Raw genomic sequence first — 288,358 nt, 5'->3', positions numbered from 1 at the left:
GGATCAGAGCTGTAGATTGCAAAGGAACAAAAAATAAGGTTGAAAAGAAATGTTAAAGATGCTTATTCGTTTTCAGTTTACTAAAAAGAATCCAAATGCAACCCTTTAGGACTAGGAGAAGGTTTGGAATAACCAGAAGCAATCTGTACTTCCACTTGCTGACTTCCTACGAGAGTAATTCTGTAAATCCCTGCTATACATGTCAAAGTCCACTCAGCTTTTTGAAGGTCCAAAAGGTCTTTTGAGAAAGACTTGGAATTGTTTCATCAGTTTAGCCTGTTCTTACGGGAACAGGCAGTTTGATGCTCTGAACATCTGCATTTGTTTCTTGCTTTCCCAGTCCCCAGGGACCAGAAGTTCTTTGAACCAAGAAATCAGTGATGTTGCCTGTGTAGTTTATTTAAAGACCAACCTGCTCTTGGTAAGTGACCTTAGCTCAGCAACAAATGTTTGATTAATAAATCTGATTACATTGCTTCACATTTCTTACTTGATTCTACTGCTCTTTTTCAGGCAAAGCTCCCACTGAAGCTAAATGGAGTTATGCGCTTGTAAAGATGGTTGCTCTTAATTTAGCACCTGTTCCTTTGCCTGTGGATTAGTGGTTTGTTTGTGGCATCTTAATCACCTTTTCTGATATTATTAAGGAGCCACTGTTGTCTTAAGATTCAGGGCCATAACACCCTATTGATTTTTAAGCAAACTCCCCATTGATTTCAGTAGGAAGCTCTACCTTTAAAGACAAAAAACGAAAAAGAAAATAAAAAAGAAAAAAAAGAAAAAAATAATCAATGGCATATTATGGCCCTTAGAAGGTAAACAGGACAGGAGAAATAATTTGAAGATGTTTCAGGCATTACAAAGGGATTTTGTTTCAAAACATGAGGAAATAAGACTCCTGCATTGTCTGAACTTTCTTATTGATTTCCAGGCACAATGTATAAAGAACAAATACACAATGTTCATATCTGTCTGAGGGAAAGATAATAAAACCTGCGAAAGTTACGATGCTAACCATGTTCTGTGCACAACTATAAGAACAGCTGTATGATGGTGACTTTGCAAAGGCAGAGCATGACTGTAGTTTCCTCCAGATCAGTTATTTCACAGCTAGACTTGGACAGAGAAAATATCTTTCTTCTAACCCATAATCACTGGGATTTAAAAGTTTGTTGTTTTTTTTTTTGTCTTTTTAAATAGAAATATATTGCTATTAGTGCACAACATTTGGGTCTAGAATACAGATTTAGCAAAATCAGAAAAAAATCTTAACAAATATAGAGAAAACTTATATTACTTAAGATTTTTCCAAGTCAAAAAAAAAACCACAAAGTACTTCACTGAAAAAATCTTGCATGCTTTTCCTGCAATTTCGTCTCATGTTGCTCCTGTGAGGACATTGAAATGAGGAGCTACAAGACTTCAGCAGAGACTCGTTCTCTTCTCCAACAGCATCTCTGAATCTCTCTCTCAAAGCCCAATAAAACTTTACGGTGCATTAGCCTGTCAAATAAAATCTCTTATATATGCTCTTCCATTCCTTGTTCATGTGGTGTTTATCTTCACTACAAAAACTGTCCTCATTGGGTTATTCCTCACATTCATGCAAGTAATTTATTGTGATCATTAGCATTGTAATACTATCAGAACCAAATGGATGATAGCTCTCTATCCCACCCAGGAATAGTGGACTCGTATCTAACCAAGCATGGAGAACAAGGATAGGTACCTCGGGTCCACCTGCAGCCAGCCATGCATTTTGTACCAGATAACAGTTAGACTCATTAGTAAGCCCCTGTTGATGCCTTCTTCCTCCATTTGCTGCTATTTCCACTCTAACAAAGACTCAAAGAGGGGGTGCACTTGAGCACTACATAAGTCCTTCTTTGCTCAGTCTACACCCTGAATGATCACATTTAATCCCCTGCGTACAGACTGAGGTCAAGGCTGTCAAACTACAGCTATATCTCTAAAGCTGAAAATTTCAGTTGCTACTGTTTGAAACAAAGAACCGAAGTCTCAAGGTGGGACTATAATAGACACACTCTCTGTATATTGACATAGGTAGATCTGTAACAAACGCTCAGCAGTAAGTTACGTGTTACCTCTGACAATGTCAAACAGTATTATTCTCTCCACTTCCCTTTCTTTATTTGTGCTTGGATAGAAGATATTTGATCTTCTTTCCTTAGGAAGATCAAATTCACATTCAAATTACAGCAAGAGAGGAGAGATGTATTCCTTCCATGTCCTGGTGTGGTAGTAGCAGTCAGAACTTGTAAGGAAAAGATTCCTGTCCCTGAAGAGTTTTCTAAGGATCTCGCATCTTTGTGCCCCTCCACCTCACCCCTGCAATCAACTGCAAAAAACTTAAAATTGTTTAAATTGTACAAAGAAAAAAAAATAAAGCTATTAGAAATTTGGCAGTGTTTTTTCTTTTAATTTGTCTTTGCCAACAAGTCAACAAATAATTTTTTTTTAATCCAGAAATTTAGTGAAACAAGAAATGAATTTAAATGAACAACTGATTGCTCAAAATGAAAGCTCTATGCAATCAGCTCTGCCCTATGAAAATACTTGAGCACCCCTGTGAGTCCCTGTGATGATTTCTCACCCTGTACCAAGGGAGAAATCATTGCATTCAATATGGCACTTTCTCCCCCTTCTAACCAGCTGCTACGACTCTCCTAGCTGACCAGCAAGGGCATCCCCTGCCCCCCCCCCCCTATTCCGTGGCACAGCTTCCTTAAAAAACCCATACAACCCCTCAAAATGGGAAAGAGAGAGAAATTACTTTTCTAACAGAACGGTGATGAAGCTACTTTTACAGACCTTTCTTCAAATGCTATGTGCTGACTATTCAAGGAGAAAAACAAAAATGATTGAGATGTTACTTTGTCTCAAAGTGAGGCTGAAAATGCAGTAACATCTCCAATAAAACTCTCAAGGGGATTTTCAGCTTGCAGTCCTAGCATTCATGATCAATGAACAATCCATGGATTCCAAGGTCTGTACAAATTCATGCATATGCTACCCCAGGACTGCTCAAAAAATAAAGAACGAACCTGTCACAATCTATTAGTTTACAGATGAGCTTTTGAGTAAGCTTTTAATGACAGACATACACAACAGATTATAATAGTTCCAAAAATGAAGGTTAGTCAGGTAAGTAAAGAGAATTCAGACAATACATATTTTAAGACTCTCATATCAGTTTTGCATTTATGTGAGAGACTCAAATGACTCCTACAGAGCAGTTATGTCAATCCAGAAACATAGTACATTTCAGGACAATGCTGCTTTAAGAAAAAACACATGTAAATATTCAGAACATTCCTCACACCACAAGAACCCAATTCAGAATTCAAACCCAAGCTGTGTCCCGAATGCATTGCACCTGGAGACTGGCCTTTCCTGTGGCTCTGAGACCAGCTGAAAGCAAATCATAACATGTGATCCTAGGGAAAGAGGAAACTTTGTTGTTGTTGTTGTTCAAAACAGAATTCCTCTGGAACTGTGGCTGTAAAGTGACCCCTTGAATTTCTTTAAATTACAAATACATCTCCTTCCTTGAGTAGTAGTGTTTAGTATTTGGTAAGAGGGAGAAAAGGTGATTCCGCTTTTAAAAATACTCCTGGGATAGGTGGTGAATTTCAAAGCACTCTGCTTGTTTCTGCTGCTGTCTCAGAGTGAGAATGTCACAGAAAAATTCTGCTGTTATTTTTCTGTGTTATTTGCTGAGTTAAAAGACCTGACTGCTGTACATTCCAAGGTTGCTGATTTCCACTGCAATTCTTCTGCTTTCAAGCTTACATAATTTATACCGGTTTGTCTGCTACCTTCATATCCAGCTGTCGTCGTCTTAAATATTAAAGTAATATAAGCAACTTTTAGGCATGCTTTATACTTAAAACAATATCATATGGCACACAAAGTCCTTGTGTTGTCAAAGTACAACAAATCACAGACCAGCTTTTTTTTCTTATTTCAGTTCTGTTTGGCTCTAAGCTAAAGTACCCTGGCATATATTCTATTGTATTCTTTGCATTTGAAAACCACAGAGAAGAATTATCAAATGTCTCTGTAATCATACAAGATGATCTAACTGAAAGAAATATCGTATAGTCTATTGTCAGAAGCAAAGGACAGGTTAGTGAAACATGATAAAACAAAGAGGCAGCAAATGAATCAGAAGAGTTGCCCCATCATACAGCGCCTGTCACTGAACTAAGGTTACACAGCAACAAACAACTGTCTTCAAATAATCCACCTAGGTAACATCATTGATTCTTCAGTTCAAAAAGATGCTACTCTTTGGGGACTACATATAAATGCTGGTGTTCAGAGCATCAAAACTGTTTGCTTCAGAAAGGAGTGCTCAGCTGGATGAAACAATTCTGAGACCTTCTCAAAAGACCTTTTGGTCTGTTGAGGAGATGGATGGAATTTGCCATGCAGCATAGGGATTTTCAAAGAAGGCTCCCTTGGGGTTGAAACGGTGGGCGCTTTTGACTCATGCTAGCTGTGGCTGAGGGTCTGGCACCTGGGTGCAGGGCACAATAAGGAATCTTTGCAGTGGAGGAGGTTACTTGGCACCAAAGACAGATAAGGCAACAAAGAGGTGCTTGTGACACGAAAAAGAGACTACATAAAACGAGGTCACACTTTCAAGGTAGCAGTGGCAGCTCTCTTGCTCTTCTTGAGGTTCTGGCCGTATCATACGGGCTTTAGCTGAAGAACGAGAGATATGGGTTTACTCTCCTTTATCCTCTATATGATAGATTTTCCTAGAATGCACATAGCCACAAATAACAAGCAAAGCTTACCGTTTCTTGGGCCTCACGAGAATCCCTCTGACTCTTCTGAAGGACAGCGTAGTGCTGCACAAGTGGATCTCCTGAGTGCATTTTTTTTGTTTGTTACAAAAGAGGGGGGAGTCATTTTCAGTCTGCTTCTCTGGAGTTCAAATAACTCAGAAGAGAAAGTCGCAAGCAGGTGCTGACTTATATGACTGTCTCTTCCTTGCTTTCATTTCTGGTTATTAGTTATTATATTTTATGCCTGTTTACCTGTTAATTAGAAAAAAAACACAGTCAAATTTTACAAAGTTTGTGAAGAATTGAGCCCTAACTAAACAGAAATTCTATAGTCAAAGTCTAAAAAAGAAGCACCGCAACAATTTAAATATCAGTATGCATCAATACCTTGTAAAAGATGGAAAAATCTGACTTTCCATACAGAGACTCTTATAGTAAGAAATTAATTTTTAATAGCTTCATTCCCCTTTCCTGTGTGCACAGTGTCTAACTGTTACTGTGCACATATACAGTAAGGGAAATGTAGAGAGGTGGTATAAACAAGATGTTCTGTAAGATATGAAGGGCATTTATTTTTATTCTGCATTGGTATTGAGACAGAATAAACCTCTCCTCATAGACAAATGAAAATTATTTTTATGACAGAAGGGAGAAAGGCGAGAAAAAATCAACTGTTTTTCTTCGGAAGGAAAAAGCTTTTTACCTGAGACACCCACGTGCCCTGACACAAAAGAACACTGAGTATTAATTCTGAAATAGCATTCAGATTTTATTATGGTACAGCTTCATTTTCTAATAGGAATGGATTGCATACTGAGTTTGCAAAGCTGCACATGGAACTAGCTGCTTCTTGTAAAACAAGTTTTAAAAGAAGTGAAGAAAATTGCACATTTTCAAATGTTAACTATGTCTTAAAAGAGAAGCTGCATAGAACTCTACCTTTGGGTAGAGTTGCTGTGGTAAGGCTAATTTCTCACAATTATACAGTATCATGCAAACCCCTGGGGATACCGATTCTATTATATTTCATTGTTCCCGAGTTCAGTGAAATTCTTTAAAGAGATCATTTTACCAATCAAGCTAACAGCAATTCTGAAAATGTCGTAGTAATCTGTATTCTTTATTAAGCATACATTTGCTGACTAAACAAATGACTCTTGTTTATTTCCATAAGATAATAGCTCTGATGCTATATTTGTCTGCAAGTCTATTGCATAATTTGCTGCCACAAAGAAATGAGAGTTTTGGCAATGAACAAGATCCAACTGCAGAACCAAACCTTAATTTCACAGAATCCACCTGATCACACCCATAAAATGGTTATATTCTGCTGTTCTTTATTAACAATGCTGAACATTTAAGTCTATTAAGATGCATTTCATTACCTCTGCCAAATGCAAATGACTTTCAACCTTTTCAGAGCAGTAAGATTTATTGTACAGTTCAAAGAATGATTGTGCCTTCTTTCTTATACAAACAGGATTTGTTTTCATGAGTATGTTTCCAGCAATTTAGTAGCTATAATTCAGCAGGCTTGATATACTCCTGTAAATATTTGCAAAGGAATTTGAGTAACAGCCCTGGCACATCTTCTTTGATTTACTGAGAGATACTTGCAGGAATGCTGCCACAAATCACAGTGTAGTTAGCATTGTTAACTAGGAGTAATTACACAGTTAAAAAACCATACAGTGCAGAGAGTAACTCAGTCTATATCTACCGTTACGAATAAGGATGTCATTTTATGATAGGACATGGGGTGAGAGTTGTGGAAAAATGTAATTTTTATGAGCACATTTTCATTCCCGCTCTTTGATGTTTACATACCAGAAAATAGGTTATAGAATTAATAAACTTAGTGCAAATGTTCTAATGTGCCCTAGCATATGTACATCAGAGAGGAAATTAAAGTCCCAATCTAAGTTCAGAATGCATATAAATTTTTGTAGGACTTTAGCCTTAAAGGTTTGTTTTGCCATTTGAGTGGAAAATAGTCTGTGCTATTTAGGCATCAACACATCATAGAATCACAGAATACCAGGTTGGAAGGGATCTCAAGGATCATCTGGTCAAACCTTTCTTGGCAAAAGCATGGCCTAGACAAGGTGGCCCAGCAGCCTGTCCAGTCAGATCTTAAGAGTGTACAATGTTGGGGAATCCACCGCTTCCCTGGGGAGATAATTCCTGTGGCTGATTGTTCTCATTGTGAAAAATTTTCCTCTTGTGTCCAATCAGAATCTCCCCAGGATTAACTTGTATCCAGTACCCCTAGTCTTTTCTATGTGACTCCTCGTAAAAAGGGAGTCTCCATCTTCTTTGTAGCCACCCTTTAAGTACTGGAACATGGTGATGAGGTCTCCCCTAAGCCTTCTTTTCTCGTGGCTGAACAAACCCAGTTCTCTCAGTCTTTCCTCACATGGCAGGCTTCTCAGTCCTTTGATAATCTTTGTAGCCCTTCTCTGGACCCTCTCCAGCCTGTCCAGATCTTTTTTTGTATAGCGGGGACCAAAACTGAACACAGTATTCCAGGTGTGGCCTGACAAGCACTGAGTAAAGTGGGATAATGACTTTTTATCTCTGCTGGTGATGCCCTTGTTGATGTAACCCAGCATCCTGTTGGTTTTCTTTGCCGCTGCAGCACACTGTTCACTTATATTGACCTTGTTGTCCATCAGGACACCCAGGTCCCTTTCCACAGAGCTGCTCCCCAACTAGGTAGATCCCAGCCTGTGCTGCACTCTTTGATTATGTTTTCCCAGGTGCAAGACTTACATTTGTCTTTGCTGAACTTCATAAAGTTCTCGTTAGCTCACTCTTCCACTATCCAGGTCTTCCTGCAAGGTGGCTCTCCCTTCCAAAGTGTCCAGTTCCCCACTTAGTTTGGTATCATCAGCAAACTTCATCAGAGTACACTTGATCCCATCATCCAGATCACTTATGAAGATATTAAACAGCGTTGGGCCCAATATCGATCCCTAGGGGACCCCACTTGTGACCGGTTGCCAGTTTGAAAAGGAGCTATTTACCACCACCCTCTGCATGCGGCCTGTCAGCCAGTTCCCCACCCACTGCATGGACCACTTGTCTAGAATGTAATGCATCAGTTTCTCTAGGAAGAGGCTGTGGGAAACCGTATCGAAAGCCTTGGAGAAATCCAGATAGACAATGTCCACCTCTCACCCCACATCATCAACCGAGCAGGTTACTTTGTCATAGAAAGCGATCAGGTTTGTCAAGCATGATTTGCCCTTGGTGAATCCGTGCTGGCTTTTCCCAATCGCATGCTTAATTTGACTTGTGATAGCCCAAGGAGGACTCATTCCATAACTTTCCCAGAGGCTGAAGTAAGACTGATGGGCCTATATTTTCCTGGATACTCCTTTGAGCCCTTCTTGTAGATGGGGGTGACATTAGCCTTCTTCCAGTCTTCTGGGAAGTCCCCTGATCTCCACGACTTCTCAAAGATTATGGAGAGTGGCCTCACAATGACATCAGCCAGCTCTCTTAACAGTCTTGGGTGGATATTGTCAGGGTCTATTGATTTGTAGGGGTCAAGCTCCTGTAATAGTTCACATACCAACTCTTCCTTCACTGATGGTGGGTCTGTGTTAGCATCAACCTCGATTTTTGTTCCCAAGGCCTGTTGCTCAACAGTGCTGGTAAAGACAGAGGTGAAGAAAGTGTTGAGAACCTCTGCCTTTTCAGCATTGTTGGTGACTAATTCACCTCTCCTGTTTAACAGTGGGCCAATATTTTCCTTCTGTTTCTGCTTGTTGTTTACATAACTGAAGAACCTTTTCTTGTAGTTTTTGACATCTCTGGCCAATTTCAATTCGAGCTCAGCTTTTGCATTTCTAACTGCATCTCAGCATGCCCTGGCAATGCCCTTGTAGTTCTCAATGGGTATTCATCTGCTTTTCCATCTCTGGTATGCTTCTCTTTTGGTTTTGAGCAGACTCAGAAGCTCACAGTTAAGCCAAGGGAGTCTCTTGCTCTGCCTACTTCCCTGACCTTTAAAGTGGATGAACTGTTTTTGTGTTTTCAGGAGACTGTTCTTGAAGAACTCCCAGCACTCACTGGATCCTTTATCCTCTGTGGAAGCTTCCCATGGAATCCCTCCCAACTGAGCTCTCAATGAGCTGAAATCTACTTTTCTAAAATCTAAAATCTTTGTCTTAGTACTAATCTTAGCATGCTCAGCAGGATCCCAAACTCCACAATATGGTGATCACTGCAGCCAAGGCTATCACTAACCAAGATACTACAAAGCAGATTTTCTTTGTTTGTGAGTAGCAAGTCCAGCAGTGCCTCGTTCCTGGTTGGCACATCTATCATTTGTATGAGAAAGCAGTCCTCTGTGCATTCCAGGATCTTGATAGATGACATGTAAGCTGCTGTACTTCCAACAAATGTCTGGGTAGTTGAAGTCACCCATAAGAACCAGGTTCTGTCGACCTGAAGCTTGCTTAAGTGACCCAAATATTGCTTCATTGGCCTTATTATCTTGGTTTGGAAGTCGGTAGCAGATGCCTACTGTAAGATCCCCCTTGGAGATGACCCTTCTGATCCTGACCCAGAGGCATTTGATAGGGCTTCCACAATCGCCATAGTTGAATTCTATAGACACAAGGTTGTCCTTAACATAGAGCGTGACTCCTCCTCCTCTTCTTCCCTGCTTGTCTTTACGAACCATAGTCATCCATTGCGATCCTCCAGTCATGTGAGCTGTCCCACCAAATTTCAGTTATTTCTATGATATCATAACTTTCTGCCTGGGCGCAGAGTTCCAGTTCCTCCTCTTTATTCCCCAGGCTGCATTCATTGGTATACATACACTTGAGGTGGCTGCTCTTCTGGTTCTCATTTGGGAGGCAACTAAGGAACATTTGTCGCTGCTCTGATTGGCCTGGCTTATTCTCCAGTTGCTCGCAATGGCATGAGTGTTGCCACTTTGGACCACGCCCTGCCACCAAGTCCTTCAGTTTGAAGCCCGCCTCACCAAGTTGACCAGCCTGCTGCCAAATATTCACTTGCCTCTTCTAGACAGGTAGATTCCATCCCTCCCTAACAGCCTATGGTCATCGAAGAATGTCCTGTTGTCATAAAAGCCAAAACCGTCATGACGGCACCAGCCACGAAGCCAGAAGTAGATTTGCGTTATGCGTCTATTTCTGGTTGCACTCTTTCCTCTAACTGGTAAAATGGAGAAGATAACTTAGGCAACAATATTTTTCACTTGCACCCCCAGGGCTTTATAGTCTTCCTTGATTCTGCCCAGGTTCCAGCTTGCAGTGTCATTCATGCCCACATGAAAGAGTAGCAATGGATAGTAGCCTGTGCGCTTGACAGGCTGTCGCACCCTCTCGGCAACACCTCGCACCTTAGCTCCCGGAAGGCAGCATACCTCTCGAGACTCCCTGTCAGGCCAGCAGATGGGTATCTCAGTGCCCCTCAACAGAGAGTCACCCACTACGAGCACTCATTTCTTTTTGTGGTATCCACTGTGTCCTGCTGGTAGAGTTTCTCCTTGCAGACCTTGCTCGTGGGTATCTACAACTGTTAAAGCTTCATATCTCACATCACAGCAAACAACATAATACTGCAATAACTTCCTCTTCTATTCATGACCTTCTGTTCTTTGTACCCGCCACCACCTTAATGTGATGGCAAACACAATGTTACAGTCACTGCTTCTTCCATCCATCACTCTCTGTTCCTTGTCCTCCCCTTCATTATGACAGATGAAGAACAGCTCTAGTAAGTACAACTGACAAGGGAAGCACATATGCAGTAGGTCCACCCCACTATACTAGTAATTACCATATAGAGATGAAGGTAAAATAGCTGCTCAGGTCTAAGCACTGATGAAGATATTCCCCAGTCACTTGGCAGGGCTGCAGAGTAGTAAACTAATGCACAGTAATACAACAATAAAGTATAAAAATAGATTATGACATTGATCTCTTTGATTCAGTATTTATTTTTTCCACTTATAGGTGCTCAAAATTATCTCAAGCCTTTAGTAATACTTCTCCAAAAAGGAAATTCTTTTGGCATAAAAATATAGCCCAGAACTGGAGAGCCCAATTAAGTAATTTTCCAAACTACACATTTTAATTTATTTTTGTCAGCCTCAAATCTGAACATAAGTAAAGATTCTGCAAACAGGCAGGCTTTTAAAATGAGTAAGGTCATGCCTGCATCAGAAAAGAATCCTTTTGACTTAGAAGTCTCTGATTGGATTTGAAACAGTAATCTGAACTCAGTAGATACTTGGGGGTATTTCTACTCTTCAACAGCCTACAGAAGTTGTTACTCCACTTGTTTTCCTGGTACCCTAAAAGAAATATGCTTTGCAAGCCTAGATGACAGGCTGTGTAATGTCATCCCTATAACTCTGAAACTCTGCTCTAAGGTTCAAACATGGGAATTATTTGAAGCTAATTGGAAGAAGAAAAGATGCATTGGGTAATAAAATGAAGTTAGAGCAATATATGAGCATCAGGAAGACTGTAATTACTCAGCGCTGCTTTGAGAAAAATGTCTGCCTTCATTTTCAAATACCAACTTTCTAGAATTGTTGTGGCAAAATTGCCCTTGAAAATAAATCTGATTACCCACTTAAAATTTATTTCTGTATTAGGAAGGCTGTAGACTTGTAAGGCATAAGATTTTAACACATAGGAGTTAGATATATCTAACAGTTAGTCAGAAATAATTTCCCTAAATGACTCCCCCAGCCTCAGACTACCTTCTCCAAGAGAAAGACCTTTAGCTAATCCTTTTCACAGTAATGAGGTCTCTGGGACAAAAGTGTATTGCTTAGTTTGGGATGCGAATGGCAGCATAGACCTGTCTGGTTTTCAGGAGGATCCAGGAGCGCCAGAGCATCAAACAGGAGCCTGGCTTCCCTCTACCAAAACCAAGGGTGAGGCTACTCCTCTTTCAGAGCCTTCACGCTCACTGCCAGATTCTCCACCCTTACTAGCTTTCTGGAAAGACTGGTAGTTACATGGGCCCTGAGTAGCATTAAACTGGACACAGAAGGACCTCACAGACCAGCTCCAGAGCCTTCCTTGTGCTCTGCCTTTGGGCTGCAGATAAAACCATCAGTTGGCAGGGAGTATTGTGAGTCCACAAGAACTCACTGGAAGGAAACAACTTTTCCTTCCACTGATAAGAATGATCTCATGTGCTGCAATAATCTGATTTCCAGAGAGGTTAAGTCCCTACTGGTGTGACTGAGTCACCAGTAGCCAGTTATCCTACCTCTTTGAAGATCAGTCACTAAAACCTTCTGCAAAACCCACAGCCACACCTGCCAATGTGATTCAAAGCAGAGACTTCAAGACATGCTTCTGATATGCTCCAGCCAGAACATAAACATGTTTTAACTTGTGCCACTTGTGCAGTTCTGTAAATCCATATTGTTCTTTTGACTTTGTTAATGAATTCTGAAAATACATGGATAGGATTAGTGTATTCTCTCACATAACCAGATAGATGCTTTTTAGAAGTACAGTCATTGTCAGGACAGATCAATATGTGGTACATAGTTATGTGTCTTAATATATCGCAACTTTGGTTAGGAAAATTTCGATTTGTTGAAGGGACAAAAAACTATGAACTCTCTTTGGAGGGGTGGTGAACAACGATGCTTTTTACTTGTATTTAGAATCTCTTAGCCCAAACACCTTCACAATTTTTAGAAATAAAACCCACATAACTCACTCTCTCTGCAAAGTATTCCTTTACTGGACCAGAATGCAATAATTACCAGGTGCCCTACGTCTGGGAACAATTACAGGAATAGATATTTTGGCTAAACCTACTAAGGAAAATGCCCACACTAGAGAATTCCACACAAGAGCTTCAATTGCATGTCCAGCCACTCTCCTTCCTGGTCTGGCTTTAATCTGAAAGTGAGATTCTTTCCTGAAGTCAATATCTAGCTTGCTTTCTTCTTTTGCTAATGACAGGTGCTTCTTTGTTGTTGTGCTCATTTTCCATGCTTGATATATAAAGTATATTTTACATAGTGGATTAAACAAGAAAATAAGAAATACACATTTTTACAATGTGATATCCAAAGCTTTGACCAATCCCTCCTTTTATTTTGCAGGAGTCCAGGACAACATGGATTTGAGTGAAAGAATTTTGAACACTTAATTTTGCAGAAAAGAAAAACCTTACATGCAATTTGAAAGGAGACATGGATATATATAATGAATTTTTCCCCTGGTGCTATTTGAGGGACTACTGTTCTGGCTATTCAAACTGTTATTCTGCTTTTGTAACCCTATCTGCCCGTAATCTATAAATGTGTACAGTACTATTTATAATAAAATAGTCTATGGCCAATTGATATATAAGCACCAGTTCAACTTGAAGTCTGCATGCACTAGACATCACCAAAAAAAAAGGGGGAAACAATGAAAATTACAAGTTCAACATCACTTCACAAGGTTTCCTGAGTCATATAATTACATCAGAAACACTGAGCTAAAGCTACAGTAGCTCATATTAATTCTGTCACAGAAACACTCGACTCAAGTGGGTCCTCTACCCTGCAATCCCTTCCTATATGCATATTATTCAAGTTCAATAACTAATTTTGCTAGAATAGTACAGAAGCTTTCAGATATCTGCTTAGTCGTTACGCTTTTGCAGAGTAGACATCATGTTATTATTTTTTTTTAAACAAAAATCATGGCCATGATCAAAGGGAATGTTTTATACTATGCCCCCAAGGCAGATTTAAGAGTTGACTCCAGATTGATGTTGTTCCCTGCAGATTTACCAACCTTTATAAAAAGGAACAGTTAAATCCAAGTTCAGCAAAGACTTTCAATTTCTACCTCACATACAAACTGAATACAAAAAGTGTATTAGTGAAACAACATTTTACAGAGTATGATCTTCAAAATCTGAATGTGATATTTAAAATGTACCGGTGAACTTTAGCTATAGCTTTTCAATTCTCAGCAATGGAACTGGCCGGTAGGTATCAGTGCATACTGCCAGATGGAGATTTTTACATTTCTGCATAAAAGCACTGGAAAGGCGTGAAGTTTTCCATGCAAGCTGTTCCACATGCTGACTCCAGCACAGAGTTTTATTGAGGTGAATGTAAGAGGTTATGAAAATGAGGTGCTCGAATCCCTTAAAGAAGGCCTAAGTTATTCTGAAGACCTGCAATATGCTGGGGTATAGAGTTTCACTCTCAGAAAAATGGGGCATAAATCCTTCCTTTCTTGAACATCATGAGGACGTTTGGCTGGATTATGATCAGAGTAGATGAGTTGAAGTGCTGCATGCTGACAAAAGCCTAAGAATCCAAAGTAAGGTTTTGCAACTTGAAGCCTTGTATGTTCATTTGTTAGTATGTTAAATTATCTCCTGTTATAATCATCATAGCACTGGTCCTAGGTTTCCACAAAAAAAAAAAAAAGAAAAACAGAGCCTTATTTGCGAATTATATATATATGCCATGATCTCCCTTTTCCCACATTCAGTAATATTAAATTATCAAAATACAAACAAGTGACAGAGTATTTCATGTCAGATAAATGAATTAGAAACATCCTTCTATTACACCCTTAATCCTCCTGGCACACTCAACTCAGAAATGGAACTACCCAAACTCTGTAACACTGACTGCTATTCAAAAACATGCAAATGAAAGACTGTCTTCTCAATCGAGAGAACATATCTTGCTACCCATTTAAACCATTGCACAACTGGTACTACAACGGTGAATTTGGAGTAGCAAACCAAGGTTGTATCCTTTAAATTAGAGAGAGAGAGAGAGATTGATTTGTTCTTGAAAAACATCTAAGAATGTAATAGGCACCTCAATAGGTACACTTTTGTGTAATGTGAGGTAGACATCAATTTGACTTAATCTGTTTTGCCCTTGACTAGATTACAACCCCCTGCAGAATTAAATAGCGTTAATGAGCCTTGGACCATATTCAGAAAGATAAGCCTTGCAAAAAAGTGAGCTTCAGTTCAGCCTAACACTTCTTTATAAGGGTATAATAAAGTACAGAATGTGAGTGTATTTGGGGGAACAGAGTGGTAGCTAATGAGCATCTTAAAAGCCAACAGGCTCGACACAACAATGCCATGTGTTAGGGCTCTTTCCAGCCTAGACTGATCAGGGACCAGAGCAGAACGGGGGCAAAGGGAAGAAGGGAAGTAAAGAGCAATCTTCTAGTAAAGCATTGAAAAGATAGACATTGCAATCCTGTACCTGTCTTGAATACAGGAAATACAGTTTTTAGTTTGCAGCTGCTAAATTTAGTTCACTGCCTTTTCATTGTTATAAGAGAAAAGAATTAAAATGAGTTCCTGAAAATAATCATGCAGGACTTCTCACAGTTTTGTGGGTTTGTTGGGGTATATCTGTTTTGTTTTGTTTTGTTGTTGTTGTTGTTTTTTTCCACATAGACCAATTAGCATCAATCTAGTTTGATTAGCTCATATGAAACAATAAATGAAACTCCTACCTTTTCCAACTCACTTCTATGCAAGCCAATTGGATAGTTTAACTCAAAAACACTAAAGGAAACAAAGATCCAAAGCAGCCATGATCCAATCAATATTTCTTTTGTCTTCAAAGATTTTGTATTAGGGTACCACACAAGCCAAAAATTTACAATAATCTGCTGTACTAAAGAAAATTAGGAAGAAAAATAGGATGACAATATAATGCAACAATCCATGGACTTCTAAAATTCTTCTTCAGGCAGCGCTTGTTATACTTTTTTCTCATGTGATATTCTGTTCTGTTCTGTTTCTACCCACTCATTGGAGAGCTGCTGTCATGAGCCACGTATTCCACCCAGGTGTGTGGTGTCTGGGGTCCACCAGCCCTGGCCATGCCAGGCAAGGATGGCACAATGATGGGACTTCATCACCTTAGTGTCCCCTGTCTTGTCCTTCTGTCTTTAGATGGATAGTTGTGTTCTGACAATGTCAATGCTGCCACTACTGCCATGCTGTTGCAAGATCCTGAAAGGTAAAGTCATGAGTTCCCTCTGCTTCTGCTTTGTATTGCACATGTAGTTGCCACCAACGCTCTACCAGCTCTACTTCAGCATCTTACCTTGGTCAATCCGTATCAACAAATCCCCAATCAGCAGGTCCTCAGCAAACCAAAGAGACAGGATGCAATTTATTCTGTCATTTAAAAGCTACCAACCTAAAATTTAATTTAGGAATGTCATCAGCATGTTATCTGAAGCTACTTTAGAAGCTACTTTAGAAGGATTCAGCAGTATTGATTGATCCAGATCCAGGCCTGTTTCTGATCTGCCTGGATTTCATAGTTACATAAAAGAAAGATATTTTTCCCCCCAGTAAAGGATAATGTTGTCAAAGGAGTAGAAATTAAGACCTGCCACCTACTCTGAGGGGCAAGTTCAAGCCTAAGACCATGGTCTCAAGCAGCAAAATCACCAACGTCTTCTAATTTCTCACTGGGTTCCTGAGCTGAAGTTGCTTGTGCTTTCCCCAGCTTGGCAATCTTCCCTCAGTGCTGCTCTCACTACAGCTCAGCCTCTTTCCACTCTCCAGAAAAGCCTTCAGCCTCCCCAACTACCTGAGCTAGTTTTCACAGCAGCTGCTTTTGAGGTGGCAGCCTTGTAAAATCTGAGAGCCACAACTCTCCCCTTCATGAGCTGGTACAGCCAGGGGTTAGTGAATTCATTTTCCAGTGAAGCTGTTTGAGACCAGTGGCAGAGCTAACAAGCTTGCCTGTCTCATACTCCCACAGGGGAGGTAAAGACTGCTTTTCTGTCCCTCTCTTATCCTAAAGAATGATATGCTAGGCTGCTTTTATAATGAAAATGCTGCCCCCCCACCCCCCCGCCCAAATGCTTTTAGAATTACAATAATAATACACATAGGCTAGGATGGTTTAGAAAGGGGCTTACAGGTACCTGTTCCTGCTATTGATGTCCAGAACAAAGCTTTGACCAATGAAAAAGTGCTTGCTTTTCCTTTTTCAGTAAAAATTGTGGAATAAAGAGATTGACCTACTCCATTCCTCTAGACATTCTTTAAAGTACAGCTGTCTAGCTTGCGGCAAAAGAGAAGCTTAGCATATGGTGATTTTTATCCCAAAGAAAACTCCTTCCCCGCTGTTTGAGGATCCTTTCTTACTTCTCCCAAAAAACAGCATTTTATAGCTGTCTAATTCCTGACTGAACTGCACAGAGTTGCCTCACACCATACAGTGTGTGACCCAGATACGTAGCTTACTGCTTTGCAAAGCACATTCTCCTGCACTGACAGATAAATCAGTTTCTTGTGGCTGCTTAAAAATAGCAGCTATAGCTGCTGGAGAAGTTCTCTGCCAGTGCAGCCAAAACATGAAATTGTGAGAGTAATCCACCATGCTCTCAACAAGCCAAAGGAGAGCCTGATGCACAAGCTACCACCAGCCCCCACACGCAACCCCACTGGCACAGCAACAAAGCTGGAAAATCCTTGAGGTACAGCAAAGGCTGACAGCAGCACTAACATGATTAATTAAGGGGATCTGCTTGTTTTCCACACATAGATGTGTGAAGCACTAGTATCATTCAGCTTGGGCACTCCTCTTAACTGGGTCATCTCTGCTGTAGGCCCTAACTAGACATAAAAAACCTTCAGTGCATTCTAGTGCTGTCAAAGCTAGCCTGATAATCTTGTCACTTCTCCTCAGGTATCAGCATAATTGGGCTTAGCCAAGAGGTAACTCAGCTACTTGTGTCTATGCCATTGCTTTCAGCCAAGGGTGCCTGTTCCATTTCGCTCTCATGGCATGTTCTGTTATAGATGAGCCCCTGAAGTAGACCCGAATAGGTAAAAAAGGCTTGCCCAAATGATATTTTTTTCCCCAAGTGAGGAGAGAGTCCCCTTCTAACTAACCTGACTTAATAGAGTGTCTTCATTTAGCCCGCACCCAGGGGCTAAACAATAAGCAGTTGTTCTCTCACCCAGTGTCCCTTCCTCGACCAAGGAAGGGAATTGGGAAAAGGAGGGAGACTCATGGGTTAAATTTAAACAGGTTTAATAAAATAAAGAAACCAATATCACAGAATCACAGAATGTTAGGGATTGGAAGGGACCTCGAAAGATCATCTAGTCCAATCCCCCTGCCGGAGCAGGATTGCCTAGACCATATCACACAGGAACGCGTCCAGGCGGGTTTTGAATGTCTCCAGAGAAGGAGACTCCACAACCTCTCTGGGCAGCCTGTTCCAGTGTTCGGTCACCCTCACCGTAAAGAAGTTTTTCCTCAAATTTAAGTGGAACCTCCTGTGTTCCAGCTTGCACCCATTGCCCCTTGTCCTGTCAAGGGATGTCACTGAGAAGAGCCTGGCTCCATCCTCATGACACTTGCCCTTTACATATTTATAAACATTAATGAGGTCACCCCTCAGTCTCCTCTTCTCTAAGCTAAAGAGACCCAGCTCCCTCAGCCTCTCCTCATAAGGGAGATGTTCCACTCCCTTAATCATCTTCGTGGCTCTGCGCTGGACTCTCTCTAGCAGTTCCCTGTCCTTCTTGAACTGAGGGGCCCAGAACTGGACACAATACTCCAGATGCGGCCTCACCAGGGCAGAGTAGAGGGGGAGGAGAACCTCTCTCGACCTGCTGACCACACCCCTTCTAATACAGCCCAAGATGCCATTGGGCTTCTTGGCCACAAGGGCACACTGCTGGCTCATGGTCATCCTGCTGTCCACTAGGACCCCCAGGTCCCTTTCCCCTACGCTGGTCTCCAACAGCTCTGCCCCCAAAATATCAATGGTAATAGAAAACACAGAAAATTATACTTAGTCCACAGAGTTGTGCCAAGTCACTCCAAGGATAGCAATCGCTGAGAAGGAAAAAAAGGGAGGGGAGAAGAGGTCAGAGCAAAAAGAGGCACCCCCTTCACCTCCAGCAAGCTTTCCCTTTTATAGTGAACCTGACAATGATATAGAACACACCTGTGGGCCAGCCTGGTTCAGCTGCCTTGGATTTAACTGCTAATGGCCTCGATCACTATGGCTGGCCACAAACTGAAACAAAATCTAACAGAAACTTGATTCTATACAATTTATCCCCAAGAAAACAGGACATACAGTATTTCTTCTCAGATGTTCCCCAAACTCTTTTGAGATAGGAAGCTCTAAAATATAATGGTATAAACAACATCATAAAAGAACTAGTGGTAAGTAGAGGTGGCTTTAGAAACTAGTGGAGTAAAAGGATCTCAATTTCAATTCTTCACCTAGTCAATATACTGTCTCTATGCTATCTGTGAAATGAGTATTGCCTAGGTTGTTTTTTTCAGAAAACTGGGGAAGTAATTTAAAAAAAAATGGAAGCTGGTGATGGTAACTACCTAATCCTTGCTACATATCCTCCATTCTGATGTTAAAATAATAATTTTTGGTTGTGAATTTTGTGTACCATAAGGTCCATGATGGATGTCTTTAAAGCCCCATATGGGCCTTGAGTGAAAAACCTGAGGTGTGCAAAAACACACCTTCAGAAAGGTGAATTCATCCACTGCAGTAACTAGGTCTATGAGAAGATAAGCCACTCTCGGTAAGTATTTAATCACTCAGGATGAGTAGGGAGTATGTGCATGTACATATACTAGGGAAAAGAACAATATCATGGTGATTGATTCCGCTGAAAATATCATATTAGACTCAGACTATCTACCCATTTGATTTGATGGGTATGTTTCTAAATTCCAGTGTATTTTCCTTGCAGCCTGTCATACCTTGAATATTCACAGCAAGCTAGTCAAAGTGAGCTAAAGGCAGCAAGAATAAAACGAAACTCGTTTGACAAGTTAAGTTTTGTGGCACGTGTTGCAGATGTGCAACATCAGTCAAGTTCTGATCAGAATAATTTATTCTGACCTTAAAAACCCTTTTGAACAATGTGAAAATACTCGCATGCCTAGATTTTTCTCCACACTGAATACTGTCCAGAATGAAAACTTTAAAATGGCTCTCCAGCCATTATGAGCAAGACTTTTTTTACCTCTTGCCTGACCCAGTCATTTTTAAATAAAAAGTTAATTAAAAAACTAATAAAAAAAATAAGTATAACCCTTTTTATTTCATACAGCAATAAGAAGTAAATATTCTTTCAGTTACAGCATCCTAGATTACATGACAAATGACAAAAGAAAGGAAATATTTTTTTCTGCTGCTTTTCAATGAAGACACCATTGTTTTTCAAATTGCTTTGTATCTTTACACACTGCATAATGCTTTCCCCACTTTACTCTTACCAGGGAGATCAGTCAGCAGAACTCATTTCCCCATGGGTACTAATTCTAGTGGCTTGTCCTCCAAATCAACAAGAAACAAGCCAGCTCTGGCCTAGAAGCCACAGTGGTGTAGTGGTGTGGAGTTCAGTCCAAATTGAAATGTAGTGTTTCTCATCCAGCTTATGGCAGGGTCAGCCCTGAATTCATACACTTGTGAAGCTTCCAGATCCCAGCTGATCATCTCTGAGCATGGGCTGAACATGACTGCCTCTGTCACAGGAATACTAACTCACTGAAAATGATGCTCAAGTTATACACAGGCTGCATATTTGTAGCCTACTTGTGAGTTAGTTCTGCTCACTGGGAACTGACATCTTAAGATGGCTTCACAAATACTCCTTTCAGCAGCTCTAGCCTTAAACCTCTCCCTCCCTTGTATCTCCAAGTCAGTAACAGGTAGGGTTTGTGGAAGCTGTACAGTAAGCCTCCAATTAAATTGATACTATTATTGCAACACTGGTGCAAAGGTGGCCTTAGTGGTATGAACCACTCCAGTCTGAACACTGGAACAGGCTGCCCAGAGAGGTTGTGGAGTCTCCTTCTCTGGAGACATTCAAAACCCGCCTGGACGCGTTCCTGTGTGATATGGTCTAGGCAATCCTGCCCCGGCAGGGGGATTGGACTAGATGATCTTTCGAGGTCCCTTCCAATCCCTAACATTCTGTGATTCTGTGATTCTGTATCCAAGCAATAACCAGAAAGGAGGAAGAGTAATTGATGAAATTAATTGCTGTTAAAAAAAAAGGGAGGAGGGAGTGGATAGAAGTGTGCTCACTCCTGCTACACTGCAAATATACTGTTAGCATCTAACTTTAACACCTTTCACAGCTGCCTCTGAACTCAATAAAAGCAGGTGCAGACCCTTTGAATGCAGGCTAATCATTTCCATGATGAGGTTCGTTATTTCCAGTGTCATCATCAGGACAATTAACAGGAACACCACAGTTGCTAGCACCTTTCACTTCATTTGTGGCAGCATCCATAGCACAGTGCTGCTTAAGGTAGTTCCTCAACTAGATCAATGCAGGATGGTTATCTTCTCTCAGCTGACAGATTTACCTTTGACTTGCCACTGTAACTAACTACCAGACATTAAGCCAGATGCAGACTGTCCATCTTTGAAAAGCAAAACCAAACAAAAATAACAACCATTTCCCATACAAGATCATTAAGCTACAAGAATGTCTTTTGTTTCATATACTGTATGTACAAAATTCAAGAGGAGCCTTTTATTGGAATTTTTCTGCTACTTTTGATGAACTACCAGAACCTACATGCAGAAAACAGATCGGGTAATAAGCAGCAGTAATTTACTGTTCTGTAAGTATCTTACACTCAACATGTAGGAACCTACAAAATATTAATAACAGAAAACCTCAGCATTTTACTAAATGATATGAAGAATCTCTTCAATAAAGTGGTCTGTCACTATTGACTTCAAAGCAACATCTAGCTTTTAGCTAATGCATGCTTCATTGATAAGATTTAGTTGTATCCCTGTAAAAGGCAATATTTATTTAATGAAGCCTTACAATGCCTTTTTGGAATCAATAAGTATTCACATTATCCTTAAGATGAAAAAACAAGGCACAGACTTTCTGTAACTCACCGACTTATCCTTTATTAACCCATGGCATGGTTACAGGAACCCATGCCAATATCAGGCTCTATCAATAATCCTCAAAGCATTCTAATTTTGCTAATCATTTTCATGCAAATTTAGAGCACTTCAGGAAAGACAGAGAAGATAACATCCAAAAAAACCTTCAACACAGGCAAAGCAAAAGACTTAGTTTGGAACCATCTGCCTTGATGCTCTCTGATTACTCAGAAAGTCGTCAAAATTTTAGAAAGACAAGAAGCTCTTGCACTTAAATAGGAGGTACTTACATCTATATTATTCTAAAAGAAAAAAAAAAGGGAGAAAATGCTGTGTGCTTGGCACTAGGTAGTGGTTTATATAGTAACTCATTATAGGTATGTAGAAAATCCCCAAATCTTAAACCCTGTGACAAATTAGGTTATTTTTATTTCTGGGATTCATATCTAGTAGAAAACCTAGTAGCTATATCAGTCAGTTTAAAAAAAAACTCCTTAAGAAGGGCTCATATTTTTTATTTTTCTGCAGCTCCAGAAATGCACATTAACTGCACAACTCCATTATTACTGCAAAGCTTTAATCTCATTCTTATATTCTGGTTGTTCTCCAACGCTAAACATGCCTCCAGCAAAGCAGATCTCAACTTATTAGCACAGATTTTAATCATTTCTCCTTCCCTTTTCTCTCTCTCTTTTATTTTATTTTCTTATATCATCTCTTTTCAAGTGCTTTCTTTTTTGGTTAGACATCACATTTAAGTTGATGCAGTACATAAAAACCTGCATTATATCAACTGGCAATAAATACATTTAACTAACTTACAGATTTATTTCTTTACTAGCCATGTGTTCCTCCCCAGTCACACTCCAAGGTTTATTGTAGCACATCTGGCTAAACAATCTTGGTTTATTTTTCGGTAAAAATATGGATTCTCGCTGACAGCAAAATTTTATTGCAAAGGTATTGGAAAGTAATATCTGTTTGCTATAACAAGCTCCCCTGAATCCATGCTATCAACCAGAAACCTGTTCTGGGTCATTTGTTTTGTCTTCCCCCCACCACCGCCCCCCCCTCTCTCTTAAGCAAGCGTAATTGAAGAAGGAGCAAAAAGGCAACCTTGAAGAACAGATCTGGAATAGTCAGCCTTCAAAAGTGTTAAGCAGTATATATTGCCTGTTCAGATGCTATCAGTCTGTGCACCTGAATTCCCTCTTATATGGGAAGACTGCCTGTCTCGCATTTCAACTACATTTTGGCAGCTGGAGATTCTTTTCAGGTCTCTGAAATGAGAATATTTCCTGACCCAATACACCTGTTCCCATTAACAAAAATAAACCCGTGTGAGCAAGGAATTCTTCTTTACCAAGACAACTCATCTTGAGCTCAGAAAACATGGGCTACATTTTTTGAACAGGGCTGGATACAATTACCTTGAAGTAAGCACCAAGTGTTAGAGAAATACACTGGTCCAAATTCTTATTTATCCACATCAGGTTTTATGAGAGAAAGATATTTATATTCCTCATTGACCATATTAAAATGTAGGAATATGTATTTAGCTGATCTGAACTACCATCACAGTAAGAGCTGGTAAGCAAAAGAAAGAGCAAGCAAGCTTAGCCAGGGATGGGGTATCAAGTACACCCACTCACCGACTCTAATATAATTGTGGTGGTACTTAAAAGAGCAAAGATAGCAGCAGAGACACTTAATGTAATACATTACTAGAAAGGGGAAATTTTTGTCATAAGCCATTTGTTTGCCATAGCTGCTTAACTTCCCCTAACATTGACAAGATAAATTTGCCCCAAGATCCTCTGAAGAGACAATATTTGCTCTTAATTATAGCTTGTATTTGAGATAGTTTTTTTCCAACAAGAGATATAAGTAGAAAAGTCACTTCAGAAAAATAAAACCATAAAATTTTACACTTTGCAATTCCTGATTTATATTAACATAAGGAAGAGAGAAACTTTCATCATTGACAGGGCTGGAAAGCAAACAAAATTTAAACAAACAAAACATGAACATTTCCAGTATCAAGGCTACACACATGTTGCTTTAAATCACTCAGAGCTCTCCTTCCTGTGTTCTCCATTTTTAGTTTACTCATATTAATTTTTTTGTAGAAACAGTTTTTCCATGTGAGATAGTAATAGCATCCATACTTCTACTAAAATAGAAGATGCCTGTGAACATGTAAAGAGGTCAGGGAGAAATCTAAGAAGGTATAAATATTTTTTTTAGACCTTTAAATGATTCTCATTGGTAATATTTTAAGGCTCCAAGACAAACCTGCTTCTGTGTATTGCTATGCCTCCTAGAACTCCTCTGCCCCATTGGTAGGGCTGGCAGCTGAATTTTAATGTTATTCCAATGACTTGAATTTTTCCTATGCTATTCTTTTTGTCACATTGAACCATTTTTATTTTCCTTGTATCTTTTAAATGTATGAGATTACTATAATAGACAATAGCTGATTCTTAGTCATAACAGACAGTTTGTCAGCAAATTGACAAGTTACAATCCTACCCACTCAAAGTGGGCGAGGTGGCACTGACTGTAGTGCGGGTTTAACATGTACCTCTATAGTGTGCCAAATGATCCAAACATGAAGCAGCATTACTGGGCAAAAAGCTGCCTGCTTGGCATTCCCTACTCATAAGCAATGCTGAAGTGATCCCTGTACTCTGTTCCTTCACGTACTGAAAATATTCATGGACTGCTTAAAATGTTAGCAAGTATGAAAGTTGTCCTTCCCTTTTCACACTCTTAGAGAAATGAGAGCAGTTGAGCTGATGCCTGCACTCCAGTCAACAAAACAGTCGCTAGGCCACTGGCAGCGGCCAGCAGGCTCAGTTTTTCATGGTCCCCAGACACTCATCTGACCTTGATAGGCATGCTGAAACAGTTCCATAAATCTATTTAGGCACTTACTTCCTAACGAGTATTATAAAATGGAATAACTCAACTGTTTTGTTTAGCTTGTAGGTTGTTCAGAAATGGCCTGAACCTTCAAGCACTATCCAACACCTACTGTAACTGAACTCCCTATTGTCGAGGCCTTCTGTCACCATCCAAATACAAATAAAATAACAGCACCTGACAGAACATGGTTGTTGGGATTCGGTTGCTACAGCTGCAGTGATTCTGGCCCTCTGTGTTCAGCAGCACTTCACCTCACCATACTGTAACTATTCAGTCTTCTATTCCTTGAGATCATGTCATGGTTTAATCCCAGACGGCAACTCAGCACCACACAGCCGCTCGCTCACTCCCCCTCGGTGTGATGGGGGAGAGAATCAGAAGAGTAAAAGTGAGAAAACTCATGGGTTGAGACAAAGACAGTTTAACAGGTAAAGCAAAAGCCACGCACGCAAGCAATGCAAAGCAAGGAATTCATTCACCACTTCCCATGGGCAGGCAGGTGTTCAGCCATCTCCAGGAAAGCAGGGCTCCGTCATGCGTAACGGTTATTTGGGAAGACAAACGCCATCACTCTGAATGTCCCCCCCCTTCCTTATTCTTCCCCCAGCTTTGTATGCTGAGCATGGCGTCATTTGGTATGGAACATCCCTTTGGTCAGCTGGGGTCAGCTGTCCCAGCTGTGTCCCCTCCCAATTTCTTGTGCACCCCCAGCCTACTCGCTGGTGGGGTGGTGTGAGAAGCAGAAAAGGCCTTGACGCTTTGTAAGCACTGCTCAGCAGTAACAAAAACATCTCTGCATTATCAACACTGTTTTCAGCACAAATCCAAAACACAGCCCCACACTAGCTACTATAAAGAAGATTAACTCTATCCCAGCCAAAACCAGCACAGACCACCTCTCTTTGCTTTCTGTCTCATCTTGGTCTTCCGAGTTGGTTGTTTTCAACCCACTTAATCTTTTTCTAGGACAGGTTTAGGAGCATAACACAGGACATTCCAGCAGCAGGGGGCTTCTCAGATATTTTGGTCAGAGGTGATTTATTAAAATTCAAAAAGCCCAGTTATTCTTCAAATAGCTGCGATAGTGCCTGAGGATGTGTTATACAAAAATGATTTAAGGTATGTATACATACTCATGTAACACACATATTTGTCTGTCACAGAGATAACTTTCTTTAAAGCAACATAGCTGTGACAAGTTGATAATGACAACATGAGAGTCAGAGAGGAAAACAAGAACCTCTAAAGAATTACTGTCCTTCAAGTGGCTGTGTTTTTTGCCTTAAAAATTATTGTAGCATAACAGATATGCATCCTTGTGTGTGTAGGTACAGAATCTCTTTTTCCTTAGTTATTGATATTGATCAGATGGGCTATAAAAGCAAATTTTCAGGTGTTCTTCATATGCACATATCATCTTGAATGCATGCTCTGCCATGAGTTGCTTCAGAATCTCAGGACTTTCCTTGTGTATATGGTCAGTATAGCAAAGGTATAAGCTAACTGTCAAGAGTCTCCTATTTATCAAATATTGTGTCAGTAGAGATGATGAATCCAGAGTAACACTGATGGATTTCTCAAAGCCTTCAGAAGCATCAATCATACAGAGAACATGACCTGGACCCACAGAGGAAAGGGGAAATCACAACAAAACATGAACATAAATCCAATTTTAAGTTGAAGTGGAGAATGTTAGTTGTCAGCCCCTTTAAGTTTAATTCCTATCTTTGTGTTCTCTTAAGAGCAACTATCCTCCAGATGGGAAGCTTTGGCATCAAGTTTTTTTGAGACTATTTCAAATGCACTATGTATGCACTGAATCATAATCATGTTTCAGTCAGACAAATGTTTAAGAACAGATTTGAAATAAAAGTGAAAGCAAGATAAATCTTTGGTCTAAGGAATAAACAGTATGACAAGAAAAAATGGCTCAACTCATATTTGAAACTAAAAGGAAATTCACCAACTAGTAACATGAAAAGTATATATTGAAAAGTCATTTTATCATAAGATACGATAAAGGCAAAATGATTCACATATCACCCTGACTTAAGCATGTCATTATTATTCTTTATACCTGAGAATACAGATTGTTTCCACGTTGGAGGTCTAAAAATCTAGAGGAATGTCACCTGACATCCTCATCGCCATTTATACAATTTTGCATAGGAATGTCATAATGAACTTCTAATTTACATCAACGTGAATTAGTTAAACTGTCAAATATTTGGTTTAATATGTATTTTAGCCTGTGCAAATCTTGAGGGTAAGTGTACTATATAACGAGTATCGGAACAATCAAACTAAGCCCAGGACACCTGCTGTAAGATAACCAACACAGGAGATGATGTTGACCCTTTTCTCTTGTGCTGCTCTGCTCTGTAATCAAAAGAGGGCAGCACACTTGATCACCAGTTTTGCCAGACTTATAATGCTGGCCAGGATCTGTTCATTAAAATGAATAGTCTATATTTTAAAATTGTAAATATCTGATTTAAAACTTATCAGACAAGCCTGGTCTGGATCTACCTGTAAGAGAAAAGGAAATTTTCAAAACATCCCTGCAAATACAACTGGAAAATCAGGCTGATTGATAAATCTGTCCTGCATGAATGCTAGCTAGTAGCAATAGGACAGGAAGCAATGTTTAAATTTTTAAACTGAATCCTAAATGTTGTTGACTAAATATGGATTCCAAAGGGGACTGTAAAAAGTGGTAATTTATCTCTAAGTTGCTTAAGAGATGTTGAGTTTCAGATACTAAAAAAAAATTGCCTGAGAGTTTCTTGCTGATACTGTACATATTCCAGATTATGACAAAAAAAAGCCTCACCCTTATCTACCAGATTTATTAAATCGAACATTGATCTATGCTCAGGCATTTAAGGGCTTGCCATTCATCTTCAGAAAGTCTAGGAAACATTTGCATCTCTGTGTCTCTTAGCACAGGCAAGGAATTCCACCACCCCTAAGCACCCTCAATCTGCAAAATGAATTAATTTAAGACCTATGGAACAACAACAACAAAAAGATATTTATTTCCTAAGAGCAGAATGTCTGAACAGAATGCAACAGACTCTGTGACAGCAATAGTATCTGTTTAGGTAAAATGTCAGGCAAAAGGGTTCTCCACACAGCTGGAATAGCGCATAGTGCCTCTCCAGTTCTAAAGTAGTATTCGTATTGTCTAAAGGTCCAGGCTTTTCTGAGGAGTGGCTCTCCTATTCCTTCACCATCTCACACCTTTCAGTCCAAGTCTATTTAAAAGCCCCAAGGCTTGCAGTCTTAGCGGAGGCTGTGAAAGCAGAGCAGAAAAAACCCATTCAAATACATTTTAAAATACCAAGAAGTGCTTCATGGGGAAAAAAGCACATGAAAAATAATTCGCAACCTGTCTGCTCTCAGCATTCTTTTTCTAACTTTTCTCTTAATACAATAGCGACAATAGACTGACTCTAGAGGGTTAAAAAGAGAAAAGAAAGGAAGCTGGTATGGCTTTAATGTCATAGCTGTTTGAAACATTCACTTTTCATAGATGGCAAGGAGTTGCTGTTAATAATTTTATGACATTATTAATACCTTACATTAAATTTGACCTAAATGACTGAATCCATGGTCTTTAAAAATCAGCGTTATGCCTTGAACTAGTACCATATGAAGTCACATGCCTAATTTCACAGCGGTGAGACATCCCCTCTTATTCAGTGAGGCTATGTCCATAAAGAGCACTGCGGCAGTATATTAGAGACACCCAGGCTCATTCCAAGTGCAGTATACACCTGTGCACAGCTCTTGGATTTCAAAAGCATTGCAGCCGTATTAGGAAGGTGTCACACTTTGCTGAACTGATATACTGTTTCTGGTTCTAAAAACAGAATACTGAATACTGCTGCAGGGATCTGGGCTATATACTAGGGCATCTAAATAAAACAAACCTGACATTCACAACCTCATTTAAAGGCCTTGCCTGCAATGGAAAACTACACCATGCTAGAATACGGCTTAAGGAATACTAGGAATTAGGAGTGTTTTAATGCACCATACCAAGAAGGATTGCTAAATTTAGCAGTATGTCCGATAGTCATGGTTAATTCAAGGTTTAGTCTTTGCTAACACTGAAATGCTGAACATAATCTATTTGAAGAGATTGCCTTTTTTTTTTTTTTTCCAAAAGAAAGGAGTTTACTGTCCTAACAAGTAGTGACTAATTCAAAATGTATTCCTAGCACAAACAAATGAGGACTTATACTACTATAGGTCATTAGGTCAAGGCATACTGTGGTCTTCACCATAATGTTTACCTCAACCTAATACTAAAATGCCAGCCTTTACTAAGATTTCTCTTGTGTCGTTTACTACACTACGTAATGCCTATAAAAGTGTGGGGTTTTTTCTACTGTGAGTTTGCTCTGTGCGCACAGTCGCATCTAATACTGTCTTCATTACTTGACCTGAGTGGGTGCTCCAGCATGATGTGATTTTTACTAAAGGGCCAGGATTGGGCAGGTCACACACACTCTGCTAACTCCTACAGCTCCCTGATGAGTGCAGGAAGAGAAGCCTCTGCAAAAGCAAGTAATAATAAAGCTGCATAAAGCTCTGTATGGGGTCGTACACTCCTCACCATCCACAAGGCACAGAAACGAACAAAAAGAATGGTTCCAATTAAGAATGAATAGACCAAGCTAACCAACAAAACAGTCCTCTCAAGTTTATCCCCATTTAGTCATTCTGTATGTAAGACTCTCTGTAGATCTAGTACCTATGTCAGCTTTACAGGTATTTCATATTCAGCTTTCCAGAGTACGACTGCGCAGTGATTTATATGTAGATTCCATAGCAGTGAAAATCAGGACAAGAGCAACTATTCAGACCTTTGACAAAAGACAGCCAAATATAATTATAAATGGAATGGGAAGAGTCATCTACCCATCTATTCTGAAATTTTATTGGTAAGACAAAAAATTGGTAAGGAAGATAACAAGCATGCTGAGAATCTCTGTTAGGCGTTTCTACACATCTTTTACTCTGCCCTCTATTTTTTCTGTTGTAAAGGTTTTCTTTCAGTATTGCCTGCCTGAAAGAACAAATCTTTTCCATCTTTCTTTTTAAAAAACAATAGTGTATAGTTAGGTCTTAAAGGGGTAGAAAAGTCAAAGCATAAATTATAGACGAATGATCTATTTACTACAACGTAGTAATTAGAAGGCTGAGGTTTCTCCTTGTTGTCACTCTGTGCACATATGATGATCCCAAATGAACAACCTATATTTTCAAACACCACACAAAGTGAATTTCCAGCAGGGCTACAAAAAGATTGGGAAAAACCACCTTGCAAGTCAGTTCACTCTATTTTTAAAAGCTCACCAAGGTCACTAGCCTAAGGAAAGCTTAATTAAAGTCAATGGAAGATGCAGAAGCGAGGCAGAAAGAAAAAGATGGCAAGAAAAATCATTTTTTAAAACATATTAGATTATGTAAAGCCAGAGAGGCTTGACACCATCGATTTCAGAAATGGGTTAAAGATAAGGAACCAAGTATTGTAGGAATTACAATGAGGCAAAGCGGGCTGGGAACATCTACTACACACTCGACTTTCTAATTCCAAGGGATACAATGAAGGCTAAGACTTGAGTGCCTAAACCCAATAGGCTTTCATTAGGAGCCACATACTTAACTCCCAGGGCTCCAATAAAAAAAACCAACAGACTAATCATGTTACTGAGCAAACTTTTCAGTCGTTCTTGTTAATTGCTACTAAAAATCACAATATTTACCCCCCCCTCCCCCATACACCATGCTACGTTTTTTGTTTTTTGTTTTTTGTTTTTTTTTTTTTTTTTAAACACCCCACTTTACCCACAGCCATTAGTCCTGGAAAAGATGTAATCATAATTGTTTCCTGTTCAAGAAGACAAACATAGCTTTCCAGCAAGCTGAGAAGCTGCCTCAGGAAAGAATAGAAAATGAAGCAACCCGCAAGCTGAACTAGCACTTATTAGGCATAAAAATATTGGTAACACATGATACTTTCCTGAAGCTTCTCCTCATCATCATTGTTCAGCAACCAAAAAAAACCCCACAGGTAATATGGAGTTACGTTTAAAGCAGTCTTTTATACAACTGCAACTTAAACTGGCTGGAATAGCATAAGGTCAACAGTCAAAGGTGTAATCCCTGCCAACAGAGCAATTTTCACTATCGGGGTGAAGATTTTGCATCTTAACCTCTAAGACAGTCGACCCCTCTCAGCACTCATTGTCCGCTAATGTGTTCTGCTGCAGTTAGCAACACGACAGAGGGACAAAAGCTGGGTTCAAAATAAAGAATGGAAACACCTCACACGCTGTCTGCCAGCTATAGTTAGCAAGGCCAATTACAAACTTTGGAAACCATCATAAAGGAAAGCTTTTTAAGGGTTTGTGCAGAAACACAGAGGTGTCTGGGAGCCCGTGCACCACTGAACTCAACGGATAGGTGCATTTGTAGAAGGAAGATGGGGGAGGGTCCTCATCCAAGGAACTCCCCAAAATTTCACAGGAACTTTTCAGATGAAAGATGAATAGGATTATTCCCTTGCTTTTTAAATAGCACAACACTGATTGCTCTTCTTGGCAAAGCATTTGAAAATGCAGTTCAGTATTGTATAATGCAGAGCCAAAGACTGTGGAGGAAGCAGAAGACGTGTCTGATTCTAGCGTGTTAACTGCTTTTTAGCTTGAGGCTGTGCTGGCTAGAGGAGTATTAGATTTGCAAGCAATTTTGCCAGCCCCTCTGTTGTTTTCCAGATGTGCACATTGAATATTAGTTGCAAATAGTAATACTTAATCTGAATAAAATATTAGTTAAGAATTACACAGGCATTTAATTGTTTTTTAAAAGAAGATGGATGAGTTGAAGGGCTGTATGTATACCAAAATCTACTACACCTTTTCTTACAATGTTGCTACCCTTCGGGAGAATGCAATGCTTGCCCAATAGCCAGATGAAATGAGAGAATGAAGAAATTACATCCACCGGAAAATATTGGAGGACTTTGAAGGGACCTATCTGCTCTTAGATTTAACTGTTTGATTATTAGCCACGGAAAGCATTTAGCCAAATATCAATATCGTAATAGGTTCAATACTACTACATTTATGAAACACATTCTCACTGTTAATTTGGCCACACTGTCTTCTCATGTTCACCACCAGTCAAGATATTCTCATTACTGCTGAAGGAAGCCATTACCACATGAACTATACATTTGCTATTGCTATTTGTGCTGTATATGGACTATGCACAGCAAACGGTTAAGTAAATCTGTGTGATTCTGTGATTCTGTGAAATGAATTGTTCACAAACATACTTTTATTTTTATGAATCTGACTGCAGCCTGTAATTATTTGGAGATCTTATGTCAGCAACATTTGGCCTATGACATGCTTGAAAATTGTGTTTAGAGAATTAATATTGCTGTTTGTAGTAGGTCACCTTGGGATATGTTTCCGCTCTTCCCTTTCTTGATGATACACTTCATTATATTTAAGTACATTCATGGAAGAAAGAGACTGAAGTAAAAGCAATTAAGGGAAGCCAGGTTAATGGATTAAAAAGTTTGAGGGGTTTGGGTTTTTCTTTTTAAGATATTCCAAAACTGTGTCTTTCTGGGCCCCTTTAGATATCTCTGTCCAGATGTTTTGGATTATTCTAAGTAGGTTAACTGCAATCCTTAACGTTCAGACTTTCACTGCAAGGATATATGGCTGTGTCACCTTGAGTCCAGCCTACCTCAAAGGTTTCTGCTTCAGCTGACGTGGGGCTGCACGATGAGGTGCCTGGCCGCCTAGACCTACCTCTCAATATGGCATAGCAATGCCTTTGGCAATTCCTGGCCTGGCCACACATTCCTGGCCCCATTTTGACTCTCAGCACTGTGAGGTAACTTTTAATGGGGCTACCTGGTGAGCTGACCGGAGCTATCTAACACCCTGTTCAGGAGGAGTCTATGCTTAATGCGAGCTTGCTTGCTGCTGTGGCTCAGGGAGCTGCTTGACCCAGACTGCAGTCTGAGGGTAGAATCACCCTCCTCACAGACTCCTCTGTCAGCATGGTGCAGCAGCTCTTTGCTTGCATATAAAGAACAGGCATGAATATTTTGGTCTTCAGAGTCCTACTACTCACCACTGTTCACTAGCACTACCGGGACAAACTAGCTGATTGACTGCGTGCACAGTCCTCCCCGAGAAACTAAAGGGAAGTATCCATAGGCATTACAAGAATAATAGCTTCTTGCTGAACCTCTGGAAGAGTGTATTTCAGTAAAGATTTGCCTGGTTCAAAGAAGGACTCTTTCTCTTGATGTATCTTCCTTAATTCATTGGCAGATATCACCTGCACATAAGTGACAGAAAACAGCATAGGCAGGGGGATGTACAGAAAGAGGGAGGGAATTTCTTTAAATGAGTCCTCCTAGATCTTGTATAGATATTCAAGGACAAGATTCAAATTGTTATCAACACCATGTCCTTCTCAGCCCATCAAGACAGTCCTGATTGGGAAGAAGTGTATAATGGATAGACAGAAAGAAATAGAATTATAGAATCGTTTTGGCTGGAAAAGACCTTTAAGATCATTAAGTCCAACTGTTAATAGATATAGTATAGAAAAAACACAAACAAGATAGATCACAGCCACCCTAGGAAAGGATGCCAAAGAATTTTTACAATGGGACTGTTAAATATCTGACCTAGATAGAGTTTTCTATAATTATTCTAAAAAGCAAAATATTACAGATGTCTCATTGTTGGAGATATTGAATAGCTATATGGAGTATTGAATTGGTATATGGAGATATGTAATGGTGGTAGTTAGGACAGCGAAGCATTGGGTTTCATAGAATCATTTAGACTTGAAAAGACCCTTAAGATCATTGAGTCCAACCGTAAACCTAACACTGCCAAGTCTACCACTAAACCATGTCCCTAAGCACCACATCTGCACGTCTTTTAAACACCTCCAGGGATGGTGACTCCACCACTTCCCTGGGCAGCCTGTTCCAGTGCTTAATAACCCTTTTGGTGAAGAAATTTTTCCTAATATCATGGCCCATTCCTACTCTGAATTCTACCTAGGGAATAGAGAGGGAGCAGAGGAAGAGAGAGAAAAGTGCCTTCTGACAAATTTAATCAGAAAACCAAAAATCTATTATTTTCACTTTTACCTGAAATGGATTTGGTATACTATAAAACAGATTTCAACTTACAAATGAAAATCTATTTCTCATAAACTTTTGTACAATTAAAATTTCACTCACATGAATACAAATATTTGTGAAGAGATGAACATAAAAAGCGGGAAAACATGGCCAGGTGTTTCACTTTCCAAATCATTCCAAGTATTTGTGATTTATTTTTCCTATTATTTGCCCAGCTTTAAGTTGAACTTAAAGTTTAACTATACACAGCCTTTAGGGGAAAACACAAAGATTTCCATTCCAGGTAGTCTACAGCAATGCTCTGTCTACTTCACAACAAAGAAGTTTTACCATTTTGTTCCCTGAGCTCTATAATCCCTTTCTAGACTCTAAATGCTGCACCTTCATTAAAAGACATAACCTTTTAAGGACACCTTAATTTTGCTTCTAGATATTAAGCTGGTACAGTGGATAGACAAATTTGGCTTCTTTCATTTTTCCTGGGACACTTTATTTAAAATCTCCCATGTCAGGCTCGGGCGGTTCTCATAGTAGTCCACAATGTGAAAATTTGCCACTGGGCACTGCCCTTATAACTGCAACTCTTAACATTAATGATTAAATGAGAGAGTAAAGCCACTTCTACTTTGACAGGGTAATGGATACAGTGTAATCTTAGTGAAAACCAGAGATGCAGAACATGGTTTGATCCTGAAAGTCATTTCAGTGTTGGAAATGGATGCTTTTTAGAATAATGCCCAGTGAACTGCAACTTTCACAAAGTCAAGAGACTGTCCTACTAAATCTAAAAGGTTGGTTTGGCTGGTATACAGTAAATATTAAACTCAAAGTCCAAATGTCAGATTGACTTATTGAGACATTTATCTCCTGGAACGATAGTCCACCTTTCACTCTGTTGTGCTGAAGTACCAGGCTCCTAATCAGATCTTTATGCCTATGGAGGCATATGAATGACACCCAGGCAAGTGTCAACCCAGACATCCTAATGCACATGGCAGAGTTATTATCACTTATTTTTTCCCATTTAGGAACTGAAAGTTCATCTAGTGTTTATACACTTGGCAGGAATTTTCTTTTCTTTCCAGGACTGACTTTTATGCTGTGTGACCCATTCGTCTCTCTGGTATGAAGTTTCCTGCTCTGTTATCCACAGTGAATCATGGGAAAGAAGGCAGAATGTGATCTAAATTCTACCAAAACCCAAGATACACTTCAACAAACAGAGGAATTGTTGCTATGCTGCTATGAAGCAACTTACCTATTGTTTTGAGCATTTGCGCAGGACTTAGCCCATTAGCAGAAACCTCATTGTCTTTGTTTAGCCCGCACCCGGGGCTGAACAATAGCAGTTTTCTCTCACCCAATGTCCCTTCCCCAACCAAGGAAGGAAATTGGGAAAAAGAGGGAGACATGCAATTCCTCCTCCTAGGCCAGCATCTCATAGAAATAATTGTTGCAGAGCCAGGTATTGCCCTTACTAGGTAGTCAGCAAAGAGTACTAAGTCATCTGATTTCACAGATATTGGAGATGCCACTTGGCCATCTTCACCCTCATTTTCCTTCTGTCTCAGATTGAAAATGAGAATAAAACTGAAAGAGGAAATTAGCCTTTAAGTCAGAAATATGAACATGTGAATGGGTCCTGTGTCACCAGTGCAAACATCTGATTTCTGCTCTTCCTTAAAAGCAGTCAAGAAAAGTAGCATCAGGTCCCTAAACCTTATTCTTAGTTTTAATGAGCAAGAGAGAATAACACTGAAGGGACTTGTACATTTCAAGTTGCAATACATCAGGCTGTCAAAAACACTGGAATGCTACATACCCTAATCTTTTTTCACTCACCATAACACAGTCAGTACAATTATCTTGTTGCAGTAAAATGGGAAAAAAAGTATCAAGAGTAAATTACTGTATAAAAGCTATAAAATCTGCATTGCAGGTTGTCCCATTTCCTACTAAAATTAAATAAAGGAATATTATGAAAGAATTAAATAAGGACGCGGTTTCTTAACAAGCCTATTTCACCCTTCCACAGCATTGCAAATACTTTTGGTGCACAGTCATGACGTATCTGTTAATATTATCAATGACGAGGAAAAAAAATTAAATCTGGATGAGACCTGTAATTTTAGAACCAATACATAACAGCAAAAAAATGTGAAGAAAAATGCCATGAATAGTGATTTTTTGCTTGCAAAAGATATGAAGGTCAGGAAAAACACTCAATAAAATTTAAAAGATGACAATACATACTGGGAAAAAATAAAAAATTGCTATTCCTGCAGATACCTTTCTCAACCAGCATAAGATGTTCTTTACATCTTTAAAATGTTAAGTGTACTTTTCACTAAAAATAATTAATGGTAAATAATTTGGAAAACCTTACATCTTTTCAGGTCCCTGGTGTTTATGACACTTTTCAAAACTGCCAGCTGAATATCTACGTGTACCTGCTCACAGAAGCTCAAGAGCCACATGCACTGCTCGGATACTCCATCACCAAGATCTCTCTATCATACTAGAGGTACAAACCTAAAGAGACATGAACAGATAAAGAAATAAATGAGTAAGACCCTATTTAGTCTTGTCATTATTGTTAAGAGGAGGAAAGTGAGAAGAAAATACTGGAAAAGCAGGCTGAGGTGACATACTTGAAACTTTTTCTAAAATTAGTCGACTGTAAAAAAATATGCTATCTTTTGTCAACACTGGAACATTATTTTGGAAGCTGTGAGGTGTGTGTGTCTGTGTCCTAAATATAATTAAGTTCACAGTTTCACAATTGGGCTCTTAGGGGGTGTTATAATATATAAACATTAGTACAGCCTTTTTCTCTTTTTTTTTTTTTCTAAAAAAAAAATCAGTAGTTCAGTCATAGCACTTTCATAAAAGTGATCAAAAGAATTATCCATAAATTCAGTTGTCCAGAGTTTATATCTCAGATAAGTTTTGGATTTTGTTTTCATTTTGCTCCTGAAGGACTTTGCAGTGAGCAATGAATGCTGATCTGCTAATGATTCTCCATGGCTGCAGTCTGTTGTGGCTCTGAAACACATGAAACCTCTGCTGTGATTCAGTTAATATCTCTAAACATATTAACCTTTTAACTGATGGTTTGGAATCTGGTTCTACTTTTAGTCAGTCCAATGGATTGCCAGTGAATCGACATTAACCAATTCAGTTCTTACCTTCTGATAGTGCTTTTGCAGCTATAGTGATTTAAGGACGCAAGCGAGATGAAGTTTTTAGGATTGATGTTATCTTTTATTGAGATAATAATATTAATTAATATTAATCTATATACCATTATTTCCACCATCATCATTTATGCATAGAGAAACTGGTGCTAGATTGGGATTAACAATTTGGCGCTTCTCCTTCTCAGTGTAAAATTGGAGGATTGTCCCTTGGGTAAATCACATACATTTTTTTCCTAGAAGTTGAAGAAAACTATCACAGACTATCAATCACCTACAAATATGAGTGTTAGCTGAATGCAACACGGATGTGCTTGTATCTACCCTAAACCGTGAGAAAGCTGTATGCTGTGGTGCAGTCCACAGTCCCAGTGTCCTTCACCCTCCAGCCACCGACCTGGCAGGAGATTCTCTGGCAGGAGATCTCCTGGCTGCCCACCAGTTCCATGACCTCACCTGGCTTCATCGCCACAAAAATGCATGGGGCGTAGGAAGACTCATGTCAAAGTCTTGTCCTTAGATAGACCTGGCATGTGGCTGAGACATGTAACTCAGGAGCACAAGACTTCTTGATACCACATTGTAGATAAATCTTCAGTTTCCTTGTGTATCAGTTTCCAGACTGAGTTGAAGGAGCATTGTTTCCCAACTAGATAGGCAGTTGTTTATGTGGATGAATTATGTACAGAGAGGCACTTACGTACTACGGCAATGGAAGCCACAAAAGACTTAAAAACAGTTGCTTCTGTAATTAAATCATCCACCTCAGGAAAATCAAGAAAAAATTGCAAATGGACACTTCTCAAAATGCAGAAGAATTAAGCAGTAAATAAATGTTTAAAACTACATAGGTTAAATGAGTTTTCCTTTAGTGGACTAAATAACTTGTTCATAAAAAAAAAGCATGAAAACTTAAGTTATTCACTTATTATTCACTTGGTCTTTTCTGGCTGACTTAGAATATGAAGTTTAGAGATTTAAAAACAGATTTGAATGGGTTTTTTAAATTATTATTGATCAGTTGTCTTCCATTGCATGAAAGCCCACAAACAGATGAATGATTATTAGCCATTTTCCTATTGGACTGGTTGGTGCATTATTCACGCGTGTATAAAATTTAACAAGTCTTTGTTGTTGTTCTTGTCCTTATAAGAAGTCTAAAATGGCTTTTGTTAGTTCACTCTGGCACCCTCCTACTTGAAAATATCTTTTCCAGTTAGATAAGGCTTCTTTGTTTCTATGCAATCACACCGCTGTTCAGATTAGGGAAGGCATTTGATTATATTGGTGAACACCACACAACGGGCTGCCTTCAACATCAACATTTAATCGATTTTATAGACACAAACAATGAAGCCCTTGAAAAGTAAATTCATACTGAAGTGGCTAAGCCTTTTCTGTAGATCCCTCTAACTCTAGCATTCAATTCCAACTAAGAAAGATCATATTCTTCATGAAGCATTTTTCTCCTCTCTTTTTTTGGTGATTAGCGATAGAATGCTATAAAGTGCCTTATGTACCACATTAAGAAGGATGCTAAGCGGTTTACAAGTCTCAGTAATTAATGACTATTTTTATCACAGAGAATATAGACTACTTTCTTATATCTATCTGAAACTCAATATAAGCCTCTATAAGCCTCCAGGGTGCATAATTGGTGCAGTAGAGCTGAAAATGAGATGGAGGATATAATACAGCTCAAGTAATCCTGCCTTTAGCTGAAATGGAACAGTGGAGGCTCTGAGCATCCAGAAATGTTGTTTCCACTAAGATTTAGAGCCAGCCAGCTGTCGGCTGCTGCAGTGAAAACTGTAGTGTTATTTACTTTCTTTGGTATATTTCAAATATTTAAAGTAACACAACCATATTTATGGGCATTTTTTTATCTCTAGCAACTTCAGCAATGTATACGTTCACATTTTTTCTTGTTAGGGGACAAATGAGTGTATATTCTTCATAAAAGTTTCAATTCAAGCATTCTGGAAATTACCTCAGGTTACAACATCCTGAAAATGAAGAAATTGCTTTTACCTTCTCTGTGCAGTAGCTGTGAGAAATAAGATCTTTTTAAAATCATAATGGGTTTATAAAGGGTTTAGAGAACAGGAGGGAACAGTAAAAAGGTTTACACAGTGGTGACATTTTAAGATTGAAAGAGAGTGCTTGTTATACAGAGACCTGATGAAATCTGTCAGTTTGGGATTTATTGTTCAGCACATTCACCTCAGATGTAAAAAAAAAAAAAAAAAGAAAAAAAGAAAAAAAGTTTTAAAAAGTAAAATTAAAAAAAACCATCAATCTCATCTTCTCTTTTCTTTACAGTTTGCTTTGCAGATAAGATTGGAACAGACTGATGACGATAATGACAAAATCACTAGTCTACTTTCTTGTATTTCTGTATGTCACTTATTAGTAAATGGTACATATAGTATCTTGTATCCCCTTTCTCTGTGAAAGCATTGGAAACTATCCCCAAATGCAGTGTTCTGGCTGAAATACAGACATTCAGTTTAGTTTTCCTTGATTTTTTTTTTTCCCCAGGGAAATCTTGGTTATTTTAAAGCGCTAACAGATGAAGTGCAGTCTATAACCTATGCTTTTGGATAAGGATTATCTTTTTTTTTTTAATTGTGTGCAAGGAGCCTAGCGGAGTAGAGCCCTGGGGCACTACTGTAAAACAATCATTAAATAACATTAAGCCTATGGCAAGGGAGAAGGAATCAGTATAATCATTGTACATCTTTCCTCCCAGATCCACTCTCAGCCTAAAGTCTAGTTCTTGGTCTGCTGGAAATGCCATCTTTTGATTACAACAGAAAAATCCTGTTAACGTTTCTGCCATTGCCACAGTCCTACTGCATTTGTCCTTGCAACGGATACATTACCACATTCTGCTTCATCCTCTGCATCACTAAAGAACACTGATTTTCTATCTCAGGGATACATTGTGTGCTTTCATTAATGATAGTCATGCGTTTTGATACTGCTGGACTGAAAATGATGTGGAACTGCAGAATGTTGTTATTACTGTTTAATAATGTTGAATGATACTCGGGAGCTGCTTTAGCTTCCTGACTCCCACTCAGAAAGTGCGACCACTTCTCAGAACAGAGGACCAGTAGGCAATCACTAGGCAGCGTGCTTCATCCAAATGGGCTATGTGAATAAGCTCTCCTAACACTTTGACCACAGTGGGTCTTCTTTGCTTTTAAGAAACTGTTCTCGTGCTACAAATGATCCTCCGTGATCACTTATACATTGAACTTTTGTCTCTGGATAACAGTGGGGGACTGTGACCAGCGACTGCTGGAAGGACAAGCTGAAGATCTGGCAGTACCTGGTCACTCATTGTCACCTCCATGACTCAGACTCAATTCATAAAGAAATGGGTTTCAGGTAACTGAGACCTTGAGAAGAGAACAATTTACTCCACAAGAGAACATACACCTCTCTCGGTGCTTTTAACCCAGTCATGGTTGTGTTAATAAAAACACATTAATCCCAGAGACCCTGAAATTCTGTATTGTGCTGATTTTGGTCTAGGCAAAGCATCACTCAGACTGACAAGAATTTAGTTTCAAAACTGCAAAGATGGTGAGAAATCCTGACCTTTGGGGATAAACAGAAGGGTTCTCCCTTGGTATCTGAACGTGCTTCCTTTCAAGGCCCAGCATGGACCTCAAAAGGAAACCTACACCCTGTATTCATCTCTTCTGCGTACTGCATCTTTTATGTATTATTTTGCCTTTATAGATAACACTGCCAAAGAATTGCTAGAGAATTGCAAAGAGATAATATAGAATGTTGTGCTAAAAACTGGTGTATCACGCTTACATTAAGTCAGTGTTATCAAATATGTTTTGGTATTTACTACGGCATAGAGAAATGCTTCTCCTTTTTATGTTAAATTTTTGCAGTTTCCTCAGCATCAGATTTGAAGTGCTTTGCCTGGTTTCTTCAAACTCCAGGTGAACTAGCAGTGGGGGAAACTGTTAATCTGGAGATTTTGTGAACCTCACATTATTTTCTTTGGTTCACAAAGCCCATTGACTCTATGAAGCATTTCCTCCAGGAATTTAAGACTACTCTTTCTGAGAGGTGACTCTACTTGTAAGAGACAAGCTTGTGAGCTACAGAAAGTTTTGATGATGTTTCTGGAGCTAGAGGTGACTAAGAGAACAGTGGTTTGGTTGAAAGGAATGCAGCATCGCCACAGAAAACCTTCAATCAAAAAAAAATGTGAGGAAGTAGGACTGAACGTCCACTGTCTAATAGAAAAAGTGATAGAGTTGTCCTTATGAGGACCATGTTCTCCATTCATACCTTGAAATAACTCATCAAAATTTTGATTTTTCTATTAAAATTTCCTCTAATTGGCTCTATAGTTCTTTGTATGTTTCAAATTTGCATATTTGAATACTCTCTTTATCTTTCTACTACCATCTTTTTCTCTAGACTTCTCATCAACATTATCTTCTTGGTATCACACAATTTATTTTTCCATTTCCTTCTCAATATTTTCCCTTTGTTTCCTCATCATACTGACCTGTTTTTAAGAACACATTCTCTTATTCTCAAGAAGGTGAATCCAGCAGTGCACACGTTAGAATTAAGTTTTCAAAATCAATCCACAGTGGAAAGAGACAAGAAAACCTTTAGCACTGTCGTACTACTCTCTTTTCCCTGAAAAAAAGCTCAAGATCATAGTTTTGCTGTCTGGGTATGTATACACGGAGCTACTGGCTTTTAACATGTCCTACACCTTTATGTGGAATGCTGGATGGCATACAGAGAGCTTGCTTGTTACACCCAAAGATTAACAGACTTCTCTTGCAGGAAAAAAGTTCTGTTAAAAACATTTTTTAAAGTTTCCTTTATAGAATCAAGTCTTGCAGGTAAATGCAGAGCTTCTAAACCTCAATAACACGGAATTGTGCACTAGGCCATCCATTTCTTAATGTTATGGGAACATTATTGCTGGAAATTGTGCCACCTGCCCAAAAGATAGCGTGTACCTGCATTTTTTGAAGCAGACTGCTTGCAAACCTGCATCACCAAAGATGTATTTGACACAACAGGGTGGAGCGAGGGAGAAGAAAAGAAAAAAGGAAAAAAGTTAACCTGCAATCAGGAAATAATTATGGGAGGACAGTTATTATATATTATATTATTAAAGCCATAGAATTGGTATCTGCTGAGCCTATGGGTGGATTAGATGCCAAATAAACTGTACAAGGGTGGTAGTCCAGGCAGCATGTGAATAATCTGACTAGGTCAGTGTGGGAAGCTGATCCAAGAGGCTCAAAAGGTGGGAGGATCATGGGAAAACAACGAATTTGTTTTCCCATAAGATTATCAGGCCCAGCTTGGTGCATTCAGTCTCCTGGAATCCTATAAACTTCCCTTCTCATACTGAAGGGCTAACAAGGTCTCACAGTGCATGCAGAAGCCTAGGGGAAGTATTTACTTCTCAACTGGTTTGACCTTGATATGTTCATAGTATAAAACCTGACCTGCGGGAATGTCAGTCTAGGTCTGCCTTTATAAACTGGCCACCTCCCATTGCCACGTGTGCTGTTTTGTGGTGGCAAAGGCAGGGGACTGACAGCTCTGCTACCCCTCCCCAAGGACTTAGTGACCACACATGGCAGGGGCGACACAAACCAGTGGGGAGCTAGTGTGCACTGCCAAGAAAGAGGGCAACTTCTTTTACTTCAGTGAGGCTGCAGCATCAGAGGCCAAGGGAAGGAAAAATGCTGAGATGTTTCTGCTGTTTCCCATGTGGAAGTTATTCACATATTTTTGCCAACCTAGTGCTACATATATGTATATGTGTGTGTGTGTATGTATATATATATATATATACAAAAAAAAAGTAAAGAGGCATGCTGCACCTGTGTGGGTGCATCTGCACACTGCACAGAACAGATGTGAGCATCGCCATGTGCAGAAGAGCTGGGGGCCTGCTCTGTCACCACAGCACTGCACAGTGCAGGAAAGGCCATTTAAACTCAGGTGCTGTCATCACATTGGCATGGCAATACAGCACCTGGGGCATCTCTACAGACCACCATGTTTCTCTGGAAGGACATACTGCAACAGCCAGGCTCAGCTCTGACCCTGCTCAGTGCATCGCACTGCAACAGAGCCCTGCACTCACCTTCAGCAATTCAGGCATGGAGATGCTCTCTTCATTTTTGTGGTTTTGCTCAAGAAGGGCGTTTCTGTATAGCCTGAACTGGATGCAGTAACTTCTACTTTGGTGTCTGGGATTTCAAACAGAAGGGAACAGAGCTTTGATCAGGCAGAGGGAGGAATTGGGAAGCGGGTAGCAGAGTAATCCTCTCGCGAAAGAAAAAGGGCACTGACCTCTCCTCTTCCAGCCAGCGCCATAAGGAGGCTGGTTGCACTTAACGTGGCTGCTGAGCAACCGGCCTAGTTACCGTCTGCACACTGACAGGGAAAAAAGTAAGCCAAAAAAAGTAAACAAGCAGTATTTATTTGTGTAATTAAAGGAGACTAAAACGCGATAGAAATATCTAATCTCCACAAGAAATCCCGTAACCAATTTCCAACATGATCAAACTCATGTTGTTGCAAAATGAAACAATCTAATCAACAGTCTGTGTTCTAATTATGTCTACCTGATCTCGAAATATTTCTGAGCTTGTTTATATCCCTAGGCCTTTTTATCTTGATGTACTGTAAAATCATTTCTAAAATGAATCAAGTAATGTGTTTTTCTTTCCGTGGCAGGTACAGTGTTGTGAGCATAGGGAGGTTCAGAGACCACTGCTATGAAATGATGATTGAAAATCTCAGGCAAGTGGGGGGAGAAATGAAGAGGGAAATGAAAGTGCTCAAGGGGAAGAAACATACCCAGTGCTGGAAATGGAAGGGAAATACACTGTATACAAATGAGGGTAGAGCAGACTAACAGGGTGAGAAGAAACTATACAGTGCAGGAAAAGAAGGGAGAGAAGACAGACGAAGGCAGGGCAATCAGAGGCACCTAGAAGTAGAGTGGAGGTAGTGGAGGGAATTCAAGGCTCTCTTTAAATTACCATCAATTAAGTTTCAAAAATTCACATTTCTGTCTCTTTCTCACACTGTACTATTTTATTCATTTAAGCATTCCCTCAAATCCGATCTTTGCTCTCATAACCATAGGAGTTCAAACAGTTAATGATGGTTGGTCGAGGGGGAGATGGATGAGAGGTGATATATGAACATAGCTGAATAGTTAATCTCATAAAACTCATTAATTTCCCTCCAAAAGATAGCAAAGGACAGAGACTTTGGACAGTGAAAAAACTGTGTCTTCCTATTTCACTGTAGAGCAAAGTACATTACAAGGTTTTGATCATGACACTGGCTTCTGGATGCTACTGCAACATACAGAATTGACAAGCATGGCATGGCAGTGGGAAAAGTCAACGTGCTTTAAATTTGAAAGACTAGAGTTTGGAGCCTTAATACTTTTGCCAGCAGACTAACCACACAAATTATATAGAGGGAAAAAGAAATGTAAACTTCCAAGGTTTTATTTTCCATTATAAATTCTTATAAAACCCAAGCTACTTAAAAAACATTTCCTCACACACATACACATTTTAATTCCAAGGCTGTTATTTAAATCAAACTTGCTTCCTGGAGTGCTGAAAATCAAAAGGACCTCTAGTACACAGGCAGAGTCCCAATTAGAAAAGCTCCAGACAAAACACTGCACACTGCTGCCCCTCATTTCTCTAATAATAGGAACTTACCTCAGGTAAGAAAATGAATAGTTACTTTTAATAAATATGACAACAGCAAGACCATTTGAACAGGGGAAAAGGCAGAGACACCTTTCAACTGACAGTGCAATTTTCTGCACTTCTAGTAAAGGCAAAGATTACTACATTTTTTAATGTTCATAAACACTTCAGAGCTTCATTGTGAAATGCTAGCTCCCCTAATTCCTTGTTTCTGTGGGTACCCAGAAGCAGATACTGCAGGAGAAGATACAAGAATTCCTTGTTTAACATATGTGGAATAAAATTAAATACATGAAAGCTTTTTACTCATCATCTTTTTAGTTTTAGATCCCTGAGATTTAATGCCTTTCCCATCGTTAGTCACTATTAATGACAGCAACTCTTTATTGTTGATATCAATATCTAAGAGGGTGGTCTGCCCTCGCTGGGAAGCAGCAGGGTACTGAAATTTCAGCAGGCTTCCTCTGAAGCCCATCTAGTGGCCCTTCAGTGCAAATAGGTATTCAAAGAGGCAACAGCTGGAAGACTGAAGAGAGAAAAAGTATTTTTTTGATAATGACCTCTATATCAGTATTAAAACAAAACAAAAAAAAAAGAAAGAAAACCAACAACAGCTCTGTGAACTGTCACCAGGAAATATCATGGATGAAGCTTCAGAGCAAGAAGAGAGGAAAAGCCTGTCTCAGACTTTCACGTTTACTTTGCACAAGCCAGAAGCATGCAGTAAGACTAAAACAACTTTTTGCATGGACTAACTGGCTTTGTTGAGAGCCCACTGCGTGACACACACGTCCCACAGGAGATTTTCCCAAGGCCTAAAGGGCCTTGGGTGCCTGATCCAAGGGTAAAGGCAGGAAGGTGCTTGGAGAACAATTTGTTATGGGGGAATGCCAGCAGGGATCTGACTATGATGCTCTCCTCAACAGTTAAGAGACAGAAGGAAAATGAGAGTAAAACAAAAAATGGGGAAAAAAATTGTCTGGGTTAAAAAATAAACAAACCACAGTTTCAGAACAAGGCTAGCAATTCCCAGAAGTACTTACACAACCTAAACAGCTTTCGTTCAAGTATACCAGTGCCTATAATACAACACAGAGATACTCAGACTACCTTTATACTAGGGCACGCCTGATTATACGTAAAAACCTAACCGTGCTGCACAGAGCTCAGCATCTAATCACTTATCTTTTTTTCCTCACCTCTTCTCCTCTGACTCCAATGTATACATTACTTGAAGTGCTCAAATCTCATTTATTTGTGTACGCCACCTTTGAGAAGCTTTCTGAGACTATGAGGCTTTGCTGTTTCTCCAAACACAGAGACACAGAGAAACAGGCTGCTTATAAACTACCAATTATGCAAAAAGTTGATGTAGTTGCTGACGATTTATATGTTGTGTGATCTTTTATAGGTCATCTTAGAAGTTAACATTTAAATTATTTCAGAAATTCTGACTCGTAAATTGGCTGTTTCAATAACATTATTGCTGCTGACTCCCTCGAGTGCTTCTGCTCTTAGTTTCCTGATTTTAATTATTAATCTACCACTGCATGTCGAGTTTCTCTGTAGCAACAGAAAGGTTAATATTCATAACCAATTTTTTAGGTTATTTTTAAAGGTAGAGAGACTGAGGAGGGAATCAAGTTTTAATTACTTAATATCACTATCTAGGTTGCAGATTAGCAGTGCAGATTGCCTGCTCCTTCCCAGACTTTTTAAGTGCACATCCAGAAGAGCAATTCCACCGTATTCCGAACACCACTCCCTGCATCTCCGAAACCTGTGGAACCTGGGAACCTGTAACCAGCAGCTTTTGTAATACTAGTCTGCTGAAGTAATAAATGAAACAAGATATTAGAGAATAATCCATAAAAAAGAAAGCCTGTAAACATGTGTAATGTTATCTAATCTTATGCTTCATTACAATACAAATAAGGCAGACTTGTTTCTTTCTTTGGTTAGGAAGGACTAAATCCCATTTCTACTCTCAGATAACCACGGAGCTTGCTGGAGACCCAAGCTTCTCTCTGCTTTATTTCTTAGTGTCTCTCAGACTGATTTTTCTCCTGAGGGAAATCCAGACTTAAACAATCGTCACAATTTCTTCTCTGCCACCTATTTCTGATTCTCCAGAAAGCGTGAAAGACGATTTTCTTTTTTTTTCCCCTACAAAGCTACACTGAGAAATCTTCCTTCATCTCAGCTAGGATTTCCATTATAAACTCTACTATACATTTATTATCAGAAAGCAATATTTAGTCCTTTCTCAATAACAGGCACACTCAACTACATCATTTATAGTGAAGTCAAAGTTGAAAGAAAAGAGGAAATGGAGATAATCCTTTCACTAGCAATCTTTCCTCCAGTTTTTTCTTCAGGAAAACGTAAAAGCAGTTCACATAATTAGTCACATCTAGAACTTGAATCAAAGCCCAGGGTTGCCTGATACAGATTGCTACAGGTCCCTGCACAACCTCTCTGTGTTCAAATGGGGAGGTTCCTGCTGCGACTTCTCGCTTCCATTCTACTCTGAAAATAAAGATGTAAATAGACCAAACTTGTACCTTCCTATCTTTTAAACGTGCAAAGGAAGTTCAGAGGCACACACTTATGTGCCATTTTAAATCCTCAGCCCATTTGAAACAAGACCAGAGGCCACCTGATTCCACTCCCATTCTCTCTCCTTCTCTTGCCCTCAGAAACGCACCAACAGGAGCTACGTGGTATAAAGTCAAGTTTTGCTTAGGAAACTGAGATGAGAAAACTGCAATCTAAAAGGTATCCCAGCAGATATTTATGGAAGACAGAGTAGGATACGTACTATATTATTATTTTTCCTCATCATACCCAAAGATTCAGGATCATCTTTGTGATGACATGGATCACAAGCATTACTCAATTCAAACTCAAATTCAAAATTTAATGTTTACTTGGCACTCCTTCTGTATTCAATCGTGCAAAACGCATTCTAAAGCCATTCTTGTAAATTTTAAAGTGATACGACTACAGCCCTTCCACATAAATGAAATGCCCATTGCAATCCTGACAAGAACCCCACATATTTAATTGATGAAAAAGCAAACTAAGGATTATAGATCTTCTTGGTGGAGGAAAAATAAAGTTAATGTGAGAAGATGTTTTTATTATCTTGTAGAATCGTTACAGAATTCCTTTCTACAGAATGAACCTCATGAACACTATTGCTGCTACTCCATTTTTTTTTCTTTTCAAGCAGAAGTTTCTTTGCTTTCAAAGTTATAAATATTCACTATCTTTTAAAATACAGGCAGGCCGTAGGAACAAAAATCATTACTGTGCACTCAACTCCTCATGTTTTAGATAGTTTCAATTGTCTATATTCACAAGAGAACATTTATCTATGGCTTTAATTCATTTATTTTTCTTTATTGTAAAGATGATGCAAATATTTACTATGCAGCACCATTTGAAAAGCCTTTTTTATGTTCTACAACAAAAAGATGAAGTGAATGAAAACTGAAAGTCTTGCTATATACACACAAGATAAAAATTCTAACCTGTAAACTGCAAGTCCACTTTAAATTGTTTTTTTATCAGAAAAATGATGAAACTAACCTCAGCTTATTCCCCGTCACCAGCCAAAACATGCACACATATCCATAGTTTCATGCAGAAAGCTGAGTTTTAACTAAGATTATGTACAGTTAAGACAAAATACTTACAGAGACAGTATTCTGATGTTTCTCTGAAGACTTTCAAGTGTTATTTCTGCTCTGTTAAAGACCTCTAGATGGCATACTTTAGTAAACTTCTATGATTACACACATTTTGGCCTCAGTGCAGTTTACAGTGTTTTCACTAATGTTTTTGAATTAATCTACTGTAATGACTGTCAGTTTAATAAGTTATTAAAAGATATGCATGCTTTTGTAGTGCAAAGTGTAGTGAAAACAGAATAAATAACATTTCATTTATTACAAAAGTTCCCAGAATAAAAAATATTTCTCTGTCGGAACAGCATTGCAGGCTCTAGGGAAAATAAAAGCAATAGTGTTTTCAGAAAGAAAATATTTTCTGGAACAGGACACATGCCTGCAAAAATTATAGTAACCCATCTTCCTCCTGAAGTCAGCAAGATCTTTAAAAATAAGAACTTACACTAAGTTTGAATAGTTTATCCATTAGGGATCTCTGAATTGTTTTACAAGCAGAACATCTAGTAAACAAAATGGAAACTTGCAGCTAGGATCCCTGCTTAGTGTTACATCAGAATGTTGCATTAATTAGTAGTAGACCCCCAAATGTTAGTATCATTAGAGCAGCAAATACAAATTCTTGTATAACACGAGCTCTCTGTTATTGCTGCATGGAGCACAATAATTTGCATTTGGCTATAACTTGTCTTTCAATGCTATACACTTTGCAGAATTAGATCCTAGCAGTAAGGCAATCTGTCTGGAAAAGGGCAAGTCAAAGAGATGCCAACGTCACTGCCATCAAACAAGGTGATAATCTCCCTCTATATATATATACACGTACGAACTGAGACTTTTCTGTGCCATTTCAGCACATAAGAACTGGACCCAAACAATGTGAACTGCATGGTTCATCTCCATTTTATCCAAGATTATGTCTATCTGGGGTTTCCTGAGTCACAGAAAATCAATGTGATTTGTGATTTTGGCTTTGCAAAGCAACTACGAGCAGAAAAACTGTCTTCAGATGACTCCATGTTACACAGCAAATTTTGTTGCACCAGAGGTTTTAAAGAGGCAAGGTTATGACGCTGCATGTGACATATGGAGCCTTGGTGTTTTACTATATACCATGCTTACTGGCTACACTCCTTTTGCAAATGGTCCTGATGATACCCTGGAGGAGATTTTGGCCCGAATAGATAGTGGAAAGTTCTCTCTCAGCGGTGGTTACTGGAACGCTGTTTCAGATACAGCTAAGGACCTTGTTCCAAAAATGCTTCGTGTTGACCCACATCAAAGACTGACTGCAGCCCAAGTTCTTAGTCACCCCTGGATAGTTCCCTGTGATCAGTTGCCTCAATACCAGCTGAACAGGCAGGATGCTCCTCATTTAGTGAAGGGTGCAATGGAAGCAACTTACTCTGCTTTGAATCTGCTTTGAACCTGCTTTGAACAGGCTCTCTAGGACATGGAGTCATCTTAGGCCCACTCAGATTTCCTGATGAACAGTGCAAGGTCTGGTCTGGTTCTCTCAGGCCTGCGCTGCTTCCAAGCCCTCATCAGTGCAGGTGGACTGAGGGTTGCACGTAACCATGTGCTGACTGTTCCCAGACGGTCACTACACAACTTGCCTTCTCTGCATGCACACCTGCTTTCTCACCTCCACTTGACTTAAGGTGTCTCCTCAGTCACCTTTTGTACTCCCTGCGCTCAACCACCACATTCCTCCCTTCCTCCAAAGTCCTAAGAGCTTGGAAAAAGACAACAGAGAAAGCCTTTCCATCTCCCTCCCAGGCAGCTCTCAAATATTTAACTGGATTATAGAGCCTAACCCACACAAAGCTGCCTAATAATAATTGCTCTGGGGCACATCTGCAACTCTATGCGCTTTGTTTACGAATGTAGGTGTGAGATGAGTAGATTTGAAAACCTACCCCAAAAGACTGAATCACTGGTTAGTTACGTTTGATTCAGTAAGTTCATAAGTGTTTTGTTTAGCTTTTTAACCCCCCAATTAAGCCATATATGCCCTCTGACTGTATTCTAGCAGGTGGATGCTACTGCAGGCCTTATTCAGAATACCACAGGGAAAGGGAAATGAACAAACGCTGTATAAAAGATCAAGCCAAAAATACCCTGGGGTTATTGCAAACTCCAGCAGATTTTTGCAGGTGTTCTGGGCTTCAACAGCACAGTAAGACTTTTTCATTCATGATCTGCCTGCTTCCTGGAAAACAGCACTGATGCGAACATTCAAGCTAAAGAAAACAAAACCCAATGTATGTTTCAAAAAGAGAACTGGCTTTATATCCCATAGATTATTATATGGCTGTGTTCACAAACTGTGCCTAGGCATCTCAGGCATGTTGAACTATTCAAGCATAAACATAGCCAAGATTATTTATAGTTCTTCTGTGTCATATTGGATGAGGCTATGTTGCAATCAGACAAATAAAAGGGCCCAAGGTGACACATACTATAATATTAATAGAGGGGCAGAGGGGGAAATTAACAAATTGAAGTGCTTGGAAATCTACAACCTACAGTAAGAACAACCAATGTCATAAGAAAGTCATTCCTCTCTAACACCACATGGATTCAGGTTCCTTTTAATCATTTTGTCTAGTTGTGCACTCTGTTTTATGATGGTTTAATTGTAGCTGTACTTCAAATGTGGTGCACTGATGGGGGACAGCAGGGGAGCATTAGGCATAAAATTTAACTGCAAAGCTCAATGCAATCCTAATTATGGTGCTGCTATGCCACCTCCATAATTACTCATTCTTATCCACTGGTCTACTAAAATAATTCACAAGACAAAAAGTAAACTGAGAATGCCAGCATTGTCACTGCAGTTCAAACCTAGACAGGACTAAAACATGGTCATGGTTGGCTTTTTGGCACCCACACTCCTCCACAGAATTTACAGAAGCCTTATTTTAAGCATTCGGTTTCCATATAATTCAAAGGTCATCTAAACTAGCTGGAAGGAAATGTGGAAGAGAGAAGTGCCTAAAATCTAATCTTTCTCAGGCATCTCTGTGATCTGTATTAGTTGTTTTTATGAAGTCAGAATCCACAGTCCTGCAGGACTTGGGAACCTTCTGAGCACATTCAGGCAACTTACACTTTTCCTCTTAAAAACAGCTAGAAACAGAAGCGGAACTTGTGCTGCTATTTTCTTTTCTTTTTTATAACCATCTAGGAGCAGTGCATTTCATTCATGGACAAAATAAATAATCATCACCATGCCTTCATCCCTCTCTAGATCAGGATTGCAGTGACAGGGCTGGCATTCTCAGCTTGCTGCTTGTCTTGTGAAACACTAAGTGGAGACAGTGGATAGGGAAGAGTAATGATAAATGTGTCATAGCAGTGCAGTAATTAGGATTGCACTGGGCTTTGCACTTGATTTGGGAAGCACGGATCAATCTTCAGTCCTCCCTTTGCCCAGAGAATGCCCTTATCACGGGACTGCAGAGACAATCCTTCACTCTTTTTAAAGACTGTCCAAACTAGCCTCCAGCTTTACAATTAGGATACTTTCATGGTAAAGGACAGGCAAGGGTCTGCATCCCTTGGGCAGAGAATCAATTAAAACTTCGACCTTCACATCATAAAGCAAGGGGTATGTACCAGGTCTGGGGAACCCTCTCAGTGCTTCCTCCTCCTCTTCCTCCAGCCACATTTATCATGCAATGGAAGCTAAAGAAGCCTAGACAACTAAATACCTTTTCATAAAGATAGCAATCTTGGCCACACTCATAAAAAACCCCCCTCTAGCTACCTTGAATAGTCCACTAAAAAAACATAGGTATAGATTCACAGGCCTTTCATTACCAAGACAGTTATTCTGTGCACTGCACTCTTGTACTTGTGCCCCATTTTACATGTTTCTGTGGTTTATAGTTTATGTCTCAAGGCATCATCAGAGCTGAAGGAGCTACATGACTCCCGATAACCTGTAACACACACTCCGGGGTATGCAAAATAGCAGCAACCTCTTCTATCACAATAAGGTTAAAGAGCATTTGTTTTGATTGCAGTAAAGGTCAAGGACAATTGTCAAAACTCTCATTGCTGTGTTTCAGTCCTTCTGTCCTCTAATTTTAGAGCAGTTTAGGTAGGATATAAAACCATTTATTGGACCATGAAGCAAGGGATCTTTAAATTTTGGGGAGGATAACAACAGATTTCCTCTAGTACTGATAACTCCAAGTTATCAAAAAATTCGAGAGCTTGGTTTGAAATAATAAGGTTAAAAATATTTTGTAAACAGTAAAAAAAAAATCATATTTTCAAGTTTTTCCCCTTTAAAAGGAAAGACTACATACTTTAAAAAAAACCCAAACAAACCTAAAACCAGATTCTCTAATACTAACATACAACTGTGAAACTGGAATAAGACACCACATGCTGCAAGAATTTCAAATAAATAGTAAGTTTGCAACACTGTCCCTGCTTAGCTCATTCATTTCCAGAGTGCAAGGTTGGCTGATAGGTACTGACAGCAAAGGTTAGATCAACTTCCCAATCTGCTGGAGGATGCTTAAAGGATTAGCACCGAGGGACTTAATACTATTGAAAGTACATGATTCTCTCTTCTACTTCTAGGTTATTATGAGGAGCTTCTTCCCTCTGCCTACACAACAGCAAAATATCTAATCAAAGGTAAAATCAAGTACACTTATTTCATTTCCTGATTCTTTCATGTCTAATTTCTGAAAATTGAGACCCATTTCACTTAGTCAAACTTGTGAACAAATCTGGACTCATAAGGCACAACTGCTGATCAATATAATGGAGGACGAGGTCAACTAAAACATTAGAATTGTATTGTTGACTCTAAATATGGTTACTGTGAAGCAGATGCAAAGTAATTTTTAAAGTAACCAAAAAATTTATTCCTAGATCAAATTTTTCCTTAAAAACATTCTGGACCCACGCTTTTATTATATATATATATATACACACATACAGATATACATACATATATACGTGCATGGATATATGCATCATTAGTGTTCCCTGAAGTGTTTTCCAAATATGAATTAAAATTCAAAGATTTCTTTTCATGCACACTGATAGTGAGGCAAAAGGGAGTTTCAGCGCTTCACTTCCCTGAAGTCAGACTGAGAGTCATCTGACCGCCTACAGACATCTACAATGTAGACAGATAAGTGAGAGCTAGTCAACCAGACTTTTATTATAGCCAGCACAGAAACGCAGGTTTATTCAGAGTATAATTGATCTCAGTTGAAGGTAGAGGTCCACATGAGACTAGAGGTCTAAAAGTCTGTTAAGAGAAATACCTCTCTAGCCCATTTGCAGATCCATTTCACAATATGAAAAATGGCAGCAGATTTGCATTAATTAATAAAGAAAACAAGTAAAAATCAAATGTGTTCAGAACTTAAACCTACAAAATGTACTGGATTCACATCTGTCTTGCTTTTTCTTAAGATCTAAAAATCAAATACTACATCATCCATTAAATGGCATATTGACAGCTCTCCTGATTCAAAACATATGGAGAAATCCAAAGTTGACTAAATTTTCTTTACTCTCAGAAATACCATTTCTGATCTGAAGCCAACCATGGAACACAGCAAACCAAAAGGCATCTGGCTGAGAAAACTATGAACAATTGAGATGAGAATGGTTAATGAAACACAGCCCTAAATACAGTCATACTGCATCAGCGCAATAGGAATATTTCAGAAGTAAAGATGTTACTAAGAAAGCTTTTTAAAATATATATGTTTATAATGGAAAAATTCCTGAAGAAGCACATTATCTGTCATTTTTTTAGATTCTTCCCCCCCCCCCCGCAAGAGTCTGGAGAATATCCACTTAGTGCCTGTTACCTCTTGTAAGCTTAGCAGGGAAGGACTGGATGACTGAACACACCTGTAGCAAACAGGATGACAAGGAAGAGGTTACAGATTCTTACAGACACCTTCAGGAAAACAAAGTACAAACAGAAGAGGAATTAAAAATGTGGGATTTCTTTTTTCTGCAAAATGAATTACATCCATGGTTCATGTTCTATTTCATTATTAGTTGTTCACAGGTAAAAGGTAAAATGCACATAAGAAAACTCTTAAACTGGAGTTGTTTCCATAATACAGAACAGATATACATGTCTGAATCTCCATATGTCATTTGTTGAGTAGACAAAAGCTTCCTCTCTACTGTAAAACTGTTCATATATACATACGGGGAAAATGGATAATTATGGTGGTGACCTCTGCTATTTATCTAAGAAGGAAAATTAGATGTACAATAAACAGGTATATTTCGTCTCTTCTGTAGGAACAATTCATCCTACTCACCCTTTAACAAACCAGCATGACTTTTTTTGCCATCAGCTCAACCAGGCAGCTGAGGGGATTTTGCTAATTAACTACAAGTTGCAAGCTGCAAAATTCAGCTATCAGTTTGTTCCTCCTTCTTCTAAAAAAAAAAAACAAACCAAAAAACAATCAGAACATTCAAATGCTTCTGTTGGCTTTATCTTATATTTACTAAGTAAAACTGAGATATTTAAGATCCAGAATAAATACTGATAGTACTAACTAGTAAAAGCTAATGGATGATACAGGCCCCATGATGCTAAAAGTGAATGCCAAAATGGTCCAGCAAACTAGGTCATTAGATTTTCTACCCACTATGCTGCCAATAAGGCAAATACAATTATTTCATCGATATAAATAACTACTGCTATTCACAAGTAATGGAAGCTTAAGCTACTGACTGTGCAGTAGGCCACCTGGAGAAACAAAACAAAAATAAAGCACACTGCAGAAGAGTAAAACAATTGTGCAGTTGTGTGTCTAGGTTTATACAGAGTGACCATGGTTTCTGGTTACTGCAGTGAGCACACAGGTGAACAGATAACTGCGTGGATAAACAAATGTTCATAATAGAATTCAGACATTGAAAAACTGGCCCACAGACCAAACCTGCACAACCTTGAGCATAAATAGGCTTTTTTTCTGTCTTTTTTTTTTTCTTTTTAATGCCTGCATGTAGCAGATAAAGTCATACTATTCACAGCCAGTGACTAGAACAAATGAACTGGTTCAAAGGGCTGTTGTGAGGCGCTCTCTTACTATATGACGAAGTACCATTTTTTCCTTTGCATGCTCAGTGCCATCTCTAATCCAAAGCAATTCCTCTAAGGTGCCAGACATATACAGCATGACAGCCAGCAACATTAATACCCACTTCCTCCCAGCACTAAATGTTGCTGGACAGAAAACTCATGCTATATTCTGCCTGTGTCCCACCATTGTAGAAGTAGTCATAATAATATCAGATGTTGCTCCTTAAATAACCACAGTAATTCTGTAATGAATGTGGCACTAAGGAGAGAAAAGTAATGTAGATTCATTCAGTAAAGAATATAATATAACAGTAACACAAGGGGGTTTAATTACAAGCAGGATGCTTTAGTTTTGGACAGTTCACAAAATTAAATTTTTGCCCTGCCATCGTAGCGAAGATGTTTTAGCTGATCACCAAGCCGACCTTGAACCACCATAGTTTAGAGTGTAAAACTGAAGTGTAAATGGAAGTAGTTGCTGATTTACACTGAAGTTATTTACCCTCTGTAGCTAAGGGCATAACTTTCCCAGCCATCTTACGCAAGATACTTGTGCTCATGTAGAAACTCAGGGGTGGAGCGAAAAGAAGTATGTAGAGGGATTATCAATAAATGTTTCTAGAATCAATTGTTTGTCAGAAGATGGGGGACTCCATACATCATACTCTAAAGTGGGCAAAATAATAGACAAACCAGTGAATGGACTGGATGTTGGATTCTCAGGCTGCATGCCAAAGGTCTCTGCAGCCTCACTAGTACTTCCCTGAGGTTAGAGAAATTAAATATTGAAAATCATTTAAACATGTTAAGGCACGAAATATTGGGGGAAAAAATGGCTCTGTTGGTAGCTCACACTACCTTTGATGAGCAGGTACTCTAGCTTCCAAAAGACCAGTGTAAGGTGAACCTTGAAAACTCTGTCTTAAAGAGCTTTGCTGCTGGCTCTTTTCTTGTCTCTGCCTGGGGGACTGATTCCTTAGTGGTACAGCAAACAAAATTACCATTAGGAAGCTTGTGAAGAAAAATTAGCATCTAGGATTATCAGTAGTTACATAAAACAAGGCTTAGAAGGACAAAAGTGAAGCACAAAATTATGAGATGAACTGTTTAATATTACTGAGGAAATACCATCTCACCAGTAGAAACTACCACACAGGCACAGCGACCTGTTTTCCACCTTCTGAAGCATGATGGTTTTCTCCCAACAGTAACCAAGTAAAGATAAGCTAGGTTAATCTAACTGGAGAGACGTTTTCATATAAAAAAGGACTGTCCATCTCCAGGTTAAGGCGCAGATGAACAGAGTGAGACTTCGCAGCTGCTGTTCACTGGAGGGATCAGGAGCACCAGGGCATGGAGGAAGGCCACAAGCAGAGCCCCCAGCCTGGGCTTCTACCCAATGGCAGGAAAAATCTCTCATCCAATGTACAACTTCAGGGCCTAAATCTTAGCTGGTGGAAAAATTAGTACAGCTTCATTGATCATAGCAAAGTTATCTCAGGAAAAGTCTTCTTCCCAAATCTTGTACTTTTCTGAACTAGCAGAGGTTGTGGCCAGCTGTGCTGCCACGCCAGTTAAAGTGATGAGAAACAGTTGGGCTCACATGTGCTTAACATGGGAGGCATAGAGGTACTAGAAGTCAGCATCAGTGGATGACAGAGATCAAAGCACAGCTGCCTTTTTCTTAAAAAAAGGGCCTGATTTTGGTCCTGTATTTGCAGCATTGCTATCAGCTGTAACCTTGGAAAAGTCACTTCTTTGCTTTGTTCCTTTGCCTTCCTCCCTGTAAAGCATCTTGAGAGATGCTGCGCATGTACTAGTGCTATCTGAAACCTACAAATTATTATTGTAACCTGCAATCTTTCATAATTAAATCTGATGGATGCAATTTTGATTTAGAACTCTCTATTTTAAGTCTTTCACATATCTCAATAGAAGCATAGCTTTTATTTTTAAAGAAACACTTGAGTTCTTTGTTGTTAATCGTACAAGCCATATCTGGCAATTACAGAGACTTGGTGGGACGCCTCGCATGACTGGAATGTGGTCATGGATGGCTATGTCCTGTTCAGGAAAGACAGGCCGCTAAGGAGAGGTGGTGGAGTTGCTCTTTATGTGAGTGAGCAGCTAGAATGTATTGAGTTCTGTCCAGGGGCGGATCAGGAGCCAGTTGAGAGTTTGTGGGTGCAAATTAAGGGGCAGGCTGGCAGGGGTGATACTGTTGTGGGTGTCTATTACAGGCCACTGGATCAGGATGAGGAGGGTGATGAGGCCTTCTACAGGCAGCTGAGAGCAGTCTCGCAATTACAGGGCCTGGTTGTTGTGGGGGATTTCAACTACCCTGATATTTGCTGGGAGGCCTACTCAGCCAGCCATCCTCAGTCCAGGAGGTTCCTCCAGTGCATTGATGATAACTTTCTGATGCAAATGGTGGATGAGCCAACTAGGAGAGGAGCGCTGCTGGATCTGATCCTCACTAACAAGGAGGGTCTGGTTGAAGAGGTGAAGGTTGAGGGCAGCCTTGGTTGTAGTGACCATGAGATGGTAGAGTTCAGGATCTCATGTGGCAGGAACAGAATAGCTAGCAGAATCACAACCCTGAACTTCAGGAGGGCCAACTTTGGCCTTTTCAAGCAATTGCTAGGGGAAATCCCATGGGACAGGGTACTAGAAGGTAAGGGGGCCCAAGATAGTTGGTTAGCATTCAAGGACTGCTTCTTCCGAGCTCAAGATCAGAGCATCCCAGCAGGTAGGAAGTCAAGGAAGGGTACCAGGAGACCTGCATGGTTAAACAGGGAACTGCTGGGCAAACTCAAGTGGAAGAAGAGGGTGTACAGATCATGGAAGGAGGGGCTGGCCACTTGGGAGGAATATAAGTCTGTTGTCAGAGGATGTAGGGAGGCAACTAGGAAAGCTAAGGCCTCCTTGGAATTAAACCTTGCAAGAGAGGTCAAGGACAACAGAAAGGGCTTCTTCAAATACATTGCAGGTAAAGCCAACACTAGAGGCAATGTAGGCCCACTGATGAATGAGATGGGGGCCCTGGAGGCAGAGGATAAAAAGAAGGCGGAGTTACTGAATGCCGCCTTTGCCTCTGTCTATACTGCTGGAGGCTGTCCTGAGGAGCCCCAGACCCCTGCGGCCCCAGAAGAAGTCAGGATAGAGGAGGAATCTGTCTTGGTAGATGAGGGCTGGGTCAGGGACCAATTAAGCAATCTGGACGTCCATAAATCCATGGGCCCTGATGGGATGCACCCGCGGGTGCTGAGGGAGCTGGCGGAAGTCATTGCTAGGCCACTCTCCATCATCTTTGCTAAGTCGTGGGCAACGGGAGAGGTGCCTGAGGACTGGAGGAAAGCGAATGTCACTCCAGTCTTCAAAAAGGGCAAGGAGGAGGACCCGGGTAACTATAGACCGGTCAGCCTCACCTCCATCCCCGGAAAGGTGATGGAACAACTTGTTCTTGATGCTGTCTCTAGGCACATCAAGGATAGGGGGATCATTAGGGGCAGTCAACATGGCTTCACCAAGGGAAAGTCATGCTTAGCCAACTTGATAGCCTTTTATGAGGATGTTACCTGGTGGATAGATGATGGTAAAGCTGTGGATGTGGTCTATCTCGATTTCAGTAAAGCGTTTGACACGGTCTCCCACAGCATCCTCGCAGCTAAACTGAGGAAGTGTGGTCTGGATGATCGGGTAGTGAGGTGGATTGTGAACTGGCTGAAGGAAAGAAGTCAGAGAGTGGTGGTCAATGGGACAGAGTCCAGTTGGAGGCCTGTGTCTAGCGGAGTCCCTCAAGGGTCGGTACTGGGACCAGTACTATTCAATATATTCATTAATGACTTGGATGAGGGAATAGAGTGCACTGTCAGCAAGTTCGCTGATGACACCAAACTGGGAGGAGTGGCTGACACACCAGAAGGCTGCGCAGCCATTCAGAGAGACCTGGACAGGCTGGAGAGTTGAGCGGGGAGAAATTTAATGAAATATAACAAGGGCAAGTGTAGAGACCTGCATCTGGGCAAGAACAACCCCATGTACCAGTATAAGTTGGGGACAGACCTGTTGGAGACCAGAGTAGGGGAAAGGTACCTGGGGGTCCTAGTGGACAGCAGGTTGACCATGAGGCAGCAGTGTGCCCTTGTGGCCAAGAAGGCCAATGGCATCCTGGGGTGTATTAGAAGGGGTGTGGTTAGCAGGTCAAGAGAGGTTCTCCTCCCCCTCTACTCTGCCCTGGTGAGGCCGCATCTGGAATATTGTGTCCAGTTCTGGGCCCCTCAGTTCAAGAAGGACAGGGAACTGCTAGAGAGAGTCCAGCGCAGAGCCATGAAGATGATTAAGGGGGTGGAACATGAGGAGAGGCTGAGGGAGCTGGGTCTCTTTAGCTTAGAGAAGAGGAGACTGAGGGGTGACCTCATTAATGTTTATAAATATGTAAAGGGCAAGTGTCATGAGGATGGAGCCACGCTCTTCTCAGTGACATCCCTTGACAGGACAAGGGGCAATGGGTGCAAGTTGGAACACAGGAGGTTCCACATAAATATGAGGAAAAACTTCTTTACGGTGAGGGTGACCGAACACTGGAACAGGCTGCCCAGAGAGGTTGTGGAGTCTCCTTCTCTGGAGACATTCAAAACCCGCCTGGACGCGTTCCTGTGTGATATGGTCTAGGCAATCCTGCTCCGGAAGGGGGATTGGACTAGATGATCTTTCGAGGTCCCTTCCAATCCCTAACATTCTGTGATTCTCTGATTCTGTGATCTGTTCCCCATTAATATCTCTGTGATGCAGAATTTAATTTACTTTCCACCATTTTACTTTTAATTATTGCAAGACTCCCAAGCAATAAACTGAAGCAATATATTGATGGGACAAGCATTTTAAATGATGAGACACAATAATTATTAATTACAAGTTAAAAGTCCCTAGCAGCACTTATTTGCTATAAATACTGGCTGACTTCAAAAGCTGGAAAAGGCTAGTATTGTGCAACAGTCAATTAATTAGATATATACTGCAGATACCTTTGTTAATGAAGGACAAAGATATTAGCATGCACCGTCCACTTAATTATGTAATTATATTGCAAATTATTATTTTCTCTACTATTACGTAGTGTATAGTGTATGCAGAGTTCAAATTTTTACACCTTTACAGACAGTGCTCAGCTAGGTGGCAAAACTTTAAATCATCCATAAAGGCAAACAATCCTTTGCATTTCTTTTCTCTGTTCTTTTCTGCAGAACATGACAGAATTTTATTGTTAGCTTGAAGAGGAGGACAGGATTGTAAAGTAGCATGCCTGTCACAAGTAAATCAACAGAGTACGCTTCTTAAAACATATTACGAAAATGCTTAGCAAGTCTCTGTTTTAATCCCAAGCACATTCTGAACTGGCAATTCCTTTTCAGAAGGAATGTCTCCACGGTGAGAGAAGTTTTTTTTTGTCAGTTTTGTGAAAGAGCTTTTAATTACCTGCATTTAATTGAGTCTTGCACATACACACTAGGAAACAATTTGTGAGGTTTACTCAGTCTACAGCACAGCTCACACAATAAATCATTCCTTTCTCTATTTACTTACCCCACCCTACTGTCTTTGAGCCATGGTTTGTTGGTGGTGTTGTTTCTTTTCAAGAAAAATGAAAAGCGCAGAGATATGGTCTTCTGGTACCAGTGAAAGCAGCATGGGCCAGGGTTTAGGGCATGCGGTCAGAACAGGATAACTGGATTTTCTTCTCAGCTGTACCAGTGAAACAGTAGGCGACTGGACAAGCCATGTCACCCGCTGTCTGGCATGTGGATCAATGTTTCCATATCTGTTACAGTTTTCTGAGAAGTGGAAGAACAAAAACTGCCATATAGGAATAAAATAGCGGGTGACTGCTTTGTAGAAGACCAAACACCAACTAATGCTACGATAAAATTAAAGCATGCATTTTCTAGTTTGCTTCTATTTGCAAATTGGATTAACTTTAGTAAAATCCAGTAATCTCCAATTGTGGTCACAACTTTCTGCAAAGAGAATGGGAAGGTAAGACAGATGACTAGATGCTTGAGAAAAAATGCAAATATTTGAATTGCAGTAGCACCCAGAGGTCCCAGGAAAGACCAGTAGAAAACTGCCCCTGTTCTGATTGACACTCTCAGTAGATAGGATGGGGGGGAAAAGGAGCAGCTCTAGTATTATTTAGCTAATTAGTATCTTAGTTGGCTCTTTGTTTTATACAAGACATGAAAGCTTTTTGCTTTGACAGCACAGAATACACTAAGAATAAAGTGTTAAACATACTAAAGGCCTGACTGCACTGCCTGCTACTGTGGGCTCCAATATTTTCATGTCTGAGAAAGGTGACACTGCAGCAAGGAAGACTTCTGCTGCGTTGCTACCTCACTTAGTGTTTACCAGGATAAATATCACTCAGAAATATATGCCACACTAACTGCAAAATGAACCAGTGATGTCTATTTCTGCAAGTAGAGCCACAGAAAACATTGACCATACACCCTTGACAGGTCCTTCCTATCCTTAGATCTTGGCCCTGTGAAATTCTGATACAAAGGAAGATTAAAACAAACATATATACAACAAATGAGAGGAAAAACATCCACAAAGCTGGCACAAGAGTGTGGTACTAACTGTAAAGATATACCAGTCTTGTGAAGAATTGTGTTTTAAAAGTGGCTTTAATTCCCTATGAAAACTTTGAGTCATTCTCTTTTTGGGGAAAAAAAAAAAATCCTATTGCGAGAGACAGAGAGAATCCTAATCATATTTCTTCTCATTTCTTCTCCTTAGCCCTAATTAGTAGGAGATATTTGCATTGAAACAATCTCTTTTTCTTCTTCATTCATTTGATCAGCTGCTTATCCCTCACCCAGAGTCGTAATCTCTTGTCTGTACCTTCATAATCTTCTGCACCGCTAAAACGATTAGGTATCCAGGTGAAGCACTAACAGCAGGAACAGATGATCACAAAGGAAACAAATACTATTCTGATTTTTCAGATGCTGCTTTCCCCACTGGTAATTAAGTAAAAAGAAACCCTAACAACCACCACCCTCTAAGAAAGTAAAGAAGCAACCCTGCAAACATATAGAAGAAAAAAAACCCCAAATCTTAAGACATAGCTTTTTAAATAACTCCCTACAGAATTAAAACTGCATGAAACTACAAAATGAGTAGCATTAAAAAGAGAATAAGAAGATTAAAAAAAAAAAGACAGAGAGAGATTATTCTAATGCTTTAACAAAATTGCTGTAATCTTTACAATGCATATATTTTCCATTCTGAAAATAGATGTCTTTTTCTCTGGACTTTCTAAAAGAATGGCGAAGCTGAACCAGGGGTGGGAAGGTTACGTTTTCAGTCTATAGTTTTCACTGGGCAAGACTGAGTCTGCCTCTTTACAGCCCATGCTCATTTCTTTTATAAACTTATAGGGCATTTCTTGCATCTGACTTGTTTTTTTTTTAAAGCCAGTACATCTATTGAAGTAAACCATGGTGTTGCCATAACCCTCCATCGTGACTGAAAATCATTCTTATTACTTGTGCTCATTAAAAATGTATGAGAGGAACACTTCCAAAATTCATTATGCTTTTCAAAATTATAAGATCTAGATCTAGCCAATTCATACCCTTTTGACACACTCTTTTGATCTGATATTTGAGTCTTTTGTTATTTACCATTTCACTGTTTTCCTTCAACTAGACTTCTGACATTAAGCTCAAATACAGCCCTCGCTAACACTGTACACTGGAAAATTTTCAGAAATTGCTTTGATTGCTTAAATTTGTAAGAAAAGAAAAAAATATTTTGAAATGCATTTGCTCTATTAAGCCTGGACAGTAACCTTTACAAAAGCAAAAAAATGGCAGATGAATATGATTTTTTGATTATTCAGTTGTGCATATATATGGGAGTTGGGTAGTCTCTCTCTGAAGCAGTCAGCATCACCTTGAAAATGAAGCCATTGGAGAAGTAAAAAAGAAAGTCAAGCTATTAAAAAACACACACTTCTTCATGATACTTCCCCTTCTCCCTTAAAGTTACAACCTGCTCCAACCTACTTATTGTCCTACAAATATTGTCTGAGGCTTAACAAAGTGTTGATTCCTTCCCTATCAGTTTAACAGGCAATAGATCTGCTTCTCTCCATCACTAGCCTACAGAGATTTACAGTAAGCAAAGCAAGCTAAAACCTATTCCCGAGAAGTTTACCATCCATTTCATCAATTAGAATATATTTCAGTAAGTGTGGACATAATAGATGGCATAACTTTGTAAAGGTTTTAAAGGTCTGCAAAAATTCCAGTCAAATATAGATTGAGTTAGCATAGTTTTACTGATCTAACTGGTCCCTTCAGTACAGCTGCTGACAATATGCAGGCAGTGCCTAGAGAGCTGTCAAAAGACTCTAGCTGAGCAGACAAAAATGAACACCTGAGCCAGGGGAGCTGATATTTGCCTACGCCTACATTTCTTCTGAACAGTTCTTTAAATTCTTACCATTTAGCAAAACCCACTGAAAAATAACACCCAAAGGGATTCAAACTTTATCTGGCAATCCTCTCTACTACACTGTTATAGACAGCTTCAAGTACTCATTGTCAAGCATAGATATACCAGGGCATGAAATTTGTAGCAAAGATTCAACGATGTAGCAATGGTTTAGGCAAGACAGAAGATGTGGGCTGACAATGTGGTGAGGAGTGCTTCTGGTGGTGTTATACATAATTGGTACTTCAATCTAAGATTAAGCTGATTTAAACACAATAAATTGAATTGAATGATGCAAATAAGGCAAAAGGACACTCACTGGGGGACGACTTCTTTTTCTTTTGCATTTGCTGCCTGGAGACTTACAGGGAAAGTTAGCCTACCCAAACTATTTGTTGTGATCTAAAAAACCCCTCAACCCCAGCTGTGGTCAAAGGTACACCAACCTTCCGAACATGGGGAAAGCTGTGAGCAGGGTTTGCCACCTGGGCAGCCACAGTGCTGGGCTCACTCCCCTCATTCTCCAGAGTAGCCTTAGGCCACTGACCTCCCAGAGTAAGCTGCAAAGCTCATCTCTTCCCCTGGGTCATGGGAATGGCAAAATGACTTAAAAGGCAAGAGCTGAGACTCAAAAAGCTATGATATGGAACAGGCTGCTTTTTCCTCCTTCGCATTTATATTCATTACTTTAATCACAGCGTATACAAAAAAAGCCTAGAATCTAGGACAGGTGCTTTAAATGCCATACGTAACTCCAATCAATCTCAGAAATTGGAATATCATTGGTGATTGCTCAGGAACTAATTAACAAGGAAGGACAAAAATCACTGAAAATGTGTTATCTGGCCGAGAACTGACTAAAAACCAAGGTGTGGAAAAGAGAGTAGGTGTGTGTTAATGGAATAGTCAACATTTGAAGGCTTCATGCACCTAGGAAGGAGACAAAGTTTTACTTTCTCAGACTGCCTTAAATAAAAATAGAAATTACACAAATTTAGAGATGATTCTTAAATAAAAATCTGGTCTGTTTTTGAGTAGCAAAGCTTTAAAATACTTATGTTTAAACACGATAGAATTAAGGCATCAGACTATAGAAAAGAACTTAAATTAACCTGGGCTTTATGTTAAATATTAATTGTTCAAAACCAAATTTGACATCTATGCTATTAAACCAAGAAAATATTAAAGATGGATATGCCATATATGTGACCTGAAAAGTGCTTCTGCCCAAGCACTTGTAGTTGCTGAAAATAAGGATCTTTTAAAGGTTACAGCTTGGACACATTTACATTCTTCTGAGTACACATACAATTCTTTTAATGATAGTTTACAACATTTAACAGCCATATAAAGTTCAAAAATAAAGACTAGGTAATTCATTATTTCATAGCAAACAGAACAGGCAGTCTTTAACAAAAGTTTGGTAACTTATTAATTAGAATACAACAGAGAAAAAAGAATTGAAATACAGAAGAGAAAAATAAAATTAAAGCATGACAATTTGACTTTGATATTCAACACTTTCACAAGATAAATTTAATAAAAGCTATCAGATTTATGTTGCTAGAGAGTGGATATTCAGTATTCTTGAACATCAAGTAATCTTTCTTAGTAAAGAAGAAAGAAACAGTGTTCTTATTGAATCTCAATTGATTTGTGCTACATTGCTGCCAACAGAGAGAAACACAACAGATTAGTAAAGGGGAAAATGATTATTTTATATATCTCAGGATAAAATGTGATCTGTCAACCATGAAAGCACACATTGTGTGTCTCAGCTAAAACTGCTTCTTGCAACCATCTGGTCTAGACTATCACCTGGTCAGTCTCAGCAGGTTTGGTGCCTCAGTGGATATTCTGACATTTATTAGTGCTGTTTGGGCATCACCTCCTTTTGTTTTGGTGCACAATCAAGAGGGTTTGGCTCAGACATATGTGGAAACAAAGAAACGTGCATGCACAAAAAGGGAATAGGATGGATGAAAACGATGGAAGACAGAACAGGTAAGGCAGTGGGGAAAGTAGCAGGAAGTTCTCCAGGGTATGGAGTTATGATTTTTCCTCTTTCAGTAATAACTCCAACTGATATGCCAACGTCTATTTAACTCTCCCACCCACCCTCAACTTTTTTTTTTTTAATGTTGACAAACAATATGAGAGAAGTTTTTTATCATTTAATTCAGGTAGGTTCTATTTCTGACTTGTCACCTTTGGTCAACCAATTCAGGAAGTATCCCCCTCTCATGCTTCACTCAAGAGTCTTAAGTGCAGTCCACAGTTTCTTCCTGTCCAATCAAAATTCTTCCTGTCTGGGTTAAACCAGTTTGTTTTCAACTTCTACCATTTTCCATCAACATTCATCATGGTGGTATACTTTGAATGTCCACCTGTGTTCCATGCATAAGCTCATGGTGGAGGTATCATGGTCTGCATTGCAGCACCTGCCTATCAAAACATAGGCCTAGGAGTAGTTCAGGGGCTCAGTACCAGGGAAGTTTTAATGTTTCCAGTTATTCTATTTCATTTTTTTCCTCCTTTGCTCTTTTAATGACTCTAATCTCTGTGTTTACAATAAGTAGCATGTTAGGTTCTTAAAATTATTGTAATAGTGAGAGTAATACCTTGACTCTATATTAAATAACCTAACTGTATATCTGCCCTACAATGCTTGATAAATCTGACCAGCATAGCTTATTCTGAGAGCACACCAACAGGCTACATGTGAGATAAGAATATATGCACCAAGAATGCTTTGCTAGCATGTAAAAAGAGTGATAAGGTTACACACAGACTGGTTTTTATCAAAGATTTAGGGAGATGTACTGTAACATTTGAGGAAAAAACTAAACAACTCTTCAAAGAAAAAAAGAAAAAGGAGAAAGAAAAAAGAAAAAGGAGAAAGAAAAAAGAAAAAGGAGAAAGAAAAAAGAAAAAGGAGAAAGAAAAAAGAAAAAGGAGAAAGAAAAAAGAAAAAGGAGAAAGAAAAAAGAAAAAGGAGAAAGAAAAAAGAAAGAGGAGAAAGAAAAAAGAAAGAGGAGAAAGAAAAAAGAAAGAGGAGAAAGAAAAAAGAAAGAGGAGAAAGAAAAAAGAAAGAGGAGAAAGAAAAAAGAAAGAGGAGAAAGAAAAAAGAAAGAGGAGAAAGAAAAAGGAGAAAGAAAAAAGAAAGAGGGGAAAGAAAAAAAAGAAGGGGAAAACTGAGGCTGATATAGCCCAAAACCTTACTGTCAACAATACTTATCAGTCTGTAAATGGTATCTCAAAGATAACGATGGAAGTACCAATATTTAACCCATTCTAAAGACTCTGCAAATCACTAAAAGAATAGTTTTGCATTATGGAACTGTACTGGCCTAGCAGGGACTTGAAGTAGGTGAACTAAATAATCAATTTCCAGCATCTTAGAGCAAGGCACTGGAAATTTGAATTTCTAGTTTATTATGTGAAGGTTATATTGCTTGTTAGCTCAAGTGTTTAAGCTCTTCTTTCTTTTAGTTCAAAAATGTTAAATTTTGTAATCCATCAATCCAACCATCTCACAGTTGTTACTGAAGCTAGAAAACCTCAGAAAGCAAGGGAAAAAAAAAAAACAAATTAATGTGGGAAGATGAGATAAATCAAGTAGTGAAGTCAAGAATAAATTATCAAAAGATCTTTTATCGAAAATAAGTAATTTTTTCTACTTCAAGAGAAACCCATTAATTTTATTCCCCCCACCCCATTCCTTAGCATGACTGTAGTTCAAGCAGCATAATATAAAACGGCTTATTAAGATTTGAAACATGTTTAACTCTCATCATAAGTACCACTGTCCTTCAAAATTTAATTTAAAAATTTATATAAATCAGGAGAGCATAGAAGGGTTTGCACTTGACAATAATTAAGGGGAAAAACTTAGTTATAATTGACAAACTGTAAGCAAAATGGAGCCAGAAAACAAATGGCATGGGTTGGATTTGGCAATCAATCACTAACAGTACTGTGACTGCCTTCATTGACCTTAAATGAGATTTTTCAGGGGCTCGCTAGAGAGTAATTCTTGTTTTTTTTTCAAAAGACAAGATATAGGAGGTTCAGTGTGATTTAATGTAAATCAAGCAGACGGATTTTCTTGAATATCTGTTTTTCAGTTCTACAATGATGCTGAGCTCTTCAGTCCTGATTAAAAAGGAAAGCAAAACAAAAAGCATACAACATATACTCAACTTCAAGGCTTTTAGCTCACTGGCAGCCCTCGGTTAAGCAAATGCTTAAATTGCTTTCTAGACCACCCAAAGTGAAGTCATGGGGCACGGCAGCACCTCATTGACACACAGCATGTAACACATGAATCTTTTTGCAGTGGCTTATACCGCATGTAGGCTTCTTAATTTTGCTTATTCACTTCAGCACGATCCTGTACCTCTCTTGAGGTTCCTTTCCTCTCCTGAAGTAATTACCAGATTAGAAAGCAAGAAAAAGTTCCTTAGGTGAAGGCTGCGTTGTGCTAAAAGGTACGTCCAAGGCACTGCCATTCCTGAAAGCAAGTATCTGAGCGCACAAAGATCACACAGCCAAAACACACCACAACACAGATTAAGGGAAGTTCACAGAATCACAGAATCAACCAGGTTGGAAGAGACCTCAGGGATCATCGAGTCCAACCGTTGCCCTGACACCACCCTGTCAACTAGACCATGGCACTAAGTTAGCTGTAGTGGTTATCTACGAGACTACGACATAACACTATGAGATAACAGGCCCAACACTTTCAGTGACTTCTGTGGACAGAGCTTGTTGAGAGAGCTTGCAATAAAATAACTAGGTAAATCACAACACAGCAGACTGGTGATGCAGCAAAAGTACTAAGAATGGCGAAGGCAAAACAATCAGAGAGATGTAATAGTTTGCCAATCATTATCAGCTCTTATTAGATGATCATTATTTGACTGATATATATACCAATCTGTAGGAACCCAGATTCTATTCCATAATCCATATGCAGTTTGACGAGGTAGGCAGAATTTTAGTGCTAATTTACAATATTCAAGCACTTTGCAAATTTATTATACTGAGCCTTGAATCCTGCCTTCTACTTCATGTAATTCTGATCCTAAGGTATCAGAATTATGGTAATTACATATCTGTATTACAAAGACAAAACCACAGCCTTAAGAAGGAAATATAATAATTCCCACTGACCTAGAATTTGTGATCCCAGAACTTTCCTGATGGACTACATTCACTTGCTTAAGGGGACGTAGTTCAAGGAAAGAATCAAATGAAAGTACTGAACAAACAAATGGCTTTGAAGCTACTTAAGCTAGAGCGTTCAAGATTATACATACTCAATGGCTGCTTTAGCACATTGTCAGGACAATAGTTTCACATTTAAATAAATATACTTAATGTGAAAGAAATATACAGCTATGTGGTGTTTGCCTGTCTGTATATTTTCCTTAATGAGTGCAGAGTCTATAAAAAAGGCTCATTAGTAGAACTCCCCAACAGAAAGATCAGCCTTTTCATCCTGTTTCTGAAAAAATATCTTTGTAAATAGCCTGATTGATTGCATGTTAAGAAAGTTTTTATTATTAATTTATTTTGCAGAAATGTCTAGGAATTTCATAAGTAAACCAGAACTTGTGTTAAGCCTGTTCAGGCTGTTCCTGACCCTAAAAAGGATGGATTCTAATAAATATCACTGCAATCTTCTTGCACTCAAATAGAAGAATTAGTGATATATATTTGTGTGCACATACATGCATGTCATACAGACACTTAGAAACATACACACACACTTTTTTTGTGGAGGACATCCTGCTTAGGGGGAAAAAAAAAAAACAACTTGGCCAGGATTATGATACAATTTGACTGTTCAGACAAACTAATACCACACACAGGATTGCATGCACCACCACAACGTGCCCCTTCGAGGCAGCATGGACGTGCAGGTGGGCTACAGGACAGTCCTAAAAAGGGGAGGACAGGGGATGCAGACCAGTAGGGCCAGGTATTGCAGATCACAGGACAAAATCGATGCTTTAGTATCACATGCACTTCAGGTCATGGCATTGCTGAGTCACGGATGTCAGCTAGCTACGCACATGAGTCAAGCTGTGGCACTTGGAAGCCAAATGGGGGGCCGAGGTGGTTGGAGGGCGAGGAGCCCAGCTTCCGTCTCGCTCAGCACCTGAGGCACTACCTTGGCTGCTCACCTCTCCAGCAGGTACCTCGACCCACAGAGAGAGAGAACTCAGGCACATGGGCTGCCCTGTTGCATTAAATGCTGCTTTCTTGGCACACCAACAATTTTGGGGGGGACTAGAAATCGTACCCCAGATATCTCACCTCCCACATGTGTGTACTAATCACTAGGACAGAGAATCACAAAGTTTTTCTGAACCAACAAGCATTTGGGTATTTCACACCAACCTCACCATTGCTCTGTAAGAGGACAGTCATTTTACATTTAGGTCCATATCACATTAACACCGAGACCTCTAAAAACCATGACTGGACCCTTGGCAAAGCTAGTCTATCAGTTCTGTTCTTCAGCTGTTTTAAAATTAATCTTGTTACTTTAGGTCAAATGAGGTGTTTCAAGTAGTACAAAACATTGTGTTTTACTGTGGTTACAAAAAATAAAAAGTGTTACTATGATCCTTAAATATTTGTACATTATCAGTGTGCTGAATAACCCAATAAATTCAACTACTCACCCAGAGAGGAGACACTGAGATCTACTCAGAGTAATCCATTTTAGTTATTGCTGTATTTTTATGAAAACTGAAGGATGACTTTTCCTGGAGGACTGGAATGAGAATGACATCTTTAATACTTCTGCTTTGCCCTCTTAAAAATTTTTCAAGGTAAATTTTTTTTAAGCTTTAATGGAAGTTAAACTGTATTTATAAATAATTTTTGCTTTTCTGTGGTATCAACTGAATACATAAACAGGGATTACTCTATAAGCAACAAATACATTTGAAGTCAGTATTTCCTAACTACGCTGTAATCTATACTGAGCAAGGCCAGAACCTGACATTGTGCTGGAGAAGTTTGTGTCTGAGATTCCTTACAATGACAATAAGCATGAATTACTGAACTGCTGTTATTCAGCTGATGTGCCTCTATAAGCATCAGATTCATGGAAGCACTGTAACCATCACAGCACTGACCTCTGTGTGAGGTTTTCCAATGAAAAATAACACTATTCCTCCCGCAAGTCCTTCCATAATCTTTATTTTAGGGCCTGGCACAGGGCTACAACCATTTACATAGGCTTTGGACTAACAAAGATGTTTGGATAACCTTGGTGATTAAATTTATATTTAAATGAAATTAATTTTTGCTTATGTTGACCTATGTTTGGACATAAAGGTATATTCAGTTTTAATACAGTGCATGGATATCTAGAGTAGACACATTTAGTGTATTTACATAGAAAAAAATGTTAGTCTTAGGGAAATCAAGCAAGGTCTCACATGCAGTGCCAGAGAATACACTAGCTATATATCCCAGTACATACAGCAGACTGTATGTACAGTAAGGACATGTACGGACAGTATGTACATCCTTTGAATAGGAATAGCTTTGTATTTACATCACCACTTCCCTGGAGTTACCGAAGATCACATGCGCTGGCCATGGAGAAGACCAGCCTGTTGCCCCTGCACCAGTTCAAGCTGTGCCAACACAAAGCTGGGGAAGAGAAGGGAGAAAGCCTGCACTGCCTTGGAAATACCCCGTGCTCCCTTCTGCCATGACCCACCTGTGCTGCCTTCAGCTGGAACAGGCTGGGACAGCGGGGGACAGTGCCTACCTAGCACAGCCTTGCTGGCCTCCTTGTGCTGGGATGCTATTTTCCTCCCAAGCACTTAAAACTGGCAGAATATCGCAACACAAGAAAACATACCCACATTTCTTCTTCTCACGTGCCAGTTGCCAGCAAGGGTGAGGGAGGATGTTCATTTTTCCCAGGACTCCACAACAGTTCTCCCATGTGACTTTGGGATAATCCTCACCCTGCAGCCACCTTGATGCCTGGGCGATGCATGCTTCCAGTGACCGGCTATGGGGAGCACCTGGAGGTCTCATTTACCTACTCCAGAAATACACCTTTGCCCATCTCTGGGTCTAAGAGTAGCTGTGCACAGCTAGCCAGGCAAGAAGCAACCGTCTGTGAAGAGGGCTGACATGGTGAAAAGCACAGTATGACCTTTTATGGATGTATCTTTAATGTATGACATCACACCCTCCCCAATTACTCCATTTGCTAGAGCATGCAACATTACAGCACTATGATAAAATGCAGCAGAAAATAAGCAAAATAAAATATGTGAAGGGCATCAAGGGCAGTATTCATCCCATCTAACTCACAGGTGGGTCTTCCTGACTGCAATTAAATAAGGAAGAATTTAGTAAGAGAAACACATTGCAAGATCTGGAAGCAGTGAATCCTTGTATCAGCAAAGTACTGTAATGTATATCCTGAAATACATCATCTATGTGACAGATCCCTATCTGTAGAGTGGGCCAATATCACTTCCACTTCTCCTGTGCTTTTGTCAGGGACACAAATCATCCACCACGATGCCTTATGTGAACATAATGTTTGTGGCACAAGGAAGCACCAAACTCAATAAGAACTGACAACCAGTTCCCGATTTTGAGGTTACATCTGTACCACTGGGAATGGCAACCCTCAGGTGCAGCAGACTGGAAATGAAACAGGGAGTCTTTAGGGAGAGGGAGGAGATAACTATTTCACCATATGCTGCTAAATAAAAAAAAAAGCCAACATAAAAGTTGTTAACTTTTAAAAATCATCTGGCACGTAAAGACAAATTAGTCTCAGTTAAAAAACCCTCCCAAACCAAACTACAACTGCCATCTAAATATCCTGTTGGTAATGATTTTGTGCACTGAAATGTTACATATACTACTTCAATTTCTAAATCTGCATTTCAGATGAAAAAGTGCAAAATAAGGTTTAGCAAATTAGATATTACAGATTTTGCTACTGACTGCAGTTTCTGTTACATTAGACAAGCACATTATTTGCCTTAGCAGGCAGAAGAACAATGACTAAAGGCTGTTATGCCATAACGGCTACATTAAGATAACTGTAAAAATAATTGTAGATTCACAACATCAGTTCTGTGTAAACATTTTCAGAAACATTTCTGTATCTTTAATTTGGTTTGCAGTGTTACATAAAGAACAAGGTTTAAGCCAAGGAATATGGATTGACAATAGTAGTCTTGCAAATTTACTGTCCTATTACACTACATCTATGTTAGCAAATATTTTAGGAACAGATCAGGCTGCTGCTGAGCTCCTCACACTGCTATTACATGTGGTTTGGGCAGTATACTGTGGATTAGATGCAGTCTCATCTCCTACACTGAAAACTCTTACCTCCACGTGTAATTTGAAGCTTCCTGATAGGAAGATTTATTAGATGCACGTGGGAAGTCCTTGCAGTGGGTGGAGGCCATGCATGGAAATATTGGTGTCTAAACATTACACACAAAGGGACATTCGGAGTGCTTTTGGAGAAGAGACTGTTGTTTAGTTCCACCTCTAAAGAATCTACTTTTTTATCCCCAAACCACTGTGGGAACTGAGCTAGCACATGGTAAATGAAGCCCATCAGGGGACTCACTTCAAAACTGCATATTACTTCTCTGATCTGAATCATTGTTGTAGATGAAGACTTGCAGAGATAGATACCAAATAATCTGCAGCACGTTTATCTTTCTGAACTCTACTACCACTTTTTTGTTATCACTTCTAAGAGGTTCAGGCCTTTTAGGTAACACTTCTAGAAAAATGTCATGTAGTATTATTACACATCACTTGGTTAATTAAGCAGTATAATTTGCAGAAATATTGTGCAGCAGTAGGTTGCTGTTGCTAATGATGCAACATAGAGATGCAGAAGAGAAACAGAAGTGGGTACAAAATACTGCAGAATGTGTGCTTAAAAACTAAAGCCCAATTACTCAAGTTTCTGTGACCAAGAGATATATCAACAGCAGATTTAAAAGCAAGGGAAATAGCTTCACTGTAGATACCTACCAAATATATCTGGATACTTATTCCCTCCCTGCTCCACATGGATTCCTCTATAACGTGCAATCTATTCCCAAGCAAACCTGGCTTCCCCATAAGGTGCCAGGTGCTGCTGGCTGCTTGCATCTTCTGCCAGCAGCGGTCACTGTCAAAGACAGGATGAGCACCTGATCGATTCCAGTAAGAACTGAAAGAGAGTTAAGAAACTACTAGTAAACTTTGTGTGTTTGTTTGTATGTGTTGTGTGCTTGAGGTTTCATATCCTTGTTTACCTTGGTCATCTGTCATCTGAGTTCTTGACTTTGTACTAGCAATCCCTGGAGCATATGCAGTACCTGTGTACTGGTATGGATATGACTGACTCCCCTGAAAGAGATGGGAAGAGGGTGGATTTGATTGTACCAATCCAGCACGTTGCAGCAGGGTTCACATCAACTCTGACTCTTCCACTGGGCATCAAAGCAACCTCAGTAGGTGATGCATCTTCACAAGCCCTTCATATCTTCATACTTTTTTTTGCTTCCCCTGGTGCAAAAAGCTGTACCTGATAGGTTGTGGAGTGGTGCTCTCAAATCCTGGGCAAATCATCTGCCACAGAAGCTTTCCAGAGTAGAGATGTATGGGGCACAAAGGAAACAGACATTGAAATATATGCAATGACATGCTCAGACTTAAGATTTTTCCTCATGGGGAAAATTCCCTACCAGCAGCAAGTATTGCTCAGCAGATGACACAGAGGAATAAACTTAAGAAACTGAAGATGGTTCATTTGCACATCTCTGATTGCAGCTTACAACTGCACTGTTACAGTAATTGCTGTGAAAGCAATGGCTAAGATATCGCTACCAATCCCTTTAGGTTAGGGACAGCCCTGAAAAGGAGCTGCCAAACCAGGGTGATAGAATCTGTAAAATCTGAGAAAGTCTGGAGTTAGAAGCTGGGCCTCTTGTGACCTTTAAGAATAAAGTAAAACACAGGCCAACACATTTATTTGTGCTGCAGTCCCCTCTGTCTCCAAGCACCCAATAGATTTGGCCTTAACAGATCTTTTGATGGGCCAAACCTCTTGCAAATACCTGCATCAACATACCCACCTTGCTGGGTGGTGGGAGTCAGAGTAATAGGAAGGGGTAAGGACACAAGGGCTGCTCAGAAGGTCCATATGGTGTGATGTGATAGACAGAAAATAGCTAGAGGCATGCAGGACTAAGCATGGCACAGTCCTGCAAGGTGGCAGGACTCTGTAGGGACCACAAGCACACCAGACACCTGCCTACATTGTACAAAATAAACAGGAAGATTCACAAGCTCTTTTCAGAAAAAAGCAAAAGCAAACAAGACAGGTTGAAAGCTATGCCTAGTATCAAAGCATATCATGGCTTGAAACCCATCAAGGCTGTTAATACTAAAGGTCAGTGTATTTAATTAGTCATAGGAATGTCTGCATATGAGTTACTGCCAATGAAACATCAGCGATTATCTTTCATGTTTAAACTACCCTGCACAGTGTTTTACACAACAAGGCATGTATCACCACTCAAGTTTAAATGGGACTATTACAATCAACCACTATAATAAGGACACACTGCAAGGCAAGAATTTCCTGATGAGAGCTTCTATAGCAGCAGCAGATGCATAACTCCGGGATATGTGCTCCTTTCATGTTTTATACTAGCACTAACATGAATATTTCTGAAAAAGAGTAACTCTGTGCAGTGGTGGAAGATTAGGACTCACCTCCCTCCACTCCATCAGTACTTAAATCCAACTGAGAACTGGAAAATTAGATATCTTTTTTTTTGGTGTCGATACGAGAATAGCTGTCCCTAGTTAATTTCTAGCTATATGTCAATATGGTTTTATGTTCTCTTTAATGTGTGTGCATGTGCGCTTGGTGATAGCATTTCTAGGGATGCATTAACCACCAGTGATACCTTGTGCTTACTACATCCACAGGAAAAGATTATAAATAAAAAATAGAAGAAGCTAAAATTGCATTAAATATACCTGATTTTTTCATTATCACTTCATACCAGCTATCCCCAGTTAGAGCAAACCATGTTCAACTTGTTTTAAAATACTTAATCACATTGCTGAATGATTCCTTGGGGATTTTTGAAAAAACAGGTGATTGCCATGAAGGACATGTGGCCACTGTGTTAATCCATGAATATAATGTCTTGTATCACACTTGTCTGATAAGTTTGATGAACAAGGGCTGGTAGATCCACGAGGTAACTAGAAGGTAGCATTAGTTCTGTGAAATAGCAGGCTGTTACACAGCACAACTAGAAAAAAAAAAACTTAGATATTGGATGCAGTATAGTCACACCCACTGAGAAGCTGCAGGAAGACCGAGACGTCTATCAATTGTAAAGAGCCCTTTTTCCAACTAGGGTTACATATTTTGGCGGCCTTATGCCATTAAAGAGAGTTATATTCCTGCTAAATCAGTTTTCCAGTCCAGTTCATCACGTGGCATCACTAGCATTTGTGCAAGGACCACCACTGGGACAGCTTAACCCATCTGGGAAAGAAGATGCTGAGGCCAGCAGCCTGGCCACATCGCTGCCTGCCCACCCTCCCCAACAGGCACCACACAGAAGTTACACAGCTGATTTGAATTTAAGAAGCCAAAGGAGGCCTATGGAAAGCTAACCCTATAGCTCTATCACTCTACATGCTCATTAAAATGTCTCTTATTTTCAGAAGGACAGTACAGGGATTCCCTTATGCAATAAACTTAATGAAAGCCCCCTCCACGCAGCTGCTTACACTAACAATGTTACAGCTGTTAGTGTCCATGCTTTGCACGTAATGCAAGCATTGATTTTGCTTAGTGTTCTTATTTTTATAGAACTGTTCTGGGAGGGTTTTTGACAAATATCTCTCTGTGAAAATGCTCACTTGTCATAATCCAATATTTTTCATTAAAAAATCCCATATTTGAAATCTTGAAATATTTTTTGCCTTGGGAAAATAGTTTTCTGCACAAAATCCTGTTCTCTATGCCATACACCCCTTCTGCTCCATTTCATGAAGCGATCAACACTAGTTCCTTCAGATAAACAATCCCGGTCAGAAAAATACATTTCAGTTTTTGGACATGATGTTTTTACTCAATAGGCTTTCTCATGCTAGTCTAAAGACGTGGGTTTTTTTTCTGTCAGACAGGGTTTGCTGTTGTCTGACAAAAACATGCCACAGGCAAAGAATGAAGGAATTTAAGCGGCGTTTAACTAAACCACCAAACGTCTTAAGGCTCCCTGCTTATCTTATCCCTACCCTAGAAACACCCAAACCAAAGTTAACCCCAACTTATTACTGAAGATTGAACACTGTGATTGCCTCAAAGTAGTATTTACATAGGTTACAGAACACAGAAAGACTCAAAGTGTTGCATTTGGTCTAATACCACTGTAATGAACAAAGAAAAAAAATGCCAACAGAAGCAGTGGTCAATACATGAAAGGTGCTTTGTACAAAAGTAATGGTTAAAATTTCATACGTTCTAAAGATCAGGTTTTCCTTTCAGTTAATTTTCCATATCTTTGCTGTACCAGAGCGTACCTTTTGATATAAGGGGTTTTTTTCTCTTTTAATAGTGAATAAACTTTTATGAAGGAATTTACATTAAAAATTACTTACATTTTGAAGTAGAGAAGTACTTTTACACTTTTCTACAGGGATAATCATGTGTTACTACTACAAAAGAACTGGTCCAAGAATTTTTAGCATGAAATAGACTGAATACATAGACTTTGTCTGATCATTCATACAGGTGATACTTTAACAGCAGGATAATTAATCTACTCCAGTTATCTTGCTCTACAACCCAAGTAAATGCAAGGTACACTCAGTATTTTGTGAAAGACAATTAAGCAGGGTTCGGATTTACCCCCTACCTTTTCCTTCACATGGCTTTCAAATGACTTCAAGTGACTTCACCTACTTTCATCTTGCCAGTCAACTTCCTTCTGAGATATACAGCTCACTCAGTTTTTGGTGGAGGTGGTGGGTTGATCCCAGCAAACAGCCAAACACCCTCACAAGCTGCTTGCTCACTCCCCTCTCCTCCAGGATGGGGAGGAAATGGAAGGTGAGAAGACTTGTGGATTGAGAGAATACTTTAACAGGGAAAGCAAATGCTGCATGTACAAGCAAAGCAGAAATAGGAATTAATTCATGACTTCCCATCAGCAGGCAGGTGTCCAGCCACTTCTGGCAAGAGGTAAGTGAGGGCAGAGTAGGAAACAGAAAGCCTTCACACTGTGCAAGCACTGTTCAGCAACAGCCGAAACATTGATATTTTATCAACATCATTTTAGGCACAAACCCACAACACAGCACCATAGGGCTGCTGTGAAGAATGGTAACTCCATCCCAGCCAGACCCAGTACAGCAGGACAGCTAGCTGCTTGCCCCCAATCCCTCTCTCCAGTAAACAGATTAGAAAATAGACCAGAGTTGGTTCCTTTGCTACAAAAGACTCAAGCAGACTACTGGAAGGAAGCAGAACAAAACACTACTATGGGGAAAACACTACAACATTACAGCATTTGCAGCTTAGTTTCTTCAGTGTTTGCAGACACACCTTTCTTCCTAAATGCACTGTATCTATTCTGTCATAAACCTCATACCCTGAGCAAAGACTGAATATTCAATGCATTAAATTTACATCATCCTATCAGAGACTGTCCTTGTTGCATATGTTTAAATTGTGATTTGTGAGGCATAGTCGGAAGAAACAAGCAAGTTTAGAGGGAGTTGTCTCCTAGCTTTTAACAATGCTGAAGATTATCTTTGAGTTACATGGCACGGGTGACCAGTGCTGCATCAATTTTAATCCTCTCCTGATATTCTGAGAAATTATTGTCTTTGTCTTAACCTCAGAAGACAGTTTTCAGAACTATTTCAATTAAACACTTAGATCTTTTTTCAGGGTTCAGAACAGCTTTGTAAATATGCAAAAATATCAGCTAAGCTGAGACCTATTACTTCAATGCCTACAAGTTCTTACATTTTCTCCTAACTCATTTTAGGTTTTAATTTACCATTAATATCCAAGAGTTATTTATATTTACAGGGTACATATTGTACTCACAGGCATGAAAAACATAATTTGTCTCATCTAATGAGTCACCTAAAAGTAATTAGCTTTTGTTTTTACCTTTCCATAAGCAGGATATTTTTAACATATTCAACTGGAGTTATTTTTACCCAACAGTTCATATAATTCTTTTTAATAAGAGCAGTCATGTGTCAGCCTATCACTATTACCGCAACTTATGTTCAGATAAAACAAAAATGAAGAAGCCTACATAAAGGAAACACTGCATGAAGAAAAAATACTTCTCTCTATAAATAAAGTCAAACATGACCAACACTTTTGGTTTTTCTTTTTTTTTAAATGCTCATGAAACTTTCAGAAAGATGCCGTTTGTCTCCTCAAGAATTTGAATACAACTCTAAATAACCTGGAAATCTAAAGAGAGTTAAAACATACGTTTGGCGTGAGAGACAGCTCTCCGTTACAGGAAATAACCCACACCCTCAACTCCTTGAAAACACTTGCAGTGTATACTGTGAGGTGTGAAAAAAACCACACACATGCAGTCTTCCTTGGCACAAAAAGTTCCCATTAATTATTAGGAAGGTGCCACTTACAGGCTGATTTTTATGAAACTCAGATCCTAGCTAAGGTATGATGTATGAAAATATGTAAAACACGGCTTCATCTCTGTAGCCATCCTCCAACAAGGACAACATGCCCAGTCTGGAAACATTAGTCAATGAGGAAACTCTTAAATGCTGAATACTTAAATTCCTTAGAAAGTTAAATTATGGAGCAGAAGAAAGGTCATAGACTTCAACATATCTGAAACAGAATATCCACATGTAAGTTAAAGAAAACAATTTCTGCTGTTCATTCAGTTAACCCTCACCCTTCACTAAACTAGTAAAGTTATTTTTGTGCTCTGAGAATGGAGACTTTTAAATAAACAGGAAGTTCTTTCTTTAACCATTAATGGGCAGTTAAGAACCTGGGAGTCAAGAAAAAAAAAAGGGGAAACTAAAACTTCAAGCTGCTTAAAACACCATTTGGAAAGAGAACTGTGAGCGACAGATTAATATGGAAAAATATGACCTTGCATTATATCCAAGTACTATACAATTGCTTACCTAGTCCGGTATCTTACTGTTCATATAGCTGGTCTCTCTTTGTCAGAGGATTAGCTACACCACATTCCTGTCTTTCAGAGCACGTGGTTAAACTCTTTACTAAACTGAATATAATCAGCAAGACAAATTTCATAGGAGGAAAAAAAAAAAAACCAAACAGAAAGGTCAAACAGTTTTTCCATTAAAATATGTTTTCCAGAAGTACTCACCAAGCTGAAATAACTACTCCATTCTTCATCTTCAAAATAAACCTCAGGACAGTAAGGCTTGAATTGTGGGAGGAGGAGAAAACAGCACGGAAATCAAAATTTGCTGCCCACAGAATACATCAGTCTAGTGGATGCCTGCCTGTTATTCTCCTGGTCTGGAGAAGAACTTGAATTACTCAGTACAAAGAACCATTCAGCACACATGATGCAAGACAGAGGGAAGGTCAGCCTGAATCTTTGGATAAACCAGTAGGTGAGGATGAACTTGAGTTCTCATTGACTGTTAGAGAGACTGTGGAAAAACAATTTCTAGGGCCAGAGCTACCAAGAATTACCAGTACTCTTTCAAGTGAGAGGGAAGTACATATTTTTAAGTGTAGAAATACAAATCCTTATCAGTCCTTTACAGTAAGAGAGGTTATGTTTAAAAAGAGCTCTTCCACGATGTCTAAATCTCTGTGGAGAGCTTTGTGCCCGGGGATACATCAACATGGACCAATTTATTGACTTCTGTGACAGAGCTAAATGATCATATTTGACCGGAAAGTGCCGATTTGAGGTGCACCCAAGCAAAAAAAGCTCTGGAACTCATGTGCTTCTCGGAACATGTCTGACGCTTCAACCAGTCATGGTGACAGGCAGCTACAAGCTTCAGTGCATAACAGCAAGGAGGGACCTTGGTTGAAGTCTTGCAATCTGAATATGACACTAGACAGAAGTTGAAATGGCAGTGGCTGAATTCCTGTTCATAGTCCATCAGAATACAAAGAGCAGGAGGAAGAAATTGTCTTTCCATGGGTATTACAAAGGAAAATTTTCCAGCCTCGCAAGACAAGCACAAGAGCATACCCACCATTAGAATGTAGAGATGGACTCCAAAAAAACCCTAATTGTTATGCTTCCTATATTTACATGTTCATCTTATAAATCTTGTAGTCTGCTTTTATTAATCTATCACCACATAAAAGAAAAATGTGCATGGGACAAATAGTCTACCAATCTCATTAGACTGTTTCTGACCAAGACAAGTTCCTGATTTCAAGATGGAACAAAATCTAATACTCTCCGCCAGTGTTAACACTACTGTACAATCCTTTTACAGTACAAGCAATGAAACCATATATGCATTTGTTTTATCCTCCTCAGAGTTTATTTTGCATCTGATTTTACACAGTTTATACTTTACATCATACAGTTATTCCTTCCCTTGAAAAAAAGGTTTGACATAGACACTTGCCTTGCATTACATTTTGAAACCTGGAACTGATGCCAGTAAAAAAACAAACCACCCTATAAAACATATTAGATCAACACAATGTAAATATAACATGTATTAGAAGTTGCTCATTATTTCACTACAACGAAAACAATCTGGGGGGTGTGGGGGGAAGATAATCAGTTCCAGTTGCTAAAACAGTTCAGTGTATTTTCTCTAATGTTTTAGTGTAATGGAAATGCTTTTATTAGGCCGCTACCAAACAATGATCAAACTGGCACAGAGGAAAATGAAGCATGATCCTAAACAGTATTATGGTACTCAACTGCAATATGAAATTCTCTGTCACAAAGAACATAGCAGACTGGGGATGTTCATAAAGTCCTTTCAGTGTGAACTCTGTAAAAGACTGTTTTCCATCATGCTGCTATATCCCATCATATCCCTTATTTTACTTAAGAAGTAAGCCACAAGTAAGCATCCCAAAAACCGTGAATAGATTTTCAGTGTTGGCACAACTATTCAGTAATTTACACAATGGTTCACATAGGAAACTAGGTAAAATTATGACTTGGAAATGGTCACGGACATCTTCCTCTTTGGCTACTTTAAAAGTTAGAAAATTCATATTTGTACAAAAGACATTCATTTCAGAACCAATTCAAATACATTTTTAAATAAATGGAACAAAATAAAGCACGTCTCATTAATTTGGTATTAATTTTCCAGAATACTCTGCAATACATTTTCAAATATACAAAATCTTACTCTTTACAAAAAAGCTGTAACCTATGAAAGAACTCACTTGAACAATCTTAGCAGCACTCCAATAACTAACTACCTTGATGTTATTGAAAAAACATCTTAGTTTAATCACTGTATTTTGAGACTGCTTCTTCAGGAGAAGCAATGTTTCAAAAGTTATAAAAGTGCAAGAACACCATCATGTTCCAAGCTGAAAAGCAGCTTTTGGAAACAGTGAAATCACTATTGCAAGGTCTGACATTAATGAAATAAATGCAATGGGAAGAATTACATTTAAGTACATCTTCCAATGTGCTATCATTGCCGTAAGAACAAAACACTCTTCTCACCGAACACTTTAGTCATCTGAATAAAATAGATGTGCCATTTTTTTCAGCTGTAGCAAGTGAGATGCACAGACTAAGTGATTTGATTGGGAGCAAATCAGCAACACACACAATAGCATCAGCAGGTCACCAGTCAATCAGCCTGCTCATTTTGCTGTTCAGCATTTTTGTGCAATTTTAATTAAATAAAAAATGGCAAAGTACAATACTCTCAGAGGACCTTCTCAACCATTTGGATAAACATTTCTAATTCCATGTTGGACTTCACTGAAGAAGAGGAGCCTCAAACTAGGTCCCACAAACCATTAAGGCTGCCTTTTAGCCAAAAACTTCTGTTTTATTTAAGCAAACAACTTTTAGTAAGAAGCATTAATATATAATGAACATTTGAATTCACTATCAAAAAAGAGAATTTCAAGAAATTACAAACTTTGGAGCAGGATCACTCGTGTTACTCCTGATAAAATTCTGAATTGAGAATACCTGCTGCTTTGCAATATCTTAAGTGTAATTTTGTACTACTAGAACTACAAACCCAACGTTTTCCTTTCTACCTCTTTTGTAAAGTTTCCTCAAAAGAGGTTCTAGCAAGTCAAGAGCTCTGCAATTATATGTGAATATTAATCTTACATTTTAAACACCTAATGTTACTATACTCAGTTTCAGAAAGCTTCCTCAGAGCAAGTTTTGTTATACTTAGTACTAGTACAGCGTATCAGCACTTCTTTTATGACTTGCTTCTTCAGTGATAGTTAGAGAACTTCATTTTGGGATATCCACATTCTGAAGCACAATAGCCACTCTGCTTGGAATGTACACCTAGTAAAAATATGACAAGAACAAGAATAGCTGAAAAAAACATCCACCTCAGAGAATACAATTTCTAAATAACAGTATGTGAAAAAGCACACATGAAATATTTTGTTAAAAATTTGTCATTTATGCAATGTTGTGGGTCATATTAATCACATTTAAAGAGTGATTATTGACTGCTTAAGTCCCCAGCTAAAAGACAGCTTCATTGCAATCTCTCCTCTTTTCTCTTTTTAAAACAATCTTACCTTGATATATTTTAAAGTGGCTACCAGTAGAGGGCCTCATATGACTTACAATGACCAGTTTCAAAAACCTCAGCACATCTAGGTCAACAGACTGTACAATGATTAATGACAAAGTTTCACAACACGCTTCTGCTGTGAATTAAAGTTGCCCCAAGGTCTATGACGTCATGTCATACAGGTAAATACCAGCAATATAACACAGCAATGTATTCTTCTCACTCTTGGCATCTATGGAGTTTCAGTGCCTGAGCAATAAAACTCACTCGCAAAATTAGACAGATTCAAAATTAACCATTAAATTATGGCATTTTTCTTACCCTTTTTTCCTGATTACCATGAAAAAACCAAACATATGTAAACAAAAGACTCCTTGTAGATCACAAAAGAACTTGTGGCAATATATTTTACATGACATTCCTTCCAAGCAGAGTAGAGTCACAATCTGAAAACAAGACCGATATGTACTACCTACCAATTACCTTGATATATGGTACTCCATCAATTGTCAAGTGTATGATTGTGTTTGCTGAACAAGTCAATAAAAATGCAATTATAAAAGGTAACACAAGATTGAAGATTATTGACTTCATTCCGACAACATCCTCTTTTAGACTATCCTTCATCCCTGTGGAATGTCTAATATTCTGCAATTTCAACTATGTTATCTGCTAACTAGAGCCTGATGGCATTAAAGGTTTTCATAGTTTTCAAAATGGAATAAAGCAATAAAGCAAAAAGCTTTAGAAAAAGTAGAAAAAGGAAACGAACAGCTGATCTTCATTGAACCAGACGGAGCTACGTCCAACGCTTCTTGAAAGGCAGCAAACATAATGATTTCCCCTAAGGTTTGGGTGATAAATAGCTTCTACAAATCTGTGCAGGGGAGGAAATACTTAATGAAGTCAACTAGCTCAGAATGTATAGATAAAGGAGAGATATTTTTAAATTGTGTATTGAGAAATTCAGCGCTCTGGGTTTGTATGATGAAGTGAGAAGGAACAAATAGAAATAGTTTTTCTAAGAAAGAATGTGTAAAAAGTTACTTCAGTTATGGGAACAAAAATTAACTTTGATACAGGACATGGCAATTATCAGTTATATTCAGGTCAATAATATGTCAGATCCTAGGAAGAGTAAATTAGCCCAGTTCCTTATAAGTCAATTTACATCTGCTGAGAATGTGAGAGCAGTGTGGAAGCATCCCACTCTTACCACTTCACTGCCAATCGGAATTTTAAAACTGTTTTTAAGCACAATTTCAGAACTTGTGCAAACGATTGTATTTAGACCGATGACAGATATGTTTTCTTTTTGCCATGAAGAGATGCAACTGCCAGTTTATTACTTCAGTCACATGTTTTTTTCCTTACCGGGGCAAATTAAACACGCATTTTAGTGTTTTTTGCCTTGGTGGACTTCTTGCTAAATCACAGAAGGGTCACACATGGCATTATCTCATCTTATCAACTTATTTCATTGGTCAGTGTAACCACCTCTAAGGCTTAAAGAAAACTGCAAGAAGCAACAAAACAATTGAGGCATGAATAATGAATAAATATTAATTATTGACTAAATATATTAATGATTATTAAATATGATTATTAATTATTCATTCCACTGCTGTACAATTTTTTTAAAAGGAAAAATACTACACTGGTATTAGATAATTCTTATTACAAATGTATTGGGATTATTCCTTCCCCCCAGTCCAACAGTATTTCCAGAAATACTACAATGTATATGCTCTGGCTTTGTTATTTGTTTAAATGGACAGAACACAGAATGTTTGTGTGAGAGAGAGGAGGGGAAAATGTGACCAATGAGGTTGGAAAGATTGCTTGTCTTTCCTGAGGTAAGGTGAAATCTGGAAGATTATCTGCCCAGGATCCCAGCAGGGTTTTCAGCCTTCTCAGCCCAGATTTCTCACCTCTGCTCCTTCTTCTTCTGACACCCTGAATCCCCGAACTTCCTCAGCCTTTCCACTACTGTATTATTCCTTTTCCTTCAGCACCTCTCACCTGAACTACCACTCTTGTAGTAATTTAAATTTATTTTCTCTATCCTTTTCCTGAGTGTACTGGGGTGAACTGAGCAGACTGTGCTCTAACCATATGCTACAATTTGCCACCAAGTGGCATGAGTAAAACAAGCCAGGAATCCATTACTGACAGGATAAATTGAAATGCAAGCATCTTATTGTATGTTTGAGTCCAGACACTTTCAAATATATAAACATATGGAGAAACCTTAGCTAATAGTTAATTAATTAGTAACATTAGGCATATTTTAATTGATGTCTCCATCTGATTTAGATTAAGAACTCTGCTTGCATATATTTTAATCCATTCTTCTGATTCATATCAAAACACATACATACAGTACTTAATATTATAGAAATAAATGTGCAGTAGCATACAATAAAAGGCTCACACCCCCAGACACTGAAACCACTGTGTGTTGTATTACTCAGTTCTGCCTTCCTTATATACTGAAAAAAATGGCAACCACAGTCCTTTTTGCATTTCCTAGGTAAAGCAGCATGGATTTCTTTTTCCTCTCCTTTTTCTGTCTTTAAGTGATTTAGGTCCAAACTATAGTAAAGAATTTTAAAGAGAATTCCAACACACTGAAATGCATTAATGAAGATATCTGCTCTGACATGTTACGACATGTGTCTGTGACAAACTCCATTCCATTTAAATTAGTATCCAGCATAACCCCGGTCCTTTTCAGTCAGCTTGCTACTCAGCAAGCTGGCTTCTAGTCTTTACTGATGCATGGGATTCCTCTGCAGAATTTTTCTTCATCAATTTTTATTAAGTTTCTTTTGGTTAAATCCTCAACTTTATCAAGATGCGTCTGGATTGGACCTCTAACATTCAATTTATCAACCATTCACTAATTCAGTGTCATCTACAAATCTGCTGAGGGTATGCTCTGTCTCATCACTCCAGTCACTGCTGAAGACTCCAAACAGTATCAGCCCTGGCAGCAATTCCTAGGACACTCTCCTTGATACCAGTCGACAGCTGGACACTGAGCTTCTGTCTTCTAAAACTGCAGCAGCCCAGCCAGTTTTTAACACAACTAACAATCTTATCCAGCCCATATTTCCTCAGCTCCTATGTAAGAACGCTGTAGGAGACAAAGCTGAAAGTCTTATTGCATTGATCATAGCAACCTCATGTACACAGCTAGAGAAATTTCATCACAGAAAGCAACAAGGTTGATCATGCATTTTTTGCCTTTGCTAAATCTGCACTGGCTTTCTGATTGACCCATCTCATATGCCCCACTTGTTTGGATACAGATTCCAAGAGAAGGTGGTCCTTGACTTCTCAAGTGACTAAGGGGAGAGGCTGACTGGCCTAGAGATCCCTCAGCCTTCCTTTTCATTTTTACTACAGCCTTTGCTCAGTTGTCAGAAATTTTCCCTGACCACTACAATTTTTCACAGATGATAGTCAGCAGCCTTGCAGTCACATTGATGAAATCTTTCCAAACCTCTGGGTGTATCCCATTTATATATAGTGTCTCTAAGATGTCCCTAACCTATTGCTCTGCTATGGCTACTTTCTTTTCAATAGTGTACTGGCACACAAAAGGGTCTGAGAGCAGGCTTTGCCCGGATATAGAGATGCTCTGATTAAAACCATCATAGGAAACCTAGGTATTCATCAGTAAAAGATGTTATCAGAGATATATCATTTTTGATGTTTTTCTGTAACCTAGAAGGGTCTTAGAAGTTTATTCTTGTCTTCCCTTTTCCCTTTCATATACTGTTGCTGAATTATACACTTCCAATTACCGGTTTCAGTTCTATTGATTACTGCTCTTCTAACCTGCTTCTTTCTGATCACAAGTTTTATCCTATTCCTGACTCCTTCACCATTTCACAAGGCTCACTTGATGGAACATGGACAGAAGTGAAAACCCAAAATACAGAATACTAAAGAGAATACGTTCATAGCTAACCAATTTCTTGACTATCATTCAATCAAATCATCCTCTGAATCTCTCTTAGAATCATAGAATGGTTTGGGTTGAAGGGACCTTAAAGATCATCTAGTTCCAACCCCACTGCCACAGGTAGGGACACCTTTCCACTAGACCAGGTTGCTCAAAGCCTCATCCAATCTGGCCTTGAACACTTCCAGGGAGGCAGCAGCCACAACTTCTCTGGGCAACCTGTGCCAGTGTCTCACCACCCTCACAGTAAAGAATTTCTTCCTAATATCTAATCTAAATCTACCCTGTCTCAGTTTAAAACCGTTCCCCCTCGTCCTGTTACTACTTGCCCTTGTAAAAAGCCCCTCTCCAACTTTCCTGTAGGCCCCCTTCAGGTACTGGAAGACTGCTATGAGGTCTCCCCGGAGCCTTCTCTTCTCCAGGCTAAACAGCCCCAACTCTCTCAGCCTCTCTTCATAGGAGAGGTGCTCCAGCCCTCTGATCATCATCATGGCCCTCCTCTGGACTCATTCCAACAGCTCCATGTCCTTCTTATGTTGGGGGCCCCAGAGCTGAACACAGTACTCCAGCTGGGGTCTCACGAGAGCGGAGTAAAGGGGCAGAATCACCTCCCTTGGCCTGCTGGCCACACTTCTTTTGATGCAGCCCAGGATACGACTGGCCTTCTGGGCTGCAAGAGCACATTGCTGCCTCATGTTGAGCTTCTCATCAACCATCACCCCCAAGTCCTTCTCCAAGGACTGTTCTCTTCTGTTTCAAGCTTTCTGTGTTCATCTTAAACACCCTTCCCAGCTCTTTCCCCCCCACCAGGCTCATCCATGTTGGAAAGGGCCTCAGGAGGTCCAAACTTCCTGCTGAAAGCACGGTCAGCTGTGAGGTCAGACCAGGTTACTCGGGGCTTTAGCTGTCTCAATGAATTGTCCCTCTGCTTTCTACACCAATTACTTACTTATTACCTGAGGTCCTCTAAGGTGTCACACAAACTCCACTATTTTAGGAAACCATGAAGACATCTAAAACCGCACATAGGAAAGCTCATGAGGCCTTTTCTGATGGGGGAGTGGAATATGGGGAAGGAACAACAGATCTCTTTGGGAAAGAGTTGGGATGACTCAGCTGTAAATATAAGTTTTTGACAAAGTTAGCATTCAAACATTTAGTCATCAAACTATCATTGAAAGTCTTTTTATTCTCAATGGAGCATTCAGCAGGAATGAAGTGTAATAACTGCAGTTCACTTCACAGGCAGATGTGCTAACAGAGAGGATGACGGAGGACAGGAATGTCAAATGCATAGAAAATTGTTTTCTGTTATCACCTCTGTCCTTTTTATGCTGCCTGTCCATTTAAACTGAGGCAGTTACACTGTGAAGCTAGGCAAATCCCACACAGATCAAGGTTTCTGGCACTAAAATAGCATAGCCACTCTAACACAGAGACCAAAAAAACATTTATTACAATCAGCCTGTTTTCCACCAACATACATGGTGTTCTATCAAGATCATAGTCCATTCATGCAGTCTATCTCACAAACAGGGAAAAAGCAACTGATACTACTACTACTTGCCAGGAACATAAAATGCTTTTCAGCCATACAAATGCTTATTATTCCTTTTACTTTTTTCTCTGTAAATATCCAGATAATTTCAAGAAACGAGAGATTAGAAAAGCTAAGAAGAACACAGGGAGCACTTGTGAACAACAGCAACTATAAGCAGAAATCTCACCTTACATATTTTGGGAGAGGACTACAACATACAGCAATGGCCAAATGTATCTAAAAACCCACAAGCAAGTAGTTCTGCAAATGACAACTGCTACTTTCGGATCTGTCAGACTAGATTCAGTACCAGGTGCAAGCACAACTGAAATTGGATAGAACTGCAATGAACTACTCTTTATCCCACTTTCAGGGCTGGAAAACACCAAGCCCTAAAAATCATTTCAAGGTCATTTTGCAACAGATGGGAGAATTACTAGAACTCAGAGCTAGATCAGGCACTGCAGAAAAATATTTGATAGTGCGTATTGCAGATGGTAGATGCAGAAGGCAATGTCACAAGAGTCTGTGCCAACATTATCCCAAACTTTTAATTAAAATGAGGACTTTAGGCAATCTCGTGTCTCCGTATCACTACTAATTGTCAGAAACTGACATTATTCTGAGAATATAATTAACCATCAATGAATAAAATACATGATAGCTTTTGCCTTCTGACTATAATTTGTTATACAAATCCTCAGACATTTCAATTTTTATTTTGCTAGACATTGCCTATGACAAGGTATGCTTAAAATAATATAATAATATTATTAGAATAATATTATATATAATAATATTAGAATAATATTATTATTATTATCTAATAATATAATGTGAAGTTCTGCCTTCCAGTTTGTTTTTCAATTTACAGCTGTACAGCATGAATATACAGAAAATAATTTCTCAAAATGTCTTGCTTCATTCATGCAAAACAAGTCCATATACTGCACAGGCTGTATCTCAAAATTTCTTCTCTATTATCTTCTGCACCCTTTCTTCAGGTTACGAAAGAGTACTTTAAAAAGACAACAAAAAACACCTGGCAAACACAAACAAGTAGACTAAAAAATAAGATAATGAAAATGACGAACATAGTAACTTTGAAATCATTACACTTGCTTCTGGTTTTAAGAAGTCAAGCAATCAATGAATTTATAAGTCTTAATAATCAAGAGGTAAAAATAACAAAATACCTTGCTGGTATTAAAGTCTTACTAATTCCCCTAGTTAAAACAGTTAATTTTCTAACTAGAATCATAGAAACATTTTGGTTGGAAAAGACCTTTAAGATCATCAAGTCCAACTGTTAACCTAACAGTGCCAGTCCACCTCTAAACCATATCCCTAAGCACCACATCTACACGTCTTTTAAATACCTCCAGGGATGGTGACTCAACCACTTCCCTGGGCAGCCTGTTCCACTACTTGATAACCCTTTCAGTGAAGAAATTTTTCCTGATATCCAATCTAAACCTCCCCTGGCACAACATCTTGTCCTATTATTTGCTACTTGGGAGAAGAGACCGACACACACCTCGCTACCGCCTCCTTTCAGGTAGTTGTAGAGAGCAATAAGGTCTCCCCTGAGCCTCCTTTTCTCTAGACTAAACAACCCCAGTTCCCTTAGCCACTCCTCATAAGACCTGTCCTCTAGACCCTTCACCAGCTTCCTTGCCCTTCTTTGGACTTGCTCCAGTACCTTAATGTCTTTCTTGTAGTACGGGGCCCAAAACTGAACACAGTATCAAGGTGTGGCCTCACCATTGTCGAGTACAGAGGGACGATCACTTCCCTAGTCCTGCTGGCCACACTATTTCTGATACAAGCCAAGATGCTGTTGGCCTTCTTGGACACCTGGGCACACTGCTGGCTCATATTCAGCTGGCTGTTGACCAACACTCCCAGGTCCTTTTCCACCAGGCAGCTTTCCAACCACTCCTCCCCAAGCCTGTAGCGTTGCACAGGGTTGTAGTGACCCAGGTGCAGGACCCAACACTTAGCCTTGTTGAACCTCATACAATTGGCCTTGGCCCATCAATCCAGCCTGTCAAGATCCCTCTGCAGAGCCTTCCTACCCTCAAGCAGATCAACATTTCCACCCAACTTGGTGCCATCTGCGAATCTACTGAGGGTGCACTCGATCCCCTCGTCCAGATCATTGATAATGATATTAAAGAGAACTGGCCCCAATACTGAGCCCTGGGGAACACCACTTGTGACCAGCCACCACTGGATTTAACTCCATTCACCACAACTCTTTGGGCCCAACCATCCTGCCAGTTTTTTACCCAGCGAAGCGTACGCACATCCAAGCCACGAGCAGTCAGTTTCTCCAGGAGAATGCTGTGCGAAACCATGTCAAAGGCTTTACTGAAGTCCAGGTAGACAATATTCACAGCCTTTCCCTCATCCACTAAGCAAGTCATCTTGTCATAGGAGATCAGGTTAGTCAAGCAGGACCTGCGGTTCATAAACCCATGCCGACTGAGCCTGATCGCCTGGTTGTGCTGTATGTGCCCCGTGATGGCACTCAAGATGATCTGCTCCATAATCTTCCCTGGCACTGAGGTCAGACTAACAGGCCTGTAGTTCCCCGGATCCTCCTTCCAGACCTTCTTGTAGATGGGCGTCACCTTTGCTAACCTCCAGTCAACTGGGACCTCTCCGGCTAGCCAGGACTGCTGACAAACAACGGAAAATGGCTTGGTGTGCACTTCTGCCAGCTCTGTCAGTACCCTTGGGGGGATTCCACCCAGCCCCATAAATTTATGTGTGTCTAAGTGGCATAGCAGGTCGCTAACCATTTCCCCTTGGATTATGGGGGTTTCATTCTGCTCCCCATCCCTGTCTTCCAGCTCAGGGGGCTGCGTACCTGGAGAACAACTGGTCTTACTACTGAAGATTGAGGAAAAGGAGGCATTAAGCACCTCAGCCTTTTCCTCATTCTTTGTCACTATATTTCCCCCCACATCCAATAAAGGATGGAGATTCTCCTTGGCCCTTCTCTTGTGGCTAATGTATTTGCAGAAACATTTTTTATTGTCTTTCATGGCTGTAGCCAGATTAAGTTCTATTTGGGCTTTGGCCTTTCTAATTTTTTCCCTGCATAGCCTCACAACATCTTGTAGTCCTCCTGAGTCACCTGCCCCTTCTTCCAAAGGTCATAAACTCTACTTTTTTTTTTTCCTGAGCTCCAGTCAAAGCCCTCTGTTCAGCCAGGCCAGTCGTCTTCCCCACCAGCTCATCTTTTGGCGCATGGGGACGGCCTGCTCCTGCATCTTTAAGATCTCTTTCTTGAACTGCATTCTTTATTTCTTGAACTATTTATTTCTTGAACTACAAACTTTCTTTCATATAATCTGTATATCTGTGCATGTCAGGGGAGAAAATAGTTAAAGACTACATCAGTCCCTTAAAATTCAATACATAAATCCTTATCAGGAAAGTTATTCAAATTAATATTTTCAAGGCTAAGGTCACTAAAAGCTTTTAGATCATTTCAGTCTATGTGAGTATTTTAATTTGTCAATAGACTCAAAGAAGCAGGAAGCTGCACTTTGACATTGAATAGTATACATTAAGGTCAAGGTTAAAAACTCAACCCAGCAATAAGCATATTCTTAAAATAAACTATAATTTCAGCTTCATTTAATGTGAAAAGATTGTATCAGTGGATGCCAAAAATAGAGAATCAGAAAAAAACAGTATCGGGGACAGCAGGAAAGGAATACTTTGACATCTATTTATTTTTTAACTAATTGGAAAGAACTGCAGAAAAAGTAAATCTATAAAAGCTGAAATATGTTAAACAATTATATTTCTCAATAAACTGCACACTACTTTGCCAATGACACAACATACTCTGCAATATTTCATTTAAACTGCTTATTACTCATTTCTGTTGGTGCATGAAGTATCAAAGTATAAACCCCACTGTTTTCGTATAAATCCTAACATTTGATGTGGTACAAAAATATTAAAGTTACTAGGACACACAGTGATAGCTAGCTCAATTTTACAGTAAAATTCAGTCAAGTTGGATCCTTAGAAAAGACTGACAAAACATTTTGAATGATGAATGTTATTAAAAATTCTTCTTTTTCTCCCTTCCCCCCACCCCAAATGTAAGTTTCACATCCAACTACAACCACCAAGTAAGGTATCAACAACTGACATCATACATGAAGGGGCACTAGGATCTGACAGGAGCTGAACTGTGTGTGCAGCACTTGATTTACAAAGAGATGGTAAGACATAAGCAAAACGAAAATTTTATAGAAGCACTGAAAAACCACACAACTTCTATTAAACATACCTCAAAAAAGACTATTAGGAGAATACCCCAGTGGAGACTTAACCAGAAATAAAACTGTGGTAAAAAGAGTCTATTTTCACAATGACAAAGTGGTTAACAGGTTGTTTTTAGGAAGTTTGATTATGTGGAAAATTATGTATATTTCATATATTTGTTGACAATCCAGAACAGAGCAAGCAGTGAAATGGAAAAATTAGATTGTAATAATTATTTAAATCAGTCATATTACAAAGGACTTTTTTTGTGCATTTTTTCTATGCAGTTTTCAAGGTGTCTCTGATGATTTTGAAATCTGGCCTTCTACAGCATTACTAAACAAACCTGAATCATCATCTACCTGTTCATCAACAAAACTTCACAGTGAAATGCCTAGCAGTGCTTACAAAGCTTCCTCTTCATCCAGGGTTCTTTGCTCCAGGAATTTCATATCTCCCTTCTCATTTTGCAATGTCACTTTGAATATTTCTTTTATTAGGCAATGCTTCTAGAATGAATCATGTCACATCTAATCTTCTATTTTTGTAACACGTTTGTGTGCTATTTAAGCTTGACTTGAGCAGCAGAATTATTGCATGTGATTTCATTTTGTCATAGCCCTTTGGGCATGTTTTGCTGACAATGTTTACTTATACACCTTAAAGGAGGTGCATCTGTCATTAGAAAAATATTTCTTTGAAATTTGTGGTGGAGGAGGAACTAAGATTTTTGAAACAAAAAACTTAAGTCTCATGCATTATGTAAAGAGAATAAGATAACTGTTAAACAGCAGGAAAAGAACCTTTATGAGTTCATTGGTGTGGCATCATACATTTTTTTAAAACAAATTTGAGGGGAAGACTTCTACTTGGATTTTCAAAACTGCAACTAAGACTAAAGCAACTCCTAAGGATGACTGATTACCCAAGAACTGGGATGTAAATTGCTATTTCAAATAAAACGTTGTTTTATTGTAAAATAGCAGCTGGAGGTATTTACTGTAACTTTTGTTCTTTCTACCTTGCTGAATTTAGTCAGGTTTTCCAGATTTTTTTCCCCAATTACTTTTATGTGTTGTCCTTTTACTAGCATTTTACCTCTATGTAGTGCTTGTAGCATCTTCTGGGCTGTTGGCTGAAGGTGGTCTGTGAATTGGATTGCTGAAGGACATAAAAGAAAGTTATCGTGACCCATGCTGCTGGGTTTCTTTCTGACCTAGAATTGCCATGCCACAGTTTATGCTGCAAAAGTGCATTTGCTGCTTTGCTTGTCACATGCCTTATCTTCCACATGCTTCTAGCAAACTGCATCTTCACATTTTGTCACATTTTTTTCTGTGTTAAATGACTTGCACTCACCACCTGAGGGTCTAAATGTGAAATATGCATTCCAAATTACAGTTAATTGGCTTGCAAAAGTTAAGTTAGTGGTAGATAATTAAGATGCTCTCCAATCACCAAAGCAAGGTATTTGAATTGGACACACGAAGGAAGAATTCTGGAAGCATTAATTTGCTACATAACCTTTGGGAATGAAATCTTAGAGACTTAGTTTCTTTGTGTGCAAATGAGCATAGATACTTACCCGCGCTATGAGGACATTGTCACATACACATACTTTAAAAAAAAAGTTCCCAAGATCCTTTACACCAAGCATGATGAAAGCACAAGAATTCTTTCACACAATAATTATTTTAAAACAAGCAAATGAGAAAAATGCCAATACCATTAATACAATAAAACAGGGTGAGTATGAGTGAGGGGGAGAGAGAGAGAGAGATATTAAAAGTGACAATAATTCTCAGGATTTTAGATCTCATGAGAGATGTTAAGATGTGACACTAGAAAATGAGGTCTCCATTCTGTCATGGAAGAGGAGTAGCCCACACAAATCAGTGCAGACACTCCATTTTTGTAGCCTGTTAAGATTACAAGTGTAACTTATTTACAGGTGTTTTCGTGTATAAATAAATCTATGCATAGAGATACACACCCCTTCACCCACGTGTATGTTTTAGATACGAAAATCTGGTCAGCAATAGAAGCGTTCTCAGAACTTTTTCAGTGAACTCTGCCTTAATTCACGGACTTTTTGAATCTTATTCTGTTGTGCTTGTGAACATATACACACATATACATACATGAATACATATATAAAGAAAGGGAAATATGTGTATTATGTGTATATATACATATATAAAGAATGGGGAAAATGACATTTAAAAATTGTTAATTGTGGTAAGTGGTGATTATGATTTCAAGATTAATTAAGAAAGGTAGAGTTTTTATTTGACACCATCTCAGCTAACAGAAATTGTACGCACGGATATGCCTCCCACTTCAGTCTGAAGTGATCTGTGGGCAAGTCTTTAGACATTACTCATATCACTTTAGGACTGGAAATTCTTGATGCGAACAGAGAAGGTCTGTTCTGTTTTGCAAAGTTTTTCTGTAAACTGAGGAGGAGAAAGCCCGTTGGCAAATGCATGATTTGCTATAATTTGTGTTTGGGGACTTAAGCAAACGATTTTAAGAAAGCAATGCAAGATTCAGTTTCTACAGAGCTTTAAATCACAAAGCAAGCATGAAGATGGAGTTTCTCAGACATGAAAATACAGCAAATGATGATATTAGAACTGACAATTCAAAAGCAAATTAGAAGGTTTTCATGCATGTTGGCAACGAATGTTGTGTGCCAGACACTGCAAGAATGCATGCAAATGTAATGTCAAAAGAGAAAAATCAGTTAACTTTATAGGTCATAATCAAATCATAACATTGTCATCTCTACTGTATTCATACAAAAGCTAATTTCAGAAAATAAATTTAAAAAAAACCCCACCACTCCCCAAAATACTCATAGAACAGACTCCTTATTTGTCCAAAGAATTTTAAAAGGTATTCAGATGAAAGTAGAATGGAAAAAAAAAAAAAAAAATCTTACTTACCATCAGTGAATTAGGCCGATAATTGTGAGGATACTCTGAAGAGAAGTACTCTGTACTGTGGTTCAGCCTTTGATGCCCTCCATATTCTGCAGCATCAGAATCCAGAAGCATTTTATACTTAAAAAATTACTGTTAAGGAACTATGCCAAATTACCGATAAATGGGAAATAAATCAAAGCAAAAAAAACCTAGAAGAACTGTTGCAACCTAATTCATGCTAATATACTCAATATAAAGCAAAAATAGTAATTAAAAAAATCGAAAAACTTAAGAGTGGAAAAATATACAGAACATATAGAAGGTGTATGACATTTTCTCTTGAAAATTTAATCTTAGCGTAGTGACTCATAGTAAAGAAAGTACCTTCCAGTCTCTTCTGGAGTCTTCCATGAATCATAATTTTACAGTATTAGAGCAGACACGCATAGCAGTTCATGGGATGAACTAGACTAAAGATGTACCACTAAAGAAAATGAGTGGATTAGAATTGCATTTAAGAAGTTATATAACTGTGACCATCAAAATCATCGATGTTTAGGAACATTTTACACTCTGTCAGAATCTGATCAAGTATTAACGACAAAAGCATATAATTTTACAGAAGAAAACCCACGACTCCTTTGAGAGTTTTTCAGAAAAGAGTTTGAATTATTATAGCACAGAGGAACCAAAGAAAGCTTATATTTAATGGAAGACCTTTTATGAGACAAACATTTGGACTGCAATTGTTAAAATGGGGTGAGTTATTTAACAAAGTGTAACAAGTTGGAATGCCTGTACAGATACTTAAAAGGATTCAAACAGATTTAGAAAAAAAAAAAAAAGATAACACTGAAAGAAGAAAAATCAGAAAATGTAAGGAAATAAACAAGGAAATAAAGAACTAATACATAATTAAAAGTCAATTTTTTCTTATTTGGGACAACAACAAATAGAATGTTTTAATTTTGTGATTATTTCAATACCTTTGAATTTCTTGTTTTGACATAATTAAACCACCATTTTCCCTCCTGAAGTTACAACAGAAAGACTCAATCTCCACTCCCCACTGCCCAAAACATACAAAGAGGGAAATAACAGTGCTCTATAATCCACAATCTGCTTCCTTAATTTTAAGGCATGGAAGAATCTTGTTTTGCTAGAGCTTGTATTTAATAGGATTAGGGAAGAGTGAAGCAACACTCTCTCAAGTCAGTGGTTCCTAACCTGCTCTTGGGCTTCTGTGTTTGCTTAACCTTTTGAAAATTGGTTAAAAATCTAAGAATTTTGATATTAACAGAATTGCTTTTATTTAAGTCTTTTTACACTACTCTTTTTATCAGATGAGTTTAGGAGCCGCCAGTCTTACTGATTTAAATCTCTAGCAACAAGAAAGACTGTAGTAGGATAGAACACACAAAACAGCCTAAATTAAAAGTAACTGCAAATTTACTCTGAGATGTTTCAGTTCAGAAGATTGCACAGGTTTTTCTGACAGAAGGCAAAGAAGAAGAAAAACAGATGCACGTAAGAAAAAAAGCAAAGCTGCCAATTAGCCACCAAATCACTAATGTTAAGTAATCCCTTCCCCAGAAGTATTTGCAGCAAAATGAGAGAAAGGTCCAGAACTGCCAAGTTAGGTGTTGATTTCTAGAGCGCAGGTACCAAAGGAAGACACAGCAGATCATCATGTTCTCCAGCAAAAATCTTCATTTTTGTTACCTTTTTTTTTTTTTTTTCTAAAAAAAGTTAGGTAAGTTATACTTTGCTAATTTTAAAACAATTTATCCCATTTCCTTAATCCAGGCTATAAAAGTATGTCTAGCAGTGCTCTCTAGCAATACAAAGTTAGTATCACTGCCTCTCCACACCTTGCAACATAGCATATTTGGTGTAAATACTGTTAATCAGATCCTGAATAATGGGTTCAAAAAGATTTTTAAGATCTTCACAAATTAGATATTTCTCAGGGAAAAATAACTAGTTTAGTAAGCATGCCCATTTGCCTTCCAACTTAAACCTCACAGAAAAGCCACTTTTCACATTTCAGAATTTTAGGAGAATCTAGGTTTTGGAAGACTACTTTCACAAAAACATTAAACAGGTGTGCATTTTAGTTAAGCACATAATAGAAATATTTTCTTTTGCAGTAGGGTCTCTCTCTTTTCAGCGACAGAGTGCTGGAAATACTAACCTGTACTCAGACTGAAAAAAAAAAAAGCTCAATTTCTGTTCAGTTTGATGCTCTGACTAAATTTCCTAACTACTACAGTGGAGGAGAGTAGCAAAAGCAATGAACTCTTGCACAGACAGAGCTAGAAATGGAAAGGCTGTCATTATCTACCACATTAATTACTGAATTACTATGCTTTTATGTTTTGAAATACATATTTTAATGCATTTTTTAAATTTAATCTCATGCATTTTTAATGACACATAAAACACCACGAAGTAAATGCAAATCATAAAATAGGATAATTTGTATTTTGTTGCTCAAACCCTACTATTGATAAAAGAATTCAAGTGCTATTTGTGGGGGGTGATGGTCAAGCATAATTAAAAGCTTTGCAGAAGAGCAGATAAGAATTTCTACTGACCAGTTGTAAAACGATGTAAGGCTTACTGAGTATTTATAAAGAAATTACTCTTTTTTGTATGGTCTGGTTTGACTCACATAAACATCTATTACAAATCAAATACATTCAAATAATATTAAGTACATTGGGTCCTCTGTATTATATATGACAGCCCTATTACAGAGATTACCTGTGTGACAGGTTATCCACCAAGTTAGAAAGTCTGGACACAACTGAGCAAGACTGGACATGCAGGAAAGGTAATCAAACATATACAAAAAGGCTGCAGGTGATCCTGATGGTTTCATCTTCATACTTTCATAATCTGTTTTAAAATCAGGATTAGGAACTGCTACAGTTTTGATTTTATTGTACAATGAAACATTTAAGCATCCATACTTCTGGTTCTTTGGCGCTTTGCAGGCATGCAACTAGAGCACGGGTGTGTATGTAAATATTTATTTTCTTTTTAACTCATATGTAAATCAGCTCTCATTTTCTCACTGCACTTCTCAATACGCAAAAGAATACCTAATAAAGATTTCACTTCTACCCCTTGCTACCATTTCTTAGCTAAAAGCAAAAGGATACGGTTCTGGCAACATAGATGGGACAAAGATAAAAGTACAGACCAAAAAGGATCAAAAATTGTGCTTAAAAACACTTAATTTCTGTCTGTATATAGAAACTTTCAGAAAGCAAATTTAAGCTAGAAAGAAAAAAAGTGTATGGACAACAGAAGACATGGGAATGCTTTTGAAAAGCTTTTGATCCTTTAAGCAGTCTTGGGATCAGCCGACTGTCCTGAATCAGTTATAGTGGCAATGATAGTAACACTGGCATGATCCCACGTCTAAGCCAGCTGGAAATTATAAACGACAAGATTAAATTTACTCACTCTCATTACACCCACATGGATTAAAAGATTTACTCACAAAAGTAATGGCTAAAGGTAACCCTGGCTGCTTTGTTTAGGGGTGTGCAGAGAAAGCTTTGGGTGTTTTTTGGTTGGTTTATACAAACAACTTTCTCAATAAAGCCTTTTTCAATATTTCCTAAAGGAAATCCTTTACACAAGTAGCTACAGTATATATGCTCTCATAGTTGCACACAGCATAAAAAAAGCCTATCTCTTCTTAAGAAGCCTATGTCTTGTTAGATAGTTTCAAGTATTTACTTATTGTTCAAAACAGTAAAAGCTGTACAAAAAGCAAGAGATATTTAACTAGGGCATTTGAAACACCATGTAAAAATGCAGAAAAAAAATCCCTCTCCACTCCAGCCCGAAATTCATTGTCATGGATTTTTGAAGGAAAATAGGGTCCGGAACTCCTGAAACAACAACAGCCAGTTTGCACTCTATACATGAGATTTTGTACTATGCATTACAGAAAAAGAGAGCTTTTTAAACACGCAGAAATGGAGAAAGGAAATAAAATTTCTTATGGAAAAAGTTAAAAAGTTTCTGTATCCACTTTGACCCAGCACTCTAATACAGAAACAGATATTACAGGAAGGCTTTCCTCTTTCTAATACAAGTTATAAAACAGTAGAGTAAAAGAAAATTTTTTTTTCCTCATTCATTAACAGTGCTGTGTAATACCAAAGTGCTGAAAATTTCTATCATTATTGAAACAAGACACTGAATTAAAACAGTTCAAGCACTGTTCAAGGAAGAATTAAAAAATAAACCCCCAAATGCAGAAAAACATCCCCAATTTAAAGTGAACTAAAAACTTTCTAAATCAACATGTCTGCCTAGATGTTCTATATACCTTCTTCTAAAAGTTAAAAATATATATATCCTGGTGAAAGCAGCGTGTTTTCAGATTTTACCTCTTGCAAAAACATTAAGAAGCAGTAGTGACAGTAGAACATGCAAATAAAATGCTGGAGCACTAGTCACTGTAATTTTAATGTTAAAGTATTGGCCACTTTAGTGGTCAAACCAAGGCTGACTCCATCTGATGCCAAGTGTTAAACAGCTTCTTAGCATGCTTAGTTTATTAGCTACGTGTACAGTGATGGCATAAGACAAAAACTTCTAAATCCTTAATGTGTTGGATGTATTTTGACAAATCCAACCCTCAAAATCTTGGAAAATACTTTTGCCCATCTTAGATGAAAATCAAAGGCCGGCTTTCAAATACTGTACCAGCATTTCTTCTTAGCCTTGTTTTGGAACTAGCATGCAAGCTGAATGATCTTCAATATTGTAATAAATGGATTCTCAGAGGTCAAGTTGAATAAACTGGCAAAGTAATGTAGAATAACACACACCAGCATTTAACAGCTGAATATACAAGTCTTTTCAACTTCGCTCATTAAAAAAAGTCACTCTAAGTCAACAATGTAGAAAACTACAAATTACTAAGGAGCAACCTTTATGAAGTGTGGATTAGAAACCTATCATTAACACATCAAGATTTCCTTGTACTACTTTGATTTAGAAAATTAAACACAAAAATAGCTTCTCCTGTTTTTTTCAGCAATTCAAAATTGGAAACTACACAAGGCAAAATATGACGTTCATAGATGTAGGTTTCATATTTTAATTGAAGCTTTCATAGTTATCAATCACCACCAGAAGTGCAAGTGTCCTTAAATACACCAGTAGAGTACATATTATCTGAAATTACATTTTTTCTTTACTTAGGCACATTTTTCTCTTTTTTTTTTTTTAGGTACAACCAGACATTCAGATATGCCCGGCCTCTTCTCCCGGGCAACTAGCGATAGGACAAGAGGACACAGCCTCAAGCTTCGCCAGGGGAGGTTCAGGTTGGACATTAGGAAGAATTTCTTTTCAGAAAGGTTTATTAGACATTGGAATGGGCTGCCCAGGGAGGTGGTGGAGTCACCATCTCTGGATGTGTTTAAGAAAAGACTGGACATGGCACTTAGTGCCATGATCTAGTTGACAGGGTGGTGTCAGGGCAATGGTTGGACTCGATGATCCCTGAGGTCTCTTCCAACCTGGTTGATTCTGTGATTCTGTGATATAAGATATCATGTTATTTTTCCTCTAGGTGAATCTGTCTCAGGAGACAGAAGAGAAACCCTCGCTGGTTTCACTTTGAGAACTTACTATATTTCATAGGTAGAGCTGTGTGTTTATCTGTTGCCCTTGAAGATGCAACCCAGTGTTATTACAAGAAAAAATCAAAATCTAATTAATTCAATTCAGGGTAGCTCATAGAATAAGTTAATTCACCATCTCTGCTCAAAACTGAAACTGACTGCACACAGAAATAGATATACAATGAAAAAGTGAAGTGCAATGCTTTAAAAGTGCCATTTTGTTGACTAAGTGACTTACCTCTTGTATGCTTAGACATGCATATTGAACTGGGAGTGGAGAGTCAGAACCAAGGAACTGATACTTACCTTTACTAGTACAGCTGCAGGACAGAAAGCAAGCATATACTGAACTTCCCTCTACTCCATGCATTCACTGGATTCTCATGTTCAATGTGAGAGACTAGGGGAATCAGAAGGTGTGTCTACTTTAATATTTAAGATGGGCTTTGGAGTACACTTTTGGAGCAATACTCCTCCTCATCAACCCTTACCATGCTTTGGTTCATGGTTCAGAGCCAGTTTTCTGTGGGTGTGGAGGGGGTTTTTTTGGGTGTCGTGGATTTGTGTTTGTGGGTTTTTTTTTTGTTTGTTTGTTGTGTTTGTTGTTTTTTTTTTTTAACATTTACTCCTCTTTAAGAACTTTTCTGATAGCAATAACACAAAAAGCTGTGAAAAGCTGCTATTTAGGAAAAACACTGATAAAAAGTTGTAAGTTAATGAGAGAAGAGAGCTCACCTAGGCAAGAAAGGTGACCTACACTTACCACAGGAGTTTACCCACAGAATGGTAGGGCACAATATCATAAGCAAGTCAAGGAGAAAAGACAAGTCACAGGATGGGATCATAGGGATGGGAACAACAATGACTTAGGCTGCAAGGGACCTCTGGAAGTCGGCTACAGGGTCAGATCAGATTGCTCAGGGCTTTATCCAGTAAGCTTCTGAAAATGTCCAAAGATGGAGCCTGCACAACCTCTCTGGGCGACCTGTTCCAACACTTTCTTGTCAGCACTGTGGACAAGTTTCTCTTAGGAAAGGCAAGATCTCTGCTATTCACAGAATCATAGAATCAATCAGGTTGGAAGAGACCTCTGGGATCATCGAGTCCAACCATTGCCCTGACACCACCATGTCAACTAGACCATGGCACTAAGTGCCATGTCCAGTCTTTTTTTAAACACATCCAGAGATGGTGACTCCACCACCTCCCTGGTTAGACCTGTAGCTAGGAAAGCAGTACCAAGATTGCAATAATCCCCATCCCCATTGGGTACTCCAGTTCAGATTTAGATTAAATTTAGTGGCAACACGATCTACATTTTCCCAACAGCGAAAGACACCTGGTAGAGAATGCTATTCATTGCCTGTTTTTCAAAAGTATGTAGAGAAGCTGTTGGAAAAAGCGCCCAGATGGAGAAGTCACCAGGATGACAATGAATATGACATATGACTTTCATGTACAAAGGCACTAGCTGGTTTGAGAAGTCAAAGGCAACAGTAATAAGCCAGGATCAAAGGAATATATTCACCCTACAGAAAGCAAGAACAGATAAGCCATCCTGGCAGCAATTTTCATTGCCAAAATACTACCTGTAAAATAAAAGAAGAGATCCTGGCAACAAGTGGAGACAAGAAACAAAACGAGAAAAAGGAAAGCCAGGCACACCAACAGCTGTAGAACTGACAATCTCTCATGATGGATTGAAAGAAAGGGAAAGGATATCAAAGACCAGCAATTTCTTGAAGAAATCAATTTTGTAAAAAACAAGCTATAGGCACAAGCATAATTTATGAATTATTAATATGCACACAGAACAAGAGAAACGGCCACAGATCAATATGGCTAATTAATGAACTTTTCATTCACCTCGTATCCTAGAAAGAAGCCTATAGAAAGTAGAAACTCATTTTCAAGGTAGGCATAAAAGAATACAAAGACAATAATACAAAAGCTAAAGGGGCAAAATATAGGCTATTAAGACAGATTAAAGAAAACAAGAACTTAGTCAATTAAATGCATCATAAACACAGGGAAGATGAAGGAAAGTAGAGATGCAAGAGGACTGTAAAGAGTCTGAAGTGGTTAGGCCCTTTTGTTTTTAATAATTCTTGAATTCCACTGAAAAAACAAGCATTATTAATTTCAAGATGAACTGTACTGCTGCTCCTCCTCTCCACACACTCCTAATTTTGGAGAAGACTAAGGGGTCAACCTAAAATGCAGAAAAAGCATATTAGAGAATATTTGGATTAATTTTCTAATTAAATTAAACACCTTGGCCTGATGAACTTCAGCTCAGGATATTTAGAAGACAGTTGAAGCCATTTAGCACTCAACTCATGGTACAATTCTGAGGAGGAGGGGGGAGTACTGTACCTTTTTTGCTTCAATCAAATATGGATGCTTTTTGTTTAAGACAAATGTAAATTTATAGATATGTAAATCCATATTAGTTGGTAATCATGAACATAAAATTCTGATTTACTTTTGTGCCAAGGTAACAAGCATTGTTAAAAAAAGGGGGCGGGGGGAGGTATATATACATATAGCTTAATTATAATGAGACTTCCAACACTGCAGAAAAATTGTTTAACAAAAATCGGAGTGGGATCTTATGGAAGGGAAAGGAGTTATTTCTGAAATTTTTAAGCCCCTTTTCCTGTTCTTTCTCCCTCCTTTCAGCCATGTTCCTTTTGAATAGAGGAAAGAAGGTTTCTGTATTGAATTTTTACTGCAGACAGGCCTTGGAATCAACCACTGCCCCACAGAAAGGTATAGTCAGTATTAAAAAAAAAAAACAAAAATGGAAACTTATGAATGGTTTCCCTGTTAACATTCAAAATTTTATCTACAGTCAGAGAACTAGAGACAGGTGACCTAGATGATTATTATTCATCTATCTCAAAACTGAAGCAAATTAGGCAGAAATAATTTGTTAGCTCAAGCTGCCTGTTTCTCATGAAAAGTCTTCTGAAAGAGCATAATTTATGAAGTGAAATTCCAGCATGAGCATAGAAATGTTTTCCTTTTTCCTTCACATAATGAAACAGAAATCAGGCAATAGCAGATGCTGCTCTTATAGTCAGACACACTCATAGTTCTAGAAACCTGCATCTTTTCCTACACAGATCGGAGATGTATTCCCACATTAGTATGCTATATTTCTTATTCACACCTATTAACCATAATGTATCAACTACCTCGATGGAATTTGGCATTTGGCTGATCTTAAATTAAGTCCTTTCTCTCCACGTGCCAGATATCCCCTGAATTCTAACAGGCAGGGACAGCTACATAACCGCACTTCAAAGCAGCCTGCAAAGCTGTGCCTTTGCCTTCAGCAACCGCACGCCGGTGACTCATTCCAGTGACCTTATTTGCTCATTAGAAGCTCTAGGTGCAGGTTGAAAATGTCAGAGAGACTGAATTAATCTTTTATTTTTTTAAAAAAGTGTATTTTTGTACCATTTTGACGACAATATTTGTGATACCTCAGGTCTCATCTAGGTATTTACTTACGGACAGCTCTGACTTCAAACGTCTTTTATGCACCCTAAATTCACACCAGCAAGTGTACAACTCTGGTATTTATTCACTCTAGCATAACAATGCTTTGATATGTTATGTTACGTAAAAATGGCAATATTTGTAGCGAAGTAACCATTTTTTCCCATGACATTTTCTTCCTGCTTGCACTTTAGCAGTATATGACAACACGAAATGTCAAGATACAGAGATAAGCCAGTAGCAATTCGTATTGCTCAACAACACTTACAGACTTCCACGTTCACATATAAAATTAAGGTCTCAGTCCTTGAATATCTCACACTAGGGTACATAATCTTAGGAGAACAAGATGTAGAATGGAGCAACCCAATGTCAAGGAAAGTAAGTCAAGAGAGAAGACTGTGGTATAAAAGGGAAGGAAAAACTGACTCCAAGCCAGCTGTGACTCTTCATGCAGCTATTGACTGGCCAACTGTTGAGAAAAGGACTTTCCAAACCAAGTGGGACCAGAAGGACTGTAATGTCTACCGACTACTCTTCTAAAAGTACAATAAGGTTTGCTACGCCAACAGCCTACAAATAAAGAACAGCTGAAAGAAGAATGACATTTTCAATGAGATCAGAACAGAGGACTGCCTATAAAAGTGTGGGCCAGAGAGGCAGGAAGCTCTATCTTTTAACATACCTGGTAACATATCTGAGAAGCTATACATGATAAGAGCTTAGTGATACATATTACTACAATATACTGATATGCCAAAGCCATCCACTTAATAAAGGCAAATTTAATGACAAGTGTTACATGCACTAATTTAACTAATTCAATCCACTAAACAAACTTAAACCTACGCAGCGGAAGGATCATCACATTTCCTGCAATTCCCAATATCATTCAGATAAACTTTTTATTAAAAAGAATTTAATCAATATACTATAGTAATCTGCTCTTCAGGCTTATTCAATAACTGCCGCAGTATCAAATTAAAAATCCACCAATTTCTTAGAAAAACCCAGAGTAACAACAAACTTCTGCTTCCTGTTTAAGTTCCAAAGGGATCATAAAGACTTCCTTAGAGTGGAGAAGTTGTTCTGAAGATTTAATGTCATATGTGACCATATTTCCTAGTTATAGGCCACATTTTTTTTTAAAATCTCAGGTTAAAAGGTTCCATTACAAAACTATACATAAAATTCATGGCTCTAATTGCAGGACAAGAGTTAGAAAGAAAGCTGGTCAATATTTAAAAATCATGACATATTTAAACAAAATAGATACTAAAACTCAGCCTGCTGGATGTTGGCAGGGAAGAAGAAAGGATGGTGAAAGCAAGAACAGGAGGGCAATAGTGACTGTTAACTTTGGGATATCTTTCATTTAAAAACTGATATTATAAACAGTTCTTCATTGTTTCTATACTATGAATGTTTCACTACTCTAAAATATTGATATAATAAGAAAACTTTGTGATTTGTTTTGTTTGCCTGATGCAAAGTACTGTTCAAGTCAGCTATTCTTGATTAATAGCTTAGAAATCTTAGCCAAGAAAGACCTAGCATGTCTAAAAGAAATGAACGCACATAACTCTCCTAGTTAGGTGGAATATAAAGTGGACTTCCTATGGACTTGTGTGGTTGATAAAATACTTGATATCCTTTAACCTTCAGTTCTAAAAGCCAAATCCTTCTTGAATTAAGTACTAAAAGAAGCCTCAATCTCCTTCATGCTCTGGAAATCATGCTATCCTATTCTTTTGAACTGTCTCACTTTTACCAGTCTTAGAAAGATTACAGAACTAGTGTAAGTTAGCCCCTGTTTACTGCTAACAGCTTACATAGTTACCAACACTACAGAAAAAAAGTAGATCCAAATCTGAACAGCACTGTCACCCACACGCTAACTTTTGCCTTTTGATCTTGCAACCAGAGGAGCTATGAATAGAGTAGAGAATTTTTAGCGTATGCTGCTACAAACAGAATCACAAATATTACACATGGACTCCTCACCTGCGAGAAGTGAGGCAATTTCAGTTACTTTCTTTCATCATATGCTGCAGTACCTCAGATGTGACGTCACTTAAGACCATGTATACAGTTCGTTACCACTACTCAGCTAAGTAGAGGATGCTCAAGGAACTGCTGTAACATGATTCTGCTTTTGAGCTTGGTTTTCAGTTTTACATCTCCTCCATTCAAATGCCAAAGTATTAGGTCTATCTAGTTTCATTAAGAAGAAGTTTCCTGAAAATAAGCAATTATGATGATGAGCACGTAAGTGCATTGCATACCAGCTATTACTAAGGTTTCAGCAGTTCTCTAATACACTTGATGGTAGTTCCATAACTCCAGGGTTTTCCTTGGGTTAGAAGCAAACTTTTTTAAATAGGAATGGGTTAATGGAGAGTTACTGTCTTCATTATCAATGAAAAGATACTGAGAATGCAACTGGTAGATACAGTACTGCTTAGCTTTCTCCTAGACAGAATGAAAAAATAAAGGTGCTTATGAGCCAAATGAAAAGGTTTTGACCTAAGTTAAACTTGCTTTTCCTTTTTCATCCCTTTGTTATTTTCTCCTCTTTATGTACAACAGTTTAAGCAGAAATATTATGATTTTTATTTCAACAATCAACAGAAGCCATTGCAACTTCCTAAATTTTGTTTCAGGAAAGTCTGATGAAGATACATTCGATCTGCTTTTACAACCTAGAACTACAAATTTCGGGCAGCTAAATTATTTGTTCAAACAAAAACGCCCAATTCTAGCAAAGTTTTTCTATGAGATATTTTTTTCAGCTGAGAGGAGGTTTTCTATTCTCCTGGCATGGGAAACACTGCTGTGTTCACCTTGAAGGACAACCATGCAAAACACTGCAGCTTTTGAAACCCAAAGATTGTTTCAGACCAGCTCTGAGAACCAGAACTTGCACAATCTCTTGCGATATGTCTGCCTCAGTACGTATGTTATTCAGAATGATTTGCATCTTCAGAATCCGAGATACTGGAAGGAAGAGAAGGTTTCTAACTTCAGACTTAAAAACACAAGGTTAAATCAGGCTGAGAGACAGCTGGCAACAGTTCCCTCCCAGAGGGTTTCAGGAATTTCCCCTGGTTCACGCGTTGAACTGCCACAGAATAAAATGAATAGGGGAAGGTTGCAGAAAAGATGATTTATGGGAAGATTCTACATTTGCAATTCCCAAGTGAGAACACTAAGTTAAAAGAACTACTTTCTCTCACAGTTGCAAACAGTACAACACCATACAAGGGGACAGCTGCTTCCTTAACCAAATGAACAAAGCTCTCGGCGGAGGTGCATGTGCACTATGTTTCACAGAGAAGAGCAGCAGCAGCATTCAGAGCCCTCCACTCCCACCAAGGGCACCGGAGCACGTCACTCACCGAGGACAGAGAACCACAAAATCCACTGTTCACTTGGGGCAGGAGGGGTTAGTCAGACAAAACACCTTAACAAAATCAAATACACTGATGATAACTGGCAGTTCCATTAGCAATAAAAACTTTAGGTTAGTGAATGAAAAGCTAATATGGATCTCTATGCTTTAAACAAAGGCCTTTTAAACTTAAACTATCTATAATATATGATGTAAATAAAATTATACTGCATACACTCAAAACACAAGGATGTGTACTGACACTAACATATTAAAAAATACAATATAAACTGCAAATATGAAACATCATCTGTATGCCTTGTTTATATCATACTTGTTTTGAACACACTTGAGCTGTTAAGTTTCAGTATGATTTTCAGTGAACCAAAGTAAACATAAAGGATGTAAAAAATACCTGATCATCCGCTACTAAGTGAATGGCAAACATTTTCCAATTAGTTTCTGCTTACATTAAAAAAAAATTAAAAAAAAAAATCAATTAGCAATGACTGTTTCTGGCCAAGATACAGAGAAAAGCTGTTTCAATGCCAAGAGTGAACTAGCAACAGACCAACTTATTGAAACCCAATTGGGCTTGATTTGCTAAGTAAAGCCAGTGAAATTTTGCAATTTGCTTCAGAAGAGCTACTACAAAGCAGGCTCAGCTGAAACAGAAGCAACACATTCAGGATCCTATACAAACAGTAAATGCCTAATTTATAAGGAGAAAGGTGATTCCGGTGGTGTAAAACAGATGTATGAAACGTTTCTGAAAAGACTGAAAAATTTAGTGCACTGATAAAAACCAAAAGGCTGCTTGTGTTAAATATGTAGTCAACAAACCAGTCATAAAAATATTTCCATAAACATAAAGAAAGCCCAACTAGTTTCAGAGGCCTGAGCACAGCTTAATCTCATCTTAGCTCTAAGTGCCACGGAGTAGAATTTTTGTAACAATGTGTGCAGGGCATTAACACACCCAGAAAAAACAATGCCTAGGTATTCAATTAGTTTAGCACAAACCAGAAAATGAAGTTAGGAAAACAGCCTTTGTATATAATCATAATTAAATATAAGCCTGATGAAGATGTGCTATGGAAAAAAGAGAAAATAAGTGGCACAAAAGTTATTAAGAGTGAGATTTAAAAAAATATTTCTTAAGCATTTCTGATAACGGAACCTCTAGCAGCATCTCTGAAAAAGAAAGGCAGAAAGTGAACAACAAAATCTGAATTGGATTTCCTCATATCCATATAAGTATCACAGCAAAAAAGTCACACAGTCATGCTAGTTCTGTCACATGTTATAGTCCTTAACACTGAACTTACACCTTTTCCATCTGCAGAACTCAAAGAATTTCATACAAGACAGATGAAGTGTGGTAGCATCAACTCAAACAGGTGAATACCTGAAGCCTATGACAGTCAGGTATTGGTATATCTCAACACCAGATTAAGATTTTACTACTGCAATTTACTACCTCATTCTGCCTTTGCCAGGAGTTCCTGTAGCATCACAGAGGTAGCAGAAGAAAGCACTGAAGAAGGTGGGTTTGACTTGATGTTTCTAAACCAGAATCCTGCTAAGTTCCTGAGACCCTGTAGGTCAATTCAGTAGAGCTCAGGAGTTAAGAGTAACACGGTGAACTAAAGCAACTCAAATATGGCAGTAGTTTCCTGAAATTGCTAATAAATAAGAAGAGAGTAGGCCAAAACTGGAATTGCAGTGCTTTAAACTGACACCACAAGATTCACTAGAGTATGTCTGTCAAAGGACTCGAAATAAACTGAGTTTGGGCAAATTAAATTCCTCTGGCAAGTTAACATTAATTTTTTGAATCTCCCTCAATGCTAAGAATTTGGACACAAATGCAAAACCAGCCAATTACTCAAGAGTAATAATTTACTGCTCAGCTGAGTTAAGAGCACATTCTGAGTCCACCCCGTTATAAAACAGAAATTGTAAAACCTTCCTGATGAAGGTTTAAGCTAATGCATTTTCCTGTGTGACTGTGTGCACAGCCTCATCTTACTGTGGTCACTTTCAATAGCTTAAGAAGCAGGACTTACTTGCTTTTTCATGCCTCAACATAATTCCAAAGAACAAGGCATCACAAGGAAAGCTTAACACATAGTCTTTAAATTGTAATTTTTACTTTTGGTTTCTACAAAATGACCTCTTATGAAGAAGGCAAATCTCTAAATTAGTTTTTTGCTGTACACTAAGAATTAAAGCAAGATCATACTGATGACAAGTAAGTGCTTTCTTACCTTTTAACTACTGTTTGCATTCAGATTAGAAAAAAGAAATAAGTTTTCAACTTCTGAAGATTTCTGTACAAGCAAAACAGTAAAGAAAAGGATATTTTCCTGGAGCTTCAATACCCACTCTGTAGTCCACATAACTTTGATACGGATGGAAGTTGAAAATAAAAATGAGACCTGCTCTCTCAAATGCTATGACCTTATTGGATTCATGCTTTTCAGTCACATAGCCCTAGGAAAGAAAAAAATAAAAATCCAATAGTAAAAATTATTTAATTTCTAACTGAATTAACAAAAAAAGAAAAAACCCCACAGCTTCTATACCTCATTTAAAGTAAAACAGTCAAAGATTGAAGGAACATAGATAAGGGCATTAACATGCAAACTGAAATTGTTTACTTCTGTATTGTCACAAAAAATTTTTGATTACTAAACTGCAGCTTAATTTTTATCAGGCAATGTAAAATTAAAGATGTAGAAGCATGTTAGGTATAGAGCACTTGAAAAATTATTGCTCAGAGATTGGTAACGTGGTCTTTTTATCACACTTTCCTTTAGCAAAAAACAGATTCCTTTTATGAAATCAAATCTTCAGTTTAGTTGTTATGGGGATCTGCATCATACCTACTGTTAGTAATTCAGAAAATGAAGCACTGGATATGTTTTTTGGTTTGTTTTTTTAAAATCTGTGTGAGAAATAGCTTTGATAAGCCACATTAAACTGCTGCACATACCACCTTTGTTCTATTTGCTAAAGCCATTAATAAATAACTAGACATCAATTTAAAAAAATTCTTTGAAGTGGATTATGACCAGTACGAAATAATTACACACTGAGAAATTACAATAATTGAGTTGCTTTGATAGAAAGTACAGTGCAATATTTGGGTAAAAAAGGTAAATACAAAAGTGACAGGTTGAAGACCAGAAGACTAACTTACACTATACTCTACTGAAAGTGCTTTCTCAGTAACAGAGAAATTATTTATATAAAGTAAATAGTCAGAACAATTTACACTTTCCCAAAGCAATCCTTGGTTGGATTACAGACAATTTTATAGTCTGCTTTATCCGATCTGCAGTTACTAAAAAAAAGTAGCAAAAATAATAGGAAAAGAGCTTGCTATGAAGCTAAAAGGAGACTGTTTCAGATTTCTATTATCTGTGGAAGATATTTCAGTGACATGTTTTGACAACTTGAAATATATGGTGGGGCATTACACAGTGCATAATAAAGTGCTGTTTAAAATTTCTGCATGCAAATTTGGTATTGTTGGTATTCTGAACATGTACCCAACTTAGCATATACAGCTTACCGGGGGAGATGCAAGCCAGCCAAATCTTTCCTCCAATTTATTCATATCTTTATCAAATGTATTTAGGAATCTATAGCGAAGAAGTTCATCCTCAGTAAGATTAAACTGTCTTCTGGCATAGTGGTAGCTCTCATTATTCCCTTCTCTGGGGAAGTCAAGCCACTCTGGATGTCCAAATTCGTTACCTGTATTTAAAAATATTAAGGATCGTTGAAAAAATACACCAAAACCACAGAAGTAAAATACAATAAAGTATATTTCCTTTCTACAAGTTTTAAATTCCAAAGAATAATTCTCCATATAGAATTTGGTCATTTTATTATTAAAATGTCTCTCAGAACCTTCATGCTTGTCAACAGGTTGTTTTGGCCAATAAAACTACCAGAGCAAAAGATCTATGGCCTCCAGGGAAAGTATAAAGTGGAGAATGAATTATAACCTCTATTTTATCATGCCATGCTTAAAAATTTCTCATTCCCATCCCTTAATAAGGGCAACAGAAATTCACTCAACCAGGATACAAATTTTAGAGTCACTATGAAACCTAAAAACATCACTTTAACAGTAAAAATCCATTGTTTTAGAGCACTTAACAAAAGTCAGTGCTACCATTCAAATGGCCACAGAGACAGAAATCTCCCATTTTATCAAGTAAAATTCAAACAATCAAAAGACCAGTTGGATGCACTTTGACGACTTTTTTTTTTTTTTTTTTTTTTTTTTACTTTTTACCCTGCCTATAAATACTGTCTTCATTGTTTCCAGTGGTATTAAAAAAAACTATTAAAAAAGATGACTTGAATCTCGGTTCCTCACTTCCTAGAAAAATTCAAAGAGGCATCCTAGTTCAAGTAGCAGGGTAGATTATAAAGAATAAAGCACAATCCTTAATGATGATGCATTCAGGATTTGATACTGAAAACGAGTGACTTAAGGGGTGTGACAGCTCAGGCATCTAACAGTATGTCTCAATTCAGCAACTTTGCAAGGTGAGCTCCTTTTCCAAACATAACACTCAGCGTCATGAGCACCAGAGACAATTTCAGGTTGGGATGAAGCATGTTTGAGTGCTCAGTTCCTCTGTGTGACCACTGGTTCAGGTCCCTTTGCATGTGTGTAAATGCCATTGTATTTTAATTTGGGTTTCTATAGCAGTAATCTCATCCTGATTAGCCCATGTGACTACTGAGTAGACTTCACTTTAGACAAGGAATAGGTTTATTCATACTTAGATCACACTCTATTAAAAAAATAAGGAAAAAAGTTGTAAATTAATCAAGAAAAACCTTAGCTTCTCTTTTGTTGAGTCTCCGAAGTAAATCTCAGCTGTCAAAGCTAAAGATTTGCAGCAACACCTCTTTTGGGACTCAGTATTTTGAATTACTTTCAAATATCCAAAGTTTTCTTGTTTTATATACTGTCGTTATTACAGTTTGAGACACAAATGGACTTAACGGTTCTACGCCGTGCTATAACCCACTGCCTAGCAGACACAGTCATTTTGGACTACTCATTTTAGACAGGACTAAAATGCGTGAAGTACCTTGGAAGTTAAACACACATTTGAAAGACTATGATAGCTGACTTATCACAAACCTTTCAGAAATTACACATAACACCTACTCACCATAAAACAGAGACAAGTGGTATATGCGAAAATATGTATGGGAAGTAAGACGATCAAATTTAAGAGGTTTTCTATTTAAAACCAAAAAGATCCTAACATTTCTACACGCAGTTACTCAAGTTTTGTCAATAAACTGGAGTTCTGCGGGCAGACGAAGGGCAGGGATGCTCAGAGAAGGCAAGCGTTGTTTCCTGGATGGATACCCTGCATGTGCAGCCACCACCTGCTGCCTCGCACGGCCTGTGCTGCCTGGAAGGCCCAGAGGATACGGTCAGCAGTGACAGCGATGAATTTAGATTTTCAAAGTGATTTTTGTGTATTTCCATGCTTCATGGGAACAAAGAAATGAACACAGAACAAAAGAGAAAGGCTGCATATATATTTAGGAGAATCCTTCACAGTGGTATCCGTTTTGTAAGCAAACTGACAAGTTGTAAATTAAATTTCCCTTTCAAAAGCTAAACCACTAAATTTCATATTCAGCTCAAAACCAGAGACAAATATAAAAGAATCAGAATCACAGCAGGACTTCGAAAATGACCTTGGAATAATGCTGGACTGAGCTCTTAAACTGTGCTAACAATACGGTATGGAAAATGATGAAAGATATTGCTACAAAACAGACACTGTATCTACCCAAATACAATATTCTCTTAAGAGCTGGGCAAGGTATTACCTTCTTTTGTGATCTACGTACTATTGAAAAGATAGACTACATGAGATAGCTCAGTTAAAGATAGCAAAAAACATCAGAAAGTCAGAGATGACATGTATCTTGAAAAGATAGCCAAGGAAATCGTACTTATTTGTTCAACATAAAACCAGGAAATAAGCAATAGAAGATAGCAAATAAATTAGACTAAACTAGCCCATCATTTTAATAGAGTATTTCACCTTAAGCAGAGCATGTCTCCTTCATGTTTATACCATATACCAGCTCCCCCGCCTCCACTCGCTTTGCCTATTTCCCCACCACAGTTGTTTGAATGCTGCATTTTGTTCTTTTGTATTTTTTTAAAGAACAATAGAAATGCAGCAAAATACAAAAGCAATGTGATTCTTCTAGCCATCACTAATGCTCATTAAGAAAAAAAAAGAATTTAACACAGTGCAGCAACTTGATAGAAGACTAAATTACTTGCTGATGTCTGAAAAGCATGTTGAGGGTCTAAACACTGACTGCTTGCACTTTAAACGTGTTTCTATGGGCATCTTCTTGACAACATACTCATGCGCTTTTTTTATGTGTTGCTCGATTTTAAGAGGGTCTCTTCATTTCTCTTTTGAGAAAGAAAAATATAAGTTCATAAATAATGACAGAACAAATTCGAGCAGGCATTTTTGGTTATGTTTTTAAGATGTGATATAGGGAAAACGAACCAATATTTATGACACAAGCAGGCCTTCCAATAAACTCCAGAGAGGGCTTTTGCACTTGAGATGCGTTAAGGCTATGCCTCTTATAACAAAAATACACATCTCTCAACTTTTTTTTTTCTTAATTGCTATTTTTTTCCTAATTTAACTTTACAGCAAATGAGAGGAGGGTCTAAGAAAGGGAAGGTACAAGTAACTGACTGACACACACTTCCAGAGATAAATAATGGTACCTGTAAAGTATGCGCTGCCCCCTTCCCCATGTTCCATTTCACAAGAATGAGCAACATTCACTTCTTAATTGTGAAAGCCTCTAAGCATAGAAGTACTATCGGGATTTCTTTTCCTGTAATTAATTTGCTGTTTGATGTAAATGTCCAAACTACAGACTGACAAGAAGCCAGCTGCTACAAATGATGCAAATCAAGACAATGGAATTAATGTGGAGGAGGCAGAGAACAAAGCTGAAATTAACTGAAATTTTGATTAGAGAAACAAAACAAAGACAAATCATTGAAGTGCAATGCATACTAATTTCATCTGTGATTTAATTCAGGTTTGCTATTTCCTACATATTGTGCATATTGGACAACTTTGCTGTGTACAAGATTTCAAGATCACAGTTCCAACAAATAAATTAACTTTCTATTATTATAATGAAAATTTACATCACACTTGTTTATTAGCTTAGAAATGCATTTACACCACAAAGTAGTTATGCTGCTGATGATTACTTTGAAGCTGTGCCCCACAGGTCATTAAAGTTTTCTTGATTTCTCTTCTTTAGACATCTTTACTAGCAATCCTCTCTCAAAGAATCAGGTTAAGCAGAACTGAAGGCATATTTAAAAGATGCAGCAGGTAGTGTCAAGAGATGCCTGTTATTTTGGTTTATTTGTATTTTGAATTAAGTGTGACATTAAATACTTTAAAAACAGTTAAAGCAAGTAGTTTATTTGATACATCAAAGGTAAGAAGTTTAATTAGGTGTATAAGGCTGAACAAGTTTTTAAACGATCTAAAATACTACAAAAAGATCCTATTTAAAGCTGATGAGCTGGAGACTGGACACATTGAGACAGAATTTCAAGAGTTCCACCTTAACATATTTCTATCAAAGTAAGTGGAGTTAAGCCAATTTACACTAGACAGATAATCAACTTATCGAATTGTACCCGATTTGAATTTAACTTCACTACCTTTGTGAACAATGATGACAATGCAACAATCTGCAGATTATAAATAGAATCAATGTAAATCAGATCTAGATACCATGTGATATTTATCATTATTTCAAAAAAATAAACATTTCAAACAATTAATTCTCATTTTCCCTAGTTGTGAAGCTCTTGGATATTAAAGCAATTCTGATACTTTGTATTTACTCATGTTTGTACTGAATCTTCTTCAGCCCGTTAAGTAATTAAACTTAAGTTCATACTACCAAAACCAAGCAAGAAACTGAATACTGTCTTCAAATTACAAGAAAATGAGCTTCATCACAAGCATTCATTTAATCTTGTCATCCATGCAACAATATAATAAAGTGAAATTCCACATGGACTCCTGTTGAAACACTTGGGTTGGATGACTTGGAAACCTTCATATTTTTTTAATCTCTTTAGCACTGATATTCAATGACACACTGGTCCCCAAAAGACTAACAAAAATCAATTCAGGCAAACAATTATATTGTAATTCCTGCATAAAACACAGGCTAGAGGCGATATCACATATGAGGAAGTGGTAAAAAGAGAGGTATCAGTAAAATCAGTTCTGTGAGAAAAGTATTTTTTCTCTCATTTTCTGAAAGTATCAGGTTTTCTCCTTCCAATCTATGATAAGACAAAAATCAGGATAAACATTGTATTTGTTTTGAAATTTGCATCTTCCATATCTCCTAGGGGAGAAGGAAGGGGATGTTTAACCTTGCCTGTATTAAAGAATCAAAGAATGCATCTCCTCTGGTGTGATACAGTCGCATGCCTCTAACGTATCAAAGACATGGGAAAGTATTGAGTCCTTAAAATGGTTACCCTAGGTCACACCAGGGATACAGTACACTATCCACAGTAGCTGACTAGAAGAATCAGGCCAGCTACAGAACGAAATTTTGAGGAATTCCCTGGGACATCTGACTTGTTGCTCCAACAAGAAATCTTTCCATTTATCTAGAAATGTAGTTTCTTGTTCTTCCACCAGAATAACATTGATTTAATTTACATATCACCAAATTAAGGCTTCTGTTATAATGACTTTTTCTGCTTTTACAGCCTCTCTTTTCTTCTTTAGTACTTCTCAATCTCAACTCTTATCACAGCAAAATGGAAGTATGGCTTTAACACTATTCAGGTATGACATTCCACTTCTATTTCTTAACATACCAGCAAACCCTATTGAATCAGAATTAAATGTCCATTTAGTTGCCTATTTCCACACTGGCCAAAAACAGGTGCCTAGAAAAGGACCGAAGAATACAAGAAGCATGAATGACGCTTCCTTAACACACTCCACCAGCCTCCATTCATTTTCAGGACATGACAATGATTTTTTTTTTCTTTTTTCCTCCTCCTCTTACAGACTATACTTCATGCATAAAACTAACATGGAAGCCTGTACTACATTTTCACACAGTCACCATAGGTAGAGCTTTCAAATGTCCTACCTATCATTTGAATATCCAAGCTTTTAAGCAGTGAACATTCTCACACTGAGGCTTTAAAGCCTCCCCTCTGCCCTGAGAAATCCTAAAGAAAATGATGATGGTGGTCCTCCTCAACATCATAAGGATCAAAGTGCAATACTAACTGCAATTTCTTCCAAATTCTATGATTAATTGTTTCAGGATAACCTGAAATACATTTTTAGAATGTTATCCTTAGATATATAAACCACAGCTTTTTGATAACTACTGGTAGTTGTGAAACTTTCTGTATAAGAGTGTTTCATAAAATAAGATTTGTGTGATGGGGAATATCAGCTCTGGCAAAACCTTCATCGGGACAATATACTCTCCATCTCTTCTTTTGAGACTTTTATATTAAAAAAACTCTAAAACTGGGTCACAGAGAAAGTGCTTATGAATTCAAAGAGTTTGGGACACAGCTGGGGTGTAGAAGACTTGCCTGTCATGATCCTGGAGATTCTGCAGATGACCCTTCTCCCTTCACTTACCTGTCTACAACTGGTTTGGATAAAACTCAAAACTATTTCAAGAACTCTGAAAATTGGTTTCTATTCCTTAGAAAAGAAAATGTAGATTTTCAAGTTGGAAAGAATAAAGTATAGCGTAAAAAAAATTTACAAACCCATGAAAACAGTGTGTATATAAACACATTATTCATGACATGTACCAAAGCTTTTGGCAATGGAAAATTGTACAACACTGCTCAGCAGGAAAATGTTAGTGTGATGAATATAACTTCTAAAGTTAAGTATTTTATTACTTTTTATAAAAGGGCATTTGCTGATTACTGAGCTTTTCTCCTCCAAAGGAGATACCTCTGTAGTATACATCACTTGCAATAAATGCCTTCTTGTCAAAGCAAACAGATCAGCTTTATTATTCCCTCAGTCATTAAGGCAAACAGGCACAGGTTAATATAAACAAATCATCCATGAAAGCAAATCTGGTATCGGACACATTGTTTAAATTCAAGAGGCTTCACGATTTACTATTTCTTTTTTTATAGAAGCTGACAAACGCTTACCAAGTCTATGCTCTTGCAAGATACTCTAATAATTTCATACTACTGTTAAAAGGTCCAGTAGTCTGATTTTCCTATTTTAATATCCTGGCCATTACAAATCACATCACGCTATTGCTTGGTTCACAATTAGTCAAGCCTAGATAGAGACAGTTAATCTGTACAGTTAATTTTTGAAGGGATGCTGCACCTGTAACCTCTAGTCTAACCTGCTGCCCTGAAGCAGAATTAAGTCATACGGGGAAACTGATCCTGCCTCAATGCAGCAGGCTGCACTGAAGGTACATTTAAGTCCTAAGGAAGAGCTTACACAATAACACAATAATTTTTCTCTTGAAAAAATGAATGAGAACTATAAATGGATTGGGGCCTTTGGTAGATGCTTATAATGGAAATGTTAATTCGCTTTACAATTGAAAACTTTTTCTAAAATTTTAAATAAATTTTGATAACATTTAAGCACAGTTCTGCCCCGTCTTCAAAAAAATGTTTAAAATTATATTTAATTTCCTTGGTTGTGGTTACCAATAAGTGACTTGCTTCTCTCCCATTCCTGCTTCCTATCAAGGTTGGCCTGTCTTCACTTGTTTCCTACTGATGTTAAGAAGTTGGAGTTATTGTACTGTACAGTTTTATAAAGTCGATAAAACATTTCCAAGTTCTTAAAGGAGATAATTTTCCACTTTTTCCAACAAAAGTTCCAACTCTAGTAAATAGCATTGCTTAGTCATATTTCAAACCTACACCTCCCTTTTGTCAGATCAATTACGCAAAATAAAACCCAGTAACTAGCAAACAAGCAATTCTACTTAGAAGCACCAACTCTGTATACCTGTATTAGGAAAGGCTGGATGGCTGAGGAGCTTGCTTACACAGAGGAGTAGCCAGGCACAGAGGACAGACCGTGCTTTCCATTGAATGCTTTAGTGAGAAGAGCCCAAGAGTTTCTGCAGTTCATAGTAACAGACAAGAAAAAAGTACCATGAGAAGTTACCTAGACTAGAAGGGACCCCGAGAGGATGGTTATTTTACAAACCTACTCTTAGAAACTTTCAGTCCTGAAAGTTTACATTTCAGCACCCCTCCCCCAGTGCAGAATAATGTATTTCAGACTTAAAATTTACTCCATTCTCTCTTACACTATTTAAAAAATTGAGTAACAATGTAAACTATTTGTGTTGCTGTTACACTGAAACAGTTTCCATTTTGCTGTTTCCTCTTGGTAGAAAACAAGTGACTGACTTGGATACTGTGACATTTCCACTACGCTCTACGTGTACATGCACAGTATACATTATTTAGTTAACCACTTCCAAGAGCTCACTAAAATATTTAGGAAGAGAAATATTCCATAACACATTGCAAAGGTTAAAAAAAAAAAAAAAAAGGAAAACCAACAAAACCAAAACCCAACAAAAGTATACAAAACCTACGACAAGAAACTTTCCTGAACAGAAGATGTGGTCAAAGAAGTTCCAGCTAAATCTTTCACAGTGTGGCGTACTGCCGAGTATTGACTGGTACCACAACTGACAGGTTAATGGGCTTAAGTGAATAAAGGATCAGACTGGAACAGGAAGAGGTCACACAAAGATGGCAAATGTTTTGCCATAATATATTCAATAAATAGCAGTTTTCTTACTGATGTTAGTAAGTTCAGAACTTCACACTCTAATTTTGAAGAGTATATAACAAATTATGTTGCTGAAAGAGAAAGAAAATCTAAACCGAAGAAAGAGACCACTTGAATAGTATTTGATACACAGGAAAGTTAAAGCTTTTAATTCGATGTAAATCAAAAATGAAAGTTCAGTAACATTCTGTTCTTGCTATAGGAACAAATCTAGTCAAACTTAAATAATTACACATTTGTTAACAGCACAAAATAAGAAAATCTGAAATTAATGTTTGGACCGATCCAAAAAGCAGCTCAAAATTAAAAAAAAAAAATTACCAGCTTGTCTTCAGAGACTGGGCATTCACCAGAAACTTAATTACACTACAGAGAGGACTGCAATAGATGTCAGAACTGGCAAGCAACGAAGTTGTCTGGGAACACAACTTTATGCAAGACTGTACAGTGTCAGATATTTTTGGAAACTTCTTCATACTAGCTGAACCTAAAAGGACTTGTTAAATTCATTTATTTGAAACAGAAAACTTTTTAAACACCGCAAGTGACAGATGTCAGGACTCTTAAATATACAAATATTAATGAAGTGACTTTCAAAGATACCAAAGGAGAAACCTTCAACTTTTAAAATGCTATAATGCTTCCAAATAAAATAAAGCCTTATACTTTCATTAACAAATATTAACACAGCACTATGACTTCACACAGTTCTGTACAACTATTTCAAGCAAATAAACAGAAAGGAAAATACATGAGTCTTGCACCATAGAACTGGCAACTTTTGAAAAGTTTTTGGAAAGAAGCAGCATAATGCAGACTGTAAAAAAAAAAAAAAGAAAAAAATGACAGTACAGTCTAGAGTAGAAGTCAATAGACAAAACAGAAGGTGGACTGTGAGAAGCCGTGCAGATTGTGAAGAAGTTCTTTGAAGGGAAAAAGATGTGAGGATGGAGAATTGGTCAGTAGTGAAAGACAAAGCAGAGCATCAGAATGACAATGTTTAAATTAAATGGTCTTATCTGGGATGGGGGAAAGACAGGGAAGTAGCAAAGTATGCTTGCCTAAGGGAGAAATCATATCCAAAAAGACAACTTAGTAGTTTTCATTGTAAGGTTATTTAAGGGATGTAAGACATCCACCTTATCCCTACTAGCCTGAATACAAAGTCTTGCTTTCTTGAAACGGTACAAATCAGCCATCAGAGAATACTTCCAGTTGCAGCTCTAAACCTCTTCTTACCTAATGTCCTCAAAGCAGTAGTGCATTCCTGAGATTCCTCCTAGAATCACCTATCACTGCTCTGAGCCTACACTAAAGCTTCCTTCTGCCAGCTGACTCCTGCCCTGCACCTGAGGCTGGCTCAACCCTGTCATGGTGAGAATGTATTTATAAACTTCCTAAAAAACATTTATTTTAAAAACCATCTTCTCAAGACCTTCACAGTTTTAAACATCTCTCTTTTGCCATTGTTTTCAGTGGACCTGGACACTTACTAAGGCATTTTCAAAAACAGAATTATGTGGTCATTGTAAAAGTCTTTGAAAAGGCACAGCATCATACTGCTAGCTACACCACCTCTTCCTCAAAGAGGTGAAAACCACGCAACAGTCAGTACAGCAGCTGAAGCAACTAGTACCTGGGCGCTGTGGCACAGTTCTTCTAGAGTCCAGAGACTTACCTCTGATGTGCTCAGTCTCGAGGCTGTTGCTGCCAATGTTAGACTCCTCTGATGTAAAAAAATAATCAAAACTATTTCCAAGTTCACATACTGGATATGTTTCAATGTAATTAAGGAAACAGAGTTACTTGTATTTCGAATTTTGCACAAGTGATTCGTGAATTTTGAAGGTACAAGCGGTATTCTATTTGCAGGTCTTGGCACTGTTTCAACGCAACCTATTACTGTAATGTCTCACCACTGTGAGCTTACATATACAAAAATATATAAACATAATATATAAAAATATATAATATAAATTTATATAAAAATGTAATCAAATGCTACACAGCAGTTGAAATTTTAGGTGTAACTAATCTAACTTGAGCCATACTTTAGATGTGCAAGGATATTTGCTTAAGAATTAGTTGGAACAAACAAAAAATGGTAAAATCGAGCAGAAAAACAGCTACAGAGCTAGGTGTATTGCATGTGAACTAGTCCTGTTCTGGAATGTTTCCAGTTTGTAACATTGTCCCTATAGAAGACTCCACTGCAAAGAAGACCACACGTTATTTCAGCAGTGCACTCACCATTTTGGATGTACTACCTGCCTACTCGCCCCTCAACCTCTTAGTGAAAATACATATGAAACAGTAGCTCATATTGGTAGATTATCGTGTTTTCAAACGTATGTTTTCTAGATTTATATATGAGTAGCCAGGCTGAAAACATGGCTTGCACTTCAAACACAAGGTATCAGTGTTGTGACAGCCCTTACCTGAGGCGCTTATTTCACATTCCCTGATTTCATTTCATTGATATCTATTCCTACAAAGACCTGCTTCACTTATAAAGTCACCCTTGAGTCAGGGAAGCCTGTTCATGAGCATGGCCCTTAGCAGGTCTTTCAGACTTGTATCATATGACGTGTCCTAGCACTACACTTTGCTCTGAGACATGGAACAAATGAGAAAGTTGTGCAGAGCTCCTGAAGTAAGAGCAAAAGAAACCTGATGTATTTGTGACAGATGCCAGCGCATCTCATCATGGCATGCTGGGTGGCATATGAACCTTCCATGCTTAAATAGCCCAGGTTTTACAGTCCAGTTCAGTTCTGATGAATGTATAGTTAACTGATCTGCTGTGAGTGAATGTAACCCCTGTTTAATTAGGTCTGGACATAGTCTAGTCTCTGAGATAAGTTGTAAAGCTCAAAGGACTTCTTTGAGTCCTTGAACAATAAAAAAAAAAATCTTAAAAAATATGCAGAAGCCAGCACGGAAAGTAAAAGTCAATATTCTAATCTCAAAATAAAAGTTTATAGAAAGAAAAGGAGTACGAAATTTGATATAAACTTACAACACACACATGCAAAAATCTTAATGTTAGCAGAGAATTTCACTACACTGAATTGTGAAAGAACAGTAAAATGATTCCAAAATAAGTCACATCATCATTGATGAGAAACTTTTTACATTAAAATCCTTGCAGGTTCCTAAATCATCAATTAAGCATTATGGCAACATACAAGTTTTTTAACATAATCACATCTTCCAATTATATACTGTTTAGAAAATACAGATCAGTAAGATACAGACATATTTTCAAAGTGTTCATTTGAGTGTTTTAATTATAATGGAGTTTGACACCACCACTCCAACATAAGCATGTAGTGCTTGGCTAGTAAATCCAAACCCATTGTTAAGAAGGCGGCAAATGTTATGACCCAGAACTGCAAATTAGCAATGTTTCAGAATACAGAAAGCCCTCCAAAATGAGAAGCTGCAAGCATTCCAAAGTCAGTCTCAAAATAATTTGTTTCAAGAAACAGATTTGCCTCAGTGAGCTGATAAAAAAGCGTAGCCCTTGCAAAATCCAGCATTCCTCTGTTCAGCACAGTGTATTTTCTTTCTACAACTACTTAAATTCCACTACTTAGCAGGAAGACATTTAAACTTTTATGGTACTTGTACCTCGCAGCAAAAGAATGTAAGAGGCTGATGCTAAAAAATCATGCACTGAGGATTTAAGGTTAGATCACCTTTTTTTGTTGTTTGTTGTTTTTTTTTGTGTTTTTTTTTTTTTTAATACACAGCATATGAAAATAAATGCCAACTACTGACACTGCAAAAGATTGGCCAACTATCCCCTTTGCTTCAGGGCTACTGCTGTGGCATGAATGACATATTAGCCATCTGTAAAATTCAAACATGCTGGGGAAAATATAAATAGAGAATCCGAATCCACATTTTGAGAGTCATACACTTTGCTAATAGTTTAAACCAATCCTGAAATAGGATGTATCAGTTAACCAATCTGCTTTCCTATACAGTTAAAGTCAATGTGATACATGAGATAAGAAGATTCATGAAAACAATTGTATGTGTAGGCAAAGGATTCCAAGTGTGGGCAACAACTAAAACTGAATGCCTCATACCGCCCATTTGAAATGCCCATACTAAACCCTTTCCAGGCAGCAATATGCTGCATGAGCTTTAAGAGGTAAAAGGGCCCAAAATATACCCCAGATATGTATGCTTGAGTTTACCAGTTGACAGCTAGTTAGCATGACTGAAGTTATTTAACCCAACAGCAGAGTTTGAGGAAAGGAGAAAGTAAACGGTGAATTAGACCCAGAAGAAACTGGAAAACCATGTTTATCAAAAAGCCAAGATGCTGAATCAGGATTGGTAGAGGCCCTTACTGAGTTTAGGGCTAGCCGAGATTGGACTACCCTACTTGTCACAGGGACTGAGAAGCAGAAATCCAGTTGAAGTTCTGAGCCAGCAGCCACTGCTTCCTACAGCTTTAAGACATTGCTTATCAGCTGCCTCCTGCTGCCTTGTAGGGAAATAAGTAACTCCGCACAAGTCCAGCCTAGCCCCCTTGGACAGTCTGCCGCGATCAGCAGAAACTACTGAGAGTCCTCCAAGCGCAGCTGTTGATCCACAAAACTGCAACATGCCGCTGAGAAAAGAGTGATGTTGCTCTCATCTGTAGCCCGTAGTTCCACTTCAAGCACCAAACAGCAGAGCAACTCTACATAAGATATCACCTTGGGAAAGGGTGATGACATGTGTCTAGTTGCTAACACAAATGTTGGTTCAATGTTTTCTAGCTCTATTTAAAGACAAAGCAAAACCACTAACCCCAAATCAGAACACATCACAGTATTATGCACTACTTTTTTGGCATTTCCACTCAAACCAACAGTGTTTCAGTATGATTTGCTGGGGTTTTAGAAGGAATTTTTATCTAATTACTCAAGTTAAAGCATGTTGCTGTTCGAAAAAACACCTAGCAGTAGTTCAGACAGGGATTTCTCACGAATCAGACAACAGATTTAAGCGGTTAAAGGAGAATGACACTAACCGATGTCAAAACTATTTAAGCTATGAAAATACAAACCTACCAAAATCTCCTCACGGAAGCATATTTTGAGCAACCTGGCGAGGAAAGGGGAAGCCTCGAGAGTTTCAAATTCTCATTTGCACTATGCCAAATTAAACAGTACATTTATATTCTGATTCATTTTCCTTCTGCTTACTAGTAAATAAATAGATGAAAACAGTACTATAAACAGTTTAAATTCTATCAAGTAGAAATAATTTCCTGATTTTTCATCCCACAAAAATTTGACTTTTCATCTTAATTTGAAAAGAAAACTAGCTTTGAAATATACTGATATTCCAAGGAATGAAACTGCTGCTTTGCAGAATATGTTTCAAAAGAAGTATCCTCAGTGGTTCACATTTATGTTGGTATAAGCATAATTAGTGTGTATATCAGAAGAACATTCCCCATCAATTTACCTACTTTGTGTATTCATTGTTTCAGAGTCTATCTTTCCTCTTTAGGGTTTTCTTTTGTTTTGTGGAGGATTTTTTTTTTAAGATACTCTTACATAAGAAATGAAAGAAGGTGACTGGTTTATTTAAGACTCTAACCAGACACTTGAAAGCAATTTTTCTAAGTGATGTTCATTAGTTTCAGCGTATTTCCAAAGTGATAGCATAATATTTGTATGGTGACAGCATAATCTCTTGCAAGATCTCTGCTCATTACAGTCAATCATAACCAGTATGCCTAAAGCAAGATTATTTGTGTATTGTTGGTTTTGTTTGTGGGTGTTTTCTTTGGCTTTGTCTTTTGGGTGTTTGGGTTTTTTTGTTTTTTTTTTTTTTTTTTTGGTGGGTTTTTTTTTTTTTATGTGGAAATGGATATTGAAGCTTGCATGTTTGGTTTTTTTTTTCAGAAAGAACAGTTAGAGATCAGTAGTCAGGGTCTCTGGTACTTCGCCATGCTACAAAAGGGGCAGGTTTTAAGAAGAGTCACACCTATCCAATGATCGACCGAACTGCTTATGACTATCAGTCAGTATCAGTATATTGAATGGACTAAGAAGTCGACTGTTCAGTCATGGAACAGAAAAGGTCTGGTGCAAATTGAAATGCCTTGCCTGTCTGTAAATGAGATCTACTAATGAAGGTGCAACAAAAGGTATGTATTAATAAGCAAACCTCCAATGGTGTAATTCTGACCTGTTCAAAGCAGTAATTGCCCTGGTGTTCTCTCTCCCTCTCACTGCAACAGGGACTCAGTCTTACACAGTTTTCAAAGAGTTATTCTGAACTTTTTGCAAGATATAATGTGTCTGTCAGATGGCGGGTGACTGCACCTGCATGATGTTAAAGAATCAGAAATCATTTAAAATCATTGAGATGTGCTGCTTCCACAAAAAAATAAGAGTCTTGGAACACTCCCCACATCAGCTCTTAAAATTTAGCATAGATTTGCAATTGCTTCACAGGGACATTATGCATACAAATGTTTTATATGGATGGAAGTGTTACAAAATTTGATTTTAAAGCATCTTAAACCTGATCCTCAAGCCTGATCTTTATTCACTTTATTCCTCAACCTGATCTTTATTCACTTCTCGGAAGGAAAAGTTAAAATATAATAGCAACATAATGCTAGCGTATTATTAAAATACTTTTACGACTGTTTACACCACCAGAATAGCATAAAGGTTGTAATTAAGAACCAGTCTCTGAAGAGCATTACCTTCTAATACTAATCTACAATTAATTACATCAGACACAGAGAACTTCTGATGCCACTCTTAAACTATGAAAGAAAAACCCCAAACCAAATGGTTTTGTGCAGCGTAGACTTAGCAACTTTATGAAGCAGGTCCCTGTTTGAGTAACTGAGGATGGTGCTGCCAGTACAGGTGTGCATGGGGAAACTGCAACTAACGTGAAGGCTAGGGCAGACCGCTACAAGAATCCTGATGAACGGATGGGCTGGATTTACAAGTGTAATTTAAAGATAGTCTCAACTCAGCTGTACATTAAACCAGTGTCAACACATCTGAGAAATAGGTGAAAGGAAAAAAAAATACAGGAAAAGAGAAAATAGAGGACAGAATAAAAAACATTTAGCAGGTTTAGATAAAGCCCAGCAGGCAATTGCTTTGGAAGCTGAAGCAAAAGATCGCTCCCCAGATAAAAAGAGGACTTGGAGAACTGGTACTGATAGCACCGTTGCAACAAGTATCAAGTGATTTACAAAATAGCCTCCAAAATCTGTAAGATTAGAGAACAATTTCCCTGTGAGGCCTTCATCATATTTTTTGTTTGCATATGGGGACACAGGGGGAAAAAAAAAAATCTTGCAGTATTGAGAGACCAGGCTTAGAACAAGACATTTGTTGAAATTTAAAACATAACAGGGAAACAAACTAGACTGTAGCTGAATGTTACTACATTCTTTGAAAAAACAGTTGTAGCAGAAAACGCTCTTTCTGCACGTTTAGTTAATCTTTCACATTCTCCTCCCCTTGTACTTCTGAATAGGGCATGCCTTAAAGGAACAGCTTTAAGAGACATCAGAAGATCCACAAGATGCAATGGCTTAAGTGACATTATTCCACTCCCCTTCCTTCAGGTAATCATTCTTACTACAGGCAGAAAGGTTATAGGAAAGATTTTGACCATTTGCCCCCCAATAACGTGTCTTTTTGATAGAGCTTTTAAGAGGTACTCAGAGTGTCATCAGGCAGAGCTTCTGCCAATTTTGTATTTCACCTACCAATTTTTAGGTTTTAGTATAGAAAATTGTGCAAATAACTAGGAAATCCAAGACCCACTAATGCACTCCAATGTCTCCTGATGATTGGCATATTACATATTGAACTCCAGATACATATCAGCCCATACATTAAGAACATTAGTATGAGGTATATGTACATGAGTCAAGCAACATGGGTTCACAAACAGAAGCAGAGGATACCTGCTAGATTTCAAACTACTGGTGATGGTTCTTGGTTTTTTATTTAGACAAGCCTCTGAAGAGCTACAAAAACTCTAAGAACTTTCTATAAATAACTTGTTGAATTCGCCACATTGCTTCATGTCACCAGTTTTTATGAAGGAAGACACTATTCAGTGTATGTTATTCCTCACCCAAAGCCAACAGGAAAGCAGAAGCTAAGTGGTTTTGTATGTCTAGCTGCACTTATATTGACAAGAAGATGATCTCAGAGCATATAGACTAGGGACTGAGACACCAAGAGTGAGCAAAGTGACCTGCCTGAAGTGACTGGCATATACATGATAGAACAGAAAAGAACGTTTTTGGGTTTTTTTGTGGTGTTTTTTGTTTTTTTTTTTTTTTTTTTTTTTTTTTTTTACAACTCCACTTTACTTCCTGAATTTGAGAAAAGATCAAATAGAATTTCATAATACTAAAAAGAAATCTAACCAACTCCCTCTGGGGGCTTCACTGGGAACCAGTCAAGTGCTCTTACTGGCCTGGTGGTGCAGGTGGGAGAAAAGTTGCATTTTGGATGGTACGTCCTTGTGGCAACTGGGGAAGGGACGACTCTGAACAAGTGTCTTCACAGATCAAAATGCTAACTTTTGTCTAGAGTCATTCCCATAAGAAAGGAAGGTATCATAGAATCACAGAATCGTTTTGGTTGGAAAGGACCTTTAAGATCACAAAGTCAAGATTGGTTATCTATCTTAATATTCATGTTTTTTTTAAACAACTTCGTTCAAAGGAAGTTAGGAAACAAATAAATAGTTGTAAATGAGCAGTCTAGCACTGTGAACCTATGAGATGCAGTTTCCAAGAAACAGATTCACCGTGAGCTATCCCCTGTCTTCATTCCATCATATTGTGCCTCGTTATTTGCAGATTACAGCTATCCCTTCCAGTTTTGAAATTCAAAAATTTCCTATATACACAGATGCCAACATGACAGTATTCATTTCATACTTGAAACACATTTAAATTAGCCCTAAGACCTGAATCAGCTGAAGGCATAACAAAGCTGGGAGCCTTTCAAAACATAACTAACTAATCATTTTAGGTTTTCCTTGTGACACCAAGCTAATAGGTACAAAATAAATTTACACTGACAAACGAGAATAGGAGCAGAAATTATTTCTAGATTACATTACAACTGCTTAAAACATGATAAAATTTTAATTTGTTTTTCAGGTTTTGAAACAAATACTTCTGAACTAGCTGTATAAAATAATATGAACAATCTCATTTAAGTAGCCACCTCCAACTTTTTTTTTCCTCAAGCTATTTTTTACTAAAAAAAAAAAAAATTTCACATGTACTGCTTCTTTCCCTACCCCAAAGTTTTGTGTAATTGCTAGAATTTACTTTGTATGCATGCATTCATTATTTTACTTTAAAACATTATTTCCAAAAATAGCATTCCGTTTCACTGAAATATGTATGCATTCGAAGTACTGTACTTCATGCTGTCATTGCACTGTATTCAAAGAAGTGATACAGCTTTCTTAGGCCCCAAGCTGAAAATGTACTGCAGCCATATGAGGAGGCACATAATGCTTTCTGCGCCTTTAAGACAAAAATTCTTTGTCAAAGGAAAAAGTAAACTTTGATTTCAGAAAAAAAAAAAAAGCCTGCTTCAATGTCAGAAAAGTGTTGTGTTACAACTGTTTGAGGAAAGCCAAATATGTACAAACACTAAGATGATTTCTCCTCTCCCCCTCCAGCAATGATGTATGGAAATTCAAAGTCACAAAAGCAAAACACAAAACAGAGACAATAAACCATTAGAGATTACTTGCACAAAGACATTTTGAACTGGACATATGAAATACTTCTCAGTAATGATTTTTCATTCCTTTTATTTTAAAAAAATAAGCTTGCTGAAGTGATAAATGCTTTGCATGGATCTTCTTTAAAAAAAGGGAAAACAACCCTCTGAAACAAGGAAAATGACATCTTTATTTGCAAAAAAATATTTGCCAATGTAATTACTAATTCTCCTTTGTTCCATTTCATTCCTTTACATACCCACTCTATGCTGGTAGCTTATTTCACTATTTGTTTTCTTATTTAGACCTTAATGGGAACTTTTTATTGTCAGAAAACAACATATCCTTTGAAAACCTGATACTGCATGCTAACAGTGGGAGGGAGGAATAGAGAGACATGGCCGTAACGAGAGACTAGTAAAAACTTCTCATGTCCCTTGAGCCTAGCCTCTTGGTATCTCGGATACGGCTCACATCATCCCTTCATAAACTGGGAGATGAAAAAAAAAAAAAAATCTTCTTACAGAAAGACAGATATGCTACAACTTCTAAACTTCCTGTGTTTAAATTTTCAGACACAAGCAATGGATTTAGTCCTGTATTCTTATGGGCAGGGTACAAACCAAGCAATAGCCTTTCACGCAGGAAATGAAAAATCAAAAATACAGTCTTACTGGCCTACGAATATAAATGCAACTAGTAAATATGAAAAGAGAATTTCACAACTTTTCTGGAAACTTCAACTATGTCTAGGTTAAACTCAAGAAAATTAAGACTATTTTAAATTAAGAGACTCCCTGCTTCATCATCTTTAATTGAGACACCCCCTTCCTGCCCATAAGTAGGAAGGTAGGATATCAATAAATAGCTTACTATACTTATAAGACTAGTCACTGCCAGCACCGTAGCAAGAGTAAAGCATTAATGATTTTTCTTTTCTTTTCCTCTCCAACCAGAACAACAAATTTCACATACTGAAGTCTGCACAAATAAGACAAGTTTTCTTTATATCTACTGAAATTAATATGTCAATATTCTGTCACACTTATCAACTTATGGGCTTTTGAATAGACATATTGAATTTGACATAAAAAGGCATAGCACAGCTTACAGTATAGCTTCTAAAACTTAGGATTAAATTGAGGGGGGAGGAGGGTAGCAACCCTCACGACAAAGCCAGAAATCAAATGTAACTTAAAACAAAAACGCACACTTCAGTTGAAGAGACTGATCTGACTAAACTTCCAACTTCTCCTTTGAGAAGCACCTGCAGGCAGGAATAAGAATTACCCCAAGTAGCACCTCCATTACTTTGTTCTAGATCATCTTTACTTCTCTGATCAGTGTAAACCAGTTTAGCACCAAGATCCTTGCAAGTATGATGAGTATTAAGGTAAGAGAGTGCATGTAAGGCCTACATTTGGATAAAATTTAGAAACAAGGTAAGCTAGTATTATAAACATACTATTGCCATATAGAATAGTTTCAGTAATACTTGGTAGGTTGTATTTTTTTTTTTCCTCCAAAAGAAAAAAAAAAAGATTGAATTATTAAGGAAAGAGATGAAAAGCTAGGTGAGACTTAAAAATATATTTAAAAAAAGAGGGTTTTAAAGAATGAACTATTCATATATTCAAAAAGGTCTGCATAAAAGCTGCCTAAGTACAGCTAAATAGAACACAAGGAGGAAAAAAGCACAATAACACAAGTAAAGACTTACTGAAAATAGAATATACATTTACACAGTATTTTGGTGTCTGTGAATAGCTAGCGCTCTCACTATGCTAGCTTAGATGAAAGAAAAAATTCAAGTTATGGAAGTCCATCCATGTTCAGAATTCTGCACTTTTCCCTTCAAGCAATATTAAGTACAATTCCTCACTTTCTAAGATGGTGGCATCCATTATGAACTAAAATAAATAACCAATCACAAAAATAAACAAACACAAGAACAAAACCTCAGCCTGAACCAAGGGTTTTGTTTGTTTTTAAAAGGTCATATACACATATTCCCCCAGTCCTAGAGAGAATACATACAGAAGTCTACAGCAAGAAAAATAAAAATGGTGTTTTTACTTCAGGATACATATCAATTAGTAAGAAGTACACATCACAATCCCAGTGTTTGTACTTCTCACAGATTTAAGGAGCACAAGATAAATGGTGGGAAGCACACTGCTGATCCGACACTGTACGTTAAAACAGATTAATGTTTTCCTTCAGATCTTTTTTTTTTTTTTTTTTTGCATTAATATTTTGAAATAAGACCATACATTTCTTCATTACGAAGATAAAGGCTGTGAGCTCAGGCTGCACAAAGAGCTGATCTATAATACAACCATCAAGATGGTCCAGGCTTTCCGGCAGTATTTTGTATTAATAGTCAGCCTGATCAAAAAAATGATCTGTTTCATAGTCTATGGACTGACTCTTAAATCAGGAGTGGATTACCAGATTGCCTTTAAATAATCTCTCAAAAAAATACTACTTAAGCAGCTATTCAATGGAAATACCTTGCTTACAAGACCTGCTCTGAATTTCACAAAAAGATCCAAATAACTATCCCAACAGAGTAAAAGTTCCGGGCTTCTGGCCGTAAAAAGACTGCACTAGCACTCTTGGCTTTGTGAATAATTCTCTGTTCTCCTTGAGATGTTAGTCACTTGTCCTGTTACTCCTCCAGCCCTGCACTTTTATATAATACATTAAGAAAGAAGTAATCTTTCATATTCAACAAGACATTCCAACTCAAAAGGTACACATACTATTTGGGGGAAAACACAATCTAATAAAATTCATTTTCTTTTCAGCCAAAACTAATTTTACCCTCTTCCTAACTCCCTTTCTAATTTATTCCACTATAAACTCCTCCTCTCCCTTCTTGAGAGCTTCCTAAAATCAGGTCTATATTCATACACAAGATTAACCTCATAACGCTTAACTCTGAAGTAAAACTAAAATACCTCCTTTTCACTGTATTTTTATTGATTTCCATAAGCTCACAGAAATAATCCACCCTGAATTATGTACAGTAATGCATCTTTTTAGCAGGAACGATAAAGTGACTGTCCTGGGTTAATGGAGCCTGTAGGTCCACTCCAATACCAACCTGACTATGTGCCTGCCGCACCCCCACATTCTCCTGCTCTGTCTTCTACCTTGCGTGAGTTTCCTCCCTCCAACACCAATACATAGCTACCTCTCTATGACTGCTAGTATATAAAAGCATTTTTCCATTAAGTCTCTTGACATATGGAAGCACACCAAATGGGTTAGAGTGCTTTCAGATTTTCTTTTTGTAAACCTCAACAAGGTTATAATAAATTATAACAGAAATGTACTCCAAATCAAAGCATGTAGTCTACACTTGCAGTGATAAATTCTAGTGACATTTGAAGTCTGCATAGTTTTACATTTCAAACTGAAGATCTCAAAAGACATCTGGTAAAGACAGGTCAACATTTTTAAAGGATGTTTTAATATGCTTTACTCTGCAGACTTTACCACTTCTTATGAAAATTTGCATAGAAAATACCTTGCCTCTTGAAGATGAATGCAAATTCAACTACAATGTTGTTTAAATTCATATTCTAGTAAATTTTTGAATAAGCGTTGGATTGATGGCCTCAGAAAATTGCGACAATGAGCAGATTTTAAGCTAATAAATAGGTCTTGTGAAAATAAGTTGTTCTTGAACTCATAAAGACATCTTTTTTTTTTCCAATGTCACCACAGAGTGTTATCTCAATTTAAGCTACATTGATTTGGGGAATTAATGACACTACTGAGATGAACTCATTTCAAATTACCACAACTGCACACATTAAAATCCAAATTGCAGTGTATGCCTAAGGATCTATTATTCAGACTTTATTAATACAAAATGTCACCTGCTCAGTCATGTCTCAAAACAACCATTCCTTACTGAATAACATGTGGGGTTTAATTCTATTTGGCTCTGCATTGCCCAAAACCAGTCTGAGAAAGAATAATGCATCGCCAGGGTTGCTGATTAACCAGCTCACTACAGTTTCATGTTGCTAAATTACTCGATTGGGATGTAAAGGAAAATGCAGTTTGTGTCACCTCTCTCTCTCTTTAAAAGCCAGCCTACAAAGCATAATCAGAAAGAAATTTTTTGCTCTTTGGTAGATGGTTTTGGACAAAATAGGTTCATTTTTCTCTCAGCCATGCAATTGCTGAGCCCTTTCCAGGTTACTGAGTACAGACAGACTGCAAAAAGTAGAAGTAAACTGCAGCTGGGTGTGGTAAGAGGCTGCAGTAGCTTCTTTTCAGCATTGGTGGTTTCAGAAATAAATAACTTAAATAAGTACTGATAAATTATCAGCATCAAAAATGTATGAAGTACAGTGAGCAGTAGGGAGAGAAAAGACAAAAGCTTTAACAGAAACAACATATTTACCACTGTTTTAATGGGGCATGCTTATGCTTTTTCCCTGCTCTTATACACAAAGTTCTTGCATGAATTTAGTTTTTATCAGGTAGACTGTTTCTGTAGACATCTGGCATCCAGGGAATGAGTGGCCTCCTGCACTAAGCATGTCATTAGTGATGCTGATAAACTAGAAAAGAAACATTACTCCTCTGCTTTGTGACAAGGCAGAAACTAAGTTCCATGTGAAAACTACAAGTTATTACATGAATTTGTTGAAGCAAGTACAACAGAGGGGAAAAAACCAAACAAGCCTACTCTCTCTCAAAAAGGCAAATTATTATTTTTTTTGTAATCCAGATGGAGACCTGGATGTTGGATTCCACTCTTATCTATAGATCAACTTAACATTTACAGGAAAATCTGAAAAAATTTTTTTCTTCCTTTCAGTCTTGTACCATGTCTTCCAACCAAAGATCCAGAGTGTTAGAAGCAGTCTACAGATTAGCTGTAAGTATCTATCATTCTGAATACATGCAGTAATGGACCAAATCTTCATGTGACCCTAAGAAAAACATACATATCCACCAAAGTGCTCTCTACTCACAAGAGGGAACCAGCTAGATTGTTTTTTTTCCCTGAAAAGGGGTCATGAACAAAATCATCACAGAAAAGTATTTTTACATACCTTGCAATGCCAAAACTCTTCTGAAGTCCTAATGGTTAACAAGGATTTCATAGGATGAACCAAGTTTTATAAAATTTTTAGAATAATTACAATATGTAACTTTTTAAAGCACTTCAAGACTACATAAACAGAAAACATTCAAAGTGTTTTGTTTGAATCCAAGTTAACTACAGCATAGCAAGTGTAAGATGACTACACTTAATTGCTTGCACACCTTATCACTGAGCAAAGAAACCTTTATATATATATGCATACATATATATAAAATCAATTTACAATTTATTATCAAATTTACAAAAGTTATCACACTTCCATACTAATAGGCAAAAATATTTTTTGTCCTCTACAAAAATTTTAACTTTGGACCACATCTGAAGAGTAAATCAAAACAGTTTCTTATATACAAATCCATGCATTTATATGCCCAATACCCAATAAATTTGAGATATCTTTTTAAGACAGCTTTTAGTACAGTGCTTACATTCTGAATTAAAAAAGCAAAGGACTCTGAAAATAAGGCAAAGCTATTGATTTTAAATTTATTTGAATTCAAGGTGAAGAAACTGAAAACAAAATATAATTTAGTCAGAATATTGTAGCCCTTAGATTTATCTTTAACTATTGAGGGTTTTTTTTTTCCATAAAAGACAGCTAAGTAGAACTAATCAATGCCATCTGTATATAGTTTAATTATAGTTTACTGAAAAGAGTTTAACTTTGTAGTTATGGAGGAGAAAAAAACACAATTATGAAAGGACAGAATAACAGCCATGCCCTGCAGAGTCAGAAATCCAGAAGATGTGAAAAAACCTTTTCCTAACAATATGACTTTGTCATAATTTCTGTAATAAATCATAAATTTGAGTGCTTGAAAAGAGAAATTCCTCCAAAAACCTGTGCTGAAAGTGTAAAGTTATAATATATAAATAAAGTTATAATATATATAGGCTTATTAGTGTGACTGTTCTTCAACAATAAGGCAAAAATGAAGGCTATCATACAAACAGAAATGGAACTCTTGTTTCTAATATAATTTCAATACATTAATTTCACAACTTCATTTATTATTCTTTAGCAAGTCCTCACATCACACGAACTGTTATATCAGTAGACCAGGTTGTATGCCCTCACACATGGTGACAGAGAAGATGTTACAAGTCTGAACTGCAAGCTGTACAAATCATACAAGACGCAAGGCAACAGATGGAGTCTTAAGAACAAAGCCTGAGACATCAGCAGAAGTCTCAATAACAGCATCACCATGTGTAAATGATGGTACTAAGCACAATTAAAAAAATATCTGCTTCCCAAAATAACTTCACTCAGGCCGAAAAATCAAATCACTTTATATCAGTAACAGAAAAAACAACTAGAAAACTACCTATCCTTTAAAAAAAACCCACCGTGTAACTGAAACAAAATGTCAGAATGGCTTGATATAGCACAAATCCGCTCCACTGATAATACTGAAATATCTGATACTTTGCAGACTTAAGAACAAACTAAGGAAACATTAGCATTACTCTGAAAGAAAAAAGGAGCACCACACATGACAGCTACCTCAATTTAGACGATTCTCTCTCCTACTCTGGAAAACCCTACCTAGATTTCAATTCATGAACACAGTTGGAGCAACTGTTGATTCTTGAGCAGTTCTGAGGATGCTGTTGACTATGAAGAGTTCTGTTCCAAGGTTCCTGACTTGAGAAGCCAACACACCATCACACATATATAGACTGCTGCTAGCTTTCTTCCCTACCCTCTCAAGGAGGAAGTACCATCAAGGCCCACAACAGATTTCTAGTATTTAGACATACTTGATTTGTGAAAAGAAGGTGGGACAGAAGAAAAATTAGACAGGGATGTGTGTGTGGTTTAATTTTAAAATATGAGACAGTTTCTCTTTAATTGCTTTTCTCCCAGTCGCTCTAACGTGTTTTGAGCAAGTGTAGAAATGACATTTGTCTCAATCAACTCTAAATGAACAAACAAATATTAACAGTTTGCACCTCTAGTCCTTCTGGAAGGAACTCTCAAATCAGTTAATGAAGCCTAACCTATGTATTTGGATTCTTCCCCCTTGCCACTGCCCACCCCACGTTGTGAGTGAGGGCATACAGGGTACTATGCAACAAAGCTGGAGGTGGTCTATCACTACAGTACAAGCCCATGACAAACTGTAGGTAGGATTTCAGATTACACCCTTCTTGTTTTCTACCTTAAAGTGAAGGTAATTGTTTCTGTCAGACTGCCACGAAATTAAAGCACCTGGTAGAACTGGCAGCACAGAAAGCACATTTGCCAGGTATACTAGGTTAGTGTGTTAAGGATGACTTCAAACTACGTAACCTAATCTGCAGTCTTTACCAACCGAGAACTTCAAGGTTGTTTATCAAAAGGAGTTGACTGAAGGGAGCTAGTTTAAAGAGCATTTGCTCTTGCAAGGCCATTTTTTAGGTCATGGTCTAAAAAGTCACACTGTAACCAGTGCACAGGAGTTTTTTTCTATAAACTTTCTTATGCTTATTAAAGAAGTGCAAAAATTCAAAGTTATTTGCTTGCAACATGTCTAAGAAAACAAAAGCCCTTTAAGTTTAAGCTAAATATCCTTGTTCTTGATACAGTTTCTTTTTTATCTAGAATAGGTAGCAATAAAAGTAGTATTTCATATTCTATGTTAAGCAACATTCCTATTTATATTGTAAGTTATGTTGTATAATTTTTACTTTACGTTTTTAATCAATATTCTTAAAGTAAATTGTATGCACATTTCCCACCCTGATATTGGTGCTACTGATGCAGTTTTTGCACTATTCCTTTTCTTGTTTGTCAACATATTTTCAAAAAGCCTTATGTTACAAAATCCCTGAGCTTAAAAATAAATAAATAAATAAATGATAAAATACCCAAGTTTCTCTCTCCAAAATACTCAAAGGAATAGATGATGCATTTTATTTTATTTTTAAGGCTAAAGAGAGAACAAGGTTTCATCATACCAAACTATTAGAGAAGAAACTGTTTTAGTGCATCCAAAAAAACCCTAAGCATAGAGAAAGTAGATAAACTACTGTGTAAATGGACTAACAAGTGGGAAAAGAAAGCTTTACAGAAATTTTGTATTAGTGAAACGGAGGTAAATGTCAGCCCAAATGGTAACACGATCAGTCAATGCTCATGATTGCAAAAAATGTTCTGCTTACTGCAAATCATTTTCTAGCTTCTATATATATAAAAAAAAAAAAAAAATGTTGTTTTTCAGGGAGAGAGACTTGGTCTCTGGAGTCCTAATTAAGAGTTGTTTTACTATAGAAAAGTCATGAAAAATAGTGCCAGAGTTCATGTAGGAACTAATCTCCATTTAAATCAACAGATTTGAGGTCAAGCCAATTTCAAATGAAGAAGAAAACAAGAAAGTGACTGTTAGCAAGCTGAAAAGCAAGACTCTACAGTAGTATAAAGCAGTAAATATTGGTGCTATGAAGGATCCCAAGGACCTACAATGCTATTTAAGGCCCCTTGGGCTGGATCTTATGTCTATTCTAGGCAAGAAAGTAGCTACCCTTGCTTGTCTAAATCTAGATAGATGAACAGAGGTATCTTACAAGACAAGGAGAGAACATGGACACAAGTTCACTGAAGAACTGGCACAGCTGTTTCATGTGTCCTGCAGGGTTTCCCAAAGTCCAGGGCACAGGCAATGAGCAACAGAATAGAAAAAGAACATTTAAAGGAGAGGAACAATTACAGTTGCCTAGAGCTTTTCTTCAGGGACAGTAAAGACTTTCACATATTTCGTGTCTTTACAATGTTTAACATTGTCCAGTGGGTAACAACAGTGGTTGCTTTATTTTCAAGGTGAGATCAGCAGATTCCTGTAGTATTCTAGTAGTCTTATAACAACTTTATTAGTCCTTGTTTAGCAACTGAGGAAGTAAACTCAAATCTTAGGCCTTTTTGTTAATTTGTAGGGGGTTAAAATGGACAATAAAGAATTTTAGTCAGATAGAGGGGTTTTATTTTGAATTTGTTTTCAAATCCTCATATTAGAGACAGTAAAGATCTATGTCTCCAAATAATTTTCCTCATACTTTTCTGTTTTTAATTAAATTAATATTAGATGTATATTGTATTTCAATATCACTACAAATACAAAAAAAATACTTGAGTACAAATAGAGCTTTTTTCCCCAATTATTTCCAATAATAAAATTACCTCCACTATTTAATATAGGCACACACTGTGAATGCTTGGGGCTTTCTCTTGAAGTGTCATTTAAGTTAAAGACAATTGAATGTGGATTATCTATGTCAACATCTTGGTGGAAGCTTAGCTGTGGAGGAGGAAACCCTTAAAGAAGCACCACTTGTGCCCCTACTAAAGCATTATGCAGAAGAACTTGTAATTTTTGTGATTTCCTAAAGTCATATAACATCTTCTGACCAGTACCGGCCAATCTCAGTATTAAAATCTCTGTCTAAAACAGAAGTTGGGTAGAACAAACTACAGCTACATTAGGATTGTTCCTCCCTACCTGCTTTGAAAGCATTTAGACATAGGCACAAGTTTCAAAACAATTCCTACTCTTTTACTATCGCTATTAAACAAACTGGCCTTCCAGAGTGTGTTCATTCACTAGAGCAGGACGTTTATCATTGTCATGCTCTTTTTCAGCCAAGCATATGGAGTTTTTCCCTTTCTAGGTTAAGTCTTCCATGCCAGATGGGCACATGAAGCCCCAGAGATTACTTGCAAAGCTGCACAGAAAACTGAAATACAGACCAGAGGAAAGAATGCTCCCAATGGTTTGTGTTACAAGGGAACCAATTTACTGAAATGACAAAACTTCCCTATTCACATTTAAGTTTGCATACATCATTGATTGCCTATACTGGGATGTAAGCAATTGGGAAGGAAAATAAAAGCCTTCAGTGAAAATTAAACACCCAGAAACATGAAAAATAGGAATAACAACTTCCAGGATTTTTGCTGGGATTTCTTGTAGATACCTGTAAGAAGGACAGAACTGTCCAGTATGAAATGTGAGAAAGATGGAAGAAAGCCACCATCAGTGTTTGGTGTTCAATGGGGCACAACTTCTCTCAACAGGAATCTGCTTGCACGTATGGAGTACAAATGACATTCCAGCACAGGTGTAATTAAATATTATTCCAGATCTTCGAAGAGAAATTCCAGGATACATTTGAGAACACAGATTTCCACTCCTGAGCCAACATTTTTCAGAAGCTGTTTGTTTTTCCTTAAAGCGTGCAAAGCACTGAGAAAGCAGCGTGTTGCTTTGGTGTCTTTGTTTTCAGAAAAAGAAGGTACAAGACATTTTTGGAAGGATCTAGGGAAGCACAGAGACACCTGGAGTGCTTTCTCCAGGTGTTGTGAAAGGAGATTTCCACTCCTCCCCCCACCCCACAGGAGGCTTCTCTTCCTCACCCTTGGCATTCACTGAAAACTGAAAGTTAAGAACTAATTTGTCACTGTATTGGCTTAACTAGATAGCATGCCGCAACATGCATTTTAAGTATACCGGATTTCAAGCATTCTGAATTTATATGTTTTCTCCTCCAACATTTATTGCAATCTTTTCACCTTTTACATACAGCAAACTATAACGTAGTTACTGAAACATCTGCAGTACTCAAGGATACACAATATTAATTGCTCAATCAACCTGCATTGACACACTGGATTTAACATGCCACATTGAATTACTGATCATTTTTCTAACCATACCAATTCAATCTGGGGCAGAGACATCTGCAGTTCAGAGCTGGCGTAATTTTTAAACACCTGCTTCCTTAACTACTGTAGTTTCACTAGTTTGAACAGAAGAGCACACATCATACCTTGCACATTTTGGTGCCTGACTACACACTTTATAAATATTTCATTAACTCGTCCTCACTCTTGGGAAAAATTTCTGCATTTTATTGGAAACAATAGTTTTACTAGTATACTATACACTGAATCGATTTATTCTGTACTGAAGTTGCTTTAATTCTTTTTAAGAAAACCCACAAACATGGTATTTTTTGAGTGTTGTTCTAATACCAAGGAAGAGAACATGTATCAGTACAAACATGCTTAAATCAAATGCCACCATCGCCTTATTAATGTTCTCCATTTTTTTTAATTAGAAAAATATATTTTTAAATATACTAGAAAGGAAGAAGGGAAATGTATATCCAACAATCCCCTTTAACTTGATAATACAAAGCATTTAACAATAAAAGCTAAAGGGAATATTAAGCTAAAACTTTTATAATTTTCAAGTGTGGTGTTGTCAGAAAACAGAGATTGTAATTTACAGCATACTTTCAGCCTTTTTTTCCCCATGAGACTATCACAACTGCTATACAGACCTTGTCACACCACACAACAGAATTGTGATTTTTACTATAAAGTAAGGATTATTTTGCAAAGAAATTAAGGAACATGAATATGGTAAAAAGCATCAAGCATAAATAGCTTCAGCATTTTCTATAAAACTAAGAACAACATTCAACTTTTAAGATGACTACACAGAACTGTAACTTACCAATTAAATGAGATTAACTATTGGACGTTCTTGTAGCAATAGTGCTTAGGAAGCAATGCAACAGTTGTATTTTATAGTTTATGATCAAAAAGAAAGTATTGCTCACTCTTACTATTTCCCTGCTTCGATAGCAGAATGTGCCTCCTATCTCTATGATTTGTCCTTGCCTACCTCATTAAGCTCCTGATCTTCACTAAGAAGCCATGAAATATAAATCAACTGAATCTAGATTACTTCCTGACAATAACTGAAATAAGCACAGAGCTATCTTTAGTAAATTCACTGTTACTCTAAGAAGTTCAGGAGAGTAGAAGAACAGAGACAAAAGACACCCAGCTGTGTAAGACAAGGCTCACCACCTGACAAATTTGCAGAACAACAATTAAAATACTAGTCTGAGTTGTAAATCAGAGTAACCTGAACTGAGAACTTACATTTTTAAAAATTACTTCTGTTACAATTAGGAACCACACTGATTTTATTTTCTTATCTTATAATAAATCTTACAGACAGAAAACCAATGCATATTATCTTTTGTCCTAAATCTTTATAAAAGCTTTTATGCTCCAAACTTCAGCATTGTGACAAATACTGTGGATGTAAGATGATATCAGATTGTTTTATTCCCCTGTCAAGCATCCTGTCGATGAGAAAATGAAAGACTTGTTCCTAAGATTACTTACCCATGAAGTTCAGATAGCTCTCTCCTCCAAGTGCATGAGTAATGAGACGAATCATTTTATGAAGCTGTATTCCACGATCAATAACTGGAGTAAGAGGTGCGAGCACGCTCATGTTTGTATACATCTCTGCATCCATCAGTCGAAACGCCAATGTCTTATCGCCTACAAGCGCCTGTAACAGTTCAAAAATAAGTGAAGAAAACCCTTGGGTGTACTAGAAGTTTTTCTAACATTTTTTTAAAGCAGGCACACTGTATCGAGACCTGACTGTCCGTTTTCCCCTTGCAACCCTCCATGTGGTTACTGGGGCTCCCCGCTCTGATGGGAGTGTGAGTATCTGATCAATAAACTAGCAGCTGTCTAACCCCTGTTGTGGTCCTACATTTCACCTAATGGGATCGAACTGCACAATTACTTCTGAGAATGTTCTTGCCTACAGATATCAGATGTGAAATGTCAGCGTCAACTCAATAAGCCACAAGTGACCTACCATTTGCGACCTGACCATTTTGGAATTGTTATAGACAACACAGAAAAGAAAGCAAACATCTCAAGTAAAGTTCCTGGGATGTACAAATAAAGGGCTATTAACAACATTCCTGATTTAGAGATGCAGAGTGAATATGAAACGTTCATTTATATGCTATCAAGAATGTGATTGGTTTTCTGTGATTTCACACAAGAGAGAAAAACAAACTAGGAATTCTGTCTAAAAACAGTGACTGAATTACCAACTTGCTAGTGCTTACTGTTACTTGATAAAGGCCACACTAATGCTATGTAACAAGGATTATTCTAATATATTAGCATGCAGGTAGTTGAAAGTGTTTTGGAGCATTTGTATGTAAATAGCTAATTTTTGTTCAGTTAGCCCAATTCTCATCTTGTACTCTAGCATGAAAACTCACTACACTCCAGAGAGACAGATGAGTTGCAAACAGGTCTAGCTGAAAAGCACCATAATCTTTTAGTTTTCCAATTCACAATGTAACGGCATATACAGATGATTCCTTCAAGGAAAAAATAATCTTTTAAAAAAAAAATTCCTGTGCAACAATGGCAAGACAAATGACTGCAATGAACAATTGCAAAAACTAACTCTTCTCTGGACTCACAATGTGGCATTTGTTAGTGTTACTTAATATGCCCTAATCTTTCCATTAGAAGAGAAGGTAAATGTGCCCTATTCATGTTTTCTATGCCAGCCATGATTTTATAAACTCTTATCCTTCCCCCTTCGATGATCTCTTTTCTACCCTGAAAAGTCTTGGTTTATTTAGTTTTCTTCTTAGAAAGCCAATCCACACCTGCTATTACTCTTACCAACTCTCCCACAGCGTTTTTTCCAGTTATGCTGCATATCCTACCAAATCTGCCTCCGACATCCAAGATGCACACAAACCATGACAGACTACAGCGGCATACTGATTTTGCTCTTTGCTCTCCATTCCATTCATAGTAATTCCAGTACTGTATCTGCTTCTTTGACAGCTATTTGCATTGAGTTGCTATTTTCACACACTTCTTACAACCACGAGGCCCTGTATTCTGACTGGAAATAGTCAGCTCATCGCTCATTATAACACATAAGAAACCAGAATTGTTTCAGCCCCTCATGTACATCACTTCAAGTATCTTCAGACTGAATTTTATCTACACTCCCATTTTGTTTCTCTGTCCTACTTTTCACATATCATCCTGGTGTACGTCTGCAACAGTCTTTTTTTTTTTTTAGGTTCAAAATAAATAGATCTTCTTCCCAAATATAAGATTCTAAAACAAAAATACATAGTGATATGGAAAACAACTCAGTTGATAAAATCCAGCATGAAATAAAAGAACAGCAACAGTAATGTTATATGTCACGCTTTAGGATGAAGAATCAGCTTTTGTAAAAGCAAATAATCACAGAATAATGTGCACTTCTTCCAAGTAATACCTTAAGTTCTTTACCAGGATTGGGACTCTTCTCTCATGCCTTAAGCAAACACTGTGTAACAGCCTTTGAGATAAGAATGTAAATAGGTACACAAAATAAAGCTGATAAACTCAGAATTCTCTTTTTAAAATAAAATATAGGCCTTGTTTTGGATACTTCTGTTGATATTTACTATAAAAGGTATAAGAAATAGAATATCAACCTCTTATGTAGAGCAAAGAGTTGAACATAGGTTACTTAAAAAAAAAAAAAATCCATTTTCTAAAAAAAAGGTTTAAGTTCCTAATTTTAAGATTCTCAACCGATACGTTTTCTGATTCTTCAGAAACAACCATTACAATGATTGTGGGAGAGGAATGTTATCCAAACTCATAATTACTCTTTCATTTTTCCATATACAGAACCATTACAATTGCTCTATTTTGAACCAAACTGTTAAAGAATATTTCATTCAGATCTCAAAAGAGAATGTTAGCAATCCTTTCAGAGAGGAAACATTTTCTTGAAGGGAATACAACAGTCGCAAACACTGATTCAGTGAACAAATTTGCTCAATAGTGATATTGTTTATGCTTATCATAAATAGTGCTCCAGCTTACTTTACGGAAACCAGATTTTCAAAGGTATGGATTACGTCCTTCCTATGTCCTATGACAGGCAGGCAAAACAAGAAGCTAGGACTCATTTCTTAAAACCAAAACAAAACTGAAAAATAACACCCACCCACTCCAAACTGGAGTTTGTTTAATCCTTTATTAAAAAGAAGGATCAAAACAAAAAAAACCCACAAGAAAACCCAACCAAAAAAATGAGCAGTAGTCCAGATCTACCTGTCTCTGAAATCGTTGCCTATTCTTCTCAGCTCTTAGGCCTCATTTTTAAAAAGCAAAATCCACCAAGCCTCTGAGCCTCATCTTCTACTTGCTTATATATAAGCAAACAGATAAAATACCTGGTCATGGCTCTCCGCATATGCAATGTATTTTTCTTCATACCGTCTGTTTGTTAATGTATGAACAATATTGCCCATATTCCAGTCTTCATCTTTCAGCTCCTTAATTATCTGCAGAAATAAAGGGAAGATCATTGAAAAGTTATTGCTGTTTTAATTAAAAGCACATTACTAGCTTTCTGTATTATCTTGGCGCAGAAATTTCCAATGGATTGTGAACTGTACTACTTTAACTTCTCCTATTCCCAAGTTTTGAAGCGATGAGCTTTCCCTGATAATCCAAAGAGATTTTTTCTTTTGAATTCCACTACATAAATGTAACAACTAGAACACTTTGTTTCTCCTGTACTTCCACGTATAAGCACGAACAACAGGACCCACCATCTATCACGCAAAGCCTCTGATACAGTGGGCATTGTGACAGATAGGAGCTGCAAGAAAGCACTGCACCAAAAATTTGGAAGAAATACGTCGACATGCCCCTATCTACAAACAATATTGAAATAAGTCCTGTATTTCAAGCAACCCTGGCATACGGCAGCTTCCAGCTACAGCTTAACCACAGGGCTGTGTGGTGGAGAACGGATCACTGCAAGATAGCACTATGCTATTGCCATGAAATACACAATAACATGAGAAAGTGCTTAGTGCAGGGACTTGCACATTCCCCTGATCTGTGAATTCTCCGTCATTACAAACCACAGTTTCAATGCCAAAGGTCTGCAATACAAAACAAGCTTTACATTTTTTGCCATGCTAGCTCCTGATTTTTAGCAATTTAAATTAAATTACATCAGTAGGAATGTTCTGACTCATATGACACCACTTCCTCCATCTTCTAAATCTAGTCCAATTTCAGTGTTAGTCCTTTCTTTTTTCTAAAGTATTTTATGGCCCTCCATTAATCGCTACAACTTAAATACATATACATAAATATATAGACGTAAAAATAAAAGTGATAAAAAGAGAATAACACCAAGATGGCTGATAAGATGCTGTAAAATTTAACGTTCTGATTGTAACCGTCCATGTACTCCTAAACAGCGTTTTTTTTTAACTCTATAAATTCTGGCTCTGATCACATTCAGGTCCCTATGCAGCATCATATTATGTACTATATCTATCTTTAACCTGAACTAGTACAGCCACTGTTAAGACAAACAGTTTATCTTTCTTAGTTTTACAGATCCCTCAGAATTAGTTCATGGAACCCTGGAGATCCTTCAGGTTTAAAAACTGATTTTAGGAAGTGGCCTAGAAAACTTGCTATTAACAGGTACGTACTTAAAAGCTAGAGAGAAATGAGAGCAAGCAGTATAGGACAGTTTGATAACAGCTGATAGACTCTGTTTCTAAACTTTTCCCTTCCAATCGTTTCAGCTGTATTTTTGTCTCAAGGTGTGGTAACAAACTACGTGCATAGGCTCTTTCTCTGACTCAAGGTCTTCTGTTGTGCTTGCTTATTTTCAGTTTCCGTAGCTAGAAGCTTACTGCTTGCATCACCCTATGTTCTTTTACAATCAACACATTCCTAAACAACTGGACTAGAATATCTAGACTATCATAGCTAGACTATCATAGCTGAATTTACACCCAACATCCCGTCAGCGTGTCAAGCATCCATGGGCTGTCCCATATAAAGTACATGCTTAGGCTGGGAGATTTTTTTCTCCAGTTAAAGAACAGAACTTATTGCAGGATATGTATGTTTCCTCTCCAAGTATTGCAAATTAAAATAAGCAGACCATATTAGAGATTGCTAAATTAGATTATCCATCTTTTGCCCTTGTAAAATTCTACAGTTTGTTTTTTTCTTTATAATATGAACTCAGCCACTTGGCATTTTGCCTACCTAGGAAATTGTTCATCTTTGCCTGTCCTGAAGTGCTGTAAGGAAGTTGAAGGTGTAAGGGAAAAAAAAATGGCCTTTACAAGAAGGCGTTTCTTGATACTACAAAAATATGAGCCCTCACTGCATTCAAGGGTCTAAATTACACGCTCCAAAGTTTAATGAAGCTGTCCCTGTTGGAAAAGCTGGCAGGTTTGTCTTCTGAGTGAAAAGAAGAGGTCTGAAAACTGTTTTTCAATCGATTTTCCACCTCCTAGTTACAAAAGTGAAAGACGCTGAAAATAAGTTAATTTGCTTTTTATTTTAAGCTACTCACTATATTTATTGATGCATTAATGCTCATACAAAACATTTATTATTTTCAGATCATCATGATAGCCTGAGGGAATTGGATGCAACCTCTTATCTAACTGAAAAACATTCTCTAAAACACCAGCAAAAGCCTTTTGAGATCATTTAGTGTTTAATGCCTTTTCTTGTGATTCTCTCTATTAAGGAAAAGGTGATTTAAATCCTTATCATAGTCCACATTTATTAGTATATTATTGTTATTGAAGAGCACTTACAGATTTTTATTATTCTTTTTGTAGCACCACTGTACTGATTGCTGGTGTTAGTATAATCCACTTACGTTTACTTTGGTTAAACTTTCAGCTCTGTGTTCAATGTCAATTACTATGCCCAATTTCAGGAGGGTTTGTTGTATGGTTTTGGTTTGTTTTTTTTTTTGTTGTTGTTTTGTTTTTTTTTAAGATTTATATGCATATGGTTAACTTATTATCTACTTGTTCACATTCGATATAGACTACACACTCCTCAGTGGTTGCAAGATACAGGTTATTTCAAATGAAATGAATCTATGTGTATTGTACGAAGAAAACAAATATCAGCTAGAGTGCAAAGAATAGCCCCTGAACTTACTCATCTTCTGAAACCTACATGATATCTGACGGGTCTCATTTCAGCTACGAATACCTGTGCTCAAGCCTGTCAGAATTTATTTTAATAGGACATTAACAGAAGAGAGAGTAAAATTTGTCAGTAGGATTCAGAAGTGTTTTTGTATATGCAGAGACAGAGAAACATCCCACTTTGAATAGCAGAACATATTTTTTTAAGAAGTTCTCACCTGTATCCACTTATCTGGAATAGCCATGGCTAGTCGATAATCAAAACCCCCTCCTCCCTCTGCAACAGGACGACAAAGAGCTGGCATTCCAGAAACATCCTTAAATTAAAATAAAACAATGTAATTTGCATAGCATTGCAATTTTTAGTTCATATTTTCTACCATACAGTAATATTTCTACACAAACACACTGTAAACTATAAAGAGCTTCACAGATTGTCCTGGGTAAGAGAGACAAAAAAAAAAAAAAAAAAATCAGTGAGTGATTACTACACCCAGATTTACTGTTTGAATGCAAAAATTACAGGGAAAAACATTATGACTTCTCTCTTCAAATACTCTACTACAAAATATTTTAATAGAGCAGGTATTTGAGGAGGAAGAGACCTCAGTAGATGCAGAATTTGAAATAATTAGCTCTCTTGAGCTCCAAGTAATCAATAGAAAGTAGAAAGTCACTGAAAGACAAATTAAACCTTCATTTTGTTTATTGATATTTTGCATAACAGATGGCATAAAAATAAAAGGCTGAATATAAAGTACAGTAAGAAAGAAAAATACAATCCCTACTTTTTTCCCTAAATGCACAAAACCAAGACTATTGATCCAGCTAGTCCTGGAAAATGACGTGCTCTTACTGTGTAATTTTCCAGTTTCATATTGATGGAGGCTGATCATTCTTAAATTCATAATTCAAAGCTGTTAAAATAAATATTTATTTCAACATTTTGTTAGGCAGTTATGTCACATCGCTTTCTTTTTCTGAAGTTAGATTTTCTATACAGAAAATGTAAATCTCCAATAATTGTAAAATATCTAACAGTACTCAATTTGATTAACTTATGTCACTGAGAAGCCATTCCACCACAATGGTTATGGATTAATGTACACCTCTTGCGTCTACACAAGAGAATTTATGGAATTAAATTCTCACTACAACCAGGGTTTAAATTAGGAAGTTCATTCTGGTTTTCTGGATTCAATCCAGTTTTCAATCCAATTGCTGCATTAGACTAGTGGAAAAGATATTTGTACTTGAAGTTATACATACATACACATACATGCATACACCTCCCCACCTCCCTCCACACTGACATAAGTGAGGAGACCGACCACATCACCATGAAGCTCATGGATGGCATCCCAGGGGGTGGAAGGCAGGGCTGGCATCCAGAGGGACCCTCACTGACTGCAGGAATCGATCAACAGCAAGCTCAGGCAGTTCAGCAAGGGCAATTGTCAAATCCTGCCCCTGGGATGGACTAAACCCTGCATCCATCCAGGCTGGGGCCTGCCAGGCTGGGGAGCAGCTCTGCTGGAAAGGCCCTGGGGCTCTGGGCCAGCAGCAAGCTGAGCCTGAGCCAGCAGCCTGCCCTGGCAGCAGAGATGGCCACCAGCATCCTGGGCTGTATGAACAGCAAAGCCAGGAGATCAAAGGAGGGGATTATCTCCCTTTACTCATCAGTCATTAGATCACGCAGAAGACTGCATCCACATTTCCACACCATTCCATATGCTGTAAATACCAAAATTTAATGAAGCAGAATTTCTTTCCAAACTTTTAGATATTAGAAAAAGAAGTTCAATAGCTCTCCTAAATCAGTCAGAAAGAATAAAAGGACATTAATGCTCTCCAAGTTATGCAGGACAAGATGATCCAAAACAAAAGCCATTCTCTGATGCTACAATGCCTACCTGGACAAGGGTGAAAGTCTGAGATTTAAGGTAGCTCCCATCTACTTTATTCACAATTTTGAAAGCCAGATTTTTGGGAAGCAAAATTCCAAATTTAATACTATTTATATCTATCTATATCTACAGATTTTACCTGAATACTAAAAATATATCAAGTGTTAGTTTGTTCAGTGTATTTTCCATCAAATGCAAACAGCCAATGCCTAAGCATTTATTCAGACCTTAGTCTGAAGTGAGCTGCATATAAAAAGACATCACAGCAGTAGGTTGTTTTTGCCTGTTTACTGTTGTAATACGTTAGGCATGATATCACTTTACTTAATATTATACAAAACTCTAATCACAGTTTTATTTAAAAGGCCAAAATTAAAAATAAGCATATTGTCAGTAATACCTAAAAACTTAGAAATTAGTAAGACAGTGAATATACAGACTACTAAAAAGCTGTAAAAGTGATCAGTTAAATAATTAAGGAATATATTATAATTAGTCATGACTACACAAAAACATTTCTCTCATGTGGCACTCATTCCATTATCATTATAGGCAAGCAGACATTCTCCGTTGCCTTTTGTAATTTGAAAATTATGTCAATAGCTTCTCCTGAAATTTTCATTTAACCATGAAGGACATTGATCAATTCTCTATTTCATGTAGTGACTCCCCCAGGCAGGAAAATGATGTATTGAAACAGAAGCAGTTTTCAACTCTAGCAAGAGAAACTGAAGACACATCTTACTAAACAAAGAACTCTTCGGTCAGGTAATACAAGCAGACTCAACTCAAGAATATTTCATTGGTAGGAGTGCTTATAATCTAAGACCACCTAGAAAATCAACAGATTTCACTCCAAACAAGCCTACAGCTCAATGAAACCATCTCAAGTTTACTAGTAATTGCTCACCAGATGCTGTTTTGATAGCTTGTCATTAAGATTTTAGCAGGGGTTGTCTATAACAGAAAACTTTACCATAAGTAAGGAATGAGGTTAAGCAGTATTTTGTTTGGTGAAGATAAATAGGGAACTCTTAAGCAATACAAAAAGTTTTATTAGAAATCTGTATAGTCCCTAATGATATCAGATAAATGCAACTTTTTCTTTTAAACAAAAAGAATTATTTAAACATAATAGCAGAAAAATCCTCAAGGTTTATGTGATTTTCTTTTTTAGATAAAGAGAAATTATCAGTGAAAACGTACCTATTCATAGAACTTTAATGCTCTGCTGTTTCGTACTATTAAAAATACCATGTGCCAACAATAATGTTTTGCAGGCAAAAACTTTAATTGATCTCAATCAACTCAAGTAATATAGTCTATTTATTCCCTCAGAAACCTGGAGAAACTTAATACTAAATTTAAATCAGCATACACATTCAGCATTTATAAATTTATCACATTTACCTTGAAGAGGAATTGTCAATTATGCCAATATAATTCAAAATATGCAAAACCACACTAGGGCTCTTACTCTTTAGTGCCATGAATCACTGGTGACAAATGGCAATCATGCAAAAGCAATAAAATAAAAACAAATCTCATTACAAGTTTGAGTTGAAGGGAAAAAAAAGAAATACCCACATTAATCAACAACCCATTAACGCAGAGAAAATTCCCAAAGTGCATATTCCAGTTGTTTTTCCCCACAAGGCAAAGTCTGTCCGCTAATTAATATTTCTCATCTCCTGTCACTCCTTAAGTACCCAAAGTGTGACTTGATAATTAACAGGAAATTCACATCCCAAAGCAAACTAATCATTACTAATGTCACCGAGGATGGCAAATTCTGATCTTACCTCTGCTATGGTTATGCATTCTGGATGCAAGAAATGAATCATGTGGTTGGCCAGCGTTAGATAACACAAAGCATCTTCATCCACATGGAGGCCAAAATATTCGTTGTAATCTCCACTGAATCCCGTGCCTAACAAGACCGAAAGTTTTAAAGGCCACAGTTGTTTATTTTTTTATTTTTTTTTTTTTAAAGAACACAGATTTTGCAATATGCAATTTTATAAGCACCAAATTTATTCAAAATTTCAGATCTATCCGTACAGCAGCACAACAAGATATTAGCAAATCTGTAATTTTTGGAGCATTCAATGAACTTTTACAGCACTACTTTCACAGCAACAGAGCTGCAACAGGACTGCTCAGATTAGAGTTGATTACATTACTTACCAATCCCATGATGGTGGTACAACATAGATGTAACACCATCAAATCTGAAGCCATCAAAGCGATATTCTTCGATCCACATTCTCAAATTAGACAGAAGGAATCTCAAAACTTCCCAGCTGTAATAACATGAATATATTTTATAAGCTTTAGAAACCTTGGGATCAACTAGAGTTCCTTATACCATGTTCCCAATTGAATATATGGTACTTGTACTGCACATTTCACCATTTTAAAGGCTACTTCCCCATTTTTCATTAGCCTTTTCCTACAGAGTTTGTCTTCCTTAAATCTTTACCTTTTACTGCACATAATTTTAAGATTGCAGATAGGGGTTTAGGAAAAAATATCAACTATCTATATGGACATCTAAATAGGTTAGTGTTTGAACACATATATTACATTTTAATACCCATACTTGCCACTTTACTTTTCCTTTGCCTCTCTAAAGATGATTATACTCTGTGGGAAAAGATCTTACAGAAATGGAAAGAAAATTATAATAGGTAAGATTTCATCCCCAAGGTTTAATAGATTTACAGCACTTTCTAGGCATAATAAAAGTTGAAAAGCTGTCGTGGTGTCGTCCCCCTCCCTCCCCAGTTATTTACAAATCATATGTCACTAGTAGATTACCAGATCACCTACTGGGTTGCAAATTCACACATTTAAAGAGTAAAGCAACTTATGGAAGTTGAGGAGATATTTTTTGAAATTCAGAACAACAGGAATGGGGTATAACACACAACAAAGCATGGACATAAAATCAAAAATATAAAAGAGGTTCCAAAGCGAGTAAGCACGTGGAAGCATTTGTGAACAAAATCCAACAAAGAACAAAACAGTTTCAGGAGCAGTTTTGCTACCATTTATCAGCTCCTCTTCCAGGACACTGGTCTCAATAGCTTCAAATACCCTTGTATCTTGTTTCTACTGTTCACCCTCCATGCCACTACTCTCTCTGCCACCCTCAGCACGGGCTGCCTCAGGTGTATCTCCTGCAAGGTATGGCTCCAAAGAGCTCACCCATCTCAATCAGCCAACCACATGAGACAGTGAAACTTCTTTTGCCTATGACTTCAACACTTGCCAATGCTATGATTTCTCTCTAATTAATTTCCCAACATAGCACAACTACAACCCCACTTACTACCAAGTTTCTGTTCAGAGAAGAGTGTAAGCTACACAGCAGCACGCAGGGTCTCACCCACCACTCTCTGGTGGGTGAGATGGAAGGGGTACACCTAGCACAAAGCACATCAGTCAGCATCACTGTTACAGTTTACCTATGCACATAGTTGGCATAAGGCAGTGAAGGAGACTCTTTCTAGATTTCACTTTATTTAACAGATGTCGGAGGCAGTAGACTCATGAGGCAATTATGACATAGGTATAAACTCCATTTTGACAAAATAAATGTCCCCACCTTCCTTCCTCCAAAAACCTTCCTTGTATGAAGGGTGCTTTAAATCTGTAGTTACTGGTATTACATGAAAAGATGGGGAGGCTGTGGACACACTATAAAGCTGGTAAAATCCTGACCTCACTGAATAGCCAATTCTTATTTACTTCAATACAATTATAATATTTCTCCTTTCTTTGCATGTACTGCACAAGATATACACATGTGCAGCTAAAGACAGAAATGCTACCAAATCAAAACCTCCAAGTTTAGGAAATGCTAATCAATGTATTGCCTCAGTTCAATACCTTTATTGGGCATGCATTACATGACAAGATTTTTTTGTTCCATCCCTGTGTTCCCCCCGCCTCAAATCATCCAATTCACAAGAGAACATTATACTAGGAAGGTCCTCAGGAACTTGTCTACAGAACCTTTTATATATTTGTTATTTCTCAGATGAGATGATTTGTAATGAATGAATGACAGAGAGAGAATGATCTGATATTTAAAGGAATAGATAGGTATCAAAAGTGAACTGTCAAGCTGGTCACATAAAAACACAACTTTCTGCAAATGCTCTTTTTTTTCTTTTTCTGACCCAGCATCAAATTTGCAGAAAGCTATTTGCTGCAAGCTAAACACTGTGAGCCAAGTCAAAGTAGCAACTGAATTGCAACAAAAGTACTCTCTCGCACAGAATTAAGTTAACGCAAGTACAAAGAGTAGATTAATTGCTACAAGCACCAGCCAGACTTAAAAGTTATTTCTCCTCATTACAGACTGCTTGACTTCATAACCTTGAAGTTCTTAAGATGGTGAAGAGGATATGTACATTTGTAAAACATACACAGAAGTCCCAAAACAGATAACAGACGTATTTTTTCCACCACTGTTGGCACTGAAGACTGATCTTTGGAAAAAGATGGAGAACCAGTATGAAAATAAATTGTAACGATTTTAACATGAAAAAGTGACTACAGATGAGAACAAACAAGATGAATTTGTTGAACCGAAAGATTAGTTAGCAAATTGATGAGATCAAAAACCTGTGTAGGAGCAGCAGATGTTTTCCAACCATCTGATTGCAAATGGGAGAGAAGATTGTAAATAAATAAACAAACATACATATATTAACCCTGACTCTAGTCTGAACTTGGAAAAAATCAGTTTTAGGACAATTTCTACGAAGCATGTCAAATACTAGCAACCATATTGACTTTTAGAGAGATAACTACACACACAGCTCCAAAACATGAGCCAGAACAAGAGTTTTTTGAAACATGCAAATCAACCATACAGAGGTTCGTGATTTCATCCAAGTCACTTTGTTTATGGGAGCAGCAGCATTAGAAATAGAGGTTGACAGAAGTAACAAATAACTTTGCAGCATGTCAGTAGAGGTCAAGATCATAGCATAATTGAAATACATCCACCATATCAGCAATAACTCAGGAACTAGTATTTCTAAAAGAAGTACATTCTCGTAATTTTACAGGATAGCATTAATTAAGAAACAGGATAGCATTCGTTAAGAATGCAATTTCTTTTGGGCAAAAGCCACATCTTAAATTATATCCTAACAGTCTCTCACATTTTTGCATACCATAAAGCTGAGAAAGTTCTTTTGTTGTATGCATGATCTAAGAGAGGAAAATATATGCTGTATTACCATTAAGGAACAGAATGATTTACACTGTAAGAAATTTAAATAATTCAGAATTCACTCAGATATCATTCAAAACAGAAAAGGTCTTTGCAGAGAAGTGTTGCTGTTTTTTTCTCCCCCTTGGGGCCAATACCTCACACATTAAAAACCAGATTTCTCTGTTGAAGTAGTGAAATGAGCATATCTAGCTAGATGACCTGTTTTCACAAGGTGATGAGAAATTTAACAACTTTCCTATAGCAGGTCAGCAGAAAACCTGTGAAATTGCTTACAAGTCACACTCATCTTTTACTTTTTTTCCTCCTGTACTAATAAAAAAGCAAAATAATGACTCACCATAAGAATTCTAAATTCCAATCCATGATGAATATGAAATATTTTGATGCGAGTTAGCAATGCATTTAAATCAGTTAATTTTGTCACTATGGACAAAAAAAAAAAAATAATATTGGCTGTACCTAAAACAGTTTAAAGCTGCAATTCTTGAACCATAATAATGTTGATACTTAGAAACTGCATTTATTATTATGCATTATAGAAAAAGTGTGGAACTGCTGACCTCGTAAGAATCTAGACTTTTATGATTATTTATCTGTTTTCAACTCTTAGTGTTTGATTAACACATAGTAGCACACAATTGCTAATATTACTTTTCCCCAAACATTTCAACAGTTGATTGGCTTAAGTTCCACCAACGTATTGCTATACATAATAATAAACTCGCACTCAGTCTGATAATGCTAACTTTCAGTGAACATGATCAAGCTATTTAATGAACTAAACATGTATAGTACATCCACATTTGATACAGAGATGTTATTTTTTCCCCTGTTGCTAACCAGCATACACCAGTTTGCCTGTTATTTAGAGGCACTTTGTTTGATCAGAGTGATACGAAAGGGTAACCACTCTTACCCTATTTGGGAAGCAACAACAAAAAGAATTAACTCTCTGTATTTCAACCTCATTCCATGGAGAAGTGATTCCTCGCTGTCCTCTAGGTAATATCGTTGCCAAGACCTCAAGTCACCTCTAGCCATAAGGGAGCGAGAAGTCGAAGCAGCGCAGCAGGTGCTCACTTTTCAGCCAAGACACAATCCTGACTCACACTGCTAGACTGCTTTCGATACTTGCACTTTTAATTATAGCGACCACCGTTCTATAGGAACATACACATCTCTCTATCATTCAACAGAACGTGATACAGTTGTTAACAGATCAAAAGAGCTTTTGTTTTGTGATTCAAGCTGCATTATGCCTCCAAAATGAACTGTGCAGACAACAAACACAAAGAAGAGCTATCCTCCTGGAGCATACAATAATCTGTGAGCAGGAGTCAGCAGCAACATGTCACTTCCCCTGTATCAATCCCAAGAAGAGACAGAGAAGCAGTGAATAAACTTTTTTTCCCACAGTAACAACCACAGAGGCCCTGATGTAGAGTGCTACTTTTCCTAGACTTAGCACTTCTGAGAGTGCATTGCATGACTGCGTCCTGTAAAGCTGGAAAAGAAGCAAGCAGTTCCATTTCAGCAATATTAACCTTATTCACATTTCAAAGTTAATATTTGGACACAAATTAACTTTTAAGGAAAAAGCTTATTCTGAAAACAAGTAATACTAATAAATAGTGGCACAGATATCAATAGGTGAGAAGTTACAAGAGACTAAAGCTTTCAGTTTAACATGCACTGAATTTTTAACATTATTTTAAAATAAACAGAAGACAACTGACAAAAATCCTGAGGACAGTTCTCTCCACATGCCAACTTCCAGTTGCAGGAGAATTTAGCTGGTAAAAGTTTTCAGAATGGCTGCAAAATTCTTGCAGTATTTTTGAACTATTCTTCACAGTGCCACAGTTATTTTGGGTATTATTAAAATAAATTAATTTGATGAAATTGATTTTTTGACATCCCCACCATAAGTAACCAACCCAAAAGACAATCAGTGTGGTCACAATCCCTTTGGTCAAGCAGCTCAAGCCATTGCACTGTGAAGGTGATCTGGGGGCCAAGACAAAACCTACGGGTTAGATGCATAAGCTGTAAGGCCTCCACTTCTTGTCCATCACAATCTTGTATATTGAAATTAAAACTTTCAATAGTAGTAGATCTTTACTCACAGAGCGATAGGAAAGATGTTACCTGTACTGCACGGATTATAACTGCATTTTCTTGGGCAAGCTAATGGGATAGTTCCCAGTTCTCTAAGTCTCCCACTGCTACTGGCTCAAGACTTCCTTAACAGGGAGCTTGGATCATTAAAGAAGATTTATCTATATCTCTTTCAGCCATATCAATGATAAAAAGAGCAACTTTTTCCCCTGAAGCCTCTGAATTTAAAATAAATATTAGCCTTAGATCTAGCTCCCTGAGCTTTTTTCTCAAATTTATCAAATATCTTAATTACTACCCCACTGTCGTCTTCTCAACTTACTGCTTACAAATCAATTGCTTATCACTTTACCTCTGCTCTCTGTATTGTGAGGTTTTGTTTGTTTTAAATAGAAATGGATCCATGCCATGACCTTTCTGTTTCACTTGATTAGATTATGTTTGCTTTGCTACCTGTACAGAATTCATAACACTGAAAGCAGACAATTTATATACTGAGATACACAAAGATGTTGATAGTGCTAAACAAAAGACTTGTAACCTTTGATCTTAGGTCTGCAAAGCAGCTTTATCTTTTAAATGATGTTTCAAATAAAAAAGCATCAAATAACACAAGTAATGGTGCATTACAGATCTCTGGGTTTTATCTTTCCTGAAGGTCCAGTATGATATCAAAAACAATAAAAATGTTTCAGTCGCCAATTAGATAGCTTAGTCTAAAAATTTCATGGCCAACTCTCCTTACAGCTAACAAAAAGCCCTTACCTAGGAAATGGTGATCAACATCCAAGCTCTCAGGACCCAACCATGCAACAAAGAGGACCCAGAACTGAAGAACAACACAGACAGGTCACTGCAAGCGGATGAAAGGTTTTGACAAACCATAACTGCCATGCAATAAAAACTTCAAAATTATTTGCCTGCTCAGCTTCATGCATGAATAAACAGTACTCCAACATCAGTAGGCGAACGAAGACCTACATTAAGGACATATGAAAGAATCTGAACTATAAGGAAGTAAATGAATAAAGAAGAATGCTTGTCTTTCCTGTTTTCAGACATGTAACAAAGCTGAGTACTAAGAGGCAGGCAGTTGAAAGCATACCAAATGTTAACCTCAGGAGGTATGGGGACAACATCCTTCTGAAGCAGCGCTAGATCACCTGACTTGCCAAACATTATCCCATTTGTGTCTGTTCCAGAAATCACCCTCCTACTGAATCTCAATGAAAAGCAGAGGTCTGCATCAGAACACAGTAAGTGTTCCAAACTGGTCTGAAGCACACAGTCTATCCTGAGGCCAGAAGGGGATGCAGTCCTTACTATGAAAGTCTGAAACACTAGATCAGTAATTAGGATGGGGTGTCAGTATGACCTTGTGATTGTGAAAAACTTTAGGATAAAAGTGTCCTGTATTCACAGCCAATGCTGTGGCCCTTGGGAATGTTTTACTACCCAAAGAGACAACAAAAAAAGCTAATCAACCCTCATGGACTTAAAGACAAGACCTGCAGGAAGACATGTCATTCTTAATTTCTCTTGTCACAGTGAGGTGATAAAAATGTCACACAAAGTGGATATGACCTGTTAACAGTCCCTCTCAGTCTGTTTCTGGTCAGGTATTTGAGTATCAATCCCAACATTAAGTCTACCATCTGTGAGAAGAACAGTGGCGGCAGCAAAACCCAGCACTTGTTCAGATTAATGTCTATGAAACCTTCAGACATTTAGTGATTGGCATCACTAAGCCAGAGAGCAATTTCCACTGGGAAGTACAGATTCCTCTGCACAGAAACGAAAAGGTCAGGGCTTTTTGCTTTGCTTTTGTTTTCAGCAAAAAGGGTGCTTAAAGCCAGTAATGGTCATTGATACCAGTTTTCCCAGTAGAAGTAGAACTGATGAACTACTTAAGCAGATTTCCTGACTAGAGCAGTCGCCATTACACAGTTGATTCCCAGAAGTGTGAAGTTTCCAAACGGCTCAAGATTAGGGTACACAATCTCACAGCTTTCTAAGAAACAGGAAAAGAGACAGGAGAAGGTCGACACAAACATTACCAAATATCAGTAAGCCAGTCATATCTTTAAGGAAGTCAAGATTCTATCTTTCTATATTCCAGGGTAGTATTAGGTCATCTTGAACACAAGAGTTTTCAGGCACGTACTTCTCACAACTACTAAATGCCTCTCACTCATAGAAAGAATAATATCAAGTCAAGATGAAAGATGGGTGGCTGTAGGAATTAAACACCTTTCACCACAGCCACTTGCTTTCAGATGTTTTGAGTATTTTTACAGAAGGATACAGATCTGTGAAAAGGGCTGATAGGAAAAAAGCGCTTTCTATATTTTTACAGGACAGTATTCCATTAAGTTGGACTTTATAAGAGGTAAAAATGCTAAAAATAAAACCCAATAGATGACTAGTGCCTCACTGCCATGAGCAGTAAGAAGTAAGAAATGGCTGAGACCCCTCCATTATTTAGAAATCTGTGCTGGAGAAACACTGGCATCTTGCATTTGTAAGATTAAATGAATAGCAAACATGTAGCCTGGGCACATCTAAATCCAGGAAGATGGTGTTAGTCTTAGCCACAGAAATTGAGGATTTATTTATGCCATCACAATTAGAAAGCCAATAATATTGCATTTTTACAAGACTATCAAGTAAGTCACTGAAAGGCTACAAGTTTCCTGTAACAGTTAAAAATAATGGATACTTTTATCAATACTTGCTGCAAAAGACATCTTTGCTTAAGCGTTAACACCCCCATTCCCTGAATTAAAACTGAAAAGCTCAAAAGTATTTCAGAATTTCAAGGCCAACCTTCAGGAAAACAGTCCTTAATTATCTAAGTAGTATTACAGAAAAAGTCATGAGAAGTCAAAGTGAAAGAAGGATTATTCTAAAATTTGGAAGCATTTGTTCAGTGAAGATCTGAAGTCCTTTCACAAACTAAATCATGCCACTTTCTATCAAGCAACATAAAAGTTAATACTGGTAAATTAATTGAATACAGGATTGCACGATTATTTCTATACTGCCCTTTTCATCGGCAAAACTCCAATTCTGCAGAAGCCACTTACAAATTTTATATATATATATTTTTATATATATATATATATTTATACTTCCCTATTTAAAGATTCTAATAAGCAGAACACTGGTTGTTATATCATGTATTTTGTGACATCCAATAATCAAGCTGTCACTTGATATTCTGAGAATGAAAAGTGAATAAATGTAAAATACTAAAATACTAAATACTAGGAAATAAAAATAAAATAACCAAAATAGTTTTCCTGGTTTAATTGTAGTTCAAAATATTTCATTTAACTATAGTTTTTAATTTTTTCTTTTAAGAGTAAACAAGAACAGCAGCTTTGAAGATGCAGCGGATTTTCCATTTTAGTTAAAATCAGAATTCTAGACCACCATAGCAGACAATGCCCCTCTGTAAGCATTAATCCTGATCCCCATAAGTCCAGTGTTAGGCAGGGAGAAAGCACTTTCATTCACTATGCTGTAAACAATACAAGAGCAACATGCATTTATTAGACTTGAATCACATTCAGTAATTACTTAGGGAAAATGATTTCTTAGAAATAGGCACATCTTTTGTTCAAATACCAGCAGCAGTTCTGAAGTCCCCAAGAAAATATTTATTTTTCCCCTCAAAATTCTACTTCACCTGTCTGCACAAGGCAGCACTATACAGTAAAGTCCTTCAGCAGCTATTGCACAGATGATAGAGTACACAGTTAAATTAGGGTGACTGAACATGTGCTAGGTAAACAGTGATGGATAGTCTAACATTTTGTCTACAAAAAAAAAAAAAAAAAGAAGATTATAGAGGGTAACTATTTCTCCTTCCTGCAGGTTCTCCCAAAGTCACTGTAACTGACCACAGGGACAAAGTGCTGCGTGTCCTTGGTAGCTGATTCCTCTCAAGCACTCATGAATATGAGTTAGAGCAGCCCCAGTCACACACTGTGCAAACTCCACTCCAAGCACTGAACGCTGATCATCTGCCCATCTAATTCCAGATGAGAAAAGCTATACCTACCGTACACACAGACACGTGCACACACCAAGAACAAGTTACAGGTACCTGAAAACTGTTAAGAAGCTTTGTACACAAAAAAGACAAGTTTTCTTTGGCAAGTATCAGATCTGGGATCAATCCAGCAAAAAGCAAGATTCTCATGCACGGGTCAGGAAGCTGTTTGCTCCTCTGTTTTTCACAATTTTCAAGCACTTAGAAGTTTGATCAATGTTTTGGAAAGATCCATCATTTTAATTCAGCAAGTTAATTCTGCATTAACTATCTCCATTTTATTTTGCCAATGAATTAAACATGTTTATTAATATAGTCACATGACTTTACTGAAACACCATTTCCACAAAAAGACAAAATTTCTCCTCAAAGGAACTATGGACTATATATAGGCTTATTCTATCTAGTAAGCAGCACAGTGTCCTAGACTTAAGTTTTTCAGGCTAGTCTTATCTACATCTGATAAGAGTAAACTAAATAATATCAAATAAAGCATTCAGTTATTTTCCATAAAAATTGAAGCAGTAACTCAAGTATTACTCAGCAAAGGTTATGTCCTGCAAAATGTGAATATAAGAACAGCCTTGGAGGCAAAGCAGATAGTGTAATGAAATTTAATATTCTTGATGCTTTTTGGTCAGGGGGCTTCCTTAAGTAAACAGAAAAAAAAAAAATTAGTACTGAAGACAATTACCTGCAGTTTTAACAGAGCTTCCAGGACACCCATGTTTTAAAATAAAGAATGTCTCAAAAATAAAATTGCAAAACCCTTTAAAGTGCTGATAAAGCCTACATGATTTCAGCTACAATTTGGATAACATTAGCACTCGTACCACTCATGTTCTATCCAAGTAAATTATACACTAATAAAATAAAAATCTTTGAGAACATTTAAAATTCATTTCCCCCAAAATAAATTTCTTAGCAAATACTAATTGTTTAGTCACATAATCAACCCTGCAAATTAACAAACAAAATTTGTTGTTCTGCGACATGCAAGTAAATCACAACATTTTTAAAATGTACTGTCAGGATTTTTCATATAATTTAATGCAATTCACGACTTCCATAATTGAATTGAGATCTCAAACATTTCAGAGTAGTTTACTGTTCAGCACTGGGTTTGCTTTCAAATTAAGTCTAAAAGTAGTTAGAAATAGCCAAAACCTATTACATATCAGGTGACTCATGATCTTAAACTGACCGTTATCCTGAACTTTCCTCAGAAAACAGTACCAGAGTTAAGAAGGGGACTTGCGAAGAATCAAACTTCAAGAGATATTTAACTACTTTGTTGTGAGGCTTTTTTCCTCCCCTGAAATAGTACGCTATTATACTCATGTATAGGAATGGAAAACAATTATCCTCAACTTTCTATATTCCCTACACAGGAAACCAAAATTAAACTCTCAACCAATTCATTCCATTTACAGGGACAAAATATTAAATATTTGGCAAATTGTTAACACTTTTAAGCTCTACTTTCTCAAAACCATCTTAATAAAAGCCTGAAACAGTTTTTTCTATAAACCTAATTTCATTTATTACTTTAAAATACTAGTTCCCAAACTGAGACTCAGACAAGTGACTTCAAACGGACACTGAAGACGTGTCCAGTTCACTGTCTTTCCCTCAGTGCTCCCTACCTGACCAGCTGCTCCGAGCCTTCTGTCTGAAGAACCAAACAGAAATATGGTTGTCTCCTGCAACCATGCAGTTTAGCCACAGCTCAGAAGTGCTGCTGTGACCTCCGCCCAAGTCAAGGTAGGATTTTGAGCACATTCCCTCCCTAAACACGCAGAAACCAAAGCTACAGCTGACAAAGCACTAGCTTTTCTCTTTGATGGTGATAAACACAAAGTGTAAGAATGCCTAAAAACAAACGCACACACCAAAAAAAAAATATTTAAAGCATTAGTATTATTCCTGTACTTTCCAGACGAAAATGCAGACTGTTTTCATTTGAATTCAGGTCGAAGTTTTGGTTTTTCTAATGTTAATGAATAGCAGCAGGAATTTAAGAAGCAAAGAAATAAAGCTCTTCATAAAATAGAATATTTTGAAAACTCCCACGGAAAAGCATTAAAGTTGAAGCAAGAAGAGCAGACCTCTGCCCTTGAGAAAATTCCAGCATAATATAAACATATAATCAAATATCTGGTTTTCCAAAAGTTAAGTGCGCTGATGATTGCGAAGTCTTTTGTGTGCAGATGACAGTACAGTAAACCATAGTTGCTACGGTGGTAACAAAGTTACCAGGAATACACTAACAAAACCTCATCAATCTGCCATTCAGTGTCCATATGCTATTACAGATCACTTTTTTTTCAATAGGTAATTACCTTGGAAATCCAAAATCAAAACATTAATCCTCAAGCAACGAACTCTGTCAGCTTTTTTTTTTATTTTATCATAGCAAAACCAACCTCATAAGGAATAGTTATTATCACATACAGAAGCCTGAAAAGGGGGTGACTGTTACATTTTACCATCCTAGGACTTCTACTTAGCAGAAGATATTATCTGAAAAACCTTTTACTTTAGTCTCTCAGAGACTGGCATACTGGACTCCTGAAGTCTCACTTGCCTGCCTGTATTTTATTGACCAAAAGTCTATCCTTCCCTTCCTCCCAACTAGACAGCTGGTAGCAATGCCAAATCTGTAAAAGGAGAAGAAAATTTTAAGACGGGTAGCAGCGTTAATTATCACTCATCATCCAGTACAGACATTACAGGAGGCTTCTGAGATACCAACTCCACATCCTGAACAGTAATTTACTGATTTCCTCTTTTGGGGAAGCAGGGGAGATAAGGCAAGTGCACTCTTTATACTAACATTAGCTAATACAAAGCTTAGATTACCTCCTCTCACACTTCCAGATTGTTGCCCTCAGCATAAATAATTGCTGTAGATACAATCCAAAATGTTCTTTTCAGCACCATGGGACAAGACTGCTCAGTTGTGTCACAGACTTCGGCATGACGGGCAGAAAAGTTTGTACAACAAATCGTCACCTTCACAGAAAAGGAGATTTCCAGTGGAAGGCTCTATATCATCCCTAGCATGAGACTCAGGAAATGACTGCAGAGGTCCGCAGCCATCTGGCAAAGCCGACTTACGCACGCATCGGTCTCTATTGCCAGCACAAAATGCAAAGCTGTTGCATTTGCACAAAACAGCACACAAGATCAGAAGTACAGGGTTCATATTGAATAGGAATCCATTCCTAAGCACAGTGCAGTATTTCTCAATTTGCTGCACTTTTTAAAAGTTACATCCCTCAGGAACATAACTAAAGATACTAGCTCATCTCATGCTGTGCCAATAGAGTTGAGAACTTGCAAACGTGCTGCTGTCTGTATGCTCCATAAATACTTTTTCATGTAAGAGAACAGAAAAACAGGTTTATATTCAAAGACAGTTTTTATCTCAATTTCTTACTAGACACTATCATTTCAGCTATTTAATTTGTACTTCATGAAGATTAATACAAGAACAATAAGTACATTTATAATAGATTGTTACAGTAACTTTGTTTAGCATATAATATGTAGCAAGATTATTTGAACTGTCTGGCAAAAATAGCTACAATGTAATTTTTGTATTGATGCACAGCTATACTTTGTTTTATTTGGGATTCTATTTTTAAAAAATTAGGCACCTATTTTAAAACCTTTTGCAACCTGAGCATATGTTTTAACATATCCTCTATCCTTCTATAGCCACCAAATTTGTAAGTTCCACAGAGACATATGGGAAAGATACTGTGCCAAAATGTATTCAGTTGTACTCCCAGTAATCCACTGAAATCAAATTGTGACAATGGAAACCTCAGATAGTATCTTGAAAATATTCAGTTAGAATAAGCGGTGTCCTTATTTAGATATAAATTACAAAAAAACATATACTACTGTCTACAGCTTATTTGGAAAACTGTTTAAAAACAAAACACTCCTCCACACCCCAAAAAAACCTGTATTTATGTTTTCAAGTCAACACAGAAGTGGAAACTCACAAGATAAGGCAACAGTAACTTTTATTACTGAAAGATGTCAGATTAGTACACTAGAACTATATTAATCACTGAACGGTTTGGATTGGAAGGGACCTTTAAAGATCACCTAGTCCAATGCCCCTGCCACGGGCAGGGACATCTTCCACTAGACCAGGTTGCTCAGAGCCCCATCCAACCTGACCTTGAACACTTCCAGGGAGGGGGCATCCACAACTTCTCTGGGCAACCTGTTCCAGTGTCTCACCACTCTCATCATAACAAGTTTCTTCCTTATGGTCAATCTATATCTACCCTCTTTCAGTTTAAAACCATTGCCCCTTTTCCTGTCACCACAGACCTTGGTAAAAAAGTCTCTCTCCATCTTCCTTTTAAGCCCCTTTTAAGTATTGAAAGGCCACAACAAGGTCTCCCCAGAGCCTTCTCTTCTCCAGGCTGAACAAACCCAACTCTCTCAGCTTGTCCTCATAGAAGAGGTGCTCCAGTCCTCTGATCATTTTTGTGGTCCTCCTCTGGACCTGTTCCAATAGGTCCATGTCTTTCCTGTGCTGGGGCCCCCAAAGCTGGACACAGGACTCCAGGTGGGGTCTCATCAGAGAAGAATAGGTAGGGGAGAATCACCTCCCTTGACCTGCTGGCCACACTTCTTTTGATGCAGCCCAGGATACACTTGGCTTTCTGGGCTGCAAGCGCACATTGTCAGTTCATGCCCAACCTTTCATCCACCAGTGTCCCCAAGCCCTTCTCAGCAGTGCTGCTCCCAATTCATCCCCCAGCCTGTACTGATACTGGGGATTGCACCAGTATCTTGCACTTGGTCTTGTTGAACTTCATGAGGTTCACATGGGCCCCCTCCCCCAGCCTGTCAAGGTCCGTCTGGATGGCATCCCTTCCCTCCAGTGTGTCAACTGCACCACACAGCTTGGTGTCATCAGTGAACTTGCTGAGAGTGCACTCAACCCCACTATCTATGTCACTGATTAAGATATTAAATGGTACTAGTCCCAGTATGGACTCCTGAGAGACACTTGTTACTGATCTCCATTTGAACATATTAATCTACCCATATAATTAATACACTGGAAATATGTATTTATTTTTAACAGTAAGGTTTCTCCATGAAATTCCATGGTTTTCAACTAAAATGGAAGCAGTTGTTCCTACTACAGGTATCTCCTATTTCAGACCATATTTCAGTGCAACTATTACTGATCCCAGCTTAAGAGGGAGCAGAACGATAGCTACTGCTGATTAAAAGATAAGTCTGAAGTGGACTTCATAACCTTGTCATAAACAGATTTCTTTGTATTTTATCCTGGCCTAGACAAAGAAAACTAAAGTTAAAATTCTCGGAAATATTTTAAAACAAGTTTGCCCTTGCATACATTGACAGTTCAGCGTTACAGGCAAACGAGCTGCTCATACCTGGCACTTGATGAAGACATTCTTTCTAACCAAATCTTTTATTTGGTTTTCCAAATGCAGATGGTGATGGTGCTGTGCTACGAGCAACTGTAGGTGCAACCTGCAGAACATTCATTCTTTCCATTACACAATTAGTTTATAAGAATGCTATTTCATGCTGCTTTCTATTAGTCACTAGCTTCGTTAACCAGTGTTGGATAGGCATTGGAAAGAACATCCAGCTTCGTGTTGTTTCCATTTATCCATTTCCTGATGGACTCTCAGTTTCCTTCCCACTTAACCCAATGACAAAATAATTACCTTGGAATTTCATATAACATAGTCAAAGTAGATTTTCACCTTTTCCAATGCCCTTATCCAAAAAGGTGGTGGCAACGGAAGCCTGAAAACATTGATAATGTAAATTTTAGTATGTCGTAGTTGACTTCTTTTTTCTTCTCCAAAAAGCAGTTACTTCTTAAATAATATTTGGGGTTTAAGTATCAACCCCAGAATGGTTATAAGCCCCCAACTACTACTTAGGCTTTGGTTTAAGTATTTATTTCCATTTTGCAGGAAGAGAAATATAGAATTTCAGATCACAGGGTAGTGAAAAAAGCCTCAAAATCTGGAGTAATAAACAATGAACACTCAAACCAGAAGATGCGGAGAACAAGCAGTGGAAATCTTTTGGGATTTTTTTGTTTTTCTCCAGTGTTTGGCTGACTGTTTGATCACTAAGATTCACCAATTCTTTGAATATAGAAAGTATCTAGGGAACCTAATGCCAAGAGCTAAATTTCAACAACAAAAAAGGAATTTCACCTTTGTTGTCCATAAGACCATCTGTATGTGTAGCAATTTGAAAACTTATGCTATTTATTTCCTTAATTTAAAAACCAACTTTAAGTATTTGTTTTTGAATATCCGAGTGTAATCCATTTCAAACTAAATAAATTTTAAAAAAGAAACCCATCAATTCTAAATTACATAATTCAGAATATAAAGTGTTTAGTCACAGCTACGAGCCAAACTTTTAGAACCGCAAAAGGTCATTCTTTTAGACAACCTTGGTACATGAAGCAAAGAAGTATATGTAAAAGTTGCCTTTGCGTGAACAATTCTATTTATTATTTATTATTCTAATTATTTACCATTCTGACTAATGTGGTGTCATAATAAGCAAAACAAAAAGTTAAATGTTTTTTCCTTTTTTTTTTTTTCCCCCTTCAGGGGAGAAGGAGAGGAGGAGGGAGGGAAGGGAAGGCCAGGGGGAATTTAGCACTGCCTACACCTGCTTGCAAAAGGTCAGGATATGGAAATGCAGCACTGACCAAAACAAATATGTCAACTGAACAGTCCTCATAGGGATAACTTTACTTCTAATTGGGGTATAATAATGAATTTGTTCTCTCCTTAAAAGACATCAATTTTTTTCTTTTACTTACTGTATTAGAAAACTGTTTCAGAAAACTTAGGTATACTACTACTAATAAGCTTGTGCTGAAATGTTTTCTAAAATCTCATGCACTAATCAAAGGCGTGCTACAATGTTAACAAAATGTTACTGTGTAACAGCAAGGGGAATACAGAGCTGATCACTGTAAAGCACTGAAGAAAACAGTAAATTATAAAGCCAATCTCTGAAGCTTTGTGGGTTAAAAGTACAGGCCCTAGGGTCTTGCTGCACTGGATGCTCATTTTGACAGCTTGAGAAGAAGATGGCTCCACTCCACACCATGAAGTGATCTATGGTGTTTACATAAATACACGCTCACTTAAACAGCCTTAGTGCAAGGACTAAATATATTACTTATGCAAAACCCCATAATTTTACTTAATTCTCCAGAGATTTTCATTCTCAGCTCTTTGTTTTAACAGATTGAGATGTCTCCTATGGAAGAAAATTACTAGAGCACACAGCAGGGACTTATTATAGGGATGTGCCTTTTCATTCTTGTGTTTATTGTTTATATACATCTATCCTTATAACTACATTTTACAGGACCCTTAGTGCACAATAATTAGAATGAAGAAATCAAGAGCAGTAAGGTCTACAGAGTATTACTTGTACACTTACTTCCCTCACTTCCAACTAAACTCATTAAGTTAATGTAGTAGAATGACTTAGAAAAATCTTTTGTACCAGCTCTCTAAACTAATAAAGGTCATCTCTATGGCGATGAATTTCTTTTGTTTCTATATAACTTTATATCAATTTTCAAGACATTACAAGGGATTGTAATATAGATATATAAAAATACTGGGTAAAGAATCAGCCTCTTTATCAAAGAGGAGATACAGAGAGAACCAGAAGAAACAGATGTTTGATTGTGATTCTCATGGCAAACTATAGAGAATTCCATAAAGCTACCGTTTTACAAGGAACTGCCCCAAACACATGCATGGAAAAAAAACAGCCAAGTAAATTTACTGTAATATGCTTTTTTTTAAAAAAAAAGGGTTTTTTTTTTCCCAAACCTGGTTTAGAACAATTTGCTCTATTGCCAGGGATAAAGCTTTTCATACAATATTTTCCTTATTTGTTAAGATACATTTGACATGATACACTATTTCAGTTCTTCAGACTTACCCTGCAACCATATCAGCCAGAACAGAATCCAGAAGAAAAATCAGCAAAAGCTACTCCCAGGTCCATCCATTACTACTATAATATGATCACAGTAGAACCAGTTTCTGTATCTTCATTACAATTTCACCAATAATAAGTACAAAATCCAATAAAATTTATCTCAAAAACACACTAGTTCCAAAGTCAAAGTAATTTTGGCATTTAAATAACGCTAAAGAGAACATCCATACAAAGCTGAGTGAGTCCATATAAATCGTCCCTAAATTTTAGCATAGAATCACCAACATAGTCACATCAAAAACTGAATCTTGGCCAGTGGCTACAGCTAGGAAGTAATTTGGTAGGACAGAGACAGCTACCACCTGAAGCAGCAGGCTGGCCAGCTCAGTTGGATGCACTGACCTCCATCTTCAGTTTCAATCAACTTCTAGGGATGGTAATTTCGCTTTTATGCTAGCCCATGAAATGGCATTCCCCAAGAAAACATGGTATCCCTTTCAAAACTGAAAGTAATATAACAGATCAACATGATTCTTTGCAGATCATTTCTGATCTGTTGGCTAAAAAATACACTATTGATTTTTGGAAATGCATGCAGCATTTTGATAGTTTATTGTTTTCTACTTTGTAGATATGGCTGTTAATTGTTTTGTCCCGTTACCAATTTTCTTTCTCTCTCCAATGAACTTTCCAAGAACGGATTTCAAGAGGATCTATACATTATACAACATATACACAACAGAATCAGAAAAAAATGACAATTGTCTTAATGATCGCATCTTTCCCTGCCATGAGTAGTACCACACCTAATTTTCCTCCTAGAACCTAGAACTCTATTAACCTAGAACTTCTTTGGATAAAACCCTATTAGAAGAAAGTCAACATTCCCCATTTCATTTGCGGATTTTCTTTAAAACCTCTCCCTCATCTCAAATGTATACAACCGTCACCCTTTTCCCCAGCAGTCTTCTATTCACAACAGATACTGCTCATATAACCTGCTGCAGTAATCAAATAAGAATGCTGTGAAAGTTGTCAATTTAAGTGTGGATTACTAAATGCAAGATCATTATTGCATTTAGACTGATGAGGAATGATTCTCTGCAGTGTGTTGAATCTTGTCTAATTTTAGATCTTTATTGAAATACCATAATCAACTTCAGGTAAGAGTGACTGCATCTATTCAAGATATGATTGAATTTAATGGGCTACAAGTGGTGACCTCTATATTTCAACATATGCTACCTGACAAGATTTACAACAATCGGCTGCAATTTTTCAGTGTGCCTTTTCTTCACGTATCAGTATATTGCTTTATTACTATACCACTTCTTGTGTAGCTACATTTTAGAAACTTCACACAAAGATGAGACTGCTATGCTGGAGGTTAACATGGGAAACTGGACACTTCAAAGAAAGTTACACATATTCTTACATGAAGCTCTGCGCTTCAGAGCATCTGTGGATTTAAAGCCTCCTAGTCTCTTCCATCAATCTAAATATAGTGCAGTAAAACAATTAAGTTTCTAGATGAATGTTTAATTAAAAAAATCAAAGCAATTCTACAGCAGGTCTACACTGCATGTACTAAAACTTAGATGCTCATGGATGAAGCTTTTTTTTTCCCCACTATTATTTTAATCATTCTGATTATATTGCAGTAAGTTCCAATATATCATCCCTTCTGTCAAGGCTTCCAGCACTCATTCCTTTCAAGAAAGGCAATTTATTAACTGCTATGTCACCACACTTGAAAGTTCTTACTTGCTTACATTCACAAAAGGAAGAGAAAACACAAAGAAACAAAGATTTTCACAGACATGGAAAGTCTTAAAGTCTAAGGTTTAAGTTTTATAAAGTACTTTTGTGGCTTTACAGTCACCCTCAAAGTCCAGTCTATTAGAAGCAGACTGCTAAGGACACATGCAGGCAGGTTTTTTAAAGTCAATCTGTAATCAAAATAATTACATTTATGAGCTATGAAGGAAAAAAAAAATAATATCTCACTATTACATTACAAGCAGTGCTTTCTTAAAAGAGTCATTAAAAACCAATCTTTGCCAGCCAAATCCAATTCCAATGCATATTATGGGGATCTCTAAATACAGAGCTCTCCTAGACTAATTTAGTGAAGGAAGACTGGCAGGAAACAAATTAAAATCAGCATAGCTGAAGGTTTTACATCATGAAACACAACTTATATCCCCGTTCCTACTGTAATTACCCTACAATCAACAACGTAGAAAAATACCATCAAATGACTGAGCATCTAGTTCACTGACACCTATCACTGCATTACCTTAATCTAGCTGGAATTATGCCTAAGATGTCTCACCAACGAGTACATATTTGTGACAAACATGACCTGCCACTGGACGTCATTACTACTGCATAAATGCAGCTGGAAGAATGTCACCTGTACCTGACTAAATCCTCAGCATCTGCAGAAGAGAACACTTCAGTGACTACACCTACGCTCTGGGAAGTCAACTCTTTTGTATAAGATACATTAATTCTTTGGTAATCTTCCCCTCCTGCCTTTCCCTCTCCCCTCCCTCCCGACTGGGGGATCAGCTGTGTCCCAAAACCTGTACAGCTTAAACTTCTAAGGAAATTGCTTAGTTGAGGCAAAGCTGCGAAAAAGTCATTAGATTAGAGCTATGCAAGGTAAAAAAGGTAAAGTTACAGACAAAGGCAGGTTTGTTAGCAGCTCAAAGATTCAAAAGGAATAACATGGAAAGGTGCACAACTGTAAAAGAAAATCCTATGGAGTCTGAAGAGGATAACCCAGCACCACCAAGGGTCTGTTACAAGTAGTGGCAGCCTCCTTTCTCCCACCTGACCAATGCCTGCCTGGCCAGCAGAGACTCTTCAGGCATCTTATTGGAAGCTATGAGTGTACTATCAGTTTTTAAATCCTACCTATCCTTTGTGCATGTTAACTAACAAGCAATAGTTTGCAGTCAAGTATACCCTCTTTGCACTCTGTAAAACACGCGCCAATAAAGCAAGCCCAAGGCGGATGGTAAGAACACACATACCATGTTATCTGCATTTTGTATCTCATGCTGCTGTGCCAACTTTCCTTAAGTGCATTAGGCAAGGAACCATAATCTTTAATACCGTAGTACTCCATAAAGCATCAACTTACTTTAATTTAAAATGCTAAATGTGCAAGTGTTATAGAGTAGCAGCATGTCCATTTCTTCCTGAAAAGTGACTGTTACAAACCATGGTGATGCTGCCACACAAGGCAACAAGTTTTCACTTCCACAGATATTTAGAAGAGCTCCACATTGAATTGTATGCTACTTAAGCCCAAAGATTTCTCTGGACAGCTATCTTAAGAGAATTATGAGCCCAGACAGGTACCCCTACTAACCAAACACTAGTCTCTGAAAGATATATTTCCCAATTCATTCCACCTACTAATATTATTACACCAGTGGCAGCTAAAGATTGGGAAAATTGGCAATCAGAAGAAAGGAAAAAATTTCACTTGAACAGCTTTTTAAGAAAAAATTAAATAGCAACCTTAACAGAGGCTGTTGAAGATGTTAGAAGATCAACATGCCTTTAAGGAGTCAGATCCTAAAGTGAAGTAAATTACTATCTATTGACATCAGTGGACCTTTTTCCACACATAAAATAAAACATGAAGTCTGTGCAGGATTTAAACGCTGGGTGGCAGAAAAGGCCATCATCTCAGCATCCAAACATACGTGTACTGTGCCATTTTAGATGAAAGAGCGCACCCAAGATACATGCATGAGTCTGCACCACAAGACAGTGAAGCTTCAGGTGACCCACACCACTCTGGAGGCACAGCTGGAGACCATCTAAACCAGAACTAAAACACATGCTTTGACACCTGACAGCTGCCCTATTTCTGCCACACTCATGGCAGGGCTAAAAGCAGTTCCTGAACTATAGTAGTTTATAACTCACTTTAAGAAAAACTGAAAAAAGGGTAGCACACTGAGCTATGATCAGCTCCACCAACAGCTCAGAAGACTGAGCTGGAGAGAACATCTGGTTAGGCAGCAGGGGATCAGCTTGTCATCTGTTGCCCTGATGTTAAATTGTGGCTTGTGGGACACAGTGTTTATATTCTGAACCCTATCTATAGCATTTCAAAGCACATTTGGCATGGATGTCACTTGAGACTTCATAAAACTGAAGGAGCAAGAAAAGAGTATGGAAAAAGAAGAGATTTCCCCCATTACGGGGCTTAGTTAAGCAAATTTCATTTCCTCTACAGCACACTTGCAAGCCTTAATTCTCAAAACACAAAAGTATCACCAACAAATACAAACATGACAAAACCTGAAGGTGGACAGGCCAAAGGATTCCCCACTAGTTATGATTTGGTGCCTTCACAGAAGAACCAAAGCATGGACACATAAAATCAAGCCTAAAAAAAGCACTGAAAACAGGGCCTCAAAAAAGCCTCAGAAGAGTTGCCAGGGACATCTGCTGGCCCCAGAACCTTGTAACTAACATCATTTCTTGCTGATCACACTGCTGCATTCAAGGAAGCAGCACTTTGTAATTACAAACAGAATGTAATTCAACCTCCAACCATTGTGTCAAATTCTCCTAGATTGAGCAAGAACTTAAAATTTTGGCTAGGTGCTCAGGTGAAAAGGTTCACAGTATTTTAAAAAAAAAAAAAAAAAAAAAAAAAAAATAAACCAAACAAAACTTAGGACATCACATGATTTTCTGCCAAGTTTTACTTCTACCATTATTCCTAAAGGCTCACAGAAACGTATCAGTATAGTTATTGTCCCTTAGAATTGGATTAAGAAAGTGTAGAATCTAACAAAGCCTAAGAGGAATACAGAGCCTTAAAAATTCAAACAATACTCTCAGATCTCAATAAGCCTAGAAAGGCAGCATCATTTACACATTTTAATTATGTAGTGCTAAAAAAAAACAACAACTTATCTCTGCTAGGTAATCTCTTGTTCTGAATTCTTTTTCAATTGTTTTGCCTGATTAGTATTTTAGACACATTTGCTAAATGGAGAAATTAATTTAAATCAAAACACAATCAGCTGCTCTAGTTGTGATCTCACCTGGTCTCCAGGGTCTACAGCATCACTTCTAACAAACTTGGCAGCTGAATAATCTTCAATTATTATTTTAGGAAGGAAAAATTGTTATACATAGCTTGTGCTAAATTAATTACAAGCAGAATCCTTACTTAAGATGGGAGGGTGTTTATATGTGAGCTACCTCAAACAGGATCACAACAGAGACAATGCACTTAATTTACCACAAAATTAACTAGGCAGTGCCAGCTAGACCACAGGTCCAGAGCTTGTGGCGTTTCCCTTTCATGAATTCAGGGATAGGGAAGCCACATTTTCAACAGGAACCAAGACAAAGGGTATAAAAGTTTGTTTTTCAAAAGTATTATTAAAATAAACTGCAATCTTCACTAAAGCTTTGTGTTTCTGATTTTTGGGTTGGCAGCTGAGGGGGCAGGAGGAATGGACACAGACACAGGAATGATCAGGAGGGGATGGAGACAAAGGACAAGAAGATCCACCAAATTAACATGTCTGAGGAAAAAACTGCTCACTTCAGAAAAACTGGAAAAATGTGCCAAAATTATGAAAGTGGAAGTTCATTTCTGAATCAGTTTTTTTTCTGCTTTTTTAAAGCAGAATTTAGAACACTTTTCTTGAAAAAGAAGTTAAGCAGAAAATATTCTTTCACTTATCCAGTTATTTTACCTGCAAATTCTCATTTTACCAAATTTGGGGTTTTATTCTCAGGAGACACCACCTTGAACAGCATAATTTTTAAGCTGCTGTTAACAATTTATCGAAAACTTCACTGTTTGTACAACACTTGTATAAACACGGATTAAAAAACCATACAATTCTACTGCTCATTAAGGGTTGTCTCAAAGTCCACAATACAAAACATGCTTTTATGTTCTTAAGTTGCACCATGGTGCTAGAGATGCAACATCCAGGTTGTTCTTTGAACAGTTTTACTACTGTGTTTCTCGGAGTTACTCTCTACTTAAGTGAATATTACTGAAAACATAGTATTTAAAATACACCATGGATACAGTCCTTTTTTCGCATGGATATAGATCTTTTGCCACCTTCTACTATAGTAAGTATTCATAGTCCCTTTCCCAGATAACGGAATAATCTTTCAAATGCTGTGAGACAAATTTACTTACATCTTGGCTTTCAAAGAAAATGTAGACAGACTAAACTGATAAAGAAATTGTTTCCTAATCTCTTTCATAGCAGAGAATTAGTTTCTCTCGATTCCAAAGTAAACTGAGCATTCTTTGCATTTGATGTTTAAGTACCTGTAGATTTAACAGTTCTTCCCACTACAGAAGGAAAGGGATTTAGTACAAGCACTGTACAGGAGAGAAGGCTGTACTAGCTGAAGAGATTTGTCTCACAAAGCAAGATTTTCTCCATACCATTCAGTAGAGTGTGTTTGGTGTCATTTATTTTCAGCAAGCTTTTAACATCTGCAAGCAACCTGAGTCTGTCTTACAGATTTTTATGCTCCCCTCTTTCAGACTAGAGCTGCTCATTAACTGGCATGGAAATTAGCAGGCATGTCAATAAAGCCTAAATGGAAAACAAAAATAACATTTTCAATAAAATTTCAGTTCTGATTCTTTCCCAATTTTGTTTGGGACCTGTACATACAAAAAAGGGGGGGGGGGGGCGGGGAAACCACAAACCATCTTTTAATCAGTTCTGAGCACCTTAAAATAAACATGTTATATCTTTTAAGTCTTAAAATTTTACTATAAATACACATAGAATATTTAATGTTTCAGATATTAGGACTAAAGAGGCTCTTAATAACTAAAACCAGTTCACTGCTCAGCTTGCTGTGCTTGAAGGGGAAGGAGAGGTTTCCATGAAGTTTAAAAAAGGAAACCCAAGTTTGTTGTTGCATTTCACTAGAGCCCAGGGAATAGGGAATGACCTATGAGGGACCCTCAGTCATCCAGAGCATTATTTTTATCATCAGTAGAGCACAGATTCAATTTCTCTGGTTTCTGCTATTTCCTAATGTCTTCTCTCCCTCTCACAGCTCTTTCCCCTCCTCCTTCCCAGCATTCAGTCTGGCATCTATTCCAATCACATAGGAGGAGAAGTAACGATGCAGTGGTGTCCCTCCCCAATGAGTACAGGCACATACCACTGACCAAGCAGACCAGTGTAGGAAGATCTCCAGTTCTGAATAAATGCTTAACTTTGCGCCAAATGCCACCTAGAAAGCACTTTGCTGTTTCTTTCGTTTACAAATCCTCCCAAAACACCCAATACCAGCACCATTTTCTTTCCCAATAGGAAGAATCTGCCTCTGCTAGGAACAGAGAAAGGTCCATAATTGCATTCCATTTATATTCTCACTAGAGAAGTCAGTACCACACACTTGTTGATTATACATAAGCATAAAATGAAATAAAGTGTGAAATACCATTGCATTGATAGATAGTAAAGCTTTAAGACCACCTGAAATAGAATTTATTTGAATGCAAATTTAAAGATTAATAGGAAGCAACTCAAACAGGAAATTATGATTAGACATACTAAAATGCATGCGTTCATAATTAAAATCACAATTCAAAAAGGCCCCCTGAATTCATCAGTTAAATTGCCCCAAATAAAAAGTAAATAAAAACCAGCTCATCCTATTAAGTAACATAGCACGTAAGTCACTTATTCCACTGGTCACTCAGTTTAATTGAAACGGCGAGTTACTGTGCAAAAGTTTCCATGAAACAGTTGATCTATGCTATGTAACATTACTTCTGCAATAGTGACCTTCTTAAGCAGTTACAACCCCCACAAGCTATGAAACTGTCAGCCTCAAGAGTATAGCCTATGAGTAGGAGAAGAAAAATCTTTGTTGGCAACTGAACATACATAATTCTGATCCAAGGTTTAAGGCCATCTGCAACATAAGCATATCCAGTTAACGACAATTCAAAGCAAGTGTGGGAGAAAAACAGAGGAAAACCAGTAAACTGAAATTGCAGCACACAAACCCTAACAACTAACAGGTTAACAAGAGACCAGAACTCTATAGTCACTGAGTGATGAGCCACCAAAGGAACAACTCAAGGGTAACTTTGAAAGGGTTAAACCAGAACTTTGTAACTGATAAGAAGGGCAAACAAGATTATCACGCATCTCAAGGGGTGGGGGGGAAGTAAATTTATAATGGAATAAGAGGTGAGCGACACTGTATAGAATTTATTAATAAACACTTTAAGAAGATTTTGGGGTTGAGTGAAACTTATTGTCAGATGTTTAGGGAAAGAATCAAAGACAAGAAAAGAGAGGAATCAAGGTGGTTCAGGGATGAACAAACATGGGAAAAATGGGAGAAAGAGACTGAAATAAGCTGATTGCCTGTGTCTGATTCTCCATTTAAATCACTGAAATATTCAGCATACGAGATAAATCCTGCCCACCCCAATACCTCAGACAATAAAAAGTAAACAATATTAAATGCTAATCATCATCTGGCATTAACACATGGTTTGACACACACTATATCTATACCAGTTAATTAAGTGTGCCCTAAAACTGCCTACTGAAAATGACCCCTGCTATGTATTAACTGTTGATCTACCTCTGGAAGGTCTTTGGAATGGAGTTTGCTGTCCTGGGGCAAAGCCTTTGCTACATCTCAACAATCTGACAGTTTGACAATAAATTTCCAGAGCTTACAAGTTTTCTTTAGCTTTTCTTATTCTTTTATTTATTTATATACGTAAATAATATATATTATATATAATATATAAATATATAATATGAAAATATAAATCTGTTCTATTTTATAGTATAAAAATATTTAATTTTATATATTACTACATAATATTTAAATAGGTATCTATACAGAAAAATATTTGAATCCATTGTAAAATAAAAATAAATATATAACTACGTAATATAATGATATATATATAATACATACAATGCATATGGTATATGATATGTGCATATGCAGCCATAGATGACAGAATCATAGAATGGTTTCGGGTGGAAGGGACCTTAAAGATCATCTAAGTTCCAACTCCCCTGCCACAGGCAGGGGCACCTTTCCACTAGACCAGGTGGCTCAAAGCCTTGTCCACTGCCAGGGAGGGGGCACCCACAACTTCTCTGGGCAACCTGTGCCAGTGTCTCACTACCCTCACAGTAAAGAGCTTCTTCCTAATATCTCATCTAAATCTATCCTCTTTCAGTTTAAAACCATTCCCCCTCATCCTATCACTACATGCCCTTGTAAAAAGTCCCTCTCCAGCTTTCCTGTAGCCCCCCCTCAGGTACTGGAAGGCTGCTATGAGGTCTCCCCGGAGCCTTCTCTTCTCCAGGCTGAAAAGCCCCAACTCTCACAGCCTCTCTTCATAGGAGAGGTGCTCCAGCCTTCTGATCATCTTCGTGGCCCTCCTCTGGACTTGTTCCAACAGCTCTATGTCCTTCTCATGTTGGGGGCCCCAGAGCTGAACGCAGTACTCCAGGTGGGATCTCACGAGAGCAAAGTAAAGGGGCAGAATCACCTCCCTCGACCTGCTGCCCACGCTTCTTTTGATGCAGCCCAGGATATGATCGGCCTTCTGGGCTGCAAGCATATGTTGCTGGCTCATGTTGAGCTTCTCGTCAGCCATCACCCCCAAGTCCTTCTCCTCAGGGCTGCTCTCCATCCATTCTCCGCCCAGCCTGTATTTGCACTTGGGATTGCCCCGACCCACATGCAGGATCAACAAAACCTAAATACTATTATGTAGTCTTGGATTTTAAGTATTCAGCAAAGGAAAGGAATTTAACTCAGTATATCGTAACTGTTAAAACAACCCAAATGACTTTACCGTTTTGGCAAATGGCATAGTTTTACTAGAACTGATAAGAAATAATTACCACTAACACACCTGAAGTGACATTTTATACTTACTTTGCATAGTCAAAGAGCCTGCTGTCCCACAGCTGATGAGTTCCTTTATGACCAGAATGGAAGAAACAGGAATCTGTACCATCAAATTGGTTGAGACCATCTTCACAGTTTTTTGACGCATGGCTGTGCACAACATCCAGCAGAACAGTGATGCCCATGGAGTGAGCAACGTCAATCATTTCTTTCAGGTCATCTGGAGGTCCATAACGGCTATCAGCATGAAAAAGCAATGTGTTACGAGTGGTACAATCTGAACTTAAGCTGACAATACTGAACATTACTCATAAAGACTACATCAAAGTCAGCAGTTCTTCATCACCTAGTTTCCAGTTGTATATAGGTTTTTCAGCTTCTTAAGTAGTAGCTATTAACTACAAACTGACATAGAAAAGAATTTTTTAATTATAAAAATTACATCATGCATGCATGCAGTGTTTTGCAGAAATAGTTTCAAAGTTTTATACTTCCCTTTTAATCTGTTAATACATCAAATTCAGTACAAAAGATAACTGATACAACTTAAAGCTTCCATTAAATATTGAACAGTTCCTTACTTTGTAAGAGATAAGAACATATTTGTATTACTGGAATAGAGTAATCCATAATGACTACAAAAGTAAACGTACATTCATGGAAATCCCCAAAATACGCCATCTGCTGCTGTCCTGCTTAGTTATTTGTTTTAGGTACCACACTATTTTCCAACTTGTTTTTAAATAAAGATTTTTGTCTCCTGTGGCCGACACACATTTCTTTCAACTAATTAAGCCAGTTAAAACTTCCTGTCTAAATTTAGCGTTCACCAAGATAAAAAACCCACAACATGCAGGTTTATAATCATTTTCTTAACAATTACCTGAATACATTTTCCACCTATTTTCACCGTAGGCCTCAAATCTAAGTACAGTCTGTTACAAGTGTGGGGAAAGTTCCCACAGAACACAGAGCCATGATTTTAATCAAGTTTATTATTAACAAGTAGTGTACAGTTCTGTTTATCATAAAAGAATGACTTACACATCGTGTTTGCCACTGCCAAGAATTCCACCACACAAAACCCATGCATAAAGACTGCTGAAGCTGGATTAGCTGGAATCTGCTACGACAGCTGAAGTCACTTATAACCTTTTTGTTTGTATCCTATACAAAGTGTTTCACAGAGCAGCTGATCACTATGCCCAATTGATTTCAGATTTAAGAGGAAGCTAGAGCAAATACCTAAGCCATTACTTTCTCTTTCCCTGAAACACTTACTTGCAAACACACGCATACAGGCATACTGATTTAAATGGATGAGGAGTAAGGTAAAAGATGCCAGAGTACTTAAACCTACCTTGATGCTGCAAAGAAGCTTGTGACCTGATAACCAAAACTGGCATAGTATGCATGTTCCATAATAGCCATCAGTTGGACACAGTTATATCCTATAAAAACAGAAGAAACAAAACAAACAAACCCCTGCCTTAAGGACAGTCAAAAGAGGATTCAACACCTGTAACATATCCATTCCAGTCTTCTCTCATTTTAGCTGCTTCTAATGATTAACAACTAAAGATTCAGTCTCTTTCAAGAAGTAATTCTACCTGATAGTTTATACTTGCATTATCTTCCATTAAAAATGAAACTGTCAATATATCTACATATAACTGGGTGTATTGAATCTCTTAGATATAGAAAGCAGTACGTGATATACAAATATAAGCTTAATTTAACTTCAGAATACTAACTATGCCAATTGGCGTGTCCTGAATTTCTGCTTCACTTTTGACACTTGCAGTCAGGGGGTGTGGGGCTACACATACCTTATGCCCTATCTTTTTTTCCCATTTCAAAAACACTTTTTTCCAACTTTAATGATTACATTATTAAAGTAATGTGTTAAGGACACAGTATTTTCTGAAGACTGTCTCACAAAAATGGGTCCTTTTTCAAGTTGAAAGCAATCCATGCCAACAGTAAACGTCCCTGCAATATTTACCTAGGCTTTTGCAATCACGTTTTACTTAAAAATCTGTGGAACGGATTTTGATTCACATATCCTATTTCAGCCTGTTTCTTCTCCATAGATTTCACTTGTTTATAATTTTTGCTGCCCTAAGAATCTATTTTTATAGTACACGGAATCTGAAAATGCAAGAAACCTATAGACACATGATAATTATCTTTTCTAATAAGAGCACAGGCACATAAAAATTTTATCTCTGCAAGTATCTCTGTTATTACTTACCAAGATCCTTTATTCTAGGTAATACATTGTATGTGAAGTTTTTATAAGATGACACTTTTCCTTCTGGGGAAGCAATCCCCACATGGGATTCATAGATTCTTAGGCTTTTTAATTTCTTGGGGGAAGGATGCCTATGCTACAAGGAAAAACAAACAGTTGTCATTAGGATACAACAGCTTGAACATGTTGTCACAATCACGTAATTTGTGCAAGATGAAGAACAATTTAAGGTTGTTTTGTTTTGTTTTTCCTCTAAGAGCACAAAGATTTCAAAGGTAATTAAGCATTCTAAACCATTAAAGGAAATTATTTCAAAATTAACATTCTTCATGAACAAGAAACTGAACATCCATGATTCAACACTTCTCTTACACCCTTTTTAAATTACACTGAAGTGTACAAACTTATAGCAGCTATTGGACTATAAAGTTCTAAACTACTACAAAGCTTGTTTGAAAATAAACAACAGAAAGATAGGTTTTCAATACACAAATATTTAAAGAATACAGAGGCAATTGAAGTTCATCACAAAACCTCCTATTAACACTTGAAGAAGAGCTTATATTTGATGGGGATTTTACTTTTTAAAACAAAAGTCTTGTTTGAAGAAACTTAGGAAAACGACCACTTAAAACATAATTTTCCCCCAAAGTCTTTTCTTTTCCTCCCTCTCCCAATTAAAAAAAATATGAGATTTTATATTCTATTTATTAGTTTAATATTTAAGTGAAATTTTGAAAAGTTAGAACAAACCCAGTAAAAACACACACATACGTGAACATTGAACAGAAATTAAAGGGATAATGTGAAGAACAAGTTCTGGTTGAGGTTTGTTCCCTATATTTTACTTCCCCTGGGCACCTCTCCTATTCATAAAGGACTTCCCCCGCCCCCAACCCCTCCCTCAACTTAACTCAGTAAGGCCTTGTCTGCACCCTAAATGTTGTCACCTCTTTTTCACTCCAGGTCATACAGATCACCACATTTCCAACTACCTTCCCATTCCTCTTCCTATGGAGAATCTAGGTGACACACAGTATCATAGATACGGGGTAGGTCACTAAATTCATATGAACTATACATCTAAATAAGAAAGTTACTGTGGATTACGTAATGTTTTTTTAAAGACATTTTCCATGTGAGTTACGCTTTCTCTGTCAAGCACATGCTTCATAATTTGAGGTGGGCACTAAAATTTAACTCAAAACAGGTTGCAGCACCTCTAATACAGAATACTGCATATCATTTTTCAGTGAAAACAGCAAAAATTCTAATAACGTGAAGTAACACACTCGGACAGTCGGAAGTTTCTGAATGCTCTCCTATGATACATGAAAAATATCATGTAAAGAGTTCCCATCCTTATAACACTGCATGAGAAGTGAGAGGGCTTTAAAAATCAATAAATGGATCTTCCCGATACAAAGAAACTAGGATTTGACTGGAGCGTGAGCACCTTAGTTTTGCAAGCTTTTTCTGACTTCATATGGCATTGACTTATTATTGGAGAACTGAACTTTGTATTTGCAGCTAACTAATTCTTAAACACAATTCTGATAATTCACTCCTCTCCTCTATACCAGGAAGGTCGCTGTAGTCCTGGAACAGTTACTGAGCTTGCCTAGCATGTGAGAAGCCAAGTTTAAAATACCACTTTAACAGGTAATTATTTTTTATATACTCTATGGGAGACTGAAAAAGTAGTTCAAAACCATCCATCATTAAAGTCACTTGTTTCTGTCAAAGCCATGAATAAAAATCCTTCCCTTCTCAGGTAGCTACTTTAACTAGTTCGCTACCCTCTTTTTGTGGAATAACTTTTTTTTTTTTCTTCCAAGCAGGGATACAAAGATGACACAATTTATGGTTTTATACACCTTTTGAAAATAATATTTAAGCCTTACTATATATGGTTGTGGTGGATTCCAGTGTACCCAATCATAATTCACTTTGTTTTCATCACGGACTACATATCTTGCCCAAGGTGAAATACGATAGAGGAGTTGGCCATTTTGAGCACGAATCACCACCTATAAAATAACCACAACACAGGCATGCAGTCACATATAATTCATGTAACACCTCTTATGTAAACTATAGCGAAGAATGAAATAGTACACTACACAGAAATTTAAGTTAAAGAAAACACAAACATACAATGCAAGTCAAGACAAGGAAGAATGACCCTGTTGCCAGAGATGATTTGCAAAGGGATAGCAAACCAGGCATGTCAGCCACAGGAGCAATGTTCACCAGCAGGAGCTGAAAGGTGAGGATATATTTGTAAGCTTCATATAAGTAATGGGAGATGGAGCTTTTCCTTTTTCCTTCTTTTTTATTAAAAAAAAAGTAACTTTGCTCTCAATTCTTAACGAGTAGTATGTAAGAAGACAATTATCAAAGAATTGCATTTTCACCTGCACCAAGCATCTTTCATTACTCTGATATATTATCTGTATCCTTAACCCAACCACAGGAGGAAGTAAGATGAATATATGCATACACAGTAGGTTAATGGAAGTTGTTAGAGTAAAGTAAGGAAGATTATTTTGGTGTCTCTCAGTGTATATTATTATAACTCTGACAACACAAAGCAGATTTTGTAAGAAGGAATAATAGAGACTGATCATCTAATCAGAAAAAGCTGAGAAAAAGTTATTGAAAACACCGTACAATTGCATGGAAACTTTCTTCTGTCAACTGTGCTAGCAAAGCTGGCCAAAATCGTATTTCTGCAACTTATCAGCATTATGAAGATCCTCCCGGTCAACAGCATTGACACAATTTGCAATATCTCTTAAAATAATAAAAATTATCCCCTCTTCCTAATATCACACTTTTGATGATGCTATTGCTTGTTTTATTAATTTGTCCCAATATACTCATCACAGACATAAGAGAATTACTGCATATAATAACCATACCTCACTATTCATGTTAGCATTCCTTTTTCTCTAATATTCTAGTGTAATGTATACTATACAGGCTTATAAGGGGTGGGCACATTTTAAGAAATATGAGATAATTAATCTAAATTCAGAACATTATTTAATTAGATATAGTACTGGTTTAATCCAAGGATGATACCGGAGGGTGAAAAAGAAAAAGTTTATTTATTATGAAATACCAAAACCAGGTCATGCATACTCTTTAATTTAATCCATTAAGCAATTAAAAACACTTAAGAAAAACAGATAGTAGAAACATTTAAATGAGCAACCAGCTATTTCACTTTTTTTAACCCACACTTCTACAGTTATGCTGCATGTGTTAATTGACTGTATCTCTGCGTCCTCTCCTTCTGAAATCACGTAAGAACTTTTGTCATTCCCTAGTCACTCAACTCAAATTGACCATATTGTTCGTCATTTCTGAGGCATCACTCCACTTGATTTACCAGTTTTTCAGAAGTAATATTGTTTAAGTACTAGTTTTGCTTTTATTCAAAGCATCCATCAGGTCAAGAGTAATAGACTTTTCAGGAACTGAGAGACTTTTACAGGAGCTTGTAAAAGTTGGTAGGAACTTTCACAGCCAGAATTCTCATAGCTACAAATAAAACTCCTGAGAAGCAGAGGCATACATGTTTTTCTCATATATTAAAACAGCAACAATGTCAAGCCATAAACGGGTGCTGCTAATCTACCACTTTCTGCAGGGGCTGGGTTTACACATTTAAGTCTTAACAGACTTAGTCTGCTCTAGTCTAAGGTTCACAATCTAAATAATTTTTGGTTTTCATTTTTATTTTGGAAGAACTTAACTTTCAGTTTTATTATGTGAAGATATAAGAAACCTCCTGTATTCTAAAGAAAAGAACACATTTATTCAACAAAAGAAGTCATACAATTTAACCATTCAAAAAAAAAAAAAAATCTTAAAAAGTGGGAGGAGCACTTATTTTCAACAAGTATTCAGAAAGTTTATTTGTTGCCTTCTTCACAGTCTAGGTCTTCTTAAAACAAAGAATATTTTCCAAATATATCCAGCCACAGTTGTATCTGGTTGAACCTCACCATAACATTAGAACCCTCAATTTTGCCCATGTGGTGGTGGTGTTTTTGAACAACGACGAGGGAAAAAAAACCCAAAACTATTCAGGTGAGCGATGTCTAGTGTTATTGTAGCCAAATTCAAAGTCGGTCACACAATAATACATAAAAACTCAAAATCCTTGATGACCTTTGAATGTCACATGATTCTGGCTTCCAAGTGAAATATCAGTATAAATACATGTAAAATAAACATTCTCACACAAATAAGCAAGCATCAGAAAGAGACAGAATGAAAACATTCTTCAAAATTTGACATTAAAAAGTCAGTTTACTCTAAAAATGGATACAGCAGATATACAATTCATATAAGCACAATTGTAAAACAACAAAAAGTGAAGAGCTTAACCTAAGCTGCTCATCTTTTGTATGCAAAGGTTAAAAATGTGTGTTTTGTTCGCATTTTGCATTTTCCATTATAGGGATGTTGGGTTTATTTTCAACATTTCTGTCTGAAGTGTTCGGCACACTTGAAGTTTAGCATCCAAGACCGCTGCAATTAGTGCAGTGGATTTCATAGACAAGTACACCCAAGGTAGTGAAAAGATGTCCTGGTAACTTGAGGTTTAAGGCATCAATGCTGTTGAAGTGATTGATTTTGCAGTAAGAACTTTCAGATTTGAATAAAAATCACTAGAGAAACTTGAAATGTATGGCTGTAATACGAGCAAACAAAGCCAACAATGGTTGGCTTTGAAGGTATGTAAGAACTGGTGTGCAAAGGTGCATTTCAATTTTAAAAATACTGGACTGCTAGAAGACAGAGCAGGACCTAAATCTCACAAGAACATTAGTATCAAAGTGACAATGTGTTCCATGTCTGTCCCACTACAGGAGATTTATGAAATGGGGAGTAAGCTGTAGGATAAAAATAAATACAGTGTTTACAGGTCTGTTTTGATGATGTTTATAACTCTCAAAAGCAGTTTATTACAGCTAAGGAGAAACCATCACTCTGAGGGCAGTCAAGTGTCATACAGAAAAGGCAATAACACACTGCAGAAATTCAGAAGGTGAAGTGGGTTTCATTTAATTTAATGGTGCTTCCAATGCAGGACAAGGGAGATTCAGGGGCCTCAAACTTCAGAGATACTGAAAATTTTTGAGGCTCTTGGGTATCCCACTATTCTGCCTTTCCAAAATAGCATGGGTCTTCCATATCACCTACAGCACATCTGCCAACCCCTTCTGGATGTCTCAGAGCATTTAAAGGAAAACTCGGCACTTACGCTCAAGGCAACTTTCAATGTGCCGTGACTCAGTGAAATTTCCTGGCTTTTTATGAACAGAAACCAAACATTTTTTTCTTAAATTATCTATAACAAGAAAAAGTCTAAAAGTTTTGCAAGTCCAACAACTTCAAAAGTTTAGTCACAAATACAAATTTAGAGAAAAGGCAAACCCATGTGTAAAATGGAGCTTAATGTGATTGTGCTATTGTTATGACAAATTAAATTGTGCAGTAACAGGCCACAAAACACCATGTTTAAAATTCATATGTTTATGAATATCTCACTCCTTTTCTTTTTGTGTTTGCCTACCTTCATCTTCTCTTCACATGAGCTTTATTTGGCTACCTCATCTTCCAGTGTACACATACAGAGATCTTCAGAACAGTATGGGAGAATAATTCAAATGACAGTTACATACAAGATGAGACAATTTCTCTGCCCAGTGTCCACTTCTTCGGCTTTCAGTTCCTGCATCTAAAGTAGACTTCAATTCCATGCATGAGCATTGTATTCAATTACAATGTGTATCTGCCTCTGTTTCCACTGATGATAACACAGGGTCAAACATTAGAAATAAAAATAAGCCATGCTGTCTTGATAATTCCTTATTTTCCAGACATTTATTTTCATTTAAAACTAGCATCTGCTGAATTTTTTTTAAAGAATAAAGGATTACACAACTGGCATTTTTGTGTTTCAGGAAATTTGTCATATAGTGGTTTGTCATTTATACCTGATTTAGGGAGCGGAAAACAAGGAGATGATAACTAGATAACCAATGAATATATGCAAGCCAATAAAATGCTCTGAAACACTGTATTATTTCATTACTTTAATGGCTTGAAAGCACTTGGAATGATTGTTGGTATATGTGGCTTTTAATACAACAATGAAATTAAATTGGCTAAACCAAAAATAGCTACACAATGACACAGTGGACTAGCTTTAATATAAATATGGAAGTGCCAGTGACTTGTAACTTATAGGGCAATAAGCTACTATTTCAATATTTTACAACTTATAGTATTTCATTATCTTGATATTTATTCATTTCTGAGACAAGATTATCCAAATGTAAAAGCCACAAGAACACAGGTGGAAACACAACCTCATCTCAATAACGTGCACCTGATCTGAAAGTAAGTTCAACCCAAAACCTAAAAGTATGACAGAATTAGGTCTTAAAGAGTTTCTAGGAAGTTTATGTTAGATGCTGCAATAACATAACCAGGTTTTTCTACTTCATGAATGTCCTGGTTTGGACTAGGACAGAACCAATTCTCCTTTCAGTGATTTTTCCTTTCAGTTAAGTTCCTTCTAAGTAACTGCACTTTCTGCAGCTGACTACATGTTTTTCAGACAGCGTCCACTTCTAGAACCAGTAACGCTTGAAGTTTCTAGTTATTACTAAGGTAATGGTAGGAATGGTATGCAGAAAGGCTCTTGCCTACATTTATTCCTACAGAAATCAACATCACTGGGAAGTTTCTTACAGTCCACAAGTGAAAGGCTGTAAAAGAGTCGCGCTTGCAGGGAGGAGTGGACAGGACAGGTGACACAAAACTGACCATCAAGGTATTCCATCCCATACATGTCATTCTCAGTTTAAAGCTGCAGGATCACAAGGGTTGCCTGCTCTTCTTCTATGGCCAATGTCCAAAGAGGACTCCATTTTTCTCCTGCCTTCGAACCCAATCTGTGCATTCCTGAATCCAGTTCCCATCTGCCACTGAGTCCAGCCTGGGACCTCCCAGAGCCCACAATGCAGCTCCAGTGGTGATGTGATCATCATCAGGGGAGCTCGATCTTGGTTTTGTATATATTTGTATATATTAAATTATTTCCATTAGTATACTCAAGCATTATTGTTTATTAAAAATGTTTTAACTTCCCAACCCGTAAGTCTCTCTTCCTTTTCTCTTTTTCTCCACCTTCTAGGGGAAGGAAAGGGTTAATAGGGAGCATCTGTCATCCATTTAACAGCCAGCCCAGCTTTAAACCTTGACAATGAAATTTATTAGAAATTAAACATCAAGGTATTTCCCTCCCTCAGTTGTTCTAAGAGTGCATGGGGAAGGAAAACAACTGCTTGTACACTGAGATGTTTTTTAGCATAATACACATCATAGACAAAGAAAAGTTTTCATTTTTACTTTTGCAAAACCAGGGTAACTGAGAGAAAGCACTACAAGTTTACAATAATACAAAAGAATCTGAAACAATTAAAGTTAATCTCTTCAAAATGTTATACTTAGGCCATATTGCTGCTGTAAGAAAACCTAGTCTTAGATTTTATTTCATAAATGCAGTTTAGTTTCAAAGACAGTTCCTGCATTCACATCACTGATACAATCCTGCTATAAGATCATATTTCTTTTTTCTTAAATTGTTCATCCTTTTCGCAACTCCTTCAAGTTGCTACAGAAAGAGAAGTGAATATTTACTATCAGTTGAAAACACCTTTCTCTGCACACCTGAGCTGTGTACTTTTTCCCCCACAAAGCGTATCCAATCCCAAGTTTAGCACTCAGGATAGAATACATGGTTCATGACCTTTTGCCAGTGGATGATGTAAACTGAGCCCATTTACAGAAGTAAATAAAATCATATCACCACCCTTGCCTTCCCCACGCACACAGAGGAAACCACAGGGCAACTATTACCATTCTCTTTCTACAGATTGTACTGGTTTGTGAGACAAGCACTAGAATCTAGAGGCAACATTTTTTTTTATGTTTGTTTTTTAATACATGGGACCACAGCAGAACACTCTCCTGTAACGTAATGAAACCTGCTGCAGAACCCAGGAACAGACTTCAGAGTTCCTTAGCTGACACAGTTTGCTTTAAAGAAGATTTAGATAAAAATATAAAAGCCTGACAAAAATCTGGGATAGAACAGCACTGTCAGCAGCTGTACTCTGGAACTGTCTCATTCAACCTGACAGATTTTGGAGACCAGATAAAACATTTCCCTCTTTCATAGCCTCAGAAATAGAAGGCAAGGAATGAAGAAGTGAACACAGCTTCTTCACTAGTACCTTACTCTTCTTGCTACTGCACAGCCACTAACGAAGCTCAGGAGAGGCAGCAAGGAGGAAAAGGGATCAGCAGCTGTTCAACACTTCGGCTTCCCCTAGCCAGGAGTACCATCTCAGATGGACTCTACCCAAATCAGTGGGGAAGGAGGCATGGAAAATGGTAGATCTTTCCAGAACTCAGCTTCCACTGAAAAACTTTACCATACTCTGTTCCTACCACTTCAAATAACCAAGAAATCAAGCGTATCCATCAAGGTGCTTGCAGTCACTGAAGTTATTTCCTAACAAGGGAATTGAGTAAAATTTTGAAAAGAAGTTTTGGAAAGAATGGACAGTATGTTGCTTCTGTCAGGCTGTTCTCCTTCCTAAATTGCAAACAGGTTACACTGGAAAGAAAAATAGAAGACTCTAGTCACATTATTCCCAGTCTCCCTTTCTCCAACTTTTTTCCTCATCAATTTAAGATTACTGTCAAAATTAAGTCAGTTGAGACAAAGCTGTCCGCTTTGTGTTTTTGTGTTTGTTTTTTTTTTTCCTTCCAAGCAATTTTCTGGCAAAGAAGTCTGTTAAAGGAAGGCTGCGCAGCCATTCAGAGAGACCTGGACAGGCTGGAGAGTTGGGCGGGGAGAAATTTAATGAAATATAACAAGGGCAAGTGTAGAGTCCTGCATCTGGGCAAGAACAACCCCATGTACCAGTACAAGTTGGGGACAGACCTGTTGGAGACCAGCATAGGGGAAAGGGACCTGGGGGTCCTAGTGGACAGCAGGATGATCATGAGCCAGCAATGTGCCCTTGTGGCCAAGAAGGCCAATAGCATCCTAGGGTATATTAGAAGGGGTGTGGTCAGCAGGTCAAGAGAGGTTCTCCTCCCCCTCTACTCTGCCCTGCTGAGGCCGCATCTGGAATATTGTGTCCAGTTCTGGGCCCCTCAGTTCAAGAAGGACAGGGAACTGCTAGAGAGAGTCCAGCGCAGAGCCATGAAGATGATTAAGGGAGTGGAACATCTCCCTTATGAGGAGAGGCTGGGGGAGCTGGGTCTCTTTAGCTTGGAGAAGAGGAGACTGAGGGGTGACCTCATTAATGTTTATAAATATGTAAAGGGCAAGTGTCATGAGGATGGAGCCAGGCTCTTCTCAGTGACATCCCTTGACAGGACAAGGGGCAATGGGTGCAAGCTGGAGCACAGGAGGTTCCACTTAAATATGAGGAAAAACTTCTTTACAGTGAGGGTGACCGAACACTGGAACAGGCTGCCCAGAGAGGTTGTGGAGTCTCCTTCTCTGGAGAGATTCAAAACCCGCCTGGACGCATTCCTGTGTGATATGGTCTAGGTAATCCTGCTCCGGCAGGGGGATTGGACTAGATGATCTTTCGAGGTCCCTTCCAATCCCTAACATTCTGTGATTCTGTGATTCCGTAAAGGGACAAGCATTTAAATCAAATATTGAAAAAATACTCCTTAGCTATCAGACACATAGTAATAATTCTCAGGTGGTTTATATGTTTAACAAAGTTCTGCAGAAGAATCTGCGCAGTTCAGGAGCCATTGGAAGAGAGGTCTATTTGTGGTGCAGATTATTTTTCTGTAAATATGTCATCACATCAGCTATTAGACTCTAAACAGAGATATTAAATATCTGTTCACAATCCCCTCTTCTTTCCCCTTCCCTTCTCCCCCAGATAAAGAAAATAAATAAGAAAAAAAAAAATCAAGATATGAAAGAAGCAAAAGCCTATCTTCAAAGTCATGAAGTCACGCCTTGATCTTCCAAAAGAGGGAGATATAGCTCCATTTGTGAATTATACATTTCAACTGCAGCGAAGAACCTGAGAACATGTTTAACTAGTTTACTAGATCATATTAAAAAGAAAAGCTTTTGCTCTTTTTTTCCATTTCCATGCTTCTCCTAGAAAACTATGAGAAATTAGTATTTACTAAGAAAAATACAGAAAATACTATATTATCCATTTGAATATTAAAAAATTCAAAAGATGGAGACAGTAGCCTAGTATTATAAAAATATCTACACAGACATAGATAAAAATACCATAGGAAAAATCAAACTGTTAAAATCCAGGAAACCATAGGTGAGTCATTAAAAGTGAAAGCAATATCTCACAGAAACATTCCCAATACATTTCAACAGGCACACGTGTAGAGACAATACTTATTTAATCATCATGAACTACCCTAAAGTACATGGATTTCTACAGGAAGAAACAACAGGCTTAACTGCTATCCACACAAAGGTGGCATTATTATCTATTGAGAGACAACCAGTTCATTTTTGAAAAAGGAAAACACCACATGTATCTACGCTGCAGGACAGCATTCAAACTTTTCTTTCAGTCTAGAATCTAGACTTTAAAAACCTTTTCCAAAATCAAAGTAATCAAAGTCAAGGGAAAACTGGAATCTCCAAAATATACAATTCAAGAAATACTTTTTTTTTCCCCATTGTGACTTAACCAGAATCAAGTTACTATAACAAGAGTGATGCAGCTCAAAGACTATAAAAATTTGTATGCATAATATAAAAGCATTCATATATGTATTATGTAACTGAGAGGCTTGAGGTAGGAGAGCTCAGTTTGAAAAGCAACCATAATAATAAAGCACATTACACACAATAAGTATAACTTATTAGAGTTGTTTCAAGCCATGTCAAGTAGAAAAGAAGTTGCTGAAGTATGTAATAGGGGCACCCAAGCATTAAGTATTGCTTATCCTCAACTATAAAGCGTTTGTATAAAGGACAACTGCTGCATAATGCATCTTGCAGCTGGGTGGTTGTGGCATAGCATGCTTACTTTTTGATGCTCCCATTCACAGCTATTTCAAACTGACAGCAAAGCGTGTTTTGCAGGTGAGGCACGTCATGCTCAACACCTCTGCTTCCTGTCACATACCTCTGTGGTCTCTTATAACTGGGGTAGCCTACAGTCCCAAATGGTCTTTCCATCTGTCTTCTCCCTCCTCTTGCTGTTGTCTCCCTGCCCAACAACTCAAGAGTCGCTAACACCTTAGGTCACACACTCTTTGGTGGATAAGAAGAGTGCAGATAACCATATGTTCCCTCTCTTCTGAGGTAGTCTGTCATGGATGAGCTCACCTGACCCTCTCCACACATTGTTAGGTGCATTAACTTAACTGCTTTCTGATATTCTGAAGTAGCATACCTTGAATACTTTATCACAATGCCTCAAAGAAGTCCTCCTCAAACACCACCAGTGTTGGCTGTGTTGCCAGTACAGATTCCATCTGACAAAACTCAGGCATCCGACGTGTGGAATAAACTTTGTTATTCTAATAGACTTATCTTCCACTTTCTCCTTGACCTGTAATCTTCTCTTAACATTATAGACAAACACAGCTGAAAATTAGGAAGTACGTACCAAGTCAGTCACACTGAAAAGAGTGTCAGAAGCTTTACCTAATTAGTGGCCCTATCTTCAAAACAAAAACAATTTGCCCCAAAACCACAGCCATGTTTACATACACTTAATTTGGACTCTCAGACTTCAAATTCCATTTCAAGACCCCTTCAAGACCCCTTCCTTAAAATCTCTCTCCCTTTTCCTCAAAAAAAACCCACATTTTGCTTTAACACACCCCTAATATCAATTGAAACAATTAGTCTTCTGTATAGATAAACTAAAAAGAAAGCATTTTTAAATAGCAAAACCTCCTATCAAAGAATTGGGCAATCTTCAAGTCACAGGAGAACTAAGCCTGCCAAAATAACTGAACAAGAATATCCTGAAGTGCTCAGCTCAGTATGCAAAAAAGGCTCCAAAGAGCAACAGTCCACTGCATTACAATTCTTCGTTGCTGCTACAACCTCTCCTATGAGTCCACAAGCAGTTGCACATTGCTTCCCAAATTCACACAGGCAAAGTCAAGAGACCATTTACCTCCCAATGAGATAACAACTCTTCCTGCTAGTAAACCTAATCTGAAACCCAGAGAAGAACAATAACTTGCTGAAAGGTCGTGGCTTGCAATCAAGCAATGAAACATGACGGGTATTGCCACAGATTTAACTAATGCTTTACCTTCCATTCAGCACCACTGATATCTAGAAATGTGTATGCAAGATGACTTAAGTTACTTCTTAAAGCTCAAAATGGCAGGAATGCCATGTCTGCTCCTTCTTGCACATACATTACATTCCACGATGATGCAAAATGCTTGTTTCGTTTACTGTTCAGCTTTGCAGACCTGGTGATTCTTATTTTTTTCCATCCTATGCACCATTTAAGACACGAAATTTAAGTGACATGGAATTTAACAGACTGAGCAAGGATATTCCCCACACCCCACACTCCCCCCCACAGTTCAGGTGAAAACAAGAAACATTAGAAATGTTACACATGTAAGAAAACAGTAAACACTTCTTCAGGAAGCTTCCCACTGAAATCAAGTTGCATACCTCTGCTAGGGTTACCTAGGGGTCCGTTTGTAAAAGCTGTCTCACTGCATGTAACCTATTCACACCTTATGTTACAGAAAACCCACCACATCTTTAACACTTTTATATGTAGCATCCTAAGCACCAGCCTGTTATCTCTTTATTAAAAAGTTTCCCGAGTTTTCACCTTATCATTAAAAACACCTTCACGTTTTGACTGCAGACTGCTTGAAGCACAAGACCTGAACACAAAGCCAGTCTGATACTACGCTGCTCAACTTCCCGATCAGTAGGGTCAGCTGCAGCACCATCTACTTTATCAGTGACAGTAATTACTCTTGATGAATTTCACTAACAGTGGTTCCCTGACACTGATTAACCTACCTGCTCACCATATTTGATTCTGTTTCATGGTTTATAAGTTAAACACAGAGCATGCAGATCTACTACAAAGTATAGGACACAGTAGTAAAAACTGTAAGGATGAAATGTTAATAATATTCTTTACAACTAACTTTCCTCTCCCCAGCACCTCATGGCTACAAATGTACTTTTAGGTACTTCTAACTACGGTTAATCTGTTAGTGTTCTGACTCAAAGCAGTTCCTCCTTTGCCTCCTTTAATATTAAAAAGGGTTATATATTTGGATAGGAAAACTACTCAAAACCAATAGTAGTGAACTTAAAATATTTTGTTCAAACTGATAAAAAAAAATAGTGACTCTTCCTTGTGTCAGCCCAAATATGTATTGAACTTGGCACCTATAACTACTGTTAGCAACCACTGAAACCATTGGTTTCCAGACTCTTCAAACATTCAAGAGAGTCTGGAATATCAATAGAAGAATATTGTGTTAACAAGTGCACAAATATCAAATCTAGTCACCTCATTATAATACAAGACACTCAAAAATCTATAAAGTTTACCATTTAAATATACATATATATGTACACACACATATATCAGATATATGTGTGTGAAGGAGAAAAGGGTATAGATTTAGCAAGTGATGGAGTTTTTTTTAAAAGTTTCTACCATTTTGTGAGGTGACCTTTCCAGGGAAAACTTATGTTATTTGTTCCTTGAGCTGTATATGATTAGTTCTGTCAGCACATACAGAGAAATTATGAAGGCTGCTATGGTGCCCAGAAATGATCTGTTAAAACCCCATCGAAATTAACTATAAAACAGGATTTCCTTTTTTTTTTTTTTTCACCTTTTATCTATATCCACTCAATTACACAAAAGCTATCTAAGAAAGCCATCCATTTGTAGTTAACTCATATGGCTTCAAAAATGTAATAAGACACTGATAAATTTAGTCACTGATATTTTACAGACAATTTCCTAATCTTTATCTTGCTCTTGGTAAAAGTTGCATTATGGAGGCATGTCAGCCATCCTGACTCTTACCTTCATAACTCAAGAGAAATAGGCTGGAATCACTTACATTAAAATAGATTTCATGAATGCACAAGTGATATTTAGTTGTACAGTGTTTTAATTTCATGCATCTACCCAGCATTATTGTCAGATAAAGTGTCAGAAAAATTTATTAATATATAAAATTCTTGTTCTGTTAAATCATTCCAGAAATCACAGATCTACTGTCATTACTAGAAAACTGAACTACTATTTTAGAATACCCTCTCCAGCTCACATAAGAAAATATAGCGGTTCCGCTATACAGATCTCCTATTCAATGTTCCAGGGCAGCAGGTAGCTCAATCATAATTGCCAATATTTTGGAAGTACTGATCCTACTACCTTTTCTTATGTAGCTGTGTGTAAATATTCGAGAAGTTGATCATTAGCCATGAATCTGGAAGTTATTTTCATCTAGGTTTGAATTCTTATTGGCTTGTATTTTCCAGTTGTTCTTCATTTTCTGTGCTGTTCCTTGGCATTCTTATAAAGAATATTAAAGAAGTTCCCCACTGCAGATATTAAGATCTCAATTTTTACCAATACTGTCCCCACCCCTAAACTTCACTGACACTATTTCAAAATTAGGACCTTACAGACCACAGTGAAAACTTAATTTACAGGTATTTTTTAAGCAGTTGTAAAACTCATTTATAAATAAACAGTAAAAGAACAAGGTGGAACATTGATTAAACTCCTGCATGAATATGACAATACATGACGAGACTTGCAAAGGAAGCCTACCCACGTCAATTTTTCTAAAAGCTTGTTGTATACTGTGAAAAGGTAATTAAGAATACTCTGGCAACAAAGGAAGAACTCAGTGATTTTCACCATGAAAGAGATACACACACTTGCCATCCACCTGACATCACTGTTAGAATGACAAGCCTGCTAACATTTAAAGAAACTTTGGTTGTTCCCAGACCATATTTCAAACTACCCCCCATTAGAATAAAGCAACAGAGATAAAGAGGCTTAATTTATTAAAGCACAAAGTTTGTTTTTGTTTTTTAATCTGTGCTCAGCTTATGACACCTGTCAGAAGTTTTAAAAAAGAAAAAAATACCACACAACCACAACAGTAACTATATTTGTTCACTTAACTCACTCTAAGCTCCCCACTAATCCATGGAAGAAAAAAAAAAGTGCCCTTTTCTAACAGGTAACATGACTTTGTAGATGGATGTCACAATCCACAAGGGAATCACTCAACTGTTATAAGCCTCCATCCCTTCACACACAAATGTATCATAAGATCTACAGCAGGTTTTTTAATTACTCACCTTCTTCAGTGTTTATATTTACTTATGAGAGGACTGCCTGAAGAGCTACAGTAGCCAGTCTACTACTATTGAAAACAGGCAAATGTTTGACCTCTGCTCCTCATTTATTTTCCTACAAAAATATTTTGTGACCTGATCTAAATTAGTGTCACCAGCTACACTCCATCCATTTCCCATCCTGTCTTAGAAATTACTTATTTAAAAGGAATGACCTTGCCACCATTTCAGAACTTGACATTCACCAGTGGAGAACTAAAGATGAAAACAGTGGAGACAGAAGCTAAAGATAAGGACCTTCTGGAGGAGACTTTTTCCCCCTAGCAGATTAATCAAATGACTGCATAAGTGTCTAAAGTACTCTATTTTAACTTAAATATTTAAGAATATTGGTAAAAGAAACTTTAAAATCTGTGATTCCCTTATGCTTCTTTAGTAAAGCAAAAGAGGGAATACCTTCATTACTAAAAAATAAATAGCTTTTGTTGCCTAGTCTAGTGCACAAACAGTGCCTGCGTATTTAAACATTAGCTCTGCAACCTGCATAGTAATTACCATCTACAGACAATCCAATGTTCTCAGCCTCTACAAGAACAAAGAACTGCAAAACTATGCTCACACAAATCCTCACGTTCCCAAAAATACACACATTTATGAACAATCATAATCTAACAGAGCCACGTAGTTTCAAGAAAACTTGAAGAGCAGCAGTTTTCTGAGAGAGGATAAAAAGATCAGCCGTAGCACAAGGGTAACGTACATGCCTACCATGTGAAATATTCCAACCTCATCCCAGCTTTTGTGACAAATAAACCAAATTAGAACTACTGGAACACAAGATTTTTTTTCTATGTTAGTTATATCACCTAAATACATTGAAAGGACACATCATGATGTGTTAGGTTCAGTTGTATAGGCACCATGGAACAAAAACGTGTCATGCAAATTATTAGCAAAGTTACAGATGAGGCTGGGAGCAGTTCCATATGGATTAAGTCCTCAATTATGATTATGTAAACTGTGAATCAAGTTTCTAAATCTTTACACCTTTTTTTGAAAGACAAGAATATACACACTCGAAAGCAAATCTATCTCACAGGCAGACAGAACAGTCCAGCTTCACATGCCTGTTTGGCAATCACACATTGAGTGTCAGTGACAACTGCATACATATTTGTTTAAAACTGACCATGTAAAAGCACTATTAAAGTGGCATGTTAAAAAAAAAGCTAAAATAAAAAGAGGAAAACAAACTCACATTCTGCTTTGCCAGCAAGAGTCTCATAGCTTTTCAGAAAACTCAGAGCAATAACAGAGCTACACCAGATTACCAAGAGTAATCAGTAGTCAAAAAATCTGCATACCAAACAAATTATGCACAATGCAATCTTTGCTTTATGGATTTCGTATTTCAAAGAAAATGGTGAATGGCAAGAGAGAAAGTACTATAAAGACCTGTACTTCAAAAATAGACAAAATGACCAATGATTATATAGGTAGACAAACAAAAAAAATCTTAAGGTTTTCCAAACATGTTTAAGAATATGTGCTTTTTGCTATTATGTTAATAATTAACAACACACCTCATCATTCACACCTCTTATCTCTCCACTGAGCATAGAATACTCTGCAGTAGGTGAGCTCAATAGTTTTGTAGATACAGCATAAAAGGTAAATTTAGCAACAATCAAAAAATCTAACCTACTTACATCTCAAAACCATGGAAAATATTAAGTAACCATTCTGCAATCTCATACATTCTGCATAATCACCATATTTCTGAGTTGCAGACAAATGTTTTCTTTCCTGCTCTGTAAAAAAAAAAAAACAAGCTTCCTCATCCCTGCATGATTATTCCTAAATTTCAATTTATCCATATTTATTACTGGGACAATTTCATACACCGTAACAAAAAGCATAGAGATAAGCACACATATTAAGTAAGCATTTCCAGAGCATTTTTATGCATATCTTTGTTTCAGCAGATTCCTTGTTTACCTAAGCTGATTTTTAGCAGAAAAATGAGGATTTTTTTCAGTGTGCTAGTTTTATTGATGGGAGCCCTGAAAATATAGTAGTACTATAAAAATGCTCCCAGCTTCTTAGTTTTCCTAGTCTATAGATGATTTCAGTACATTCCTTTTCTTAACTACTCATTACTGTCCCCTTTTAGCATCCAATATCTCTGGAACTCAAGACTGCAACAGTTCAAATTCTCACAAGTACAACTCTGACCAAAATCAGTATTCACGTAGAAATAATCAACTCTACTGATAGTTAGTTGTCATTATGTGTATCTGCACTAAGTGTAACATCTGTAGCACTTGACAGTTCGAAGAAACTTTCCATTAATTCATGGAAGAAAGGATTTTATGTTCACTGATACTCATGAAATACAACTGATAAAATACAACTGATAAAATACAAGTTTTCCCTGTGTCTGTATTTAGTTTAACTTACTTAACCTACACCTACTGCTCAACACCCTTAATTCCTAAATGACAGGCAGGAGTTTTACAAGGCCACATGTACTATTTAAGCAACACAAAAAGATCATCTGAAAAGCCATGGTTAAATGGATCACAAAAACTATCAAGGTAGTGAGATTTGAATAGGATCTTAATCTCAAGCAGTTGTATCAAATACAGAAAGACTTTATCTATACACTACTTAATTCTTATTTTTCAAATTATCAATATTAAGTACTGTTTTTGTCTTTTAACATGACAGAATACACTATATCCCCATTTCAGCCACATATGCCTGCTCCCAAGCATCACAAAGAGAGTTAGATGTTAATGTTTCACTCATTGAGGTCACTTTGCACAAGCAAATAAACTGATTCTGCTTCTTAGAACAATTAAAAGATAAAATTATTTAAAAGAAAACAAAAAGGACAACTGAGTAAGAAGGGTTACAAGAACTGGACAGAGTAAGTCTAGAAGCAACACCTTTAGCTTTGATCCATGGGGCACAGGAGGATAACCATCTTCTCCAGGTGGAATGAACAACTCCCACTTCCCATACTCCATCTTCTTATACGGATGAGAAGATGGATTCCAGCCATCTGCAAAATAAGAAATATTTAGTGTATTTATCTTAAAATGTGTCCAATTACAATTCAAAGGTATAACGGTGTATTCCATCTTTTTCAGAATAAACTGGAGCAACAGCAGACAAATGTGATACTACGATACATGTTCAAAAGAGGGTCAATAAAATGTGTAAGATTTTCACTACAAAATCATACTCCAATTCTAATTTGACAATGATTGAATTATTTTTATTTTACTTTCTTTGATCAAAGTCAAAACAACCTTCTCCCCAAAAACACACTACTTTTTTTAACACCACAAAATCACAGTGTTATGAAAATTAATAGCTGAAAAGTAATGCTTAATGTAGATTTAAAACCAAAAACTGCACATCCTAAACAAGCCAGTAGAAATATTTGTTACAACACTATGAGAAAAACTAAGCAGCTGTTGATTATGGAAAGAAGTGGATACAACGTAACCAAAAAACAACAGCTAAACTGTCTGAAATAAACAATTCAGGCAAAAAAAGGGAAAACAGAAGAAAGATGAAAACAATAACAAATGTCTTAAGAAGTTGCAAAAAGAATACTTTAAGGAACCCGTCAGGATTTATGATAGTCAAGACCTTCTTATGGGAATTACTACCAACACTTTCATCCTTCTTCCCCCTCATAGATGTCTAATCATCTTCATTGCTTTTCATGAAACTTTCCAATTGAGCTATATCTCGTTATTACAATGCATGAACTGAACCAAATACATCAGGTGATGAAAGATAAGAAGAAATGTCTTAGTTTGAGAACAGGGACTTCAAAAACTCTGCCAATAGCTACAGAAAAAGGCTAAGAATATTACCAGCAGAAGTTCAAATAATCAGCTTGGATATGTTTTAGGAAAAAAGGACAGCATCACGGAAATCCCATTAGCCACACACACAGACAAGAGCTTCTATACAAAAGTTCAGGCCCCAGATATGTCTTAATCCAACACAGAAGACATCCTGAATAGCCTGGTACTTTTAGCTTCTCTCATCTCTGTGATTAGATCTTTCAAAACCAGCCAACTATTTAAACATTACATCCTACCTCAGCAACATGAGGCACAATGGAACTTCTTGCTCAGAACTGCTCCCTTAGCATGCCAAAGAATCATAAACTGACCTTTAATCTAGAACTAAATTCAAAGTTATAATGGCTTGGATTCTACCATTTGTCATTAAAAAATCAATTTAAATGCAATACCTCCAGCTAAATCATAAATTGACTTCTTGTTTCATCTCCTGGTTTTATTTTCACATTGGCAAGTATTAGCCATACAGTTCTGAGGCTCACTGCTTAACTTGGAGCTTCATATCAGAAATTAACACTTCTCTTGCTTCTCACAGAGGAAAGAAGTACTTCTTGCATATTGACCAAATCATTCACTTGTTCCAATGTAAGAGCTAATACATCACTACAATGTTGTAACTATTTTTTCAAAAGTTTAAAAACTTCATAAACTGAGGCTGAACTCTCAAGTGCAATAAACTCATCTCTTAGGGCAGTTATATTTCTACATTCCACACACTTGTGATCAACTGAAAAATGCTCCGAGTCCAGCAAGCATTCACAGAGCTTCCTTGAGGAAAAGTTGTCAGAAAAACAGCAGTTCAGACAAGGGAAGGGCATCAAAATCCCACTATCCCACACAAGATACCTTTATACCATTTGCTTGGAATATGAAATCAGAACATAAATTGAGAGATTCTCTAAGGACACTATACTGTTCTACATAGTAGCCAATTAGGTCTTCCTCCTCCTACATTGCCTGATTTCCAACAGCTCAATAGCAGGGTCTTTAACATAATCTGCTTAAAAAGTGATTAAACAGCTCAAACACTGACACAAAAACAAATGTCATTACTTGTCAAATAGGATGTCTCTCTGGATAATAATAGCACCTTCAGTTGTCTGTAGCCACAGAAGCATAGAACTATTTGACTTTAGTCATGAAATGTAGGTATTTTTCTATAAAAAGCTTTGAAGAAAATAGTAAGAAGTTCAGTATCATATCATAGTAGTATCTAGACTCCATTTAGCTAAAAGTTTGAGTCAGGTCGGGGGCGGGGGGAGGAATCATTCTAAGATATGGAAAGTTTCCAGTCAGCTGTCAGATATCCAGATTACGAGGGCTGGTGGCTTAAGTTCCCCTTTCTTCACTCTGAAGGAAGCATGTCAGAGTTTAAATAAACAAACCTCCCCCCTAAAACCAACTAACTCACCCTCCCTCCACCCCAGCAGAAGCCTTCCCCACTAGTGCAAGAAAAAGGAAGCAAAAACCAAACCAAACAGATATTCCAGAGCGATCAACATTTTAGATCTAATGTTAGCTGGGAAGGAAGGAGAGGAAAGCAGAGAAAAGAAAAAAGGGAACTAAAGAACAGAAACCACAAGTATGACAAGGTATCATATCAAATACTGACTTCCAAATTAGCATATACATAGTTACTCTTTCAAGCTGCTTAAAGCCAGTAACTTCTTTATAATTAAAGTATTTTTTTACAGATAACCCACTGAGTCTCTGCATGGCCAAATACAATTGAGTGTTCTAATTCCCAAACAAATTCTGTGGGTTACCCTCAAAACCTGCAGTTCAGCAACTTATTTTGAAATAGTTGATTGTAAAGTAGCAATAAATTGCCAGTAGTCACCAAGTTCCTCAGCAATACAGCATGCAAATAAAATATTCAGTGTATTATCACTGAGAGTTTTTAAGGTAGGTATAAATGTTGATATTGCCGCTCGCATCAGAAATTCAGCTGACTAATTGCCTCATACACTTGATTTACTGAGATGCTAAAAGTACTCATTGACACATCTTAATGTTTTTGGATGTTCATTTAATACTTTTCAGATCCAGTAAAACATCGTATCAGAATACCAACAGATATAATATCTCTTTTCTCTCAAATTATGGAGTTTTAAAGCAGAGATAAAAAGAACACTGAAAGTAATCGGGATTTTTTTTGAATTTATGTTTTTCATTCTCCAATCCAAATACAGATTTGTGTATTATTACTAGATTCCAGCTTCTTTCTAGAACACACAGTGATACTAAGAATTATTCTATTAAATAGGAGCTAACCCATTCATTACAAGTGTCTAAGAACAAGGTACAAAAATTCCATAAATTGGACCAAAATACCTTAATATCAAAGCTTTTATTGTCTGCTATAAAGCATAAAGGTCATTCACAAAAAACTTTACATTTGCAGGACTGATGCTTCACATGTATAAAATGACAGAAATAAATTATTCATGTTTATCTTAAGCACAGTTCATAATAAAGATTATTAACTATGATCTTAATTATACATTCTGAAAGAAGTTTTATTTCTCTGTAATACAGTCTGCATTTGCCATTATAATTTTTACTAGATTTTGATCCTCAAAAACTTATCAGATTAAATAGCAGGGACTAATATTTTGTGTTATTTCTTGTGCCTTTCCATCAAACATCTAAGAGACTCGCAGACGATACCATATTATTAAGTAAAACACTATGAGAAAACACTGCTATCCATCTCCCTACAAAAGAACTAAAAAAAAGCATGTATTGACTGTTTTTGTATTTTACATCACCATATTTCAGTTTAAAACCTAAAAAGCTGCTGTCGTTTAAGTTCCATGTTTGTTTCTTTGTGTAAGACTTCAAATTTCCTCCCGAGTGGTTCAGTTACAGATCTCTCTATAAAAATTTGAGTTTTATTAAAAAAATTCTTATCAAAAACAATTCTGATACTGAATTTAAATACAATATAATCATAAATTTAGTTTGAGACTTTAACTTTCTTGAAAACTCAAAGAAAGGTTAAGGGGATTCAGTTTTAATTAAACATTTCTGTAGCAACCTGAATCTAAATCTTAGGTTTTGCAACCCAATTTCTCATCAGAATATTATTAAAGCTCATCTGAATTGAATGACAATCTTCCATTCCTCTAGGCATTGGGAGTACAATATCTTCCCCGTTGGGAATGAATACTTTACTATGACTTAGGAACATGATATATAGGACAAACGCAGTTTTTCCACATTAAAGTGAATTTCTTTCTAGTCTTTTGACTTCTTACTGCCACATTTCATTAGCATCTAGATACAACTACTCTAAGATAGTAGTCCTAAATTTCTGCTTCATATGATGTATCACATGAAATATTTTAAATTAAGTAAGGTTTAGAAAACCATTCCAGTCTTTAGCTACTGCATTCTGGTATATGCATACTTCCCCCTCCAACCTGCCAAGCCAATTTACAAGTTATATCCTCTTTTTAAAATATTAGTTATTAATTTCGTTAAAAGTCTGTTTTTAAAATGGCTATTAAAATACATATTTAAAACAAATGTATTCTAGTCTTCAACTGTGCTGAATAATTTAACTTAAAGACTATTATATCCATCACATCACATAAAAACCTTGAGCAATAGGTGGGGTTGCAGGGAGTAAAGCAGGAGTGAAGAGAATTTTCTGTGTATTCACACATATAAAGTTGAGCTATTAAAATATCCTCATCTAGCTGTCTTGCAGTCAGCACTGATGGCTGGCATCACTGTAATCTAGCAGTAGGTGAACTATACTTGTGATTCATTATTCAGTTTTGAATCAGAGGACATAGCCAATTCCCATATTAAAATTCAAGTACTGCACTAACCTATTTTATTAATGTCTAGTCCAATAAAAAGACAAGGAGTATTTCAAGGAAAGCTACTCTGTCGTTCACTAGGTTAACCATATCAAACAAGACCATGCTTGAAAATAGTGTTGCACTAACTTTTCTGTCCCCTGCATTAAAAAAAAAAAAAGATTTTTCTAACAATAATCATTGTTTATAGACTAAAATTATTACAGTGAATAGTGGACATAGATGGTCTCATTCAGTTCTTAAAGAAAAAGAGAAAATACAAGTTGCTGACAATTAAAATAGATGCATTTTATGACTCTGATGTTTGCAAACTGAAGCATAATGTGAATATTTAAACACTTTTACTTTTTCTATTTATAAGTGTATTGATCTTGTGACTACAGAAACACAGTTCTAAAACATTGCTATGAAGCACTGAAAAAATCTTAATGGATCTGAAAAACACTGCCAGGGTAGTCCATTTATTTCTTCATTACCGCACATATTTTTATAGAAGCTTAACCACAGTACTTTAGAAAGGACCACCAGATACTACAGCTAATGGCATCTGTAATGAGTCTTATAATTTTAAAGTTATATAAGCACATACAATTTCAAGTTCACGACTTCCTTCCTCAAATACAGAGTTTGCCCTTTTGATAGTTTCCTCAAACAGGAGTAAGGAAGAAGGAAAACTCAACAATTAACTTTTTGTTTAAACAGAAGTAGTTAACTGCCTCAAATTGGCAATTCATACACTTTTTTTGGTAATATAAATACACACACCGGACATTCACCAGATCAGTATTTCTGCAAAACAAAAGTTGGATAAATAACACTGCATATTTCTGAAATGCAGTTAAATGAACAAAATCATTTCACAGATTAAGTCTCAGTTCAGTAAGAGCCAGCAATAAAATTCCTAGTATCTTGACGGACTAATACCTAACACTGAAGAAGGGATAGAGAGGTGAAAGGGGAAAAACAAAACTAAAAATCCCCAGACAAAAAGGAGAGTGGAATTAGTATTGCAGGATTTAAGAGCAAAAATGCATCTGACTTCCATTTAAGAACTTGCAGCACATGATTTGAGTGTAGCTAGCCTTCTGAATGAGGAGCAATTTTATATTTTTGTCTCAAGTTTTAAGTAAGTGAATCAACATCTTCCCGGTTCTCATAGTAAGCAATGCATTTCCTCCATGTAATCCTGTCACCTTCCTGTCCTGTTAACATTGTTTCTTCTCCTCTCCTCAGAACACACCACGACCTACTCTATCATAAGTAGGTTAGTTTGATTTTAGGTTACCATTTTCCAGCAGGACTTTTGTCTACACTCTCATGGTTAGTGGGAATTTTGAAGGGCCTTGGGCCTTGGCAACACTGCTGTTAGATCAGTGAAATATAAAGCAAATTATTCCACTGTTATTTCTCCTCTCCACATACAGTTTTACAGAAGCCTAACTACAGAGCTTTAGGAAGAACCTCAGGTAGTTTAGACTCATTTAGTCTAAAGCTGCAATGTGATCAGGCTAGATCCTTTAGACAAGTCATTGCCTTATGGGTATTAAAAAAAAAAATACTACTAGATACACACAATACTGACTATAAAATAGAAACACCTATGTTCTTAGGCTATTGCAATGTGGAGTAAAAGATTATTAGTTTAAGTTACAAAATGCCACTACGCCAGCAAGCCACAACATACATTTTTACTATCAGAATTTCATCATTGCTACAAAATTGTCTTGAAGTGAAGAGTGTATTGGTCTAAAAACACAATACCAGAGAGAAGAAAAATTCTTAAAAATACTTACTGAAGTCACCTGCGAGAAACACTGCTTCTGCTCCCGGTGCCCACTCTTTGCAATATATTCCACCATCCACAAATTGGTTAACTCCAAAGGTTTTGTAACTTCTTGAAAATTTATCAAGGCCTCCTTCATTTTCCTCAATGTTCTTCAAGTGGTAATAAAACAGAGAATACCTTTCAATGAAAACAAATAAGATTTTTTAGAAAGTTTAGTAAGTGCCTGCATTAAGAAGTGCAAGAACATAAAAAACCCACATTGAGACACTGTCACACTATGTCCTAAGACTACAATAGCAGATTCACTGTTCTCTACAGAAATAGAAAAAAATATCAAATACAAACCATACAATTTTTCCACGGTTGTTACACAGTGCAAAGTTGCAATCTTCACATTTGTCAGTATTTTCTCTACTTTATGGAAACAGTTTGCACTTCAAATCTAAGACTACAACTCCTGATTGGCAGCCAAGAAATCATAGTATTACTACACAACAGGAGAACTTCACACTCTGAACAGCCTAGCACTTTTTCTTCCATCTTATTAATATCAGACACAGGCCTCCTAGGGAGAATTGGATAGGCCTGTTACATCTCTCACAGACAATTTTAATAGACAATCTCAGGACACTGAAAAGCTTTGCAGTACAACATATAGCAAGTATGTAGAAACTAGTCTGGCACTTGCAGAAAGCAGCTCCTTAGGCAACCTCTCTGCAGAGACCATCAGCAAGCAGACTTTGCAGTCCCCTGACACTGAACGATTTGGAAAACAAAATTACCATGTCATGGAAGTAATTATTTGGACTACACCCTACTTACCCCAGCAGGACTTTAAACGCACTAAACCTCTAATGTAAAAATTTGCTAGTAACAGCTTGGAGGTTTTTGCCATGTTTTGCTATGTTTTCTCCAAGAAGTTCCTGTCAATTCAAGAAACACGCACCAGGTGCACAATATAAACAGGAGGGTCAACTTTTGACTCCTAAAATGTGAGCTATTATGTGAAGAAACACATCTAGAAGTTTCAGGTTAGCATTTTGTTAATGCTACCTGTAAATTTTATTTTTTGTTTTAGATAAGACATACCCAATCTAAGTTAGAAATGTATTTGTGTTCTCCATAAGTGAAAATGAGTCTTCTAAAATTCATAAAAACTAATAAGAATCCCAGCCAGAACAACTTGTCTGCCTCATTACACTTACTGTATTTTGAAAAAAAGAAATAGAAACAGTAAAGAAGCAAAACAGCACTATGGGATGATACCTTGAAAAGAGAGGTAGCCTGTCTGCAGTGTCAGGACTTAAGACGTTGGCCCTTAAATAGTTCAAAGTAGAGGATTAAAGTGTCTATTTACTGGTTAAATTAAAATAACATTACTTATATTAATTAAGAATACTATGACTACTTTCAAGGCTAATCTCCTAGCAAGTTCTTATTATGAAGACTGATGCTCACCTTTAAATACAGCAAGATTTGAAAAACGCCTCAGGATACACTATAGCAAATACACTTAATTTTTTACCCATCCACCTGCAACACTCCTTTAAAATTTGCTCATGGGTGTAATCTTCAGGAGTACATTATTAACTACTACTGCTCTGATAATCAATTTCATTTATAGTGCTTGAGGAAGAAGGGAGAATATTTTGTAATATTTCCAAGTATAACTGTATTACATATATACACAAACCCAGTTGACTGGCTGAAGTTTTAACCAACTGCAATCACAGAAAAATCTATATAAAGTTTAAACACAGAGCAAGTTAAAAGTTCAACGTATGACATTTGGTAAAGGCAAAATTACTCCATTATTGAAGGGTTCCCCTTAAACAAAAGGTATTTTGATTTGTATAGCTTTTCTAAAAATTCTAAGCCTTCCCTTAAAATATGTCATGTTGTTGTGTTGTGTTACACAAGAACAAAGTGCTACCTGCAAATTCCAATTTCTCAGCCGTACATAAGCTGTTTCAAAATTGCTGCCTGTCACGTGTTATTTTTAACTAGTTCCACTGCAGCTGAAGCAGGAACCCTTTTGTATATGCTATAGGTAACCATCTGTTGTAACTCCAGAAAAGATCTAACTGAAGCAATGAATTTGTCACACTTAACCTGTTTGGAAACACCTTTTTTATTTTATCTACTTAAAATTAATCTCTCCCCCCTGCCCCTACCTGGTACAAATACATTTTCACAGCTTTAAGAACACCTTCGGCTGGATGTGGTATTTCCCCACATTCAGGAAGCAGTGGTAAGCTTCATCTCTAAACAAAAGTTAGTCATGCAAATCTTTGGAAGCTGGAGAGAAAGAAGATGATACATTTATTAACAGAGAACAGCAGGTCACAGAGAAGGACCGAAATCTCTGTGCAGAAAAGAAAAAGGCTATGATACGCTTCACATAACCCAGAGCCACAGACGTGCAGACCGCCTACTGGTCTTCCTCAATGAGTCCTCCCCAGCAGAGGAGAACCAAACCCATTCATCTCATTCCGAAGAAATAAGCAGCAAACAAATTCAGGATTTGAGAAGGGAGTTTATGGGGTGGGAGGGATGAAAATCGACTTTCAGGAAGCAATTATATGATTTATGCCTTTGGGAAATATCACTGACAGTAATACACACATTGTAAGCTCTGGATTCTTGTTACAGAAGCACTAAGAGTACATCCACTATTCGAATTTATCGAAAGACAAAAAGTGAAAGTTTGGGCAAACAAAGAGACCACAACACTAATATGTGACATTATCATGAGTATTACCATAGAAAAAGACCACTCTTTTTGCTCACTTTGCAATGGTGGTGAGCAAGATTACATGCTCAATTAAACAATTCGTTTTGGAGGACGGGGGTCAAGAAAGGAAGCAGATGAGAAAAGCTGTTGATCAAGGATGTAAAACATTATTACAATAATAGCTTTTCATATAGGATAAATTTTGAACAAGTAATACAGCATCATGTACATTGAGTAACAATGCTCCTTCAATTTGTACACAAGCACACTGCTTGTGATAGAGCAAGTTAATTCAGGTATTACTGCTGTATCATCATTGTAGAAATAATGATTATTGAAACAGCTAGTGCTCTCCATAATGTTTTTAGATGATATTCTAGAAAGCATTCAGTTATTGGGTTTTTTTTAAATCACCTTCTGAAATTATCAAATATAGAATTATAGTTTGCACAAAATCCATGAAAAAACCACCAGTTTCTGAAATGGATCAATTACTTGTGCTGTGAACTATTCTAAAAACTCATCTCAGGAGATGAAACACATCTGGACACAGAACAAGGTTACCTGTCACAGAAGGTCTTGTAAAGCAGCAGAAGCATAGTTCTGTATCCTGTTGCTGCTTTAAAGGAAAGGATTCAGTTAAGTGCACGCTCATGAAACAGAGTTAGGGAACTTAAGGTTTTGCTTTCACAGAAGTTTTGGCTTTCATTTCTATGTTACTGAAGCTTGTTACACATTTTTATCTTCCACACTGAAACCCCAGGATTACACACAGAAAATGACAGGAAAAGGTTTTTCTTCAACCAATTCCAAAGATTTATACTGTTCACTAATAGCAAAAAAGTGTTAAAAGAGAAGAGTTAGACATTAGATTGATGAGACTGTATTTCATGATCCCCTCTTAACACTGAAAGTTATGTCATGTTCACTTATGCATATATACTCATACGACATATATATATGTCAGACAGATTTTGGACACAAGGGACATTTCAAAGATGAGACAACCTCATAAAATTCTGGACATGTGAAAAGAGTCAAAAACAGCATCCAGAGCTACAAGTCAGGACAACAGGCTGACTTCTGCCTTCATAGTTTCCAGGTCTTCACAGCTTAATGAATGACTGTAAAGTCTTAAGATTTTTCTACTTCCCTCATTAAAGTTGACACTGAAGAGGTATTACAAGGTAAAAACTGTACCCAGGTATGCCTTGAAAAGTAAAACCATTACCTTTGGGACAAAAAACCACTAAATAATAAAAAAACTAAAATACCCAAATTAGGCATTTTCTTCAGACTTATTGGAAACAAAGACTTCACAGTCTTGGCATTTCCCCAAGCACACATACACCCAGCTTGAAACAAGTCATTTGGTAACAGAACAGTACTCCTACATCAGCATTTTTTTCCCCTCCTCTACCACTATTTCACTGTGAAATACTGGTAATTGTAAACATAATTTGAAACATGGTCACAACAGTCTTTTCCTATTGTTACATTCATAATTTGTAACACAGCACTGCTTTAAATCCCACGCTTTATATGCGGCTTTGTTTAAACCCTTACAATAGAAGTGTAGGAATTGGCTGACTTTCCATAGAAGCAGGATTAAAACATCAAACATGAATTAGTATAATGGCTATCCAGAAAGCAAGCAATAAAATAAGCTTCATAGTGAAGGAGTAAAGACAGCATTAACTCAGTAGCCACTTCAAGGGTTTACATTTCAGGTGAGCACTTATTCCTCATACTTTATCACTAAAACACCCTCAAATGTTTTGTCTTAGATACCCAGAGACCTAAAACTTACACAGTAGAAATATACAGTTATCAGAGAAAGTTCAGAGAAAAAGATGGCCTGAAATCTTTTAGTTCAATGCAAAGCTATGTAGTTCTTATGCAAAGAAATAATGTTCTACTTATTTGGTAACGATGATGTACAAAACCCTCCTGACGTTGCAGTTCTTATCACCACTGACTTCATTCAGCTATTGATCTCATTTAAAAGTCTCAGGCATACGTTAAAATTAGTAGCTTCAACATGGAGCATAAGAATTAAAATGTAAGCCTCCCTTTCTTCTCCAAAGCTGACTGCCTTATTGAAATATGACTTTTGGCAGACTACTGAAGTTTGATGGCAAGTAACAATACTGAATTAGGGCTCCACATAAAGCCTTCAGGTCTTTATTCTTCCAAGCAACCAGAGGTACCAACTCCTTCCTGGCCACCTTGTGAAATGACAAAAAAGGTATTTAATACTTTAAACATTTAGATTTAACCAGATAAGTTCTTGTTTCTTAGGCATCACAGTAATCTAAATAGAAACTAGTATAACCAAAAAGGCCTTAGAAGCAATACAAGATACCTTCATTTAACCTGTCTGGTGCTGAACTCCAAGATGGCTACAAAACTCCAGGGCATTTTTATGCCCATTCTCATAACCTTTTTTATAAAGTTGTAGTTATTGCAGTGTATAGAACAGTCAATCAGCTTATTTTAAGACCTGTGGTATCACCATTGAAATTAATCATTTTAGTCCCTCTTCTGCTTATGATGCTGATTTTAGTAGCTATTCATCTTTTAGATTCTTTTTGTTCACACCAGCTTTTGTGCGATAATTTATTTCTACAATATCGGTCCAGTACTAATGCTGATTTATTCAAAACATGAAAGCAAATAGAAGAGACTTTGATAATGGTATCTGTTGTCCATATGAAAAGTCCAATTCCACAGATACCAAAGGGAAAAGTATATGAAAGAAAATGCCCAGTAAGGTACTCTTTAGCCAAATCCTCCCATTTTCCAATAGATACAACATTTACAGTAATGTCAGTGTTAAAAATAAAGCTACAGTCCAAAAGAAAGGAAAATTCTTAGCTACTTAAGTCTGTTATGTTTCTTTACACTTCTTCCAATGTAGGTGTCAATGACTAAAAGATCAAAAGCAGAAAGGGAAAAATAGTTTGTTTTCCCCCTTCCTCCTCATTTAAACAACAAACCTTAAGAAAAATTGTTTTAGATTTCAAGACACCACTTGTCCTATTTATCAGCTTAATCCTGAAGCCTCTTAGGGGAACGCTGCTTCTTATTTTCAACCTTCCACTCTGCTCTACCACAGAAGAAGCTGTATAAGCATTACACTAAAACAGGGAATAGGAAGGCAAAGAGGCCATCAAATCCTGTCCTGTATCATCACTGATGCTATTTATAAAGTTACTGAGATTTCTGAACTCTATGTTCAAAACTGCCTTTGGTCCCCCCACACTCACTATGACTGGAAAACTTCACTGAAATCATAGGATCTTCCTAACACCCCCACACAGCAGCTCTGTTTGAGGGATAACATACCATCATCCTCTGCTCTGCAATTACACTGACCTGAAATTCTCCTGCAGTTTTCCAGTCCTAGTATTAAGGGGTAAAGAACATGGCTCCGCTGAGCATTTTTAGTTTGGGGTTTTTGATTTCAAAGCATTCATGTCTTGTAAACAAGAATGCAAACCATCTCTGGAGTGACACTGAGATTGCGTGCTGTCTCAAGTTGTTGAATGAAGCTCACTGTGACAGTATGGGAACACTAGGGCCAGTGGTGGGGAAAAAAAGCTGGGCAGTGTGAAACTCATTCACCTACTGATATGGACAGATCATCAAAACATTCCCTGTTTTGGTGTAGTTCCACTCTATCTTATGATTCCTGTGGACAATCAAAAGGGACAAAACACTGTAACGAAAAATTCAAATCATCAGTGTAGATGCACCACACTTTCACCAACATAATACCATTTACAGATTACTTCTCTATAGGATGTAGAAAAATCTTTAAAAATTGTGACAGTTTATTCCACAATAATGTATTATTCAAATAAAGCCACACTTTGAAATTTGACAAATAAGGAATTGAATATTGCCAATTTTAGTACTGATAGTCTAGTGCAGGAACACGAGAAAGGATTATCAACTGTGTTTGACTTATATACCAAGACAGGCTTAGAAGCTGCAGTTTTCCTCTTGATATCACAGGCAGCCCATCCTTTAGAGAATGAAGTCCAAAAATCTTGCAATGCTGATATCAACTAGCAGCGATGGGTATCATCTAAGTGCCTACACTGAATATGTAAACAGTAACCACTTCTGTAAAAAACCTTGATAGCTATGGAAGAAGAGGAACTCTGTTTGAATCTGAAGATGTGATGTTAACACTTAGATCATAAACTTCTGTACTTAAGCAGCTCTTACCACTATGCATCTAGTCAAAAATGTCCATCTGCAGCAGTAAAATTTGCTCAGAAAACTACATTATAAAAACAGACTCCCCTGTGGTCTGCCACAACCCTCAGGGTAACCAGTCAAATTCAACAAGCAACGGGCTGTGGCATTTCATAGAGCCTGCCTTTAAAATAGGCCTTCCTGCCTTCGATACACCCATACAGAGCCGCATGGTCCATGCTCACTGGATCAGGGGCACTGGCTCTTTGATCTCCACACTGCAGTCCACTGTGTGCAACAGTTCTCTTTAACCACCATGTGTAAATCACAGAAGAGGTAGTTGCCATCTCATGAAGCACAGCTGTAAGGTCTCTGATAAAGATCGTGCTGTATTCTCACCAGGTTTTCCTAGAAAGCCAGAGTAGAATTAATTTCTTTCAAGGTAGTCAAAGGAGGAACACATGGGAATATGAAACTAGACAATCTTGAAACAATCATCACTAAAAATGCCCATTTCTATTCCTGCTGTGACCCCTACCACTTCACGGAAGAAAAAAGGAAATGAAAAGATGAAAACAGAAGTTGAAAATATAGATGCAACACCTCTGAATATTTCAAAATAAAGAGCATGGGGCCATTCACAAATTACTTTTTCTAATATTGCCAATATCACTTTGAAGATACGGTTACAAACATTTGCATTGACACCAAAACCAGTGCAGAGTCCCTGATCAGATTAGCAAATCCCTGATTCTCATCTTCTCCTTTACTCTGTAGTTAGTTATTCCCTCAAGCTGTCTTCATTAAGCTGCTTATAAGGGGATGGATTGAAGGAAGACAGGAGTAGGATGGATCAAGTTCTTCCTAAAGCAAATTTCTGCAGTCCAACAAATCAAACACATCAGACCGTGTTGAACTAGAATTATGTGTCAGAAGCAAATTCCTGTTTGCAGTTGCTTCTTCAACTTCATTTGTCACTAGAGAAAGTGCTTCAAAACCAAAGCCTTGGATTTCATTTCATTCTTTTCTCCACCTCTCTTCACTCATTTTTCATTTGACTATTCAGAGTATTACACAAAGTAATCACACTTAAGGAAAATAGTTAGTAAAGGCACAGTAAATCTCAGGTAGGTACAACTACTGCAGAATAGCAGATTTACTGTATTTTAACTTATATCAACTTTATAGTTTTAGATTATTGACTTGCACTTTCTACATAGAAATGTAGAAATGTCCCATTCATGTAATCTTTTTAATATACACTTAAATAGATTAAGCAACACCTGAACACATGTAACCTTTGAACTGTTAGAGGAATTCCAAGAGATATGCTCTAGAAGTACAGGATAGCAATAGCTGATTTTTACAGAGATACAGAAAGAGACGATCATTTAATTTTGCTTTTCTGCAGATTAAAAGTAAAGGTGTTACATGTTTCTGAAATCATGATCTTAAGAAGTCTGCGTGTGGCCAAACCTGAATTTCCCAGAGGTTCCAGTTGCTCTATTAAAATTATTCATTACACAAGTATTTTGCCTCTCTCCCAAGTCAGAAGCAAGTTAACACCCATTTTCAGCTGAAAACTAAGGATTCTGCAAGATGTCCAATGATATTAAGTTCCTTTCAGGTGTAATAAAATTAACTGTTACCCAAATAATTTGATGATACAGTTATTCCAATAAGGAACTTCGACAGTTAAACTATTTCTGTTACAATTCCTAACAAAGAAGTACTTTACTACTAGTTACTAAAAAGACCACCCAGCAGAGAACTCATAAGAGCGAGCAAGAAAAGCAAAAATTTCAAAAGCAACTTTTCCAATTTTTTTCTGCTCTGCAGATAATGAATGCCAAGAGGCAATTTGTCATTTTTTCTTTTCCAATAGACAGGACAGCTCTGCTCTGTGCTTTTCTGGTCTCCCCAGGAGATTTCTTTAAAATTTACCCAAATGAACAGCGGGAAGGCAAGAGATTCAGTAGTGTCTGCTATTGCCAAATCCCATGAACATAGCGGCTTTTTCAATAGCTACATCCAAAAAGCTCCTTCAAGTAAATGCATTAATTTGAGTGTTCTTATGACTTCTCTCCAACTAGAATAAATCTGTAATATTGGAAGCTACACTGGAAACAGAAGCAGTTTTTAAAAAAAAAAAAAAAAAAAAAAATGTAATAGGACCCACAACACCTCACTTCAGTACTTAGAATTTCTGGGCACTTTCCATGGAGAGCAAACAGATGTAAACCCCCAACACTCTTTGGATGTTCCATAATTTCAGCATGGAGAGATAATGCAGCTTTGTGTCTCAAACTAAATGCAGTATTTTATAAATTAAGAAATATTTGCTTGGGGATAATTAATGAGTAAACACTTGCTCTGTTGAAAGTTACTCATACAGGAACAAGTGACTGATTCAGCATCAACTTTTTCCAAAATAATTTAAAGTGCACTTGACATGCAAGTCAAGCCCTAGAAACAACGTACGGTGTAGCAGGTAGGAGTATGACAAAACAAAACCTGTCACGAAACAAGGGAAACTACAGAGTTTTTCTTAACATCCTACAGGCAGTTGCTCTTTCTAACAAAGATGTAAAGACCTACAAGCTACGAAGTCTAATAAAGAAAAATACGTTTCAGTAGTATTTTAGCAAGAGGATTATTTGCTGACTTAAGTTCTGGCACTGTGATTTCTGCACAATACAGGGGACTAGAAGCCTCTTCCCTGCTTTGAACATTAGGATAACTCAGTGGCTTCACCAGCGTTTGACAGCTGTAATGTTTTTGCCATCAGCTTCATAACAAACACACACTGCTCAAATCGGAACCAAATGCGGCAGGGATTACAACATGTATCAAATGTAAACTTAATGCAATCATTTAGTAATAATTGCTCCACTGACTTTTCTAAACCAATCTCACTTCTAAGAACACCCTTCCTCACAATATTTAGAGGCTCTTACCCACATTCGCATATGTTTGTTCATCTATCACCCCCTTCAGTTTATTAGAAACACATGGATGCACCTCTCAGGATAAGTGTAACAAATTACTAGTGTTTACAGGGAACAAGAGGCAATTTCTTTCCATCAGAAGCCTAGCAAACTACTTAGAGACATCAATTCAAGCCAGAGAGGAGAGGAAAGTGTATACATAAGTATTAACACTTGCTACAAGAAAGCCATTTTATCTTTTACCCTCCCTTGAGATAAAAGGTATATAGTTACCTTTTTTAATAAGAGACACCCCCAAAAAACCACAGCTGCCCCCAAAAACCTTATGATACTAAGCTGTGCTACAACTTCCCAGAACAGCACTGCTATGGATATTCTCTACCCGCCAAAGCACTCAAGTCAGCTTCCCAGTCATGAGAGAACAGTCTAAATAAGACAGCAATTACAAAATAATGGGAGTTCTATGTTTTTTCTTTGTTTATAAGACAACAAATTTAACAGTAGCACACTTATTTTATTTTACACATCTGAACGTTTATCAGTTAAACACTTTAGGTATGAGATTTCTTCATTTTATAGTCAGTCTCACCATCTCTCTGCTAAGTAGTCTTAATTATGCATGAATTGTACACTAAAATCCCTCTTTCAGCTACAATAATTTGCTTCTCTGTTGTGATGATAACCGAAGCAAGTTGACAGAGTTCTTTTTGAATTAACGTAACTACAGAGAAACTCCATCATATTTGAGCAGAAAGCTGCAGAAGTGCACGGAGACAGATTTCTTTCTCGAAACCAGCAGACTAAGACTGTGTTAGCTCATGTTTCATATTACACAAGAGAAAATAAACTGAAAGGTCAGTTGAACAGTTACAGCATTGCCCTTTTCCAAGGTAATCAGCAGAGCATGTAGCAAAGACGTGAACGCAAGCGTGACTGGAAAGACAGTAGCTGATAAAGAGGCTTTTGCTGCCAAAAGCATGTGGGACAAAATACCGCACTCTGAACACCCATCGAGGAGCGTGGCACACTGCAGGCCTTAATTCAGTAACTCTGATTTATTACTTTAATTTGAAATTGTATTCTTGTTAAGCATTCCGGTTTTCATATTGCCAAAGCACACTAGAATATGTAATACTGAACATTAATCACATTCCCAGGTAAGCTACAGGAACAATACAGTTATTAATTTGTTTGTAATAAGGACACAATACAGTCAAAAATTAATTCATCTGGTTTACTAATGCATTTTTACTTTAAGTACACAAATTCTTCTTGCTATTCAGTACTATTTAACTGGAAACTGTAGGGTAGATCTTCCCCTGATGTTAAAAGCAGTTTATTTTTCCTCTTAGAATAATGTATTTATTAGTGGAACCTTCCAAAACAGTTTCTACTCATCATATTAACATATGCTTAAAAACACCTTAATCTGGAAACAAGTCACTCAAACGTTTTAGTTACCAGAATTATTTTTAATGAAGCTGTAAGTAACAGCGTATCAATTCCCATTTGATTCCCCTGCCAAGTATTTATAACAGACTATCTTCATATTAATAGACATCAAGGTCTAGTTGGGGGAAAGAGTCAATGATTCCCACAGCACGAACACAAAGCTGGAATCAGAACACAAACTAGAAGCAGCAGCTACACAAGAGGCTTCATCAAAAAAACAACACAGAATTTCTTAAAAAGAATTTATAACATGCCTTTTGGTGGGCAAGTGTTACTACCTTCTGAAGGTCTTCAGCAACCTGGAAGTGTCGGTCAGCAATTTTTTTGTGTGGTGAGAACCAGCCCACACACCTCCTATGGGCTGTAAAAGCTCTGCACATAGTGACAAGATAGTCTGGACTTCAGTAACTATTTAAATTAATTTTAGTTGTTTAAATAAAGCTGTTTTGGATGTTGTGGGTTTTGTGTTTTGTTTTTTTTTTTTTTTTACTAGCTTGCCACAGCAGTAAACATAAGCAGCCATCTGCTTCTTTTTAAATTTGGATGTCAAGTCTGATGCATCAGTTTGGCTTCCACATTCTTAGTAATGCTGCAAGTAACATTAACTGACATAAATGAAGCTCAACACAATGCTAAGACTTATCTTTCTAAATAAACACCCAAGAAGTCAAGAATCAAAAGTTTTAGTTGTCTACGAAACAGGAAAAAGCTTTTAAGTCAGAAGTCACTTATTTCATAATTCATTATTTTATCCTAGCCACCCAACCCACTTTAGAAGGCACATTACATAGTAAGAATTTCCTAACAGAAAACTGTACAGCTGCTCTAGATACAACTTCACTGTTAATTTCCATAAGTCTTCCAACCTAGCTGATTCTGTGATTCTTTTAAAATACGTTCCAGAAATTTAAAACAAAGTCTTGTTTTTAATGGATCAGATCAATATTCAAGCAGTTCACTATTTGAAACCCATGTTAGAAAGTTAAATAAAAATCTCCGCAACCCCTGATAACCAACAAACAGAAATCCCCTTTGCTACCGGGCTGTTTCCTTGTCAAACTTTAAACAGATTTAAATGGATTGCCATCTTAAGAGGCTGTCAAAAAGATGGTTAGAGGAAAGGTACCCACAGCAACACCTGGCTTCTTTACTTCCACACCAAACCTTCCTCCCTGTAACAGTTTTCCTCTCATCTAACGCAACCATAAACATACAGTATTCCACCTAATTAAATAACTCCCTAAAACCTATTAGTTTAGCCTCAATTTTAGGATGTGCATGTACTCATACACCACCTAAAAATGGTGTTTTGTTTTCCCTTTCTCATGCACACAAATATACTCCCAATGTAGGTTTCTTGCTGGCCTTGAAGTATTTGTCACCCACTTTTAGACTACCTCTCTGTATTTTATTGTGACAAAGAAAACTTCACAGTACTCCAGGAAAGAAAAGCATGTGTGAGATTTTTACATATAAAGAATAGATAAAAACAAGTATTAAACAAGGGACAGGAAGGCAGGTATACTCTTGCTTTTATTGAAGACCACTGTGCCAGTTTTTATTGGTCTTCATTGGTTTATCAAGGAGCGTTTTCTATTTAGGCTCAGTAGCTGCATGGGCATATTCATATAGACCACACATTCGATTTACCAAGTACACCTGGTCTGCTAGCTGGGTTCCCTGTAATGCCGATGAAGAAAAGTAGCCCTTCCAGAAGACAGTTTCAAGGAAGAAAACATTACCTCCAGTGACTGGAAAATAAGATCTGGAGGGATGTGAGGGTCAGAGGAGGAATACCACTGAGCTACTTCACCTTCAACATTATCACACCAGCTTCATGCACCTTAGCAGAAGCACCGCATTGGCTTCACAGGACAAGCTTGTCTAAATTTAATTGTTAACTGCTTTCACTGCAGACAGGACCAACAAGGAAAGCCAAGCACTCTTAAACATTTATACAGTCCACAATGCAAAGTGTTTATTAATTTAGTACCAACATACTAGAAGTATAATTAGAAGTTGTGCACTTAAGAAATGCCTGTAACTAGCCCCAGGCAATCAAGTCTATTCCCACAGAAGATGAGCAAGCAAAAAGCATGTATTGCTGTTGACTGCTGCTGTGAATAGTCCTATACAACAGCTAACTTCATTCATGGCCAAGCCTTTTCAAGTTGTAGTCTAAAAACTGCTCTTTTTCCAGACTTTGGTAAGAATAAGTACAAAGAGCAGAATTACCTAGTCGTTAAAAAAAAAAAAAGTATAAACATCAAATTCTCAAAGTTATTATACTGACTATTCAAACTTCTTTAGAAAAGAGTTCAGATTTTACATAGTCCAGCTATTCTTCTGAAACATAAAGCTACTGTATTTCCCTGACACAATCTTTAATCTGAATAGAATTACATGAACTGCTGCATGCCAAAAATTTGTTAAGCACTTAACTGCAGAAAGAGCACTGCTCAGCAGTTGTTGGATTCAACCCAAGCACATACCCATTTTCACATGATTTAAGCTCACAAGTACATATGACATAGCTTCCACGACACCTGCCTTCTGATGGGATTGTGGCTGTATTTCATGCTAGCAGGGACAGCCTGATAATCATAGAAGTCACCATTACTTTGCAGCCTCCAAGCACAAGTTAGTCTTGTCTACAACCCGACTCATCTGATACAACATCAGAAAGCTTATGATTCAAGTTTTGAATTGATATGACTAAAGAAAATTGTAAACAAAAGAGAAGGGAGACTAATAACTAATACTGCATTACTACGCAAGACTCACAAGACACCTACCATAAATGACTCAAGACTTAGCAAGACAGTGGAGTTAACAGAATTTTAAATATCTGAAGTGATGAGGTAACTGGGACACACGGAAAGCCTCTTGCAACAACTCAGGGGGTGGGGGAGAAAGAGGAAGCAAAAACCCACGAACTGAGAAAGCCTGGTATTGCCAGGGTTAGTCATCCTGATATGCTGCACAACCAAGTGCAACTGTAGTCTTACTCTTAGAAAGTACTATTGGCAAAGCTTCAAAGACCACAGAATATTAACATTTGTCTAATATTAGGGGTTAAGAAGCACTACATGAACAAGCTACCTACTGGGCGGAGAAACCCCCTCTTTTTACAATTTCAGATTAATCTTGTCTGCTTAAGACTCTATATGCACCTTCTAAAAGAACTACTAAAGTTAGGGAAATCTTTCATATCAAATTTTGATATGTTTTATTTACACAAAACCTTTTGTACAAAAAATTAATATTACTAAGCATTCACTTCAGATGGATAAACTTAAACAGCAAGAAGGCTAAGCAATACAGTAATGGACTGTATGTTGAATAGGATTTCCCTTTCTAGTAATTTTCCACCCCGTCATAATATTTCTATGACTATTTAGTATGTTTTTTCCTCTAAAGAGGAATTTAGACAATTTACACTGGCTGACCTGCTTGAAAAGTTGTGTTTTAAAGTACCTGTCTCTCTTTAAAGTACAAAATAGAAAAAGCAGTGTGCTATACTCTCAACTGAAAAAAATACAAATATGTACATGATAATCTACAAATCTGGATGTTTACCTTAAGTTTATATACATACAACATCCCTTCATTCTCCCTTCTCCCACCTGAAATGCGTACAACAGAACATAGAAGTAGTATTTCTTTTATTGGAACTAAGCCTAGAAAAACACTATTAGCTCCAGTTCTCAGCCTGGAAAGCTGCCAAAGTAAAGCCTATGAACTGAAGCCAAGCAGGACAACAGGTTAGTCTCAGAGCTTCAGTTGGCACAGCCTCCTTATTTGAGGTCAACTTGATACGCACCAGCAAAAGGGAATAACAACGGAGGAAAACGTGAGCCAACAACTTTAGTTATTCACAGTTTGTCAGGAAATTAACCTCTTCATTTATGAGCTATGCATCAAGAATAAAACTGGTAAAGACTTCTGAGGCATCATGGAATAAAAAATATTGTTAGGTACGCAAAGAATTAACTTGTGTATTTTTTTGTCACAGTGTATTCATTACATCAGAGTAGCTTGGGTATTTATTATTCCATCAATATATCTATAACCTGTAAATTGTATATAACCCCTCAAAAATTCCATACTTAAATCTTTTCTTCTCCTGGAGAGCCTGAACTTATGTTCAGCTGCTACAAGGCTACACATAAGTTAGCATCTACATTTGTAATCTCCTATTCTTTCCCTCCTAACATGCACAGTTTGCACACTGCCAGTTAGAAGTCTTTTTCATTTGTCGTCTGAATTGGTACAAGATAAAGGTTTTAGTGTAAAACATATGCAAAAATTGACAGAGGGAGTGCCAGCTAGAGAGAAGACAAAAAATTTCCCTTAGGACCAGGATGCCAGAGAGGGTACAGAATCTATCCCTGTAAGTTTAAGACCCAAGAGAACAAAATCCTGAACAATTCAGTCCCAATTTAATACTGACCTGGTTCTGAGCAGGAGGTTTGGACACAGATAGCATCCAGGGGTCCCCTCCAACCAGAACTGTTTGGTGAATATTTAGTACTTTATATCTGCTGAAGCTAGCCAGTTCTGCTTAAGAAAAATGAAGAACATAACAAGATATATAAAAACAACAATGCAGATAATGACAGAAATAACTACAAGTGCTGCAAACGCCACAGCATTCTAACATATTTTAGATTACTGGCAATCAATGGACACCTCCCCTAAACTTGCATTAATTTCCTTTGTATGTGTATTTATGCACACAGATAAAGGAATTCCAGTGCTAAGACAAGCTGCTACCTTGAAACAAGTTTTGCTGCTGTTGCGTCAGGCAATTTTTCCTCAAATACCTTATTAGCATATGTTTTTGCCATATAATTTAAAATCAGTTAAAGTAGTTACTGACATACGTAAGGTGAACTTTTACATATTAGCTGCAAAATGTTACAATTATAGTAACCACATATTCACAAGGAATCGATATACCCAGTTATTTCTATTTTAATCCCTTATACACAGGTTATATAATTGTGTAGTACACACTATACATATATGTGTATATACACACAAAGTTTACATAAATATATATATATAAAAGGTATGGTTTCAAAGTATTCTGGAAATGTAAACCAATTTAATATCAATCAGAAATTCCAGTTTTCAGCACCGAAGTATAAAACACTTTGGGTGGAGGATTATGGATGCAAGATTGTATTCATACTGGATATTATCCAATACCATAGATTTTTTTTCCTTCTTCTTCTTTCTTAACATTTTAACCAAGTATTACTGGTCCAATTTTTGAGTCTTTCTTCCTGGATAACTAATTAGAACAAGAGACAATCCATATCCCTGAGTATTCTGCAGCAGAGGGGGCCAACCTTCAGGAAAGGTAATACTACCATTACTTCTTCCTGAACTGAAGCACAGAACTGCTGTTCAGCAGTGGTCTGTCTCTACAGGAGAGGGACTCCTTGTTTTCCATCTCACCAAAATCAGCAGGAATGTGAAGCTACCACATCTTACCGTATTTACCTTCCTGCTACTGACTGGAAATCCTCCTGTAACAGCTACTGTCAGCCTCGCATTTATGCCAGCAATGGGATTCTTCTCGTAAAATTGTATCAATATACAAGTTTTACAAAACCTAGGACTCTACCCTGCTTTTCAGTGAGCTTTTGGTAACTTTAAATCAAGTGCATCATCCCTAATTATACAAAGTTGAACTTTAAAATCCTGAAAAAATGGGGGGAGAGGAGTTGTCCCTTACAAACAACACCCATCTCCAGGATACAAAAGAACTTAATCCTAAATTTTCAAGACAGCCACAATGCTCTTTGCAACTTTTGAAGAGGTACCCGTGACTATTCGGGGCAGTTGTGTTTAACATGTCCTTCTTCCTTTGCAGGCCTCCATTAAGACAAATCAGCACACCTCTACATCACTAGGGAGGGAACCAGGCAGGTTGACTCACGGCAGTGTGATGGCTAGAATTAGGCTAATGCCCACACATTACACAGTCTCTTACACAGCAAAGGGCTATAAGTATGTATCTCCCTCATTTTAACATCTCTTGAAGGAAGCCGGGATTCTTACAGACCATCATTCATTTACTCTAAGAAAAATTCTTAATTATTCTCACACTTTTCTGACCTCAGCATTTAGTGCCTTTAAGAATGTGCACACTAAATGAACTGTTATATTTCTTTTAAACGTTCTTTATATTTCTTTAAGCCACAGCCCATCAGTAGGTACACTGTTTGACAAAGCTTACAGACATCTTTGTTCAGAAACCCCTGGTGTGACGTCCCAATGCGCTATGTTACACAAGACACTTGCATTTGATTATGACAAAGTTTTCAGCAACAGAACAGATAGACAGGAGACTCTTGTAGAAAGACCTTTCTCACTACCAGTCCTTTAGTACAGGTCAGACATGTAAAATGCAGGCCAGAACCACAGCCTCTCTCCCAGACCCCAAATATCACACAAGCTGGTGCAGTTGTATTTCATGTCCCACATGGAGTCACAGGAGCAAAAGAAGCTCATTCAAGGTTACCAGCATGTGAGTTACAGGTGCTGTATCACGTGAGGAGGAGAACAACAAGCAAGTCTCAGGTCTAAACTGAACATAAGTTCTTTTTTCCCTTACATGCATTGTACATACAGCTGAATAAAACAAATTTTCAACTTGCCAGATGACTTCGAGAGAAACTTAAGATTATCAATTCTTCATAATTAAGCATAAACTTTCAGGTTGCTTACTGAGAAAAATCCACAAATCCATAAAAACAAAATTTTGAAGGCACATGAGTACATGTAATGAACAATATGAACAAAACTGATCTGGACAATATGAAAGAGCTCAAACTGGTAATTCATCCCTCTTTTGTAGCGTTAAAGGGTTGCTTGAACTGCATTGCACTTGCGTTACACTTGAATTTTGGGAGGCTCACATTTATACACCACCACAGCTAATACGAATTTCAACCTCCATACATTACAAGTCCCCTTCCTGTGGCTGTCCAGAGGAAGAGAGGTCTTACTTGAGCACTATCCCACCTCAAGTCAACCATATTGCTACCTTCCTGTAAGCAGCCTCTTGTCCAAGAGTATGGAGCTTGCATTACAAAGAAAGTAAGCAGCTCTCCCCATTTCTGCTCGTGCTCCCATAAAAAGCAAGCTGAAAAGATAATTCTGATCTTGAAAAGAACAAAGAAGGTTTTCTGTATATACCAGAGCAGAAAGCTGAATGCCGAGAGCCAGTACGCAGAGCACACTACCAGTGCGTGCTGTTTCACAGACACACAAAGCTGACCCAAAATCCTCCAACCTGACAGCTTTTACCAAGAGCCCAGGATTTTTTTTTTTTTTTTTTTTGAGGTACATGGTAGGGAAAGGGAAGATGAAACCACACCGTTCTATTAAGACTCTTTAACAGCATACAGTACCTAGTCAGCAGAGCTGGGTTCCCCACCAGCCCTCCTGTTCATCTCCTCTGCAGCAAAGGCTCCTGGCACTTCCCAGCTCTGGGGCAAGCGCCAAGCAGGGGCCCAGAGCCAGGACCTGCTCTTTGCCCACAACCTTCCCTTTTCATAAGGCCTTACCCTTTCCCTTCTTAACCTCAGTTTGGAGCAAAGCCAGGCTTTGAACTTCCCAAGCAACAGGGCTACTTTTCTCCACGTAGTTCTCAAAACAAGCACAAGTGTCCATGATACAATTGTTGGCATCTAACATCTCTAATAGCTCACACATAGCCAAGATACAAAAAAAAAAAAAAAAAACCACCATGAAAACTAATGAAATCCATTCTGACAAAAGTTTAAGGTAGCATGAAGGGAAAAGCTGTTCTTTAATTAACTTATTGTTTACATATTAAAATATCAGGGAAAACAGGTAAGCAGTTCCAAAACAAGTATTTTGGCAGAGGCAGATGCCTACTAACACGAGTGGCACTGAACATGACATACGGCAACTTTTTACTAAAACAAACAGCATGCAAAGGCTACGCTTTAAAACTATGTCTTGTCCCGCTGCTGGTCAACTAGCTCTTTCCAGACCAAATTTCAGCATCAGGCACCCTCCATATTTGCTTTAAGAATAAATTCTGAATAACAACTAGTTGTCAAAGTGGTTTTCCAGTTATTGGGGGGGGGAGAAGCGACTGAAAGCAACAGAAACTATCCCAGCTTACGTAAGTCAATTGTTGAATTTCCTTTTTTGTTTATTCTCACAGAAACCAAAATAAAACTAGAAGCAAGTTTAACTTGCATCCAGGACAGCTCATTCTGAAGTCCACTCAGTGAACTTCAAAGTTTGCTGACTGTAAGGGTACAGAAAATCCTCACTGCTTGGACAGTTCACAGAGGGGAAAAAACACCACCACAAAAACCCACCCCCAAAACAAAGTCACACAAAACACACGCATACACACGCAGAGGCTCCTTATCAAATCCACAAATAGCATACCTTGGACAGAATTGAATCTCATTTCCCTAACAACTCTGAAGACTGAAGAACAAATGCTGCCATATTATACGATCACTTGTAACTTTAGCTTGCATTTCTAACCTCCATTATTTGTGAGCTGCATGGTCCCATCCCACCAGCTCCATACACACCAGCATCCTCCTCTGCTCCCTCACCCCTGACAGCACTCAGGTCTAAGTTTCCCAAGTATGCAGCATGTTCTGATTAATGTATTTTAGTAATACTGAAATATTAAGTTACAACAATTATACACAATCAGCAATTGGTATGACACAATTTGCTCCAGAAATCCTTTTGTTCTGAAAGTACTTTAAGATGCAACCCAGATGCGCCACAGACATTACAGGCTACAGGAACAATGAAAAAAAATCAGTTCGAGATTACTACTAAGTATGTAGGTCTTTGATTATAATTTCCATCTTTCTAAAATCTTTCTTTCTTTGTAATTAATGCTCTGGAAGGAATTTCCTCCCAGTCCCTTGTGAGCTAACCAAGTGCTGCACTTCTTTACAAAAGAAAGATTATCAGCCTCAGAACCCTGAACTCTGCAAAGACTACGAAGTGCTGGCTTGCACACCCACAATATATACTACAGATTGCTCCCTGTGTAAAAAGTACACAACAGATGCTTACAAGGAAAATTAGGAATGGTTCTGGGGGTATGAGAGAACATGAATGAGCTAAGTATTGTAAACAGCAAACAGGAGATGCAACCGAGACTATCCAACAAGATCTGAAAACACACAAAAGGTTAGTATATTTTACCCTGTCATAATATTTAGTTAATTCAAGAGTCCTTTGTAATAATCATGGGGGTTTTGTATTGTCAGAAGTTTATCATGACATCTTCTTTGTTTGGCTGGGTTTTTGTAAGGTATAAACATTTCCCATAATATGTGGTATTCAGTGGCATACTGACATGATCACATCCAATACAAATTGGATCATGAATAGTGCAGAAACCATTCTTCTGAGAATTGAAAGTTACCTGTATTTCCAGGAATTTAACAAAAAGTAGCTATGTGATTCCACTTACTAACAAAAATTTCTTAGCAATACCTAGTCAGGATATCAGAACAGTAAGAATTAGTGAAGAGTAACACTGAAATACACCATTATTCTACCTGAAGGTTGATAGTCATCTTACTTGCATATACATAATACAATGATGCAATTATTTAAGCTCTCCACATTTGACCAGCTCTCTCATCAGCTATCACAGCAGAGCACAAAGGAATGAGCCAGCAGAAGCAATAATCCACTACAAAAGTTATTGAGATTTTGTGTGATCTGCAATTACCGTGTTACTGCACATCATGAAAAGTAATACTACAAGTTGCAATTACAACCTGTTTGCTCCAGCCATCTTATAACCACCCTAACTATTATTTAAGAAACCCTACCCACAAACAACCCCCACACCACATACTTCCTCTTCATAGCTGGAAAACAGAACACAGCAGTAAAGTCTGACACTTTCTGAAAGAACTGTGTGTGTACATGCTTGTGTGTGTGTGTATGAAACATCAACTGGCTTCTGCCAAAATTTGCTTTGGCTGTATTACAAAAGGTAGAGGAAGCAAAGTATATTAGAACCTCATGGTAGTATATGCGAGAGTATCCTAACTTTCTATCCTCAATCTATCCAGGCTTCCAAATCAATAAAAGTTTTGAAATATTAGACTTAAAATCTGACATGCTACACTGCAAGACAAGCTTGTTTGCCAGGCGTATATACAATTTTAAGATTGTTTAATAAATACCTGTCATTCCAATAAGGTCATACATCTATCTGTATTAGGCAAGAGCTATCTTTGTAAAACCCCTAAATTAAATTTTCATAATCTTGATATCCGAAGTAAAAAACAGAGGAAGCAACAATAAAGCCAATGAAAACCATTGTGCTTATATAGCACAAAGCACACAAATTAAGAAGTACCAGAACAGAGCACAACTTTCTCACGAACTGCCACGTTCTTTAAATGTGCTGGTGGGGGGGGGGCACAACTTGCATAGCGCGGCAAACAGTTAATAAGCAGTTCAGTTACACTTATTTATAGCTATTTAAGCCCTCAAAGCTTCATTTTATTTCCCCCACAAAGTCTACAGTGTCTTATACTTTATGAACAGAAGCAACTACACATCCCCCAGTTATACTTCCCACTTTATTCCACATCAAAGAGACTTTTCCTGAGTTCATCTGTCAAAAACATGATTTTCTCCTCACTGCAATCTCCTTATAGATTCTTTCATAGTTTACAAGTGGATCAGTTGATGAAAGAGTATCAACAGAAATAGCAGAAGAAAGGAAAAATCTTAAGCCAAAGATTCTAACCTAACAAATGATGCATTCATTGCCAAAACACATGCACAACACTAGTGCCATCTCTACTGTTTTCTAGATGCCTGTTTACATCTTACAGACTATTAGGTTTGTATATTACGAGGTAAAAGCTCATACCCCACTGAATTTTGAGGTTCCTACAATACCTCTTCTCTTCTGTAGGGAAACTCAAACCACAGCAGGAATACCACCTTGGTAAAGTGCAGCAAGACCCAGAGCACTCTTAACTGTTTTTTTCACTTCCCTCCTATCTTCTCCAATAGAGATGTTAATGAAATCTCAGTCTTGGTCAGCCTATTCTGCACAAAGCTTTAGAAAGCCAGAAAAGTCACTTATAAGCTGCAGGGGATTGAGTACTTTCTTTGCATGACTTCTGAGAATCAAAAACTTCAGCAAAACAGATTCAGGAAGCTAATATACTACAGACAGATAAAAAAAAAGCACACCACCTCATACCTTCACAAAAACCCCTTCCTGGTTTAAAATAAATACAAACACTCAGACATCTGAAAAAGTTTACTGAGACACACCATTGTAAAGTATGGAACACATTACCAGACCAGCCACAAACTGCTCTTTACTCCTACTTTTCTGTTACACAGCTTCTTTGCCACATGAACTGTTCGTCCCTCAACAAAACAAATATCTTACCATTATCTTTCTCCTGATCATCACCTACGTTTTTGCATGATCAGAAACATCAAAGCTAGGGTTTAGAGCCATCATACCAAAATGACATGTTTCTCTGTACCAGAAAGAAACAAGTGTCAGCTTTCAACCACTCCAACAAGGTGGTAAACAAGTTGCTTTACTGATTTTAAGGTTTTATGCCATTATTTCTTTGACACAGTTCTGCCTTACCATTCTGCTCTAACTAGCAGCACGCACTGGAGATACCAGAAGTAATGTGACAAGAAGCCCCACAAACACCAAAACGCAGCACAAGCAATTTTTGGTCTTCATTCTCCTGCTTCTTCTCAACTAGTCATCATCGCTATGGCACTTAATTATGGAACATCAAAGGCTAAAACATATATCCGTTCAACTCAACAATAGGTATGTATTGTGTTTGTATTAAATACTGTCACAGACATGACAGTAAGCACCATGTTGTCTGACACCTGTCATGAATATTGACAGAATGAACACGAGAAAAGGTTCCAGAGACCAAATGCCTTCTCCCCTCTGACAAATCCCTTGATTTCTTACAGTTCCTGGCAGACAACCCACAAAGACTGGGAAAGATGACCAAGAAAAAGTCAGAAAACAGAATAAGGGAACAACACAACAAAGAATCCTTACTTTCTCAGCACATCTGTTGTTTTGAGCAAGGACTTGACTAATGAAACTTCGTTTGGAAAATGACAAAAAGAAATACAAAAATAACCACAGTTTACTACTGTGCCATTGTTTTCCTACAGACTAAGCGCTGTTGCTTGTATTAGGCAAACCTCATTAAGCATTTAAAGAAAACCCATCTATGAAGAAATCTCAGTGGCATTTTTACAATTACTTAAACAGCCACCAACATACACTGCTGACAAAGTCAACAATGCCAAGAGCAGCCTTTGAAATCGATGACCCACGGTAACCAGGAGAGCCAAATACCCGAAGCCCAATCTGGTTCCTCTTAGTAAAGTCCAGAAGTTGCACAAGAGTGGTGTCAAAATTTGTACTTTGGTCAGTCACAGAAGCATCTGAAGGACTTATGCAAGTGCACCTAAAAGCTGTCGCTGACTTCAAAATGTGAAGACTATTGTTGTAAAACCAGGTTTATACTAGACGTGCTTGTTAATGTATCAGCAAACGTTACTGGTGAGCAATATCCTTTTTGCTGCAAAAGTCCTTAGTGCAGATGCCATTAGACCAAGCAATTTGTCACTACAAGTTTTGTCTTGGAGTGGGCACCAGCAACAATCGGCATTATCAAAAGCATCCTCTCACACCTATAAACTGTATTCACTGTACAACCACTTCTCCAACATTGTATGCTATACTGGCAATGTCTTTCTGTATACCAGACCTGCTTCAATACCTCCCTTTTTTTGTTTCCCCACCAAGTAACACAATGATTATCAAACCTACACCCCAGAACTGACCAAGCATTTTTGAGAAAACACTTATAATTGAACATTAACTGACAGGTACTGGATTTGCAGAAAACTACACTGATCCCTGCTATATAAGGACAAAAAAGCCATTCAGCATGATATCTGGAAAAGAATCAGATCTTGACAGGCTTGGCATTTCCTACCTCTGTAGGGCCTGGGAGATGTTTCTGTCAAAAGTCATTATGGTCAAAGTCTTCTACAATGACACTTAATGGACATAATTGCCATTTACAGCTACCTCCATTTTGAGTTGGAAACTACTCAAAGTCAACCATGACTGTTGCTGAAAGCTCAGTCTGATGCCTACTTTGATGACATCACATTATTTGTGATACTATGAAAGGTGAACCTTTACTCCTTGTTCTGCAATTCAAAGGCCCACACTCAGATGAAGTTTTTGCTTCTGGTATTGAAGAAAGTGTGGGTTTTGTTTATGAAATTGTTTCTACTATTTACTGTTAAGCAAAAAAAACAAATTGCTTGGTCAAAATACACAATAGTCACACTCAAAGACATCACTCATTATCTTATAATACTCAGTCCATAACTTCATGGTCCAAAAGAGATCCTATTCAGAAGGCAAAGATACTTTAATCCAGCCATTGTTATTGTGCAGTAACAACATTCCTGGTTTACTGGCTGTGCTAAATTAGTTGACATCCAAGCACTACTTAGGTCCAAATTTACTAAATTTTAAAGTGAGAATAATCATTAGGTCTATTTAGGTACCTAATCTTTTAGTAAAGCTTTTCATGTCATTCCCAGAATTCACAAGTTGTAGCTGAAATACATATATCTCCACACACAAATTGACTGCGCTCTTCTTAATTTTACCAGTTGTGGAACCTACAGACAGCTTCTACCAGGTAAAGGTAACAAGGACTAGGTTAACTTCTGTACTATGAACACTACTTCTGTTTCATCCTGTTATCAGTTCATGGAAAAACTGTCAGACTGCTTTCCTCAGAAGAAAAAGTGTATTTTTGAACAATCAGATTTATAGGTTGAGTCTTCTGCTGTCATTAAGAACTTTATCAGCAAAGAACTTACTATTTTTAAATAGGATAATAAAAATAAAAGTTAAGGTAATCAGTTTAAAGAATACATGCATGAAACCTGCTGAAACACACTGTCCTGGGAGTCTTGCAGAAGACATGGTATTTGAGGAGCTGATGACATTGAACATTGAATCTGCTCTGTTGGGCCCTGTACTGAGGGCTCGAGAAGCCTGAACATTATCATGAGTAGGCAGCCACTGCATGGGAACCAGCTGGAGTGCCCTGTGCTGGTCTGTGAGGACGAAGTGAATTTGAAATTAGCTTATGTGCCATCCTCAGGCCTAAAACATGTACAGACCTGCATCTGAAACAAAAAAAAAAAAATCTTAAAATGAGAGAAAAAACAGCTGACGCTATGAATCAGCATTCACTTCATGGCAAATTCTAGGATAGAGGGGTGGAATTTATATACCAAGTGACACCGCTAAATTTTCCCAGAATGTCAGTACCTGGTACTGTCACTCTATAGAGTAACTCTGGTAGTTAACATCTCTAACCTCTCCCAGTCTTGCCCTCTTTCTGCAAACTTGAACTTTTTATCTATAATCTATCTTAGCAACATGAAAAAAATACACATTTCATACATTACACTCTTATACACTGACATAATAATCTAAGGCCACTTTCTCAAAAAAAAAAAAAACAACTGTATCACACCAGCTAATAGAACGAGTACTTTGAACTTTCAAGGAAAGTTCTACATACACCTACCACCAAAACTGTGGCATCTAAAACTGTGAGGGCAGGGGAGGGAGATGAAAGGGAAGGTCTTCAGTTTTGAGTTGTTCTCATTTACATTAATTTACAGTGTTCAAGTGAAGTAACAAATAGTCAGATAAACTCATACATTTATTTATTTCATGATAACAAGTAAGAAGTAACTAGAAAAAGATTTTCTGTCCAGAATTTTTTGATGATACAAAGAAACTCCAAAGAAATTCGGCATATAAATCTAAATGCTAAGAAGCATTATTTATAATTTTCTGTCTGAAAGACCTAATCACTATAATCACATTCAAATTACACTGCAATAGCATTACTATTAAAAGTTTGTTTGCTGCTATTTAAAAAAGACTGCTCGGAGCCTGATTTTTTTTCCCTCAAATACTTGCCAATTGTTGTAAACAGGATTAAAATAAAGCAGCAATATTTTGAAAAAACCTTTCAGGTGTTTATAAATTTAAGCATTAAAGAACTCACTCTTATTAGAAAACTCATAACAAAGATGTCATAAAGTCAATGAATTCCATAAGCCACAGTTAAACTTGCCAATGAACCCCAAAGGAGGCTGGATACATACACATGCTAGCTAGAAACTCTCCCCAAAAAAGCTCTGTGCGTGTATATACACTTGTGCATTCAGTACATAAAGTACAATTAATAATGATATTTTTATGTACTTTCCCCAAAAGCTATAAAGGAAGCTGTACAGCAAACAAAGGAAAAGCTAGCTTTCGCACTCAAAACCTTTACACCACTGAAAGCTAAGATATAACTACCTTGAATTTTGCACAGACCAAGACACAGCCACCTGCAGATCAAGGGACAACATCTCTACACAGCCCAGGCACAAGCCTTTCTTCCACAATCTTCAGGGATCCCCTCTTTATTTTTTTCCTCATTGTATTAAGGGGGGCAGGGGCAAGGAGGAAAGAAGAAAAACACAAACCTTTCTGATACTGTCACCAGTACCAAACCGCTACCTTAATCCATTCTTTTTTTTAAAACCCTTTATCACTTCAGGCTTTCTCCCTTACTGCCTGACAAAACAGACAGTAATGCCAGTTTTGATTTGCTTTCTTTAAGAGAAAAAAACTGCTTAGACAACACAGAATCACACAGAATCACAGAATCAATCAGGCTGGAAGAGACCTCTGGGATCATCGAGTCCAACCATTGCCCTGACACCACCATAACAACTAGACCATGGCACTAAGTGCCATGTCCAGTCTTTTTTTAAACACATCCAGAGATGGTGACTCCACCACCTCCCTGGGCAGCCCGTTCCAATGTCTAATAACCCTTTCTGAGAAGAAATTCTTCCTAATGTCCAACCTAAACCTCCCCTGGCGAAGCTTGAGGCTGTGCCCTCTTGTCCTATCGCTAGTTGCCTGGGAGAAGAGGTTGACTCCCACTTCACTACAACCTCCCTTCGGGTAGTTGTAGACTGCAATAAGGTCACCTCGGAGCCTCCTCTTCTCCAGGCTAAAAAATCTCAGCTCCCTCAGCCATTCCTCGGAGGTCAGACCCTCCAGACCCTTCACCAGCTTGGTCGCACTCCTCTGGACTCGCTCCAACACCTCAACATCTTTCTTGAAGTGCGGGGCCCAGAACTGGACACAGTACTCAAGATGCGGCCTCACCAGTGCCGAGTACAGAGGGACGATCACTTCCCTAGACCGGCTGGCTACACTATTCCTCATAGAGGCCAGGATGCCATTGGCCTTCTTGGCCACCTGGGCACACTGCTGGCTCATGTTTAGCCGGCTGTCGATCAGCACCCCCAGTTCTCTTTCCGCAGATACAGACCAAAGTAGCAAACCTAAATGCTATACTTTGCTGCAGTCTCTCTCCCATCCCTTTGGATGTCAATGAAAAGATTATTTTTCTACTGGTAATAAATGCTGAAATTAGTCCAGTATCCCACAAGTACCTGCTGTTGTTCAAATCAACTGCTAGCCAGTGGCAAGAAAGTAGCAAAGAGCTAAAGAAGGAAGCCCAGAGGCAAAGAGGGTAGCACCCTAACTGAAAAAAATGGGGGCAGGCAGATACAACTATTTAGCCTCCTAAAGACTGGACCAAGGGAAGAAGATAGTACAGCCACCATACTACTTGAAAGATTAAAGTTATTGCTACACTTGCTATTTTTTTTAAGCTGTAATTTTCTAAATCACTTCCTCTAAGTGAGAACGAAAAATTTACAGAACACATCTGATCTCTACTGAAAGAAAGGGACATGAAAAACCTTTTCCAAAAGACTATGCTTCACGGGAAAACCTCACAGACACGTTGACAGAGCCCATGCCATTCTCAGTACTGGACACATACTGTCTACTCCTGAAAACTGAAATATTTTTGTACAAACAATATCCGTGTATTGAACTTGAGAGATATGATAACCCATGAGCTTTCCAAAGATTAAGTTAAAGCTTGGGTGTTCATGTCAACTGAGAGAGAGGATTTGTTTGTTCAGACAGTAGATTTGAGTCACCTGGCTCATTCAGCATGCAGAAGTTTTACCTTGTTGTCCGCTACTTTAACATTCTCACAAAAAAGCTGTAATCTAAACAGATCCTGAAATTGTAAAGCATGTCTTTTTTCAACTGTTCCCTCCTTTCTTACAAAGGAGGGATTTTTCCCCATTTCTCGTAGGGGTGTGAAGGGGTTTGGGAGGTGAGGAAGGCAACTGCAGAAGGGTGGGACAGAGAAGAGGTAACATCAGATAAGTCCATACAAACTGAGGAAGGATTTGAGAACTGACAAGAAGTATTTATTTGCCTCAGGTTTTTATCTTTATGTACAAAGTATACAAATTGTGATACTTCTAGTAGTTCTAACTACTTCTTCTCAAAAAAGGTGGATTTTAGCTCTAACCTCTGGAGAACCCCTGCACCAGCTCCTGTCTCAAACCATCACATCTACTATTTCACAAATGCTTCTATGTGAAGTCACTGCTACTGTCTGTGTAACAATACAAAGCTATTGTGCAAGTATTTACAATCGGCACGCTGCCCAAATTTTCCTCAAAAAAAGCTGGTACACCAATGCAGTATGCAACACTTCATATTTCTATTAAACTTTTAACAACTTTCTAGAGGAGTGGTATTTGGTAGGAAAAACTGTTTATGCAGGACAAATTAAGTCTTGCTGAAAGCAATCGAAGATTCGTAATTTCAAAATGAATTGCAAAAGTCTTAGAATGGAAAGCATTAATTAACTTACAGCCTACCAATCCCTGTCAAACCAGGAACATTTATACTGTGGATATCTACCACAATAGGCATCAAACAATGATGTTAACGTTAAGACTTGCTTGCATAAACACGGATGTCCAAGGGCATTTTAGACAGCCTAAAATACCCAAGATACCAGCTTAAGCCTGACACATACAACAGAATTTTTTAAACTTCTATATTTTTTTTTGCTGCAATAGCAGGTATAGTACAATCAGGATACCCTCTAGAGCTGCTAACTCGTATGTTTATGCAAAGTATTCATTCTAGACGGGCAATTTCCAAACAGTTGTGGTAGTGAAGCATGTTTTCATTTAAAACATACAGTAACTCAACATGATTTTAAGAGGAGTCTTTTAGACAATCCCTACTGGCCCTCCTGCTTTCCTCCAAAACATCTTATCAAATGCTTATACACCCAAAAACTTACATCTGATAATGACACCACATTCACGTGTGACCATGGGGAATGCCTGGAGGCACATATCCTGCACATGCACGTAGCCTGCCTGTCAGTGACACGGCTAGGAAAAAGAGCATCCTCAAAACATTAGTGTAGCCCCACACACATAGTTTGCACAGAGTTTAACAACCATCTAATGCATTGTTTTGTCAAAAAAAAAAAAATCCTGACACTAACTGTATTAAGCTACCTACATCCATTTGTGATCAGCACCAAAAGTTTATTTTCTACCTGTCCCAATACAATGTCTCCTAAAGAGCCTCCTCTATCAGCTCCCTCTCTCAAAGCTGAGTGCAAACAAAGACCAGATCCTAAACACTGCCCAGAAATAGAAAAATAAGTTTCTTCAGTTGCACATCTTTGCAGTGGTATTCAACCACCCTTCAAGATCAATGAAGTCTGTGTGTATATGTCACCTTATTCACATTCCTCTAAGCAATTTCTCGACCAAAAATGTGGGGTTTTGTTTTGGTTTTGAGTGAGAGGAATTAAAGAAGAAATACTGATATACTTGAAGTCCACACTCAAAGTAATACTTTAGCAGGGTTTCTGCACTTTTCTACTCCTACCACAAAGGACAATCCTTTACCAGCATCACTTGGAAGTGGGAGAACCTAGACCCCAACCTCCTTTTTAAGGACTGGAGACAAATGACTCACTAAATGCAAGGCTAGTTCACGTAACAAGGGCCAAAATCCACATTTTCTATTCCATGAACTATACGTTTAGAAGTTAATTTTATATGACTGAGCATCACACAATTCCTTTTGCAGATCTAGGTGACATTTTTTAAACACAGCATAAACTTCTAGCAGTGGTACTCCTATTTTGGGAAGAGTAGTACACCCTTACTGGAACTTGATGGCCCACTGTGAAGTCACACTCCCTCTAACACCAAGCATAATGGCAGACACACTACCACAAAGTCCAGCAACACAGCACAGCAAGGACATACAGGAGCTATAAATATACTGTGCCTGAGTAACAGGATCACACAAAATCACAGAATCAACCAGGTTGGAAGAGACCTCAGGGATCATCGAGTCCAACCGTTGCCCTGACACCACCATGGCAACTAGACCATGGCACTAAGTGCCATGTCCAGTCTGTTCTTAAACACATCCAGAGATGGTGACTCCACCACCTCCCTGGGCAGCCCCTTCCAATGGCTAATGACCCTTTCTGAAAAGAAATTCTTCCTAATGTCCAACCTAAACCTCCCCTGGCAAAGCTTCAGGCTGTGTCCTCTTGTCCTGTCGCTAGTTGCCCGGGAGAAGAGGCCAACTCCCACTTCACTACAACCTCCCTTCAGGTAGTTGTAGACTGCAATAAGGTCACCTCGGAGCCTCCTCTTCTCCAGGCTAAACAACCCCAGCTCCCTCAGCCGTTCCTCGTAGGTCAGACCCTCCAGACCCTTCACCAGCTTGGTCGCACTCCTCTGGACTCGCTCCAACACCTCAACATCTTTCTTGAAGTGCGGGGCCCAGAACTGGACACAGTATTCAAGGTGCGGCCTCACCAGTGCCGAGTACAGAGGGACGATCACTTCCCTAGACCGGCTGGCTACACTATTCCTAATAGAGGCCAGGATGCCATTGGCCTTCTTGGCCACCTGGGCACACTGCTGGCTCATGTTTAGCCGGCTGTCGATCAGCACCCCCAGGTCTCTTTCCGCCGGGCCACTCTCTAACCACTCTTCCCCCAGCCTGTAGCGCTGCATGGGGTTGTTGTGGCCAAAGTGTAAGACCCGGCACTTGTTCTTGTTGAACCTCATGCCGTTGGTCTCAGCCCATCTATCTAACCTGTCCAGAGAACAACACCAAAGAAAGGAGAAGGGTGTCAAATAGAAAGCATTAGACCTACCGCTACTTTCATGTAACATCAGTCAATAGAACTGAAGCTGCATGTTTAAAGAAACTATCAGTAAGGCTTTTTTTTATGCATACCAAGAAAGCAGGTTAAAATAAATTTAGCATTAGAAATATCCAGATTAATGGAACAGTTTCAAGATGTTCACACAGTGAACTAGTTGACCTGGGTCATTAGCCAGGTCTTTAGACATCTATTCTGAGATATTAGATCAAGGGCCTACATTAGATTTTAAATGCAAATAATGTCCAGATAACATTCATTGGTAAGGTGTTTCTGATAGCAACATGAGGTAAAGCAGACTTTGTTGTTCAAAGAAGCTTTAAGGTCTATTCTTTGCAGCATGGCCAGGAATAATCACTATAACTGGCCTTCAACTTGTTAACATAAGGTGCTATAAGAATGTCAAATAAACTGTCAGATACTTGGGGAAGAGGCAGACATATTACAGCTAAAGACTTCTTTTTGCAGAATATTTTTTTTTGCAGAGGAAAACTCATGTTTTAAACGTTTTAAGTACAACAACCTGATCTTGTTCCACTTGACACATTGCCCTAAGTCATTATTTTCATTTTGAATACCTCAGTCAAGTACTCACCACTGTGCACCTCTTAAAATAGAAAAAAAATGTCAGAACCATCATAAGGCAGCAGTAATCTAATATTACGTAGATATCAACAGGAGAATGGCAACTATTTCCCTTTTATAAGTGTGCAGAGGTTTAAGAACACTACTAGAAACCTGTGAACCAGCTGACAGACATCTTGTTAATTGATCCAGCTACCAAAGCCACCAAGTAGGTATGTCAGTCTTCTCAACCAAAAACTCACCAACACCTCAGAAGAAATGGGACCTTCCCCCTCTCTCTCAAACCATACCTATGACTAAGTACTATGGCCAATATTTCGTCTAGCTGAATAAATCAGTGTCATGTTTGATGCTTATCAAGATAAAGACTGAAGCTGTGCAGCTATACATTTTTACTTATTTACTCTATAAATTGAACTATTAAAAAAAAAAGCTTCCACTGAGGACTACATAGTCAGTAGATTACAGAGACAGTTGCAGGGGCTGGTAAAATATACTAAGCTATGCACGTTCCTATGGCAGAGAATTCTAATGGGCAGCACTTTGTAACACCAGTTTGTAACTCCGTAAAATGCAATTACACCACAGGCATTAATGGTTTTAATTGAACCAATTATGTTCTAAGAGGTAAAAAACTAAAAATACATACTAAATTACACAAAGTCTTTAGCCTAAATAACACTCTTGAGTTAACAAAATACTTGTGGGAAAACATATCACAGATGGTCAAACAATGTAGCACAGTGATATCCTATGCAAACATTATCACTTTGGGGGTTTTTTGTTTGTTTGTTTGTTTTAGACTCTTGTTTCAAGCTCTGAACAGTGTATGTTTGGGTCAAGGCTGAAAGGTTCACTAAATACAGTGAAGGATTGCCCCCTCTTCCCAAAGAAAACACTTCCCTCCCCAGCTCATGGTCAAATTCAGGCATTCAGAGAAAGGAAAAATTAGATTTTATTTTTTCCTCACAAACACCATTTGCAACAATATGCCCATACATGACAAAGAACTGCAGAGGGAATGTGACCAGAAGTCCGTTTCTTCCTGCTAGTCACTCATTTAACTTATGGTAGTCCATACTCCATGCTCAGGACTTAACTAGGTCCTAGCATCCCATTTTAGGCATCACTTATCTAAATAAGCATTTTGTTCCCATCAAAGCACCCATTCAGTGTTTCTCAAGGCTTTATTGAAAAAAAAAAGGAGTCAGCTGCCTACATCAGGAAGTTATACTTTACATGAGGTTAAAGGAGACAGTCCTTGAAACCAAAAGGAAAATTTACAGAACTTGAGGCAACATCATTATTGATTTCATCATGAATCCAGCAATTCTCAAAGTGAATCAGTATAATTATATTACACTGTAGAATCCAGGCTGATGTAACTAAAGCTTGTCTATCCTTCAACATCCCCCTCCCAAAAAAAAAAAAAAAAAAAAAAAAAAAAGAATGCGCAAAGATCTCGGTATTAGGCATGCTGCACCCTCTTGGGGGTGAAGGGGCCCAGCAGAGGGTAGGAGAGGTGGATGTGAAGGCCAGCAAGAAAAACCTGCGCCTGCTCAAGGCACGGGTGAGCAAGGACACGCTAAGGCATCTGTAGAAAGCTAGCTTCTTGCTCCTGGCTGTCTTCTACTAACTATGGCAAACAGGTAGAGCCTGAAGAGAGCTGGGTTTCTTGAGACTAGAGAAGAAAAAGCTAACTCGGGGAGGCATGGGTTGCAAATGTCCGCTTGCAGTCTTAAGCTATCTAAAGGGACAGGTGGAGGGGAGTGCCTAGAGCAAAGAATGAGCCAGGCCCTCCTCCAAGGTACCCAGGAAAAAAAGACCAGAGGCACTGGACAAAGTTGCAGCGAGGGAACTTACAGTATTAACAAATATATTTTTACAATGAGGTTAGCCAAACACTGGGAAGGGCTGCCCAAAGAGTCTGTGGAAGAACACCTTCAGAGACTCAGCACGACCCAACAAGATCCTGTGCAACCCAATCCAACAGCAGAAACAGCCCTGCTTTGAGTGTGAGAACAAACCATCATAATCAAGTTAACTGTGCACCCTGCAACAGTCATGCATAAACAGTTATAAAATTTTCCACTAGCAATAATTTTGCTATGCCAATCTGGTGCTATGGATAAAACAGCAGACAGACTCAAGCCCAAAGGGTGAGTCAACAACTTGTTGATATCACTGCCAAGAATAGACCCTAAATCTTCCATTTCCATTCCCTTCTGTAAAAGAACACACTGTTACTAAGCAAGACAAAGGGAGGACTATTTTATATGGTTTTGCACAAGCCACAGTATAAAGATCTCCTCAGACAGATGTTTAAAAAGCTTTGTTTCTCACACATCCTTAATCCTCTGTCAAAACCTCCAATTTTTATTTCTCTAGGCAATACACAGTATGATAGCTATAAGCTACAAAATTCCCATCAGTCCTTAATTTTTTTTTTAATATTAAGTCAACATCATTGCCAACCTTAAGAAGAAATTTAGACTACTACAGTAAAAGTACCCATACACATTGTATTTGATCAAGTCTGTTTCACTTCTGTTCTTTCCCAAAGCTTCCTAATCCAAGCAAGTAAATCACTTTTTGTGCCACAGGGTGCCAGGCACACCACTTGCCTCCTGTCCCCTTCGTCAGGAATAACTCAGCTTTCTCAACTGAGAGACTACCCGTATCTTTGATGTTTAAACTATTCAAGTGGCAAAAAATGCCACTGGCTGGCGGTATTGGGAGCAAAGGCAGAGACAGAAAGCCAGCCAGTAGTACCAGAAGGAATAATGAACAGATTGTTACTTGTTCAACAGTTGAGTGGTATCATTTCTATCCATTTTCCTACTCTACAAGAATAAATGAATTGCTAAAACAAAATATATATTAAGAATTAGTCCTCCTGCCCTACCTAAGGTGAGGCCATGGCAAGCAGTTGACAGTTCATCAACTCCCAATACATAATTTGCTCAACAGCACTTACTCCTGGTTGCTTCATCACAGCCTTTCCTACACTGTATGTAGGATACATTTGATCCATTGGGTCACTTAATGAGATGCTCCACAAACGCATGATCAACATTTAAGTCACTATCTAAAACAATTGCTACCTTTCTAGAGGCAAAATAATTTACTGCTAGTAGGATTTAAGATTAGTATGTGCAACTTTACTTTGTATGTATGCTTGGATCTTCAAAGGAAAATACATTTAAATACATTTCTGCTTCTAATAGCTTGCCAGGTTTATTTTGCTTTACACTTTTACTTGAAGGTTTAGCAAATGCCATATCATTATGCAGCTGTATTAATCCACACAGTATTAATTTCAAAGACTGTTTTCAGTTCTAACTCCTATCTCAATAGGGGCCAGGAAAGACACACAACATACAGCAAAGGATCAGGCATGTGGACCACCTTCATAGAACGACCAGTAAACGCATCAGGACCCTTCAGCCTGGAACAAAGACCATATTGTTCTGCATTGCTCAGGATTTCATGAACAGTTGTGCAGGGCTGTTCACCATCTCCTCCAGTATAAGAATTGGAGAAAAGTAAGCAAAACCCACATACTGGAGGCTCAAAACACCCCAGAGAACTGGTTCTTCACACAAGCAGCAATTAGGCTGCAAAACTCCTTTCTCCTGGGCACTCTTGAGGCAAGAGCTCTAGCTAAAAAACACACCTGGAGCTATTAAATACAGACTGAATCACAACTGCTGGAAGCTGGGATGAGCACTGCATGGATACACCAACAGACATTTCCCCATGCTTACACTCTTCCTCCTTGGCACTCTCTACAATCCACAGGATGACAGACAGGACAGGCTTGATGTTTGTGCTTGGAATAAGACATTCAGTTTATCACAGGTTGTCACAAAAGTTTTGCTTTATTCTTTTAAACTAATTAACAGTATACATGTGTCCACAATAATTAGATGGCAAGTGACCAGTTTGAAGTTCAGAAGCCAGGAAGGGACAAGATACAAACAAGATCATCTGAAGTTCTGCGCTCAAGACGGATGAACTCAAGAAGTACACACAAGTTTTGCAAACTCACTGTGTTCAGCACAGTCATACTATCCTCAGAAATACAAACACCGTCATCTACAATGTGCCCATTTAGATGGCAGGCACATTTGGGACACCCAAATGTTTTAATGAATGGTTTTATTAAGAGCTAGATCCACCTACTTATTACTTACTACACCCTGGCACCCCACTGAACAAATCAGGTGTTTTACAGCACATTACCACAAGCTTGCCAGGGATCATTGTTTAAAACATTCAGTTATTCTATCATTAAGAGATTACAGTTTGATAAAATGCTCTGTAAATCAGCCTAGTAGTTTACTCATTCTTTACTCCCATTTTACAAGATCCAGCCTTACCACTATTCTCTGCCAGAACCCAACAGGACACCTGGTAATGCTAAGCCCAAAGTACGATGTGTAACATAGTAAAGGGAAAAAAAGCTAAATACTTAAAAAAAAAAAATAAAAATCAAACTCCCTCTTACTTCCCTCCCACATACACAGATTTTTCCAGACTTCTGGGATACAGGGCATTGGTCAGTACTACAGTTTTGATTACCAGAGAACTGCTAGTGAAATGCAACATATAAAGTTGCACCATGAAAGCTCCCAGTTCCTGTTTTCAAACAGCCGGTGAGGTTTTAGCAGCCTTTCAAGGCCGGCAGTTTGGCTCTGCAGGATGCAGGTCGCCCAAGCCAGAGGGTTGGTGGACGCAGTTCCTGGCAAGAGGCAAAAAAACAGGGATGCTCAGACCGGCCACCTGAAACCAACCTAAGGCTGGCTCTGCTCCTTATCGGCTGTCAGTCTGACGAGCAGCTGAGCTGGGGATTCAGGGGTATCTCCAAAAACGCACCTAAAGGAAAATTCTCCAGAAAGAGGAGGTTCAGGAGCAGTTTATTCACAGGTTACCACAGCTGGACTGAAAAACACTTTTATTAGCGACAGCGGCGGGGCTGACCGCCCTCACACGCTGCCCACGGCGCTCACCCCGCGGCGCACCTGCCTGCGCCCCCCGGGCCAGCCTCGCCTGCGAGCCGGCGTCCCCGCCCCGCGCCGTAACGTAGCGGTGCCGCTTCTAGGCGGGCCCAAGGGGGGCCACGAAGACGCCTGAAGCGCCGGAGAGGCCGCGGGGGACGGGACGGGACAGCGCCGCCGGCAACAACGCTGGCGACAGGGGCGCAGAGGCCCGCCGTGGAGGCCTCCCTGCAGCGGCCCGCCCGGCTCGGCTCAGGAAGCCCCGCCGAGAGGCGGAGGCGCCTCCGTCCGAAGGGCCGGCGCGGAACCCCCAGCTCCGGGTCCGTCCGTCCCCGTCCCCCCCACCTGCCGCCGGGGCGGGAAGCGGAGCCTCCCCGGTACTGGCTGAGGGACAGCCCCCGCCGCGACGGGGAGGGGAGAAGAGGGAGGGGACACCGCCCGTCCTGCCGCTCCCCTCGCCCGCTCCGGCGCCCCCAGAGGCGGGCGGTCGCCGCCTGCTCGCCGGCAGCCCCTCGCCCTGCAGGGACGGCGCTCCTCTCCCCGCGGCGGAGGCCTAGGCCGTGGGCAGGCGGGCGGGCCGGGGCAGTACCTGCGCTGGAAGTCCGTCTTGAAGGGGGCCAGGTAGGGGTCCCGCTCCAGCAGCTGACGCAGCTTCGGCGGCTGCGGGGGTTGCGTGCTGCCGGCGGCCGCCATCTTGCCCGCCGCAGGATCCGCGCCGCGCCGCCGCTATATACACCCGGGGAGGGGGCCGGGGCGGGCGGGCGAGGCGCCCCCTGCCTCTCACCGGCCGGCGCCGCCCACCGGCCGGGGCAGCCCGCCGGGGCCGGGAGGCGGCCGCCTCCGCCGCCCCTCCCCGCCTGCCGTGCTCTCTGCGTGGGCCGCGCCGCGGTGCGGTTCCCCTCCCCGGTGCGGCGGGGCTCTGAGTGCCTCGGGGATTCGGGAGGGTGTCGGGGGGGGACTCTGTCCCTGCCTCCCCTTGGCGCGGACGAGCGCGGGGTTTGGTTTCGCAGCCCCGGCGCTCTGCCCGCAGGGGGGCGATAGCGGGAAGCGGGGGAGGGAGTGTCAAAAGGGCCGTTTTCCCCGGAGCGGTGCGGAGTGTCGGGGCGGGCGGAGGCGGCCTGCGGGGTGGGCGCGGGCCCGGCCTGGGCCGCGGCGCCGGCGGAGCCAGCCCTGAGGCGAGGGAGTGCTGCCGCCCCCGCTGCGGAGCCCCGAGCGGCCACCGCTGGTGAGGGGCTGGGCGGTGAGGTGAGGGGGCGAGCTGTGCTCTGTCAGTGAGGTAAAAAAGTAGCTGTCAGAGCCCCCCTCCCCGGTGGGGCAGGGCGGGGTGGGGGGTGTCTGCCGTCGCTCGGCGGTCCCCAGTTTGTTTTCTTTGTGCCTGTTTAATGTCTTTTTCAGTGTGTCTGCTGCCAGGTGAACTCAGCATTCCCACACACAAAAAAATCCCCTATACCAACACCCCCACCCCCAACCAGATTTGGTGTCATCATGAGTACTGCAATAAATTTCTCGCCTGTTTGATAGGGTGCTGGCGTGCTCACAGACAAGCTCAGCAAAACAAGACTCCGGGGACTTCCGTGAGTTCTCATAAACACCGTGTCTGTACAGCAAAATGTCGCTTTACTGGACAGATAAAGAATCCTAAGCAAAGTAAGATTAATTCAGCTGATCCTCATGCAGTTCTAAATGCTGAATAGCACAGGTAGATTGCTGTGGAAGTTTTTGACTTAATATCAGCATATCTCATTTTTGGATTGGCCACCAAATATCCAAGGCAACTAATCACTAGCCTGAGCATGCCTCTAGGCCAGTATTTAGCACTTTTATTTAAGGTCCAGCAATTTTGCTTTGTTTAGACATGTAGTGAGAATGTTTATTTAGAGGCCTCTTTTGAATGCTTTTCAGCCACAGTTTGTAATTTTTTCAGCTCCTAGATAACAATTTAGGAGATGGTTGTGGAAATGAGGTATCCCCAGTTTGTAACTCATCTCCCCTGTCTTGGCTTCCTCTGAATTTTAGTGCTGCTTTCCCTTCCTGTCTGCTAGATAACTAACAGCAGAGCATGTCATGAACACTAGCAATTCATTTATTACTTTACCCAAAATTGACTACAGTGAAAGTTTCCATAATGATTTATTTCATCAACAGTGTATGTTTAACTACACTATATTTCCTTCCTTGCAGCTGTTTCTAACTAGAGAGGCAAAAATCCAAGTACTTTTGTCCGTTTTTCCTTAGGGAGTGCAACAAGTATTCCCTGTCCTAAGAATGAGTAGGGCAATACTTGTACTGTTTGCTATAGCAATTGCCCCAGCAGAAGGCCCAAGTGGTTTTTGTTTGGTTATTGAAAGAAGTAGCATCTATGCTGTAGCAGAACTACCTATCATATCCAGCTCTGGTAGTTCAAGATTTCTTTTTTTCCCCAGTGTCCACCATTTCTTCGGTCTCACTGGAGACTAAAAAACTGTTTTTAAAATTACCTGTGCTTCTCAAAACTCTCTGCATGGCAGTGATTCCAGTGCCTGTGCTAAACCAAAGTTTAACAACGCTTATCTTCTTATTCTTGCTTCTTGCATCATACTATGTGCATTGTGTTCTTTTGCAAATGTGTCACTCTCATTCTCACAGTTAACTAGTGTGGTAAACTAAAAGGATAGAAATTACAGCTGATTATCAAGAGCCAGGAAATTGTGTTTTTTACAATATTTACGTAATGCCTGTGCTGCTGCTTTGGGACTTCCAGATGTTTGGTACTGGAGAGGTCACCTGCTGTTGAAGTGGAGGTAGGAGGACAATTCCTGCAGCCTTTGAATTCACGAGCATAGGAAAAAAGAGCTTCACTCTTACCACAGTCTCTTTGGTTTTCTTCACTGTCGGGAAGCTCAAGCAAGTTCACAGCACCATTATTAGCTGTTTGCCATTAACACAAGAGAGAGATTTATAAATCAGCATTAGCAATTTGTGAAACATTAGGAATATAACTTTGACTTTTGGCTTCCTGAAGACAGGGACCCCTTTTAACCTTCATTTGGAAGATTTTAAGTAGAAATGACACAGCATCCAGCCTCACATCCAAGCAACCTTGAACTTCAGGAAGTTAAATTCTGCAAATAGCCCCTGTCCCTATAATAGACAAAGCCCAAATGCTATATTTAACACTCTGTGAACTGGGAAATTGATAACCATATCATTTGTATCTACTCATGTTCCCTTTTACAACTTGGGTATGATTTTATCTGCCTGCTTTGTCACAAGTAAGTCAAAGAGACTGAGGCATATATTATTGTGATCATCCATTATACTGTGATCTGGCTGGGACTCAAAAGCCAAGGCTGGCTGTCAGGACACTGCCATTTAGTCCTCTACCTGGAGGCAAAAATGGCAGTTCAAACAATAAATATTATCCCAACAGCTGAATGCATCTTTGTGCATTTGGCAGAGATTGATACAAAGCTGGCAGCTGCTGCTGCCAGTAGAAATAGGAAGAGGAGAACTGTTTGTAATAACTGGTCTTTTTGGGGAACGGCAGTGGATCATATAGGAGTGGTGTCTAAGGCATGTGTCTGGCACCCAGTTACCAGTGAGGCTGGAGTATATCAGGCCACTCTAGTCTTTCAAAGGATGCTTATGCTTAAGTTAAATATACTTCAAAATGTGGCATAGCAATGCTGAACAGTATCTGTATAGTTACAATTATTATAACATCAGTTTAGATTTTTTTAAATATGCAAAGTTCAGATAAAAAAAAGTTTTGGATTAAAGAACATTCAAGATCTAGAAAGCATTGAAGAGAGAGAATAATGGCTACTCTTTGTCATGTAGTGCCTCCATTTTGATTCACTAATATTTTGCACTTATTTTGCAAAAGATGGCAGAGGTGCTAAACTGTAGGAACTGGGTTTGGAAAAAAATCTTTTTTTCCTGAAGGCACTCATCAATAGTGTCTGTTCGTATCCCAGCCAGAATGGATCTGTGGGGTCTCTGGCCTTGACTGGCTCTCACGAAGCCAGTTCCTGAGCTCCAGGTGCTTCTAAACCAAGTGGCTCAGCACAGACCTGGTCCCTGGTCCTGGCCTGGCTCTGTAAGACACTTCCAGACCTGTCAGAGTCATCTTTGGGGTACAGGATTCTGCACTATAGCTGTCATGCACTACTGCTAATTTCTAGACTGCCCAACCCCACAGCTATGAGATAGATAACTCATACATGAGTTACAGCATGGTTCCTGCCATGCTGGTTCTCAGATTGCCCAGAGCAGGAATATGGTGAGAGTTTGCTGGGGTTGCCTTCTAGCCTGCAGGGAGAGAAAGAGGTCAATGGCCAAGGATGATGTGTGCCCAGTTTTTATTCTAATATAGACATAGATGGGGCATTGCGAACATCCATACCTGGATGCTCCGGTGTAGTCCCAAATACCACAAAGTACTCATTAGCCCATTCCTTCACCTGTGCTCCATTTTAGCTGTGGACAGTCTATAGACTCCTAGTTTAATCTGTCTGAGAAGAGATGGCAGGTACCAAAGACAGCAAGACATTTTTTAACTCTGCTGTTGAGAACATTTAAGAATTACTGATCCCTCAAAGTGACAAGTCACATGGCATGTCCTTTGTATGTTTAAATTCAATACTTAACAGCTATATCCAAGATTTGTCATCATTTCAGTCTGGGCAGAACTCCTCCCAATTCATTTCCCTGAAAGCCTTTTTACATCTAGGTGAGGTTGGCCCACTTTGCTTGCTTGCATGTGAGGAAATGCATGCATTTCTTATTGCCATTGTACCTTTTGACATCTTAAAGATGAGAAGTAGTCCATGGCCAAGGACTGAGAAACACAGGAACACATGAGCTCTCCTCTGTGCCTATACTGGATCCCACAAGAGACACTATCAAGAAAAGGTGTTCCTGTGCACAGAGGCAAGTGTTCAAAAAAATTCATATTTCATTATTCCAGAAGAGTGGATTCTTGAAGGATTCCCCGTGTCCTTTATGGAGGTGTTAGACATCTGAGCATGTTACAGTACACCTTGCAGCTTCCCAGCTTTGGACTGGTTTCTGCACATTCAGTACATAACATAAAATGAAGTTCAAAATTTGGAAGAAAACTAGCTCATTTTGCCACATTGGCCAGCCATGCTTACCCCCATTATTTGTTCAAGAATCCATCAGAAACTAATTGCACAGTTGTCATCCAGATCCAGTACAAATGCCCCCCTTAAAAAAAACCTATTATTTACCTTGGTAGTCTTCTCAGACAGGTGAAACATTGGGAACGGAAATTAAACAACCTACTTAGCCCTGTCTTTGGATTTTTCAAGGTGAGACACATAGGAGAAAAGAAATGGTCAGTCTTGCACAGCTTCTGCCAAAGCTAGACCTCAACAGCATGTCACAGTTCCATAATTAAAACTGCACTTCTAGCAAGGATTCAACTATTTGATTACATATGAAGAATAAAGCATATATCATTGAAAATTGCAGCAAATATTCCAAAATTCATTAGTTTATCCATTAATTAGTTATTAGGTGTCTTCATTTAGCCTGCACCCAGGGCTAAACAATAGCCGTTTTTCTCTCACCCGATGTCCCTTCCCCAAATGAGGAAGGGAATTGGGAAGAAGAGAGGGAGACTTGTAGGATAAAGTTAACAAAATTTAATGAAATGAAGAAATCAATATAAATGATAACACAAAACAGACAAAAGTATACTTACCCACAGATCACTGTCAAGTTGCTCTAGGAGTCACAGTAATTAAAGGGGAGGAGAGACAAAAAGAGCAGAAAAAGCCCCACCTCTTCCCAGCAAACCCTCTCTTTTATAGTGAACTTGATGTCAATGATATAGAACACACCTGTGGGTCAGCCAGGCTCAGCTGCCCTGGATTTAACTGCTGAGGGCCTTGGTCACCACGGCTGGCCACAACTGAAACCAAATCCCAGTGAAACCAGGACATTAGGTTTGGGGGTTTCATTTTTGGGTTTGTGTTTTTTAAGAAATGTAGGATATTCATTGGGACTGTCTTACCTCTGCCCTGTTGTGGTATCAGGAGCTTTAAATAACAACACGTCTGTAAAGATCAAAACTAATGTACAATCTGAAATACTAAAAAACCAGTTTCAGGGTTGTCAGATTCCAGTAAGCGCAGTTGGTGGGAGTGCCATTTGCACTTACCATGCAGAGCAAAATGAAAACATATTTCAAAAACCTGAAAGTCCTAAATAATGGCTGCTTCTTGCTTTCACAATATTGCAGTTATTATTATGATTTGGTGTCCTTATTTTGTATAACAGAATATCAAAAAATGTAAATATCTTTCATAGTTGTTTACACAGTAATCAAGACACTTCAAAGTGTGATACCAATTAAAAATAGCAGCAGATGTAGAACAATTTTTGTTGTGAATGTGCTTATGAGTCACACTAAAAAAAGGATTTAATTTAACAGAAAATCTTTAGTTTCAAGTAAGAATTTGTGAAGCACTTCACAGATACAAAATACAAGAGAACTTTAGGAATATCATAATATTTTTGGGTGTTGTGTATACTTTGTTGTATTTATGCCTTCTGTAGGTATTTCTCAATGTAATTACTACCAATAGTAACCACCTCCTACAACTGCCAATAGTGCTGGTTCCTGGTATTTGTGTATTGTGTTTATGTGTTGAGGGAAGAACATAAAACATTCGGGACTCTCCTTAACGCCATACCCACAATACTTGTAACTGCCACCTCTGTCTTAACAATGTGTGTTTATCTCGAACACTTAGGAAATAAGTAGCTTGAGCTCTCCAGGGTAGTTGTCCCAGAGAAACATTCCTGCTATTATTGCAGCGGGCCTCTGTAACAATATTTTGCTATTAAACAAGCAGCTTATTAATGCTAGCCAGATATTGTGTGGTTTATATGCAATACACTTAGCATTAAGAATGAAACACCACAACTTCAGCGGCAGTTTTGCTTCCCTGTTGTTCATTGCCAGGCATTTCCTAAAATCCCTGAGAAATAATCTCATCTAGGAGGTCTCTTGAAGGCTGGTTGCATAGTCTCCTGTTCCTCCCTGAAACACTATGGGCATCTAGGCTGTCTGGCCTTTTGCTCAGAAAAGAAAGTGAGGTTGCTAGATATTCAGAGAGTAACACATCTAATCCTGGGGGAGGTCAAGTGAGGTGAGAAGAAAGGAGGAGATGCCTATCGCTAATGCTCTGACAGCTCTGTCAATATAAATTCATTAGTATGTGTAGAGCTATTTTAGTTTTCAAAAAGCAGAATAGTACCTAAGTTGCATTCATGCATTTAAGTGTGTACTGAGTTCACCACAGTAAAAGCAGATTAATCCAGTGCAAATTTTGTGTGAAGTGCAGAACTTTCCGAAGTCCAAAATACTTTCTGCAGACAGTCTTTTAGATCTTGGCAGTATTAGTTGTGGTTTAGTTTTTAGTGGCAGTTGACCAAATCGATTCTCAGGTGTGACCACTAGTTTTTTGAATGAACAGAAAGTTGGGCAGGGACAAGTTCCTTAGTGCTACACTCAAAAATGTTGCTATAGGCAGAAGAGAACACCCCATATGGAACTAAGAATTTATTGTTAGTCCAGTAAATTTTTTAACAGTATAATTGTCCAAATTATCTGATTAATATGGAAAAAAATCCTCGTTAATAGTTCGGTTTAAATTGTTATACAGAAAACATTCTAGCACCTATGCCTTTTCTGTTAATATTATGCTTCTCTTCCCAGTGTGCCTCTAGGTCCTAAGGTTGACAGTTTTACATCTTCCTCAGGCAGATGGGGCTATATGTGCTATGACAAGGCATTGGCCTCCTGAGGGCTTTGCCACACACAGCCTGATGTTCATGGGAGGGGTGGGTGTCTCCCTCCTCAATTTTGAGGTTCCCAGCTGAAGTCTGACAACTGCACAAAGCCTCTCCCAGATGCAGTTGACGTTAAGGGTGCTGTTGGTCATGCAGGGAATGCCCGGGGCTGTCAAATCCTTTCCCCCAGCAGCACTCACAGACGCAAGCTCACGTGGGTTTGGCAACAGCCACTCAGGCACTAGGCAAGTAATGGCAATGGCAAAAAATCACGTGTACCAGGCTAAAATTCCCCTTTTTGATAGATGGTCTCCCAAACACAGGCTAATCATTACATGAGTCCAGCAGAGATATTGCAAACTGTTCTATGACTCAAGGCTTCTTAACAGGATTGAGTGATGGCTCTTGAAAACGTTCATTTTTTCCTGTATGGTCTTGAGTGATGGCAACACTTAAGGGTCTGAGGGTATAGTGATGTATAACCATTGTACAATCACTCAAGCTAATACAACAACTAAAATTATGACTGTAGAGTGTAAAGCTAAGTTCAAGTTTCTGTAGATGTCAGAGACCATAGTCTTACTTTTAAGGTAATGATGTAATTTGTATGTTTACATTGCATGTGCGCCTGTTATACATTGTGAGATAGTTCACAGTGATTTCTGGATGTGCATGAACATAACTGAATCCTACGTAGGTAATGGCACAATGAGTGGAGCAATTTCATAGCTATGTCTTGGTCAAATTCTGATCTAAGCAATTGTCAAAACATTGAAAACTAATATAGTTACATGTGTAATGCATGTCTTGAGTTGTTGTTTTTCTGGAATCTGCCTAAAGAGACTATGAAGAACATCTATCACGTTCAATAATCCATCTTCATAAATGCACATCTCTCATCTCACAAATGCTATAGCTGTAGATCTCCAAAGGTACCTGAGTAGCTCTAGTTCAATAATCATGCAAGGTTACATAATATAAACATAAGTAACATTTTGATACCCTATCAGCTCAGGGATCCCTGATTTCCACCATTTTCTACATGCCTTAAAATATCCCCAGTACAATAAATGAAGGTGCGGTCTTCACAATCCCAATGATACAGAGCTGCACTTACAGGTATGCAATCCGTTGCCATAGGTGATTGTATTGTATGCAATACAGTTTTCCATAGGAAATATTTTTATACCTCAGTGATTCATCTTTTCTTCTTAGAGCACTCAAAATTCTATATTTTATAAATATAGAAGGCTTCATCCAAGGCAAACACATACGCACATACAAATTTTTGCTAGGAACGTAGATACTCAGAGATTAGTAAGAAGTACATCTGTCTTCACACAGAGAAACAGGTTTTCTGTTGCTTGGAGATGAATCCTTTAGGTTGAATCCTTTGTCTTTTATTACCTAAGTTCATATTTTGCTCTTGTTTTTAAAGTCAGCCATGGCATTTGAGTTAAAAGTAGTATGGCTTTCACTTTTCTTATATGCACATATCATAAAAAAATACACAGTGAAGAAAACTAAGTGATATACAGCTTACAGTGTTACGTATTTGGAAGGGATTGCTTATACTACGTTATATGTGGAAGATAAAATAAGCAAATACTATTCTTAGTAATTATTTTAGTTATCCAGGCTAAAGCACCTCCTTCAGTATGAGTTTCTGAGGATATCCAGGTTAATTAGCTGCATTTCTCTTTTCCTGAATACTTTATGTTGAAGTACATAGTAATGAAACAACTTCATTACTATGTAGTAAGAAAATTTGCTTTGTATTATTAGATAATTTTAGTAATCCTCCATCTGTTTTTGTTTTGCTTTGATTCCATCTCTTCTTTGTGACAAACAGCTGAACGTTTATATTTTAATTCAAATAGCAATCTTTACAATTATATGGAATTTTTCTCCTTAATATATTAATTGCAATCATGTATTATACGGGTAACTTTTGGTTTTCCAAGTTAATGTGATCCCAATTCCATTAGAATAGTTTAAGGGCTGATGGCTCTCAGTCAGTGTTCCTCAGGTTCAAACACTGTTCCTCTTTGATATCTCTTTGAGAGTTTTGTTTCTCTCTCAAAATTCTCCCAGGATGTTGGATTCACTCACCTAATCCTACTCAAGAAATGGTTGCTATCACTGCCCAGTCTGATTTTAGCTTAACCAGCCGCTCAGTGCAGATATTACCCACATTTGTGCAGTCCGCTCCTGCAGCAGGGCATCATGCACGAGCAGTCATGCTTCTCAAAGCCGTTCTGGTTTCTCCTGCTGGAATATTCACCTTCTTTGTTAGCACTTCATTCTCTTCCTCTGCCTGCTTAATCAGAATAGCCTTCTGAATTGCTCAGGCCACAGCCTGTGCCAGGTATTCAGTCTTTTTGCATTATGTTATCTTCTCAGGCAACTTCCAGGCTCTTCATTTGCTACGTGTCCTGTAGATCCACCAGGACGGCAGGCCATCCCCAATGATGAGGTTGTACTTTGGTGTCTGTAAAGGCGAGGCGTAAGCAATTAATTGCCTTTTTCCTTATGCCAGTCTTCAGTTAGTGATTTGGTAGGGCGCAGTACCGCATTTCTTCCCCAGTTTTCTCACATTGTTTCCATGTGTCTGTTTGGGCTAGGTCTGATGTTTTCTTACTACACTGTTTCCTACCACTGCAAATGTACATTGACTATTTTTCTGCTTCTTTTTACTTTGTCATCCCCCTTTTGCCGCTTTTACCAAGGAAGAATATTTGAGAGTAAATGCTGACGAAAATAACAGTTTTACAGCTTCTAAGTCATACACTTTCATTGATTGTTTTTCTTGTTTACTATTATTTCACGTCCCCTAGATCACTTCTTCCCTCATACGGGTTGCCAGCTCATTCCATACTGTGCCAATATCTATAGGCCCTAAAACTAAATGCATTTTTGTGTCCAGGACATCCACTACAGCTCTTTAAATGCATCCTGGTCCTAATTCAAGGCTTGTCCATCTCTAATGTGCACAAAACTTTGAAGAGAGCCTGACAACTTTTTCTGCTTCTAATACATCTCTACTTTCATTTGGCTGTGATCATCCAGATGATACAATCTTTCAAATTCTGGTCTTCCTCTTAAAGCTTATACAGTGTTATACATCCACTCATAGTAGGCAGTTGCTACTGCAGGAACTGACTGATTTGCAAGAATCTACACCTCAGAGACCTAGTCCCTGCTCAATATGCCATTCCCTCAGCTCAGCCATTTCTTCTAAAAAGGAGAGAAGGATGGATGTTTCTAGGAGCAGAGTGGGCATGTCTAGTAAGGGGTTGGATTTGGTTTTCTCCTTCCTTGATTCCCCTGTCAGTCTACCCGATTTTGTCCTTTACAGATAAGCCATAATAAAAACAAAATCTGTACTCAGCTGGGTCATGAGAAAGGAGCAGAAAGAGAGATCTCGAATCACTAGGACCATGATCAGAGTATCAGCAAACTTTGGGCTTCCATCCAGTGTCCACCTATCATCAGCTTGCTCAGACTGCCAGCTATTTTATCCTCTTTCTCTAAGATTTTCAGCAAACTGTCATCTTCCACCACAGAGACTGCCACTTACCCAGGCAAGGTTTTCCTGGAGTGAGTCGCAGCCAGATCATAGAGCAATGTAACTACTGTTTCTCTGCTTTCCTCGGATCCTTAGTGATCCTGGATCACCTGGGCTGCCCAAAATTCATTTGTTTTACTGTAGATGAGATAATACTTGTCAGGACACAGGAATGCACACCCCCTGCATTCCTGGTCTTCTCTGATGACTGTAGGCTTCCGCCAACAAAAGTTTTTGCAGAGGGTTGGGTGCACACCAACATACTGGAAGAGTTCACAGAAGGGTTTACCCACATTCTCCACTGATTTGTTACACTCAAATTCTCACGTACTACACCATATACATAGCGCTAAGAGTTTACTGTTAGTCCAGTAAATATTCTAACAGTCCAAATTATCTGATTAATATAGAAAAGCCTCTACTTTTCTGACATTATGGCCACCTTTCCAGTGTGCCTCTAGGTCCTGAGGTTGGCAGTTTAAGTCTTCCTGGTGCAGACGAGAGAGGGGACTTGCTTTACAACAAGTCATCAGCGCCTGAGGTCTTCACAAGAAGAACAATGTTCATGTTAGGGGGCTCCAATTCCTCAGTCTTGGGTATGTTTGGTTTTATTTTTAAACCTTTTCCTTAAACCACCTGCTTCCCTCTCATTGATTCACAGCTAGTTTGAATATTGCACAATATCTTTACTCCAGGGCTGTCAGCAGATATCTGCTATCATCTGCAATTTTATTCCACTATTATACAAACATTAACTCTACTAAAATCAGTTTCAGCAATATAAAACTGTAATTACCTAGTGGAGAATCCAGGAGACAGGTTAGAGAGCAGTGGTTGATTTTTTCAAATTCACAGTAGTTTTGCTGAAATACATACATAGACAGCAGAGCTGTATAAAACTGGAGTTCATTGCATCGTTAGGTTCAAATTTGTGATTTAGCTGCTCGAGTAGAGCATCTCTAAATGGAAGACATCACAAACATTTATAATGTTGCAGTACAAAGGCCCATTTTACAGTCTTTCTGCAATTTAGTAGTTTGTCAATATAGAATAGAAAAAACTTGAGTCTAGTATCTCTTCCCATTTGTTCTGGTTTTGCAGAATTTGCCAAATTTATGTTAAAATTCTGACACAGGTTATGAAAAGCCTTATGTCCATGACTGTTAGGGCCATGAACTAATCAGCTGACTGTGTGCTATTCTCTTACATTAACCAGCTGTTCTTAGATAAATATGCTGTAGAAATACTTAAGTATTAAAAAGGCTCTGTCCTAGTGAAAAATTGCAAATATTTTTATGTCTTGTTTTATTCCAGCTCTTCTTCATCAAAGAGTCTGAAATATGGATAATTGTGGAACCCATCTGCCATTTACTTTGTGTCATCACTGACTCTTGTAACACAGTGTTCTAGGCAAAATTATTGTTATAGATATATATTTTTGCATTAATATCAACCTCCTATAAATTTAACACTTTTTTTTATCAGTGATACAGTTCCCTGTCTCTGGTCAGTCAGGTCAGTAGTAGTAAAATACCAGCCATATTGGTACACTATAAAGAAGGAATCCTTCCAAAAGTCTTTCATGTCTTACCCCCATTAAAACTTAGTCTCACAAACCAGAGTAAGATGCTCTCCTGACATTTTTCTGTTGGTCATTATCTGGCTCTTTTCCCGTTTGCAGTTAAGCCATTAATTTATGTAAATGAAGAGATCTCTTCATTCATAAGATCGTTGTCCAGATTGTTAGAATGATTTGTTCTACTCCATTCTTCCTTTGTTTCAGCTGCACACAGTTAAAATACTGAATTGCTTACAGTTCATGAATTATCTGTTGCTTCTTGACTTACGTAGTCCCTTCAGCTGTCTCCTCAGTAACTTGTTTGTCATCTGTTTTAACACATGTACAAGAAAAACTCACAAAGGTTTCCATCCTGGGAGCTGAGTCATTGTCTAAATCAGGACCATCATTCTCTGACCACAAAATCTTCCTCTGTAGAACTTAAGGGCAAGTATTACCTATGTGATTTTAAATAGGATGTTTTAGCCTCTCTTACTTTAAATTACATGTGTGTCTGACTGAAAAGCACATTATTTAGCAGTACCCACAAGAATTTTCTTTGTATTCATATCATATGATGTGTTACATAATGCCAAAAACTTAGTTATCCTTCTCAGTTCTGTGTTCTGTTTCCTTTATTTTTTAATCAATTGTCATTTCAAAATATGCTTGCATCTTCACTGGTTCGTTTTTTGTACATGCATCCAATTTCTGCGAACTGTGACTACTTCCCTGTCATGCAGGAAACCTCCAATGCTCAAGGAACATAACCTCCTGTACAATCAAATTGTTATTCCAGTCATGCCATTAAGAGATGCTCACAGTGAATATCAGTCTGACTTAAGTCATCTGATATACCTAACATTTAAAAGGGCTGACTCATGAGGACGTATGTTAGACATCGTGGAAGTGAGGAAAAAGCAAGACCAACTGTTTATTGCTTATCCTTTTTTTAGCACTATAGAATACCATACACATTCTTTGTATTTTTAAATGAACAGACTTGCTTTTAATCTTGTCTTTGTGCTTGCCAAAAGTGTATACTCTGGTAGGTTGAAACCACTCTAGCACTACTTCAAGTTATTAACACTATGATTTTTCCAATTTTTGTCCAAATTGCTGGGTTACTTGCAGCTCTAAGATTTACTTGAAGACTTCTGAAGAACTCTGTATTTGAGTTGTATTACATTGCTTGAAATAAAACTTTTCAGCTTATTTCCCCAGTATAATTCTTTTCATGTTTTAGGAATTGTCATGCTAGCTCTATTTTTATAAATATTGGCTGTATTAAATTTGTAATCTCCCAAATTAATACCCTTTTTTTTGTATTTTTCCTTGCTTTATTTGCTTCCATATTTATCTTCTCCCTGTCACTTGTCCAGCTCTTCTGTGTTTTAATGTGAGTTTTTTCCTCTTTTTTTTTTTTTTGCAGTTAAGTCACGTGGCATAGCTATCCTTAAGGAATTTAGAGTTACACAGAAGAAAACTGAGCCCCATGCTGATGGACGAGATAGGCTTTATGGCTTCTATGTGACTGCATGTTGGTAAAGAGGCAGAACTGTGGAATATGAGATACAAGTGTCATCAAAATATTTCCCTGGTTTTGTAAGGAGTTGCACAAGGAGTCATTCCTTTTCTGTAAAATGAAGCATGTGTATTCATAACTGTAAAAAATAACCAACACTGCCAACAACAGAAAAATAACTGCCATATGTTGTTTTTTTGTTTTTCTAGTTTCCTTTCTATAGGATGAAGCAGGGATATTCATACTCAAAAAAAAAAAAGGAGCAATAAGAAAAACTATCACCTGTTGTCCACTGTTTTTCTTAAATCTATAAATGTTTTGCAAATTTAACTTAACTCATTAATCATGTATCTTGCCCCAGTTTGTCATCTTTAAAATAAACTAAAGTATTTCAGCTTTTAGCATCTGTCCTGCTTGTTCACATGATTTTGTTTGTATGTTGGGGACCAATTTTTCATGAACATCAAGACCTTTTTCAACACTGGCACAATAGCAGGGAACTGATGTAGGTTCTGTTGTATTTCTGTAGTAAATTACATTCATTTTATAACCTATTCAATACTCAGAAACATGAAAACAAGCCTTTTTATAGATTTGAATCAAGTACATTGGGCTTTTCAGGTTAATCTGTTTTACATACTGCTTTGAGTGCAAGTTTGCAGATTAACTGAAAGAGGTTTGATTGGTTTTGTTCTCTTCATTCTTTTCAAAGAATTCTTTTGCATTGTATATTAGCTCTATTAGTAAAGGTATAAAATCTTCTCTGATAACTTTCCGTTATGTTAGAGAACATTCAACAAAGCTTTTAATTTCTTTTGTCTTACATTGTAAACCTGGATAGTTAAGGAAAAAAAAGCTTCTTCCAACAATATGGTATCTACATATAAATATAATACTGTCATTTATAGTTAGAGATAATATGCAGAGCTTTTAGCTGTGTGAGCTATTTAAAAATCAAAAGCAGCACAGTCAGAATGTAGCCATGTTTGGAGGAGCAGTACATAAAAGTTATCCCTCAAGAACATATCCTTCTAAAGGGTAACCAAATATAATTATTTCATGTGGTGCTGTATAATTGAGATGCCTGGGAATTCCCCCTCTTGCAACACTTTTGATCTAGCTGTTAAGTTTGAAGGGTAAGGTTAAATCTCTTTTCCTATCACGGGTTAGGTAATACTTTTAGTGCTAAGAATAGCTCATTAAAGGTGGATAGAAAGTCTCCTTTTCCAAGGTACATATTAATTACTATAACAGTAAATTTATCTTTGCTCACAGAATGACATACCTTGCTGCTGTATCAATGAAAACTGAGTTTCTTGTTGATTAAAACTGTCACTTGCCTGAAATAACTAGGTCCAGTGTGGCAAAAACAGGGAGAGTGGAGCAAGATTTTGTACAAATACCTGGTTCTGTTCTAAGCAAAACAGCACCTGTTTCTTTTTAGAGAGGATTTGAATTGAACAGAAGACTTTTGAGTCAGTAAACTTATGACCTGATCCACTGTTGTTCTGGACCTCATATGACCATGGCTTTGCAGCAATGTCACTGATGACAGAAAACATGTTAGTAAGAAAACTTACCGATGTGTTTGAACCTTAGAACTTGAGGTGAGCAGTGCCAGGGACATCTGCGGCCTGAAGGCAGAGGCAAGACACTCCTTTCCTCCTCCAACACACGTGGAAAACTCTTGGTAAGGAAGAAGGGCTAGAGAGTATGTACATCACCAGATCAAAGTCTCTTTGTTTCCACAGAAGCACCCTTACCCTTTCCCATATTCTCTCCCCCAGCACAGAGGGAATCACTATGTAACCACAGTTTAAGATGTGTGCTACAATACTTTCTTCTGTTTAATCTAAAATAATTTTTGACCCACCTCCCAGCGTGCAGTGCACTACGAGTAAAATATATCCCTAAGAAATTAGTAATATATATGGCATTACTTGACTTTCAGCTGCTGAAATAAGATACTAATTTTTCTAAAGTGTATAGAGATGGATGTCTAGAGTTTATGAACTGCCAAATGAGTGACCTGAGGATAACTGCCAGAGCTACAAGGCAAACAAGAAGCTGCCGAGCACTGGATAGTGACTGGGCTTGTCTAAAATCTGGTTAAGGAGCCACTATTCCTAGTAAGAAGTGCAATCCATCAGTAGAGTTTTTCCAATAGAATAGGCATCTCCAGGTCATCACCATCGTGAAGTGACAAAGTATAGAAGAAAGATTTCAGTATACCTTTAAAGCACATTGTATTAGGGGAAAAAATGCTAAATAAACCATCTCGGCATAATTAGGAAGAAGATTAGCTAAGGAGTCTGTTATTCAAAGAAAATGGCCACCACTTTTTGCTGCTGCAAAAAGTAATGCGTAATTTAGAATGATTTATTTTCATGTGTTTAATAAAAATTCGCAGTATTTTATAGGAACTTCGCCAATTTTTCCAAAAAACCTAACCAAAAATATGACATAATTATTTAAATATTTAACTGTGACTCACTGGTATTGAAGGGAAATAGAAAGCATTAATTCTTTTAGAAACTTTTCCTCCAGTTGTTTAAAATCTTTTGTATGAATTCAAAATCTTGTCTGTGCATTATTTTTGGTCTGTAGGTAACCCACAGTTAATCTGGGACTAGCATTCGTATCTGGAAATTTTAATTCCTTTGGCTTGTTTTGACTGAACTTGCATGAGATTAATGTTAGCTGTGGATACTTACCACACTGCTGGTGCTAGATGTTTTAGCATGACAAGTTCAAATACTGTTTTGTTGGACAGTCATTTAAAATTTGTTGTTTCTATAAGGCTGTGTATCATCAAAACCCCAAAGGACGAGTAAATTACTGAGCATGTTTGTTTACCAATTTGACCAAATATTCCCAGAAATATTTTTAAGCATTCGCTGGCTGGCAGATAGCAGTGCCTTTATATCCAGTAGCACTGTCTCCCATGGGACGAGAACAGTTGCTGGACCTTGCCTCTACCTAATCTCTTCAGTGCAGAGTCTTCTGAGTGACAGCGCTCTGCCTCCACATTACTGTAGCAGAACTCCCCCGAGACGCTCGCCTTTAAACCTGATTAGCCTACAGCATCCCATATTCTTTATTTCTGCATTTAAATCTCCTTCTCAGAAGTGCATCCCTTAAATGGCCGGGTTTCAGTATGTTTGATTCTTTCTAGTTTGAATGTCCTTCAGCTACCGCTTTTTGAATGAGCCCCAAAGAGGCATCTCTTTGTTTATAACCTCATTAACACGGTGAGCCAAATGATGATTTGCCTCTGCATGACACTTCTCTCTGGGTAGTAGACCACCGTGCAGTGACTCGCAGCCTTTCCTAGAACTGCTTTACAGAAAACAGCAAAACATTTCTCCATCCATATCTTGCTGTAAAGCTTATCCACTCCCAACACGTGAAGCAAGTCGACTTGCCGCCAGTATGCCAAGCAGTATTGCCAGTTTCACAGGTCTCCCACTTGGCCCCCGTCGTTGTGTTTTTCACTGCTGCTCTGGAGATACTAGCCACCTGTATCTCCTTCCCAGCCTGGGTATGCCCTGTGTTTTGATTGTAAAAAATGCAGGTCTGTAACCTGGAGATAGGTAAAGTAGGTCATTCCTCAGTTAACAGTTCCACCATTTCTCTTTTCATAACTCTTTGATATATTCTTAGAAATATCGCTAATCACAGTCTAGTTCCCTGCTTCCTTGATTCTTTGATTAATTTCAAGCAAATTCATCATGAAAATATCAAGCAGTTAAACTGAGATACATGTAATTTTCATGAAGCAGATATCCCCCCCAAGTTCTAATGAAGTCAGAGGCACTTATCCTGCTGGTTAGCTTTCACTCAGCGTAAGGAAGGATCAAATTATGACCCTTTACTACAGTTGTTAGATAAACCTAAGGCTGTTTATTGTAACTACTACATTAACTAAACATGATTGTTTTTAGTGGAATGATTCTTGGTAGTATTACAGATCGCAAAAAGGAGGTTTTTTTGGAGGACCTGATCCTTTAGCCACCCCAAGCAGCCAGCTTGTGTTCCTCCCTTCTCAGAGAAACACCTGTGAGAGAAGTGGTGGCAGGCTGAGGCCTCAGAAGAGTTCTCAAGGCACAGCTCACAGATAAGCCAGTTTACTGTAGTTCATTTCCTAATCTACTTCATGATGCTCTACAGCATTATATTCATCCTTCTCACCCTCAGGACTTTTCTTTTTTTTAACCTGTCATACCTAAAGGCAAGTTACAGACCTTATTTAATCCTGAAGAGCAAGGATGTTAATTGGGTTGAAAATGGTAATGATGCATGTGATTCTGTCTTATCTGCAGTCCTCTTCCTGCTCGCAGGTGCACCTGCGTCCCAGAGCCTTGAACATGTATTTTTCTGTGTTGCACCCAGCTCCTCCCTTGACCCATTATTAGTGGCACATTACACAGTGAGTCAAATGTGAATCCCACAATATTTCTCCTCATTTTGTTTCTGAGTAAGAACAGGTATATGCTTGAGACTTTTTTGATATTTATTGCTTTAGTTAAAGCATAATTAGCTCTGTGAAAAGGAAGGGGATTAACCACCTGCACTTTAGCTGAGACCTCTGTCACCTCTGCATTTCAGGCTTCTATTTGGTTCTTCAGCTATTTCAATTACCAGTCAAGGAGGGTTTTAAGTCTGCACTATAATAATACTTGCAACTACTAGTAAATAGCATTTTATAGCATTAACTAGTCTGTCCTTGCCACATCCTTTTCAGGCAGGCAAATAAATGTTATTATCCTCATTTTACAAACACATTGATTAAGTGACTTGCTTAAAGGCCACACATCAATTTCAATGTCAAAGAAACTTCTGCATTGCAGTCACAGGAAAAAGTGATCTGTATTATCAAATCCACCCCCCTTCAGAAACAAGCAATTGCTTCTCAGATGTGTAGTCTAGAGAGCATTTAGCTGCTTCACATCCCCCATATGTCCGTATGCTTTGTCCACCTGTTAAACTGCTCCTTGATGATGGCTCAAAATGGTTCCCAGTATGGCTTAACATGGCAAGCTTTTTTTATCTACCTCATGGTTTCAACCCAAGGGCTGGAAAGCACTGCCTGGAGAACCTGTGAAACTCCCGCATGGGTGGCTGAGCTGGAGACAGAGGGTGAGAGAAGGAAGAGGGGCTTGTGCTGCTCTCCAAAGGGTGACATGAAGATGCGCAATGAACTGAGGAAGCAGCACGGGCAGGATTAGGAAGGAATTAGGAAGACCTTCCACCATTTTAAGAGGGTTTTTTTGCCTCTCCAGCCAAGCACTTTTTCAATTTTTAGGTTGTGTACAACAGGTACAATTCTCTTTTCTATTGCTGCTGTAGCTACTCTGGAAATTCTGGTTGTTGCGTTGGTAACGTTGGAAGTTGAGTCCAGCTCTAAAATGCAGTAGCATTGCTAGTCCTCAATCCGTTGAGCTATTGGGTAAATTGCTCCATTTTAAAGCTCCTGCTTTTAAATTTGGAAATAATTTCGGATGATCTCCATTGTCTGGTTTAGACAGACAGATTGTATCTGTGTTCATCTCCTAACTGACTGATGTGCAACACAGACCTTACTGCATACATATGCTATGTATGACAAATGAAAGTATAACAAGTAACATCGTAGCATGCAAAAATCTGTTAAACAATACTGAGTTTCTAATGTTAAAAACCTGCTCTGTTTACAGGCAGTTATTTCTAAGGAAAAATATGATGGTGGCTGTATTTCTTTCCCCTCCAGAACAAGCCTTCCCTACCTGGAAAAACAAACAAAACAGAAAAACTCAGGACAGCACTTTTAACAGCTAATTAAGGCCATCCACGTGTAAGGCTGGCAATGTTTTGTTCTGATTGAGGTACAATTCACAAGATCTTTCTGACTCAACTTCTAAATGTGACAGAAAATCAAAATAATCAAACAATCTTAAATCTTTTGAGCTGCAGTAGTATAGTTCATCAGCAGATTCACAAATCTGTCATTAAAGCCTAGTGTCATTTGCGAACACCTGAATTTGACCTAGTCATTGGAGCTGATACTGTGCCAATGTCTGAAAGCAGATACATTGAAAAATTGTCCAGCGTTTATGATAGATACTAGTATTTCAGACCAGACTCCCAGGCGATGAATTATATTCTTAATAAGCATACATGACAAAGTTAAATTTAGAAGTAGAATTTGAAATAGTTGCCAAGTTTTTAACTGAAGGTCGTTTGTACTTTTTTTTTTTTTAAGCCATGCACATGTAGACATTCACAGGAAATGCGTGGACTTGCCTTCAAAATACCTCATATATTAGCCATATGAATTATACATTTGCCTTTTTTTCTGTCTTTTAAAAGTTTATTTCATGCATAAAACTAATATCATTCAATTTATTGCTTGTGAGTCACCTGTAGATTGCAATATCGGAATTATTCAATAAGTTTATGCCTGTCAGAATTTTCTATTAGCTTTATTGTTCATAAACAGCAAAAAAATAAAGCATCTTTCTAAACGAATGCTTAAGTGTGTGTTTTCTTGGCATTTCATTGTCTCGGTCTTCTATGCAACTCTAGTCCTTACTCTTCCACCTCAGAATTATTAAGGTGTCATACACAGAAGTGGTAAGTTTAGCTGCATTAAACTATGATAGAGGGTTAATCTCGCCTAGTGAAAAAGCAAAACATGGATGGATGGCCATAGATGTTCTTATGGGTTCTGAAGCCTGATAAATATTGTATCACGCGACAATTAAAGATGATTGAGGGCTTCACAACCTTAAGCGTGTTTTAATGGTGGAAACTGTTCAATTATGTACTCTGGCTTCTTCAAAAAAAAACACTTCAGTCTTTAAAATGATATTGTGGTGCATCTCACCTGCAGGGCTGCTGCAGTATTTGGGGTATGCCATATTGTCTTCAATGGTAGTTTTGGGTGCTAAGAAATGCAAACCAAAGGCTTCTGCATTGGGAAAAAAACAACATAAATGAATATATAATCAAGAATAAAACAAAAGGAAGTAATAAGAAAGACAAAATAATGGAAGACAGTGCATGAAAACAATGTGGCTTTCTTTAGCTTGTGTGTTCTGCAGAGCAAGTAGCATCTAGTGTTTTGTGAGGTGCATTACACTGCACAGTGGGAACCTCATTTGTGGTTGATCCTTAGGTAATACCACAAACGTGACTGTTGAAAAGAAGTTTTCTTATAGTTCTTTCTGGTTTTTTATTTTATTTTATTGAGCTTCTCATAAACTCTGTACTACCTCCTTGCTAAAAGAAATGAATGATTTGCACCAGGCACTTGGATTCCAATCTGCTAAAGCGCTTAGACACATACCTGAGCCCATCTTCTGAAACTTGTTAACAGTCTCATTGTCTTTGATGAAACTTCTCACATGTTTGGAGTCACAGGTATGCTTTAGTCTTTCACTGGATTAAGACTTTACCCATTTTTCCTTTCTTTGCATTTATTTCTAAGACCTAGCTTCTTAAAACTGTACTGGATCAATGATACTTCAGCATTTTACCATATTTTTTGGCTCAGTTTTCTTACTCAAATGTTCACTGATAACTCATCTCTTTCATTCACTTCCAGAATCCACTCATTATTTTAATACTATCTCAAGTCAGAGTGTATAATGAAATGAAATATTCAGCTGTGCTTTCAAAATAAGTTAAAATTACCTAGCGAACATAGAGTCTGGTGTGGAAAGCCTTATTTTCACTTTCAGAAGCCCTTACAAACAAAAGTATGTGTTTGTCCAGAAACACAGTTTGTGCAGGAACTGTGGGTGAAATTCTCTTTGCTTCTCATCTGCAAGAAGTCAGGCTAGCTGATCAAAACTCTCCCTTGTGGCCTTAAAAATCTCTGATCTGTTTTGGAGCTTATGATTGCAGCATCAGATCAATGATACGTTATCTTTGTTTCAAAAGAACAGTCCTCTGTAGTCATTACTGCTGCATTAGCTGATCATTTTAAATTAACACAAAACAATTTCAAAAAATCAATTCTTATTCTTATCTTGAATTCCAATTTTATATATGGAAAAAGCAGAGTCAGAAAATGAGTATTCACAGGAACAGGGTGCCTTATACTTCCCAACCAACGCCTCCGTTATCTCAGGGTGCTCTTCAAATAAATATTTTCATGTAACTCACAGCTTCTAAAAGGATTTGAAGATTGTTGTATTCCATTCATTGCCAAGTAGATTGGATACTAAAAATAAAAAGTAATGACTCAGAGTTTACCTTTCCCGACTCTGGAGCTGAAATGGTAGATTCTTAATAAGGGGAACTCTTCCCCAAAGTTTTGTTGTTCTTTGTCTTTCTTTATAATAAAAAGCAAAAAGAATTTCTAAGCACATACCTGTGCTGGTACCACACTCGTGGATAAGCGAGTTTCCATAGTATAGATGCACAATCCCCATCCTGCAAAAACATGTGAGGACTTTTAATGATGATGATAACAGCCCTGATAAAGACAGTGAGAATATAATTGAAGAGCTACCATTCACTGTTGAAAAAAGTCACCTAGGTATAAAATCTTTCTCTTCATGCAATCTGGTGGCTAAATGAACTGAAGAAAAATGTTTCCGTAGAGTTTACTAAGTGTCTTGATATCACTGGCACATCTGCGGACAGGATACATGTGTTATATAGATAACAATATACATTTAAATATATATTATATATGTGTATATATATATAAATATTCTTAATCTACTCGTGAGAGTAGTGGGCACGGTACAGCATTTGTACTTTACTCTACTTTGCAAGCAAGGGAAAATACAAAGGCATAAGGCTGACAATCTTAGTTCCTTCTTTGTGAGGTCTGAATAGCTGAATATAATTTGTTTCTAATTCTGATTGTTAAAAGACATTTACATAGAAGAAAAACCTATTAGGAGGAAACAGATGGTGCTTTGTGCATAACTAAGTGAACAAAAGAATCTTTTTACCAGGAGCCATCATCCCAAGGAGACACTGTAGCACCTTTGGAAAGTATCTCTCAGAATAGTACAATTTACTCAAGGTAAGAGATAGATAAGGGTGTGCCAACAGGGAGAGAAGTACGAATACAAAGTATGAGGGAGCAAGTACAAATAAAAAAGCTGAGCTGGATATTCCAGCTCCTTCTCCGGTCATCCTCCCACACTGTCAGATCCACACAAGCACCAGCTGAGATCCTTGGTCTCTGTCTGAGTGCTTTCAACAACACATTTTTTTTCTGAACGGGAAAATATGATTTTGTAGAAGCTAGCTGGCAGAGAAACAGTAAGAAAAAGTCTCCGCAAATCTTTGTTGATCCTAATAACTCCCTGCCAAAAGCAAATGCATGTACTGGAAGTCCAAAGAAGTCCTTAAAATAACTTACGTATACTAAATAGCAAAGGTATTCTCTGGGCCTTACCTGCTCACTAGGAGATAATGTGACCTGGGTTGGGGGTAATTTTAGGAAGGACAGGCCAGGCAAGGAGGTGGAGTTGCCCTTTATGTAAGAGAGCAACAGGAATGTATTGAGCTCTGCCTAGCGGTGGATGAAGAACAAGTTGATAGCTTATGGGTAAGAATTAAGAGGCAGGCTAATAGGAATGACACTGTTGTGGGTAATTACTACAGGCCACCTGATCAGGAAGAGGAAGTCAATGAGGTCTTCTACAGAGAGCTGGAAGTAGCCTCGTGATCACAGGTTCTCATGGGGGACTTCAATCACCCTGATAGCTGCTGGAAAGAGAACACAGCCAGGCACCCATAGTCCAGGAGGTTCCTGCAGAGCATTGACGATAACTTTTTGACACAGGTGGTGGAGGAGACAATGCGGAGAGGTGTGCTCCTGGACCTTGTGCTAACAAATAACGAAGGTCTGGTTAGGGATGTGAAGGTTGGGGGCAGCCTTGGCTACAGTGACCACGAGTTGGCTGCAGTGGTGGAGTTCAGGATCCTGTGTGGAAGAAGCACCGCAGTAAGTAGGATCACAACCATGGACTTCAGGAGAGCTGACTTCGGCCTCTTCAAGGACCTACTTGGGGGTAACCCATGGGTTAGGGCTCTAGAAGGTTGGGCGGTCCAAGAGAGCTGGTTAATATTCAAGCATCACTTCCTCCAAGCTCAAGATTGGTGCAAGCCTATGAGTAAGAAATCAAGTAAAGCGGGCAGGAGACCTGCATGGATGAGCAAGGAGCTTCTGGCAAAACTCAAATGGAAGAAGGAAGTTTATGGAATGTAGAAAAGGGGACAAGGCACTTGGGAGGAATACAGGAACATTGTCACAGTATGCAGGCATGTGACGAGGAAGGCTAAGGCCCACTCGGAATTGAATCTAACAAGGGATGTCAAGGACGACATGAAGGGCTTCTACAAGTACATCAGCAGCAAAAGGAAGATGAGGGAAAATGTGGGCCCGCTGTTGAATGAAGTGGGTGCCCTGGCGACAGAGGGTACAGAGAAGGCAGAGTTACTGAGTGCATTCTTTGCCTCAGTCTTTACTGCTAAGGCCAGTGCTCAGGAATCCTGGGCCCTGGAGGTGCGAGAGAAAGTCTGGAGAAAGACTTTCCCTTGGTTGAGGAGAATCAGATTAGAGATCATTTAGACACGCTGGACATCCACAAATCCATGGGCCCCAATGGCATGCACCCACGAGTGCTGAGGGAGCTGGCAGATGTTATTGCGAAGCCACTCTCTATCATCTTTGAAAAGTGATGGAGCACAGGAGAGGTGCCTGAGAACTGTAGGAAAGCCAATGTTACTCCAGTCTTCAAAAAGGGCAAGAAGGAGGACACAGGCAACTACAGGCCACTCAGCCTCAGCTCCATCCCTGGAAAGGTAATGGAACAGCTCATTCTGGATGCCATCTCAAAGCATGTGGAAGAAAAGAAACTTATTAGGAGTAGTCAACATGCATTCACCAGGGGGAAATCATGCTTGACAATTCTGATGGCCTTCTATGAGGACATGAGTGGCTGGGTAGATGAGGGTAGAGCAGTGGATGTTTTCTACCTTGACTTCAGCAAGTCTTTTGACACTCTTGTCTCCCATAACATCCTCATAGGTAAACTCAGGAAGTGTGGGTTAGATGAGTGGACAGTGAGGTGGATTGAGAACTCTCTGAATGGCAGAGCTCAGAGGGTCATGATCAGCAGGGCAGAGTCTAGGTGGAGGCCTGTAGCTAGCAGTGTTCCTCAGGGGTCAGTACTGGGTCCAGTCTTGTTCAACTTATTCATCAATGACCTGGATGAAGGGATAGAGCGTACCCTCAGCAAGTTTGCTGTTGACACAAAACTGGGAGGAGTGGCTGATCCACCAGAAGGCTGTGCTGCCATTCAGTGAGACCTGGAGAGGCTAGAGAGTTGGGCGGACAGGAACCTAATAAAGTTCAACAACAGCAAGTGTAGGGTCCTGCACCTAGGGAGGAATAACCCCATGCACCAGTACAGGTTGGGGGTTGGCCTGCTGGAAAGCAGCTCTGCAGAGAAGGACCTGGGAGTTCTGGTGGACAAGTTCACCATGAGCCAACAATATGCCCTTGTGGCCAGGAAGGCCAATGGTGTCCTGGGGTGCATTAGGAAGAGTGTGGCCAACAGGTCGAGGGAGGTTATCCTCCCTCTCTACACTGCCCTAGTGAGGCCATACCTGGAGTACTGTGTGCAGTTCTGGGCCCCCCAGTTCAAGAAAGACAAGGAAGTACTGTAGAGAGTCCAGCAGAGGACTACAAAGATGATCAGAGGACTGGAACATCTCTTATGAGGAAAGGCTGAGCAAGCTGGGTCTGTTTAGCGTGGAGAAGAGAAGACTGAGGGGGGGATCTTATCAATGCTTACAATACCTTAGGGGTGGGTGTCAAGAGGATGGGGCCAGACTCTTCTCAGTGGTGCCCAGTGACAGGACAAGGGGCAATGGGCACAAATTGAAACATGGGAAATTCCATCTAAATATGAGGAAAAATGTCTTTACTTTGAGGGTGGCAGAGCACTGGAACAGGCTGCCCAGAGAGGTTGTGGAGCCTCCTTCTCTGAAGATATTCAAAACCCACCTGGACATGACCCTGTGCCACGTGCTCTACGGGAACCTGCTTTGGCAGGAGTTTGGACTAGATGATCTGAAGAGGTCCCTTCCAACCCTTAACCGTTCTGTGGTTCTGTGATTCTCTAATCTCAATTCAGCAGCCTCTGGGGCTCAGATTACCTACCCTACTTCTTACCTGGCCTTCCCACAGCAGCGCAACAATGGTGGATCCTTGGCATGGAAAGCACACTCAGATTGCTCAGTAATTGCATGCAACTCAGAAGCCACAAGCTGCCCATTTTGTGTTAATTCAGCTTGCTGTTCTCAATAAAATCAAACAAACCAAAGCATACCCTGAAGATCCTCACTGCAAATTAAACTGATTTTTCCTTCTGCTCCATGACTATAGTAAGAAGACATTATCATCCTCCTTTTGGTCTGCAAAGTACAAGAAAATGTTTCCTGCTATTAGCTTTAAAACGGAGATTTCCATCTTTCAAAAACCAGCTAACAGAGTATGTGAGTAGCAAAAGACACAGCATTGTCCACAAATACGTGTATGTGACCACCATGTTGCATATTGAAGACAGCTTTAAATTACCTCATATGGCTACTGCTGTCTGATTGCTGAAGGTGTCATGAAGATTAGCATGGTGCAAAACTCACCTTGGCATCTGGTGTGATAACCAGAGCTAGCTACTGTTGAGCTCCTGAAGCTAAATTGCCAGTTACCTACTTTAAAGCTATCTTAAGAACATCTGCACTCACCTCCAGTTCATGTATCATAGAGATATGTTATGGATGATGCAGCTGCTATTCTTCAGATATTTTTTTCCCCCCAAGTATACTAGAACTGAGAGTGTAATGATCAGCTCTGATTCACACCCGTTCTAAATAGGTAAAATTGCATCCAGGATTAGATTTTAGTTTAAATACTACAACAGATATAAAAGGCGACCCAAGAAGTTCACAGAGAGATCTGGATTTCCTTAAAGTTCACAGATGATTGAATCTTTTGGTTTGAGACTATTTCTAGTTCAAATCTAGTGGTACTTCCTAGAAAATTCCTGTACCTGAAAAATGCTATTTCTTAATAACTTGTGGTGCAAGCTTTCTGTACTTTTAGCTTTCCAAACTTTGTTAAGGTGAAACAGACTTGAATAGGCTCTTCATAAAGGGATAAAATGTGATTTTTTCTTAAAAATATGTTTCCACTACAAGACTTGGGATGCCTTGGGAAGGCTGAGTTTTCTGACATGTATTTCTCCGCATTTGGGGGAGGGGAAGTGGAAGCTTAGAGAGTGGTAGAAGGACCCAAGTGGAGCAGTCATAATGGAACAGTTATAGCTTCATTTTATCCTCCAAATGGTGCCAGGCTAGGTTATATCTGTTGGAGCCATATTCCTTAGCTAGGAATCTAACATTTAATTTCTTTAGTATCTCCCAAGACAGAGCAACGATGTTACTGAACCCTTCCAAACCTTGTGAACTACTCACAACAATGTTATTAGCGTTATTACTTTTATTCTTCCTTGCAAAAAATGGGTGACTTGGGAAGCCAGGCATGAAAGCCAAGGTGTCAGAGGTACTCAGAGGTACTGCTATCTGTTTCCTTCTGCAGGCTCAACAGTCACTCCTTGAACCGAATAGAAGACTGGCTCTTGTATTCCCTAATGGAAAATTTTCAATGACACTAATTAAATAGTGCGCATGGCTCCAGGTTACAGCAAGTCACATATCACTTACAGTCTGTTGTTGTTGATTGTAATTGTTATCATTTAGCTATCTGTTTGAAATTGCGTATGTGTAAGATAAATGCAGCAATTTTTGGAAGACCCTTCTGCATCAGCAGTCATACTTACCACTTTATCTCTACATCTCCAAGTAATAGCATGCCTCATCACATCCGTACGCAAAGTGAGAAAAAAAAGGTGAAATGACTTTTACAAAACTGCACAGCAAATCTGTAGCAGAACGAGGAAAGAACCCAACACCTCCTCCCTCCCAGCAGCCTCACACTTGCCCTATCTCCTGGACCACCTTGTGAACAAGTTTGGTGACTGCATGTTTGCTGAAGTTCGTTTGTTTGTATTGTCTTGTTATTTTGCAACATCACATGCTACCAACACAAGCATGTCATTGCAATTTAGCATGCATTTTGTTGGTGTGGTCTATATCTCATTAAAGCCTCGTCTCCTTAGCCAATACCATATGCTACTCATCTGTAGCAAAGCTCTTAAACGTAATGAGAAGGGTATAATCGCAAATGAGAAAGCAACTGTCAACCAGCAACCTACAGATATTCAAGTTCCCTGACGCCTCTGAAGGAGGCTATTGCAAGAGCAATCCTTTCCTAGCATCATTGTCTGACAGGAAAAAAATATTGGGGTCTGAGGTGCTCTTCAGTCATTCCTGAGCTGCTCAGTGCCATTACAGGATTCTCAGATCACTAGACAACGCCATGTCAAAGCATAGGGGAAAGATCAATTTCTAACTTTTTTTTTTCAATGGAGAAGAAAGTTTCAAATTATTGATACCTTGCACTGGACACTTTATGTTTTCAAAAATACTAATTTAAAAGTTAAAGTACTCTGAAAATATTTCAAGAATAGTAAGGCTTCTTCTTAAACCTGCTGATAGCTTTTCTTTCCCCTAGATTTTGATTATTTTTGTTTTGATTCATGATGGGAATTTTAGCTTTTTTCCTGACAATAGGAAAATACACAGGTACTTTTTAAGGAATGATACTTTTTAATGAACTGTAATAATTATAAAACAAAAATAAAAGAGTTAGTGGTGATCAATAGTAGAAAAAGAGGTTAGTCAGGTTCTGTCCTCAGACATGTGAAGATAATTACCATGAATCAACATGAAATGCAGCTGGATTAGGTGACAAACCAAGTTTAGAAACAGGACCAGAGGGACAGGCTCTAGCTGCCCAGTACTGCTGCTGATACTGTAATTCCTAAAGTGCGATGGAGACACCAGTCCTGAAAGAAGGTCTGTATGCATACAACCCTGCGTCCAAGGTACAGATGTCACTGATATCTAAAAGCCTCTACCCAGGGCTGTGGAGGTCCACTCCCAAGTACCCGGTTGCAGGACACAGACCTCAGGTGTGCTAGGGCGATGCAGAGGGGAGCTGTGGCTGGGCAGTACCCTGAGCTGGGGGCACCAGGACCAGAAAGTGTTACAAACAGGGTGATGGGGCTGGGGAGGCTGGGAGCACCTGGCCCAGGAAAGAGAAGAGCTGCACAAGGGCTGTGAGCAAGCAGGATGCTATTCGCCCACAGTTTCATTCCCTGCCTGTGAGAAATAAACCCAAGCGCATCATTTTTATAAGTGGTTGTTAGCACCGATGGATTGCCAGCCCCTAGTTCTCATGCATATGTGAATGCCTGTCACCCTGCTGATAGGGGCACTAATTCTGCCTCAGGCACTGGTTTGAGAGCCCATAGTGGCCACAGCCAGCTAACTCAAAAGGCAAATTTTCATGAGTCACAATCAATTGGGAGGTCCATTAAAACAAAGGTAACTTATACCCCTTCAATGTTAACAACACCTTATTGAAGACATGTATCTTGACTCCAGTCCATCTCTAATTAAATCTAAATTAAATTTCACTAAACAGAATTACCAGGGCCTAATTTTTAGACTCTCTTATAAATCCTGCTTCTCAATGCTGACTAGCTGTTCACTAGAGACAAAGATCCACTGAAGAGCAAATAATTTTGTCCTTTCTTGGTATGTTAGCTCATGTCACAAGCATTAAACCAGTAGGTTTCTTTAGATAGGCAGTATAATGCACAATTATGTTTATGCACACGTTTTCATTGTACAGACCACAAAGTATCTTTGGAACTGAAGTACTGTGTCCAGTTCTGGGCCTCCCAGTTCAAGAAAGATAAGGAATTACTGGAGAGAGTCCAGCGAAGGGCTACAAAGATGATCAGAGGACTGGAACATCTCTTATGAGGAAAGGCTGAGCGAGCTGGGTCTGTTCAGCTTGGAGAAGACTGAGAGGGGATCTTATCAACACTTACAAATACCTTAGGGACGGGTGTCAAGAGGATGGGGCCAGGCTCTTCTCAGTGGTGCCCAGTGACAGGACAAGGGGCAAAGGGCACAAACTGAAACATGGGAAATTCCATCTAAATATGAGGAAAAATGTCTTTACTTTGAGGGTGGCAGAGCACTGGAACAGGCTGCCCAGAGAGGTTGTGGAGTCTCCTTCTCTGGAGATACTCAAAACCCACCTGGACGCGACCCTGTGCAACATGCTCTACGGGAACCTGCTTTGGCAGGGGGTTGGACTAGATGATCTGAAGAGGTCCCTTCCAACCCCAACCATTCTGTAATCTCAATTTTCAACATGAGAAAATAGCCATATATTCAAAATCTAAACGTTTCTATGCTTCTTTGGTGGGCAGCTGCTTTAAAGCTCTCTCTTTTCATAGATCTTCCCCTATTGAAGCTTTATAAATGTGCTGATGGTTGCTTTACTAACGTTTGTCTTGGTCTCACTAAAGTTTTTTCTTTTTTTTTCTGTGTGTTTAATGTTTCTTACGGATGCCTTCCATGTGGAAATATGCCTTCCATTCTGCACCTTTCTAAAAGTGCAGAACTTAACATTAAGTTTTAATTAAGCAGTCTTTTTCATTCACTATTTTTTATCTTAAGAGGCTCTAAATCTTAATCTTAGTTTCTGCCTGAATATACATTGAATACTTCCTTATTTTATCTTTATATTTTTATGTTCACTTTGAACAAAGTTAGATGAAGCTTAAAAATTTTGAGGTTCATGTATAATTTTTTTCATGTGCTTCTTTCCTTCCATCTATAAACATTGAATGAATAATAGCCATTTTGTGAATCAAGCCCTGTAATTTTCAGTAACAAAAATGATTACCATTTCATTAATCATTGACAACAAATTAGGATTGTGAACACAAAAATGACTGTATTCTTATGAAAATACTACTTCTCTATAAAATTTAGAAGATGACTGATAATTTTATGTGCCTCAGTTTCTGAACACCCAACTTAAAAGTTGAAAGGGCCAGAATACCAGATGGAAAACAAGATTGTCTAGATGTAGTCAATGGATCAGTCTAATTTGTGCAATGCATGGTGTTGGGGTGTATGATGACACTTTCAGCCCTTGCCACAATAAAATGTCACTTCCCTGCCTTGCTTATAATTCTCACTGTTCCTTACGGCCTGTCTAAAGCATTTGCCTGTGCTTTGCCCAGGCTGTTGAGTAGTCTGAAGTCCTTAAGGAATGTTGCCTATTAATCATTAGCAGTTATTCTGGATTTATTGTATAAAATGATTAGGAAATATTTATTCCAGATGTCTACACAAAGCTTCATGTGCTACATAGATACACTCTGAACTAACAAAGCTATTTCCCATCAATATTGCAACCTGCAGAAAAGGAGCAAATTAATTCCACACATCTTTTATTATTATTTATAAACTCATTCTTAAATAAAGATGCTTACATCTGCCTCTTGCTCCAGATGGTGCAATTTAGCTGCCTGTGTTACTCATGAGCTGTTTTCAGTTTTAAACAAATACTTAACCCAGCAATTGTCTTATTGAGAATTCTCCATTTCTCACAACTGAAACCTAAACTACATTGCTGCTTTAATTCTCACAACAGGGAGTTTCTTGTCTCGCAGGTCAAAAGTACAAGGAAAAAAAAATCTTTTTAATGTTTTAGTGCAGCAGCCACAGTTGTAAAACTGCCTCGTACTGTACCCTCCAGTTATTAGCAAAAATTCAGGCAGCAAATTTAATCCAAAATTCTCATGAGGTCTAACAGCGTGCAGACAGTAGGGCAGATCTCCAGCAACCTTTCTTTTTTTCCCCACTTTTTTCTGACACATCACCTGATCATTGAGTTTACATTTATGTTCCAGCCCCTAGGAGTATCAGTTCCAGCTTACAGCAAATCCTTCAACATATATGACAATGCTGTGTCCTTGTCCTAAAATCTGCCCAGGAGGAGGCAGTGAGCAGGCTGCAGCTCTCTGCCAGGACAGACAGGTGCTGGATGCTGTTTTCTTAGTTAAGAGCCCTGGCGGGATGGTGTAGCTGCTCCTGGGGAAACCAGAAAAAAGCAATATGTATGGGATGTCCTGTAGGAATGTAAAAAACACAACATGTATAGCTTGGCAAGGTCCTACAAAATTATGGCCCAGATGATACACCATATGACTAGCCTTTATAGAGATCTTCAGATGTGATTCACCTGTCTGCTGGCATAATAAGCAGAAATGACTGAAATATCCCTCTGCTGTGTTATACTGTAGCTGAAATTTTTGCCTTGAACCTTTATTACCAATAACATATTTGGAAACAATGTTAAATTCTAAAAAGTTATAGAATTATTCCACTTTGATTTTGTAAAATTGTATAAAACCAAACTCTTAGGTTATTTTAAAATTTATAGTGTTCTTGAGACTTTCATAATAAAATAAATGTGTAGTTTGAGTGAACCCCTTCAGATCAATAACACATAGCTAGCTAGATTAAAAACAGAGTAAGTAAGTGAATGTTTTCCAAATTATTGTGTTAAAAAATGATTGGAAATCTCTGTTTCAGGAAGCTTGGGGGGAAAAAAATGCTACTGCTTTTCACTATTTAAATGAAAAATATAAATCTACTTCACCAAATTTTACTTATGGAGTGATTTCAGAGACAGAAATCATTTGAAAGGTAGATTTAAAAGAAGATAATTTTTTCTTTATGATTTCTATGTGTGCTCCTTTACTATTGTTGAGGGTTTGATATTTTGTTAATTTTTTTTTTTTTATGGTAAGAAAAACCTTTGGAGTAGCTTAAACCTGATTTGATTTACTGCTTCTGTACCTAAGCTGATATGTCCTTTCATTATGAAACTTTCTTGAAAGATGAAAAATCTCTATGTTCTCCTGCGTTCAGGAAAAATAACATAGCGAAGATGGTAGCCACAGCCATCTAATCTTGTGGGTGTGTGCTGAGCATCCAGAGATTTTCACCAGAGTGGACATTACCTGGATCATGATCTGATTTTAACTGAAGCTATTAATATAGCTGCTCCACACAGGAGTAAGCCCTGGAGCAGAAATGATACCTGAAGGATATGCAAGTAAAAGCCATGTCACCATAGGCAACCAGTGAGCAAGAGATTTGGGATCACATTTTAGACCTACATGATCAAAACTTAAGTCTGTTCCAAGTAATTTTCCTACTGCTAAGCATCTAACCTGAACTACTGAAATGCCTTAGTGGAAATCTGGTAATTCTTTGGGCTGGTAGTCAGCCATGAATGATAAGGAATACTTTAATAAACTCTTCCTGGTCACCTCTTGGCTGTTAGTATCTTCTTGTCTCCTTTTACAGTTGACTGGATGTAGGCATGCACTTTTGGGAATGGAGAACTAGCACTGCTGTGTGTGGGCTTCAGTCTCAGCTGTGAAATGGCAGGGGAGAGGACCCCTTGTCAGCTCAGAGGCTACAGTCGACTACACAAGAGCTCTCCTGCTCCTCTTTCTTGGAAGAGAGGCTTGGGTCTTACTAAGCAGTAAGCCACAATTCGCTTGCCAGATTCTTTGCTGTGGGTGTCATTTTGACTTACTGATACTGGCAGACACCTATGCCCACGTGCCTGGGACAACAAACTCAGAATACCTAAGCTCAAGTCAAATAGTCTTTGCAAAACCAGCTTAAATTGAACTCATACTCTCCCTGGGCTTTTTATACAGCTAACAGAGAAAGACATGCAGGCTGAATTGCTTTCTGGAGGGATATAAAGTATGAGCTGCTTCCTAACAGTGCCTCTCTCGCTGCATATGCTACAATTCAGAAAACTGGACTCCCAAATCCTGTCCTCAACTAGGCATCTAGACATAGGCTGAATGAATTGTGGCCATACCTCGTGTTGAATTCAGCTTTTAGCCAATAACTGAAAAATATCCTACTGTTAATCTTTAAGCATTCAAGAGTCCTTGACTAATTAGCATCCTGTTATTAGGGGGACTTTCATTAACGTGTTGTGCCATGATACCCAGTGCAGAATTAAAGGTGGGAGATTCCCATACTTTTGTGAGATTGTGGAGTCACTTCACCAAACAAAACTACTTTTAGCAAAGCACTGCCCCACTTGGTTCAGTGTGTTCACGCACCATCGTGTTATCACCATTTGGCAGGTACACAGTTTTTATAAATCTGCTAAGCTTTTGCTAAGCTGCTAGTTCAGGCTATTTCCTCTAAATCCAAAAGATCCATGTGTTTAAAACTGAAAATTATGGGGTTTTGACTCATGTTTTCCAACACACTTTGACAGTGGGTCCCCACCATTCTTTCTTCTGATGCACTTAAGCCCTTTTACAGTCGATGAATGATACTGAAGATTAAAATCTTCCCAGATACAAATAGCCAATTATAAAATGCAGCTCGGGGTTGAATAAATTCTTTGCTGACCCCGTAGGTGATAAAGTGATGGCCAGAGGCATGGGTTTCATTATCCGTATCATTATCACAGCTCATACGACTCCCATGTTAATGCCAGCAATTAGTTTGCTCGGATTTTCTATGAGAAATTTTTTGTATGAACCTAGCAAACTACATCCTGATCACTTTGTTCCAGCTTTCTAAGACAGAGGCATAAACACTGTGAATGACCATATATCTAATTGATTATGAGCTTGGACAGACTTAACACCCACACAATAATAAGACATGTCCAGATGAGCATTAGGATCCAAGACAGATCAAGCATGCAGCAACTGTACCTATCAGCCTCATTAGCTAACCCTGACCATCCTTCATGCTTCACAGAAGTGCTTTCTGCATTTTAAAATATCGTTAATGGGGAGAAAACGTGTTTGGGATCTCAAATTATTCCTTCTGTGTAATGTTTTTCTAATGTATTTCTATGAGCACTGAAACTAGCTGTTCATATTTCATTTGGGTTGCCTTTCTAAACCATCAGATCCACTTCTACATAGCACAGTGTGGTACCAGGTATGTCTTATACTAAATGAGAAGTGCGACAGAGATTTGCCTAGAGAAAGCTATTTTTAGAAGTAGCAGTTTAGACTACTTAGATTATAACTTGCATTAGTTGTCTTCCCACACCAGAGGATTCCTTCCATTTATTCATGTCCCCATAAACTTCCCACTATTACCATCCCTTCCAATCTTCCATATATGAAAAAGAGAAGTACTTTCCTGTGGTCCTTGTGCTTTGATAACTGAGGGGTCATCAGAAGCAGAGGGTTACTCTATGTAGTTCACAAGCCTATCTGGTAGAGCAAATGGATAATGACTCCTTATAACTGATCAAGAGACAGCAATCACATTCCTGAAATTCCAATGTTTTCACATTTTGTTTTTCATCACACTGAAATAAGAAGTAAGCTTATCAAGTATCTTTGCAGTAAGGAAATTATACAAAACATTGGTGGGGGTGTGTGTATTCAATTATTTTCTTTTTTTGTTTTAGAAATTATTCATTAAGAGGACAGAATCCTTCCACATGGTGGTCAGAGTACCACGTCCTAAGGTGTACAAAAGTAGCATGAAGAGAGGCAATTTTACTTTGTTGTTCTTGTTATTTTATATAAAATATATACATATGTATGTATGCATGCATACCTATGTGTGTGTGTATGTATACCTATATGTATGTATCTCCCCAGGAATATTTTTACCAGAGCAAGAACTCGAGCATGTATGTGTCTTCCAAGTCTCAGGCCACTATTATAGTTGCCAGGCTACAGATCATTTGAGTCCCTAACTTTCACTGTACCCATTTCAGCTCCTGCAAAACAATATACTGTAATGACATGGGGGTAAACATTTTTCAACAAAATATCAGCTACCTTTAGCAGAATAGCTTCTGTGTCTTTCTAGATATTGCCAAAGAATAGGAGAACCTAAATATAATAGGAAGTGTTTTTCTGACATTACAAGACTATAAATAGGACAGTGCAGCATGAAGAATGATGCCGTAAACCAGAAGTCAGACTATTATTTTAGGTATTATACATGAAAGTATCCCTTCTGGTCTATCTCCATTTGTAAGAATGAACCATTCCAATGCCTGCTTTCAGCCTGTGATCCTGCCTTCATGCCAATTTGAAACAGTATAATTTGGCAGGCCCTTTAAACTGAGATCCTAACTGGACGTGCTTTACGAGTGTTCCCTTCAAGAGGCAATTCCAAAAGGAAGAGGAGCGAGGAGCCGACCAGCGAAATAGAGTTATGGCTGAATCTGGGATACTCTGTGATATAAGTTACTGAAAAATGAAAACAGTCTCACCGAATATAATCGTGCACGGCAAATGAGCCGTGAGAGATTTGGTGGGAAGAATGAAAGGTAATACACCACTATAATAACTCCAACAGCTTAAGGACAGCCTGTGAACTGAAAATACATAACAGCTTTAGTAAAGACAAAGTCTGAATGTCAGGAAAGGTCTTACCTACAGTCCTTTAAAACAAAAAGGCGTACTTCATCTTTTATTAAAAGTTTGCTCTCCAACAGCAGACTTCAAGTTTCAATACAGGACCATTGCTGATGCTGAAAATTAAAAAGCATGAATTACTTTACATATACGTAGAAGCCAAAAAGCCCCAGATTTTCCTCTTTCATGGCTGCTCGATATCTTTGACTATCAAAAACATCAGGATGCCTTCTTCTGGAAAAAAACTCATCGACTAGTTATCTTTACTTATTCCCTACCACACGTATACAATAACAGAACTTAAAGGTTCACTTAAATAGAAACAACAGCATGTTCCCCTCGACTGTGCTATTTCTCCAGTGACTAAAATGAGTACTGGCACATAATCTGAGGTCCATTTATTTTGTGAGTAAAATGCTGAGGGCAAGTACCATTTTTTCCACAGACAGATACTGCATAGGCCTTTCTCCTCTCCCTTTCCCACTAATAAGCAGAAGCCACCCTGGCCAAATGTGCTATTTTTGAACAAGTAGCATTGTAATGCATTCCCTGTACACAAGAATAAACAGATTAAGAAATGCTTAACAGAGTGGTGTTTTAATAAGCACTCACATTAGGCATTGATCTCTGTGAGCTGGTCAAAGGCTTTAGGGTCTATGCACTGCACCCAGGTCAGGTTTGGATGGTCGGCAGAAGGCCCTGCAGAGCAGGCAGCAAGGCACGTCTCTGGGAGCAGCCCTCTGAAAGCACGTGAGGCCGGATGCGTCTGGGCACAAGCGCTGCAGTGGCTTGATGCATGGACACAGACAAGTGCTTCGGCAAGGGGTGGGAACGTGACAGCAGTCTTCAAGGGTGTTGAACATCAGTGTTGGTGTGGTGCTTCAAATGAAGGCTCAGGGAGGTAGCACTGCCCAAAAGTGGAAATACCAGAAGTCACTGAAGTAATTTCAAATTTATTTCAGAAGTAGAAAAGGATAAAAGAGGACTACATACTATCTGAAAATGAGGACATGAACTGCCAACATCACCCGCAAAAAAGTTACATTAAAAAAATTACTTGCAAACAAATAGCTGCATGTTACTTGCTGGACAGTGAGGTGGTGTTCCCAGCCTGCTCCCCCTACTCCAAGCACTGAAAAAAAGTAAAAATAAAACATTTTCTAAAGGTCTGTTATAAATGAGGAGCTTTCAGATAGCTTAGAAGAGCTTGTTTGCAGGAACTCATCTCTCATAAAAGGCTTGTTGCTGCTCTAGGGAGGAGTAAAATAGCTACTGATGACATTCAAATCATGATCTGTCTTCTCAGCCATTAATTTTAAATATGATTCATACCCCATTATGCTCTGGAAACCAAAGAAATTATCCTTTATTGTGTCTAATCATTTTTCATCACTATATACTCATAATGACCAATTTTAGTCTTCCCCTTCTGATATGTGCTTGAAAATGTGCAGAAATTAACCCCGATATTTACATTTGCCTTTAATTCAGCTTCATAAGGATTTCCCAGTGTAAATATATATTTATACAATAGAACAGAATTATTGGCATCTAACATATATAAACAGCATTAGCTTTTAAATTGCTTAAATATTAGTGTTTGTAAATTAGAAACAAGTCCAGATCAAACGTCATGGAACAAACACTACTCATCTTTTTTCCTCCTTAACTGCAAATTCAAATAAAAATACACATTTTTTTTGACTGTCTAAGCCTATGTTAGGGCATTTTAATAACCATGGAATTGTCCAAAAATGGATAGGTCTGTGATATTCATCCTCATTTGCAACATGAATGCATTTTTAGTGTAAAAACAAAACAAAACAAAAAAACAAAAATAAAACTACACCACAGGAAAAGGTCCTGACTTAAGTTTTCAAAAATACAGATGCAATTCCTTGTTTCAGCTATGTGACTTTGCACAAATCATTTACTCTCTCTGTGACTCAAAATTCCACCTGTAAAATAGAGATTCTCATTATGTATTGCCAAACAAAACAGACATGCTGCGTAAAGCTGAGGCACCACTTCCTTCACCTTTAAGAGACAGGGTGCATCCTCCTGCCTTCGGAGGCGGTGGCAGCTCTGAACCCCAGGTTGAGGTGATTTCTTCCTTGAAAACCTGTACGAGAGGTGAAATTACTCTGCTGTAACTCTCATTAAGCTTTATTCATGCGGTGCACAGCAGTGAAATACTATTTTTAATGTGTCCAGGACCCCTCCCTGCCCAGTCCCATACTCACTAAGGAACCGCCAAGGGCAGTGGGGCTGCCTGTACCAGGAGGTGCCACGGAAGCACAACATAACTCTCCATCACTAGAGTATTACTCAAAGAAATAATGAGATAAGATCACTGAGTTAAGTCTCACAGCATACAGTTCAGTTTGATAAATATCTGATGCATTAGGATGGAGAATTAAATAATATTTATTATCACTAGCTACTTACTAAACAGTAGCTGAATAAAAGCAGTAAGCAGAGCATGACACGCAGCATCCTCAAAGACAATGTAATTTTCATTCCTGTCTATTCAGCGTAAGAGTTCATGGGTATCAGAGGTTGATTTAATTGTTGCTAGGTTTATTAAAAAAAAAAAAAAGCCTCATTATTCTTAAAATAATGGTGACGAGTGCTGGGCATAACAAGGCTTATAAATGTCTGGGGGTTTTGCCAGAGTAAGGAGAATAAGGAGTTACCTCTACCAGTTAGGGACAGCAAGTGATATTATGCAGCTCATACAGTTTGTCACACTTGAAGCAAATCCCACACCTCCCACGAGTACAAGCTTCAGAGAGCACATTTCCAGCTTAATCACTAAGATTAAATTTTAATTTAAGTTATTGATAGATTGCAAATAAATACGAGATTTGAAGTGGGGAAGCTAGCCCTATTTTTGAAACCTTAAAAGTGCTACAAGAAAAGAAGGATAATATATAGAATCGTATAATCATAGAACTATTTTGGTTGGAAAGGGCCTTTAAGATCATCAAGTCCAACCATCAACCTAGCACTGCCGAGTCCACTGCTAAACCATGTCCCTAAGCACCACATCTACTCCTCTTTTAAATACCTCCAGGGATGGTGACTCCACCACTTCCCTTGGCAGCCTGTTCCAATGCTTGATAACCCTTTCAGTGAAGAATTTTTTTCCTGATATCCAATCTAAACCTCCCCTGGGTGTCGGTGTCAAGGTGTTGGCAGCAGAGGGGATGCAGGGCTGGCCTCTGCAAGAAGAGTCCAGGGGCTGCCCTGTCCTGGACACAGCCAGCTCCACAATGGACCCACCACAGGTCACAGCTGAACCCATCAGCTAAACTGGTAGCACCTCTGGGAAAACATAGTCAAGGAAGGGGAGAAAATGCTGGACAGAGAGAAAAAGGAACAAAAATAGTATCTGAAATAACCCTGTGAACACTAAGGTGAGAGAAGAAGGCGGGGGGGGGGAGGTGCTCCAGGTACTGGAGCAGCCTGTGGAGACAACCACACTGGAGCAGACATCCACACTGCACTCATGGAGGACCCTGCAGTGCAGCAGGTGGATGTGCCCTGAAGGAAGCTGCAGCCTGTGGAGAGCCCACGCTAGAGCAGGTTTAACCTGGAGGACTGCAGCCCATGGGAAGGACCCATGCTGGAACAGGGGAAAAGTGAGAGGAGGAAGGAGTGGCATAGAGGAGCTGTTATGGACTGACCATGACCCCCATTCCCCATCCCCCCTCCATTGCTCATCAGGGGGAGGGAGAGGATTGGGGAATGAAGGAGTGAAGATGAGCCTGGGAAGACGAGGTGGGGTGGGGGGGAAGATACTTATGGTGTTGCCTTTATTTCTCACCATCCAGCTCCAATTTAATTGGAAAACAAAAAAAATTAGTTTTCCCCAAGTCGAGTCTGTTTTGCGTGTGACTAAATGGTGAGAGAACTCCCTGTCCTTATCTTGACCCATAAGCTTTTCCATCCTATCTTGTCCCCCTCTCCTGTCGAGGATGGGGAGTGAGGGAGTGGCTGGGCGGGTGTCTGGCCCTTAGCCAAGGTCAACCCATCACAACAGACAACTAAGTTTTAAAACTGATCCTGAGTAAAGTCCTGGAAGATCTACATAAATTCTGAATGTGAAGAATACAAAGAAACAGCATTAATCCAAATAATGACATCTGTAGGATCAGGTAAGGGAGCTCATGAAAAAAAGGAGGAATTCTTGGAATTATTATTGTAAAGATAATTTGATTAACCTTCTCTATATTCAGATTTTTCAAAATGTATTTGACAAGATCTGTCTTTGGCAATTAAGTGATTCTAACCTATGAATTTGTTTGAAGTTTGCACGCCAAGAGAAAGAGATAAAAAAGCAAGACTAAATCTTCTCAAGATTATATTCTCAAGAGAGAAAGGTATTGGTAAACCTGTGGAAAGGCAGGAGTTTCGACAATATGACATTTGGCATAATTTATAAATTGCCACTCTAAGTTCAAAATTACTCAATAAAGCAAGCTGTTTCATGATTCAGTTTTAGTTTTGTCATTACTTCAAAACTGATGGATTCTGTGGTTTAACCCTTATACCATTTATTTTGAAAAAGGAGAGGAGAGGAGAGGAGAGGAGAGGGGAGGGGAGGGGAGGGGAGGGGAGGGGAGGGGAGGGGAGGGGAGGGGAGGGGAGGGGAGAGGAGAGAGGAGAGAGGAGAGAGGAGAGAGGAGAGAGGAGAGAGGAGAGAGGAGAGAGGAGAGAGGAGAGAGGAGAGAGGAGAGAGGAGAGAGGAGAGAGGAGAGAGGAGAGAGGAGAAGAAAGGTGCTTCTGGAACAGACAGCTCAATGGAAAAGCCCGAGTTTTGTTCCCACTATCTTCAGCTTCCTCTGCATTTTTGTAAATTACATTTTATTATATCAGAAGATCCATATTGCATTTTCCTAATGGATATAAAAAGGCATCCAATATTGGCTACCTGATTAAGTAAAAGAAACATAAAAACATATAATTTTCTACAGCCGTTGTTCTTACGAGTAATAAATTTGCATGATGCTAGCCAGTCACAGTAATTGCTTGCAATATCAATCTTTCATTTATCTTTGTCACATTTCTCAGAGTTTTGTTAAAAAAAAAAAAGAATTATGTTTGCAGCATTTTAAGGAATATACTGAAGTAGTTTTTGAAATTATCTTGAATAAATAATCCAAATCCTCACTTAAAATTGTTCCTATTTTGACCTTGGACTTCTCAGAGAATGACTACTAAGCAGACAAGCTATCTGTGCTGCCCAAGTGATTTGTTGGTATGTAAAGGTCCTCCATCCTTTCCTATCCTGCTATGACAATTAGGTTGCTTAAAGCCAAAAATCTTGACCCCCAGACATTTTGTGCGTTGGGTCAATTAAAACAGTACCAGAACAATAAACAATAACCTGTAGAAACCACTAAAGACAATTTAATTGCTAAGTAGAATTTCTGGGCTGGAAAACAGTATGAAGATTTTGTGCACAGATTCTCATAATTCTTTCAAGAGGTAGAGACAAATTGGAAAGCAAGCAACCAATGTACTGTATAGCCACTTTTCCCTCACCTTATCCTGTCTCAAATGAGTGATAAAATTAAAATGAACATTGAAGCAACACAACATGAACCAATCTATGAAACTTAATATCCTAAAGATGGTTCAGCATGCCTGAACAAGAACACAATGAAGGAAAAAGAAAAAGTTAATCTAATTACAGAACTTATGACCATTAAGTTATTTATGCTGCAGATATTTGCCATGATTCTTTGCAAAGCTTTAAATATGTAATCTAAGAAAATAATTTTTTCTTGAAAATGACTGAGATGACTGGTGATAAGAAATTAAAATGAATTATATAGAAGCCAATGTATGGAATCATTTGATGCAATTCAGCTATTGAAATTGCCTTAGTATTGTTAGCAGTTAAAAAACACTTTTCTCAAGTGATCAACATCTATTTCCAGAACTATTTGGGGTAATATGCACAGTTAAGAATGATGTTGAAATTCTTCCGTGAAGCAGCTCAGGAAAAGATATTCAGATATTCATTCATTAAGTGCCAGCTAGAATATTGGCAGGTTAGAAAGCAACACACTGCAAAAATTTTACTGTACATAAACTGACCTGAACAGGGCTCTACTTCCCAGAAAATGTAACCAGAGATCCGCATTCTGCACTGGTTTGCATTCAGTAGTGTTACATGGGAGAAACATAGGACAGAATATATGTATGCAATACACTAAATATACCTATTACAAGTTTCTTGTATTTTATTCTTTCCTTTTATACTGTTCTTCAGTAATGTCCACTTTTGAAACAATATTTAATTCAAGAAGTACACAACTCCATAAAAATGATGGCACTGATTTCAAATGGTTTTGGATCAAACTTGTGAGATAACCCTATTTCAACCTTGAACTGGCCCTGCTTCTGTTTATTGTATACTTTTCTTTGGCTTAACCCTATCTTCTTCTGTATTTGTGAAAGTTCATCCATGTCAATGAGGCAAAAGCAGAGCTTTAGTTCTTTTGATTTTCACGTCTTACTATATCAAAAAAAAAAAGGGTTTTGTTAAGGGAATAAAATATGTTGTTGTTAATGTTATTTGTATTTTATTCTACCCACTAAAAAGGGCTTAAGCTGACTTCAAAAAATTTCTATGCTTCACGTGCACTGAAGTCATATACAATCTTCTATAGTGCTTAGATTGGAGCATTTTTCATATGGGTTTTCATGCCATGTCTAGCTTTTAAGCTGCTTAGGAACCTTGGCTCTTCTAGCTTGGGAAAAGAGAGTAGCCACACTGTATCTCATGCTAGCTAGCACCCCAGTCTCTTCTAGGACATCAGATCAGGGAGAGGAGGAATTCCAGACAAACCAACCCCATAATTATGCACTTTGCTAAGTGGGAAAATTATTGCACAAGGAGTTTTTTTCT

General features: G+C 38.2%; 1 protein-coding gene and 1 long non-coding RNA gene across 2 annotated transcripts; one reads left to right on the top strand and one right to left on the bottom strand.

Moving 5' to 3' along the window:
- Positions 1–81,691: 81,691 nt before the first annotated feature.
- Positions 81,692–245,302, bottom strand: GBE1 (1,4-alpha-glucan branching enzyme 1). Its single transcript, XM_068417950.1, has 17 exons — positions 245,124–245,302; positions 207,350–207,519; positions 200,791–200,906; positions 184,296–184,421; positions 182,392–182,527; positions 181,498–181,588; positions 180,165–180,374; positions 152,950–153,065; positions 152,565–152,692; positions 149,074–149,172; positions 146,096–146,206; positions 143,205–143,376; positions 112,797–112,981; positions 111,584–111,712; positions 96,683–96,802; positions 94,833–94,895; positions 81,692–83,690 (listed from the first exon to the last, which is right to left on the bottom strand). The coding sequence occupies exons 1-17, from the start codon at positions 245,225–245,227 to the stop codon at positions 83,634–83,636; spliced, it is 2,133 nt and encodes a 710-aa protein (XP_068274051.1). The 5' UTR covers positions 245,228–245,302; the 3' UTR covers positions 81,692–83,633.
- LOC137673250 (uncharacterized) lies at positions 244,713–259,389 on the top strand. Its single transcript, XR_011049706.1, has 3 exons — positions 244,713–245,155; positions 246,056–246,181; positions 258,896–259,389. It is a non-coding gene; the product is annotated as an uncharacterized lncRNA (long non-coding RNA).
- The last annotated feature ends 28,969 nt before the right edge of the window (positions 259,390–288,358 follow it).

The sequence above is a fragment of the Nyctibius grandis genome, chromosome 2, assembly GCF_013368605.1.
Source record: "Nyctibius grandis isolate bNycGra1 chromosome 2, bNycGra1.pri, whole genome shotgun sequence".
Classification (NCBI taxonomy): Eukaryota; Metazoa; Chordata; class Aves; order Nyctibiiformes; family Nyctibiidae; genus Nyctibius; species Nyctibius grandis.
Note: the sequence above shows the minus strand (reverse complement) of the source record. Positions and strands in the feature narration are given on the sequence as shown.

Bases quoted from the DNA above. Each gene is read 5' to 3' on its own strand.
- GBE1 (XM_068417950.1), bottom strand. From the start codon at position 245,227: ATGGCGGCCGCCGGCAGCACGCAACCCCCGCAGCCGCCGAAGCTGCGT. The intron at 207,520-245,123 runs GTACTGCCCCGG...TTTCATTGAAAG, and splicing joins AAGACGGACTTCCAGCGCAG to GTATTCTCTGTTTTATTACC. The intron at 153,066-180,164 runs GTAAGTATAAAA...ATGTTATTACAG, and splicing joins AGGCTCTTTGACTATGCAAA to CTGGGAAGTTTTGAGATTCC.